We start from the raw sequence: 251,631 nt of genomic DNA on the forward strand, positions 1-251,631 counted from the left end.
CCGGTAACTGCCTCAGGTATACGGCCAGGACAGCCATTATCTTGGTGAAAACTCAGGGGAGGAAGACAACCTAAAAGGCAAGGCCTGGTATTGGAAGTGGTGCCCTAGGTAGCAGAACCTGAGTAATGGGTATGTGCAGGTAGGCCTCTGTGAGGTCTATAGAAGTGAGAAGTCTCCCTGCCTAACCCCCTCCAAGATGGAGTGGAGTGAGTGCATTTTAAACCTCCTATAGCGAATGAAATGGTTCAGGCATTTCAGGTCAAGAATCACCATCCAGCCACCCGAGGCCTTGGGGATTACAAAGAGGATAGAGTAATACCTCTGACCCTGCTGATCTAGAGGCACTAGTGTGATAGCCCGGATGTCCAACAGGTGATCAGCAATCTCTGGGTCGGGTTATTTGGGACCTGGATAAAGCTTGGGGGGCTGGAAAGAAAATCAAGTGAAAAGCCATGTCTAATGGTGTTCTGTAACCACTTATCAGAGGAGGATTGGTCCCAGCGGTCAGCGAAGTACGCCAAACGTCCCACAATGGGGGGCGAGGTAGATCTAGCTCTTGTTTTTGTGGAAGGAGCGCCCCCCCCCCGCTGCCTCCTCCGCCCCCTCGAAAGGGCCGCTTCTGCTGCCTGCCTCTCTGCTGCCTATCTGGGTATCTCTGCCTGGCAGAGAATCCTCCCTGGTACTGCCTGTGACCTGAGTAACCCACATCTGACCCCCAGAAGGAATCCTGACCCTGGAAGGAGGGCTCAAAGTCTTGTCCCTGGGAATAGGAACATCTGGGCTATGGAGCCGCCCTGAAGTTGCCCTTCTTCGGAGCGGTGGGAGCACCTTCCGCTTGTCCTTGTTCTCGACCAGGTAGAGGTCCAGAGCTGCTCCAAAAAGGGAGTCCCCCGTGAAGGGGGCTGATGCCGGGCGCCACTTGTGGTGTACGTCCGCCTGCCACTGTTGCAGCCACAGCAGCCTATGAGATGCTATGGATGAGGAGATCACCCTGGAGGCAAACCTGGCTGCGGTCAAGGTGGTGTCTGATGAAAATTGGATGGATGCCACCAGTTTGTTGATGTCCTGGTCCACTTTGACATCAGTTATGGGAATTCGCTGCTGCAGCTCCTGTAGCCAAAGCAGAGAAGACCAATTGAAGAAGGAGGCGGTGGTGGCTGCCTTCACCGCCCAGGCAGCCACTTGAAGACTCCTTTGCAGGGTGAGGTCCGCTTTCTTGTCCTCCAGCTTCAGAGCATCCTCTGGTTCCCCTAGCATGTTGGTAGGGGTATGCAGAGCCATGACAGGTGCATCGATGGTGGGTTGCGACAGGACCTGAGCCATGTCCTGACCCACATTGAAGAAGGCCTTGTCCGTGGATGTGGGCGTGGGTCTCGCAGTGGGAGATGCCCATTGGCACTTGACCAGGTCAAGGAAGACCCTGGGAGTTGGTACCATGTCGGCCTCAATGGCCTGCTCATCGAAGATGGTTTCTGCTGAGAAGCCCTGGCGTTGAGGCGGTGCTTCTGCTGCTCTGTTACCGAGCTTGGAGGCTGCCTTGGCCTTGAAGAGAAGTGACTTGTACAAGGAGGGCTGAAATAACCCAGAAAAGGCCGGTTTAGGAGGTGGCATGCCTTCGTCTTCAGATAGCTTATCCTCTTTAATCTCGCCCTCCTCGCATTCCAGGTCACTGTCCTCTTGGGATGAGGCTGGGGAGTTGGGACAGTCCTCCCCATGGGTTTCCAGGCCCTCTGGAACCCTAGGAGGAGATGCCACCTGTAGCTGCATCTGTGGCTGCTGGAATGCCACTGCCATGCACTGCTGGAAGGCACACATCATCAGGTTCTGAAAGTTGGGTACCCCTGAGGGGGGTTGCTGGCTGGTGCTTATGCCCACCTGTGCAGGGGGAAATCCCAGAGGTGGTAGTCCCTTGGGCAGGGCTGTACCCAGTGATGCAGTGCGGGCGGGGGGAATTGCCACTCCTGAGCAGAGCCCCAAAGGCCTGAAATGTCAATAGGGATCCTTGCCTGCAAGGCAGGGTCCTCCTCTGTGGCCCCGCTGGTTGAAGAAATCCCTGGAGCCTTCCCCTCTGTTCCCGGGCCTGGGCTTCTCATACTTAAAAGAAGGTTTGGAAGGCTTGGGGCCACTCTCTGTCTCTAACTCTGCCCTGGGGGAAAGGTGCTTCTTCTTGGCTCTAGCCTTTGCTCCCCCACTTTCTGGGCAGCCTCTGGAGTGGCCACTAACCTGGATGGGTGATCCTCTGCCCCTCCAATGGGGCTGCTGGCCATTGATGCAGCTACCTGGGTCCTGCCGGCTTTCTTGGAGCTGCTGGGCGCCGCCATCTTGGGTCACGTGCTTCCTCCCGGCTTCAAAATGGCACCGCATGCCAAAAAAAGGGCACTGCCTTTAAAAGTGCTTTTTCAAGTGGCTTGTGCTCCGAGGAGCTGCTGCGTGCCCTTGCCGCCGGTCTTTCTTGCCTCCTGCCTCCTTCAGATGCCGCTGTAGCCGGTCTCTTGCTTGTGGTCTCTCCGATGAGTCGGACAATGTGGGAGCAGTGCGGGCGCTCCGCGGGGCTTGGAAAAGCTGTGGTTCGCCATTCGACCCCTGCGGGAAGCGGCAAAATGCTCCAGTGCCTGTAGAGCCTCCGCAGCAAGGCTTGCCTTAATAAGGCTTGTGCCTTTGCATTTCTGGCTTGCCTGGCAGGTCCTCACTGAGTGTCCCTGGTCTCACTCAGTGGCCTGGGCAGCATGCCACCCCTGAGGGCTTGTGGCAGTCCTCCTTACCCCACTAGGAAGTTATCCAATCTAGAGGAGGCTGATCTTGGCGGCAGGAAGGCAATTCCTATTTTTCTGTTCAGCTTTATATGTTTTTCTCAATATTCCAGGATCCAGGATGGCAAACCGTCCAGTTGAGGGACTGAGGCGATAACTGGGCAGTACCTGGTGACCAGGGTGTGTCCTAAAGAGCTTATCTGACTCAGTCCAATCAACGAGAGGACAAGATCAACCCATCCTGGATACTCCTCCCCTCACTATGGAGAACAAATGCGTCACATATGTTTAGCAGTACAGGTAGTTCTTGATTTATATTCGTTTAGTGACCATTTGAAGTTACAATGGCACTGAAAAAAGTAACTTATGACTACTTTTCACACAATTATTGCAACACCTCCATGGTCAAGTGATCAAAATTCGCTTGCTTGGCAACTGGCGTGTATTTATGATGGTTGCAGTATCCCAGGGTCATGTGATCACCTTTTGCGACCTTCTGACAAGCCAAGTCAATGGGGAAGGTAGATTCACTTAACAACCGTGTTGTTAATATAACAACTGCCTTGATTCACTTAGCTGTGGCAAGAAAGATTGTAAAATGAGCCAAAGTCACTTAACAACTGCTTTGCTTAGCAACAGAAAACTCAATTGTGATGGTAAGTCACAGACTACCTGTAATTGGTCCTAGATCTTCTATAAGATTCGTACCTGAAGAAACATTTGAATCCAAATACCACACTCACAGCTCACACTGGCTTCAGTACAGGAAGACATATCCAGAAAGGATGAAGTTCTACCCACTGTAACTAATTCATTTAACAAGAGTTACTTATCACAGAATTTGCCAGTCTATGTATGAACTGCTGAAAGTGGCTAAGGTTTCTTGATATTAAAAAGACCTGCATGTTCATCTATAACAGTACAGTTTGCTTTTATTTTTGTATTCACATAGTCATTTGTTGTCTGTTCGCTGATTTGGGCCCTTCCTTAAACCTTGACATACTGATTTGATAACCACTGTGAGCTTATTAAGGTCAAAATCTGCACAAGGGAGTAACAGGAAGGGATATAAGAAGTATTTTCAAAAGATGACTGTCCAAACTTACTGAACACATATTCTGTTTAGTATCCCCCACTTTCTACTCCCGGAACATGAAAAACGTTGGAAAGACTCTATGTGGAAAATTACGAACTCCACATCCCTTGACAAATTCTAAGAAAGAATAAATATGCAATAAATGTCTAGGGGGAAAAACATAAGAGACTACCAAAATATTTTGTCTTTGATTTGAATGTTATAAATCATGATAAGCAGGCTGTGCAGTACAGCTGTAAAATTATTCAGCAGCATAGCACGATGTCTTAAATCACAGATTAATTCCACTGTCAACTCAAGGCATTATTGGATGTTGATAGTCAGCAACCGTGCTAAAATCTGTGATAGGGGGAGTCTGTCTACCTTCTTAATTGTACAGCGCTTTTTCACAGCACTGAAAATGATTAAAAGAGAAAAAGTTTTCAGTGAGAGCAAAAAGATGGAGCAAACCCTTCTGTCTTTGACAAATTTTCTATTAAAAATCAAGAAAGGAAACAACTCCTGGGGCAGAAGAGTTTCCTGCCATTGGCGCAAAATCATTATGAGAAAACTGCCTAAATTCAAAAGGTCATCCAGAAAGATTTAGTGCTGTGAAGATACAAATCTTCATTTTGCATCAATTGAAGTTCAAAAGAAGCTCCCACCAAAAATATCAGCTTTTTTCCAATGCATCTTTACAGAGAATGTATTTAAGTCATTTAAGCAAGAAGTTACCAAGGCAACCTCTGTTTTACCAGGAAAATAGTCAACACAGTAACTGAATTTATGCAAAAGTAATGGGAAATTGCTGCTACATGGTTATGCAAGTGCAAAGCTAGATACTGGCACATTTCCACTCTGTAAACCTTTTATTTAGGGAGAAGTTCAAACTGAAGCTACAACAAACTGAAAATTCATTTCCAGATTGGCTATAAATCCTAAGAGAACATTTAGTAAATTGAATAATCTTAAGTTTGGGTTTTTAGTCTCCCCACTGATACTGGTAAACCAACAGGATGCCCACCAAATGTCTAGACTCAGAAATATGAGGGGAGGGAGGGAGGGAGGGAGGGAGGGAGGGAGGGAGGGAGGGAGGGAGGGAGGGAGGGAGGGAGGGAGGGAGAGAGAGAGAGAGAGAGAGAGAGAGAGAGAGAGAGAGAGAGAGAGAGAGAGAGAGAGAGAGAGAGAGAGAGAGAGAGAGAGAGAGATGAGTAGAGTATGGAAGGAACCTTGGTGGTTATCGTCTCTTCTCTGTAGGATCCACTAGAGTGGAAGGGAGTTGCAGTCCAGAAGTTATAAAGGGGCCATCATTTCCCACCACTTCACTATAGCATCTTTATTCATTTATTTGCAATGAATACACCACCTCCTTCTAACTGGACTCTTGGTGGCTTACAATATACTTAATATAAAACATAAACAATATAAAGCTATAATAGATTGAAAACCTCCAATGAAGGAGAACTCACCACTTCATATGTCAGTGTGTCCAACTGGTTAACAGCTTGTAGAGGCAGGAAGTTCCTCCTGATATCTAGCCTGAAACTCCTTCCTTGTGGTCTCTGGTTCAGCTCTCTAGGGGCAATAGAGAATAAATCCACTACCTCATCTGTGTGGTAATCCTTCAGGTATTTGAAGACTACTATCATATTGTCCCTTAGTCCTTTCTGTAAGTTAAACATTCTCAGACTCTTTCACTATTTCTTCTAAGATTTATTTTCAAGATCCATTTTGACTGTCATTTTCTGAACTTGTTCTAATCTATCATGGTTATTATTAAATTGTGATGCCCAGAATTGGGCAAAATATTTCAAATAGGGTCTGATAAGGGCAGATTGAGCAATTGAACTGAACAATGTCTTCCATGATCTGAACATTATGCTCCTATTAATATATCCTGCAATAGTATTTGTCTTCCTGGCAGCTGCTTTACACCATTGGCTCATGTTTAATTTGTGGTCAACAAGGTCTCCTTTTCATTTCAGCACACTGTTCCAACCTGTTTGGATCTTTCTGAATCTTCTCTTTAGCTCTTATTTTCTCATTTTATTAACAAAGATTTTTGAGAAAGACTGTCCAAGGCTTTACTGAGATCTAGATGTATTGTGTCCATGGATTTCATGCTTTACTAAATTAACGTACTTAACAAATAAAAAGGTGAAGTTAGTCTGGCAAGATTTGTTTATGAGAAACCCAGACTGTCTTCTGTTAATTGCAGCATGCCTACACAAGAGCTCATAAATGCTTTTTAATAATCTGTTTGAGGATCTTGCCCGGTATAGATATCAAATTGTGGGTCTATATTTTCCTTTCTTGAAAATGTGGACAACATTTGCTCTTCCCAATCTTCTGGGACCTTGCCAATCTAACACATTCTCAACAATTCCTAACAGCAATTCTATAATCACGTCTGCTAGTTCATTCAATATCCTGGGTTGAAACAAATAAAACTGATTTCAGAGTCTGAGAAAGATAAGTTAGTTTAAATTAGCAAAAATATCTCTTACCCTCTCCTTGTTTAGCTTAAGCTCAATATCCTTCCTTTCCTCAAGGGCACAACAGTGAACTAGGCACCATTTTCCCTACTGAGAAATGACAGATAAACAATAAAAATACAGAAGCTCTGTCTTCTCACCACTGACCATTACCAAATTTACTTTAAAAAAAGATAGTAGATTCTGTTTTTCCTTGCCTTTTCTGACGAGAGAGGACAAGAATTTGTTGGACATGTAAGTCTTGTCAGAATTATATTTTCACCAGATGCCAGGATAATTGAAATGTCCCATTGTAGGATAACTAAGCATGCCTCTCTCACCTTTTATTACCAGCATCCTCAAATCATTGAAATCTAGGCAATCATTTCCAAAGGATGTTAAGCAAGATTGGAGCTAAAATGGAGCTTTGTGGATCTCAGTCATAAAAGCCAGTGAACAGAAGACACTAATTTCTATCATCTGAGAATTGATTTCATAAAACTACTGTTCTTCCTACACCTCAGGTCATCAAAGCTGAGATTTCAAAAATACAATCACTACAATGAAGAATCCAATTCAGAAAAGCTGAAATTTTTGAAACAAAGCTTCAAACTTTCCAACTGAGATCTCAGAATGATACGTACCATGAGTAAACCATCCAAACCACTCATTATCCCTCAAAAACAAATAAACCTGATTTCAGAGTCTGAGGAAGATAAACTTATTTTAATTTCCTCTTTTTAAAAAAAGAATACATTTTAACAGTTTTAACATCATGAACATTTAGTGGAAAGGCAAATAATATCAGTAATAATCTATCTGTATATAAATGAACAATAAAATTAAATCAGTTGAGAGAATGGTAGTGACAGAAACCCCTATTTAAAAGAAGCTAGTCTAATTATTCTGGAAAATCTCACCAAACTCTTGAGGAGTCTCCATGTACATTCATCACTCATTCATCATTCATCATTCATACTCACTTGGGTTCAACAACCATTTTAAAGAGGACCAGTGTTATCCTTCTAGCAGTGAGAAAAAGATTGCTGACAAACCTGTCTATAATAGGCACAAGATATGATTGGTTGCAAAGTTCTGTGCCAAAGTTACATAACTATATCATGGCTGCATGAGGTCATGCAACTATTTATCATCCAACTCCCTAATTAGGGATTTTAAGATAGAGTCAGTCTAAGTTTAGCTGCTCTAACCTTTGGCTCAACCTCTTTATGAGAAACTGCTCAGCTCTAAACAACAGAACAGAAATTATACTTCCCCCCCCAAATTTCTTAAAATCTGATTAAAATCTATATAAATTGAAAAGATTATACAAAGTCTAAAATTCCATATTTTATTTAGGGCATAAGCATTCTAACCTTTCTTCCATTCAAGGAACCCAATTCCACCCAAAGACTGAAGCCCTGGTCACAATTTTGCTACTAAAACACCACTGATTTCACTTGGACTTAAGTGATTCGATCAGCAGCTGAAAAACGGGGATGCCACCACATTCAGAGTCTTATTGGGCTTGTGCTTCTGAAATAGAGGGTGGGGAAGAGTTTATTCTGTCTTTGGTTCCATGTAGAATTTCCCTCAACTCACAACTAGTTAAGCAGATGTTTGGGGACTACTAGAAGGGATCTGAATCTGCCCCCTTATTTGATCTTTACAACCTTAGAGGCAGAAGCTATCAAAGCTTCCATGTGGATTGGGAAAGGATTTTAACTTGTCTTCCTGCTTTGCAGACCAGTCTCTTCACCTCTGTTCAACGCTATTTTCCAGGACACTAATATGATTGTATCTTTTTAGTCCAACTCTAGAAACAGTAGATCTTATCATAATAGTACATTTTTGAATGAGTTTCAAAAACTGAAGTAAATGTGTTTATAAATAAGAGAAATCTGGAGCAGTAGAAACTTCCACTAGGGCTCCAGACATTTCTCGACTAATGGGAATATTTGATACTTTGGGATCAAGTTGTGGTGCTTTTAGTTATCTAGTTGGATAATGTAATATCTGCAAGCAAATAACGAAACTCAGAGAGCACTAAGGATCCAACTCTAGTTCCACCGTAAGCCACTGATATTCTATTCTATTGTAAACTATTTTGTTTTGTGCTCCTTAGAGTTGGCCTTGGGGAGATGGGTCGCTGTATGAGAGAGGGTGGGGTGGGGAAAGAGAGACTGCTTTGGATGAACCCAGACATTTTGCCCACTGCTAACCAAAATTTATGGTTTAATATAATGTGTGATTACAGCCAGTCACAGTTTATTCAACAAACCCCAGTTAAACAAACCCTGTCTTTATGCAATCCCTACCTCTCTCTTTCTCAAAAGAAATTATGTGGGAATACATAATCATAAACAGACAGAGGTCTGTAACATTACATCAAATTTCTTAGAAGTTTTCTTCCCCGTACAAAATATAAACCAAACAAAAAGAATCTAGTACGGAATGACAGGCTCTGTATGCGAAGAATACAGGCAAAAGAAACATACGGATCTTTCTACTTAGAGCAAGATGAATTATTGCTTTAGGAATCTCAAGCAAACAATCCAAGACCCTCAGCAATGGTGAAATTTGGGGAGATACACCTACTCCTCACTTTTTTCTCCAAACAGTTAATACAAAAAGGGCGTTGGTACTTACCTGATACGCCTCTTCTCATAGTGGGGGGAGGAGTATCCAGAATGGGTTTGACCTTATCCTCTCGTGATTGGTTTGAGTCAGATAAGCTCTTTGGGCTCCGCCCCCTGGAAGTGAGCCTGCCCAGTTTTATGACGAAGAGCTTTCTCCGACTCGTTGCATCATTCACTCCAGACTCTTGATTCAGTTTTTTGCTTTTATTGTCTTCAACATCAATAATTAAATAACAATATAAACAATGAACATAACACTTAGTTGTACAAACATAGTCAGGGAGGGACTGGATACTCCTCCCCCCACTATGAGAAGAGGCGTATCAGGTAAGTACCAACGCCCTTTCTCCATAGTGAGGGGGGAGGAGTATCCAGAATGGGACGTACCAAAGCCTGCGCGTCCCTAGGGAGGGAGATCCCTGAGGCCATATGTCCCCCACTCAGGCCTGTTGAGGCACGGGTCCTGCCCTGTGAACCGCCTGCAACACCCTGCGGCCGAACGAGGCCTCTGCCGAGGCAAAGGAGTCCAACTTATAGTTCTTAACAAAGGGAGAGGGGGAAGCCCACGTGGCTGCCCTGCAGATTTCGGCCAGGGATGCTTGTGTGGCCCAGGCCGTGGATGTGGCTGCACTCCGTGTGGAGTGGGCTGTGATATGATTTGGTGTCTGTAACCCCTGCGATTGGTAAGCAGTGGCAATGCAGGTTCGCAACCACCTGCCAATAGTGGTGGAAGTTACCTTATTACCCAGGGATCCTGGTTGGAAGGAGACAAACAGGGCTTTGGATTTCCTGTTTGGCCTGGTTCTCCTGAGGTAAATCCTCAGAGCCCTCCTAACGTCCAGAGTGTGCCACTTCCTCTCCAATGGGTGAGAAGGGTCTGGACAGAAGTTGGGCAAAATCAGTTCCTGGGCTCGATGGAAGCAGGAGCACACCTTGGGAATGAAGGATGGATCCAGCCGTAACACCACCCTATCTTGGTGAAAGACACAGAGATCCTCCCTGGTGGACAGCGCCTGCAGTTCGGATATCCGCCTGGCGGAAGTGATGGCCACCAGGAAGGCCACCTTCAGGGTCAGGAACTTAAGGGAAACTGTTTGTAATGGCTCAAATGGGGCGCCCGTTAGAGCGTCCAATACCCTGTGTAAATCCCAGGAAGGGTACCTGTGTACCGTAGGTGGTCTGAGGTTGGAGGCCCCCTTAAGGAATTGCCTGACCATGGGGTGGTGCGTCAGGCTCTGGTTTCTGCCACACAGGAGAACTGATGAGATGGCTGAGACCTGTCTCCTAATTGTGTTAGGAGCTAACCCTCTATCCAGGCCCGCCTGGAGGAAGTCCAGAACCTGAGGCACCGTAGCCTGGATGGGGTTGAACCCCAGGAGTTGCACCAAGTCAAAGGCCCGCCACGTGGAGCCATAGATGCGCTCTGTGGAGGGCCTGCGGGCGGCCTGGATAGTCCTTATCACCCTAGGGGAGAAGAGGTCTTTCTTCAGGATGCTCCGCTCAACCGCCAAGCGGTCAACTGGAGCCATTGAGGATCCGGGTGCTCCAGCGCCCCCTGGCTGAGGGATATCCTCTCCTGGGGAATTCTCCAGGGCCTCTCCACCGACAGAGACTGGAGATCTGCAAACCAAGGCCTCCGGGACCAATGAGGAGCCAACAGAACCACTTCCGCCCCCTCCTGAAGGATCTTCCGTATGACCCTGGGAATCAGGGGCAAGGGAGGAAAGGCATACAAAAGACCCCTGGGCCATGAGCTCCGCAGAGCGTCCGTCCCTTCCACCCCCCGTGTCCGGTACCTGGAGAAGAACCTCGGGAGCTGAGTGTTGAGGGGAGTGGCGAACAGATCGACTTCCGGGCGCCCGAAGCGCTCGGCCACCTCCTCGAATATCGCAGGCTGTAGCCTCCACTCTGAGTTGTCCACCTCGGCCCGGCTGAGCCAGCGGCCCTGGTGTTGTCCACCCCCGCTATGTGTTCTGCCCTCAAAGACCGGAGGTTCCTTTCGGCCCACTGACCCAGACGTTTGGCCTCCTTCATGAGGGCCCTTGATCTTGTCCCCCCCTGTCTGTTTATGTGAGCCTTGGTGGTGATATTGTCTGTGAAGACTAATATGTGCTGGCCCCTGACAGAGTTCTGGAACCGTAACAGAGCCAGGCGGACCGCCCTGAGCTCCAACCAGTTTATGTTGTGAGTCCCTTCCACCTGAGTCCACTCTCCTTGCGCCATCTGAGCCAGCAGATGGGCACCCCACCCACTCAGACTGGCGTCCGTCGTTACCGTCAAGCGGTCTGGTGTCCAGAAGGTTTCGCCCTTTGTGATCGCTGGGGATGTCCACCAAGCAAGGGAGCGGGAGACGTCTAGCGGGAGAAGTACCTTGGTCTGCGAACAGCTCGTGCGCCTTCGCTGGAACGGCAAGAGGAACCATTGGAGATCTCTGGTGTGGAGGCGAGCCCACGGGACGATGCCAATGGCGGAGACCATGGTGCCTAGTAGTTTAGACAGAGTGGCTAGGGACACCTTGCGCTTCCTGGCTATCGAGGAGGCTAGCTGTCTAAGCGCTATCTGTCTGTCGGGTGACAGGAAGACCATGCCCGCCTGGGTGTCTATTCTGGCTCCTAGGTGAATCAGACTAGTAGAGGGGTGGAGGTGACTCTTGGCTAGGTTCACTGTAAACCCATGGTCCCTCAGGACTGTCATGGTGATGTCTAGGTCTCGCAGAGCGCCCCTAAAGGAGGATGACTGCAGGAGCAGATCATCCAGGTAACATTGGATGCGCACCGGGACCTGTCTCAGGTGCGCTGCCAGCGCTGCCATTACCTTTGTGAATACCCTCGGGGCCGAAGACAGCACGAAGGGGAGGGCCCGGTACTGATAGTGGTGACCCATGTAGCAGAACCTGAGATACCTACGGTGATCCTGGGCAATGGGGATGTGCAGATAGGCCTCAGTGAGGTCTATAGAAGTGAGAAAGTCTCCTTGTCTAACCCCCTCCAAGATAGAGTGTAGGGAGTGCATCTTGAACCTCCTATAGCGAATGGAACGGTTCAGGCGTTTCAAGTCAAGGATCGCTCTCCAGCCCCCAGAGACCTTGGGGATGACAAACAGGATGGAATAGTGCCCCTGACCCTGTTGCTCTGGAGGCACTGGCTGGATCGCCCTGATCTCCAACAGGTGTTGGATGGCTTCCTGCATCAGCAGCCTCCGGGTCGGGTTCTTAGAAACCGGACATATCCGGAAGAAGCTCGGGGGACTGGAAAGAAATTCGAGTGAAAGGCCATGCCTGATGGTCTTCTGCACCCATCTGTCAGAGGAGGTGAGGTCCCAGCGGTCAGCGAAGTGCGCTAAGCACCCCCCAATGGGGAGAACGCTGGACTTAGCTTTAATATTTGCGGAAGGAGCGCCCCCCTCTGCCTCCTCCGCCCCCTCGAAAGGGCCGCTTCTGTTGCCTGCCTCTTTGCTGTCTGTCTGGGTACCTCTGTCTAGCAGGGAATCCCCCTTGATACTGCCTGCCTCCTGAGAAACCTGCCTCTGACCCCCTAAGGGAGTCCTGACCCCGAAAGAAGGAACCAGAGTCCTGACCCCGGGAGTAGGAGCGTCTGGGGTATGGAGTTGACCTGAAGCTGCCTTTCTTCTGGGCAGTGGCGAGGACCTTCCTCTTGTCCTTGTTCTCAACCAGGAACCGGTCCAGAGCCGAGCCAAAGAGGGAGTCCCCTGTGAAGGGGGCTGAAGCCAGGCGCCACTTGTGACGAACCTCCACCTGCCACTGTCGAAGCCACAGCAGCCTGCGTGATGCCACCGACGATGCGATCGCCCTGGAAGCAAATCTGGCTGCAGCCAGGGTGGCATCCGATGAGAACTGGATGGCCGCTGCCAGCCTGTTGATGTCCTGATGTGACCGGGCATCTGCTATGGGGGTGCGTTGCTGTAGCTCCTGCAGCCACAGCAAGGAAGATCTGATGATGAAAGAGGCTGTGGTGGATGCTTTCACAGCCCAGGCCGCTGCTAGATGGCCCCTCTGCAAGGTGAGGTCTGCCTTCTTGTCCTCCGCCTTCAAGGCATCCTCTGGCTCCCCAGGCATGTTGGTGGATGTATGAAGAGCCACGATTGGATCATCTATGGTGGGCTGTGCAAGTAGCTTAGCCAGCTCTTGGTTCACACTGAAGAACATCCTGTCTGAAGAGGAGGGTGAGGGGCCCTTTGTAGGAGATGCCCATTGGTGCCTTATCAGGCCTAGGAAGGTCTTGGGCGTAGGAACAGTGTCTGCCTCGATGGCCTGCTCATCAAAGATGTTCTCTGCTGAGAGGCCCTGGCGTTGGGGTGTGGCCTCCGCTGCTCTGTTGCCTAGCTTGACCGTTGCCTTGGCCTTGAAGAGCAGGGACTCAAACAGTGAGGGCTGGAACAACCCAGTGAATGTGGGTTTAGGAGGAGGCATGCCTTCATCCTCTGATAGCTTGAGTTCTCTGATCTCGCCTTCCTCACTTTCATTGTCACTGTCCTCCTGGGACGAATCTGAGGAGCTGTGAATCTCTTCCTCCTGGGCCTCTGGGAATTCAGGAGCCCTGGGGGTGGGGGGGAGGGGGCCCCCTGAGGCTGTGGCTGCTGGAATGCTGCAGCCATGTATTGTTGAAAAGCCTGCATCATTAATTCTTGGAAGTTGGGGGCCCCTGTGGGAGGCGCTGGGTTGGGGCTGAAGCCCCCCTGAGCAGGGGGGGGGCTGCCCAAAAGGGGAAAGCCAGTAGGCAAGGCTGCCCCCACAGTAGGGGTGATAGGGGATTGCCACCCCTGAGTGGAGCCCCAAAGCCCCGAGGTGTCTATAGGGATCCTTGTTGGCAGGGCTGGATTCTCCCCTGAGCCTCCGCTGGATAAGGGAGTGCCTGGATTTTCCCCCCCTTTGCCTGGGGCGTTCTGATGGCTGGCTGCTTGGTTGCAAAGTCTCTCTAAAGCCTTATGCCTCCTCCGCTCGTATTTAGAGGGCTTGGGGGGCTTGTGACCCCTCCCTTCCTCTGGATCTGCCCTGGGGGAAAGGTGCTTGGTTTTGCATTTAGCCTTTCCTCTCCCCCCCCCTCCTCGGGCAGTCTCTGGGGAAGCCACTGACCTGGGTGCTTGTTCTTCTGCCCCTCCGGTGGGGCTGCAGTCCCTGCTTGCAACTGCCTGGGATTCTCCTTCCTGGTAGTTGCTGGGCGCAGCCATCTTGGACCACGTGGGTCCTCCCGGCTTCAAAATGGCGCCGACCGGCTTGCAAAGGGGCGCGAAATTTAAAAGTGCCTGAAGCGAGGCTTGAGCTCCTGAGAGCTTGCCACGTGCGCTCCCAGCCGGATTCTCTTCCTCCTGCCTCTCCTCCGATGCCGCTGTGGCCAGGAACAGCTTCTTCGGCTTCCTCATGATCCTCTGGCCACGTGGAGGCAGCACGGGCGCTCCAGGGCGTTTGAAAGCCCTGGTTCATCACTCAACCCTTGAGGGGAGCAACGGAGCGCTCCAGCGACTTACAAGCCTCAGCGGTTAGGGCTGCCTGCTAGAGGCTTTTGCCCGTCCTCCTGGTTAGGGCTGCCTGCTAGAGGCTTTTGCCCTTCCTCCTGCTGCCCGGCCAAGCTTCTCACTGAGAGTCTTCAGATGTCCTCAGTGTCCAGGGCAGCCTGCCGCCCCAGGGGGGCTAGTGGCAGTCCCAATCCTGCAGGAGGAGGCTGTGTGTGAAGCAGGGAGGCAAAACTCGACGGGTCCAAATGAATTTTCCTTTAGATCCTAGTAAATTCCTGGAGCTCTCGAATGAGCAACTTCTCACGATCGTTTTGAGTCAGAAAACTGGGCAGGCTCACTTCCAGGGGGCGGAGCCCAAAGAGCTTATCTGACTCAAACCAATCACGAGAGGATAAGGTCAAACCCATTCTGGATACTCCTCCCCCCTCACTATGGAGAAAGCTTTTGTCAGTCAGATAAAACAAATTATGGATTAAATAGACAGTTTGTCTGAACAACTCCAGTTCAGCTTCCCATGTTCTTACCTCCAACATGTTGGGATGAATCACTGATCTGGGCATGCCTCCTGACTGGAAGAAGGCAAGTCTAGAGTAATGACTCATGCAAACACCAAAGAGGCAACCTACATAAGAAAAGAACACCTCATGCAGTTGTATTGCCATAACATTAACAACTGGTGTATCCTCTTCCCTCCCTGACAGATTTCCCATATGTCTAGCATAGCCTGCACCTGTCTGGTATTTTCCAGTTGTTTTGGGACTGTTAACAGATAGTCATGCTGGTTGGGAGTTACACTATCAATATACCTGAAGACTATCAGGGCAGACTATTTCACTTAGCAACAGACATTTTGAGCTCAATTGTGGTCGTACGTTAGGGGCTACCTGTACAAATAATCACAAGTAAAAGCAAATTCGAGTGATTGATGTGTTATTGTTTGAACCACCTGAAAATAACTATAACTATCCTGTATATTTTATCCTTTCTAAAATGTAAACATCAAAAGGACTGTAACAATACAATTCAATGTCTTAAAGGAAACAAATTGTCTAAACTTCACATTGTTTCATGAATAGCTTTACCATATTGTGTGCATTGCTTGGATATTATTATTATTATTATTATTATTATTATTATTATTATTATTATTATTATTACTTATTTTCAGAGCATTACTTTTCAGTTCAGCAATTAGGGTTAGACTCTTTTCTTTTCTGAGGAAATGCACACGCATTAGTGCATTTCATTTGGGTAATGAAATGTCTGCAAGCAAGCAACCAAACTCAAGAGACCACCATGGACTCTACAGCTCCTGTCAGGGAGAACCTGAGCTAAATTGTCCAATGTTGTACAAGCCAGGTTCATCTGTTCCTGACCTGGAGTGGGTACTCAGCAATAGCACTTAAGACTTATATACAGCTTCACAGTGCTTTACAGCCCTCTCTAAGCAGTTTACAGAGTCAGCCTATTGCCCCCAACAATCTGAGTCCTCATTTTACCAACCTTGAAAGGATGAAAGGCTGAGTCAGCTTTGATCCGGTGAGAATCGAACTGTCAAACTGCAGGCAGGCAGCAGAAGTACCCTGCAATAATGCATTCTAACCACTGTACCCCATAAGAGGTAGAACAGAACTGAGGAACAACTGTCCAAAGTTTATTTATTTAAGAACATTTATACGGCCGCCCAACTCACTCTCAGTGACTCTAGGCAACTTACAAAAGTAATTTAAAGAGCATTTGTTTCAAGGGCACCACTGACAGGATGACTCACAAATGCTGGCTCCATATTAGGTAGGTGTCTCGGCTGGGTCTAAGTACCAAGATCTTCCATTGTGTGATTGAAGACTAATGTTAAATGATATCCTATGCTGCAGGCCTATCTATCTCACTGAAAATTTCTCACTTAACATGGAATGGAAAGGGTGCTTGAACTCTACATACCAAGTGCGGTATACTATGAATCTAGTTGCATACTCTATATGCCGAATGTGTTATAATCCAATTCCCAAATCCCATGAATATAAACAAGCATGTCTGTGTTTCCAAACCTCAGTTCTCGAGATTCATATTGTAATCATTTTAATGCTGAAAACTTAAAACATGAATATGATCTGAAGTAGGGGAAAAGATTACAATCAATATTTTTGTGCAACATTAGGCAACAAGAACCCACATATTAAGGTAATAAGATGGGTTCAAGTGAACTCAGCCTCAGAAGGATCCCATTTTAAAAATCAATATCCTGAAACTTCAGAAATCACACAATATACTAGTTGGAAATAAGGGAAGAAATTGGGCAGAAGCAAAACATAAGTTTAATTTTAGCGGCACTTTGGTACTATCACAAAAACACCAAATTTTAATAGCACCAAATGCAGGTAAGAAGCTGTTCCTCTTTACCAACTTCATATTCAGGGAACGGGACTGCAAATGGCAATCAGGATTTTTAATTAAGCTGCTACTAAATGACATCCAAATTGAAGAAGAGGCTTGTTTTTCCCTGTAATCAATCTACAAATCCTGTAAAGTGCTAACAAATTTAGACTGCATAGAAAAAGCATGTGTATACATTAATATTACATTTATGCTTTGTTTCTTAGGATGTGGAATTTTAGGCTGCTTGTATCTTTGAGCCTTTGCTCAATTACTGAGTCTAAGGGAACTAACACAGCTTTTATACAAATGGAAAAGAACTAAACAACACAAGAACTAAACGACATGAAGAAAAACCTGTTCCAGATGTCAGGAGAATTAAAGAAAGGGGAAGGAGGTGCAGGAGGCACAGTGTGTTAGTAAAAAACAGGATGAAGGCTAAAAAACCAAGGACTAGCAGTTTCATAACAGGCATGAGCTTGTACAATAAGCTTAATTACAGATACAAATCCTTTATCTTGTTCTGTTCTTGTATTTAACAGAGTATACATCCACAAAGAGAATAAATGAGGTTGCAATTTGGAAATCTGCAAGAATAAAAGAGTGACTTCTTTGTGGTTAAACCCACTTTGAGAAGTATCTGTTAATCTTCAAAAGGGTCAATATTGTATTGTTTAGCAATAATTGTGATGCTTGAAAACAGGCAGAGAGGAGAGAGGAGGATATTTTTTTTAAAACCTTTTCAAAAACATTACATCTGGGTTTCTGCAAGTGAGAGGAAGTCAGTCTTGTGGTCTTAAAGTCCAATTTCTCTGGTTTCCCTTTGCATTTTTCCACCTCCTACAAAGAACCCAGGGTTCTTTCCACTGAGTAGAATAAAATGTCAGCTATTTGGGGAAAGAATGGGAAATAGTTTTAAGTTCGTGTGATGAAGGACATTTAATTTGCAATGAATGGAACATTTTCTATACTGCAGCTGAGAAACCAACATGAATGTCGCCAGGAATTCAGCTCGGTTCAAGAAAGCCTTTATTCATTTACATCCTGATAACATACTGACTTGCTTCAGAGAATGTGGAGGATTGCACTTTTACACATCCAATGATTGCTTCATATTTATTTCATGGGACAAAAGTCTACATATAGATTTTTATTTTCCTTTTAACTGTTATGTTCTGGCTAGCTTGCTTTTTTTTACATTCAGTACTACTTAATTTCCATATCTTATCTTTCTCACATGCTATGTAGTACAAGATATGTTAATTTACTCACCAACCTCAGTCTCCTAGGTTACTATAGCAAATTGTCTGTAAAAGCAAATCCTGCATAAGTTTGCATCTGTAGCTACCAATTTATTTGTGCTACCAAAATAAGGCAGAAACTCAACAAATCAAGTTTTCTCTCACCAGACAGGCTTGGGCCTTATTACCAAAATGTGGGAAAAATAAAATCTGTGCTATCTTCAACATAAACTTATCACACTGTCTTTCTCCTAGCTAATTACATCTCACACTTTCAAGTTTTCCTCAGAGGATGAGAACTTGGTCACCAGGAATTTAATACATTTATTTGCTAACAATGTTTTTTTGAAGAAGCCATCACACTAAATCATACTAAAGTATGAGTTGAATTAGAACATTGTTCAGATTCAGCTATCTAGTCCATAATTAGGCTGCTTTAGAAAATTATTCAACAATTGTTACATAAAGTTCATACATACCTGAGTTATGGTAAATGACAGCTTTCAGCAGAAACACCTCCCAACCCATCAGAAGCAAATATTGCTCCACTTAATGTGGTATTCCAATATATGTATTAACCACAAATTTTCAGCAACCATAGTTCTTGAATACATGAATATAGTTCCACCATGGTTGCAGCAGTAGCTGGTTTCATGCTGAAGTGTTACATGGACTTTTGATTTGGGCTCAGCATGATTTGTGAACCTCCATTTAACATGGAGCAGTATATATAAACTGGACTTTTTCATAAAACCTTGGTTAAAGCAAACCACAGCTTAGCATGATCTTTGAATCCAGCACATATACACAGATCTTGTCCAATTAGGGTAAACTATATGATGTGCTGGAGTAACAAACATGAACAGCGGGCTTTTGAGTATGTCAAGTGATCAATCTTCAAGACCTCCTGTCAGCTGCAGATGACTTTTTGACCCTTTCCTAAGAACTCTTGAGTGATATACGAGATCCTATTAGCCGCAGCAAATGATCACAGCCAGCCACAGCAAATTACCTTTGCAATGTAAAGACAGAGCATAACAAGAATGACATATGGATTAGAAGACATCCAATTCAAAAATGTGCATCTTCTAGAAACTCAGTAGTTGGATGGTTACAAATGTGATAAATAGAATTAAATGCAGCAAACCTAGGTATAAAATGTATAATGGTCCAAACTCATCGGTCATGCAGTCATAACAATTACCTATCACTTCTTCCAAGTGCCAAACAAGATTTAATACCAAATACACAGCCCAGCCTTCCTTTGTTCTCAAAGTAATCCAGGCACCTAGCAATCTAATCTGGACATGCAAATGTGTTTATGTAAAGGTAATTTAACTTTGCTGATAACATCTGTATACTAGAACTGACTATTAGTACCATCATATCCTTAACCAATTCTCTGTTTAAAATAAGATTTAAATTCTGCAACTTCTAAAATATTTGTGCACAGTACGGTTTAAATCCTATGGACATTCCCATTTAGCAAGAAGCAAGTTTTATTGAAAAAAGTGGAACTTTACTGAAAAAAGTATCAATGGGACCAGACTATAATCCTGCACATTGTTAGAAACTCCATTCAATTATCTTTATGGAAAAAAAAAACATTCTACACAAGGGCTGTCAAACTCACGCCCATGGGCCAGATGCATCACATGGTGGCCATGCCCCCGCCCGGTTTAGCGAAGGGGGGAAAAGTCCCTATAGGTCACGTGATGCCGCTGTGACGACGTGCGCTTGACACCCCTGCTCTACACCTACAATACTGCTTATGTGTGTTATGTTTACACAAAAGAAAGTCAAGCTAGATTTTAATATGCTCAGCAGCCAAAGAAAAATAGCACCAAATCCTCAGCAAATCCACGACATTTATCTTTAAATTTATCTTTAAAGTGCAAGTATTACCAGGGGTGGGGGGGAATCAACTCTACTTTTGTGGCAAATAACCTTAAAATAAACCCCAGGAACTCCTAGAAAAAAATATTTCTGGAAAATCAAATTGAAGGTTTATGCCCAAATTTATGCCCTTTCTGTATTTAAGGGCTGATACATTCATTACCTATTAAAACAAAGGTTTTCTTACAATGGCCTATGCAGAAACTATTCTGTTGCCAAGAGCCACCATAAGGGATGAGTCATGGCACAAAGTGACAAGTACTTGATGGGGAGGGTATGCCAGAAAAAGCTTTTACCTGGCAATTGGCCTAAGGGATATTCTCTTTCACCTGTGAACTCTTCCCTATTTCCTAACACAACAATTCCCCCCCCCCCCAAAAAAAAGAAGGAAGGAAGGAAGGAAGGAAGGAAGGAAGGAAGGAAGGAAGGAAGGAAGGAAGGAAAACAGTAATGTCAAGAAAGGTGGCATGGCTGAAATGCCTGTTGATGGACAGAGCAAGGAGCCCTCTTCCTTGAAAGTAGATAGATACAAGGGGAAAGAGATGAATTGAGGGCTTGCAGTTTTGATGATTAGTCAAAAAATAAACAGAAAAAAAGAATGTTTTTTTGTAACCATAGAGTTAGAGGTAGTTTTGTATTTGTAAATTATACCTGCTGTGAAGGAAATCCCAAGTGACTTCTAATTTGTCTTTTTGCGACTTTTTCCTTGTCTCTTTCATTTTAAACTTTGCATTAATTCTTGTTCGTCTTTAACTTCTGTTCCAAATTCTTAATTAAAATATATACATAAAGTAATGTGTCACTGGTGACTGGACGCAACGAGGTATCTCCACTGGATTGCTGCCTACATTACAAGCAGCCAAGTCACTTTTGCCTACCTTCCTCGGAAGTTGCAAATCTGGCGGGGTCCAACGCGTTTAGGACAGCAGCCCGAGTCTTTACGGGACGGCGAGAATCCCCGGAGTATTAAAAGAGTAAAAAACTTTTCTTGCGGGTCACTTCTTCCCAAGAAACCAATTACAGAGGGATGACGAAAGTAAAATACGCCTTAACTTGCATCCATTAATCATCCAGTTTTCCACCGAGGATCAGAAGAGCTGCTGGAAATCCGCTGCCGCGTTGGCTTTACACCCATAGTCTTCCCGTTCGGGAAAGACCGGAGAACAATAGAGAAAAGTCGCCCGCGATGTTCCCATGCGGCCTCGGTCGGAAGGCAGCGGCTTCTCTGGCTGAGCCGAGGGGTTGCGCAATTCTGCGCCTCCTACCTCTTCCAGGGCGGGAGAGAAGCCGCGGCCAGTTTGGGGCCCCTTCCTTTTCCTTCCTTTTCCTTCCGCTTCTTGTTTTGGCGGAAAGGAGGCGATGGAGCAACCGGGTTGCCAGCTTGAGGCGGCGCTGGAGAAGGCGCGGCCCCGAGGGAGAGGCTTCTCTAAATCATAGCATCTCCCGCCGATGGGGTGATTTTGGAAAAAGAGGCCAACGGGCGCTTAGAGAAGGCTGCCCTCTTTTGGGCGCTCTTCAAAGCGCAGCCCTGTTGCAGATGATGGACGGACGGACCGACGGAGGGAGGTTGGATCTAAATACAGGTAGTCTTCGACTTACAACAGTTCATTTTGCGACCATTCGAAGTTACACCAGCACTGAAAAAGTGACTTGTGACCATTTTTCACATATTGCAGCATCTCCATGGGCACACGATTTACATTCAGATGACTGCCAATTGACTCCTAGTTATGACGGTTGCAGTGTTCAAGAGTCATTTTGCGACCTTCTGACAAGCAAAGTCAATGGAGAACCCAGATTCGTTTAACAACCATGTTACTAATTTAATGATTGATTCGCTTAACAAGTGTGGCAAGAAAAGTCGTAAAAGGGGACAAATTCACTTAGCAAATTTTTCACAGAGCAACATAAATTTTGGGCTTCATTGTGATCACAAGTTGAGGACTACCTGTACCTGTGATTGACCTGAGCTTCTTCTCTAGCAGAAGGTAGTATAGTAATTAAGTGGAGTATCTAATATGTTTTTCTAGACAGTTTGGAAACCATATTTTTTAATGCAGTAGATCAGAGATGGGTTCCTACCAGCTCGCACCTATTCGGTAGAACCGGTTGGTCAAATCTACCAAACCGGTTAGAAGAGGTTCCACCAGTGGACCCGGAAAGCAGGCCACACCTACAGAAGAGGTTCCAAATTTTTTTGAAACCCACCACTGCAGTAGATCCATGATAAGTCACTTCTTGCCAAAGCCTCAAATTGTACAACAGGGGTAACATACTACAGCCAATTTGATGGTTTATTAATAACCTTGACTATCACTAAGTGTTGTATCTTTTTATTCTTGATAAATGTAGTTTATTCTCCTTATGTACATTGAGAGTATATGCACCAAAGACAAATTCCTTGTGTGTCCAATCACACTTGGCCAATAAAGAATTCTATTCTATTCTTTGGATCCCTGGAGAATTTGTGGAAAACATCAACACTTTCTTCGAATTGCATTTTGATAGAATGGCTTCCACCCAGTTGTAATTTGAGATTGTCCAATTGGATCTGGGTTATGTGTTTATTTACCATTTACCATTGGAGTTGTTAAAGAGTTTTGAGTTTTCTAATTTAAGCACTAGCTGTAATTTAAAGTAAGATCAACTGAGGATTGACTTTCAGGAGGCCTCTAGGCAACGTTATGTCTGGTAAAATGATAAAGCAGTGATACCACTAATCTGCCTTTGGCTAAGTGAACATTCTCTTATATGACCAAGCTCTATTTTCTCATTGCAAACCTGCTATTTGTATACTTGTGGATTACAGTCTGGCTTTCATATAAAAATGACTGCAGTTAAGAACAGCTTTCCATCTGCTAGTATTTCAGTGACTTTTGTGGCCTCTCAGCCACAGATTTCATAAAGTTGGTTTAAAGCCGTCCTTGCAAGATAATTTTTTCTTCCAAGAGCAGTTTTACTGGAGAATGCTGAGCTGTTCTAGAAAAAAAATATTTCAGAATCCAGAGTTGAACAGGATGTAACCAATGAAGGCTTGCCTCTGCACATTTGCATGGAAATGAGACAGATTGTTCATGTAAATTCACTATGTCTACAGCTTTATCCTGGCAGGGCAAGTGGCAAAACATGGATTGTGACAAAGTATGTATTTATGTACAATGCCATGATGCAAGTACCAAAAGGTGGAACTTATAATGGACATTTTGGCAATGGCATCTTCATGGGTAGGAACATGAATGAATGTGAGACAATTGGCATGTTGCTTCAAAAATTCACTGCTAAGGTGCCATTTTGGTTTAGTTACTAGATTTTTGCACATATTTTGAAACATGTTAGCCTTATTTCCTCTGGTCAAATCAGAATCTAAAATGTTAGAAGGTAATTAAAATTACACCCACCAGTTTTCTTGTATATACATGGGTACTAGTAGATATATGATACCGGAACTGTGTTATCTTGAAATTTCTTTAATTATTATACTAGATGCATTATAAAACAAATATTCTAACGTTGCAGATTTTATAAACATCATAACACTGCTATAAAACTTCTGCAATAGATCTAAAGATCAACACAGCCTAAAATAGGCAAATATTGTGCAATAAGGTACAATGTAGGCTATAGAATATAAAAATTACTAGCCAGAACAATACAAAAGCACAAAAGTAACATTATTTAGCACTAGATAATCCTGAAAAAGCATTACCAGTTGGGAGACCATTGAGATATCCCAAGACTATGGGAAAATAAAAAATAAAAAGTTATGGAAAAAGGAAGTGGCAAACCATTTCTGTAATGTTGCCAAGAAACTTCACAGACTTGTCCATATGGTTGAAAACACAAAAACAGCAGAAGACAAAGGAAGAATGATGGAACAGAAAAGAAATCTAGAGGGGAACAAGAGAAAGAAGTATGACATATCAGTTATCCTCACCAAAACCAGGTTTTGTTGCGGCTTTTCCACGCTTCTGATGGGCCGCTTATGCTTGTAGCCGAATGAGAAGAAAGAACACCAGACAAATCCTTCTTGTGATAAGCTTTGGCCCCGAGCAATGCCCGGGAGGCTTTTTTATTAGTCCCAAACAAAGGAAAGGTGTATACAAATTACATCAACAGGCACATGACTAAATAATCCAATAATAATAATGCTGCGTGGCAAAAAGCTTCGTCTCTGGGCAAAAGAGTAAGTGAAAAGGGGGGCTGCTTCTTCCCTGGGCAGGAGAAGAGAGATAAGGAATAGGGGGGGGGGAGTGGAGGAAAGTGAGCAGCTCGCATTCCTGCCTTTGAAATGCTAACTGCTAGATAGATGCTGGTACAGAAAGGCGCGCTAATTAATAGGAAAACTTACGTATTGCTAACAAGAATGTTTTTGTTAGCATCCATCTCTGGGCCTGTGTTTTCCAGACAGCCTTAGCCGTCCTATACACAGAATGGATCTCAACATCTCCTCATTTTTGTTTTAAAATGAGAAGGAGGAAATCAAACATATCAAAATGCAGATTCTTCATCATCACTGGTTATAGCAAACACCTTTACAAACAAATTGTTGTCCAACTCATGGTCGTTCTCAGCATCCAGAAGGGACTTAGTTTCGTGGATAAGCACGTTCTTCCTAGCTGAGGAAAAAAGGCCTTTGAATAGCTGAAAAAGGGAGGGTAGGCATTGAATGCAGCAGCAAAGTGACACAAGCACTACTATAATACATATAATGGAGGAAAAAATGTTTCTTAACCAGGAGCCATCCGGTAGCCAGGACCACAGACCATCCCACCAGGCCGGCAGGACGTCTTCTCGAATCTGGGAAGCCAACTCCTTTAAGGAACTGATCTGATGCTTAACCAATTGAGAGGTGTCTGACAGGTTAAAACAACACATGTTTTTGACAGATTCACAGCCTAGATGATGTACCAATAACAGAAAATCAATGGCAGCACGATTGTCTAAGACAGCATGTCTGATCTCTGCCTGTTCCATATTCAAGGCAGCTTTGGCTGCAGATGTGATGTTTATAGTTTTTGCAAGGGAACAGGCAATGCGATGGGCTGTCCTGTGGTTATGCATTGCTAATGCCGGAACACCAACTATAGTGATAGCAAGGGAAAGATATTCAGCCTCGTTAAAAAGATTAATTGAGCTGTCACATGTTTCATCAAGGACTACCAACCTCTGTGGTCGTGGAGTGAGGTCCTGTTTGGTTGGTAGAACCGCAGTGAGACGACTCAGACAGCAACGTGTATCTGATAGATTAGCAGGTATGTAATTAAAAGTTTTTTGACCACATGTGAAAAACCAACCAGCAGGAAGCAGAACGTGAGCCCAATTGTAGGAAATGTTCTCGTAGGTGGAACAGTTGGCAGGAAAGATTCCCGTGGGCATACAGGATTGTGTGAGAGAAGCAGTACAATTTTGAATGCGTGCACATGTAACGTTGGGTCCACTAGCTACAAAGGGTGTGGTGAGAGACATGGCATCAGCTGGGAGCCGTCTTGTGACAGGGCCCCACACTATAGAGTCACCGTAATTAACTTCCTCTCTTTTTTTTAACATTGCCAGCTGGGTGTCTTTTAAAATAACAGAAAGAGACGTGCAAACTGGTATTAAACAATTCCCTAATAACATGTTCAGGTCCACAGCTTCGCTTAGGCAAAAGTTGGATACGTTTGCCTGTTCTGCCAAACGCATCCACAGGTTGTATGTCATTCGAGTGTGCAGATCGTGAGAAGCAGCTGACCTTTTCACCCTGTGTGTGAGAGATCTAGTAGGCACATGTAATGGTTCCTGTAACTTGTAAGAGGCACGATGGGAAATTTCACAGCGTATTAAAAATGCAAGCAATACTAAAACTATGCCACACAGTGAAAAAATAACATAATGATATGAGAAAGTTCTAAAACTGAAGGGTTTCATACTCTCCTGCCACCGCGACAGGGGATAACCTGGAGGTCCTCTTCGAAATAAGGGACATCCTTCTGGTGGCGAATACGGTGGAGGGTGTCCTTCCCCGTTTTCCTGGTCGGGGCAGGAAACAGCCTCTGTGGTCTCATATGGTGGAGGGTGTCCAGGCCTGTTTTCCAGGTCAGGCCAGGAGGCAACCTCCACAAGCTGTACCTCATTTGGGGACTGACGGATGATCGCCATCCCTGGAAGTGTGTGGTGGTGATTTAGGAAGAAAAGGTCTTACGTGTCTTCCTGGCACCCAGAGCACCTTGTCTTTTAGCTGGATGGCAGCGTAGCCCCGTCCCCAAGTGATCAGGTCAGCAGGTCCTCGCCACGTCAGGTCAGGCAGGCAGCGATAGTAGACAGGTGGACGGGGGGTGTCTGCAGTAGGTGGAGCTGCAAAATGACGAGTCGCTGCTGAGGATGGTGGGCTGCCGGTAAGATTTAAGAAATTCAGGGTATAAAGGCAGAGGTTAAGCGTGTCTTGCACTGCTGGGAGGCCAGGGGGCATTTTTCCCCTATTGCCAATATATCTGTCCAGGGCATGTTTTAATGTCTGGTTGGCGCGCTCAGCCAACGCCTGACCCTGGCTGTTATAAGGAATGCCAAATTTATGTACAATGCCCCATTGGTTACAAAAGGCAGCGAAGGCTGCACTTGTGTAAGAAGGGCCATTGTCTGTTTTTAATTCTTTTGGGCGTCCCAGCGATGCAAAGGTCCGAATACAATGATTAATAACATGTTTGGTGGCTTCGCCCCTTTGGGGGGATGCCATAATGTAGCCTGAATACGTGTCAATGGAAACATGTAAATATTTCCAAGGGGCAAATGGAGGATATTGGGTAACATCCATTTGCCAAATCTGGCAACACTCTGTCCCCCTGGGGTTTACCCCCATAGGGAGAGAGTTTGCATGCTGGCTACAGGAAGGGCACTGCTGAATAATAGCAGAAGCCTCATTTGCAGTAATGCCAAATTGTTTCATGAGCGCTTTCTTGTTCTGATGAAAGTAAGAATGACTCTCCCATGGCGTGGGAGCTGTCAAAGTTAAAAGAGAAGAAGAGTTGGCAGCAGCCGCTGCTGCAGTGTCGGCCACATCATTGCCTTCCTGGAGAGGCCCAGGGAAGGGCTGATGGCTTCGAATGTGGGAAACATGAAAAAAGTGGGTGCGGGCAGAAATTAACTTCTGCAAAGATAAAAAGAGCGAGAGTAATTGTGGTTCCAATGAGGGAGAAAGATAGGCCTCATAAATTGATTTCACAATCTGAGTTACATAGAGGCTATCCAAAATCAAGTTAAAGGGTGTATTTGGAAAAGTTGAAAAAGCCAAAATAGAGGCAGCAAGCTCCGCACGCTGAGCAGAAGTCTGCGGGGGGGGGGGGTGATTTTTGTGCACCACTGACCATTCTCCTGCCAGGCACAAGCACCATAGGTTTTGCTTCCGTCAGCAAAAATAGTCATGGCCTGAGGAAGCGGGAGGGGGGAATATGGAGTGTGCCATTGCAGGGGAACAGTTTTCAAAAGAGCCAATCTAGGGTCGGGGGGTGTATGGCAAGAAATCTCACCTGGCCAGTCAGCGAGTGCAAATTGAAGGTTTTCCGAATTAGCAAATAAGGTCTCCCAAGTTGATAAAGAACAAGGGACAAAAATCGTGGAAGGTTCAATTCCTGCCAACAACTTTGTTCTGACACGGGCTTTTGTAATTAGAGCTGCAAAAAGTGCAGGTTTCTGAGAAATTGTGGATTTTGGGGTGTGAGACAAATGTACCCATTCAATAATTAATAATTTTGAAGTTTTTTGCACCACGGCTCCTGTTGGGAGCCCAAGAGTGTTACATATAATGAAAGCTAAGGGAGTGTTATCCTGAAAACGATACACCCAAATTTGAGAAAGGGCCTCATTTACCTCTTTAAAACTTGCTGATGTGTTTCATCTAATTTAATAACATCTGCAGGGTTTTTGCCCATTGTTAATGCAGAAAACAACGGAGCCAATTGAGGGGTTGTGAGCCCCATATATGGGCGTGCCCAATTAATGGAGCCCAAATATTGCTGTAACTGTACTAATGTGGGAGTGTGTGGCAAGTCCAATTTTGGCATTGCAGGTGCAGCATGAGAGGCCAAAAGCTTATGACCCAGGTACGAAAAAGGTTGTGCTGTTTGAACCTTTTCTGGAGCTATGTGCAGGCCATTTTTATGGAGAAGGTTAGTCAAAAAAGGTAATGTTGCTAAAACCGTGCCTGGGGGCCCACATGCTGCTACCAAGATGTCATCCATATAGTGGTAAATTAAAAAGTGAGGATGTGCCGTCCGATACGGCTGCAAAGTTTTATCTACAAAATATTGACACATGGTGGGGCTGTTGAGCATTCCCTGAGGCAGGACTGTCCATTGAAAGCGAGAAGCAGGTTTGGAGTTGTTAAATTCTGGGACAGTAAAAGCAAACAGCTTGCGATCTTTTTCATGGAGTGGTATAGAAAAAAAGGCATCTTTTAAATCAATGATCATGAGATCCCACCCTTGGGGAATCAAATTTGGATTGGGAAGACTGCATTGCAACCACTGTTCCCTCTAAGGTGCGCGGCCGCGCGGCCGCGCACATGGCAAGAAACCCCCGCGCAGAGGTTTCTAACTCCCGCGCAGAGGTTTCTTTCAAAGCAAACGTGGGGGAGTCCTTTGCAGGCGGCTAGAACTGGCCGCCCGCAAAGGACCTTCCCAAACTTGTTTCAGCGGCAGCTCTCAGCCTGGCGGCAGCGTCACTCAAACTGTGGAAGGAGGGGGAGGAGGAGGGAACTAAAGAGAGCTTTTACCGAGTCTGCGCCCCACAGCCAGGACTGTCCTTGCGCCCCTCAAGCCGCGTTTCTTCCCCGCAAAGCCCTTCGGGCAACCCGAGAGTTCCTTTTGGCGCCAGAAGGGTTTTGCAGGAAGAAACGCGGCGTTTCTTCCTGCAAAGCCCTTCTGGCGCCAAAAGGAACTCTCGGGTTGCCCGAAGGGCTTTGCGGGGAAGAAACGCGGCTTGAGGCGCCAGGACGGTCCTGGCTGTGGGGCGCAGACTCGGTAAAAGCCTCTCTTTGGTTCCCTCCTCCTCCTCCTCCTCCTCCTTCTTTCTGGAGCCCCTTCCTCAAAGATTTGGTACCAAAGCAATGGCGGTGAGGAAGTTGTGTCTTTTGGATTTTGCACTGTTGTCTTTTCAATGGTTCTCAGACTGGTTGAACCTTTAGCAGCTGGGGTGATATTCTTTACTGTTAAGGTTACAATTGGATGTGTTGGACAAATCTTAAAAGATGAAACTTTTATTAAAACGTTTGACTTAACTAAAAACGTCTTCCTTTTTCTTCTTCTTCTTAAATATGATTTATTTATTTATTTTTACTTCAGAAGTTTGATGACCATTGTACAAACTAATCCAACCTAAATGTAGAGGAGGAGAAGAAGGGGGGGGATTTAAAAAGAGCAGAGGAAAAAGAAAAGAAAGCATGAAGAAAACATAAAGAAAGGGATGGGAGGGAGGGAAGGAAGGAAGGCACTTTATGTTGAAACAGAAAATATTATATAAGGAAGAAAATGGAAATAACTTAGGAAGGAAGGAAGGAAGGAATTGCACTTAATATTGAAGGAAAAGAGAATGAAGGAAAAAGTATTGGAAGGATTGAAAGAAGGAAGGAGGAACAAAGAATTACACTTAATATTGAAATGGAAAAGAAAATATAATGAATGAAAGAAGAAGTATAGGAAGGGAAGGAAGGAAGAAAGAAAGAAACAAAGACTGTTGAAACAGAAAAGATAATATAAGGAAGAAAATGGAAAGACGTATAGGAAGGAAGGAAGGAAAAAAGGAAGACAATGTTGAAATGGAAAAGAATATAAGGAAGAAAATGGAAAAAAGTATAGGAAGAAAGGAAGAAATGTACTTAATATTGAAACAGACAAGGGAATGAAGGAAAAAATATTGGAAGGATTGAAAGAAGGAAGAAAGAATGGAAGGAACAAAGACAATGTTGAAATGGAAAAGAATATAAGGGAAAAAATGGAAAAATGTTAGGAAGGAAGAATTACACTTAATATTGAAACAATTGAATATAATGAAGGAAAAGGAAACAGGAATAAGGGAGGGCTGAAGAATTCTGGGAACTGAAGTCCACCCCTCGTAAAGTGACCAAGGCTGGGAAAAGAATCCGCACTAGGGACAATGCAAGCTATGCTTCACCCCGTCAGTCCATCTTAGCGTGCAAGAAAGACATCAGACAACGCCATAGTTGCTATGGTAGCATTTGGCTATGCGCAGCGATGCTCTCCTGGTCTTTATGGGTGGGAGGGGGGCAGTTGAGCTATGATGCTAATCCCCTCGTGGGAACACAGAGGGTGGGAGAAGAGAACCAAAGAACTTCAAACTCCAAGGTTCTGGAGTGGAGAATAAGGGGATCAACTTTGTCTAAATGATATTGACATATAAAGAACGGTTGTAGGAACTGGGTATGTCCAGTTTGATGAAAAGAAGGACTAGGGGAGACATGATAGCAGTCTTCCAATATCTCAGGGCCCAGGGTTGCTCCAAAGAAGAGGGAGTCAAACTATTCTCCAAGGCACCTGAAGGCTGGACAAGAAGCAATGGATGGAAACTAATCAAGGAGAGAAGCAACCTAGAACTAAGGATAAATTTCCTGACAGTGAGAACAATTAACCAATGGACCAACTTGCCTCCAGAAGTTGGGAATGCTCCAACACTGGAAGTTTTAAAGAAGATTTTGGATAACCGTTTGTCTTAAGTAGTGTAGGGTTTCCTGCCTAGGCAGGGGGTTGGACTAGAAGACCTCCAAGGTCCCTTCCAATTCTATTTCTATTGTATTCTCTATATTCTATTCTTTCTCTGTTCTATTCTAATCTCTTCTGAACTAAATGTTTATCTAGAACTCAAATAAATAGCTGCTTTTTGGTTTTATTTTTTTTAATATTTATCAGTCTCTCTTTTATTCCATACTTCTGGTTGAAAGACTATTCTATGTCATGCTAAACAAATGCATATTCTAGTGGCGGCGGGAGCTCGTTGGCATCTTCAGCAGCAGCCCTGCCTCCTGTGAAAAAACCGAAGATGGAGCAGATCCACGCAGATGACGTTGCTGCAACATGACTGGAGGAGGAATTCTGGGAGTTGAAGTCCACAAGGCTTAAAGCTGTCAGGTTTGAAGACCCCTGGGGTTTTTTTCCTAAAGGGTTAGGGGTGCGAGGGTCTTGTAACTTGACAGCTTTAAGACTTGCACGCTTCAATGCCAGAGTTTCTGAGCCAACATTTTGGTTGCTAAGCAGGACCGTTGTTAAGTGATACTGATATTATATAACACTTTTAATTAAGCGGGTACCTTGAATAAACATAACTTTGAGTTTCAAATAATACTGATTTCGTTGTTGTCTTAGGTGACATCTGTGAAAAAAATTAAGGTGCTCAGGCATGAAAATGTGCCGCTCAAACACTATACTTTTCCGCTCACACTGAAAAAAAATTAGAGGGAACATTGATTGCAACGCTCCCATGGGCTGGAGAATTTTATTAACAGCCCGCAAATCATGCAAAAAACGCCATTTACCAGATTTCTTTTTTATAACAAACACTGGGGTGATGTAAGGGCTGTGGGATATCTATTTCCTCTTTCTCTCTTCTCTCTCTGTCTCTCTCATACTCTTTCTCTTTGTCTCTGTTCACTTTCTCTTTCCCTCTTTTCCATTCTTCAGTCACTTTCTCTGTTACTCTCTACTGCCCAACTTGTCCCCATAATTTATCTACTTTCCTAGTTTCCTTACTGGAGCCCTCGCTCCCTCAAACACACACACACACAAACACACTCATGCATGCACAAAAGCATTCTTCTCCATTCCAATTCAGATCCTATAAATCAATTGCTCTTTGAAGCATCTGTGAAAAAGATTCAGGTGCTCAGGCATGAAAATATCATCAAAGCAACAGAAAAGAAATCAGAAGAGCCAGTAAGAAAAGGAATAGCAAGAACTCCTTGAGACATGAACTCACGATGAGGAAAGACTAAGAGAGGCATCGTAGGGGGTAATGGAAGAGAGGTAGCCAGGATGACCGGAAGAAAGTAAGAAGAGCCAGGCATTGGAGCATCTATAGGTTCACTTGCCAAGAGATTGAAATAAGAAGGAAGAAGCAGAAATAGCAGCATCAGCCTTTTGTGTGTGGCTGGCTGAATGCCCCAGGATTGAGTCAGGTTGGAAAGCAGGCAGAAGTTGAGGGTGACAGAGGCATGCATACAAGGGAAGAGGAAGCCTTGGATTCAAAGTGTGAATTTAGTGAAGAGGTTTCCAAATATGGCAGGGGGGGGTCCGGTCCCCCCATCATGGCCTTTTCATGAACTTTTAAGCATTCCATGACGATCTGCCAAGTGGAGAGTATTTTCGCTGGTGCCCTTGGGGGCTGGAGAAAATACTTCCCTAATTTTTCCCAAATGGCTGTTCGAATTGAGCCTTTGTCAGGATGTGTGGGACAAATTTGATAAATGTACCTGAGAAGGTCAGTAAGATCTTTGTTTGAAGGGATGGGGAGAAAGTTCCCATTGTTTTTTATTGAGGATTTGGACAATTCTCTAAGTTCGAAAAGGTGTGCAACCTGAGGCTTAGAGAATCCTGCCCCCATTACTCACGAGTCTGGGAGGATGCTCCGTCTGCAACGGCCGGTCCTGGTATGCAAGAGGCGTTCCTTCGCCGGTGAGCAAGAGGACTCCAAATGGGACGGATGCAGCGACGTGTTTGATCAGCAAGATCACGTCGGGGTCACCAGTTGCGGCTTTTCCACGCTTCTGATGGGCCGCTTATGCTTGTAGCCGAATGAGAAGAAAGAACACCGGACAAATCCTTCTTGTGATAAGCTTTGGCCCCGAGCAATGCCCGGGAGGCTTTTTTATTAGTCCCAAACAAAGGAAAGGTGTATACAAATTACATCAACAGGCACATGACTAAATAATCCAATAATAATAATGCTGCGTGGCAAAAAGCTTCGTCTCTGGGCAAAAGAGTAAGTGAAAAGGGGGGCTGCTTCTTCCCTGGGCAGGAGAAGAGAGATAAGGAATAGGGAGGGGGGAGTGGAGGAAAGTGAGCAGCTCGCATTCCTGCCTTTGAAATGCTAACTGCTAGATAGATGCTGGTACAGAAAGGCGCGCTAATTAATAGGAAAACTTACATATTGCTAACAAGAATGTTTTTGTTAGCATCCATCTCTGGGCCTGTGTTTTCCAGACAGCCTTAGCCGTCCTATACACAGAATGGATCTCAACATTTTAGGACTCTTCAAAATGTCTGTATGATGGGGCAGTTTCAGTTTCGGAGAATGACATTTCAGACAGGAGGAGCTGCTATAGAGGAGGTCCTGGTAAGTGGCATTCTTTAATAGATGGAATCTGGACTGCCCCAACTTTACCAGATGGGACCAATCATATATTGTAGATACTCTAGGAGACAAACAGTCCAGGCGCTGTGGGTTGGAGTAATGCAATTTTCTATTTTTTAAAGTGTAGTCAACCATGGTATCCTTTTGTGCCAGGAGGTCCCTTGGACATATATTTTTTACTATGGGTTTAGTCCTTGTTATGGTGCATGCTGAAGATAGTGCTGTGGACTATTGTTAGCCACCTAGATGATGGAGCCATGTTGTCTTATTGTTTACCATCTATATGGCGTGACCCGTCAAAACCGTGGAGGACAAAATCGCGATCGACAAAAGCGCGCATGTGACGTCATCACAGCGCGACGAAAAAAATTAAAAATTGAAATAAAATTAAAATTAAAGCAAGCCGATTCACATAAAGGTAAGGGTTAGGGTTAGGGTTAGGGTTAGGGTTAGGTTAAGGGTTAGGGTTAGGGTTAGAGCGTTAGCGTTACGTTTAGCGTTAGGTTAAGGGTTAGCGTTAGGTTTAGGGTTACGTTAACGGTTAGGTTTAGGGTTAGATTTAGGGTTAGGTTAAGGGTTAGGGTTAGGGTTAGGGTTAGGTTTGGGGGGGGTTAGGGTAAGGTTTTCGCTTTATTTTTACATTTTTCGATCACAGCGTGATGTTTTCATCGCGCTGTGATGATGTCAAATGCGTGCTTTCGTCGAGCGCGATTTTGTACTCCGCGGTTTTGTGGTGGAACCCTATATGGAACTATAAGGAAAACTTGGGAACAGTGTGGAGCCTATTTTGGATAGAGTTGTTCTCCTCAATAGGTTTGCTATTTGGGGATGGTCATTTATCCCTGTTTTTAGGTCTTTCTGGAGATGGTTAATGGCAAACAGCACGTTTCAGAATTAAAACGCCAACTGGTATGTAATCAGAAGCGTGCAGCAGCTGCCAAAAAAGCCAACACAGTTCTAGGCTGCATAAACAGGGATAGAATTAAGATCATGGGAAGTGTTAATACCACTTTATAATGCCTTGGTAAGGCCACACTTGGAATACTGCATTCAGTTTTGGTCAACACGATGTAGAAAAGATGTGGAGACTCTAGAAAGAGTGCAAAGAAGAGCAACAAAGATTATTAGGGGATTGGAGACTAAAACATATGAAGAACGGTTGCAGGAACTGGGTATATCTAGTTTAATGAAAAGATGGACTAGGGGAGACATGATAGCAGTGTTCCAATATCTCAGGGGTTGCCACAAAGAAGAGGGAGTCAAACTATTCTCCGAGGCACCTGAGGGTAGAACAAGAAGCAATGGGTGGAAACTAATCAAGGAGAGAAGTAACTTAGAACTGAGTAGAAATTTCCTGACAGTTAGAACAATTAATCAGTGGGACAGCTTGCCTCCAGAAGTTGTGAATGCCCCAACACTGGAAGTCTTTAAGAAGATATTGGATAGCCATTTGTCTGGAATGGTATAGGGTTTCCTGCCTAGGCAGGGGTTGGACTAGAAGATCTCCAAGGTCCCTTCCAACTCTGCTATTGTATTGCATTGTATCTATAGGGGCAAATAGGTTATATCCCAAGGCATTTAATAATCCTAGCATATTACAGAACAGCTCTTGGAAAATTTTGAACACTTGTAAAAGACTGGGGAGGTCTCAGAAAACCTGACCAGAGCAAATATTGATCATCACCACTGCCACCCACTTTCAAGAAAGGAAAGCATAAGGACCCAGGAAGTTATAGACCTGTTTGGTTGATTTCTATACAAATTATTAAACAATTTGGAGAGTGATAACTTATCTAGTTTTATGTAAATTAAATGTAATTTTAGATGATCAAAAAGACCAAGCTTTAATAACAACGTCAAGTCCAAACACTTGTGTTCTTTCTTTTGTTATTCATTTGAGTTGGTAGTGTATAAAACTGAATTAGAATTCGGGTGGAGGTAAAGGACAGCAATATCAATAATTGATCAATAATTCAACCTAGAGTGAAGAACAAAACGTGACCCGTCAAAACCGCGATAGACAAAACCGCGATAGACAAAAGCGCGTACCTGACGTCATCAGCAGCGCGACGAAAAAATTAAAAATAAATTAAATTGAAAATAAAATTAAAGCAAGCCGATTCACATAAAGGTAAGGGTTAGGTTTAGGTTTAGGGTTAGGGTTAGGGTTAGGTTAAGGGTTAGGGTTAGGTTTAGGGTTACGTTAAGTGTTAGGGTTAGGTTTAGCGTTAGGTTAAGGGTTAGCGTTAGGTTTAGCGTTAGGTTAAGGGTTAGGTTTAGGGTTAGGTTTAGGGTTAGGTTTAGGGTTAGGGTTAGGGTTAGGTTTAGGGTTAGGTTTGGGGGAGTTAGGGTAAGGTTTTCGCTTTAATTTTAAATTTACCGCTCACAGCGCAATGTTTTCGTCGCGCTGTGATGATGTCACGTACGCGCTTTCGTCGAGCGCGCTTTTGTCTACCGCGGTTTTGTGGTGGAACCGAACAAAAAGGTTAAAAGAAAACTCTGATAAAGTGAGTAATAGTGCTGTTTCAATTGTCCAACCTCAACCCAGAAGGTATCTTAATAAGATTTACACTTTTTGACCTTTTAATTGAGTAAATTGGTTTTCTTTTCATGCTTAAATGGTGAAGATTATAATATATTATAATATGAAATGTTAATTGTAAAGATAGTATAGAAAAAAATGAACTGCTTTAATGTAATGTGCAGAATTACAGAATCCGAATTATGGAATGGGACTTCAATACTCATGTTCATAATTAAATATATATGAATTATATAATTAGTTTACATAGTAGCTTTCCCAAATCAAGTAATACTTGATTTTAAAAATGTATTGTGCAATTAGATCCATAATACATTTTATATAATAGAGAATACATTATCCAAATGGATACTATATGTTGAATGAAAGCTTACCCAGGGAATGACTAAAATGTCCTGTATAATTATAATCATAAATTTCAGGCTTAAGGTGCAAAATGTCTCTTCTGACTTCCATGATCATCTTCAGAATGAGTTTCGATGTGTCCAAGATCACTCAAGGAGAATGAATAAGACTTGAGTCAAAGCCTTCCCAGTTAACTCTTAAGTTTGACTATTCCCTAAAAATGGGAGGAATTTCACTGGTGTCAAAATATATGTTGTGGATGACTGGTATTGAAAAAAAGTGTCATGTACGTACAATAGTGATATTTTCAGCTTATGTAAAACTTAGGGTTAGGGTTAGGCAAACTCCATTCTAAAATTCTCAACGAACTAGTGTGACTCACAAATAGATATGCTCTTAAATCATTCTCTGCATGTCACTTGTTTAGAATCACAATAATATACTGTAATTACCCAAATGGCTCACATTGTGGATGGGTGAATCCATTGTTTAGGCTTTATGTCTTTCCTTCACTAATTTGCAAAGCCAGCAAAGAAAATACACACATGAAAATTTGTATCAATCTTCAAATACATTGCTTTATTGGTTTTATTAGATTTATATTCCAACTGCTGCACAGGAGCTCAAGACAGCACATGTACTACTCCTTCCTTCTACTTTTCCTCACATCATCAAGGTTGCGGGGTAGCTTGAGCTGAAAGAAGTTGTAACTGGACCGAAATCACTATTTCAACTTCTCCTCATAAACATATTTTTAATATATTTTCTCTAGCATATGTATTTTCAAGCAATTTCCCTCCTAATAGATTACAAAAGGCCTAGCCTCTGTAGAATACAAGAATACAGAGGTGACCTTGAAGAAGGAACACAAGAAGCATTAAGTTAAACAATGGGAAAGAAGAAGGGATAAGAAAGAAACCCAGAAGTCAAGATAAGAAAAAAACAGATGGAAACTAATCCTGGAGAGAAGGAACCTAAAATTAAGGAGAAATTTCCTAACAGTGAGAACAATTAACCAATGGAATGGCTTGCTTCCAAAAGTTGTGAGTGCTCCATCACTGGAAGCTTTTAAGAAGAGACTGGACAGCCACTTCTCTTAAATGTGTAGGGTCTCCTGCTTGAGCAGGGGATTGGACTAGAAGACCTCCAAGGTCCCTTCCAATGTTGTCTTGTGTTATTCTGGAGCACTCCTTGATTTTGTTTCTGTGTGAAGAAAATACAGCAATCTACAAATGTTTTCCATTTCCTTGATTATACAATTCTGCAGAAGACTACAATTCTTTAGCCAAAGCTATGAAAGAAGTAGAAAAGAATCTTTCTGAGGAATCAAATAATTCCAGGAAACGAAACAGCACACAGTACTGGATGAAGATTAAAAAAAGCCTGAACTAAAAATCCACACCCAGTTTTCTTCCTTGATGTAGCAAATAAGTATCGTGAATTTGGAAAGAGGGAGAGAGAGAAAACTTTAGAGTGAACTGCCATTAACACACTAGTATTCTGCATTTCTGTGTGTAAGTGTGAGGGGGAGAGAGAAGCTGTGCGTGGCATACATTCACATATCAGTGGCAACAATTGTGTAAGGGGAAGGAAAACACCTATTGAACAGGTAGCTCCAGTTCTTTCACCAAGCTTACTGCTAGATAAACATGTAACAAAATGCAGCCTCAGGCAGCTTGTCCTTGCTGGGAAGCAAGACCCATTGAATGCAATGCCAATCAAGCCTACTGCTGACTGCAAAGCCCCATGGAAGTGCTTTAATAATTAAGGACCCTATGTGCAAGTGCATTGGATTAATTGGACCATGGAAGAAATGTGGCTGGCAGGTCACTGTACCAGATAGGCAGGCCCCACAAATATGTTCTTGACATGGGTTGTCCCTTAATGAAGATCAGGCCAGTCTTTGGTCTTTGGATGCTTTGTGACTTGGTTTCACTCACCTTCCCAATATAACTTGGATTCCACATAGAACTGGCAGGCTATATTCCCTGCATTCCTGAGTAGAAGAAAGACCAAAGATGGAGAGAGGCAGCCTTTTGTTTCCTTGGTTCCCTTTGTTATCCATCTTGCCTTCCTTGGACCCACATAAGCCACCCCAAGACTTTACTGCAGCCAACTGCCCCAGAAGGACAGACAAGCAAGAGACAATTATCAGTATCACCTCAGATACCCCCTCCCCCCTACAACAATGCTGTCTCTTCCTCCTGATCTTCCCTCACCACTTTATATTTCTTAGTCCAAAAGAACCTTTGAGAGTTTCTAAATCAGCCATCCTAAGGACCTTCCTTTATTTGCCCATCTCAACCTATTCCTATCTCTTCTCCCTTGAGCAATTGGTGATTATCTTTCCAATTGGCAAGTACTGTTTAGTGAGAAGGGAAAATGAATCTAGGAGAATCTACCAGTCACTTTTGTTAACTTATCCTATATTAATACCTTTAAGGCCAGCTTTATTACTGAGATTTGGCTAATTGGAACAGTAAATTTTAGGCCAGTATACTTTTCTACCCACTTAAGGACTAGCGGATTGTGCATTAATGCAGTTGCAACTGCAACAGAATCTATCCTTAACCAAGTAGAAAAGGTGTAGAGAATAATGGACTTCCAATGAAGTTCAATCCTTGGCTCTGAACTCCTTCTCATTTTTTAAAATTAACAGCTGGGATGAAATGGGGAGGGAATGCCTCTCAAACTTACAAATGATAGAAATGGGTGGCCAAGTCAGAAATAAAACTTGAAGTCAACAGACTAAAATGTACCATGCAAATGCAAAATTATTCACTTAAGACACTGAAATCATTGGGGGCTCCTTGGCTTGGCAATAACATACCTAAAACAGGCCTTGGATTAATAGTTGATTGTAAGATGGACATGAGTCATCAGCATATTGTGGCAGCAAAGAATTTCCATCTTTGGGTTTATCAATCCATTATCAGAAATATAATTTTAAATTGCTGAAAGAAATCACTCCATTTTATTCTACTGTGATCAGATTCAAGCAATTTGTCCACTTTTTGTCCAGTGACAAAATGGATTCAAGTGGGAAAAGCTTCAGAGAAAGACACAGGAATGATCAGGAGTTTGGCCTTTGTCCAATCTTTTCTATATCACTTCTTGTCTTCTGGGTGTTTCATCAGTTTTGTAAACAATTTTGTCAATGATTTCAAAGTTGCAATTTTGGGACTTGCCCCAATATTCAAGAATGATCAAAATTTATAGACAAAAGCATTAACCAAAATGATTTTATGCTAGTAGGTAACATGTGGCCACATGAGAGGAAAACTTCATTGGTACACTGCTGCTTAAACACGTTCTGTGGCCGATTACAATTTAATCACTATACTAACTAAAGGGGCACCTTGAGCGATCTCCAATAAACACACTATTCTAGGTAAACCTCTGTGTACCAAAGAGGGCAAACATGACCAGATCTACAAAGGCTTGAGAGATTTGAGATTTTTGAGATTTTATTAATATTTGTAGGCCGCCCTTTTCCCTGAGGGGACTCAGGGCGGCTCACATAAAATCAGGGAGGGGGAATACAAAACAATGACGAAGACACATATAATAAAAGTAATAAGCAACATACATTCATCATTCGGGAGGGGCGGCTATCCTTGTCCCCAGGCCTGACGGGCTAGCCAGTTCTTAAGGGCTGTGCGGAAGGCCTGGACGGTGGCGAGGGTACGAATCTCCACGGGGAGTTCGTTCCAAAGGGTCGGGGCTACTACTGAGAAGGCCCGCCTCCTTGTGGTTGCCAGCCGGCACTGGCTGGCCGATGGAATACGGAGGAGGCCCAACCTGTGAGATCTAATTGGTCGCAGGGAGGTAATTGGCAGAAGGCGGTCTCTCAAGTATCCAGATCCACTACCATGCAGGGCTTTATGGGTGACTAATAGCACCTTGAAGCGCATCCGGAGATCGACAGGTAGCCAACGCAGCTCGCGGAGGATAGGTGTTATGTGGGTGAACCGAGGTGCACCCACAATCACTCGCGCGGCCGCGTTCTGTACTAGCTGAAGTCGCCGGATGCTCCTCAAGGGCAGCCCCATGTAGAGCACATTGCAGTATTCCAGCCTAGAGGTCACAAGGGCCCGAGTGACTGTTGTGAGTGCCTCCCGATTCAGGTAGGGTCGCAACTGGCGCACCAGGCGAACCTGGGCGAATGCCCCCCTGGTCACAGCCGTCAGGTGGTGGTCAAATGATAGCTGTGGATCCAGGAGGACTCCCAAGTTGCGAACCCTCTCTGAGGGGTATAAAATTTGACCCCCCAGCCTGAGTGATGGAATATTGGTCGAATCTTTGGGAGGAAAACACAACAGCCACTCGGTCTTTTCTGGGTTGAGCACAAGCTTGTTAACCCTCATCCAGTCCATAACGGCCTCAAGGCCTCGGTTCATCACGTCTGCCGCTTCATTGAGTTGGCACGGGGCGGACAGATACAACTGGGTATCGTCCGCATATTGATGGTATCTGATCCCGTGCCTACGGATGATCTCTCCCAGCGGTTTCATGTAGATGTTGAATAGTAGGGGGGATAAGACCGAGCCCTGAGGCACCCCATATGTTAGGGGCCTAGGGGACGATCTCTGCCCCCCCACTAACACCGACTGCGACCTGTCCGAGAGGTAGGAGGAGAACCACCGCAACACGGTGCCTCCCACTCCCACCTCCCGCAGTCGTCGCAGAAGGATACCATGGTCGATGGTATCGAAAGCCGCTGAGAGGTCAAGGAGGACCAGGATGGAGGAATGTCCTCCATCTCTGGCTCTCCAGAGATCATCGGTCAATGCGACCAAAGCGGTTTCTGTGCTGTAACCGGGTCTGAAGCCTGACTGGAAGGGGTCAAGATAGTTTGCTTCCTCCAAGGACCGTTGGAGCTGGAAGGCCACCACCTTCTCAACAACCTTCCCAAGGAAGGGAAGGTTGGAGACTGGGCGATAGTTATTAAGAACAGCTGGATCCAGAGATGGCTTCTTTAGGAGGGGTCTCACCACCGCCGCTTTCAGTGCGGCGGGGAAGTTCCCCTCCCGAAGAGAGGCGGTCACAGCCGCCTGGATCCAGCCTCGTGTCACCTCACTACTGTTAGTAACCAGCCATGAGGGACACGGATCCAGTACACAGGTGGAGGCACTTACAGCCCTCATGGCCTTGTCCACATCCCCGGGGGTAACATCCTGAAACTCAACCCAGAGATGTTCTACTTGATCCTCTTGTGCCTCGGCTGGAACTGCGGGGATGGAGTCCAAGTCCGACCGAAACCGAGCAATTTTGTCCGCTAAGAATTGGGCATAATCCTCAGCTCTGCCCTGCAAGGGTTCCCCCACTTCCCTTTTATTTAATAGGGAGCGGGTTATCCTAAACAGGGCGGCTGGGCGGGACTCAGCGGACGCAACCAAGGTGGCTATGTAAGATCTTTTCGCTGCCCTAAGTGCCCTGGTGTATTCCTTGGTGCAGGTGGTTACCATTGCTCGGTTCGATTCGGACTTATCGGACCTCCATCGGTGCTCTAGGCATCTCCTCCGGCGCTTCATCTCCCGGAGTTCCTCGGTGAACCAAGGAGGTCTCCGGGATCCGCCGCCTCGGAGGGGCCGTAGTGGCGCAATCCGGTCGAGGGCCTCCGATGCTGCCGAGTGCCAAGCAGCAACCAGAGTCTCTACCGGACTGTGGGTGAAAGTATCAGGAATAACCCCAAGCTCCGTCTGGAACCTTAACGGTTCCATAAGTCGCCTGGGGCGGAACCACCTGGTCGGTTCCTCCTCCCTACAGTGGGGGTTTGGCCTCCGGAAGTCGAGCCTCAGTAGGCAGTGGTCTGACCACGACAGGGGTATGATGTCGTTACCCCTCAGACCAAGATCACAAATCCACTGCTCCGAGAGGAATACGAGGTCGAGCATGTGACCCGCCGAATGGGTTGGGCCCCGAATTACTTGGGTCAAGCCCATGGCTGTCATGGAAGCCATGAACTCCTGCGCCCCATCAGAGTTTTCACTGAGCGACAGCAAATTAAAGTCCCCCAGGACCATCAACCTAGGGAACTCAATTGCCAGCTCGGCTACCGACTCGAGGAGCGAGGGGAGGGCTGCTGCAACGCTGTTGGGAGGCAGGTACGTTAACAGCAAACCCACTTGACCCTTGAGGTCCAACTTTATCAGCAGAGACTCACACCCGACAAGCTCCGGAGCAGGGACCCTACGAGGAACTAACGACTCCCGGATAACGACGGCCACACCCCCACCCCTTCCCTGGGCTCTCGGCTGGTGCAGCACCTGAAATCCTTCTGGGCACAGCTCTACAAGGGGGACTCCTCCCTCTGGGCCCAGCCAGGTTTCAGTAATACATGCCAGGTCTGCCCTCTTGTCTAAAATTAAGTCCCGGACGAGAGGAGCTTTATGTACCACAGACCTGGCATTTAGCGACAACAGCCTGAGTCCAGGGTCCTGATCACTTGCGCCATCTGGTCTCGGAGTGGGACTCATAGGGCCGGAAGGAGGGATCTCTGTAATGTAGCGAACCCTCCTTCCCCGGTAATGGCCTGCCCTAAAGTCCCCGCCGTATCTGCCCCTCCCTGTTACGACCGTAATACCCCGACCCTCTCCCGTGTCTCTAGTCCCCTCAACCACCCCCATGGCCCCCGCATCTCCCGGCAGGTCCTCCGAATCACACATACTCATGCACTCCCCCAAACAGTCCCCACGTAAGAGTTAAAAAACACAAAAATTTACAACAATATAATAATAAAAGTGGGACATTCATTCATCTCATACGTATCTCATACATATCCCATACAAAGAGAGAGAAGAAAGGTGAAAGAAAAGAAAGAAATTAAAATAGTTGCGCAGTTGATTAAAAATTTAAAGTGCGAGTTCAGATTGTTGCCATTGGCTGTCCACCCGCAGCCCAGTCCAAAGTTTCCTTCTGGGGGTAAAACCAGTATAATAATGATGGTAACAGTCAGGGCTAGGACAAACAGGATCACAGGCCCTAAATATATGGGTGAGGGAAGTCAGACAGTCAAAGTCCAGAGTGGCAGGAAACCAATGTTGGTAAAAAGGGCAGCGTTGGTAGAAAAAGCAGCGTTGGAGAAAAAGGCAGCGTTGGTGAAGGGAGCAATGCTGGAGCAGGAGGCTATGTTGTTGAAAAGAGCAATAATAATACCAGTAGCAGCGTTGGTAAAGGGGACAGCATTGGTGAGAGGAGCAGCGCTGTTGAAGACAGTAGCGTCGCTGTAAAAGCTGAGCTAAATATGGAGGGGGGGGGAGGCATCCGGAAAAGGCTCCAGCCACGGCACACACAGTCAGCCGCCCGCTTCGCCTAGTCCGAATAAAGCCCCCGTTCGAACTTCCCAGTTCCAGAAGATAGCAGTAAACAGTTGACACAGTCAGGGTCACTATAAGCTCCCTAAGCTCCCCGAGCTGTTCCCCGAGCTGTTCCCCGAGCTTCAGAACTTGTAAAGAAGGGGTTAAAAGACCCCATCGCTGCTGAAGCCGCCGCAAAACGCCCTCAATCGCCTCCGCTTCCACCGCTACCATAAGGCCGCTGCACCCGCCGCCAAGGACGCCCAGCCACGTCGGAGAATCCGAAGCCCCAGATCGGCAGAAGGCGTCGGCCTCCCTCAACTCCTGGCCCGCACACGTCCACTGAATCTCTGTCATCCCAGAGGACCCCGGCAAAGGCGGTAAGAAGCTGGTTCCACGGGCTCCCAGCGCTTTTTTCGTCAGGTCGTCTACGACGAAGGAGCCCTGGCCGCCATTCCGATTCCCGCACATGCGCAAAAGGCAGCATTAGTATGAGCTCCTTCCTATTTACAAGCCAAAGCATCCTAAACCTGCAGTGCACTGTTAGCATGTTACTAGTTCAGATGAACATTGATGTGCTGTTAAATAAAAAGATAGCATGCAAAGAGGTCTTAGAAAGAAGCTAAGATGATTAGGGGACTGAGGCTAAAATACATAAAGAATGGTTGCAGGGATTGGGTATGTCTAGTTTAATGAAAAGAAAGACTAGGGGAGACATAGCAGTGTTCCAATATCTCAGGGGTTGCCACAAAGAAGAGGGAGTCAAACTATTCTCCAAAGCATCTGAAGGTAGGACAAAAGCAATGAATGAAAACTAATCAAGGAGAGAAGCAACATAGAACTAAGGACAAATTTCCTGAAAATTAGAACAATTAATTAGTGGAACAACTTGCCTCCAGAAGTTGTGATTGCTCCAACATTGGACATTGTTAACAAGAGATTTGTCCGAAATGGTATAGGATTTCCTGCCTGAGCAGGGGGCTGGATTAGAAGATCTCCAAGGTCTCTTCCAACTCTGTTATTCTGTACTCTGAATAAACTGTTAAGTATTCTAGTCTCTTCTGCTCTAGCAAGGTTAATCCTTCCCCAAATATCTATACAACTTTAGAGAAACCCACAGAAAAAATCTTATACTTAGGGAGTCCAGGATTATGAATGAAGACAAATATACATATCTCAGGATAATGTTGCAAGATCCAATCTGGGTCGGTCCCTGTGGCCAGAACTTTAGTCTTCTGAGCTTTTGGACTCATGCTGGAGCCCATCCTCAGGGAACCTCTCTCTAATGGAATGTTCAGGATTACATTAAGGATTGAAAATCAAGTTTTGATTGTTAAGAAAAGTTAGATATATGTTTAGTTGAAAAGATTCTATGAGAAGACATGGTTTCTTAAAGGGGAAATTTCAACAATGGCTAACAATCATGATTTAATATTTTCTGTACTAGGAACTGCATGTACTTGATTCCTTCCTTATGTTCTACCAGATGACAATTGGCTTGAATATACTTGAGCAAGAAACACATATGCACAAAGGGAGACAAAGTTAATATTTTAAAGCTCTGTCACTTGAAAGGCTTTCCCTGGCAGATTTCCAACCATTTCCCCTTGAAGTGACATTTACTCATTTGCTGCTATATGTTGGATTAGGTTGTGTCTCTACCCTATCACGTCTTATCCTATCCTATTCTATCCTATCCTATCCTATCCTATCTTATTCTTCTTTTCAGTCTCTCTGTCTGGTCACCTATATTTCTTAATTATACTTCATGTTTAATTAAGGAAAGGAGAATTTCAGAATAAGAAAATCTAAAGAGAGGTCTTCTACCTTTCTGTTTCATCAATTCAAACATTTAAATTATATTTTGTAAGATCATGAATTCAAGGTAATGTTTGAACATTTCGACCAGAGAAGAGAGGCCTAAAATACTGAGAGAATATTTAATCCAATTTGGTTAATTTCCTTTGATCAAGGCTTGTCTAACTAAGCTAAGTCAATAAAACTTTGTCCGCAGACACACAGAGCTTTCAGCACACAACTTGCTGAAGTTGTGTCCCAAAATGGAGTGCTGCAAATATATATTTAGGTTAGTTTTCTTTCTCTGCACAGGTATGTTTCTTTTTTGCTGCTTTTCAGAAGAATTGAGATAATAGAAGTCTCAGAAATATCATATTTAATGAGTGTTGGACTTAACCTTGGAAGTTTGAATGAGCACATATTGGATAAATGCTTGATGTTACTAACTTTATATATAAAATACGAAATAATTACATTTCTGTTTCTAAAATCTTACATTACAATGAGATCTGATTTTTGTAAAGTCCCAGGAACTAATAATGCTAAGAGAAAAGGGCTGAAGAACTCTCTGCCCATTTTTTGTGAGAGTTTCTGTACCTAAAATTTAGCAAATTATGTCCTGTATGCTATGTAGCGTTCAATATTCTAGGAACCACTCATATAAAACAAGATGAAACATCAATATCATATATGACATTGCCTCTTCTATTAATATTTATTACCCTTGGATTATATTCGTCTTCTTTTCCTCTAGATGTCTCAGAGTTGGTTAAAAATAATGTTACTGGGCAGGAAGGCTACAAAGCTAGATTTAATTAGTGGCCTCCCGTGCATCCATTTTCGGCAAAAACGGGGGCACAGAGGGTTTGGAAGGGCTGCAGAGTACTCCTGGGGGCTGGAGAGAGCAAAAACAGCACTCCTGAGGAGTTTGGGAGGTCAGAAATGGGGCGCACGGAAGACTTGGGAGGCCTGGGCAGAGTGCTCCTGAGTACTAAAGAGAACAAAAACCGGATGCACAGAGCCCAAAAACTATTTTTTTCTTGTTTTTCTCTTTGAAATCTTGGTGCATCTTATATTCTGGGGTGTATTATAGTCTGAAAATTATGGTAAATGTTTCTGAATACAGCAAAGCTGACCGCAGGAGCATGTGTAATTCAGTAATTCAGCAGCCATCCTAAAGGCCATTAGAACTGTTCTTCATCCTAAACCAGAATGAAGATAAAACTTCTATAGAATAATTTTCAACATACCCTAGTTGTATTTTGACTTTATATAGCGTATTGTTAGATATTCCAGAAGGAGAAAGGTTTCTGTCACTTAGGGTTTTTTCTCTCCTGTATCAGTAGCTTCCAATCACCAACTCACCCAGTGTCAGATGCCGAAGTTCATTAGAAACTGTTGCAGAAAATCAGGAGATTTGGACTGCGAGATCAAGATCAAGGCCAAATGGCTCAGACCGTGTAAACCCACAATTGACGTCTGAGTGAGGTTCTTAGGGAGAAACGTGTTCTTATAGTGTGTTCAAAGCATCAAAACCACAGAAATGTGCTAAATCATTTCTATTGGCTAAATTCCTAATTTCTAAACAGAAAAGCATACAGGAAACACTAGTTTCATTCTGACATATGTGGTTGCAAGCAGAAGGAAGCTTCTCATTTGATGAAAAGTGTGTCTTTGGTGTTTTTACTTTCTAAACTCTTCTTACTTTTTTTTCCTCTTCAAGTTCAAGGAAATATTCTGGACAATTATGTAAGGACAGATGGTGCTTGGATCCTTGGTCAAGAACCCACCATCTATAGAACTTTAACTAAAGGAGCTTGTGCTATCAAATGTGAAACTGAAACAGCATTTACCTGCAGGTAATCAAAGGAGTCTTGCATTTTATGAGAGTTGCTCAACAAGTTGTTTTGATTGTTGCTGGTTATCTGAAAACTTCCTTAGAGATGAATGACAGTATTGAAGATAGAATTCAGCTAACACTTAGAGAGCTTGATACAATGCAATGCAATGTACTGCAACAACTCTACAGGCAATCCTTGACTTACAACCACAGTTGAGCCCAAACTTTCCACTGCTAAGCAAGGCAGTTGTTAAGTGAGTTTTTCCCCATTTTATGACCTTTTTTGCATAGTTATTAAGTGAACCATTGCAGGTGTTAAGTTAGTAACACTGTTGTTCAGTGAATCTATCATCCCAATTGTCTTTGCTGGTCAAAAAGTCGCAAAAAATGATCATGCCTCTGGGACATTGCAGCTGACATAAGTACACACCAGTTGCCAAGTGGATGAATTTTGATCACCTGACCATGGGGGTGCTACAAAGGTCCCAGGTACGAAAAACAGTCATAAGTCACATTTTTTCAGTTCCGGTGTATCTTTCAATGGTCACTCAATGAATAATTGTAAATTGAGGGTAACTGTACAGGCAACATACAACCACAATTGACACCAACATTGATGTTGTTAAGAGACAAATTTGTTAAGTGTGTCTTGCCCCATTTCATGAATTTTCTTGCCACATTTGTTAAATGAATCACTGCAGTTGTTAAATTAGTAGCACGGCTATTCAGTGAATCTGGTTTCCCCATTGACTTTGCTTGTTAGAAGGTTGCAGAAGGTGATCACATGATCCCAGGTCACTGCAACTATCATAAATGTGAATCAGGTGCCCAGCACCCAAGTGTCAATTGTATGACCATGGGGATGCTGCAACGGTCATTAGTGTGAAAAATGGTCATAAGTAACTTTTTCCAGTGCCATTGTAACTTCGAATGGTCACTAAGGGAACTGTTGTAAGTCAAGGACTATCTGCATTAAGGACTCTTGTGATTTTTGTACTGAACTGCGGTTTGTTTCTGACAGCAGATATCACTATGCAGCTACTGCCTTTTTAAATATGGCTCTTCTTTTTCAAGTGCCACATTCTTGCTATATAAAATCAGTAAAAGTATCCTCAGAATTATGCATTAAGTATTGACTTTTAATCTGCATTAGGATTGGATCCAACAATCTCCTCCATCACAGGAGCATCTTTTGCCTCTTAGCGATTCTTCTTCTGCTCCAAATCTAGATTTCCAAGTAGATTTAATGAAGATACAAAGGTGTACAGAAGAAGATGGGAGCTCCTAGCTCTTTATACAAAGTTCATTTTATCCGATGTAGACTGGGTTTAATGCTGCTATTTTATGATTGTCCGCCTCCTTTTCCTTTTAATGTATCTTGCTCCTGTTATTTTATGGTAAGTCGGAAGGTGCCTCCAAATTGGGCAAACTATACTTCTAAATAAAATACAGATCAACATTTAAAGTTTCTCATCATGTACATGTATGCATCCGAACTAGACTGTGTTTTCTCTGTGTCATATAATATATGTGGGCATATGCATACTATTCATTCATTCATTCATTCATTCATTCATTCATTCATTCATTCATTGTGTCAGTCAGTCAGTCATGTTTATGTAGTGCATATTGGAGGTGGTGACCCTTTGACAGATGTACGCAATGAAATTTCATTTTAATGTATGCCAATTAGTGTACATTCAACGTGGCGATAAAGTGATTCGAAGTCTAAGAAAGTGTCCCTCTTCTCTGCCCTTTCCACAGAGCGTTTCTATTTACAGCGAAAGAGCAGCAATGCATTACGTTGCGCGACAATACTAAAACAGCGTCTATGTTCAGAAAAGCAGGGGCCATTCTCTTTGAAAAGCGAAGTAAGTGTATATTTTGGGATATTATGACTTTTGCAGTTCCTTAGGCACCATGACGATTCATGAAATTTGGAAGTTGGGGTAGTATGAATTTTGCAGGTGGTGTTTTCTTTTTGTCACAGGAATTTTGACCTCAGGAGAAAAAGACTATAAGGTGATTCAATTCAAGGTATTGGTTGTGATATGGTAAAATGATGGAAGGAAGCAAGTAACTAACTAACTGTTTATGTGCTGTTGTTTCAAAGCCCAGCTAAATATAAACCAATCAGCAGCCCTATAAAATTCACCAATCAGTAACTCATGTAACTTGGTAAACGCAGAAAGCATTACAAGATCATAGTGGATGAATGCAACATGTTGATGGGGTTTCTAACTGATCCAAATGTACAGATAGTCCTCAACTTGCAACAGTTCATTTAGTGACCATTCAAAGTCACAATGACACTGATACTGACCATATCTTTGGCCTGGTCTACCCAGTGTGAAGAGGAAAGATCAGGCCAGTGTGGTGTTGGCCCATTTACCCAATGTGAAGAGGAAACATGCCAGCAGTTTGGGGAGTGGCGTCAAGTGGCCACATCCACCGAGTTGACCACATCCACCCAGTCAGCCACCCCCACCCTCCTCCCAAGCTTAACCACAATGAAATTGAGTTTGACACCCCTGCTCTATTTCTTTGTTTTTCATGGCATCCTATATGTCCTTTACTGTATTTGCCATTGGAAAGAGAACTTGAGGTAGTCACCAATGTTATGATTAAAGCATCCCTTAAATTGCATTTGGATAATCACTCATTTGTCTCTCAGCTCATATTTCTATTCTGTGCTCAGAGAATGAGCATCAGGAAATCAGAGCATTTTAAAAAATAAACAAAGTTTGCTTTTATTTACATTTATGTTGAATTAACATTAAAACTGGTTATTTAGTCACCGATTTTGCATTGCATTCCTCTTGAACAATCATAATTAAAATATCCCCCTGGTAATAATTTTGAGACCATAGCTAGAGGTAGAACCTAACTGACCTTGGCAAAGCTGAAAAAAGCCAACCAGCATCAGGACTAGCATTTAGATGGGAGACCACCAGAAAATCTCAGGATTGCAATCTAGATTTTTTAAAAAAGAGCAGAAGAAGATAATGACATACTTTTTCCATGTTGTAGCCATGTGGTCCCTAAAAATCAAGCTCAGCTTGAGAGAATCTTTACCTTTTTAACTACGGTAAGTTTGTTAAACATTTACTTGTAATCCAAGGTTTGCAATTTCATGATCTCAGGTTGTGATCCCCCAATTCAACTGAACATGAAGGCCACATATTAAAATGTTCAACTTGATCACATCGGGGTGGAGTTCCATCTGTAAGCAATGAGTTTTCTTTGGTGGAAAGGTGCTCTGGGATAACAATAGCAATTTTTAATAACCACATTTTCTTTCAGTATATCTCCTGGAATGCAGAATTGGAATTGGAGTGGACTACAGAGGAACGGAATCAAAAACACGGAATGGTGTTGTATGCCAGAAATGGACTGACAAGAGTCCTCATAATCCCAAGTATGGCCTTTTCCCATCTCAGCAAAACAGCCTTCGATTTTCTATAGCCATATGAATTTAGAATGATTTGACCTGAATTTTTGTAAGAAACACGTGTAGCACAATTCAACAAATGTTAGCCATGCTGCAATCTTCTGCTGGCTTATCTGAAAGGGACTAGCTGTATTGAATTCAACACGGTCTTTTGAATAGAGATTTTTTTAAATTATTTTGTAATTAAACTTCGAAGCTGCCCACCTCACTGAGGCGACTCTACGATCTGCTTTTTTGTCTCATTAATAAGAGCAATTTACTGAACAGGTTTCTGAAAGTGCATAGAATACAGTGAAGCATATTAGTCAGCCTCAACTAAGCTTTCCATTGGCTTCTCTCTATTCCCACATGTTGCAGAAAATATGATTAAATGCTAATATATCTGAACTCCAGCTGTATGAAATAGCTGTTGTTGGTTTTTTAAAGCTATTCCCAAAAGCTTTGAATTACTACATGTTCAATACATTTTAAAACACTGTTTTTATAGTATTGCTCTCTTCTTCACTTATTACAAAATTATCATAGTGAATGACAGTTTCTGGCCCATTTTTTATGTTCTTAAAAAGAGCTAAAACCATTTCTGAATCATTGCCAGGAAAACTTCATACCATGGATGCGCATGACGTTGTTGCTGCTGCTGCTGCTAAGTGACATTGTTTACTTGTGACACTTGTTAAAAGTTGCAAGTCTGTATTACTAAAGTTTGATTTGGAGGACAATTTGGGAGATACGTATATCAAAAATGGTATATGGTAAATTTAGTGCTTTTCAAAATTGGCAAATTTATGATGTGTGGACTTTGACTTCTAGAATTCCCCAGGTAGCATGCTGCAATTATGTAAGTAGAATATTGGGGAAAGCAATGGTATAAGCAAGAAAGAAATGCTTTTACTCATGTGAAACCTCTAAAGAGAAGCACTTTCCCTTAAAACCATCCCCTTTCCTCCTGGGATGGGGATGGGGAAGGGGAAAAGGTTAGTAACTTCAACTCTAGCTTCCTCTCCTGTTTAAAGTACGGGAAGCCTCCAGCAGATTTCTTTTAACAGGTTAAACTCTTATTGACTGTGTCCTGTTAAATTTCTTTGTCCAACCCTGATGTCAAATAATGTGTAAAATATCTAGGACCCATTTACTCCAGTGAAATTGAAATTTCCACTTGTTCAGATCAGTTTTATTTGCAAAGTGGTGGCCATTACAGCATCCCCGGGGTCATGTGATCATATTTTATGATGCTCTTTACCAGCTTCTGCCCAAGAAAAGTCAATGGGGAAGCCTGCAGGAAGTCAGAAGTTCCCACCACTCTCGCTGCTTTTTTGCTTGCCTGTGATCATTCTGTTTATTCATTTGGGTCTTTCTTCTTTAATCAACTGATGTTTTCTGCTTTAGTTTTCAAAGAAAAGTGATAGCAATGCCATTCAAAAGTAATTCAATGTCCATTCTGATCAAATCAGACTTCACTACCTTACTACCAACAGATGATTAAATGAGTCACAGGGTTGTCTAATATAGCTTAATCTTCTGAATCTCTGAGAGAGAAAAATGACTTCAGTAACAATTGTCTTTTCTTTTGTTTTTATTAGTTATACACCTTCTCTTTATCCTAATGCTTCATTAGAAGAAAACTACTGCAGAAATCCAGATCATGATAGTGAAGGTCCCTGGTGCTATACAACAAATCCTGAAATCAGATATGATTTTTGCAACATTCCTGAATGTGAAGGTAGAATTGCACACACTGGAATTTTAGTTCCTCAAGAAAAATTTGAATGCAAAGTATTGTACTTTTCAATGACATACAGGTAGAAAAACTTATTTTTCTTACCTGTACTGTACAATATTTAGAAAAAAAACATTGCAGTAGCACTTTCTACTAGGCAAAATTATTGTATGATGGAGATGAACTTTATTGCAATAAATTCCCTCTAGGCACCAATTGGTCCATTGACACCAATGCATGTCTACATAAAGGCCAGACTTATACAGAAATTGCAAACCATTGAGCAAAGTGAGAAATTCTGTGAACAGTGTCATATAAACTTTGTAATACACTGGAGAAAACCTCCCTATTTGTCCTATTATAATATGCTATGGCTGCAAAGTGCTAAAGATTATCATCGTCCCTTAAGATTTAGTGCATGAAAAAATATACCAAAAAATAAATTTCCAGAAAAAAATTGTATATCAGCCCATATTTGACCACCCCAAATTTGATTCTCGTAAGACAAAAACAAAAAAGAGGAAATCATTTCATAAATCAAAAGACAATGTCAATAGATGTGTTTACGTGTAAGGCCTAGAGTAATAGTATGTATGTATGTATGTATGTATGTATGTATGTATGTATGTATGTATGTATATATGTGTGTGTGTGCACGTACGTATGTAAGTACATGCATGCGTGCGTGCGTGCGTACGTACGTACATATGTATGTATTGTGGCACAACCCCTGGTATGCCCAAATATGGGAGGAAGCATACTGCTTCCTTTCTCTGTCTATCGGCTCATCACAAAAGACCATCACGACAGAAAGCCATTATTTTTATTGTTGCCTTTGTGCTGATAAATAAATAAAGGGAGACTAGTATAGATCTATTTCAAGCTATTTAGCTGATGGCTAGCTAAACAGCTTGAAATAGATCTATACTAGTCTCCCTTTATTTATTTATCAGCACAATTGCAACATATATATATATCTATATTTCTTCTGTCTTGGAGACTGCTGGGAGCAATCAGCCCTCAATTAAATTGAGTTTGACGCCCATGATTTACACTGTAGTGTAGATTAGGCATGTATGAAGACAAAATGAAAATATTAATTTGTAATTTTTGTTTAGAGTTAACTCAAAGCAATTTCAAGAACTAGTCCTCACCATTCTAGATTCCTTATAAAATGAAAAATGTGACGGCTGAGCAATCTAGGATAACAGATCCCATTTAAGAAAGCAGAAGACTTGGACATCATGATTCCTACCATGCAGAGGAGGAGGTGGGGGGGGGAATAATCTAATAGGATAAAGCTTCTTCACTCTCGGTTATTTATCCATACAGAGCAGTGTATGCACTGCAGTGGAGAAAACTATCGAGGCAAAGTTTCCACAACAGAATCTGGGCTCACCTGCCAGGCATGGGCTTCTCAAGAGCCTCACACTCATGGATACATTCCTTCCAAGTAAGTCTACAAGCTTCAGTTTCACTCATGGGTCCTTATTAGCCACATATGAGGAAACATCAAAGTGTGTGTGGGAAACAAATAATTTCAGGTAGCTGATTCCTTGGAAATAAAAATAACTACATACTTTATTTTAATGTAATATATTAAGGAGCCCATATGGTTCACTGGAAAGACTTCTACTTTCATTAGGGTGACTGAAAGTAGTATTTTTCATCCGTATCAGCACTAAAGCTTTGGCATCTAACAAATAAGTCTTTGGTTGCTTTTTCCTTTTTTTTTTTTAAGCTTAACGATGTAATCTGAACAGAAATAATGTAATTTGACATGCAGAGATATCAATTCAGAGGGCAGGTGGTTAAAGAAAGTCAAGACCCTAGGTGTGATGCCACAATAAAAGTCATTGTCCATTTTTACAGATTACAATCAATGCATTCAATTACACTAGCCTTACTATCTTGGATTTTGACATACACACACAAATAGTCCTCAACACAACTTTGTTAAGTGAGTTTTGCCCCATTTTATGACTTTTATTGCCACAGTTGTTGTTTTCTTGTCACTGAAGTTGTTAGTAACACGGTTGTTAAGTGAATCTGGATTCCCCATTGAATTTGCTTGTCAGAAGGTCACAAAAGGTGATCATGTGACCCCAGGACACTGCAACTGTCATAATATGAGTCAGCTCCCAAGCATCTGAATTTTGATCACATGACCATGGGTATGCTGCAATGGTCATAAGTGTGAAAAACGGTCATAAGTCACTTTTTTCAAGCCTGTTGTAACTTTGAGTGATCACTAAATGAACTGTAAGTCGAGGGCTTACCTGTACTGGGCTACATCCAAAGGAAATTCTGGTTATGAAAGGGAGTTTTCCTTTTTCTCCTCTGCTTTTATTTCCCACACATCAAACCTGCTCTGAGTATCCTCTGAACCAAAGGGTCTCCAACCTTGGCCACTTTATGACTTGTGGACTTCAACTCCCAGAATTCCTCAGTCAGTGCTGGCTTAGGAATTCTGGGAGTTGGAGTCCACAAGTCCACAAGGTTGGAAACCCCTGCTCTGAACTACCAGAAAAGATTAACGGGAAGAAATTTGAGATCATAGAATGTAGTAGTGTGGAAGGGGAATACAGGTATACATTATCTTGGGTAAGCACCATTCTGTCAACATTGAAACACCATTGGGTTCAATCCCAACCTGTCAAGAGATGGCAGGCAGACATTTCTACTTTTTCATCCAATATTCAGATTTCCAGAAAAGAATCTGATTTCAAATTACTGCCGTAATCCAGATGGTGAGCCACGTCCTTGGTGTTTCACTTCCCTCCTGACGAAACGCTGGGAATTCTGTAGCATTCCACGGTGCGGTAAGTATCATTTATGTAATTACTGACCCCAAATAGTTATGATATAGTAACAATTCTGTGGAGAAACCAATGTTTTAAAGTAGGAGAGTTTGCGGGATTCCTTTTAATCTTATAAAATTGGCTGCAGATTTTTCAAATGGGTAAGCATAGTGCCGAGCCTCACATAACTGGCAAACTCAACTACACAGATTTTAAAAAGGCATTGTTAATGGTGCTCAAGGGGGAAAGATATAATTTGGAAAATAAAAATTAGCTCCCTAGCAGATTTATAGCGGGCAATACGGGTGGGTTTTTTTCCCTCACTGTCACAGTAATATGAATATATATTAAATCATATAACCACCAAATCACCAAGATTGTAGCTTTGTTCAAGTGAAGTATTAATCTAAATCAGGGTGTCAAACACAAGGCCCGGGGGCTGGATCCAGCCCAAGGGGTGCTTAGATCTAACCCATGGAGCCACCCTGGAAACAGCAAAGGACCGGTTTGCAGTGCCTCTGCCAGTGAAAACAGAGCTTGGGAGCCCGTTTTCATTGGCATAGCATTTGTGCCACCACAGGTGCCCCTGACATGAGTGACATCAAGCTGGCTATGCCCACCCTGACCACACCCACTCCAGCTCCCTAGGTCAAACACAGCCCTGATGCGGCCCTCAATGAAATTGAGTTTGACATCCCTGATCTAAATATTTTGCTAACAGGCAAACAATTATTCAGTATTCAATTTCATACCCTGTTTTCCCAAAAATAAGACCTCTGCGGATAATAAGCCCAATTGGGCTTCTGAGCACAGGTGCTAAAATAAGCCCGCCCCTCAGGGGTGGGTTTCTCGCCCCGTTCCAACCGGTTCGGTTGGAACGAGGCCGGCGGTGTCCTCGTGCACGCACGTGGCGCGCGTGTGCATGCACGCGGCGCGCACATGCGTACTAGCGTCTGCGCGATGCTCCAGCTGCTCCTGGAGGATCGCGCAGGCGCTGTATGCATTCTGCGCATGCGTGGAAGTGCAGAATTCGTAAAAACTGGGTAAGGAGCGGGCACGGGTGTGCGGGCGGGCGCGGGTGTGCGGGCGCGTGCGGGCGCGGGGGGGGCTTCGCCGTTCCCGGAAGTTACTTACTTCCGGGTTTGGCGACCAACCGGATCGCAGGGACCGGTGCAAACCGGTCGAAACCCACCCCTGCCACCCCTGGAAATAAGCCCTCTCTGAAAATATTGCAACACAGCAGCAGCCATGAGGTGACCATGCTCACCGCCTCCTGCACCTCAAAAATAATAAGACCCCCCCAAAAAATAAGGCCAAGTGGTTATTTCAGGGGTCAAAAGAAAATAAGACCCTGTCTTATTTTCGGGGAAACACGGTAGCTGGCTATTAATAGCTGTACTATAATTAAGGCATTACAATATACAGTAACATGTAACTTGAATATTATTATTCTATGCCATAATCCATACATTCTAATTCAGTACAACTTATTATTCTGTGATCTCTCTTTTATAAAAGAAAAATTTATACAAATGGAATATATAGGCTATACTCTTAAAAGCCGCTCTTTCTAATTAGCTTTTAAGAGAATTGCATAATATTCTATTTGTCTATATCACATATATATTCTATATGTCTATATTTCCAAAGTAGGAAGTGTGATAGAGGTAGTCTCCATTTAGTGACTACAACTGATATTAGTGAAGTGGTCGATAAGTGAAACTGTGACTGTGCTTATGAGCTTACTTCAGCTTTCCTTTGCTTTACAGACCTGTAAAGGTCATAAATGATTGTTGTTCACAAGTGATTGTTCACAAAGTTATTTTTTATTGTTGTGGTAACTACAAATGGTACTAAGGGAGGCAGTCACTAAAGGAGGACTACCTGTAATACTTTTTTTATATACAGAAGCTTTTTTGGCTTTTTACATCTGTGGACTGCCAGGACATTGCCATTTTTAGCATACAGATTCTGATGGTGCTGATTTGTTTTATATTACGTTTGTGAATATAGCTACATCTCCACCAGCTATTACGGGCCAACAATGTCTTGTGGGAAATGGAGAAGATTATCGAGGAAATGTAGGAGTGACCGAATCAGGAAAAACCTGTCAATCATGGGCATCCCAAGAACCTCATACCCATGGAAGAACTCCAGAAAACTACCCGTGCAAGTATGTTGAACAGCTCTGTCATCATCCTGTTGCTATGGTAAAGAAAAAAGGCGAGGAATTCCAAAAACTTACCAGAGAAAACAAATAAGCAAGGGCAACAACGGAAAGGAGGAAGAATGAGGAGGGAAAGGAAGAAAAGATAAAAGCAGATGAAGTAAGGGAGGGGAATTAAGAGTAGGAGAAAGGGTAAGAAGGAGAAGAGAGGAGGAAGGGGAGAAAAGAGGGGAAGAAGAAAGGAGGAAGGAGAGAAGGAAAGAAGAAGGCAGAGAAGGGACGTTGAGAAGAGAGAAGGAGCAAGGTTGTTGCAAAATAAGATGGAGCTATGGGGTGGCAAGAAAGTGACCCAAACTGTATTCTATATATTTGTAAGAAAATAAAGATTAATGATGAATAGATAAAGGTTAAAAGTAATTATAAAAGTATATATTTGTGAATGAATTTAAAAGAGAAAAATAAAAAATTTCTAAAAAAGAAAAAAGAAAAGAAAAAAGGCGAGGCACCCAGAAACAAAAAAACAGTTCAATTATTTGTGCAATAGCAATAGCTTACATATCACTTCACAGTGCTTTAGAGCCCTCTCCAAGCAGTTTACAGTCAGCATATTGCCCACAGCAATCCTCATTTTACCCCAGGGGTGACATTCAAATTTCTTCCCTACCGGTTCTTTGGGCGTGGCTTGGTGGTGGTGGTCCTGTGACTGCGTGGCTGTGTCCAATTCGATGTCACTCACACCCCCACCCACTCGGTCACAGGACCACCCCACTAAGCCACCCCCACATAACAGTAGAAAAAAATATGTGTATGAGCACGAGAAGGGCTCATAGTGAATGCTGTGGCAGAAAGAATCCAAACTTTTCTCCCTCCATTCATAGCAGAGCTGCTACTCCCTTTATAGTCCCCCCCCCTGGTCCCCTACCTCCCAGGGGGTCAAAGTACCTTAGAGGAACAGGCTCCGAACTTTTCTCCCTCAATTCACAGTGGAGCTGCTGCAGCCTGTCCCTTTAAGGTAGTCCCCGAGAGAGAGGGAACTGGGGGGGGGACCATAAAGGGAACAGCATCTCTGCTGTGAATGGAGGGAGAACTGTTCGGATCCTCTCTACTCCATTTAACGTTGAATTCTGTGGCAGAGCGAATCTGAATTTTTCTCCCTCCATTCACAGCGAAGCTGTTGCTCCCTTTATGGTCCGTTCCCCCGGGCTACCTCCCTCCTGGGGACTACCTTAAAGGGACAGGCTACAGCAGCTCCACTGTGAATGGAGGGAGAAACATTTGGATTGGGTGGGCAGATCAAGCGGCCAGAAGAGGTGAGCAGTGACCGGGCGACCAAGCGGGTGACCGAGTGGGTGGATGTGGGTGGTGCCAACTAGGGGGATTTGGATTTGGATTTGGATTTGGATTTATTTATTTATAGGCCGCCCTTTTCCCTGAGGGGACTCAGGGCGGCTTACAATCAAAAAAGGAAGGGGAGTGCAGGACAATACAAAAAAGAAATGTGCACAAAGTAAATTAGACAATAAAACTCAACATTCACTCAACATTCGGGCGGGGCGAAATAAGATTATCCCCAGGCCTGACGGGTTAGCCAGTTCTTGAGGGCTGTGCGGAAGGCCTGGACGGTGGTGAGGGTACGAATCTCCACGGGGAGATTGTTCCATAGTGTCGGAGCCGCAACAGAGAAGGCTCTCCTCCGAGTAGTCGCCAGTCGGCACTGACTGGCGGATGGAATACGGAGGAGGCCAACTCTATGCGATCTGATGGGACGCAGGGAGGTAATTGGCAGAAGGCGGTCTCTCAAATAGCCAGATCCACTACCATGGAGCGCTTTATAGGTGGTGAGTAGGACCTTGAAGTGCACCCGGAGACCAACAGGTAGCCAGTGCAGCTCACGGAGGATCGGTGTTATGTGGGCGAACCGTGGTGCGCCCACGATCACTCGCGCGGCCGCATTCTGGACTAGCTGAAGTCTTCGGATGCTCTTCAAGGGCAGCCCCATGTAGAGCACATTACAGTACTCCAGCCTAGAGATCACAAGGGCTCGAGTGACTGTTGTGAGGGCCTCCCGATTCAGGTAGGGCCGCAACTGGCGCACCAGGCGAACCTGGGCAAATGCCCCCCTGGTCACAGCTGAGAGATGGTGGTCAAAAGTTAGCTGTGAATCCAGGAGGACTCCCAAGTTGCGGGCCCTTTCTGAGGGGTTTAAATTTTGTCCCCCCAGCCTGAGTGATGGTATGGTGGTCAAATTTTTGGGAGGGAAACACAACAGCCACTCGGTCTTGTCTGGGTTGAGTATCAGTTTGTTCGCTCTCATCCAGTCTTTAACGGCTTCCAGTCCCCGGTTCATCACGTCCACCGCTTCATTGAGTTGGCACGGGGCGGACAGATACAACTGTGTATCGTCCGCATATTGGTGATATTTTATCCCGTGCCTTCAGATGATCTCGCCCAGCGGTTTCATGTAAATGTTAAATAGTAGGGGGGATAGGACCGACCCCTGCGGCACCCCATAGGTTAGGGGCCTCAGGGACGATCTCTGCCCCCCCACTAACACCGACTGCGACCTGTCCGAGAGATAGGAGGAGAACCACTGCAAGACAGTGCCGCCCACCCCTATCTCCCGCAGTCGTCGCAGAAGGATACCATGGTCGATGGTATCGAAAGCCGCTGAGAGGTCAAGGAGAACTAGGATGGAAGCATAGCCTCCATCCCTAGCTCTCCAGAGATCATCAGTCAATGCGACCAAAGCGGTTTCTGTGCTGTAACCGGGTCTGAAGCCAGACTGGAAGGGGTCAAGATAGTTAGCTTCCTCCAAGGTACGCTGAAGCTGGAGAGCCACCACCTTCTCAACAACCTTCCCTACAAAGGGAAGGTTGGAGACTGGACGATAGTTATTAAGAACAGCTGGATCCAGAGACGGCTTCTTCAGGAGGGGTCTCACCACCGCTGTCTTAAGCGCGGTGGGAAAGTACCCCTCCCGAAGAGAAGCGGTAACAACCGCCTGGATCCAGCCTCGTGTCACCTCACTGCTGTTGGCAACCAGCCAGGAGGGACACGGGTCCAGTATGCAGGTGGAGGCACTCACAGCTCGCATAGCCTTGTCCACATCCCCAGAGGCAACTTCCTGAAACTCAACCCAGAGATGGTTTGCCAAGTTTTCTCCTTGTGTCTCGGCTGGATCTACTGGGGTGGAGTCCAGGTCCGCTCGAAACCAGGCAACTTTGTCCGCCAAGAACTGGACATACTCCTCAGCCTTACCCTGTAAGGAGTCCCCCGTCTCCCTCCTATTTAGGAGGGAGCGGGTTATCCTAAACAGGGCGGCTGGGCGGGACTCGGCGGACGCTACCAAGGAGGCAATGTATGTTCTTTTTGTTGTTCTTAGGGTCCGAATATACTCCTTGGTGCATGCTGTCAAAAGTGCCCGTTTCGACTCGGACCTATCGGACCTCCACGAGTGCTCTAGGCGTCTCCTCCGGCGCTTTACCTCCCGGAGCTCCTCAGTAAACCAAGGAGGCCTCCGGGGGCCGCTGACCCGGAGGGGCCGTAGCGGCGCAATCCGGTCGAGAGACTCCGAAGTGGCCGAGTGCCAGGCAGCGACGAGGGTCTCCGCCGAACTGTGGGCGAGGGTATCAGGAATAACCCCAAGCTCCGTCTGGAACCTAACAGGATCCATCAGTCGCTTGGGGCGGAACCAGCTGGTCGGTTCCTCCTCCCTACGGTGGAGGTTTGGCCTCCGGAAGTCTAGCCTCAGTAGGTAGTGGTCTGACCACGACAGGGGTATGATCTCATTACCCCTCAGACCAAGATCGTAACTCCACTGCTCCGAGAGGAATACGAGGTCAAGCGTGTGACCCGCTGAGTGAGTTGGGCCTCGAATTACTTGAGTCAAGCCCATGGCTGTCATGGAAGCCATGAACTCCTGCGCTCCATCAGAGTGTTCACCGAGCGAAGGCAAGTTAAAGTCCCCCAGAACTATAAGTCTAGGGAACTCAACCGCTAGCTCGGCTACTGACTCGAGGAGCGAGGGGAGGGCTGCTGCAACGTAGTTGGGAGGCAGGTACGTAAGCAGCAAACCCACTTGACCCTTGAGGTCCAGCTTCACTAGCAGGGACTCACACCCGACAAGCTCCGGAGCAGGGATCCTACGAGGTACTAAAGACTCCCGGACTACAATAGCCACACCGCCACCCCTTCCCTGGGCTCTCGGCTGGTGTAGCACCTGAAATCCGGCTGGGCACATCTCGACGAGGGGGACTCCTCCCTCAGGGCCCAGCCATGTTTCAGTAATACATGCCAGGTCTGCGCCCTCATCAGTTATCAAGTCCCGGATGAGGGGGGCCTTATGAACAACAGACCTGGCATTTAGCGACAGCAGCCTGAGACCAGGGTCCTGAACACCCGCGCCATCTGACCTTGGAGTGGGACTCCTAGGGCCGGAAGGAGGGATTTCTACCGGTTCAGGGAACCAATTCAACCAATCCCTACTGGTTCACCCAAGCGGGTCCGACCTGGTCGAATTTTATCCCTGTTTCACCCTACTTGGAAAGATGGAAGACTGAGTCATTTTTTCATTTCATTTCATTTCATTTATTTGGGATTTATAGGCCGCCCTTTTCCCTGAGAGGACTCAGGGCGGCTTACATTCATAGAAGAAAATTATTGTCGAAACCCTGATGGAGAGACTAAGCCTTGGTGCTATACATCTGACTCAAATACACGATGGGAATACTGCAACATTGCTAAATGTGATGATGCCATCACAGTTACTGGTAAGAATATTTGTGTAACTGAGAAAGGGGTGAAGTAAATAAAATGTTTTGAACTTTAAAGCAAAACTGAAATAAAATTGAGAAATAACAATAGAAATAGACTTGGCAAGTTGAGCGAATTCAGTATGATTTATGTATAGCATGTTTTAAACACAGATGTTGTTATGCTTAATATATCTATTTCATATTAGTGCTTATTTACAGAAAATAACAAGATCTATTCAAAATGTAGATAGAAGTCTTCTAATTTTAGAAATGCAGTCTGGAGCTCAGCTATTAAGAGGAATGTGAGAAGAACTTTCTCCTGGTTAAAATATTTTGGATAGTGGCTTGGAATTACTACACACTTGTAAAACAGAATGTACTCTGTATTAACAAATAAATAAATAACATATTGTCATCAAAATCATTGATCAATAAAGAAAAATAGGAAGATTTGAACTGTTTTTACTATACAATTAGGTGAGAATGGAATGTTGAAAAGATTGATTATTAATCCTTTGGCAACAAAGAAGATACTATGATTTCCCACAAATTTATGCTAAATCCCACAATTTATTTCTGCTTTTTTGTTTTAATATAGCTGCTGTCCCCGTTGTTCCTCCCCAAATACCTCCCCAAGTAACTCAACAGGAACCTCAACAAGTACCTCAACAGGTTGATGATTGCTATAATGACAACGGCTCAAGTTATCGGGGTACTACTGCAGTGACTATCACAGGGAAGAAATGCCAAGCATGGATTTCTATGCGGTCTCATCGTCACTCTAAGACACCATCTGCATTCCCAGATGCGTAGGTTTCATGAAGTGTTCATTATCTGTTGTGTGTGCTGGCCATTAAATGTCAAAATTCTCCTGGATAAATAATAATCTTTTTTGGATCATACACAACAGGAGCAGTGAGCAATCTCTCCTCTCTCTAGGTTATGACACTGATCTCAGTATGTAGCTGATCTTCATGAGGAGAGATCTATTAAAGATCCTTTCCATGAGCAATCATGCTATGTACTTGGGCAACTGGCATCTCAGCATACTTAAGCCCTATTTGCAAACAGAAAGAAGTGCTCTTGTTTGTCCTTGCACTTCACTTTGGGTTGAATAGTAAAATCTAAGGGACTGGTTTGGACAAAACTCAGCAGCACTTTTTCATGCGGCTGTTGATAAAAATAGGATCACCAACATAATCGCCAGCATCCAATGACAAGTAGGAGGAGGAAGAGGAGGAGGAGGAGGAAGAGGAGGAGGAGAAAATGATGATCAAACACAAAGATCAAATACTTTAGCCATCAAATGAGAAGAAAGGACTCATTGGAAAAGACCCTGATGTTCGAAAACATTGAAGGCAGAAGAAGAATGGGTCGGCAGAGGATGAGACGATTAGATAGTGTCATCAATGCAATGAACATGAGTTTGGGCAAACCTGGGGAGAGAGTAGAGGACAGGCGGGGCTGGCATGTTAAGGTCCATGGGGTCACAAAGAATGGGTCATGACTGAGCAACTGTGAAGTGAGCGTACATGCTCAAAACAGCTCGTACACCGAACTGGCTCTAATGCTGGCAGCAACCCACCTCTGGTTTCTATTCATAAACCTCAGGTGATTCTTAATTCTTATTTCTGAGATTTTAAAAGTATTCACCCCCCTGCCTTTCCTCAGATTATCCATTCCTATAAACCAGCAGTGATATTCAGCAGCTTCTGACCAGTTCTGGAGAACCAGTAGCAGAAATTATTTCAGAGTACTGGTAAATACCACCCTCACTGGCCCCGCCAGACTTGGCCCCATCTATTCTCTGCCTCCTGAGTCCCGACTGATCAAGAGGAAATGGGATTTTTGCAGTGACCTTCCCCTGGAGTGGGGAGGGAATGAAGATTTTACAGTATCCTTCCCCTTCCATGACCATCAAGCCACACCCACCAAACCTTGCCACGCCTATCAAGCCAACTGGTAATACAATTTTTTGAATCCCACCACTGCTATAAACCTATCAGATAGACCTGGAAAATTTGAACACTTTCACTTTAAATTCAGCATCCACCACATGTATGTTGAAATGTTCTTAATGCCCTTGGTGGCTACAGTCCAGAAAATGTCAGAAATTAAAACTTTCAGAAGTAATCTGGGCTTCACTTCTTGCAACATGAAACATTTGCCCTTCAGATACCTCAAATGTTCTTATATCATGACCACCGCTATTGCTAGAATATTCATGACTGGGAGAGACATGGTAACAAGGTCAGCCAATGAGTAGGCATAGCAACTAAGTCAGCCAATGGGAGCTTAAACAGATCTGAGTCTGTGCTGAGAATTTAAACTGAAACAAGATTGATCTCTGTCTGCTCTGAACTCTGAAATGCGACTAACTGTTCTCTCCTGCTTGTGTTCTGCTTGTAACTTCTACCACGTTGAAAGAATCTACTATTGGTATTGTACATTTATTCATCTGTTATTATGTATATAAAGAAGTTAATGAATCCAGTTGAATTCATGTGTCATCTGGATTTGATTTTTCTGCAACAAACTGACAGCTACTAGTAAAATTAATAAGTGTTAGCCCTCAGGCCTGTTCCCTCACATACAATGGCAGTTCCCAGAATTTCTCATAAAGGGCTATTCAGCCTGTGGTGAAATTACAGTATTACTTTATTTCTTTATAGTACTGCAGAAATCCTGATGGTGATACAAACGGTCCTTGGTGCTATACAACAGATGAAAAAACAGTCTGGGAATATTGTGATGTTCCACAGTGCCGTAAGTACACTATTAATAAGTGTATTATTTTGGCGGGGGGGGGGGGACAAATCCATGTTTAATGAGAAATAATGATGGATGAAGCCACAATGTGATGACCATAACTGGCAATGACTATTTAATTTTTATCATCTTCTCTTATTCTGCTTTTTACTATATAATTTACTCTCCCTGCCCAAAATTCTTCTCCACACATTCAGTTGTGCAATTTAGATGTAAGGGTGGTCCAGATTGATTTTCTGTCCTAAGCACTGCCCACCAATGATGCCCCTCTGCCCATCTGTTGCTTAACCCACAGGATATTAAGGCTCAATAAAAGTAAAGTTGAATGTTGGAGTGGAAGAATTGAGAGCAGGATAACTGAGGGGGGAACCCTATGTTGCTCCCCCCACTGACCTTGATGCTCTAAACATGGCTTATTTTTCTTAATGATTAACTGCTGAAGAAGATAAACACTGCAGACAGTAGTTAGACTGCTGGTTCCCATTGATGACTTCTCAATTTCATTTAAAACATTGTATATCAGTTCTCTCTCTGATCTATCATTTATCTATCTATCTGTATCTAGGTATATCTATAATCTCTGTCTGTCTGTCTGTCTGTCTGTCTATCTATATAGCTATCTATCATATAATCTATCAACTATATTGATCTATCATCCATCCATCCATTCATATAAATGAAATAAACCTATAACCTATAACCTATCTATCCATATGACTGTCTCTCGATGATTTTGATGCATCATGACAATCAAAGTGTTTCCATGGTTTACACTAAAAAATTCCAAACAGTTTTCCATGCTGAGCTAAATAGGTTGTTTTGATAACAGCAGCCATCTCTAATTCCCTATCCTTGGCCCATCGTACACAAACACATGATGTATATCATTCTCTTCCAGGGGTGGGTTTCAGCCAGTACACACCGGTACGCGGGTACCGCTTCATGAAATTTAGTGTGCCTTCCCATACCTGAGCTTCCGGAGGCCCCATACCAGAACGCTCTCTCCCCTGGCCTGCTCCCCCCTGCTCACTCCCCCTGCTTGCCCAGTCACCACTCGCTCGCCCCACCTATCTGCAACAGGCTTGCACCACCCACCCACTTTCTTTGCCAGAGTGGAGGATTGGGAGAAGCCCACGTGTTGCGCTCTCCCTTCTCTTTGGCAGCCGCCTAGTTTCCAATGGGATTGGGGAAGAAATCCACGTGTTTTTCCTCCCTCTGCATGGATTTCTCCCCCATTGGAAACGAGGCGGCTGTCAAAGAGAAGGGAGCAGCGCGCGCCACATGGGCTTGTCCAATAGCCAAAGAAGGAACAGGAGGTGAGGATTCGGTTGTTGTGAGACGCCCACATGGCACGTGCTCCCTTCTCTTTGAAAGCCGCCTCATTTTCAATTGGGGGGGAATCCATGCATTTTTCCTCCCTCTGCATGCATCCTCCCCAATTGGAAACAAGGCAGCTGTCAAAGAGAAGGGAGTAGCGTGTGCCACATGGATTTGTCCAGCACCTGAATCCTCACCTCCTGTTCCTTCTTCATCTGTTGGACAAGCCCACATGGTGCGCACTGCTCCCTTCTCTTTCACAGCTGCCTCATTTCCAATTTGGGGGGGGGACATGTGTTTTTCCTTTCTCTGCATGGATTTCTAGCCTCCCAGCTGATCCAGTCCCCCTTACAGATGTGCTGTGTCTGTCTGTCTGTCTGTGTGTGTGTGCATGCACGCGTGACGTGCGTGCCTTCTGTGGCGTGCCCAACCCCTTCGGACACCCATCAGGTCACCCATTGAGCAGCAGAGAAATCTGGCTTCGGCAAAAAGAAAAAAAGCCATTTGAAATTAGTCCTCTCTGTCGCTCTGCTAAAAAGGCGAGAACCAAGGGCAAGAGATAACAGGACGATTAACCATATTCATTTAACCCCCAGAGCAGTAAGAGGCTAAATTGGGAGCTCTGTGAATTGGCTTGTAGGACACAGAATGCCATGATCATAGGATTTATTGGGCACCAGTTTTAGTTTATAAAATATATCGATGAAAATAATGGGAAGGGAAGTGTGTTTATGAGAGAGAGGAAGAGATAAAGTAAAAGAGAAAGAAACGAAGAAGGAAAGGAAGGAAAGACAGACGGATGGACGGAAGGAAGGAAGGAAGGAAGGAAGGAAGGAAGGAAGGAAGGAAGGAAGGAAGGAAGGAAGGAAGGAAAAGAAAGAACTTATGACCACAATTGAGCCCAAAATTTTAGTTGCTAAGAAAGAGCGTTGCTAGGTGAGTTCAGCACATTTTCCAAGTTGGCCACATCCATCCGGTCACATGACCACCAAGCCATGCCCACAAAATAGGCCACACCTACAGAATAGGTACTAAAAACTTTTGAAACCCACCACTGTTCTCTTCAACTGACCTATTTCAGGCCTGACCTATTTTCATTGACAAAATTAATAATGCTTAACCTTTGGACCTATTCCTCCACAAACAAAGGCAATTCTCAGGATTTCTCATTAAAGGAAATAATTATTGAACCTTTGCTATAGTGTGCATATCTTACATCTCTCCCATTTCAGCTGTTCTTGATGATGGGTGTGGAAGAGCCAAATATCCACCACGTCTATGTTTTGGAAGAATTGTTGGTAGCTGTGTTTCAAATCCTCATTCTTGGCCCTGGCAGATGAGTCTCCGTATTGGGTATTAAATATAATATATAATATAAATATCTTACATACTGCTGTTGTAGGTAAAATAGGAGGAGGAAGGAATATTAGGTACATTTGCAACCTTGAACTATTTATAAAGATAATAATAATTCATTTATTCATTTATTAAATTTATAGGCCACCCAATCCTGGAGGATGAGATATTGATAAATAAATAATAGGATATTTATTATATTTCTCATCCACCCAATAAGCAAAGATCTCTGTTGTTATATTCTATTGCTCAGGGCTTGTACCTTCCTTATTTGAAACTTTTCACTGAACTTGCTTATAGTTTTTTTAAGAGACCAGATTATTTTCTCCAAAATTGTAAATAGCAGTCCATCTTTCCTAGTTTCTCTATACAGATTGTCCTTGCTTAAGGACCATTTGTTCAGCAACCATTCAAAATTCTAACAGTGCTGAACAAAGGAACTTTTAATCTTCACCTGAGCTTGCATTACCCCCACAGTCACATAATTGTGATTGATGCATTTGGCAAGCATTCATACTCACAACATCTTGCCAAGTGCCTCATGATCATGTGATCACCATTTATAGTCTTCCCTGCCGGCTTCCCCAGAAAGTCATAGGGAAGCCAGCAGGTAAAGCCGCCTGGCTGTTTCCAGGAGGCTGACTGGAAAAGGTCCTTCCTGAAATCCAAACTTGGATTTCTGCCCAGGTTTCCAGAATGGACCTTTTTCAGCCAGTTTCCTTGAGAACAAAAAATGCCAGAGAGGCCGAGTCTCACCATCAGGCAGCGGTTTTTCTCCCAAAGGGGTTGGGTGAAAATAGTCTGTCATGAAGGGACTTCTTCATTCAGATTCATCAAGAGCAAAAGTTCTAGCTGATGGATTGATTTCAGCCGCTTGGGGCAGAGTTCTCTGGCTGGCAGAAAGGAAATTGCGGCATTGAGCTGGAAAAGAGACACTCAAAGAAATTCAGTCATGAAAATGCAGACTGCATTTCTCTGCTGCCCATGCAGGAGAGAGCATCAGCAAGCAGTTCTTTTGCGCCACTCACTTAATGACCACACCTGGGTAAGCCAGGAATGTCAAGTAATCTCAAATCAGATCAGGGGGTAACCTGCTTTATCCTCACCATTTCACACAAAAGGTGAGTGACCTCAGAGTGGTTAAAAATTCAAACTACCCACCATTATGTTTTCACATTTCTTCCTTTCCCCTTCCCATCTTTTTTTATTGATGGATATAAAATGGATGAGTTTTTATTGATTTTTTTTAATGGATTTTATCTTCCATACATCTGGGAAGACTTGGAATGAATGAACAAATGAATGCTTTCATATTTATTGTCTGGTCACAACACAATTTAGTCACTATGGGAAATTTGAAAAAAAAAACTTTATTCATGGGATATATTTTACAATAGGATGTTTCAAGCTTCTGGATGGTTCTTGGACAGGTAAATTCTATCACAGTGATGGCTAAGGTAGAGATCAGATTTAATTCAACAAAGAAAGGAGTTCTACTTGTATTAGAGACTATACAACCCCACACAAATTAGACACATTTCTGTTTTTAACAGGGACGGCCATTTAATTTTAATAGGAAAATATTTTGCAAGATACTTGGTTAAGTCTAATGGTTGTTAGTGACTATTTGCAGTTATGACAGTGATGAAAAAGGAACTTTGTGATAACTCCTCAGATTTATGACCTTCACAAGTCTTTAAAGCAAAGGAAACTTTTCCACAAGTGGAAAAAGCACAGGGGTCCCTTTTCTACTTGTGATTGGTAAATGAGGATTACCCCAAATAGATTTGGGCTGCAAGATCCAAATGACCACCAGATGGCAGCAAAGCGTTACACTCGTTTAGTTTCTGAGCTGCAAGGTAGTAGTCACATGAAATTATTAGAGATTAACAGGGTGGTAAAAAGGGACGATTTTTTTTTTATATATATTTCCATACTTGGTGAAAATGAAGCTTCCTTGAGCATATTAGAATATTATGGGTTTCATTTATACCATGGACAAATAATGCCTGCATCCTGAAGTTTTAAGTAACATTTCCATTAAAAAAAAGCTAGGGGAATCTGATCCCATTCTTACCAGATCAGGAAACATACAGAATAACAGAGTAAGAAGGGACTTTGGAGGTCTTCTAGTCCAGCCCACTGCTCAGGCAGGAAATGCTGTATGATTTCAGACAAATGGATGTCCAAATGTTTCTTTAAGATTTCCAGTGTTGGAGCTTTCACAACTTCTGGAGGCAAATTGTTCCATTGATTAATTATTCTGTCAGGAAATTTCTCCTTAGTTCTAGGTTGCTTCTCTCCTTGATTAGTTTCCATTCATTGCTTCTTGTTGTGCCTTCAGGTGCTTTGGGGAATAGGTGGACTCCCTCTTCTTTGTGGCAACCCCTGAGATATTGGAACACAAGTCCTTTAAACTAGACATGCCCAATTCCAGCAATCCTTCTTTATATATTTTAGCCTCCAGTCCCCTAATCATCTTTGTTGCTTTTTCTCTGCATTATCCTGTAACATTATTTCCTCCCTTCCATCTGCTTTTCAAAGGAACTGGTGGAGAAGGCTTACTTAAAGAGACTGGCTTCCCTGTCATTGAGAATAAAGTGTGTAATCAGCCTGAGTTTCTAGATAATGGAGTTCGTAACCATGAACTCTGCGCTGGTAATATTGATGGTGCATCTGATAGCTGTCAGGTAAGATATGTCATGCTGGCTTTGTCAATAAACACAAGGGTATTTCATTTCCCCCCCCCCAGTGAAAATGCCACCAATAATTAGAGGGATTTTTTCCTCTAATTATTATAGCAAGTGAAGAAAAAATGCATTTTATGTCCTGAATGTGGGTGTGTGACACAGACTGTTTCCGGGCTGTGTCGAGGATGTCTTCATGATTCTCCAGGATACTATTTCTTTGATTTCTTGTTTATTTTATCTTTGTATATACTTTTATTTGTTTTAATATTGGGAGACACCCAGAGGCTGTATAAATCAACCAATTAATTAAATGAATAAATCCAATTAATAAAAAAAATCTTCTTACTGAAGAACCCATCCAGTTCATGTTATTTGTATAACATCCACCCTTTGGGTCCAGTTTGACCCTCATGAAGTCCTTTTAATGATTAGTCATCCAGTGAGAATGGTGTGTAACTCATCTTAGGGCTATGTTGATTTCTCTTGCACTTCTGGTTCATTGTTTCCAAATACTCGGTTCCAGGGTGACAGTGGAGGCCCCCTGGTCTGTGAAGAACAAGGAAGATATGTGCTACATGGAGTCACCTCCTGGGGTGAAGGCTGTGCCCTGCCCATGAAACCTGGCGTTTATGTCCGAGTGTCTCACTTTATGCCATGGATCCTTAGCATTCTGAGAGAAAATGACTACTTGCCGAATGCAACAAGAAAATGAAGAATAAATAGAAATGAAGTGCAATACAATGAAATAATTTACATGAATGTAAAATAAATACCATGAATATCCTGTAAGCAACACTTTCTTTCTTTCTTTCTTTCTTTACTTCCTTCCTTCCTTTCTTCCTTCCTTCCTTCCTTCTTTCTTTCTTTCTTTCTTTGTTGGTTAACACCTCTGTTGGTTACAAGGTGCCTGAGTCTGTAGAACAGTCATCTGTGTTAGTTATGATATAGAAAATCTGAGGATATTGAATCTCTAGCATTTGGCTGGATAAATAGCCACTGAAGGAGGAAACCTCTTCGTATTATAGCATGACTTTTGGGACACTTGTCTTTATGTCTGTCTGTCTGCCATGTCATGTCATGTCATGTCATCTACCTACCTACCAAGTATCCAGAATGATACAATATGGTTCCAAAAAGAAAGGCTCTTTCTTAAGATGAAGTGCAGAAAGATTTCTCCAAAATTTCTATACAGCAATGTTGGATGTCTATGATGGTGGACCGTTCATCTCTTTCTGCAAGTGGCATCATATCTTTAATGCTGCATTATATGAATTGTTCATTCAGTTTCATGAGCACCATGAGTAAAAATTCACCAATAAATGTTTCCCCAAGTTATAACTGAATATGCAACATTCCTTTCTGACTCTTTCATGGTGGCTGGGGAATTCTGGGAGTTGAAGTCTACAAGTCTTAAAAGTTGCCAAGTTTGGAGATCCCTGGTCTGGGCCATCTAGATTTGCTGGGATCTCTTTGGAATACATGCTCAACCTTCTACATTGCCTTAGGAGTGAAACATGCCATATAACCACGTTCTTTCATACTCGTTTTTTTCAAAAATATCCAAAAGCATTTAAACTGCATTCTCAAATGTACTTGCTTTTTCTTTTACACATTTAAGATTACATCTTAAGCCCAGTCAGCTGCTTTTCTCTAGGCAAAGCCAGTTTATAATTTTTGACCAGTTGTTGGGTGTGGGAGGAGAAAGCGACAGGCAAACTCTCTTCTGCTTTGAACACCAAATCTATGTTCCGAGAGAAACCAGAGAGCAGATTTAATCTGGCTTTATATTTGGTACACAGCTGTAACGCAAGCAATGTTAGTTATGTATTTGTGAAAAATTTGAAATGCCCCGGTACTGTGTCTGCCATAGAGGCGTGACGCCGGGGCTTTGGAGGGGTTTTTGGAAAGCTGTGCCGGGGCTTTGGCGGGGCTTGCTGAAAGCCCCACCGAAGCCCCGGCGCTTTGTCCACCATAGAGGTGGGACACGTCCCACCTCTATGGTGGACACAGAGCCGGGGAGTCCGAACACCCTGCCACTGTGTCCGACATAGGGTGGCTTTTGCCCACTTGCCTCACCAGTCATAAACCTCACCGCACGTCATTGATCAGGAGTATGGAGAGTTGATTAGCTCAGGGTGAAGATTTAATCATAAAACAGTTAAAAAATAAGAAATACATCAGAAGACACTAGGGCCCATCCTGCCCCACGGGGATTACTACTAGGGTAGAGGAATAACAAACCCAAAGGTAGGATTACAACCATTAACTAGAGCATACACGAAAGCGATCGCACAATAGTACAAAGAAGACAAAAGGGCTTCAAAGAAGAAAATGGTATAAAAATGTACATTTACTGTATATCAGTCTCAGCTCATCCAGGAATGCTGGTGCACATCGCTGTTGGTCTTGCCTTCCTGAAAAATAAAGAAAATTTACTTTCAATGCAGATTTACGCTCTCCCAGCCAGGAAACTTTCTCCATATAACTATTGTTTTTTAATTGTACAATTTTCTTGGGTTGTATATAAAACTTCTACATTCACAATAACAGTGTATTGTCTGGGTTCAATCTCTTTTAAGTACAGATAGTAAATTGTATACACATAATAATTATGACTATTGTTCTCAGATCCTATTCACCACCCTCTTCACTTATCCTTATTTTTAAAAATTGTATTATTTAATTAAACCCTCTGTTCAGTTTTCTCTAGAATCAATTGGTAATATCAAACGTTATGGACATCATATAGAGATCACATTTATAACCATTATCCTCCAAATAATCATAAGGCTTACTTGTCTTAATTATTCAAAATTCATTGTTCCATTTTACAAATTACTTTATCTTTGTTTACATATCCACATTTCTAACTTCTGCTTCTATTTTCTAATCATTAAAAAATAATTCCCAAGTTTAAAAAAATAATATTTTCCTAATTTCTAGTTTTTATGTTTATACTAGTTCTTAATAGAAAAACTCCTGTATTAAACATGTATATCCCTCATCTCTTGCCCATTTCTATGTATATCCCTCATCTCTTGCCCATTTTCATATCTCCTTTCTTATTGATTTCTTGGCACATCTCCTGTACTCCTCCCTTAGGATCTTGTATCTTCTTGTCTCGTTTGTGTTTGATCTAAGTATTTCTTCTATTTCTGCTGCTTGTTCACTTTTTTAAGCCTTCAGTACTCCTTTCAATAATCTTTTCCTCACTTCAGGGGTGTCTTTCTGTATACCTCCTTCTATTTTTTGATCTTTGAGCATCACATTGAAGTACAATGGGGCTTGCTTTGGCTTGGCATGTTGTGTGAACTCAGCCATTCTGGCTTAGATGAACTTAGCTATTATGTTATAAAAACAATCAATAGCTTAATGTGAGTTCAAACTGTTCTACTATATTTAGCCTAACTTATTTTGAATAATTGTGAGAATTAAAATGGTAATAGGTGAAAATAAAAGCTGCTTTCATTTTCTTGGAAGAAGGTAAAATAGAGATGTCACAATCAACTTAAATCTGTGCTAAGACAATTTTACGGCATACAGTACCTTGTTATGAGATGTTTGCAACTGCCTCCTCTTTTTTTCGGTGCGGCTGGATGCTTCTTGCGCCAAAAAAGAGACAGTGGCTGCTCAGGCTTCTTGCAGTGAAAATTACTGGAGCCATGCTACTTCTTGAATGCATCGCACCATTGCCCTGTTCCATGCTCCAGCCATGCATATGCACGTTGTTTCCTGCTACGTCACTCTGCTCAGACTTATGATGGTTGCAACATCTGTAAGGGACTGGCACAAAGAAGAGGGATTCAATCCAAAGGTGGTATTCAGCAGGTTCTGATCAGTTCTGGAAAACCGGTTGCGGAAATTTTGAGTAGTTCAGAGAACAGGTAAACACCACCTCTGATAGGCCCCATCTATTCCATCTATTTTCGGCCTCCCAAGTCCCAGCTGATCAGGAGGAAATGAGGATTTTGCAGTAATTTTCCCCTGGAGTGGGGAGGAACTGGAGATTTTACAGTATCCTTCCCCTGCCATGCCCACCAAGCCATGCCCACAGAACCGGTAGTAAAAAAAAAGAATCCCACCACTGGTTCAATCTATGATACAAAGCACCTGAAGACAGAACAAAAATCAATGGCTGGAAACTAATCAAAGAGAGCAGCAACCTAGAACTAAAGAAAAATGTCCTGACAGCCGTGACCCGTCAAAAGCGCGGAGGACAAAATCGCGCTCGACGAAAGCGCGCATGTGATGTCATCACAGCGCGACGAAAAAAATTTAAAATCGAAATAAAATTAAAATTAAAGCAAGCCGATTCACATAAAGGTAAGGGTTAGGTTAAGGGTTAGGGTTAGGGTTAGGTTAAGGGTTAGGGCCAGGTTTAGAGCGTTAGCATTAGGTTTAGCGTTAGGTTAAGGGTTAGCGTTAGGTTTTTCATTACGTTAATGGTTAGGTTTAGGGTTAGATTTAGGGTTAGGTTAAGGGTTAGGTTTAGGGTTAGGGTTAGGTTTGGGGGGGTTAGGGGAAGGTTTTAGCTTTATTTTTACATTTTTCAATCACAGCGCGATGTTTTCGTCGCGCTGTGATGACGTCAAATGCGCGCTTTCGTCGAGCGCGATTTTGTCCTCTGCGATTTTGTGGTGGAACCCCTGACAGCTAGAACAATTAACCAGTGGAACAGTTTACATTCAGAAATTGTGGCTGCTCCATCACTGGGGTTTTTAAAGAAGAGACTGGATAGCTACATGTCTGGAATGGTATAGGGTCCCCTGTTTGAGCAGGGGGTTGGACTAAAAGACCTCCAAGGTCTCTTCCAACTCTGTTGTCTGAAAGTCTGAAAGTTGAGCATGACAGCCCTGACTGGGCACCGGTTGGTCCGTGCCATCCCCAGCAAAATATCGCTCTGAGTCCTGGCAGAGTCGCCAAAAGTGTTGCAGAAAATCACAAAACTCAGACCTCAGAATCAAGATAAGTTGCTTTATTTGTGCAAACAAAGGTTCAGAGCAAGATAGCAAAAGCAGACATGTAAACATCTGAACACCTTCTTATGGAAAAGCGAGTTCTTATATGTTCTTCAAAAGCAGCAAAACACGGAAATGTTACATATTAGTGTTCATTGGTTTATAGCTCCTGTTACTATGCTAAAGAAGCTAAATATCTCCCCCCCCTTGGTGATAGAGATCACAGATGTCTAAGTTTCCAGCAGCCATTTGTGGTTAGCTATGTAGTTAGCTCTATGCTTGACTCGTATGTGTGAACTTTAGCTGAACTAGAGGCATGTGTGAACTTGCAATTTGACATTTAAAAGTCCCTTTCTTCTATATGTCTAAGAGCAAGTTATTATTCCTTCTTTCTGTCTTGTCTCACTTTATGTCCAGTCTCACTTTATGTCCTGTCTCAGTTTTGCGGGAGGAAAATAGGGGAAAAAAATCTGCTTCTCCCTGTCAGCTTCCAGTGGTATTTATCTGGCTAGCGTCCTTAGCAAACAGCCTGGTCAGCTTCAGCACATTAGCCTGATTCAGCATGAGCAGTTTGAGAGGCTGCCGTTGCAAAGAGAAGCTCCCTTGCAAACGAAGCTTTTGGAGGCTGCAAAGGCAGCCTCTCAAATGGAGCTTTTGGAGGCTGTTGAAAGGCTCTCTGTTTGATAATGTAGCCCCGCCCACCCACCGACCCCTACCCTTCGCATGTCCTCCCAAATGGAGCCTCCAAAAGCTCCATTTGAGAAGCTGAGTTTGCAGTCTCCAAAAGCTTTGTTTGAAAGGCTGCCTTTGAGAGGCAGCCTCTCCATTTGGGAGGCTGCCTTTGGAAAAAGAAGCTCCTTGCAAACAGAGCTTTTGGAGGCTGTTTGAGAAGCTCTCACTGCAAAAGCTCTGTTTGAGAGGACATGCGGAGGCCGAAGGGTGGAGGCCAGTGGGTGGGAGGGGCTACATTCGGTGTATAAGACACACTCAACTTTCACACTCTTTTAGGTGGGTGAAGTGTGTCTTATACTCTGAAAAATACGGCAATTTTTGAGACTGAATCTCACTTCATAAAGTGCACTGGCATTTTTAAAAATAGGCAGCTCAAGAGGGCCCAGTTTAGGTTGGGTTCATGAATAAAGATAAAAATGAATTTCCTCTTGTACCAAGGAGCAGGTGAACATTGATGCTTCTTTTTCCTAAATTAGGGACCATGGTGCTCAGACTAAGACTAAGAGATAGCACTGCAATTCCAACTGGCATCATTTTTTTTTGTTATTATTATGTAAGAGGGAAACTTCACCGAGTCAATGTTGTACTAGGAAGACCAGGCCAGAAACCTTAAGAAACAGTATTGTCACATAACCAGACTACAAGTCACTAGAATAACAATGCCAGCATTCATTTTAAAAGAACCTCCTGAGAATAATTACAAGGGTGTCAGGACAATTAGAAACAGCTGCAGAGTATGAAATAATAAAAAAAAGACCCCGGATGTGCAGAAGACGTTACCTTTGAAATAGCTAAAGGTCAGAGTTATAACAAAGATTGATTAGCTCAGGGCAAAGATTAATCAGGAGCAGGGACGTGCAGTCAGGGGAGGCAGGGGAGGCAGGGTCTTACCACTGTCATCATGAAAAGAAAAAAAATGTAAATGGAAAAAGGCTGAGGTAGTTGCTGCCAGAGTCACAGTGGATGACTTTGCTTAGTGCTTAACTGTTTAAGAAAGCCTCTAAAAAAGTGCCCTCTACAGGAGGAGGCAGGAGAACCACGTGCCTCATTTAGTCTATCTTTATGATCACTCGAGCAGAGTTAAGCAAGGGTTAAAAGGCAAAAAATTCCTTATGTAGATGAGGCACGTGGTTCTCTTGCCTCCTCCTGTAGAGGGCACTTTTTAAAGAGGCTTTTTTAAACAGTTAAGCAGAGTCAACCATTGGAGATTCTGGCAGCAGCTAATCCAGCCTGACCTCAGCAGCTCTTGCCTTTTTCCTTTTACATTTTTACATTTTCATCATGGCAGACAAGAGCAGAGTTGAAATCCTCTGTGAAAGAGCTGGAAAGGGTATGTGGGTCAGAGGGAGTGGGAGGAATTCAAAATTAATGTAATTTGTAAGTAATTGCATTATTGTAAGTAATTTGTATGTGTCCGTGTGTTTTACCTGCCGCTGCTGGCGCACAGGCTGGCACTTTTTTTTTAATGTTTTGGCAACCCAAAACTGGTAAAGCGAGGAGGTTGACCATTCAGCAGGCATGTTTATAATCATTTTCTGTTTCCTGTCTAAGGGGAACCACTTTAAGTGTGAGATGTCTTCATTAATATAATCTGCCCCTTTCTCCTTCTGATGCTGTTTTGTAGGAGTGGGGAGAAAGATGGGTTCTCCCTTGGTGTGGTAGAGCCCTTCCGAAAGCCCTGACACTGTGTCCGCCATTAGAGGCGTCCCGCAGGAAGCCTCTATGTCGGACACAGAGCCGGGGCTTTGGTGCGGCTTTTGGAAAGCCGTGCCAGGGCTTCGGTGGGGCTTTTGGAAAGCTGTGCCAGGGCTTTGGTGGGGCTTTTGGAAAGCCGTGCCAGGGCTTCGGTGGGGCTTTTGGAAAGCTGTGCCGGGGCTTTGCCGGGGCTTTTGGAAAGCCCTGCCAAAGCCCCGGTACTGTGTCCGCCATAGAGGCGTGACGCCGGGGCTTTGGCGGGGCTTTTGGAAAGCTGTGGCAGGGCTTTGGGGGGGCTTTCGGAAAGCCACGCCGCCGTGCTGAAGTCCCGGCGCTGTGTCCGCATGTCGGACACAGCAGCGGGGCTTCAGCGGGGCTTTTGGAAAACTGTGCCGGGGCTTTGGCGGGGCTTGCTGAAAGCCCCGCCGAAGCCCCGACGCTTTGTCCACCATAGAGGCGGGACACGTCCCACCTCTATGGTGGACACAGAGCCGGGGAGTCCGAACACCCTGCCGCTGTGTCCGACATAGGGTGGCTTTTGCCCACTTGCCTCACCAGTCATAAACCTCACCGCACGTCACTGATCAGGAGTATGGAGAGTTGATTAGCTCAGGGTGAAGATTTAATCATAAAACAGTTAAAAAATAAGAAATACATCAGAAGACACTAGGGCCCATCCTGCCCCACGGGGATTACTACTAGGGTAGAGGAATAACAAACCCAAAGGTAGGATTACAACCATTAACTAGAGCATACACGAAATCGATCGCACAATAGTACAAAGAAGACAAAAGGGCTTCAAAGAAGAAAATGGTATAAAAATGTACATTTACTGTATATCAGTCTCAGCTCATCCAGGAATGCTGGTGCACATCGCTGTTGGTCTTGCCTTCCTGAAAAATAAAGAAAATTTACTTTCAATGCAGATTTACGCTCTGCCAGCCAGGAAACTTTCTCCATATAACTACTGTTTTTTAATTGTACAATTTTCTTGGGTTGTATATAAAACTTCTACATTCACAATAATAGTGTATTGTCTGGGTTCAATCTCTTTTAAGTACACATAATAATTATGACTATTGTTCTCAGATCCTATTCTCAGACCCTCTTCACTTATCCTTATTAAAAAAATTGCATTATTTAATTAAACCCTTTGTTCAGTTTTCTCTAGAATCAATTGATAATATCAAACATTATGAACATCATATAGAGATCACATTTATAACCATTATCCTCCAAATAACCATAAGGCTTACTTGTCTTAATTATTCAAAATTCATTGTTCCATTTTACAAATTACTTTATCTTTGTTTACATATCCACATTTCTAACTTCTGCTTCTATTTTCTAATCATTAAAAAATAATTCCCAAGTTTAAAAAAACAATATTTTCCTAATTTCTAGTTTTTATGTTTATACTAGTTCTTAATAGAAAAACTCCTGTATTAATCATGTATATCCCTCATCTCTTGCCCATTTTCATATCTCCTTTCTTATTGATTTCTTGGCACATCTCCTGTACTCCTCCCTTAGGATCTTGTATCTTCTTGTCTCGTTTGTGTTTGATCTAAGTATTTCTTCTATTTCTGCTGCTTGTTCACTTTTTTAAGCCTTCAGTACTCCTTTCAATAATCTTTTCCTCACTTCAGGGGTGTCTTTCTGTATACCTCCTTCTATTTTTTGATCTTTGAGCATCACATTGAAGTACAATGGGGCTTGCTTTGGCTTGGCATGTTGTGTGAACTCAGCCATTCTGGCTTAGATGAACTTAGCTATTATGTTATAAAAACAATCAATAGCTTAATGTGAGTTCAAACTGTTCTACTATATTTAGCCTAACTTATTTTGAATAATTGTGAGAATTAAAATGGTAATAGGTGAAAATAAAAGCTGCTTTCATTTTCTTGGAAGAAGGTAAAATAGAGATGTCACAATCAACTTAAATCTGTGCTAAGACAATTTTACGGCATACAGTACCTTGTTATGAGATGTTTGCAACTGCCTCCTCTTTTTTTCGGTGCGGCTGGATGCTTCTTGCGCCAAAAAAGAGACAGTGGCTGCTCAGGCTTCTTGCAGTGAAAATTACTGGAGCCATGCTACTTCTTGAATGCATCGCACCATTGCCCTGTTCCATGCTCCAGCCATGCATATGCACGTTGTTTCCTGCTACGTCACTCTGCTCAGACTTATGATGGTTGCAACATCTGTAAGGGACTGGCACAAAGAAGAGGGGTTCAATCCAGAGGTGGTATTCAGCAGGTTCTGATCAGTTCTGGAAAACCGGTTGCGGAAATTTTGAGTAGTTCAGATAGGCCCCGCCCCCATCTATTTTCAGCCTCCCAAGTCCCAGCTGATCAGGAGGAAATGAGGATTTTGCAGTAATTTTCCCCTGGAGTGGGGAGGAACTGGAGATTTTACAGTATCCTTCCCCTGCCATGCCCACCAAGCCATGCCCACAGAACCGGTAGTAAAAAAAAAAAGAATCCCACCACTGGTTCAATCTATGATACAAAGCACCTGAAGACAGAACAAAAAACAATGGCTGGAAACTAATCAAAGAGAGCAGCAACCTAGAACTAAAGAAAAATGTCCTGACAGGTAGAACAATTAACCAGTGGAACAGTTTGCATTCAGAAATTGTGGCTGCTCCATCACTGGAGGTTTTTAAGAAGAGACTGGATAGCTACATGTCTGGAATGGTATAGGGTCCCTTGTTTGAGCAGGGGGTTGGACTAAAAGACCTCCAAGGTCTCTTCCAACTCTGTTGTTCTGTTGTTCTGTTAGCTTGAAATAATGCGATCACAATTTGAGAACATTCAAGCTAGCATCTGATAAACAAAGTCAATAGGCAAAGATGAATTCATTTAATGATTGTGAGATATTTAGCTGAAAAGATGTTATGAGAAGACATATGGTTTCTTAAGGGGAGAATTTCAACAATGGTTAACAATCATGATTTAATCTTTTCTGAACTAGGAACTGCATGTAACACTACAAATAATTGATTCCTTCTTTATGTTTTACCAGATGACAATTGGCTTGAATATGGCTGAGGCAAGAAATGCATATGCACCAATGGAGCCAAAATTAATATTTTAAACCTCTGTCACCTGAAAGGCTTTCCCCGGCAGATTTCCAACCATTTTCCCTTGAAGTGACTTATTTATTTGCTACCATATGTTGGATTGGGTCGTGCCACAAAAAAGAGACAGTGGCTGCTCAGGCTTCTTGCAGTGAAAATTACTGGAGCCATGCTACTTCTTGAATGCATCGCACCATTGCCCTGTTCCATGCTCCAGCCATGCATATGCACGTTGTTTCCTGCTACGTCACTCTGCTCAGACTTATGATGGTTGCAACATCTGTAAGGGACTGGCACAAAGAAGAGGGGTTCAATCCAGAGGTGGTATTCAGCAGGTTCTAATCAGTTCTGGAAAACCGGTTGCGGAAATTTTGAGTAGTTCAGATAGGCCCCGCCCCCATCTATTTTCGGCCACCCAAGTCCCAGCTGATCAGGAGGAAATGAGGATTTTGCAGTAATTTTCCCCTGGAGTGGGGAGGAACTGGAGATTTTACAGTATCCTTCCCCTGCCATGCCCACCAAGCCATGCCCACAGAACCGGTAGTAAAAAAAAAAAAAGAATCCCACCACTGGTTCAATCTATGATACAAAGCACCTGAAGACAGAACAAAAAACAATGGCTGGAAACTAATCAAAGAGAGCAGCAACCTAGAACTAAAGAAAAATGTCCTGACAGGTAGAACAATTAACCAGTGGAACAGTTTGCATTCAGAAATTGTGGCTGCTCCATCACTGGAGGTTTTTAAGAAGAGACTGGATAGCTACATGTCTGGAATGGTATAGGGTCCCTTGTTTGAGCAGGGGGTTGGACTAAAAGACCTCCAAGGTCTCTTCCAACTCTGTTGTTCTGTTGTTCTGTTAGCTTGAAATAATGCGATCACAATTTGAGAACATTCAAGCTAGCATCTGATAAACAAAGTCAATAGGCAAAGATGAATTCATTTAATGATTGTGAGATATTTAGCTGAAAAGATGTTATGAGAAGACATATGGTTTCTTAAGGGGAGAATTTCAACAATGGTTAACAATCATGATTTAATCTTTTCTGAACTAGGAACTGCATGTAACACTACAAATAATTGATTCCTTCCTTACGTTTTACCAGATGACAATTGGCTTGAATATGGCTGAGGCAAGAAATGCATATGCACCAATGGAGCCAAAATTAATATTTTAAACCTCTGTCACCTGAAAGGCTTTCCCCGGCAGATTTCCAACCATTTTCCCTTGAAGTGACTTATTTATTTGCTACCATATGTTGGATTGGGTCGTGCCACAAAAAAGAGACAGTGGCTGCTCAGGCTTCTTGCAGTGAAAATTACTGGAGCCATGCTACTTCTTGAATGCATCGCACCATTGCCCTGTTCCATGCTCCAGCCATGCATATGCACGTTGTTTCCTGCTACGTCACTCTGCTCAGACTTATGATGGTTGCAACATCTCCTTTGCTCGAGGCTTGTCTAACTAAGCTAAGTCAATAAAACTTGTCCGCAGACACACAGAGCTTTCAGCACACAACTTGCTGAAGTTGTGTCCCAAAATGGAGTGCTGCAAATATATATTTGGGTTAGTTTTCTTTCTCTACACAGGTATGTTTCTTTTTTGCTGGTTTTCAGAAGAATTGAGATAATAGAAGTCTCAGAAATATCATATTTAATGAGTGTTGGACTTAACCTTGGAAAGTTTGAATGAGCACATATTGGATAAATGCTTGATGTTACTAACTTTATATATAAAATACTAAATAATTACATTTCTGTTTCTAAAACGTTACATTACAATGGGATCTGATTTTTGTAAAGTCCCAGGAACTAATAATGCTAAGAGAAACGGGCTGAATAATTCTGTGCCCAATTTATTGTAAAATGAGATGTGAGAGATTCTGTACCTAAAATTTTGCAAATTGTGTCCTGTATGCTATGTAATGTTAAATATTCTAGGAACCACTCATATAAAACACGCATATTGTAAATAAAACATCAATATCGTATATGGCATTTCTTCTTCTATTAATATTTATTATCCTTAGATTATATTTCTCTTCTTTTCCTCTAGATATTTCTCAGTTGTTTAAAAATAATGTTACTAGGCAGGCAGGTTACAGAGCTAGATTTAATTTGTGGTGGAACAACTCCATCTTTTGTCAGAAAACATCACAAATTATTGCAGAAGGGGCTCAAGCTAAATATGTTTCATATTACAAACAAGTTCTAGGTAAGTTTTCTAGCTAGAGTCTAGACAATATTTGCTTAAGAGGGGAATTGCCGTACTTTTTGGAGTATATAAGAAGCACTTTCCTCCCCCCCCCTAAAAGAGGGTGGAAATGTTGGTGCATCTTATATACACTGAATATGGCCATTTTTGGCCTCCTGTGCATCCGTTTTTGGGCAAAAATGGGGGCACAGAGGGTTTGGGAGGCCTGCAGAGTACTCCTGGGGGCTGGAGAGAGCAAAACAGCCATCCTGAGGGGTTTGGGAGGCCAAAAATGGGGCACACGGAAGGCTTGGGAGGCTTGGGTAGAGTGCTCCTGGGTACTAAAGAGAACAAAAACTGGATGCACAGAGGCCAAAAACTTTTTTTCTTGTTTTTCTCTTCAAAATCTTGGTGCATCTTATATTCTGGGGTGTATTATAGTCTGAAAATTATGGTAAATGTTTCTGAATACAGCAAAGCTGACCGCAGGAGCATGTGTAATTCAGCAATTCAGCAGCCATCTTAAAGGCCATTAGAACCGTTCTTCATCCTAAACCAGAACGAAGATAAAACTTCTACAGAATAATTTTCAACATACCCTAGCTGTGTTTTGACTTTATATAGCGTATTGTTAAATATTCCAGAAGGAGAAAGGTTTCTGTCACTTAGGGTTTTTTCTCTCCTGTATCAGTAGCTTCCAATCACCATCTCACCCAGTGTCAGATGCCGAAGTTCATTAGAAACAGGAATAGAGAATTCTGGAGGGAGGCTGAGGATAAGCTGAACATAAACAAGAGTTTTGCTCTTCTAAGCTTATTAAGACCTAGGCAAGTGAGGGCTAACCCTTTTGTCCTCGCATGCCAAAAGCATGTGTATGCTCACACCCTTAATTCAATGTGCATGTGACAGCCCCCTGCACACCCTGTCCCCCTGCGCATGCATGCACAACTCGCTGCACATGCATTCGTGACCTTCCTGCACCCTGTGGGCATATCAGGCCTCCCTGAAGCCTCCTGGGACCAAAAATGGGCAGTAGGCAGGTGCTGCACCTCCCACTCCTCCCCAGCCCCCATGCATGTGTGCGTCACCCCTCGACCTGCCCCCGCACATGCATTCATGTCTCCCACATGCATGGCAGAGATACGAAAATCAGCTGGCTGGCAGGAGGAACACACTTTTGCGTGGTGGAGCTGAGCTGGGCAACAATTCGCATGCCCGCAGAGGGGGTTCCACGTGCCATCATGGACCTAAGCCTTTCCCTGCTTAAATAGAAAATGCCTAAGATATATTATTCATACCACTCTGAGCTCAACCAGAAAGGAAAGATGGAACCAAAACAAATAGTAATTTCCCAAAGGTGACCTTTCGTTTGCCTCAACAGTTTGCCATTGCACAAGGTTTACTGGAGAAATTTCTTAAAACATAGCCAAAATCAAGCCAGCAAAGAAAGACCTTGATTTTGCAAAGTATCATTAACTGTGAAATAAACCACAGCATTCTGGGACTCAAAAGCTCACAATCTCTACTTTTCCCATGGATAAATTATGATAAAGTGCTCTTGGGGACAAAAACTTAGCAATGAACCTGATGATAACACAACTTTGAGGCATTGCCTTGAAAAAGATGGTTTGCAGTTTCGTCCCCATTTTATCTCCTGGCCTGAAAGCCAGTTTTGTGTAATGAATTTAGAATTTTAGAATTTTAGAATTTTATTAGAATTTGTAGGCCGCCCTTTTCCCTGAGGGGACTCAGGGCGGCTCACACAAAAACTGGGAAAGGGGAATACAGACAGTAGGACAAAACATGTAATAAAATAGCAAACAACAAACACTCATCATTCGGGCGGGTAACTATCCTATCCCCAGGCCTGACGGGCGAGCCAGTTCTTCAAGGCTATGCGGAAGGCCTGGACGGTGGAGAGGGTACGAATCTCCACGGGGAGCTCGTTCCAAAGGGTCGGGGCTACTGCTGAGAAGGCCCTCCTCCTTGTAGTTGCCAGCCGACACTGGCTGGCCGATGGAATACGGAGGAGGCCTAATCTATGAGATCTTATCGGTCGTAGGGATGTAATTGGCAGAAGGCGGTCTCTCAAGTATCCAGATCCACTGCCATGTAGGGCTTTATGGATGATTAATAGCACCTTGAAGCGCATCCGGAGATCAACAGGTAGCCAGCGCAGCTCGCGGAGGATAGGTGTTATGCGGGTGAATCGGGGTGCACCCGCAATCACTCGCGCGGCTGCATTCTGCACTAGCTGAAGTCGCCGGATGCTCCTCAAGGGCAGCCCCATGTAGAGCACATTGCAGTATTCCAGCCTAGAGGTCACAAGGGCCCGAGTGACTGTTGTGAGAGCCTCCCGATTCAGGTAGGGTCGCAACTGGCGCACCAGGCGAACCTGGGCGAATGCCCCCCTGGTCACAGCCGTTAAGTGGTGGTCAAATGACAGCTGTGGATCCAGGAGGACTCCCAAGTTGCGAACCCTCTCTGAGGGGTATAAAATTTGACCCCCCAGCCTGAGTGGTGGAATAATAGCCAAATCTTTGGGAGGGAAACACAATAGCCACTCGGTCTTTTCTGGGTTGAGCACAAGCTTGTTCACCCTCATCCAGTCCATAACGGCCTCAAGACCCCGGCTCATCACGTCAACCGCTTCATTGATTTGGCACGGGGCGGACAGATACAATTGAGTATCGTCCGCATATTGATGGTATCTAATCCCGTGCCTGCGGATGATCTCTCCCAGCGGTTTCATGTAGATGTTGAATAGTAGGGGGGATAAGACCGAACCCTGAGGCACCCCATAATTTAGGGGCCTAGGGGACGATCTCTGCCCCCCCACTAACACCGACTGCGACCTGTCCGAGAGGTAGGAGGAGAACCACCGTAACACGGTGCCTCCCACTCCCACCTCCCGCAGTCGTCGCAGAAGGATACCATGGTCGATGGTATCGAAAGCCGCTGAGAGGTCAAGGAGGACCAGGATGGAGGAACGTCCTTCATCTCTGGCTCTCCAGAGATCATCCATCAATGCGACCAAAGCGGTTTCTGTGCTGTAACCGGGCCTGAAGCCTGACTGGAAGGGGTCTAGGTAGTTTGCTTCCTCCAAGGACCGTTGGAGCTGGAAGGCCACCACCTTCTCAACAACCTTCCCCAGGAAGGGAAGGTTGGAGACTGGACGATAGCTATTAAGAACAGCTGGATCCAAGGATGGTTTCTTCAGGAGGGTTAATGGTTAATGGTTAATGTGTTAATGGTTAACACATCATACTAGAAAACAGGATACTGGGAGTTTTAGTCGTGCCTTAAGTGGCTGAGGGATTTAGGGCCCGTCACTCACTCTCAGGCCAATTCATCTCCCAGGGTTGTTGTAAGGGGAAATAAAAGGAGGTAGGAGAATTGGTATGTTCACCACCTTGAGTTATTTATAAAAATAATAAAGGCGAGTTAAACAAAATCTGAACAAACAAGAAAGGGTGTGTTGGCATTGTCTCTCTCACAAATATACATACTCTTATTTGGCACCCGAGGCAATTATCTAAGTCAGTGCTCCCCGGTCGGTGAGTTTATCTCAATAGAGACACTTATAAAGCCAGCAGAACTGTTTAGAAAGATTCCATATTGAGTACTGCAGAAAAATGGTGCAGAATCTCAGGATTGTCCTTTGCTCTAATCATTCCATTCGCTGTAGCCCTACTCTCTCTTTCTACTAAGAAATCTAGGAATTATCCTTTCATTTGCAGGTTTATCATCCCTTGCTCAGGGAAATCAAACTTTCATCTGCAGGCCAGTTATTCAAGTTCTGGGGCCAAGATCCAGTTCCAGGAATGTCACCCTCTCACTCAGATCACATCACAATAATTTTGGGTAAAATGTCCCACCTGCCACTGGAATAATTAAACTTTTTCCCAAGTGTTAATGTAACCCTTATAATTCTTACACATTCAGGCAATCTGCAGATTTTACATTCTGGTATACATACTTCCCTGCATGCAGAATAAGGAAGCCTCTCATTTGATGAAAAGTATGTCTTTGGTGTTTTTACTTTCTAAACTCTTCTTACTTTTTTTCCCTCTTCAAGTTCAAGGAAATATTCTGGACAATTATGTAAGGACAGATGGTGCTTGGATCCTTGGTCAAGAACCCACCATCTATAGAACTTTAACTAAAGGAGCTTGTGCTATCAAATGTGAAACTGAAACAGCATTTACCTGCAGGTAATCATAGGATTCTTGCATTTTATGAGAGTTGCTCAAAAAGTAGTTTTGATTGTTGCTGGTTATCTGAAAACTTCCTTAGAGACGAATGACAGTACTGAAGATAGAATTCAGCTAATACTTAGAGAACTTGATACAATGCAATGCAATGTACTGCAACAACTCTACAGGCAGTCCTTGACTTACAACCACAGTTGAGCCCAAACTTTCCACTGCTAAGGAAGACAGTTGTTAAGTGAGTTTATGACCTTTTTGGCATAATTATTAAGTGAATCATTGCAGGTGTTAAGTTAGTAACACTGTTGTTCAGTGAATCTGTAATCCCTATTGTCTTTGCTGGTCAGAAAGTCACAAAAAATGATCATGCCTCTGGAACACTGCAGCTGACATAAGTACATGCCAGTTGCCAAGCGGATGAATTTTGATCACCTGACCATGGGGGTGCTGCAAAGGTCCCAGGTATGAAAAACAGTCATAAGTCACATTTTTTCAGTGCTGGTGTATCTTTCAATGGTCACTCAATGAATAATTGTAAATTGAGGGTAACTGTACAGTCAACGTGCAACCACAATTGACACCAACATTGATGTTGTTAAGAGACAAATTTGTTAAGTGTGTCTTGCCCCATTTTATGACTTTTCTTGCCACATTTGTTAAATGAATCACTGCAGTTGTTAAATTAGTAGCACGGCTATTCAGTGAATCTGGTTTCCCCATTGACTTTGCTTGTTAGAAGGTTGCAGAAGGTGATCACATGATCCCAGGTCACTGCAACTATCATAAATGTGAATCAGGTGCCTAGCACCCAAGTGTCAATTGTATGACCATGGGGATGCTGCAACGGTCATTAGTGTGAAAAATGTTCATAAGTAACTTTTTCCAGTGGCATTGTAACTTCGAATGGTCACTAAGGGAACTGTTGTAAGTCAAGGACTATCTGCATTAAGGACTCTTGTGATTTTTGTACTGAACTGCGGTTTGTTTCTGACAGCAGATATCACTATGCAGCTACTGCCTTTTTAAATATGGCTCTTCTTTTTCAAGTGCCACATTCTTGCTATATAAAATCAGTAAAAGTATCCTCAGAATTATGCATTAAGTATTGACTTTTAATCTGCATTAGGATTGGATCCAACAATCTCCTCCATCACAGGAGCATCTTTTGCCTCTTAGCGATTCTTTTTCTGCTCCAAATCTAGATTTCCAAGTAGATTTAATGAAGATACAAAGGTGTACAGAAGAAGATGGGAGCTCCTAGCTCTTTATACAAAGTTCATTTTATCCGATGTAGACTGGGTTTAATGCTGCTATTTTATGATTGTCCGCCTCCTTTTCCTTTTAATGTATCTTGCTCCTGTTATTTTATGGTAAGTCGGAAGGTGCCTCCAAATTGGGCAAACTATACTTCTAAATAAAATACAGATCAACACTTAAAGTTTCTCATCATGTACATGTATGCATCCGAACTAGACTGTGTTTTCTCTGTGTCATATAATATATGTGGGCATATGCATACTATTCATTCATTCATTCATTCATTCATTCATTCATTCATTCATTCATTCATTGTGTCAGTCAGTCAGTCATGTTTATGTAGTGCATATTGGAGGTGGTGACCCTTTGACAGATGTACGCAATGAAATTTCATTTTAATGTATGCCAATTAGTGTACATTCAACGTGGCAATAAAGTGATTCGAAGTCTAAGAAAGTGTCCCTCTTCTCTGCCCTTTCCACAGAGCGTTTCTATTTACAGCGAAAGAGCAGCAATGCATTACGTTGCGCGACAATACTAAAACAGCGTCTATGTTCAGAAAAGCAGGGGCCATTCTCTTTGAAAAGCGAAGTAAGTGTATATTTTGGGATATTATGACTTTTGCAGTTCCTTAGGCACCATGACGATTCATGAAATTTGGAAGTTGGGGTAGTATGAATTTTGCAGGTGGTGTTTTCTTTTTGTCACAGGAATTTTGACCTCAGGAGAAAAAGACTATAAGGTGATTCAATTCAAGGTATTGGTTGTGATATGGTAAAATGATGGAAGGAAGCAAGTAACTAACTAACTAACTAACTGTTTATGTGCTGTTGTTTCAAAGCCCAGCTAAATATAAACCAATCAGCAGCCCTATAAAATTCACCAATCAGTAACTCATGTAACTTGGTAAACGCAGAAAGCATTACAAGATCATAGTGGATGAATGCAACATGTTGATGGGGTTTCTAACTGATCCACATGTACAGATAGTCCTCAACTTGCAACAGTTCATTTAGTGACCATTCAAAGTCACAATGACACTGATACTGACCATATCTTTGGCCTGGTCTACCCAGTGTGAAGAGGAAAGATCAGGCCAGTGTGGTGTTGGCCCATTTACCCAATGTGAAGAGGAAACATGCCAGCAGTTTGGGGAGTGGCGTCAAGCTGGCCACATCCACCGAGTTGACCACATCCACCCAGTCAGCCACCCCCACCCTCCTCCCAAGCTTAACCACAATGAAATTGAGTTTGACACCCCTGCTCTATTTCTTTGTTTTTCATGGCATCCTATATGTCCTTTACTGTATTTGCCATTGGAAAGAGAACTTGAGGTAGTCACCAATGTTATGATTAAAGCATCCCTTAAATTGCATTTGGATAATCACTCATTTGTCTCTCAGCTCATATTTCTATTCTGTGCTCAGAGAATGAGCATCAGGAAATCAGAGCATTTTAAAAAATAAACAAAGTTTGCTTTTATTTACATTTATGTTGAATTAACATTAAAACTGGTTATTTAGTCACCGATTTTGCATTGCATTCCTCTTGAACAATCATAATTAAAATAACCCCTTGGTAATAATTTTGAGACCATAGCTACAGGTAGAACCTAACCGACCTTGGCAAAGCTGAAAAAAGCCAACCAGCATCAGGACTAGCATTTAGATGGGAGACCACCAGAAAATCTCAGGATTGCAATCTAGATTTTTTTTAAAAGAGCAGAAGAAGATAATGACATACTTTTTCCATGTTGTAGCCATGTGGTCCCTAAAAATCAAGCTCAGCTTGAGAGAATCTTTACCTTTTTAACTACGGTAAGTTTGTTAATCATTTACTTGTAATCCAAGGTTTGCAATTTCATGATCTCAGGTTGTGATCCCCCAATTCAACTGAACATGAAGGCCACATATTAAAATGTTCAACTTGATCACATCGGGGTGGAGTTCCATCTGTAAGCAATGAGTTTTCTTTGGTGGAAAGGTGCTCTGGGATAACAATAGCAATTTTTAATAACCACATTTTCTTTCAGTATATCTCCTGGAATGCAGAATTGGAATTGGAGTGGACTACAGAGGAACGGAATCAAAAACACGGAATGGTGTTGTATGCCAGAAATGGACTGACAAGAGTCCTCATAATCCCAAGTATGGCCTTTTCCCATCTCAGCAAAACAGCCTTCGATTTTCTATAGCCATATGAATTTAGAATGATTTGACCTGAATTTTTGTAAGAAACACGTGTAGCACAATTCAACAAATGTTAGCCATGCTGCAACCTTCTGCTGGCTTACCTGAAAGGGACTAGCTGTATTGAATTCAACACGGTCTTTTGAATAGAGATTTTTTAAAATTATTTTGTAATTAAACTTCGAAGCTGCCCACCTCACTGAGGCGACTCTACGATCTGCTTTTTTGTCTCATTAATAAGAGCAATTTACTGAACAGGTTTCTGAAAGTGCATAGAATACAGTGAAGCATATTAGTCAGCCTCAACTAAACCTTCCATTGGCTTCTCTCTATTCCCACATGTTGCAGAAAATATGATTAAATGCTAATATATCTGAACTCCAGCTGTATGAAATAGCTGTTGTTGGTTTTTTAAAGCTATTCCCAAAAGCTTTGAATTACTACATGTTCAATACATTTTAAAACACTGTTTTTATAGTATTGCTCTCTTCTTCACTTATTACAAAATTATCATAGTGAATGACAGCTTCTGGCCCATTTTTTATGTTCTTAAAAAGAGCTAAAACCATTTCTGAATCATTGCCAGGAAAACTTCATACCATAGATGCGCATGATGTTGTTGTTGCTGCTGCTGCTGCTAAGTGACATTGTTTACTTGTGACACTTGTTAAAAGTTGCAAGTCTGTATTACTAAAGTTTGACTTGGAGGACAATTTGGGAGATACGTATATCAAAAATGGTATATGGTAAATTTAGTGCTTTTCAAAATTGGCAAATTTATGATGTGTGGACTTTGACTTCTAGAATTCCCCAGGTAGCATGCTGCAATTATGTAAGTAGAATATTGGGGAAAGCAATGGTATAAGCAAGAAAGAAATGCTTTTACTCATGTGAAACCTCTAAAGAGAAGCACTTTCCCTTAAAACCATCCCCTTTCCTCCTGGGATGGGGATGGGGAAGGGGAAAAGGTTAGTAACTTCAACTCTAGCTTCCTCTCCTGTTTAAAGTACGGGAAGCCTCCAGCAGATTTCTTTTAACAGGTTAAACTCTTATTGACTGTGTCCTGTTAAATTTCTTTGTCCAACCCTGATGTCAAATAATGTGTAAAATATCTAGGACCCATTTACTCCAGTGAAATTGAAATTTCCACTTGTTCAGATCAGTTTTATTTGCAAAGTGGTGGCCATTACAGCATCCCCGGGGTCATGTGATCATATTTTATGATGCTCTTTACCAGCTTCTGCCCAAGAAAAGTCAATGGGGAAGCCTGCAGGAAGTCAGAAGTTCCCACCACTCTCGCTGCTTTTTTGCTTGCCTGTGATCATTCTGTTTATTCATTTGGGTCTTTCTTCTTTAATCAACTGATGTTTTCTGCTTTAGTTTTCAAAGAAAAGTGATAGCAATGCCATTCAAAAGTAATTCAATGTCCATTCTGATCAAATCAGACTTCACTACCTTACTACCAACAGATGATTAAATGAGTCACAGGGTTCTCTAATATAGCTTAATCTTCTGAATCTCTGAGAGAGAAAAATGACTTCAGTAACAATTGTCTTTTCTTTTGTTTTTATTAGTTATACACCTTCTCTTTATCCTAATGCTTCATTAGAAGAAAACTACTGCAGAAATCCAGATCATGATAGTGAAGGTCCCTGGTGCTATACAACAAATCCTGAAATCAGATATGATTTTTGCAACATTCCTGAATGTGAAGGTAGAATTGCACACACTGGAATTTTAGTTCCTCAAGAAAAATTTGAATGCAAAGTATTGTACTTTTCAATGACATACAGGTAGAAAAACTTATTTTTCTTACCTGTACTGTACAATATTTAGAAAAAAAACATTGCAGTAGCACTTTCTACTAGGCAAAATTATTGTATGATGGAGATGAACTTTATTGCAATAAATTCCCTCTAGGCACCAATTGGTCCATTGACACCAATGCATGTCTACATAAAGGCCAGACTTATACAGAAATTGCAAACCATTGAGCAAAGTGAGAAATTCTGTGAACAGTGTCATATAAACTTTGTAATACACTGGAGAAAACCTCCCTATTTGTCCTATTATAATATGCTATGGCTGCAAAGTGCTAAAGATTATCATCGTCCCTTAAGATTTAGTGCATGAAAAAATATACCAAAAAATAAATTTCCAGAAAAAAATTGTATATCAGCCCATATTTGACCACCCCAAATTTGATTCTCGTAAGACAAAAACAAAAAAGAGGAAATCATTTCATAAATCAAAAGACAATGTCAATAGATGTGTTTACGTGTAAGGCCTAGAGTAATAGTATGTATGTATGTATGTATGTATGTATGTATGTATGTATGTATGTATGTATATATGTGTGTGTGTGCACGTACGTATGTAAGTACATGCATGCGTGCGTGCGTGCGTACGTACGTACATATGTATGTATTGTGGCACAACCCCTGGTATGCCCAAATATGGGAGGAAGCATACTGCTTCCTTTCTCTGTCTATCGGCTCATCACAAAAGACCATCACGACAGAAAGCCATTATTTTTATTGTTGCCTTTGTGCTGATAAATAAATAAAGGGAGACTAGTATAGATCTATTTCAAGCTATTTAGCTGATGGCTAGCTAAACAGCTTGAAATAGATCTATACTAGTCTCCCTTTATTTATTTATCAGCACAATTGCAACATATATATATATCTATATTTCTTCTGTCTTGGAGACTGCTGGGAGCAATCAGCCCTCAATTAAATTGAGTTTGACGCCCATGATTTACACTGTAGTGTAGATTAGGCATGTATGAAGACAAAATGAAAATATTAATTTGTAATTTTTGTTTAGAGTTAACTCAAAGCAATTTCAAGAACTAGTCCTCACCATTCTAGATTCCTTATAAAATGAAAAATGTGACGGCTGAGCAATCTAGGATAACAGATCCCATTTAAGAAAGCAGAAGACTTGGACATCATGATTCCTACCATGCAGAGGAGGAGGTGGGGGGGGGGAATAATCTAATAGGATAAAGCTTCTTCACTCTCGGTTATTTATCCATACAGAGCAATGTATGCACTGCAGTGGAGAAAACTATCGAGGCAATGTTTCCACAACAGAATCTGGGCTCACCTGCCAGGCATGGGCTTCTCAAGAGCCTCACACTCATGGATACATTCCTTCCAAGTAAGTCTACAAGCTTCAGTTTCACTCATGGGTCCTTATTAGCCACATATGAGGAAACATCAAAGTGTGTGTGGGAAACAAATAATTTCAGGTAGCTGATTCCTTGGAAATAAAAATAACAACATACTTTATTTTTAATGTAATATATTAAGGAGCCCATATGGTTCACTGGAAAGACTTCTACTTTCATTAGGGCGACTGAAAGTAGTATTTTTCATCCGTATCAGCACTAAAGGCTTTGGCATCTAACAAATAAGTCTTTGGTTGCTTTTTCCTTTTTTTTTTAAGCTTAACGATGTAATCTGAACAGAAATAATGTAATTTGACATGCAGAGATATCAATTCAGAGGGCAGGTGGTTAAAGAAAGTCAAGACCCTAGGTGTGATGCCACAATAAAAGTCATTGTCCATTTTTACAGATTACAATCAATGCATTCAATTACACTAGCCTTACTATCTTGGATTTTGAGATACACACACAAATAGTCCTCAACACAACTTTGTTAAGTGAGTTTTGCCCCATTTTATGACTTTTATTGCCACAGTTGTTGTTTTCTTGTCACTGAAGTTGTTAGTAACACGGTTGTTAAGTGAATCTGGATTCCCATTGAATTTGCTTGTCAGAAGGTCACAAAAGGCGATCATGTGACCCCAGGACACTGCAACTGTCATAATATGAGTCAGCTCCCAAGCATCTGAATTTTGATCACATGACCATGGGTATGCTGCAATGGTCATAAGTGTGAAAAACGGTCATAAGTCACTTTTTTCAAGCCTGTTGTAACTTTGAGTGATCACTAAATGAACTGTAAGTCGAGGGCTTACCTGTACTGGGCTACATCCAAAGGAAATTCTGGTTATGAAAGGGAGTTTTCCTTTTTCTCCTCTGCTTTTATTTCCCACACATCAAACCTGCTCTGAGTATCCTCTGAACCAAAGGGTCTCCAACCTTGGCCACTTTATGACTTGTGGACTTCAACTCCCAGAATTCCTCAGTCAGTGCTGGCTTAGGAATTCTGGGAGTTGGAGTCCACAAGTCCACAAGGTTGGAAACCCCTGCTCTGAACTACCAGAAAAGATTAAGAAGAAATTTGAGATCATAGAATGTAGTAGTGTGGAAGGGGAATACAGGTATACATTATCTTGGGTAAGCACCATTCTGTCAACATTGAAACACCATTGGGTTCAATCCCAACCTGTCAAGAGATGGCAGGCAGACATTTCTACTTTTTCATCCAATATTCAGATTTCCAGAAAAGAATCTGATTTCAAATTACTGCCGTAATCCAGATGGTGAGCCACGTCCTTGGTGTTTCACTTCCCTCCTGACGAAACGCTGGGAATTCTGTAGCATTCCACGGTGCGGTAAGTATCATTTATGTAATTACTGACCCCAAATAGTTATGATATAGTAACAATTCTGTGGAGAAACCAATGTTTTAAAGTAGGAGAGTTTGCGGGATTCCTTTTAATCTTATAAAATTGGCTGCAGATTTTTCAAATGGGTAAGCATAGTGCCGAGCCTCACATAACTGGCAAACTCAACTACACAGATTTTAAAAAGGCATTGTTAATGGTGCTCAAGGGGGAAAGATATAATTTGGAAAATAAAAATTAGCTCCCTAGCAGATTTATAGCGGGCAATACGGGTGGGTTTTTTCCCCTCACTGTCACAGTAATATGAATATATATTAAATCATATAACCACCAAATCACCAAGATTGTAGCTTTGTTCAAGAGAAGTATTAATCTAAATCAGGGTGTCAAACACAAGGCCCGGGGGCTGGATCCAGCCCAAGGGGTGCTTAGATCTAACCCATGGAGCCACCCTGGAAAAAGCAAAGGACCGGTCTGCAGTGCCTCTGCCAGTGAAAACAGAGCTTGGGAGCCCGTTTTCATTGGCATAGCATTTGTGCCACCACAGGTGCCCCTGACATGAGTGACATCAAGCTGGCTATGCCCACCCTGACCACACCCACTCCAGCTCCCTAGGTCAAACACAGCCCTGATGCGGCCCTCAATGAAATCGAGTTTGACATCCCTGATCTAAATATTTTGCTAACAGGCAAACAATTATTCAGTATTCAATTTCATACCCTGTTTTCCCGAAAACAAGACCTCTGCGGATAATAAGCCCAATTGGGCTTCTGAGCACAGGTGCTAAAATAAGCCCGCCCCTCAGGGGTGGGTTTCTCACCCCGTTCCAACCGGTTCGGTTGGAACGAGGCCGGCGGTGTCCTCGTGCACGCACGTGGCGCGTGTGTGCATGCACGCGGCGCGCACATGCGTACTAGCGTCTGCGCGATGCTCCAGCTGCTCCTGGAGGATCGCGCAGGCGCTGTATGCATTCTGCGCATGCGTGGAAGTGCAGAATTCGTAAAAACTGGGTAAGGAGCGGGCACGGGTGTGCGGGTGGGCGCGGGTGTGCGGGCGCGCACGGGCGCGGGGAGGGGGGCTTCACCGTTCCCGGAAGTTACTTACTTCCGGGTTTGGCGACCAACCGGATCGCAGGGACGGGTGCAAACCGGTCGAAACCCACCCCTGCCGCCCCTGGAAATAAGCCCTCTCTGAAAATATTGCAACACAGCAGCAGCCATGAGGTGACCATGCTCACCGCCTCCTGCACCTCAAAAATAATAAGACCCCCCCTCCAAAAATAAGGCCCAGTGGTTATTTCAGGGGTCAAAAGAAAATAAGACCCTGTCTTATTTTCGGGGAAACACGGTAGCTGGCTATTAATAGCTGTACTATAATTAAGGCATTACAATATACAGTAACATGTAACTTGAATATTATTATTCTATGCCATAATCCATACATTCTAATTCAGTACAACTTATTATTCTGTGATCTCTCTTTTATAAAAGAAAAATTTATACAAATGGAATATATAGGCTATACTCTTAAAAGCCGCTCTTTCTAATTAGCTTTTAAGAGAATTGCATAATATTCTATTTGTCTATATCACATATATATTCTATATGTCTATATTTCCAAAGTAGGAAGTGTGATAGAGGTAGTCTCCATTTAGTGACTACAACTGATATTAGTGAAGTGGTCGCTAAGTGAAACTGTGACTGTGCTTATGAGCTTACTTCAGCTTTCCTTTGCTTTACAGACCTGTAAAGGTCATAAATGATTGTTGTTCACAAGTGATTGTTCACAAAGTTATTTTTTATTGTTGTGGTAACTACAAATGGTACTAAGGGAGGCAGTCACTAAAGGAGGACTACCTGTAATACTTTTTTTATATACAGACGCTTTTTTGGCTTTTTACATCTGTGGACTGCCAGGACATTGCCATTTTTAGCATACAGATTCTGATGGTGCTGATTTGTTTTATATTACGTTTGTGAATATAGCTACATCTCCACCAGCTATTACGGGCCAACAATGTCTTGTGGGAAATGGAGAAGATTATCGAGGAAATGTAGGAGTGACCGAATCAGGAAAAACCTGTCAATCATGGGCATCCCAAGAACCTCATACCCATGGAAGAACTCCAGAAAACTACCCGTGCAAGTATGTTGAACAGCTCTGTCATCATCCTGTTGCTATGGTAAAGAAAAAAGGCGAGGAATTCCAAAAACTTACCAGAGAAAACAAATAAGCAAGGGCAACAACGGAAAGGAGGAAGAATGAGGAGGGAAAGGAAGAAAAGATAAAAGCAGATGAAGTAAGGGAGGGGAATTAAGAGTAGGAGAAAGGGTAAGAAGGAGAAGAGAGGAGGAAGGGGAGAAAAGAGGGGAAGAAGAAAGGAGGAAGGAGAGAAGGAAAGAAGAAGGCAGAGAAGGGACGTTGAGAAGAGAGAAGGAGCAAGGTTGTTGCAAAATAAGATGGAGCTATGGGGTGGCAAGAAAGTGACCCAAACTGTATTCTATATATTTGTAAGAAAATAAAGATTAATGATGAATAGATAAAGGTTAAAAGTAATTATAAAAGTATATATTTGTGAATGAATTTAAAAGAGAAAAATAAAAAATTTCTAAAAAAGAAAAAAGAAAAGAAAAAAGGCGAGGCACCCAGAAACAAAAAAACAGTTCAATTATTTGTGCAATAGCAATAGCTTACATATCACTTCACAGTGCTTTAGAGCCCTCTCCAAGCAGTTTACAGTCAGCATATTGCCCACAGCAATCCTCATTTTACCCCAGGGGTGACATTCAAATTTCTTCCCTACCGGTTCTTTGGGCGTGGCTTGGTGGTGGTGGTCCTGTGACTGCGTGGCTGTGTCCAATTCGATGTCACTCACACCCCCACCCACTCGGTCACAGGACCACCCCACCAAGCCACCCCCACATAACAGTAGAAAAAAATATGTGTATGAGCACGAGAAGGGCTCATAGTGAATGCTGTGGCAGAAAGAATCCAAACTTTTCTCCCTCCATTCATAGCAGAGCTGCTACTCCCTTTATAGTCCCCCCCCTGGTCCCCTACCTCCCAGGGGGTCAAAGTACCTTAGAGGAACAGGCTCCGAACTTTTCTCCCTCAATTCACAGTGGAGCTGCTGCAGCCTGTCCCTTTAAGGTAGTCCCCGAGAGAGAGGGAACTGGGGGGGGGACCATAAAGGGAACAGCATCTCTGCTGTGAATGGAGGGAGAACTGTTCGGATCCTCTCTACTCCATTTAACGTTGAATTCTGTGGCAGAGCGAATCTGAATTTTTCTCCCTCCATTCACAGCGAAGCTGTTGCTCCCTTTATGGTCCGTTCCCCCGGGCTACCTCCCTCCTGGGGACTACCTTAAAGGGACAGGCTACAGCAGCTCCACTGTGAATGGAGGGAGAAACATTTGGATTGGGTGGGCAGATCAAGCGGCCAGAAGAGGTGAGCAGTGACCGGGCGACCAAGCGGGTGACCGAGTGGGTGGATGTGGGTGGTGCCAACTAGGGGGATTTCTACCGGTTCAGGGAACCAATTCAACCAATCCCTACTGGTTCACCCAAGCGGGTCCGACCTGGTCGAATTTTATCCCTGTTTCACCCTACTTGGAAAGATGGAAGACTGAGTCATTTTTTCATTTCATTTCATTTCATTTATTTGGGATTTATAGGCCGCCCTTTTCCCTGAGGGGACTCAGGGCGGCTTACATTCATAGGAAAAGGGGGGTGCAATACAGAGACATAAACTATATGTGAATTAAATAAACAGTAAAAACACAACTTTCGTTCAACACTCAACACTCGGGTGGGGCGAATTAGAAACTTATCCCCAGGCCTGACGGGATAGCCAGGTCTTAAGGGCTGTGCGGAAGGTCTGGACGGTGGTGAGGGTGAGAATCTCGACGGGGAGGTCGTTCCACAAGGTTGGAGCTGCTACTGAAAAGGCTCTCCTCCGCGTAGTCGCCATTCGGCATTGACTGGCGGATGGGATTCGGAGGAGGCCCAATCTGTGTGATCTAATTGGTCGGAGGGAGGTAATCGGCAGGAGGCGGTCTCTCAAGTACTCAGATCCACTACCATGGAGGGCTTTATAGGTGGTAAGTAATACCCTGAAGCGCACCCGGAGATCAACAGGTTGCCAGTGCAGCTCGCGGAGGATAGGTGTTATGTGGGCGAACCGCGGTGCGCCCACTATCACTCGCGCGGCTGCATTCTGGTCAACCTTGAGCCAGTCATTATTGAACAGTGGGCAGAATTAACCTGCAATACTGCATTCTAACCACTGAGTCACCACGGTTTTGTTGGAGCTGCGTCTTTTTTTCTCACTTTCTGAAAGTCTAAGCAAGGGCATGTGAGTTAAACATTAAACATGTTTCAAACAGGAATTCCGTTCAAAATTCAGTCTCAGGCTCATCCTGCTACCTCAGGACTTGGCACTTAAAAAACGAATTGGCTTTCCACAAATCGAAGGCTTCCAGCTGGTGCCAGCTGATTATTATGAGTATTGAAGCTGAATTCATTTAGATGTGGTAGATCACATAAAATCTAAGTAGGCTTGATCTGGTTAGTACTTGGATGGAAAACTATTAAAAAATCTCAGGGAATCTCCCTTTCTCTTCTATCCCCAAAAGGATGGAAGGAGTTAATGACAATGTTGTTGCTAAAAATACCCCACATGGATGTATTCATATAGTAGTCATGGATCAAGTTTAGCATTTTCATATTTTATTTATACATTTTTAAATCAACATAATAAACAGTGCATTGTCTGAATCACATTGCTTATACAGTCTAATATTATTATTAATAATGGTAATAAGGGATCATGTTTATCTAAAGGAAGGCTTCACCCTGACCTTAATTTGGGGAAGGTTTGGTCACCAAGTTAATGGTGCCCAGACCTCATGTGGAGAATTGTAACCCAAGCCTGTACACTGATTTTTATCCCGATCCCCATTTTCAAGGAAGATATCATGCAAAATATACAAAGGAGAGGGACATAGCCCATCTTTCAAATAGTGGACAGTTCCGTTTTGTGCCAAGCTCCAACATGGCTTATTTATTTATTTTTGGCTTAATTTGATGCATGCATATTTCAGTCACAGGGTATCATTTGTCATTGATTAATTCCTTCAATTCTATAAATGCTCATCATAGTCAATATCTGAGGGTGGCTTACAATTAAAACATTACAGTCAAAATATTTTTAGAAATATTTTAAAACAATAAACATAATAAAAACAATAAAAACATCCAAAATAAATATACATAGCAGCCAAGATATTTGGCCAGTTAGCAATACAGGCAGGAAACATTTAGTGCCTCAGCACAGGAACCTAGCCCTTCTAATCTCCAAAGGGAGGATGTTCCATAAAAAAGGGGCCACTGTGGACAAATTTCTAACAAATAAAAGATTATATATGGAACATTAGCCCCCTATGGCTTCCTTAACAAAAAACTCTCATGAAAAAATCCTTGTTATGAACCCAGCCATTGCATTAAAATGGGTGCAGAATCAAATTAGAATCGGAAACTTAATGGAAAATTTTGCTTTTTTCGATACCTGTTTTCAAGCTACTAACCCAGACTTCATGTTCTAGTAATGTTTACCTCTCTCTTGTTCCCCTCTTGCTTTTATGCACATTTTATTTCAGAGGTTTGGAAGAAAACTATTGTCGAAACCCTGATGGAGAGACTAAGCCTTGGTGCTATACATCTGACCCAAATACACGATGGGAATACTGCAACATTGCTAAATGTGATGATGCCATCACAGTTACTGGTAAGAATATTTGTGTAACTGAGAAAGGGGTGAAGTATATAAAATGTTTTGAACTTTAAAGCAAAACTGAAATAAAATTGAGAAATAACAATAGAAATAGACTTGGCAAGTTGAGCGAATTCAATATGATTTATGTATAGCATGTTTTAAACACAGATGTTGTTATGCTTAATATATCTATTTTATATTATCACTTATTTACAGAAAATAACAAGATCTATTCAAAATGTAGATAGAAGTCTTCTAATTTTAGAAATGCAGTCTGGAGCTCAGCTATTAAGAGGAGTGTGAGAAGAACTTTCTCCTGGTTAAAATATTTTGGATAGTAGCTTGGAATTACTACACACTTGTAAAACAGAATGTACTCTGTATTAACAAATAAATAAATAACATATTGTCATCAAAATCATTGATCAATAAAGAAAAATAGGAAGATTTGAACTGTTATTACTATACAATTATGTGAGAATGGAATGTTGAAAAGGTTGATTATTAATCCTTTGGCAACAAAGAAGATACTATGATTTCCCACAAATTTCTGCTAAATCCCACAATTTATTTCTGCTTTTTTGTTTTAATATAGCTGCTGTCCCCGTTGTTCCTCCCCAAATACCTCCCCAAGTAAGTCAACAGGAACCTCAACAAGTACCTCAACAGGTTGATGATTGCTATAATGACAACGGCTCAAGTTATCGGGGTACTACTGCAGTGACTATCACAGGGAAGAAATGCCAAGCATGGATTTCTATGCGGCCTCATCGTCACTCTAAGACACCATCTGCATTCCCAGATGCGTAGGTTTCATGAAGTGTTCATTATCTGTTGTGTGCGCTGGCCATTAAATGTCAAAATTCCCCTGGATAAATAATAATCTTTTTTGGATCATACACAACAGGAGCAGTGAGCAATCTCTCCTCTCTCTAGGTTATGACACTGATCTCAGTATGTAGCTGATCTTCATGTGGAGAGATCTAGTAGAGATCCTTTCCATGAGCAATCATGCTATGTACTTGGGCAACTGGCATCTCAGCATACTTAAGCCCTATTTGCAAAGAGGAAGAAGTGCTCTTGTTTGTCCTTGCACTTCACTTTGGGTTGAATAGTAAAATCTAAGGGACTGGTTTGGACAAAACTCAGCAATACTTTTTCATGCGGCTGTTGATAAAAATAGGATTGCCAACATAATTGTCATCATCCAATGACAAAGAAGAAGATGGATGTGATGATCAAATACAAAGATCAAATACTTTGGCCCACAAATGAGAAGAAAGGATTCATTGGAAAAGACCCTAATGTTCGGAAACATTGAAGTCAAAAGAAGAATGGGATGGCATAGGATGATACAATTAGATAATGTCATTGATGCAATGAACATGAATTGGGGCAAACCTGGGGAGATAGTAGAGGACAGGGGGACCTGGCATATTAAGGTCCATGGGGTCATAAAGAATGAGACATGGCTGAGCAACTGAACAATAAACATGATAAGATTTAATCCACTTTATGCATTTATTAATAGGGGCTTGACAAGGAACTATTGCCGAAACCCAGACGGTGACAAAGCACCCTGGTGTTATACTACTGATCCTGAAACAAGGTGGGAGTACTGCAATCTGCAAAAATGTGCTAAACCGAAACCTTCGCAGACATTGACACAAAACATTGGTATGATTTCTCTTCTTCTTCTAGAACAAGCAACCAGGCAAAACTCATTGTTGACCTGTGAATGCCATTGTTTTAAATGCAGGAAAGAATGACTTAGTGGCTGGAGATAACTCCAGCTCAAACCATGAGGTTTTTAAGAAGCCATTCGCAGTCCATAGCCAAGTTCATTGTTCTTTCTATTGTATTCTATTAATTTTTCAAATAATTATTTCTGAAAAATTCGTGCCTAAGAGCAGAGGAGCAGATGATTAGGACTTGGGTTCTTTTTCTGAGGAAGCTATTTCCTACCTCTCCTCTCCCCTCATTTAATTTTGGTTTTTTAAAGGATTTTGGAATCTTGAGCTTTGGGAATTTTACCAACACCAATACATATCTCTATACTTTATTCTTAATATGAACCTTTTCTTCCTAAACTTTGTTAAGACTTTGTGTATACTCAATAGAAGTCATATTCCATTTCTAATGAATTTTCAGTCACAATTAGATAATTAAACTCATTTGAGAGATTTATTTCAAGACAAATGGATATAGGACGAAGGCTTAGATTTCACTACTTCATTTATTTACTTGAATGTAAGTTTTATTGACCTTCATGGTCAGTCTTTTGAGTCATCATGTAGAACATTGATGCTCAAGTTTCATATTGAAGTCCCATTAAGGATTCTGTCAAGGAAACGTAGAGCTATCAGAGCAAAAATAAAAAGATTTTTCTTTTTGAGAAGGAAATTTGTTTTAATAGACATTCCACTATTGTACTAGTCGTTCATTCCATCTGTGCAGCACAATATTTCATTGATTGCTTTTACATTGATAGTCCTGCTGAGGCTATTTTGAAATTCCACTTTGCTACATGTACCAAAAGATTGAGACCCACTGATCTCTATCATCTGTCTGTCTGTCTGTCTGTCTGTCTGTCTGTCTGTCTGCCTGCCTGCCTGCCTGCCTGCCTATATCTATCTGTCTGTCTGTCTGTCTGTCTGTCTGTCTGTCTGTCTATCTATCTATCTATCTATCTATCTATCTATCTATCTATCTATCTATCTATCTATCTATCTATCATCTTTTCTCTGTAAAGTCTTTTTGGGCTTACAATCTCATCACTCTTGAAATCGCCACTAAAATTGTTCTGAGTCTTCCTTCTTTCCTACTTTATTTCAACCTGTTTTGCTTTATTTCATCTATTCCTTCTGTCTCCATCAGTGGTGGGTTCCTACCGGTTCGGACTGCCACGCCCCCAAACCGGTTCTTCCATCTTGTTTTTTATTTCTGCATATGCGCAGAGAAATTTTTATTGCATTTATTGTAAATAAATACACGTGGGGAGCACGTATCTGGCACACGCACAAGTGAAGTGAGCATACATGCTCAAAACAGCTCGTACACCGAACTGGCTCTAATGCTGGCAGCAACCCACCTGTGGTTTCTATTCATAAACCTCAGGTGATTCTTAATTCTTATTTCTGAGATTTTAAAAGTATTCACCCCCCCCCCCGCCTTTCCTCAGATTATCCATTCCTATAAACCAGCAGTGATATTCAGCAGCTTCTGACCAGTTCTGGAGAACCAGTAGCAGAAATTATTTCAGAGTACTGGTAAATGCCACCCTCACTGGCCCCGCCAGACTTGGCCCCATCTATTCTCTGCCTCCTGAGTCCCGACTGATCAAGAGGAAATGGGATTTTTGCAGTGACCTTCCCCTGGAGTGGGGAGGGAATGGAGATTTTACAGTATCCTTCCCCTTCCATGACCATCAAGCCACACCCACCAAACCTTGCCACGCCTATCAAGCCAACTGGTAATACAATTTTTTGAATCCCACCACTGCTATAAACCTATCAGATAGACCTGGAAAATTTGAACACTTTCACTTTAAATTCAGCATCCACCACATGTATGTTGAAATGTTCTTAATGCCCTTGGTGGCTACAGTCCAGAAAATGTCAGAAATTAAAACTTTCAGAAGTAATCTGGGCTTCACTTCTTGCAACATGAAACATTTGCCCTTCAGATACCTCAAATGTTCTTATATCATGACCACCGCTATTGCTAGAATATTCATGACTGGGAGAGACATGGTAACAAGGTCAGCCAATGAGTAGGCATAGCAACTAAGTCAGCCAATGGGAGCTTAAACAGATCTGAGTCTGTGCTGAGAATTTAAACTGAAACAAGACTGATCTCTGTCTGCTCTGAACTCTGAAATGCGACTAACTGTTCTCTCCTGCTTGTGTTCTGCTTGTAACTTCTACCACGTTGAAAGAATCTACTATTGGTATTGTACATTTATTCATCTGTTATTATGTATATAAAGAAGTTAATGAATCCAGTTGAATTCATGTGTCATCTGGATTTGATTTTTCTGCAACAAACTGACAGCTACTAGTAAAATTAATAAGTGTTAGCCCTCAGGCCTGTTCCCTCACATACAATGGCAGTTCCCAGAATTTCTCATAAAGGGCTATTCAGCCTGTGGTGAAATAAACCCTGTATCCTGTATAATAGCAAGTTCTAATTCATTCTTTTTTCTCTTTAAAGACTGCAGGGTTGGAAGTGGCAGAGACTATCGTGGGCATATTGCAACCACAGTGAATGGTAAGACCTGCCAAGAATGGCAATCACATGGACAAGCTTCTTTCACACCAGAAACTCACCCAATGTCAGGACTGGAGAAAAATGTAAGTACCATTGGCCACAAGAATTAGACCCTTGATTTAACAATTGTCAATAAGAAAGACAAAAAAATAGTGTCTGAATAGTGGACATAGTCTGAATAGTGGACATAAAATGAAGACAGGAGAAGAGAAGAGAAAGAGCTGGAGAAAAATCACAAAATACAAAGACCTGAAAATAGAAGTAGAAGGACTATTGGAAAAGAAAGCAAAGATAGCACCAATAATAATAGGCACCTTGTATACTATCGCAAAATATCTGCTACATACCACCAGTCTTGATAAGCAGATAAAATTGTCAAATTCTACCTAAACATCTGGCTGACTGCATGACCAATGGTAATAATAACAATTTTATTGGACAAGTTTATGTTCAGTTGGGTGACAAGAATATAAGATGGGTCATATTAATTTTTGCTCCAAAGTACACCTTAGAGCTTATTTTCCAGTTAGATCTTATTTTGGGGAAAATACAGTCCAAAATGCATCCATTTGGCTTATGATGTTAACTGACTTATTTTTTGGGGGTAGGGACTTATATTACAAGCATCCTAAAAATCATGCTAGGGTTTATTTTCTAGTTGGGTCTTATTTTCAGGGAAAATACAGTATTACTTTATTTCTTTATAGTACTGCAGAAATCCTGATGGTGATACAAACGGTCCTTGGTGCTATACAACAGATGAAAAAACAGTCTGGGAATATTGTGATGTTCCACAGTGCCGTAAGTACACTATTAATAAGTGTATTATTTTGGCGGGGGGGACAAATCCATGTTTAATGAGAAATAATGATGGATGAAGCCACAATGTGATGACCATAACTGGCAATGACTATTTAATTTTTATCATCTTCTCTTATTCTGCTTTTTACTATATAATTTACTCTCCCTGCCCAAAATTCTTCTCCACACATTCAGTTGTGCAATTTAGATGTAAGGGTGGTCCAGATTGATTTTCTGTCCTAAGCACTGCCCACCAATGATGCCCCTCTGCCCATCCGTTGCTTAACCCACAGGATATTAAGGCTCAATAAAAGTAAAGTTGAATGTTGGAGTGGAAGAATTGAGAGCAGGATAACTGAGGGGGGAACCCTATGTTGCTCCCCCCACTGACCTTGATGCTCTAAACATGGCTTATTTTTCTTAATGATTAACTGCTGAAGAAGATAAACACTGCAGACAGTAGTTAGACTGCTGGTTCCCATTGATGACTTCTCAATTTCATTTAAAACATTGTATATTAGTTCTCTCTCTGATCTATCATTTATCTATCTATCTGTATCTAGGTATATCTATAATCTCTGTCTGTCTGTCTGTCTATCTATCTATATAACTATCTATCATATAATCTATCAACTATATTAATCTATCATCCATCCATCCATTCATATAAATGAAATAAACCTATAACCTATAACCTATCTATCCATATGACTGTCTCTCGATGATTTTGATGCATCATGACAATCAAAGTGTTTCCATGGTTTACACTAAAAAATTCCAAACAGTTTTCCATGCTGAGCTAAATAGGTTGTTTTGATAACAGCAGCCATCTCTAATTCCCTATCCTTGGCCCATCGTACACAAACACATGATGTATATCATTCTCTTCCAGGGGTGGGTTTCAGCCAGTACACACCGGTACGCGGGTACCGCTTCATGAAATTTAGTGTGCCTTCCCATACCTGAGCTTCCGGAGGCCCCATACCAGAACGCTCTCTCCCCTGGCCTGCTCCCCCCTGCTCACTCCCCCTGCTTGCCCAGTCACCACTCGCTCGCCCCACCTATCTGCAACAGGCTTGCACCACCCACCCACTTTCTTTGCCAGAGTGGAGGATTGGGAGAAGCCCACGTGTTGCGCTCTCCCTTCTCTTTGGCAGCCGCCTAGTTTCCAATGGGGTTGGGGAAGAAATCCACGTGTTTTTCCTCCCTCTGCATGGATTTCCCCCCATTGGAAACGAGGCGGCTGTCAAAGAGAAGGGAGCAGCGCGCGCCACATGGGCTTGTCCAATAGCCAAAGAAGGAACAGGAGGTGAGGATTCGGTTGTTGTGAGACGCTCACATGGCACGTGCTCCCTTCTCTTTGAAAGCCGCCTCATTTTCAATTGGGGGGGAATCCATGCATTTTTCCTCCCTCTGCATGCATCCTCCCCAATTGGAAACAAGGCAGCTGTCAAAGAGAAGGGAGTAGCGTGTGCCACATGGATTTGTCCAGCACCTGAATCCTCACCTCCTGTTCCTTCTTCATCTGTTGGACAAGCCCACATGGTGCGCACTGCTCCCTACTCTTTCACAGCTGCCTCATTTCCAATTTGGGGGGGGGGACATGTGTTTTTCCTTTCTCTGCATGGATTTCTAGCCTCCCAGCTGATCCAGTCCCCCTTACAGATGTGCTGTTTCTGTCTGTCTGTGTGTGTGTGTGTGCATGCACGCGTGACGTGCGTGCCTTCTGTGGCGTGCCCAACACCTTCGGACACCCATCAGGTCACCCATTGAGCAGCAGAGAAATCTGGCTTCGGCAAAAAGAAAAAAAGCCATTTGAAATTAGTCCTCTCTGTCGCTCTGCTAAAAAGGCGAGAACCAAGGGCAAGAGATAACAGGACAATTAACCATATTTATTTAACCCCCAGAGCAGTAAGAGGCTGAATTGGGAGCTCTGTGAATTGGCTTGTAGGACACAGAATGCCATGATCATAGGATTTATTGGGCACCAGTTTTAGTTTATAAAATATATCGATGAAAATAATGGGAAGGGAAGTGTGTTTATGAGAGAGAGGAAGAGATAAAGTAAAAGAGAAAGAAACGAAGAAGGAAAGGAAGGAAAGACAGACGGAAGGAAGGAAGGAAGGAAGGAAGGAAGGAAGGAAGGAAGGAAAAGAAAGAACTTATGACCACAATTGAGCCCAAAATTTTAGTTGCTAAGAAAGAGCGTTGCTAAGTGAGTTCAGCACATTTTCCAAGTTGGCCACATCCATCCGGTCACATGACCGCCAAGCCATGCCCACAAAATAGGCCACACCTACAGAATAGGTACTAAAAACTTTTGAAACCCACCACTGTTCTCTTCAACTGACCTATTTCAGGCCTGACCTATTTTCATTGACAAAATTAATAATGCTTAACCTTTGGACCTATTCTTCCACAAACAAAGGCAATTCTCAGGATTTCTCATTAAAGGAAATAATTATTGAACCTTTGCTATAGTGTGCATATCTTACATCTCTCCCATTTCAGCTGTTCCTGATGATGGGTGTGGAAGAGCCAAATATCCACCACGTCTATGTTTTGGAAGAATTGTTGGTAGCTGTGTTTCAAATCCTCATTCTTGGCCCTGGCAGATGAGTCTCCGTATTGGGTATTAAATATAATATATAATATAAATATCTTACATACTGCTGTTGTAGGTAAAATAGGAGGAGGAAGGAATATTAGGTACATTTGCAACCTTGAACTATTTATAAAGATAATAATAATTCATTTATTCATTTATTAAATTTATAGGCCACCCAATCCCGGAGGATGAGATATTGATAAATAAATAATAGGATATTTATTATATTTCTCATCCACCCAATAAGCAAAGATCTCTGTTGTTATATTCTATTGCTCAGGGCTTGTACCTTCCTTATTTGAAACTTTTCACTGAACTTGCTTATAGTTTTTTTAAGAGACCAGATTATTTTCTCCAAAATTGTAAATAGCAGTCCATCTTTCCTAGTTTCTCTATACAGATTGTCCTTGCTTAAGGACCATTTGTTCAGCAACCATTCAAAATTCTAACAGTGCTGAACAAAGGAACTTTTAATCTTCACCTGAGCTTGCATTACCCCCACAGTCACATAATTGTGATTGATGCATTTGGCAAGCATTCATACTCACAACATCTTGCCAAGTGCCTCATGATCATGTGATCACCATTTATAGTCTTCCCTGCCGGCTTCCCCAGAAAGTCATAGGGAAGCCAGCAGGTAAAGCCGCCTGGCTGTTTCCAGGAGGCTGACTGAAAAAGGTCCTTCCTGAAATCCAAACTTGGATTTCTGCCCAGGTTTCCAGAATGGACCTTTTTCAGCCAGTTTCCTTGAGAACAAAAAATGCCAGAGAGGCCGAGTCTCACCATCAGGCAGCGGTTTTTCTCCCAAAGGGGTTGGGTGAAAATAGTCTGTCATGAAGGGACTTCTTCATTCAGATTCATCAAGAGCAAAAGTTCTAGCTGATGGATTGATTTCAGCCGCTTGGGGCAGAGTTCTCTGGCTGGCAGAAAGGAAATTGCGGCATTGAGCTGGAAAAGAGACACTCAAAGAAATTCAGTCATGAAAATGCAGACTGCATTTCTCTGCTGCCCATGCAGGAGAGAGCATCAGCAAGCAGTTCTTTTGCGCCACTCACTTAATGACCACACCTGGGTAAGCCAGGAATGTCAAGTAATGTCAAATCAGATCAGGGGGTAACCTGCTTTATCCTCACCATGAGGAAGAGAGAAGTTAATTGTGCCATGTTGCATCACTCAGGATCTTTCCTCTGCTGCATCTAACCATGACCCAACATCATACAGTGGCAACATCATTTCTGCCACCTCTCCATGATGTTGGTTCCATCTTTTAAATTGCCCTTAACTATACCTTTATTAAAATAGTATTTCTCCTCATATTGTGATTCTGCCCCAAAGTAGTCTGAAAGGGTATGAAATATCCTGGACTTTGTCACTTAGCTTTCTGGAAGAGAGTCAGCTGTTTATATTGACTTCAATAGAAGTAACAGCAGAGACAGGACTAGGAACGCTTACAACTTTCATTCTGGTATGGTTTTCTCCCAAGTCATTGATCAATGGATAACAGCATTTCAACTCAGCAATGGTGAAAGGACCTCACTCTATACAGTGTGTTCGGAATAACAGTAAGAGAAACAACAACAACAACAATAATAATAAATGTAAAGGCCCTCTCAAATGATATTTAACTCCTGGGAACTTTATATCCATGTTTTGGTGGCAATACCTGGAAGTGGTTTGTCAATGCCTTCAACTCTCAAGTCTAGCATGCAACTGTGAGATCTCCATGTGGTCTCCCATCCTAGCACTAGCCAATTATGTCCCTGTTTAGAACAGTATCATGAGCAATTATTATCCTTTTAACATTTACCTTGTACTATTGAAACATTGCTTTTTGCATTCCATTGTTGCCTTCCTTAATGGTTTGCATCTGCTCTCATCTGCTTGTAATACATTGTTAATTTAGATATCACTTTGAATGATAGATCCATAAAGCCCAAAGCCATAATAAATCTTTTAATAGCTAAGATAGTACAAGATTCTGCTCTGCAAATATGGCTTCACACTTTGAATTTATTAGTCTCAAAGAAGAAAGAAAAGAAATACCACACAGTTTGTTGTGAACTGTTGTAAATTTAAACCATTTCATAGATGCTGTTATTAGCTTTGTGTAATGCTTGAAAATAAGGAGATTGAATAAGGAATGAACAGCTTCTGATTTCTATGTGAATTTTATATATTATATTTATAAATATATAAATAAAATATATATATTATATTTATAAATATAAATATATAATATATTTTTATATATTATATTATATATATATACATACATACATACATACATACATACATACATACATACATACATACATACATGAAAAACACTCATGCCACATCACAAAATCTCCAGAACTGTAAAGCCTACAAACTTGAAATGTGGCACATTTGTTCCTCTTGGCTTCTAGGTGCTCGCCTAGAAAGGATTTTTTGAAGTGACCATCAGATCATTAATATTTGTGATATTATTATTATTAACACGCTCTGATGCTAAGGAACTCTACACCCCCTCCCCAACTGAAAAGATCTCTGCTTAAATTGCCACTTGGACATGGCCAGCACGTGACTCATCTGGCCTGCTGGATGGGAGTTTGGAGAGAAGGGAATAAGATAGGGGAGGATTCTGTAGGGCAAGGCTGACAGAGAGAAGGGGGATAGGATAGGAAAGGTTTCTGTGGGGCAAGCCTGAGGGAGAGGAGGAGATAGGATAGGGGAGGATTCTGTTGGGCAAGCCTGAGAGAGAGAAGGGGGATAAGATAGAAGAGGGTTTTATGTGTCAAGGCTAAGGGAGAGAAGGAGATAGGATAGGAGGGGCTTCTGTGGGGCAAACCTGAGGGAGAGGATAGCAAAGGCGAGGTTTTTGTGGGGCAAGGCTAAGGGAGAGAAGGGGATAGAATATGAGAGGCCTCTGTGTGGCAAGCCTGAGGGAGAGAAGGGGTTAGGATAGGGGAGGTTTCTGTGGGGCAAACCTGAGGAAGAGGAGAGGAGAGGCCGATTGTAACTGCTCATTAGTTTTTAAAGCTGTAAATGTAGATTTATCAAGCCCGATCACATAGTTTTGTAGCAGAGCATGAGTATTCAGCTACTTTACTATATAATTAATCTTATGTTTTCTTTTTTTTTCCAGTGACGACAAAGAACATTACTGTGGAGGTACCTTAATACAGCCACAATGGGTTCTGACAGCAACTCACTGTTTAGAGCGGTAAAACCTTTATTTGTACACTGCCTCGAGTCCCTTTGTGAGGGAGATGGGCAGCTTCAAAATATGATGAATAAAAACAAAACTTCCCTTGAGGAAGAGATCAGATTTTCCCAATCCAATAATATTGTGCAAGGGGTTGAAATGTCAACTGGCAAATTCACAACCTGGGAATTCTGGGAGTTGTAGTCACTCCATAGCTAGAAAATCACCAGGATGTAGTAGATATTAATTAGACTATTGTATCTGGGCCACAGAAATTCAGATGACCATCAGTTAGCAGCAAAGAGTTAGAGCAGTGATGGCTAACTTTTTGTAGCCGTGTGTCAAAAGTGTGTGTGTGCAACAGCATGCATGTGTGTACCCAAACCTATTATGCAATGAGCTCACGATACCCCTCCCCTGGTCCCACTGCGCATGAAACCCCTCGTGTCCCGTTTTGGGCCTAGCAGGCCTCCCTGCAGCCTCATGGGACCAAAAATAGGCTGTGGGGGGAGCGCACCCCTATGCTCTCCCACCCCCACACATGCACACATATCTCTCGCATGCGTCCCTTCCCCCACACATGCGCAGCAGAGACCCAAAAGCCAGCTGGCTGGCAGATGATGTGTGCACATGCGCAGTGGATCTGAGCTGGGAGGGCTCCACGTGCCATAGGTTCATCATCATGGAGTTAGAGCTTTCTACATCTATTTGGGGCCGTTTTGTGATAACCTGGGCTTGTTATGTTAACCCTAGCAGGTATTGGCCAGATTATGACAAATCTACCATTTTGCTGTTATGACAAATATGCCATTTAGTTTAGCATTAGTCATGCTGAGGGTTTAATTCACTCTTGATTACCTGAGTGGTTTCTATCCCATCCTTTAATGCAATTGTGAGAGCAGAAGTCTGTAATCTGTTTGCAGCTGGCAACCTATTGGATGAACAGATAGCTCATCATGACACTAGTAATTGCAATGTTATACAAGATTATCAACTCTTAGGAAACTATTTGAGGAAAAAAGGAAAACTAGAATCAGAAATCAGAAGAAAGCAATGTGTAATGTCTGAGAATTAATATACTGTTAACAAAATTGGAAAGCTTTCCATTGGACATGACCGATTGACAGCAAGACCTCCTTATAGATCACAGATTGTGGCTTGGTTCACAGTTTGTTCCAAACCATAGTATGATTTGTTTGCATATGGCTTTGTGATGTGTGTAAACATCTCTTTTGTGACCTGGCATACCTACCAACTGGGTTCCCAGAAGACCCTGATGGCAAAATGGACAGACTATATTTTCTCTAAAATAGCCATATAGACACAAACACAGATACACTATATTGCCAAAAGTATTCGCTCACCCATCCACATAATCAGTTGTGAGTGAATACTTTTGGCAATATAGTGTATCTATATCAATAAGCCAAAAAGGGAACCAAAAGATGAAAACACCTTCCCATCAGCAGTCAATGCCTAGCCAAGCGTAGATTAACACAAAGACCGACAAGAAATAAACAATACCTCAATCAAGGAATTACCAAACCAGCTAACAGTAAACAAAAATGTAAACAAAAATAAATGTAAACAAAAATATAAACAGTAAACAAAAAGGGGTAATGAAATATTCGGAAAGCAACCCACAAGCTCGTAAAATGAACCTTCATCCTCATCCTACACCCAAGCTACAGATATTCACCACAATTGCTAACAGTAAATACTCCAATCAAAGAATCTCTAAGACCACCTCCACCAAGCCATTAGAATATAAACTGAGAGCAAACTTCACTCCTTACTAACAGTGATGATGTTGCCTAGTTTGGGTCAACAAGCTCAGAGAAAACCAAGAACGCTTCATACATTTTCTCAGCTACTGTCTCCGAGTAATTGCACATGGAAAAAGGCTGTGGCTCCGGGATGAGAAGATACAACTTTGGGTACAGAAAAGGCCAGTGTCAGTACTTCATTGGCATTTCTGTTCAGGGCTGGCAAGGGCCTGCATCTAAAGCCTTGGAAATCACTTGCCAAGTGGCACAGGGGTAATACTGAGCTCAGTGACATGCGGTGAGCTTTATGGCTGGTGAGGCAAGCGGGCAAAAGCCACCATATGTCTACCGCCCTATGTCTGCCAACACCGGGGCTTCGGCGGGGCTTTCGGAAAACCCTGCCAAAGCCCTGGCACGGCTTTCCAAAAGCCCCACTGAAGCCCCGCCGCTGTGTCTGCCATACAGGCAGGATGCGTCCCGCTCTATGGTGGACACAGCAGAAGGGCTTTAAAGCCCCGGCACTGTGTCTGTCATACAGGCGGGACGCGTCCCGCTCTATAGCGGACACAGTGCTGGGGCTTCGGCGGGGCTTTCTGAAAGGGCAGCACTCCAAACGCAGCATAAGCCGCGGCCAGGGCAGAGGGGAAAACGGCGGCAACGAGGAAGCGGCAGCAGTGGCTGATGAAGTTCCTGTGATGCAAAGTGCCCTGCCGCCGCCGAGGCCGACATTCATGCCACCGCCAAGGCCGCCGCCCGCCCGCTGCCCCAGCCTGCAGCCAGCCCAGCAATTAAGTCTGTGGGCTTTACTTCTCAGTAGTTCCATATTCGCTTACCATGTTTGTTGGCCATAAATTCCCAAGTGGCTTCCATATGCAGATTGCTTTAATTTCCCATGTCGGGGATGATAATAACAATAATTTTTTAATGCAGACTTAATCATTCTTAAGGGAGAGTTTTTGAAATAAGAGACCTCTAAGTCTTCTGATGGTTCTGCTCTTGGCGATGCAAAGTGGAGAGTTGAACTTGCTTGGAGCATGAACTTTTCCAACACAGGCGCATTTTACAAGCAAGGCTTCTGCTGCTAGATTGCGCAATCGCTCAAGTGCAAGGCATGATTCGCTGCTCCTAGATTAGGAGGTGGGAGAATCACGTGCCTCCTTTGCATATGAAATTTTTTGCTTTTTAACCCTTGCTTAACTCTTAAAAGGCGAAAAATTCCTTATGCACAGGAGGCGCATACTTCTCTCACCTCCTCATATAGTTAACACTAAGCAGACTCCAAGTCACTGTGGCTTGGAATCTGGCAGCAACTACCTTGGCTTTAATTATTTTTTAAAAAATTCTTTAAAATTCTTTCCTTTTCCTCATGACTGGTGAGGCCACGCCTCCCCTGCCTCTAGTGACTGCATGTCCCTGACTGAGCTGTATAGTATGGAATAGTGACCTGGCTTGGTGTTTCAGCTTCCTTTGTTTCTCACCAAAAAACAAATAGCTCCAACCAATGATGCATTGATTGTAGATTAACAACAATCAGTGCCATTTAGTAAGTGAATATAATTAAATAACCATTGGCATCTGATGCTTGGTATTTGAAATTCTGGTTTTCCATCATTCCCCCAAATATTCAGAATGAAACAGTGATTTCGAGTCATTTAGCTTGTTAAGTCCAGCAGAGTTTTTTCACAAGTCTCAGAGCTACCCTAGCCCTATTTTTCCTCCCTGCAGACGTGCATAACATATGGTTCCAGTCTTCAGAAATTCTCATTGAATTGTCCTCTTCTTATCTACCTAAGTTGTGGATCTATGAAGATATTCTCACCTGGTATATTTGTCTTTTGTAGGTCACCAGATCCTAAATATTACACAGTGTCGCTCGGCCTGCACACAGAGGCAGCCTTAGAACCATCCGCCCAACATCGCAGCGTTGAGAAAATATTCAAAGAACCATATCAGGCAGACTTTGCCTTGCTGAAATTAAGCAGGTATCCTTTGGGTGACAATATTTATCTTTAATAATCTCTCTACCCTCCATTCCAAAACTCCTTGGTGTGAACATAGGAACATTTCTAAAATGACAATTGAATTGATCCAGTTTCATTATGGTACAATGCTCATCTGAAGTAATGTCCAAATCAGTGGTGGGTTGCAGGCGGTACAGGCGTACCGGAGCCTGTCCGGAGCACCGGGTACCATTCCGGTACGGTGCTCCAGAGGGCCCACCTGCCCGACCTCGTTCCTTAGCTGTCCTTTAAGGCCTTCGGCGCTTCCGCACATGCGCATGGTGGGTATAGTGCCTGCGCGATGCTCCGCCAAGCAGCTGGAACATTGCGGACAGTTGCAGAGGCGTCGCTGGAAGGCAAGACGCATGTGCGTGCAGCGTGTGTGTGCGCGCATGCCCCACATGTTCATGTTGAGGACCCTGGGCCTAGAACCCACCATTGGTCCAAATTTATTCATGCACACCGTGCCTCTGTGTTTAGGTGGTTGCATTGTTGTTATGGACAAAATCATTGCAACTGGGATAAACTTCTGGCATGGAAGTGTATCCATATAGTTCTTTTTTTAAAAAAATGATACGGATTGGTTTGTGTACAATTTAGAAGGAAGAACATTAACTTCAAATCTGGCTTTAGCAGTAATTATATAGGAAGCAATCTATAACAACAGCATACTTAGAGCTTTTATTGCACCGTACTTGTTTAGGTCCACTAAAGATAAAAACACAGAGTTCTTCTACCAGGTGTTTGTATTATTTGTTTCTTAGATTTATGTCCTTCCTTTCTTCCAAGAGCTCAAGGTGGGATGCATAGCACTCCGTCCACACAAATTAATGTTTCTCCAGTTCTTGGTTATCTGTTCCCAATTCCTCTTAGAGTAGTACTTCTCAAACCTGGTAACTTACGTGTGGACTTCAATTCCCAGAAATCATTCCCAGAATTTTGGGAGTTGAAGTCCACACATCTTAAAATTGACAAGTTTGAGAAACATTTCTCTAGAACAGGGGTTTTTATACCTACCACCCACTTTTGTATCTCTGTTAGTAGTAAAATTTTCTAACCGCTCACTGGTTCCACAGTAATGGTGATATATAAAGTAGGGAAGTAACTTTACTTTATAAAATTTATAAAGCAGAGTTACAGCAAACCCCTACCGCCCACCATGAAAGCTGGAATGCCCACTAGGGAGCAGTAGGGACCAGGTTAACTACCACTGCTCTAGAGAATAAATTCACTCTGGAATAGACAATGCACTTCCTGGAAATTTTGTCTTTGGGTAGATTTCAGATTAAATTTGGGGAGTTTCCACAATTTTTCTTTTTCTTCCTCTCCGACCACCACTAACCTTGATATATCTTCCTGCTCCTTTGTTTCCAGAGAAGTGTAAATACAGGAAGTCCTCTGCTTACAAGAGTTTGTTTAATGACTGTTCAAATTTACAATGGCACTGAAAAAAGTGACTTATGACCATTTTTCATCCTCACAACAATTGTGGCATCCCCATAGTCATGAGATCAAAATTCAGACTCTTGGAAACTGACTCATATTTATGACAGTTGCAATGTTCGAGGGACTTGTGACCACCTTTTGTTACCTTTTAACAAACAAAGTCAATGGAGTAGCCAGATTCACAACCATGTTGCTATCTTAAAATTACAGTGATTCACTTAACAACTGTAGCAAGAAAGGGTGTAAAATGAGGCAAAACTCACATAACAACTGTCTTGTTTAGACAGCTGGACCACGAGTCAATGACTACCTGTATCTTATTTCAAAATCCAGGCTTTTTTCAGCTCACTTGAGAAGACCCGCTTAAGATATTTGTGGTTGTTTTGCTGGAAAATAGCTGACAATGTGAAATAGCATGAAGGCAGGTTGACTTCACAAAAGACACAATAGAACAATGTTTTTTGGCTGGCTGGAGAATTCTGGGAGTTAAAGCCCATCCATCTTAAAGTTGCCAAGGTTGAGAAACACTGCACTAGACGCTACAATGATGCTGAAGCTAATTAATGGTTTCTAATTCTTTATAAGAGCTGAGGTGGCGCAGTGGTTAAATGCAGCACTGCAGGCTACTTCAGCTGACTGCTGTTCTGCAGTTCGGCTGTTCAAATCTCACCGGCTCAGGGTTGACTCAGCCTTCCATCCTTCCGAGGTGGGTAAAATGAGGACCCGGATTGTTGTTGGGGGCAATATGCTGACTCTGTAAACCGCTTAGAGAGGGCTGAAAGCCCTATGAACCGGTCTATAAGTCTAACTGCTATTGCTATTGTTCCTACAACATTAAGATTCAATTCCATTATATCAAAGGAGACAGTGTTTTTATATAGGATGGCTCAAGGCTAATTATGAAGTGCAACCCTCTTAACACTTATACGAAATTATCTTTCTTCCAGAAAGTGACTGCAGTAGCAAGAGTTGTTTGACTTGAAGAACAGACTGAAACTGGGAGATATATGATACATGTTCAGTAATAGCTACTGCATTTATGTAAATGCTTGTTTATATTCATTTTAGAGATCAAATTCTGAAGTTCAATGTGCCTAAGGAACTAGCAAGTAAGCTGACATCACAATGTGTAAACTTCCGCCTCCTAGGAATGTATTACTTAAAAAATATGTATGGTTTTAGTGGTTAAGGCACAAGGCTAGAAAGCAACAGGCCATGTGTTCAAGTCCTGCCTTTAGCCATGAGAGCCAGCTCACATCACAGGCTTGTTGTTGTGGGGAAAATAGAAGGAAGTGACTAGAATGAAAAAAGCGGCAATATCGTTTTTCTCCCAGCCCAGTACGGATCACCAATGAAGTCATTCCAGTCTGCTTACCTTCAGCCAACGTTGTTGTAGCAGATGGAACACAATGTTATGTCACAGGATGGGGAGAAACAAAAGGTGAGTGACCTCAGAGTGGTTAAAAATTCAAACTACCCACCATTATGTTTTCACATTTCTTCCTTTCCCCTTCCCATCTTTTTTTATTGATGGATATAAAATGGATGAGTTTTTATTGATTTTTTTTGATGGATTTTATCTTCCATACATCTGGGAAGACTTGGAATGAATGAACAAATGAATGCTTTCATATTTATTGTCTGGTCACAACACAATTTAGTCACTATGGGAAATTTGAAAAAAAAAACTTTATTAATGGGATATATTTTACAATAGGATGTTTCAAGCTTCTGGATGGTTCTTGGACAGGTAAATTCTATCACAGTGATGGCTAAGGTAGAGATCAGATTTAATTCAACAAAGAAAGGAGTTCTACTTGTATTAGAGACTATACAACCCCACACAAATTAGACACATTTCTGTTTTTAACAGGGACGGCCATTTAATTTTAATAGGAAAATATTTTGCAAGATACTTGGTTAAGTCTAATGGTTGTTAGTGACCATTTGCAGTTATGACAGTGATGAAAAAGGAACTTTGTGATAACTCCTCACATTTATGACCTTCACAAGTCTTTAAAGCAAAGGAAACTTTTCCACAAGTGGAAAAAGCACAGGGGTCCCTTTTCTACTTGTGATTGGTAAATGAGGATTACCCCAAATAGATTTGGGCTGCAAGATCCAAATGACCACCAGATGGCAGCAAAGCGTTACACTCGTTTAGTTTCTGAGCTGCAAGGTAGTAGTCACATAGAAATTATTAGAGATTAACAGGGTGGTAAAAAGGGACGATTTTTTAAAAATATATATTTCCATACTTGGTGAAAATGAAGCTTCCTTGAGCATATTAGAATATTATGGGTTTCATTTATACCATGGACAAATAATGCCTGCATCCTGAAGTTTTAAGTAACATTTCCATTAAAAAAAAGCTAGGGGAATCTGATCCCATTCTTACCAGATCAGGAAACATACAGAATAACAGAGTAAGAAGGGACTTTGGAGGTCTTCTAGTCCAGCCCACTGCTCAGGCAGGAAATGCTGTATGCTTTCAGACAAATGGATGTCCAAATGTTTCTTTAAGATTTCCAGTGTTGGAGCTTTCACAACTTCTGGAGGCAAATTGTTCCATTGATTAATTATTCTGTCAGGAAATTTCTCCTTAGTTCTAGGTTGCTTCTCTCCTTGATTAGTTTCCATTCATTGCTTCTTGTCGTGCCTTCAGGTGCTTTGGGGAATAGGTGGACTCCCTCTTCTTTGTGGCAACCCCTGAGATATTGGAACACAAGTCCTTTAAACTAGACATGCCCAATTCCAGCAATCCTTCTTTATATATTTTAGCCTCCAGTCCCCTAATCATCTTTGTTGCTTTTTCTCTGCATTATCCTGTAACATTATTTCCTCCCTTCCATCTGCTTTTCAAAGGAACTGGTGGAGAAGGCTTACTTAAAGAGACTGGCTTCCCTGTCATTGAGAATAAAGTGTGTAACCGGCCTGAGTTTCTAGATAATGCAGTTCGTAACCATGAACTCTGTGCTGGTAATATTGATGGTGCATCTGATAGCTGTTCGGTAAGATATGGCTTGTCAATAAACCCAAGTATGTTTCATCCCCCCCCCCCCCCCCCCAGTGAAAATGCCACCTCAGAGGAGTTTTCCCTTTGCAAGTAAAGAAAATATTCATTTTAAATTCAGAATGGAACACAGCCTGTTTCCGGGCTGTGTCGAGGATGTCTTCATGATTCTCCAGGATACTATTTCTTTGATTTCTTGTTTATTTTATCTTTGTATATACTTTTATTTGTTTTAATATTGGGAGACACCCAGAGGCTGTATAAATCAACCAATTAATTAAATGAATAAATCCAATTAATAAAAAAAATCTTCTTACTGAAGAACCCATCCAGTTCATGTTATTTGTATAACATCCACCCTTTGGGTCCAGTTTGACCCTCATGAAGTCCTTTTAATGATTAGTCATCCAGTGAGAATGGTGTGTAACTCATCTTAGGGCTATGTTGATTTCTCTTGCACTTCTGGTTCATTGTTTCCAAATACTCGGTTCCAGGGTGACAGTGGAGGCCCCCTGGTCTGTGAAGAACAAGGAAGATATATGCTACATGGAGTCACCTCCTGGGGTAAAGGCTGTGCCCTGCCCATGAAACCTGGCGTTTATGTCCGAGTGTCTCACTTTATGCCATGGATCCTTAGCATTCTGAGAGAAAATGACTACTTGCCGAATGCAACAAGAAAATGAAGAATAAATAGAAATGAAGTGCAATACAATGAAATAATTTACATGAATGTAAAATAAATACCATGAATATCCTGTAAGCAACACTTTCTTTCTTTCTTTCTTTACTTCCTTCCTTCCTTCCTTCCTTCTTTCTTTCTTTCTTTCTTTCTTTGTTGGTTAACACCTCTGTTGGTTACAAGGTGCCTGAGTCTGTAGAACAGTCATCTGTGTTAGTTATGATATAGAAAATCTGAGGATATTGAATCTCTAGCATTTGGCTGGATAAATAGCCACTGAAGGGGGAAACCTCTTGGTATTATAGCATGACTTTTGGGACACTTGTCTTTCTGTCTGTCTGTCTGCCATGTCAAATGGCATCATATCTTTAATGCTGCATTATATGAATTGTTCATTCAGTTTCATGAGCACCATGAGTAAAAATTCACCAATAAATTATTCCCCAAGTTATAATTGAATATGCAACATTCCTTTCTGACTCTTTCATGGTGGCTGGGGAATTCTGGGAGTTGAAGTCCACAAGTCTTAAAAGTTGCCAAGTTTGGAGATTCCTGGTCTGGGCCATCTAGATTTGCTGGGATCTCTTTGGAATACATGCTCAACCTTCTACGTTGCCTTAGGAGTGAAACATGCCATATAACCACATTCTTTCATACTCGTTTTTTTCAAAAATATCCAAAAGCATTTAAACTGCATTCTCAAATGTACTTGCTTTTTCTTTTACACATTTAAGATTACATCTTAAGCCCAGTCAGCTGCTTTTCTCTAGGCAAAGCCAGTTTATAATTTTTGACCAGTTGTTGGGTGTGGGAGGAGAAAGCGACAGGCAAACTCTCTTCTGCTTTGAACACCAAATCTATGTTCCGAGAGAAACCAGAGAGCAGAATTAATCTGGCTTTATATTTGGTACACAGCTGTAACGCAAGCAATGTTAGTTATGTATTTGTGAAAAATTTGAAATGGCTTTTGCTTCAGGTGGGACTTTTATCTAAAGCAACTAAAACCATGAAGGGAAGGAATTTCCTCTGGAGGATGGTTAAAAAAAGAAGAAGAAGAAGTAAAGAGTAAACTCCATACCTGCTAGGTGAGCTTGATGCCTGCCTGACCCAACCAGAGAATGTGAATCTGAAAAGATTGCAATGTTCAAGAAACCAATTAAATCCTTGAGAGTAGCTGTCCAGCCTCTCAAAAGCATCCACAGATGGCAAAGCCACAACCCCTGTTCCTGTACATCCCTTCGTATCCAGTTTATCTCTCCAATATCTAAGAATTAGCGGTAAGCATAAATTGCTGAGTAGACAGAACTTAAGAGAAACAACAATTTAGAGAATGGTTAAACAAGTAGCAACTCTAAATCTCAACCAACAATGCTCTTACACATTGGCAACAAAAATCAGAAAACCAAATACAAGCTGGGCAGATACAATCTTGTAGATAACCTTCACCCTGTCAAGGACCTAGGAGTATTCATCTAAAACGATCTAAGCTCAAGGGCTCACTGTAACAGCATTTCCAAAAAGGCATTAAGAGTTGTTAATCTAATTTTGCGAAGCTTCTTCTTTGGTAAAATTGTACTGCAAACTAGGGCATACAAAGCCTTTGCCAGACCAATTCTCAAATACAGCTTGTCTTCTTGGAATCTACACTGTATCAGACATTAATATAATTGAGCGAGTCCAGGCAGCTGTGAGGCAGCTCCCCCGTGACCCCCCTCCCTCTTCAGTGAGACAGAAAAGGAGCCAAGCTCTTAATTGTCGAGGCAAAGAGATGAAGACAGAGGAAATAATTCATATTCCTCACTCTTATGCCCATTCCATCCATACCTGGATCTTGTCACCCAGCAGACAAATAATAACCAAAGCCATAGAAAACCCATATTTAACATTTAGAAGGAGCTTACCCAATTATAATTCCTTTAACTCAATGGAATTACCACATCAGTAAGAAGGATGGGGTTAGGCGTGATTTGGAAAAGGGCAACGTCAGTTTTGGGTGACCCACAAAGCCAAGTCTTATTTGCTAAATATAACGCCCACAGTCACAGGACTCCTAATATACTCCAGATGACCCACTCCCATGGTTCCTCAAACATAAGTGTCCCCAGGAGATTCACCTTGTCCACTGTCACAGTCAATGTTTTTAGGAACAGCACTATCTCTTTGGGATGGGGGCAATTCCAGAAGAATAAATGTCTAGGAGGGGGCGGAGCCTGGATGCTGTGATGAGATGACGTGCGATCTCAAAGCTCTGAGATCGCACTCGATACTTTTATTGCTGTGGGGTTCCAACGGACCTAAATCTAACTTAAATCAAAGAATAGAAGAACTTAGCAGTGATTTTGATCATTTTAATGGTTCTGGACAGTGGTTATCTTACTTTTTAAATGTTATTTACATGGATTGATTCTAAGTAAACCTTTTCAAATGGATGGATTACTCTAACATTTCTTCTGACTCTCTGTAAGTTACAAATTGACTACAATTGACTGTTTACATCTCAACACTTTTATTGCTTGGCTGTTCTGCCTTAAGATCTGATAAGATTGTACAGCTGTTCCTTTGTAGTTTGCTTTCACTTGCGAGTGTTTCAGTCTTGCTGAGCTTTTAAGAAAAAATACAACTGCATATAAACATGGCGTCTCTCCAAGCGTCTCTCCAAGCGATACTTTCAGCGTTGAAGAGGGTGTTTGATACAGAGGAAAGAATTGAGAGAAAATTGGATTATTTGGTGTATTTGGCAACAAATTGTGATGAAAAAACTGAGGATGTTCATCAAATACAAAATAAGAAGATGGCAATTCCATCTGTGTCCGCCATTAGAGGCGTCCCGCAGGAAGCCTCTATGTTGGACACAGAGCCGGGGCTTTGGCGGGGCTTTCGGAAAGCCGTGCCAGGGCTTCGGTGGGGCTTTTGGAAAGCTGTGCCAGGGCTTTGGTGGGGCTTTTGGAAAGCCGTGCCAGGGCTTTGGCGGGGCTTTCGGAAAGCCGTGCCAGGGCTTCGGTGGGGCTTTTGGAAAGCTGTGCCGGGACTTTGCCGGGGCTTTTGGAAAGCCCTGCCAAAGCCCCGGTACTGTGTGCGCCATAGAGGCGTGACGCCGGGGCTTTGGCGGGGCTTTTGGAAAGCTGTGGCAGGGCTTTGGGGGGGCTTTCGGAAAGCCACGCCGCCGCGCTGAAGTCCCGGCGCTGTGTCCGCATGTCGGACACAGCAGCGGGGCTTCAGCAGGGCTTTTGGAAAACTGTGCCGGGGCTTTGGCGGGGCTTGCTGAAAGCCCCGCCGAAGCCCCGACGCTTTGTCCACCATAGAGGCGGGACACGTCCCACCTCTATGGTGGACACAGAGCCGGGGAGTCCAAACACCCTGCCGCTGTGTCCGACATAGGGTGGCTTTTGCCCACTTGCCTCACCAGTCATAAACCTCACCGCACATCACTGATCAGGAGTATGGAGAGTTGATTAGCTCAGGGTGAAGATTTAATCATAAAACAGTTAAAAAATAAGAAATACATCAGAAGACACTAGGGCCCATCCTGCCCCACGGGGATTACTACTAGGGTAGAGGAATAACAAATCCAAAGGTAGGATTACAACCATTAACTAGAGCATACACGAAATCGATCACACAATAGTACAAAGAAGACAAAAGGGCTTCAAAGAAGAAAATGGTATAAAAATGTACATTTACTGTATATCAGTCTCAGCTCATCCAGGAATGCTGGTGCACATCGCTGTTGGTCTTGCCTTCCTGAAAAATAAAGAAAATTTACTTTCAATGCAGATTTACGCTCTGCCAGCCAGGAAACTTTCTCCATATAACTACTGTTTTTTAATTGTACAATTTTCTTGGGTTGTATATAAAACTTCTACATTCACAATAACAGTGTATTGTCTGGGTTCAATCTCTTTTAAGTACAGATAGTAAATTGTATACACATAATAATTATGACTATTGTTCTCAGATCCTATTCTCAGACCCTCTTCACTTATCCTTATTAAAAAAAATTGCATTATTTAATTAAACCCTTTGTTCAGTTTTCTCTAGAATCAATTGATAATATCAAACATTATGAACATCATATAGAGATCACATTTATAACCATTATCCTCCAAATAATCATAAGGCTTACTTGTCTTAATTATTCAAAATTCATTGTTCCATTTTACAAATTACTTTATCTTTGTTTACATATCCACATTTCTAACTTCTGCTTCTATTTTCTAATCATTAAAAAATAATTCCCAAGTTAAAAAAAACAATATTTTCCTAATTTCTAGTTTTTATGTTTATACTAGTTCTTAATAGAAAAACTCCTGTATTAATCATGTATATCCCTCATCTCTTGCCCATTTTCATATCTCCTTTCTTATTGATTTCTTGGCACATCTCCTGTACTCCTCCCTTAGGATCTTGTATCTTCTTGTCTCGTTTGTGTTTGATCTAAGTATTTCTTCTATTTCTGCTGCTTGTTCACTTTTTTAAGCCTTCAGTACTCCTTTCAATAATCTTTTCCTCACTTCAGGGGTGTCTTTCTGTATACCTCCTTCTATTTTTTGATCTTTGAGCATCACATTGAAGTACAATGGGGCTTGCTTTGGCTTGGCATGTTGTGTGAACTCAGCCATTCTGGCTTAGATGAACTTAGCTATTATGTTATAAAAACAATCAATAGCTTAATGTGAGTTCAAACTGTTCTACTATATTTAGCCTAACTTATTTTGAATAATTGTGAGAATTAAAATGGTAATAGGTGAAAATAAAAGCTGCTTTCATTTTCTTGGAAGAAGGTAAAATAGAGATGTCACAATCAACTTAAATCTGTGCTAAGACAATTTTACGGCATACAGTACCTTGTTATGAGATGTTTGCAACTGCCTCCTCTTTTTTTCGGTGCGGCTGGATGCTTCTTGCGCCAAAAAAGAGACAGTGGCTGCTCAGGCTTCTTGCAGTGAAAATTACTGGAGCCATGCTACTTCTTGAATGCATCGCACCATTGCCCTGTTCCATGCTCCAGCCATGCATATGCACGTTGTTTCCTGCTACGTCACTCTGCTCAGACTTATGATGGTTGCAACATCTGTAAGGGACTGGCACAAAGAAGAGGGGTTCAATCCAGAGGTGGTATTCAGCAGGTTCTAATCAGTTCTGGAAAACCGGTTGCGGAAATTTTGAGTAGTTCAGATAGGCCCCGCCCCCATCTATTTTCGGCCTCCCAAGTCCCAGCTGATCAGGAGGAAATGAGGATTTTGCAGTAATTTTCCCCTGGAGTGGGGAGGAACTGGAGATTTTACAGTATCCTTCCCCTGCCATGCCCACCAAGCCATGCCCACAGAACCGGTAGTAAAAAAAAAAAGAATCCCACCACTGGTTCAATCTATGATACAAAGCACCTGAAGACAGAACAAAAAACAATGGCTGGAAACTAATCAAAGAGAGCAGCAACCTAGAACTAAAGAAAAATGTCCTGACAGCTAGAACAATTAACCAGTGGAACAGTTTGCATTCAGAAATTGTGGCTGCTCCATCACTGGAGGTTTTTAAAGAAGAGACTGGATAGCTACATGTCTGGAATGGTATAGGGTCCCTTGTTGGAGCAGGGGGTTGGACTAAAAGACCTCCAAGGTCTCTTCCAACTCTGTTGTTCTGTTGTTCTGTTAGCTTGAAATAATGCGATCACAATTTGAGAACATTCAAGCTAGCATCTGATAAACAAAGTCAATAGGCAAAGATGAATTCATTTAATGATTGTGAGATATTTAGCTGAAAAGATGTTATGAGAAGACATATGGTTTCTTAAGGGGAGAATTTCAACAATGGTTAACAATCATGATTTAATCTTTTCTGAACTAGGAACTGCATGTAACACTACAAATAATTGATTCCTTCCTTACGTTTTACCAGATGACAATTGGCTTGAATATGGCTGAGGCAAGAAATGCATATGCACCAATGGAGCCAAAATTAATATTTTAAACCTCTGTCACCTGAAAGGCTTTCCCCGGCAGATTTCCAACCATTTTCCCTTGAAGTGACTTATTTATTTGCTACCATATGTTGGATTGGGTCGTGCCACAATAGGAGAGTTGTTTCTGTATCCAAAAGCTAAATCCAGTGCATAACTTCAGATGTACACAACCAACAAATACATTCTATAATAGCTAGAAATCAGCCTGAGTTCAGATTTCCCATCAGTGTCATATCTTAAAAAATGTTGCAAGAAACTGTATATGAATTTAGCTAAACAACTCATTAAAAATCTATTCCTCCCCTCCCCTGTTTTGTCTTACCTTTACTCTACCCTACCATGTCTTATCCTATCCTATCCTTCTTGTCTGTCTGTCTGTCTGTCTGTCTGTCTGTCTGTCTGTCTGTCTGTCTGTCTGTCCACCTATAAGGGAGAATTTCAGAATAAAAAAATCTAAAGAGAGGTCTTCTATCTTTCTGTTTCATCACTTCAAATATTTAAATGTTATTTTGTAAGATCATGAATTCAAGGTAATGTTTGAACATTTCGACCAGAGAAGAGAGGCTCAAAGTACTGAGAGAATATTTAACCCAATTTGGTTAATCTCCTTTGCTCGAGGCTTGTCTAACTAAGCTAAGTCAATAAAACTTTGTCCGCAGACACACAGAGCTTTCAGCACACAACTTGCTGAAGTTGTGTCCCAAAATGGAGTGCTGCAAATATATATTTGGGTTAGTTTTCTTTCTCTACACAGGTATGTTTCTTTTTTGCTGGTTTTCAGAAGAATTGAGATAATAGAAGTCTCAGAAATATCATATTTAATGAGTGTTGGACTTAACCTTGGAAAGTTTGAATGAGCACATATTGGATAAATGCTTGATGTTACTAACTTTATATATAAAATACTAAATAATTACATTTCTGTTTCTAAAACGTTACATTACAATGGGATCTGATTTTTGTAAAGTCCCAGGAACTAATAATGCTAAGAGAAAAGGGCTGAATAATTCTGTGCCCAATTTATTGTAAAATGAGATGTGAGAGATTCTGTACCTAAAATTTTGCAAATTGTGTCCTGTATGCTATGTAATGTTAAATATTCTAGGAACCACTCATATAAAACACGCATATTGTAAATAAAACATCAATATCGTATATGGCATTTCTTCTTCTATTAATATTTATTATCCTTAGATTATATTTCTCTTCTTTTCCTCTAGATATTTCTCAGTTGTTTAAAAATAATGTTACTAGGCAGGCAGGTTACAGAGCTAGATTTAATTTGTGGTGGAACAACTCCATCTTTTGTCAGAAAACATCACAAATTATTGCAGAAGGGGCTCAAGCTAAATATGTTTCATATTACAAACAAGTTCTAGGTAAGTTTTCTAGCTAGAGTCTAGACAATATTTGCTTAAGAGGGGAATTGCCGTACTTTTTGGAGTATATAAGAAGCACTTTCCTCCCCCCCCCTAAAAGAGGGTGGAAATGTTGGTGCATCTTATATACACTGAATATGGCCATTTTTGGCCTCCTGTGCATCCGTTTTTGGGCAAAAATGGGGGCACAGAGGGTTTGGGAGGCCTGCAGAGTACTCCTGGGGGCTGGAGAGAGCAAAACAGCCATCCTGAGGGGTTTGGGAGGCCAAAAATGGGGCACACGGAAGGCTTGGGAGGCTTGGGTAGAGTGCTCCTGGGTACTAAAGAGAACAAAAACTGGATGCACAGAGGCCAAAAACTTTTTTTCTTGTTTTTCTCTTCAAAATCTTGGTGCATCTTATATTCTGGGGTGTATTATAGTCTGAAAATTATGGTAAATGTTTCTGAATACAGCAAAGCTGACCGCAGGAGCATGTGTAATTCAGCAATTCAGCAGCCATCTTAAAGGCCATTAGAACCGTTCTTCATCCTAAACCAGAACGAAGATAAAACTTCTACAGAATAATTTTCAACATACCCTAGCTGTGTTTTGACTTTATATAGCGTATTGTTAAATATTCCAGAAGGAGAAAGGTTTCTGTCACTTAGGGTTTTTTCTCTCCTGTATCAGTAGCTTCCAATCACCATCTCACCCAGTGTCAGATGCCGAAGTTCATTAGAAACAGGAATAGAGAATTCTGGAGGGAGGCTGAGGATAAGCTGAACATAAACAAGAGTTTTGCTCTTCTAAGCTTATTAAGACCTAGGCAAGTGAGGGCTAACCCTTTTGTCCTCGCATGCCAAAAGCATGTGTATGCTCACACCCTTAATTCAATGTGCATGTGACAGCCCCCTGCACACCCTGTCCCCCTGCGCATGCATGCACAACTCGCTGCACATGCATTCGTGACCTTCCTGCACCCTGTGGGCATATCAGGCCTCCCTGAAGCCTCCTGGGACCAAAAATGGGCAGTAGGCAGGTGCTGCACCTCCCACTCCTCCCCAGCCCCCATGCATGTGTGCGTCACCCCTCGACCTGCCCCCGCACATGCATTCATGTCTCCCACATGCATGGCAGAGATACGAAAATCAGCTGGCTGGCAGGAGGAACACACTTTTGCGTGGTGGAGCTGAGCTGGGCAACAATTCGCATGCCCGCAGAGGGGGTTCCACGTGCCATCATGGACCTAAGCCTTTCCCTGCTTAAATAGAAAATGCCTAAGATATATTATTCATACCACTCTGAGCTCAACCAGAAAGGAAAGATGGAACCAAAACAAATAGTAATTTCCCAAAGGTGACCTTTCGTTTGCCTCAACAGTTTGCCATTGCACAAGGTTTACTGGAGAAATTTCTTAAAACATAGCCAAAATCAAGCCAGCAAAGAAAGACCTTGATTTTGCAAAGTATCATTAACTGTGAAATAAACCACAGCATTCTGGGACTCAAAAGCTCACAATCTCTACTTTTCCCATGGATAAATTATGATAAAGTGCTCTTGGGGACAAAAACTTAGCAATGAACCTGATGATAACACAACTTTGAGGCATTGCCTTGAAAAAGATGGTTTGCAGTTTCGTCCCCATTTTATCTCCTGGCCTGAAAGCCAGTTTTGTGTAATGGTTAACACATCATACTAGAAAACAGGATACTGGGAGTTTTAGTCGTGCCTTAAGTGGCTGAGGGATTTAGGGCCCGTCACTCACTCTCAGGCCAATTCATCTCCCAGGGTTGTTGTAAGGGGAAATAAAAGGAGGTAGGAGAATTGGTATGTTCACCACCTTGAGTTATTTATAAAAATAATAAAGGCGAGTTAAACAAAATCTGAACAAACAAGAAAGGGTGTGTTGGCATTGTCTCTCTCACAAATATACATACTCTTATTTGGCACCCGAGGCAATTATCTAAGTCAGTGCTCCCCGGTCGGTGAGTTTATCTCAATAGAGACACTTATAAAGCCAGCAGAACTGTTTAGAAAGATTCCATATTGAGTACTGCAGAAAAATGGTGCAGAATCTCAGGATTGTCCTTTGCTCTAATCATTCCATTCGCTGTAGCCCTACTCTCTCTTTCTACTAAGAAATCTAGGAATTATCCTTTCATTTGCAGGTTTATCATCCCTTGCTCAGGGAAATCAAACTTTCATCTGCAGGCCAGTTATTCAAGTTCTGGGGCCGCCAAGATCCAGTTCCAGGAATGTCACCCTCTCACTCAGATCACATCACAATAATTTTGGGTAAAATGTCCCACCTGCCACTGGAATAATTAAACTTTTTCCCAAGTGTTAATGTAACCCTTATAATTCTTACACATTCAGGCAATCTGCAGATTTTACATTCTGGTATACATACTTCCCTGCATGCAGAATAAGGAAGCCTCTCATTTGATGAAAAGTATGTCTTTGGTGTTTTTACTTTCTAAACTCTTCTTACTTTTTTTCCCTCTTCAAGTTCAAGGAAATATTCTGGACAATTATGTAAGGACAGATGGTGCTTGGATCCTTGGTCAAGAACCCACCATCTATAGAACTTTAACTAAAGGAGCTTGTGCTATCAAATGTGAAACTGAAACAGCATTTACCTGCAGGTAATCATAGGATTCTTGCATTTTATGAGAGTTGCTCAAAAAGTAGTTTTGATTGTTGCTGGTTATCTGAAAACTTCCTTAGAGACGAATGACAGTACTGAAGATAGAATTCAGCTAATACTTAGAGAACTTGATACAATGCAATGCAATGTACTGTAACAACTCTACAGGCAGTCCTTGACTTACAACCACAGTTGAGCCCAAACTTTCCACTGCTAAGGAAGACAGTTGTTAAGTGAGTTTATGACCTTTTTGGCATAATTATTAAGTGAATCATTGCAGGTGTTAAGTTAGTAACACTGTTGTTCAGTGAATCTGTCATCCCTATTGTCTTTGCTGGTCAGAAAGTCACAAAAAATGATCATGCCTCTGGAATACTGCAGCTGACATAAGTACACGCCAGTTGCCAAGCGGATGAATTTTGATCACCTGACCATGGGGGTACTGCAAAGGTCCCAGGTATGAAAAACAGTCATAAGTCACATTTTTTCAGTGCTGGTGTATCTTTCAATGGTCACTCAATGAATAATTGAAAATTGAGGGTAACTGTACAGTCAACGTGCAACCACAATTGACACCAACATTGATGTTGTTAAGAGACAAATTTGTTAAGTGTGTCTTGCCCCATTTTATGACTTTTCTTGCCACATTTGTTAAATGAATCACTGCAGTTGTTAAATTAGTAGCACGGCTATTCAGTGAATCTGGTTTCCCCATTGACTTTGCTTGTTAGAAGGTTGCAGAAGGTGATCACATGATCCCAGGTCACTGCAACTGTCATAAATGTGAATCAGGTGCCCAGCACCCAAGTGTCAATTGTATGACCATGGGGATGCTGCAACGGTCATTAGTGTGAAAAATGGTCATAAGTAACTTTTTCCAGTGGCATTGTAACTTCGAATGGTCACTAAGGGAACTGTTGTAAGTCAAGGACTATCTGCATTAAGGACTCTTGTGATTTTTGTACTGAACTGCGGTTTGTTTCTGACAGCAGATATCACTATGCAGCTACTGCCTTTTTAAATATGGCTCTTCTTTTTCAAGTGCCACATTCTTGCTATATAAAATCAGTAAAAGTATCCTCAGAATTATGCATTAAGTATTGACTTTTAATCTGCATTAGGATTGGATCCAACAATCTCCTCCATCACAGGAGCATCTTTTGCCTCTTAGCGATTCTTCTTCTGCTCCAAATCTAGATTTCCAAGTAGATTTAATGAAGATACAAAGGTGTACAGAAGAAGATGGGAGCTCCTAGCTCTTTATACAAAGTTCATTTTATCCGATGTAGACTGGGTTTAATGCTGCTATTTTATGATTGTCCGCCTCCTTTTCCTTTTAATGTATCTTGCTCCTGTTATTTTATGGTAAGTCGGAAGGTGCCTCCAAATTGGGCAAACTATACTTCTAAATAAAATACAGATCAACACTTAAAGTTTCTCATCATGTACATGTATGCATCCGAACTAGACTGTGTTTTCTCTGTGTCATATAATATATGTGGGCATATGCATACTATTCATTCATTCATTCATTCATTCATTCATTCATTCATTCATTCATTCATTCATTCATTGTGTCAGTCAGTCAGTCATGTTTATGTAGTGCATATTGGAGGTGGTGACCCTTTGACAGATGTACGCAATGAAATTTCATTTTAATGTATGCCAATTAGTGTACATTCAACGTGGCAATAAAGTGATTCGAAGTCTAAGAAAGTGTCCCTCTTCTCTGCCCTTTCCACAGAGCGTTTCTATTTACAGCGAAAGAGCAGCAATGCATTACGTTGCGCGACAATACTAAAACAGCGTCTATGTTCAGAAAAGCAGGGGCCATTCTCTTTGAAAAGCGAAGTAAGTGTATATTTTGGGATATTATGACTTTTGCAGTTCCTTAGGCAACATGACGATTCATGAAATTTGGAAGTTGGGGTAGTATGAATTTTGCAGGTGGTGTTTTCTTTTTGTCACAGGAATTTTGACCTCAGGAGAAAAAGACTATAAGGTGATTCAATTCAAGGTATTGGTTGTGATATGGTAAAATGATGGAAGGAAGCAAGTAACTAACTAACTAACTGTTTATGTGCTGTTGTTTCAAAGCCCAGCTAAATATAAACCAATCAGCAGCCCTATAAAATTCACCAATCAGTAACTCATGTAACTTGGTAAACGCAGAAAGCATTACAAGATCATAGTGGATGAATGCAACATGTTGATGGGGTTTCTAACTGATCCACATGTACAGATAGTCCTCAACTTGCAACAGTTCATTTAGTGACCATTCAAAGTCACAATGACACTGATACTGACCATATCTTTGGCCTGGTCTACCCAGTGTGAAGAGGAAAGATCAGGCCAGTGTGGTGTTGGCCCATTTACCCAATGTGAAGAGGAAACATGCCAGCAGTTTGGGGAGTGGCGTCAAGCTGGCCACATCCACCGAGTTGACCACATCCACCCAGTCAGCCACCCCCACCCTCCTCCCAAGCTTAACCACAATGAAATTGAGTTTGACACCCCTGCTCTATTTCTTTGTTTTTCATGGCATCCTATATGTCCTTTACTCTATTTGCCATTGGAAAGAGAACTTGAGGTAGTCACCAATGTTACAATTAAAGCATCCCTTAAATTGCATTTGGATAATCACTCATTTGTCTCTCAGCTCATATTTCTATTCTGTGCTCAGAGAATGAGCATCAGGAAATCAGAGCATTTTAAAAAATAAACAAAGTTTGCTTTTATTTACATTTATGTTGAATTAACATTAAAACTGGTTATTTAGTCACCGATTTTGCATTGCATTCCTCTTGAACAATCATAATTAAAATAACCCCCTGGTAATAATTTTGAGACCATAGCTACAGGTAGAACCTAACCGACCTTGGCAAAGCTGAAAAAAGCCAACCAGCATCAGGACTAGCATTTAGATGGGAGACCACCAGAAAATCTCAGGATTGCAATCTAGATTTTTTTAAAAAGAGCAGAAGAAGATAATGACATACTTTTTCCATGTTGTAGCCATGTGGTCCCTAAAAATCAAGCTCAGCTTGAGAGAATCTTTACCTTTTTAACTACGGTAAGTTTGTTAATCATTTACTTGTAATCCAAGGTTTGCAATTTCATGATCTCAGGTTGTGATCCCCCAATTCAACTGAACATGAAGGCCACATATTAAAATGTTCAACTTGATCACATCGGGGTGGAGTTCCATCTGTAAGCAATGAGTTTTCTTTGGTGGAAAGGTGCTCTGGGATAACAATAGCAATTTTTAATAACCACATTTTCTTTCAGTATATCTCCTGGAATGCAGAATTGGAATTGGAGTGGACTACAGAGGAACGGAATCAAAAACACGGAATGGTGTTGTATGCCAGAAATGGACTGACAAGAGTCCTCATAATCCCAAGTATGGCCTTTTCCCATCTCAGCAAAACAGCCTTCGATTTTCTATAGCCATATGAATTTAGAATGATTTGACCTGAATTTTTGTAAGAAACACGTGTAGCACAATTCAACAAATGTTAGCCATGCTGCAACCTTCTGCTGGCTTACCTGAAAGGGACTAGCTGTATTGAATTCAACACGGTCTTTTGAATAGAGATTTTTTAAAATTATTTTGTAATTAAACTTCGAAGCTGCCCACCTCACTGAGGCGACTCTACGATCTGCTTTTTTGTCTCATTAATAAGAGCAATTTACTGAACAGGTTTCTGAAAGTGCATAGAATACAGTGAAGCATATTAGTCAGCCTCAACTAAGCTTTCCATTGGCTTCTCTCTATTCCCACATGTTGCAGAAAATATGATTAAATGCTAATATATCTGAACTCCAGCTGTATGAAATAGCTGTTGTTGGTTTTTTAAAGCTATTCCCAAAAGCTTTGAATTACTACATGTTCAATACATTTTAAAACACTGTTTTTATAGTATTGCTCTCTTCTTCACTTATTACAAAATTATCATAGTGAATGACAGTTTCTGGCCCATTTTTTATGTTCTTAAAAAGAGCTAAAACCATTTCTGAATCATTGCCAGGAAAACTTCATACCATGGATGCGCATGACGTTGTTGCTGCTGCTGCTGCTAAGTGACATTGTTTACTTGTGACACTTGTTAAAAGTTGCAAGTCTGTATTACTAAAGTTTGATTTGGAGGACAATTTGGGAGATACGTATATCAAAAATGGTATATGGTAAATTTAGTGCTTTTCAAAATTGGCAAATTTATGATGTGTGGACTTTGACTTCTAGAATTCCCCAGGTAGCATGCTGCAATTATGTAAGTAGAATATTGGGGAAAGCAATGGTATAAGCAAGAAAGAAATGCTTTTACTCATGTGAAACCTCTAAAGAGAAGCACTTTCCCTTAAAACCATCCCCTTTCCTCCTGGGATGGGGATGGGGAAGGGGAAAAGGTTAGTAACTTCAACTCTAGCTTCCTCTCCTGTTTAAAGTACGGGAAGCCTCCAGCAGATTTCTTTTAACAGGTTAAACTCTTATTGACTGTGTCCTGTTAAATTTCTTTGTCCAACCCTGATGTCAAATAATGTGTAAAATATCTAGGACCCATTTACTCCAGTGAAATTGAAATTTCCACTTGTTCAGATCAGTTTTATTTGCAAAGTGGTGGCCATTACAGCATCCCCGGGGTCATGTGATCATATTTTATGATGCTCTTTACCAGCTTCTGCCCAAGAAAAGTCAATGGGGAAGCCTGCAGGAAGTCAGAAGTTCCCACCACTCTCGCTGCTTTTTTGCTTGCCTGTGATCATTCTGTTTATCCATTTGGGTTTTTCTTCTTTAATCAACTGATGTTTTCTGCTTTAGTTTTCAAAGCAAAGTGATAGCAATGCCATTCAAAAGTAATTCAATGTCCATTCTGATCAAATCAGACTTCACTACCTTACTACCAACAGATGATTAAATGAGTCACAGGGTTCTCTAATATAGCTTAATCTTCTGAATCTCTGAGAGAGAAAAATGACTTCAGTAACAATTGTCTTTTCTTTTGTTTTTATTAGTTATACACCTTCTCTTTATCCTAATGCTTCATTAGAAGAAAACTACTGCAGAAATCCAGATCATGATAGTGAAGGTCCCTGGTGCTATACAACAAATCCTGAAATCAGATATGATTTTTGCAACATTCCTGAATGTGAAGGTAGAATTGCACACACTGGAATTTTAGTTCCTCAAGAAAAATTTGAATGCAAAGTATTGTACTTTTCAATGACATACAGGTAGAAAAACTTATTTTTCTTACCTGTACTGTACAATATTTAGAAAAAAAACATTGCAGTAGCACTTTCTACTAGGCAAAATTATTGTATGATGGAGATGAACTTTATTGCAATAAATTCCCTCTAGGCACCAATTGGTCCATTGACACCAATGCATGTCTACATAAAGGCCAGACTTATACAGAAATTGCAAACCATTGCGCAAAGTGAGAAATTCTGTGAACAGTGTCATATAAACTTTGTAATACACTGGAGAAAACCTCCCTATTTGTCCTATTATAATATGCTATGGCTGCAAAGTGCTAAAGATTATCATCGTCCCTTAAGATTTAGTGCATGAAAAAATATACCAAAAAATAAATTTCCAGAAAAAAATTGTATATCAGCCCATATTTGACCACCCCAAATTTGATTCTCGTAAGACAAAAACAAAAAAGAGGAAATCATTTCATAAATCAAAAGACAATGTCAATAGATGTGTTTACGTGTAAGGCCTAGAGTAATAGTATGTATGTATGTATGTATGTATGTATGTATGTATGTATATATGTGTGTGTGTGTGTGCACGTACGTATGTAAGTACATGCATGCGTGCATGCGTGCGTACGTACGTACGTACATATGTATGTATTGTGGCACAACCCCTGGTATGCCCAAATATGGGAGGAAGCATACTGCTTCCTTTCTCTGTCTATCGGCTCATCACAAAAGACCATCACGACAGAAAGCCATTATTTTTATTGTTGCCTTTGTGCTGATAAATAAATAAAGGGAGACTAGTATAGATCTATTTCAAGCTATTTAGCTGATGGCTAGCTAAACAGCTTGAAATAGATCTATACTAGTCTCCCTTTATTTATTTATCAGCACAATTGCAACATATATATATATCTATATTTCTTCTGTCTTGGAGACTGCTGGGAGCAATCAGCCCTCAATTAAATTGAGTTTGACGCCCATGATTTACACTGTAGTGTAGATTAGGCATGTATGAAGACAAAATGAAAATATTAGTTTGTAATTTTTGTTTAGAGTTAACTCAAAGCAATTTCAAGAACTAGTCCTCACCATTCTAGATTCCTTATAAAATGAAAAATGTGACGGCTGAGCAATCTAGGATAACAGATCCCATTTAAGAAAGCAGAAGACTTGGACATCATGATTCCTACCATGCAGAGGAGGAGGTGGGGGGGGGAATAATCTAATAGGATAAAGCTTCTTCACTCTCGGTTATTTATCCTTACAGAGCAGTGTATGCACTGCAGTGGAGAAAACTATCGAGGCAAAGTTTCCACAACAGAATCTGGGCTCACCTGCCAGGCATGGGCTTCTCAAGAGCCTCACACTCATGGATACATTCCTTCCAAGTAAGTCTACAAGCTTCAGTTTCACTCATGGGTCCTTATTAGCCACATATGAGGAAACGTCAAAGTGTGTGTGGGAAACAAATAATTTCAGGTAGCTGATTCCTTGGAAATAAAAATAACAACATACTTTATTTTTAATGTAATATATTAAGGAGCCCATATGGTTCACTGGAAAGACTTCTACTTTCATTAGGGTGACTGAAAGTAGTATTTTTCATCCGTATCAGCACTAAAGGCTTTGGCATCTAACAAATAATTCTTTGGTTGCTTTTTCCTTTTTTTTTAGCTTAACGATGTAATCTGAACAGAAATAATGTAATTTGACATGCAGAGATATCAATTCAGAGGGCAGGTGGTTAAAGAAAGTCAAGACCCTAGGTGTGATGCCACAATAAAAATCATTGTCCATTTTTACATATTACAATCAATGCATTAAATTACACTAGCCTTACTATCTTGGATTTTGACATACACACACAAATAGTCCTCAACACAACTTTGTTAAGTGAGTTTTGCCCCATTTTATGACTTTTATTGCCACAGTTGTTGTTTTCTTGTCACTGAAGTTGTTAGTAACACGGTTGTCAAGTGAATCTGGATTCCCCATTGAATTTGCTTGTCAGAAGGTCACAAAAGGCGATTATGTGACCCCAGGACACTGCAATTGTCATAATATGAGTCAGCTCCCAAGCATCTGAATTTTGATCACATGACCATGGGTATGCTGCAATGGTCATAAGTGTGAAAAACGGTCATAAGTCACTTTTTTCAAGCCTGTTGTAACTTTGAGTGATCACTAAATGAACTGTAAGTCGAGGGCTTACCTGTACTGGGCTACATCCAAAGGAAATTCTGGTTATGAAAGGGAGTTTTCCTTTTTCTCCTCTGCTTTTATTTCCCACACATCAAACCTGCTCTGAGTATCCTCTGAACCAAAGGGTCTCCAACCTTGGCCACTTTATGACTTGTGGACTTCAACTCCCAGAATTCCTCAGTCAGTGCTGGCTTAGGAATTCTGGGAGTTGGAGTCCACAAGTCCACAAGGTTGGAAACCCCTGCTCTGAACTACCAGAAGAGATTAACGGGAAGAAATTTGAGATCATAGAATGTAGTAGTGTGGAAGGGGAATACAGGTATACATTATCTTGGGTAAGCACCATTCTGTCAACATTGAAACACCATTGGGTTCAATCCCAACCTGTCAAGAGATGGCAGGCAGACATTTCTACTTTTTCATCCAATATTCAGATTTCCAGAAAAGAATCTGATTTCAAATTACTGCCGTAATCCAGATGGTGAGCCACGTCCTTGGTGTTTCACTTCCCTCCTGACGAAACGCTGGGAATTCTGTAGCATTCCACGGTGCGGTAAGTATCATTTATGTAATTACTGACCCCAAATAGTTATGATATAGTAACAATTCTGTGGAGAAACCAATGTTTTAAAGTAGGAGAGTTTGCGGGATTCCTTTTAATCTTATAAAATTGGCTGCAGATTTTTCAAATGGGTAAGCATAGTGCCGAGCCTCACATAACTGGCAAACTCAACTACACAGATTTTAAAAAGGCATTGTTAATGGTGCTCAAGGGGGAAAGATATAATTTGGAAAATAAAAATTAGCTCCCTAGCAGATTTATAGCGGGCAATACGGGTGGGTTTTTTTCCCTCACTGTCACAGTAATATGAATATATATTAAATCATATAACCACCAAATCACCAAGATTGTAGCTTTGTTCAAGTGAAGTATTAATCTAAATCAGGGTGTCAAACACAAGGCCCGGGGGCTGGATCCAGCCCAAGGGGTGCTTAGATCTAACCCATGGAGCCACCCTGGAAACAGCAAAGGACCGGTCTGCAGTGCCTCTGCCAGTGAAAACAGAGCTTGGGAGCCCGTTTTCATTGGCATAGCATTTGTGCCACCACAGGTGCCCCTGACATGAGTGACATCAAGCTGGCTATGCCCACCCTGACCACACCCACTCCAGCTCCCTAGGTCAAACACAGCCCTGATGCGGCCCTCAATGAAATCGAGTTTGACATCCCTGATCTAAATATTTTGCTAACAGGCAAACAATTATTCAGTATTCAATTTCATACCCTGTTTTCCCGAAAATAAGACCTCCGCGGATAATAAGCCCAATTGGGCTTCTGAGCACAGGCGCTAAAATAAGCCCGCCCCTGAAAATAAGCCCTCTCTGAAAATATTGCAACACAGCAGCAGCCATGAGATGACCATGCTCACCGCCTCCTGCACCTCAAAAATAATAAGACCCCCCCCCCAAAAATAAGGCCAAGTGGTTATTTCAGGGGTCAAAAGAAAATAAGACCCTGTCTTATTTTCGGGAAAACACGGTAGCTGGCTATTAATCGCTATACTATAATTAAGGCATTACAATATACAGTAACATGTAACTTGAATATTATTATTCTATGCCATAATCCATACATTCTAATTCAGTACAACTTATTATTCTGTGATCTCTCTTTTATAAAATAAAAATATATACAAATGGAATATATAGGCTATACTCTTAAAAGCCGCTCTTTCTAATTAGCTTTTTAGAGAATTGCATAATATTCTATTTGTCTATATCTCATATATATTCTATATGTCTATATTTCCAAAGTAGGAAGTGTGATAGAGGTAGTCCCCATTTAGTGACTACAACTGATATTAGTGAAGTGGTCGATAAGTGAAACTGTGACTGTGCTTATGAGCTTACTTCAGCAATCCTTTGCTTTACAGACCTGTAAAGGTCTTAAATGATTGTTGTTCACAAGTGATTCTTCACAAAGTTGTTTTTTATTGTTGTGGTAACTACAAATGGTACTAAGGGAGGCAGTCACTAAAGGAGGACTACCTGTAATACTTTTTTTTATATACAGAAGCTTTTTTGGCTTTTTACATCTGTGGACTGCCAGGACATTGCCATTTTTAGCATACAGATTCTGATGGTGCTGATTTGTTTTATATTACGTTTGCGAATATAGCTACATCTCCACCAGCTATTACGGGCCAACAATGTCTTGTGGGAAATGGAGAAGATTATCGAGGAAATGTAGGAGTGACCGAATCAGGAAAAACCTGTCAATCATGGGCATCCCAAGAACCTCATACCCATGGAAGAACTCCAGAAAACTACCCGTGCAAGTATGTTGAACAGCTCTGTCATCATCCTGTTGCTATGGTAAAGAAAAAAGGCGAGGAATTCCAAAAACACACCAGAGAAAACAAATAAGCAAGGGCAACAACGGAAAGGAGGAAGAATGAGGAGGGAAAGGAAGAAAAGATAAAAGCAGATGAAGTAAGGGAGGAGAATTAAGAGTAGGAGAAAGGGTAAGAAGGAGAAGAGAGGAGGAAGGGGAGAAAAGAGGGGAAGAAGAAAGGAGGAAGGAGAGGAGGAAAGAAGAAGGCAGAGAAGGGAAGTTGAGAAGAGAGAAGGAGCAAGGTTGTTGCAAAATAAGATGGAGCTATGGGGTGGCAAGAAAGTGACCCAAACTGTATTCTATATATTTGTAAGAAAATAAAGATTAATGATGAATAGATAAATGTTAAAAGTAATTATAAAAGTATATATTTGTGAATGAATTTAAAAGAGAAAAATAAAAAATTTCTAAAAAAGAAAAAAAGAAAAGATAAAAGGCGAGGCACCCAGAAACAAAAAAACAGTTCAATTATTTGTGCGATAGCAATAGCTTACATATCACTTCACAGTGCTTTACAGCCCTCTCCAAGCAGTTTGCAGTCAGCATATTGCCCACAGCAATCCTCATTTTACCCCAGGGGTGACATTCAAATTTCTTCCCTACCGGTTCTTTGGGCGTGGCTTGGTGGTGGTGGTCCTGTGACTGCGTGGCTGTGTCCAATTCGATGTCACTCACACCCCCACCCACTCGGTCACAGGACCACCCCACTAAGCCACCCCCACATAACAGTAGGAAAAAATATGTGTATGAGCACGAGAAGGGCTCATAGTGAATGCTGTGGCAGAAAGAATCCAAACTTTTCTCCCTCCATTCATAGCAGAGCTGCTACTCCCTTTATGGGTCCCCTCCTGGGTCCCCTCCCTCCCAGGGGGTCAAAGTACCTTAGAGGAACAGGCTCCGAACTTTTCTCCCTCAATTCACAGTGGAGCTGCTGCAGCCTGTCCCTTTAAGGTAGTCCCTGAGAGAGAGGGAACTGGGGGGGGGGGGCATAAAGGGAACGGCATCTCTGCTGTGAATGGAGGGAGAACTGTTCGGATCTTCTCTACTACATTTAACGTTGAATTCTGTGGCAGAGTGAATCTGAATTTTTCTTCCTCCATTCACAGCGAAGCTGTTGCTCCCTTTATGGTCCGTTCTCCCGGGCTACCTCCCTCCTGGGGACTACCTTAAAGGGACAGGCTACAGCAGCTCCACTGTGAATGGAGGGAGAAGCATTTGGATTGGGTGGGCAGGTCAAGCGGCCATAAGAGGTGAGCAGTGACCGGGCGACCAAGCGGGTGACCGAGTGGGTGGATGTGGGTGGTGCCAACTAGGGGGATTTCTACCGGTTCAGGGAACCAATTCAACCAATCCCTACTAGTTCACCCAAGCCGGTCCGACCTGGTCGAATTTTATCCCTGTTTCACCCTACTTGGAAAGATGGAAGACTGAGTCAACCTTGAGCCAGTCATTATTGAACGGTGGGCAGAATTAACCTGCAATACTGCATTCTAACCACTGAGTCACCACGGTTTTGTTGGAGCTGCGTCTTTTTTTCTCACTTTCTGAAAGTCTAAGCAAGGGCATGTGAGTTAAACATTAAACATGTTTCAAACAGGAATTCTGTTCAAAATTTAGTCTCAGGCTCATCCTGCTACCTCAGGACTTGGCACTTAAAAAACGAATTGGCTTTCCACAAATCGAAGGCTTCCAGCTGGTGCCAGCTGATTATTATGAGTATTGAAGCTGAATTCATTTAGATGTGGTAGATCACATAAAATCTAAGTAGGCTTGATCTGGTTAGTACTTGGATGGAAAACTACTAAGAAATCTCAGGGAATCTCCCTTTCTCTTCTACTCCCAAAAGGATGGAAGGAGTTAATGACAATGTTGTTGCTAAAAATACCCCACATGGATGTATTCATATAGTAGTCATGGATCAAGTTTAGCATTTTTCATATTTTATTTATACATTTTTAAATCAACATAATAAACAGTGCATTGTCTGAATCACATTGCTTATACAGTCTAATATTATTATTAATAATGGTAATAAGGGATCATGTTTATCTAAAGGAAGGCTTCACCCTGACCTTAATTTGGGGAAGGTTTGGTCACCAAGTTAATGGTGCCCAGACCTCATGTGGAGAATTGTAACCCAAGTCTGTACACTGATTTTTATCCTGATCCCCATTTTCAAGGAAGACATCATGCAAAATATACAAAGGAGAGGGACATAGCCCATCTTTCAAATAGTGGACAGTTCCGTTTTGTGCCAAGCTCCAACATGGCTTACTTATTTATTTTTGGCTTAATTTGAGACATGCAACTTTCAGTCACAGGGTATCATTTGTCATTGATTAATTCCTTCAATTCTATAAATGCTCGTCATAGTCAATATCTGAGGGTGGCTTACAATTAAAACATTACAGTCAAAATATTTAAAAAATATTTTAAAACAATAAACATAATAAAAACAATAAAAACATCCAAAATAAATATACATAGCAGCCAAGATATTTGGACAGTTAGCAATACAGGCAGGAAACATTCAGTGCCTCAGCACAGGAACCTAGCCCTTCTAATCTCCAAAGGGAGGATGTTCCATAAAAAAGGGGCCACTGTGGACAAATTTCTAACAAATAAAAGATTATATATGGAACATTAGCCCCCTATGGCTTCCTTAACAAACTCTCATGGAAAAATCCTTGTTATGAACCCAGCCATTGCATTAAAATGGGTGCAGAATCAAATTAGAATCGGAAACTTAATGGAAAATTTTGCTTTTTTCAATACCTGTTTTCAAGCTACTAACCCAGACTTCATGTTCTAGTAATGTTTACCTCTCTCTTGTTCCCCTCTTGCTTTTATGCACATTTTATTTCAGAGGTTTGGAAGAAAACTATTGTCGAAACCCTGATGGAGAGACTAAGCCTTGGTGCTATACATCTGACCCAAATACACGATGGGAATACTGCAACATTGCTAAATGTGATGATGCCATCACAGTTACTGGTAAGAATATTTGTGTAACTGAGAAAGGGGTGAAGTAAATAAAATGTTTTGAACTTTAAAGCAAAACTGAAATAAAATTGAGAAATAACAATAGAAATAGACTTGGCAAGTTGAGCGAATTCAGTATGATTTATGTATAGCATGTTTTAAACACAGATGTTGTTATGCTTAATATATCTATTTCATATTAGTGCTTATTTACAGAAAATAACAAGATCTATTCACAATGTAGATAGAAGTCTTCTAATTTTAGAAATGCAGTCTGGAGCTCAGCTATTAAGAGGAGTGTGAGAAGAACTTTCTCCTGGTTAAAATATTTTGGATAGTGGCTTGGAATTACTACACACTTGTAAAACAGAATGTACTCTGTATTAACAAATAAATAAATAACATATTGTCATCAAAATCATTGATCAATAAAGAAAAATAGGAAGATTTGAACTGTTTTTACTATACAACTATGTGAGAATGGAATGTTGAAAAGATTGATTATTAAGCCTTTGGCAACAAAGAAGATACTATGATTTCCCACAAATTTCTGCTAAATTCCACAATTTATTTCTGCTTTTTTGTTTTAATATAGCTGCTGTCCCCGTTGTTCCTCCCCAAATACCTCCCCAAGTAACTCAACAGGAACCTCAACAAGTACCTCAACAGGTTGATGATTGCTATAATGACAACGGCTCAAGTTATCAGGGTACTACTGCAGTGACTATCACAGGGAAGAAATGCCAAGCATGGATTTCTATGCGGCCTCATCGTCACTCTAAGACACCATCTGCATTCCCAGATGCGTAGGTTTCATGAAGTGTTCATTATCTGTTGTGTGTGCTGGCCATTAAATGTCAAAATTCCCCTGGTTAAATAATAATCGTTTTTGGATCATACACAACAGGAGCAGTGAGCAATCTCTCCTCTCTCTAGGTTATGACACTGATCTCAGTATGTAGCTGATCTTCATGTGGAGAGATCTATTAGAGATCCTTTCCATGAGCAATCATGCTATGTACTTGGGCAACTGGCATCTCAGCATACTTAAGCCCTATTTGCAAACAGAAAGAAGTGCTCTTGTTTGTCCTTGCACTTCACTTTGGGTTGAATAGTAAAATCTAAGGGACTGGTTTGGACAAAACTCAGCAATACTTTTTCATGCGGCTGTTGATAAAAATAGGATTGCCAACATAATTGTCATCATCCAATGACAAAGAAGAAGATGGATGTGACGATCAAACACAAAGATCAAATACTTTGGCCCACAAATGAGAAGAAAGGACTCATTGGAAAAGACCCTAATGTTCGGAAACATTGAAGGCAAAAGAAGAATGGGATGGCATAGGATGATACAATTAGATAATGTCATTGATGCAATGAACATGAATTGAGGCAAACCTGGGGAGATAGTAGAGGACAGGGGGACCTGGCATATTAAGGTCCATGGGGTCATAAAGAATGGGACATGGCTGAGCAACTGAACAATAAACATGGGTGTGATAAGATTTAATCCACTTTATGCATTTATTAATAGGGGCTTGACAAGGAACTATTGCCGAAACCCAGATGGTGACAAAGCACCCTGGTGTTATACTACTGATCCTCAAACAAGGTGGGAGTACTGCAATCTGCAAAAATGTGCTAAACCGAAACCTTCGCAGACATTGACACAAAACATTGGTATGATTTCTCTTCTTCTTCTAGAACAAGCAACCAGGGAAAACCCATTGTTGACCTGTGAATGCCATTGTTTTAAATGCAGGAAAGAATGACTTAGTGGCTGAAGATAACTCCAGCTCAAACATGAGGTTTTTAAGAAGCCATTCGCAGTCCATAGCCAAGTTCATTATAGGTTATAGGTTTATTAAACTTGTATGCCGCCCTATTCCCGGAGGGACTCAGGGCGGCTAACAAACCAGAAAGGAATGGGAACAATACAGAAAAAACAAAAAGACAGAGGACAAAATACAGAAGACAGTTTAAAACTCTCAACAGCCACAACAATTCGAGAGGGGGTGGGAACTCATCAGCCCCAGGCCTGCCGGAACAGCCAGGTCTTGACGGCTTTGCAGAAAGCCTGAAGTGGGGTGAGGGTCCGAATCTCCATGGGGAGATCGTTCCAGAGGGCCGGAGCAGCCACAGAGAAGGCCCTCCTCCGGGTGGTCGACAGTCGACACTGACCGGCGGATGGAATTCGGAGGAGGCCTAGTCTGTGGGATCTAATAGGTCTTTGGGAGGTGATTGGCAGGAGGCGGTCTCTCAAGTACCCAGGTCCAATACCATGTAGGGCTTTATAAGTAACGATTAGCACCTTGAAGCGTGTCCGGAGACCAATAGGCAGCCAGTGCAGCTTGCGGAGGATAGATGTAACGTGGGTGTACCGAGGTGCACCCACAATCGCTCGGGCGGCTGCATTCTGGACAAGCTGAAGTCTCCCAATGCTCTTCAAGGGCTGCCCCATGTAGAGCGAAGTTCATTGTTCTTTCTATTATGTTCTATTAATTTTTCAAATAATTATTTCTGAAAAATTCATGCCTAAGAGCAGAGAAGCAGATGATTAGGACTTGGGTTTTTTTTTCTGAAGAAACTATTTCTACCTCTCCTCTCCCCTCATTTAATTTTGATTTTTTTAAAGGATTTTGGTACCTTGAGCTTTGGGAATTTTACCATCACCAATACATATCTCCATACTTTATTCTTAATATGAACCTTTTCTTCCTAAACTTTGTTAAGTCTTTGTGTATACTCAATAGAAGTCATATTCCATTTCTAATGAATTTTCAGTCACAATTAGATAATTAAACTCATCTGAAAGATTTATTTCAAGACAAATGGATATAGGATGAAGGCTTAGATTTCACTACTTCATTTATTTACTTGGATGTAAGTTTTATTGACCTTCGTGGTCAGTCTTTTGAGTCATCATGTATAACATTGATGCTCAAGTTTCATATTGAAGTCCCACTAAGGATTCTGTCAAGGAAACGTAGAGCTACCAGAGCAAAAATAAAAAGACTTTTTTTAGAAGGAAATTTGTTTTTTTAGGCATTGCACTATTGTACTAGTCATTCATTCCATCTGTGCAGCACAATATTTCATTGATTGCTTTTACATTGATAGTCCTGCTGAGGCTATTTTGAAATTCCACTTTGCTACATGTACCAAAAGATTGAGACCCACTGATCTCTATCATCTGTCTATATATCCTCTCCGCCCCTCTCTCTCCCTCTCCCTCTCCCTCTCCCTCTCCATCTCCATCTCCATCTCATCTCTCATTTTTTCTCTATAAAGTCTTTTTGGGCTTACAATCTGATCACACTTGAAATCCCCACTAAGATTGTTCTGAGTCTTCCTTCTTTCCGATTTCATTTCAACCTATTTTGCTTTATTTCATATCTTCCTTCTGTCTCTACTCATAAACTGCAGGTGATTCTTGATTTTTATTTCTGAGATTTTAAAAGTATTCATTCCCCCCCCCCCTTTCTTCAGATTATCCATTCCTGTAAACCTATCCAGTAGGTCTGGAAAATATGGACACTTTCACCTTAAACTCAGTATCTACCACATGTATGTTGAATTGCTTTTAATGCCCTTTGTGGCTGAAAACGTCAGAAATTAAAACTTTCAGAAGGAATCTGGGCTTCATTTCTTGCAACATGAAACATTTGCCCTCAGATACCTCAAATGTTCTTCTTTCAGCCCACGGCTACCAGTAAAATTAGTAACTATTAACCCTCAGGCCTGTTTCCCCACATACAATGGCAGTTCCCAGAATTTCCCATAAAGAGCTATTCAACCTGTGGTGAAATAAACCCTGTATCCTGTATAATAGCAAGTTCTAATTCATTCTTTTCTCTCTTTAAAGACTGCAGGGTTGGAAGTGGCAGAGACTATCGTGGGCATATTGCAACCACAGTGAGTGGTAAGACCTGCCAAGAATGGCAATCACATGGACAAACTTCTTTCACACCAGAAACTCACCCAATGTCAGGACTGGAGAAAAATGTAAGTACCATTGGCCACATGAATTAGACCCTTGATTTAACAATTGTCAATAAGAAAGACAAAAAATAGTGTCTGAATAGTGGACATAGTAATACCTGAAGACAGGAGAAGAGAAAGAGCTGGAGAAAAATCACAAAATACAAAGACCTGAAAATAGAAGTAGAAGGACTATATGTGAAAAGAAAGCAAAGATAGCACCAATAATAATAGGCAACTTGTACACAATCACAGAAATATCTGCTACATACCACCAGTCTTGATAAGCAGATAAAATTGCCAAATTCTATCTAAACATCTGACTGTCTGCATGACCAACTATAATAATAACAATCTTATCGGATAAGTTTATGTTCAGTTTTGTGATAAGAATGATAAAAGTGTCCTTTCCCCATTAATATCTCTTGCTCTTGGACATGATTTCTTCTTTTTCTAACCTTCCCTTCTCCTCTATCAATATTCCATATCTTGCTCTAAAATTTGTTGCGTTAGAAAACATGACACTCACAGGGACCTGGTTTTTAGCCTGGTGCTTTAACCACTAGACCAAACTGGATCACTAGCTTCTTAGTGTCTTAGGTTATTTGTACAACCTAATTTAAAATGAGACATTGCAAGACTCAGACACAGTTGAGGTGACTGAATTATGGTTAAGGCTACTAAAAGAAGTCTAAAGATTTGTGTTTTTGATAGGAGAAGTGGAAGGTAGCAAAAAGGTTCACTCTTGAATGGCAGACAATGATTTCTAAGCAAGTCAATATCATTTTGGTACTATATATAAATAAATGACTACTATTTCACCTCATATTTCCATAACTATATTCATTTTATTATTCCAATATTTACTTGGGCTGTATTTTTTAAAATAGTGAGGCTAAATGTAGTCCAGTCTTATTAATACCCATGTTTCCCAGAAAATAAGATGGGTCTTATATTAATTTTTGCTTAATTTGGGGGCTTATTTTCCAGTTATTTGGGGGAAAATACAGTCCAAAATGCGTCTATGTGGCTGATGATTTTAACTGGGGCTTATTTTGAGGGGTAGGTCTTATATTACGAGCATCTGGACAAATCATGCTAGGGCGTATTTTCTAATTGGGTCTTATTTTCAGGGAAACACAGTATTACTTTATTTCTTTATAGTACTGCAGAAATCCTGATGGTGATACAAACAGTCCTTGGTGCTATACAATAGATGAAAAACCAGTCTGGGAATATTGTGACATTCCACAGTGCCGTAAGTACACTATTAATAAGTGTATTTTTGGGTGGGTGGATGAGTGAGAAATCCTTATTTAGTGAGAAACAATGATGGATGAGGCCACAATGCGATGACCATATCTGGCAATGACTATTTAATTTTTATCTTCTCTTATTCTGCTTTTTACTATATAATTTACTCTCCCTGCCCAAAATTCTTCTCTCCACACTCAGTTGAGTAATTTAGATGTAAGTGTGGTCAACATTAAGGCCAATTGATTTTCTGCCCTAGGATTTGTCCACCAATGATGCCCCTCTGCCTGTCCGTTGCTTAACCGAAAAGACATTAAGACTAAAAAAAAAAGCAAAAAAAAATAAGGAAAGTTGAATTGCAGTGAAAGAATTGAGAGCAGGATAACTGAGGGGGGAACCCTGTGTTGCTTCCCCACCCCCTGGCCTTGATGCTTTAAACACAGGGTTATTTTTTTATTTTTTTATTTTTAATTTAAAACAAATACAACATCCTTCTTTACATGCTGTATAAAGTGTATCAGTTGGTTACAAAAAGACTTCCATGCATCTCTTCCACAATCAACAAACATACTTCATTTTAACTCACGCATTTTAACTCAAATATTTAAACATGTCACCATTATCATATCTCCATTTTCATTTGACTATAATTGTTTAAGCTTCCTTCATCATAAAATATACCAAAGTTTAATACATAACCACATATTGGCCTTTCAATTACTATTTCTAAGATCCTCCATTAACACTAAATTCTTATGTCCTATTCTAGCTAAACATTCATAATATTTAATAACAAAGCTTTCTAAACCTCCTTTCCAAATCAGTGTTTAAAATTTACATCCAGTTTCTATATTATACCCATTTCTATATTCTTATCCCTCCTTTATTTGACTATATCCTGTATCATAACATTTTCCCCCTAATAATTGAAACTTTAGCTGTATTTAAGTTGGTTCCCTTTTTTAATTAACCTTTATGTATTATCCAAAGGGATTTCTAATCTTCCTTACATGGGTACCATTCCATATTCATACCCAATTGTACTCATCATAACACTACACATTGTATATATTAGTAACATTATCAATTATTTATTTAAACTATATCTATTGTCAATAAATTTCACTAAATTTAACTAGTTTTAAATTATATTCTTCCATCTATCAATCTGTATCTTTCCAATAGCAAAACAGTCCCATATCTTCTGCCACTTGTGGTGCCAGTCCTCTAATCATCTCCTTGATCAACTTTGTATGGACTCCTCTTAGCAACTCCTTGTTTATAAAATCTCTCGTGTAATCTTGCCCTTCTTCTGTTTCCTTAATCAGCTTATCTTTGATTGTCAGTAGTGTTATCCATGCTATTGCTAATGAGATTTCTCTCTTTAAATCCATAGATTCTTTGTTTTTTTCTTCTTCTGTATCTTGCCCTTTGGGATAAATTTCCCCTCCCTTTAATTCCTCTTTCAGTATTCCACTCTTTCCATTTTCAGAGACTGGCCAATCACCATAAATATCAGCAAATGTAATCTCTTTATATTTATTTTCCACTTCGATTTTTTGAGTTTTAACCACCACATTTTACATTTGATAAACATCTTCAACTTCTTCATCATATTTTGCTGTTACGTGCTCTAAGTCTTCCAACTTCTTTTCTATCCTCTCATATGTATTTGATAATTTCTGAAAATATCTTTTGCAAGCTCAAGATTTCTGTTTGATTTTGAAATTGTGCCATTCTTTCCAGCTAACAAACACAGCTGCTCTAGCTTGGAAGGTTAAAAAAAATTAAACATATATTGACAAAAACTTTTTGTTTTCACTTTTCTCTGGTTAGAGATATACTTCAAAGGGACATCTGTGTGCTTCTCTTCTTATCACTCTCTGTAACCAAGCAGTAGGACCTTACAGTGCCAAGCCAAAACAATCCGCAAAGAAAAAAATGTTCCATTTCCAAAACACAAACTCCAATAAACAAACCCTCCAGCCTCCGAGCAGCAGTATTACCGTTAAAAATCTTATTTCTTTTGTATCTTTTTTGTATTTCAAGTTAGAAAAAAGAGTCCAATCTTTAAATGAGTTAGAAAAACACCCACAGCAACGAAAGAGGAAAACTTTAGTCCCTAGGTTACAGAGAACAATAAAAGAAAAAAATAGAAGAAGAAAGCTTAATCCATCCATTTAAAAAGGCTTGCATAAATTCCATCCATGAAAATAGCATTTAAAAAGTAAGATAACCACTGTCCAAAACCATTCCAAATTTAATTCCACCACCTAATTCTATTGTTCTCCAATTTGAATTATTTTTAAGTTTTTTTATAGGCAGTCTCTTTTTAAAACAGTAAAAATTCCTCACCAGCTGGAAACACTTTCTCTTTCCGTATCCTTCCATTTTGGAGCCGCCCCAATTTCATCAGCCTTGGCTGGATTTTTTGTCACCGGCTTGAAGAACTTCTCTTGCTTCTATCAGGGACTTTGCGATGTCCCTGAGGTCAGCAAGATGTATTCTTCCTGTTCACCATCTCTGCAGGATGGTTTAGGTCCGATTGGACCACCCAGTGGCAAAAGTATTGGCTGTGATCTCAGAGCATCGAGACCGCATGTCCATATCATCGCAAAGTTGGATCCTCCCCATCTTATTTTTCTTTTTTTTAATTAATTTTTTTTAATTTTTAATTTAAAACAAATACAACATCCTTCTTTACATGCTATAGAAAGTGTATCAGTTGGTTACAAATAGACTTTTGTGCATCTCTTCTCCATCTTATTTTTCTTAATGATTAATTGCTGAAGAAGATACACCGCAGACAGTAGTTAGACTGCTGGTTCCCAGTGATGACTTCTCAATTTCATTTAAAAGGTTTTATATCAACTCTTTCTCATTTATCATTTATCTATCTATCTGTATCTAGATAGATCTATTTATCCTATCTATCTATCTATCTATCTATCTATCTATCTATCTATCTATCTATCTATCTATCTATCTACTTACCTACCTACCTACCTACCTACCTACCTACCTACCTAGCTATGGCTATGGCTATGGCTATGGCTATGGCTATGGCTATGGCTATGGCTATGGCTATGGCTATGGCTATGGCTATGGCTATGGCTATCGCTATGTCTGTCTATCATCTATCATACACAAACACATGGTGCAAATCATTCTCTTCAGATATCCCAAATGAACTATTTCAGGACTCAGCTATTGACAAAATTAATAACTCTTAACCTTTGGACCTATTCCTCTACAGACAAAGGCAATTCTCAGGATTTCTCATTAAAAGAAATAATTATGAACCTTTGCTATATCTTACATCTCTCCCATTCATATTTCAGCTGTTACTGATGATGGATGTGGAAAAGCCAAATATCCACCACTTCTATGCTTTGGAAGAGTTGTTGGTGGCTGTGTTTCAAATCCTCATTCTTGGCCTTGGCAGATCAGTCTCCGTGTTCGGTATTGAATATAATATATAATATAAATATCTTACATACTGCTGTTGTAGGTAAAATAGGAGGTGGAAGTAATATTAGGTACATTTGCAACCTTGAGCTATTTATAAAAATAATAAAGATGAGATATAGATAAATAAATAATAGGATTATTTATTATATTTCTCATCCACCCAATAAGCAAAGATCTTTGTTGTTATATTCTATTTATTGCTCAGGGCTTGTACGTTCCTTATTTGAAACTTTTCAATGAACTTGCTTATAGTTTTTTTTAAGGGACCAGATTATTTTCTCCAAAGTTGTAAATAGCAGTCCATCTTTCCTTGCCAAAGCTAGTTTCTCTATACAGATTGTCCTTGCTTAAGAACCATTTGTTCAGCAACCATTCAAAATTATAACAGTGCTGAACAAAGGAACTTTTAATCTTCACCTGAGCTTGCATTACGCCCACAGTCACATAATTGTGATTGATGCATTTGGCAAGCATTCATACTCACGACATCTTGCTAAGTGCCTCATGATCATGTGATCACCATTTATAGTCTTCCCTGCCGGCTTCCCCAGAAAGTCATCAGGGAAGCCAGCAAGGAAAGCCGCAAGCCATTGCCACCTGGCTGGTTCCAGGAGGCTGACTGAAAAAAGTCCCTCCTGAAATCCAAGCTTGGATTTCTTCCCGGGTTTCCAGACTGGACCTTTTTCAGCCAGTTTCCTTGAGAACAAAAAATGCCAGAGAGGCCTAGTCTCACCATCAGGCAGCGGTTTTTCTCCCAAAGGGGTTGGGTGAAAGTAGTCTGTCATGAAGGGACTTCTTCATTCAGATTCATCGAGAGCAAAAGTTCTAGCTGATGGATTGATTTCAGCCGCTTGGGGCAGAGTTCTCTGGCTGGCAGAAAGGAAATTGTGGCACTGAGCTGGAAAAGAGACACTCAAAGAAATTCAGTCATGAAAATCCAGGTTCTTTTCTTCAGCTCCTCACTGGAGTTCTCTTCTGCCCATGGAGGAGAGAGGGTCAGCAAGCAGTTCTTTTGCTCCACTCACTTAATGACCACACCTGGGTAAGCCAGGAATGTCAAGTAATATCAAATCAGATCAGTAACCTGCTTTCTCCTCACCATGACTTGCAGCTCAATTATAGTAATAAATCTAAAGTAGTAAGGATTACCTGTATACCCTAGTTACTGAGGGCAGACAGAATATATTATTTCACATGGGTGAAAATAGCTTGAATTTTGCTTCCACTTTGCATGATAGATCCATAAAGCCTAAAGCCATAATAAATCTGCTAATACTTAAGGTAGTACAAGATTCTACTCTGCAAATATGGCTTCACACGCTGAATTTATTAGACTCAAAGAAGCGAGAAAAGAAATGCCATTCAGTTTGTTGTGAACTGTTGTAAATTTAAGCCATTTCATGCATGCTGGTATTAGCTCTGTGTAATGCTTGAAAATAAGGAGATTGAATAATGAATGGACAGCTTTTGATTTCTATGTGAATTATTTACTGTGTTTCCCAAGAATAAGACAGGGTCTTATTTTCTTTTGACCCCCCCACCAAATGGCTTGGTCCTTATTATCAGGGGAGGGCTTATTGTTTGGGGTTGCCGGGTGGCTGCTCTCTTGCAAGCAGGCTCCCTAAGAGCCGGGAACAGCCTCAGGGGTAAACAGCTGTGTTGCGCTGTTGTAGCAGCGCAACAAAGCAGCCACGAGGTGACCATGCTCACGAGCAGCTGCCTGGCAAACCCTCTTTCCAGCTGGGCACAGTGCCATTCACTGACCTAGGGGTATCCCGAAGGCACCAAGCTGTGTGAGCCCCTGTTCCCCACCTCCAAGCGGCTTGGCCCCTTCGGAATACTCCTAGGTCAGTGAACGGCTCTCTGTATGGCTGGAGTTGGGGGAGTGCAAGCGACTTTTCCACTCTGAGCTCATGCGCCTCCCAGCCTCACCATGCCCCGACCCAGCTCTCCCTGCAGGGCCAGGGCACCGCCATCGCCATCCGAGCATGGCTTCTTCTCCAGCTTCCAAGCTCCATAGATTGGCTGCTGAGGCTTCCGGCAGTGGCAGCTCTGGTAGTGTGTGCTCTATGGTTTTGGGCCGGCTCTTGGAAAACTCTGCCAGGACAGAGAGTCTTGGCGCCTTTGGGATACCGCTAGGTCGGTGAGTTGCATGCTGTCTAGCTGGAGGGTGGGGGAAGTTGTCCAAGGGACTTATTTTGGGGGGAGGGCTTATATTTTTGCCCACCTGAAAAATATGGCATGGCCTTATTTTCAGGACATGTTATATTTTTGGGGAAACACAGCACTATAAAACTAATCTTCTGTTTTCTTTTTTTTTTCAGTTACAACAATCTACATTTTTGTGGAGGTACCTTAATAAAGCCACAATGGGTTCTGACAGCAACTCACTGTTTAGACCGGTAAAACCTTTATTTGTACATTGCCCAGAGTCCCTTTGTGAGGGAGATGGGCAGCTTCAAAATATGAATAAAACAAAACTTCCCTTGAGCAAGAGATCAGATTTTCCAATACTATTGTCCAAGGGGTTGAAATGTCAACTGGCAAAATTCACAACCTGGGAATTCTGGGAATTGTAGTCACTCCATAGCTAGAAAAAAACAGGAGGCAATAGATATTAATTAGACTATCATATCTGGGCTGCAGAAATTCAGATGACCATCAGTTAGCAGCAAACAGAGCTTTCTGTGAATGTTTGGGGCTATTTCGTGGTAACATGGGTCTGTTATGTTAATCCTAGCAGGTATTTGCCAGATTATGGCAAATCTACCATTTTTCTGTTATGACAAATATGCCATTTAGTTTAGCATTAGCTATGCTCAGGGTTTAATTCACACTTGATTATCTGAGTGGTTTATATCCCATCCTTCAATGCAATTCTGAGAGCAGAAGTTTGTAATCTGTTTGCAGCTGGCAACCTATTGGATGAACAGATAGCTCACCATGACACTAGAAATTGCAATGTTATGCAAGATTATCAACTCTTAGGAAACTATTTGAGGAAAAAAGGAAAACCAGAACCAGAAATCAGAAGAAAGCAATGTGTAATGTCTGAGAATTAATATACTGTTAACAAAATTGGAAAGCTTTCCATTGGACATGACTGATTGACAGCAAGACCTCCTTATAGATCACAGATTGTGGCTTGGTTCACAGTTTGTTCCAAACCATAGTATGATTTGTTTGCATATGGCTTTGTGATGTGTGTAAACATCTCTTTTGTGACATGGCATACCTACCAACTGGGTTCCCAGAAGAACCTGATGGCAAAATGGACGGACTATGTTTTCTCTAAAATAGACACATAGACCCAAACACAGATATCTATATACTATGCAAAAGAGACAATCAATAAGCCAAAAAGGGAACAGAAAGACGAAAACACCTATATGGTATTACTGAGCTGTATAGTATGGAATAGTGACCTGGCTTGGTGTTTCAGCTTCCTTTGTTTCTCACCAAAAAACAAATAGCTCCAACCAACGATGCATAGACTGTAGATTAACAACAATCAGTGCCATTTAGTAAGTGAATATAATTAAATAACCATTGGCATCTAATGCTTGGTGTTTGATATTCTGGTTTTCCATTATTCCCCCAAATATTCCGAATGAAACAGTGATTTCGAGTCATTTAGCTTGTTAAGTCCAACAGAGTTTTTTCACAATTCTCAGAGCTACCCTAGCCCTATTTGTCCTCTCTGCAGACGTGCATAACATAGATCCACCTATGGTTCCAGTTTTCAGAAATTCTCATTGAATTGTCCTCTTCTTATCTGCCTAAGTTGTGGATCTATGAATATATTTTGACCTGGGATATTTGTCTTTTGTAGGTCACCAAATCCTAGTTTTTACAAAGTGTCGCTTGGCCTACACACAGAGGCAGCCTCAGAACCATCCACCCAACATCGCAACGTTGAGAAAATATTCAAAGAACCATATCGGGCAGACATTGCCTTGCTGAAATTAAGCAGGTATCCTTTGGGTGACAATATTTATCTTTAATAATCTCTCTACCCTCCATTCCCAAACTCCTTGGTGTGAACATAGGAACATTTCTAAAATGACATTTGAATTGATCCAGTTTCATTATGGTACAATGCTCATCTGAAGTAGTGTCCAAATTTATTCATGCACAACATGCCTCTGTGTTTAGGTAGTTGCATTGTTGTTATGGATAAAATCATTGCAACTGGGATAAGCTTCTGGCATGGAAGAGTATACATATAGTTCTTTTTTTAAAATTGATATGGATTGGTTTGCATACAATTTAGAAGGAAGAACGTTAACTTCAAATTTGGCTTTAGCAAGTCTTCGCTTGAGTTATTTATGGTTGTTTTGCTGGAAAATAGCTGACAAGGTATGAAATAGCATGAAGGCAGGTTGACTCCACAAAAGACACAATAGAACAATGTTTTTTGGCTGGCTGGAGAATTCTGGGAGTTAAAGCCCATCCACCTTAAAGTTGCCAAGGTTGAGAAACACTGCAGTAGATGCTACAAGGATGCTGAAGCTAATTAATAGTTTCTAATTTTTTATTCATACATTAAGATTCAATGTCACAATGTGTAAACTTCAACCTCCTAGTACTAGTAATACTTAAAAGTATTACTTAAAAAATATCCAGTGACTAACGACGCAGGTCCTGTGAGTCAGTTTGGTCTAGTGGTTAAGGTACAAGGCTAGAAAGCAAGAGGCCATGCATTCAAGTCCTGCTTTAGCCATGAGAGCCAGTTCACATCACAGGCTTGTTGTTATGGGGAAAATAGAAGGAATTGTGTTGGCTATGTTTGCCACATTGGGTTATTTGCAAAAAAAAATTATAAAGGTGGGAGATGCACCCAGTGACTAGAATGAAAAGAGTGGCAATGTCATTTTTCTCCCAGCCCAGTACAGATCACCAATGAAGTCATTCCAGTCTGCTTACCTTCAGCCAACGTTGTTGTAGCAGGTGGAACAGAATGTTATGTCACAGGATGGGGAGACACAAAAGGTGAGTGACCTCAGAGTGGTTAAAAATTCAAAGTACCCACCATTCTCTTTTCACATTTCTTCCTTTCCCCTTCTCATCTTTTTTATTGATGGATATAAAATGGATGAGTTTTTATTGATGGATTTTATCTTCCATACATCTGGAGACTTTAAATGAATGAGTGAGTGAGTGAGTGAGTGAGTGAGTGAGTGAATGAATGAATGAATGGTTTCATATTTATTGTCTGAACACAAACAGGATTTAGTCACTATGGGAAATTTGGAAAAAAAGTCTTTATTCATGGGATGTATTTTACAATAGGATGTTTCAAGCTTCTGGATGGTTCTTGGACAGGTAAATTCCATCACAGTGATGGCTAAGGTAGAGATCAGATTTAATTCAACAAGGAAAGGAGTTTTATTTGTATTAGAGACTATACAGCCCTACACAAATTAGACACATTTCTGTTTTAATGTTTTAATTTTAATTTAATTTATAATTTTAATACGAAAATATTTTGCAAGATACTTGGTTAAGTCTAATGGTCGTTAGTGACCATTTGCAGTTATGACAGTGATGAAAAAGGAACTTTGTGACAACTCCTCACATTTATGACCTTCACAAGTCTTTAAGCAAAGGAAACCTGAAGTAAGAGTATGCACAGGGGTTCTTTTTCCATTTGGGATTGTTAAATAAAGATTACCCCAACTAGATTTGGGCTGCAAGATCCAAATGACCATCAGATGGCAGCAAAAGGTTACACTTGTCTACTTTTGGGGCTGCAAGGTGGTTGTCATACGGAATTTTTAGAGATTAACCTGGTGGTAAAAAGTGATGATTTCTTTTTATACTGTCATGCTTGGTGATGATGAAGCTTCCTTGAGCATATTAGAATATTATTGGTTTCATTTTATACCATGAACAAATTATGCCTGCCTCGTGAAGCTTTAAGTCACATTTCCATTAACAAAAGCTAGAGGAATCTGATCCCATTCTTACCAGATCAGGAAACATACAGAATAACAGAGTAACAAGGGACTTTGGAGGTCTTCTAGTCCACCCCACTGCTCCAGCAGGAAACCCTATACCATTTCAGACAAATGGTGGTCCAAATGTTTCTTTAAAATTTCCAGTGTTGGAGCTTTCGCAACATCTGGAGGCAAATTGTTCCATTGATTAATTATTCTGTCAGAAAATTTCTCCTTAGTTCTAGGTTGCTTCTCTCCTTGATTAGTTTCCATTCATTGCTTCTTGTCGTGCCTTCAGGTGCTTTGGGGAATAGGTGGACTCCCTCTTCTTTGTGGCAACCCCTGAGATATTGGAACACAAGTCCTTTAAACTAGACATGCCCAATTCCAGCAATCCTTCTTTGTATATTTTAGCCTCCAGTCCCCTAATCATCTTTGTTGCTTTTTCTCTGCATTATCCTGTAATATTATTTCCATCTGCTTTTCAAAGGAACTGGTGGAGAAGGCTTTCTTAAAGAGACTGGCTTCCCTGTCATTGAGAATAAAGTGTGTAACCGGCCTGAGTTTCTAAATAATAAAATTCGTAACCATGAACTCTGCGCTGGTAATATTGATGGTGCATCTGATAGTTGTCAGGTAAGATATGTCATGCTGGCTTTGTCAATAAACACAAGGGTATTTCATTCCCCCCCCCCAGTGAAAATGCCACCAATAATTAGAGGGATTTTTTCCTCTAATTATTATAGCAAGTGAAGAAAAAATGCATTTTATGTCCTGAATGTGGGTGTGTGACACAGCCTGTTTCCGGGCTGTGTCGAGGATGTCTTCATGATTCTCCAGGATACTATTTCTTTGATTTCTTGTTTATTTTATCTTTGTATATACTTTTATTTGTTTTAATATTGGGAGGCACCCAGAAGCATAGGCTGAGATGGGTTGCTGTATAAATCAACCAATTAATTAAATGAATAAATCCAATTAATAAAAAAAAATATCTTCTTACTGAAGAACCCATCCAGTTCATGTTATTTGTATAACATCCACCCTTTGGGTCCAGTTTGACCCTCATGAAGTCCTTTTAATGATTAGTCATCCAGTGAGAATGGTGTGTAACTCATCTTAGGGCTATGTTGATTTCTCTTGCACTCCTGGTTCATTGTTTCCAAATACTCGGTTCCAGGGTGACAGTGGAGGCCCCCTGGTCTGTGAAGAACAAGGAAGATATGTGCTACATGGAGTCACCTCCTGGGGTCTCGGCTGTGCCCAGCCCATGAAACCTGGCGTTTATGTGCGAGTGTCTCGCTTTATGCCATGGATCCAAAAAATTATGAGAGAAAATTGAGCTGCCAATAACCTCCTGCTGAAAGCACCAAAGAGAAAGAAGAATAAATAGAAGTGAAGTGCAATATAATGAAATAATTTACATGAATGTAAAATAAATACCTTGAATATCCTGGAAACAACTCTTTCTTTCCTTTGTTTGTTTGTTTGTTTGTTTGTTTCTTTCTTTCTTTCTTTCTTTCTTTCTTTCTTTCTTTCTTTCTTTCTTTCTTTCTTTCTTTTGCTTGAATTTGTGGAACACTCATCTGTGTTAGTTATGATGTAGAAAATCTGAGTATATTGAATCTCTAGCATTTGGCAGGATAAATAGCCACTGAAGGAGGAAACCTCTTGGTATTATAGCATGACTTTTGGGACACTTGTCTTTCTGTCTGTCTGTCTGCCATGTCATGTCATGTCATCTACCTACCTACCAAGTATCCAGAATGACACATTATGGTTCCAAAAAGAAAGGCTCTTTCTTAAGATGAAGTGGAGAAATATTTCTCCAAAATTTCTATACAGCAATGTTGGATGGCTATGATGGTGGACCATTCATCTCTTTCTGCAAATGGCATTATATCTTTAATGCTGCATTATATGAATTGCAAGGGAGCGGAGGTTCAGTGGCTAAGATGCTGAGCTTGTTGATCAGAAAGGTTGGCAGTTCAGCGGTTCGAATCCCTAGTGCCGTGTAAGGGAGTGAGCTCCTTTTATTTGTCCCAACTTCTACCAACCCAGTAATTCAAAAACATGTAAAAATGCAAGTAGAAAATAGGAACCACCTTTGGTGGGAAGGTAACAGCGTTCCATGCGCCTTCGGCATTTAGTCATGCCAGCCACATGACCCACAGAGACGTCTTCGGACAGCACTGGCTCTTTGCCTTTGAAATGGAGATGAGCACCGCCCCCTAGAGTCAGGAACGACTAGCACATATATGCTAGGGAACCTTTTCCTTTACCTACATGAATTGCTCATTCAGTTTCATGAGCATCATGAGTAAAACTTCACCAATAAATGTTTCCCCAAGTTATAACTGAATATGCAACATTCCTTTCTGACTCTTTCATGGTGGCTGGGCAATTCTGGGAGTTGAAGTCCACAAGTCTTAAAAGTTGCCAAGTTTGGAGATTCCTGGTCTGGGCCATCTAGATTTGCTGGGATCTCTTTGGAATACATGCTCAACTTTCTACATTGCCTTAGGAGTGAAACATGCCATATAACCACGTTCTTTCATACTTGTTTTGTTCAAAAGTATCTAAAAGCATTTAAATTGCAGTCTCAAATGTACTTGCTTTTTCTTTTACACATTTAAGATTACCTCTTAAGCTCAGTTGGCTGCTTTTTTCTAGGCAAAGTCAGTTTATAATTTTTGACCTGTTGTTGGGTGTGGGAGGAGCAGTGACGTGCGGTGAAGCTTCTGCCTGGTGAGGCAAAAAGAAAGAAAGCGCCCCCCCCCCCGGCAGCAGGCTGGAGCGAGAGCCGCGGTCTCCCAGCAGCTCCAGGAGGAAACGGTGAAGAGGAGTGGGGGTGGTGTTCCAAGAAGCCCCCTCCCCTTCTTGGCACTCCGCAAGGCCTGCCGGAGCTCTGGGAGAAAGCGGCGGGAGCGGAATGCTGTCATCTATTGCCGGAAAGTCCGGCGAGGGAAGCAGGGCTCGTGGAGACTCGCTAGCAGCCGGCTTCTCTGGAGTGGAGGGGGGGGCGATAGAAGCGGAGTGGATCGCATCGTTCTGAGTGTTCTTCTATGGTCATTTTGTCTTCACACAAAATAAATTTAGTTGCTTTTCTTTTTCATGTTTAATTGGGGACTGCTACAACCCTCCCTCTCTCCCTTCCTCCTTTCCTCCCTCCCTCCCTCCCTCCCTCCCTCCCTCCCTTCTTTCCTTATTCCATGCCTCCCTCCTTTCCTTCCTTCTTTCTGTCCTTTCCTTCCTCCCTCTTTCCCTGACTCCCTCTTTTTCTGCCTCCTTTTCTCCCTGCCTCCCTCTCTCCTTCCTTCCCTCCCTGCCTCCCTCCCTCCCTTCCTCCCTGCCTCTAATTGGCAAAGGTTCTGCTAATGTCTCTTAGCCCAGGTGAAAACGGGGGTGGAAGGTGTTTCACTCTGAAATACTTAACCTGTCTCTTCCTCCCCCATGACCCTATGTTTCCTCTTCTAGCCCAAGTGATAGAAAGAAAGATAAAACCATCCGTCACTATCAGCATGACTCCTACCACTGGCGGTCATGATCCTGTATGCAATGAAATTTCACTTTAATGTATGGCAATTAGTGTACATTCAAAATCCCAATAAAGTTATTCTAAGTTCTAAGTTCTGAAAAGTTTAGGTATGAGAGGGAGTTATTAGAATGAGGCTCCTATAAAGTTACTTTCAATGGAAATCACATTTTTTAAAAAGATTTGCCCGTGTAAAAGTGATTGAAATTTGCTTTTTTTGGCATGGGTTGAAGAAGTGAACAAACAAAGCAACTCATCAATCAAGGGCTTTTTGGTAGGTACCTTTTGACTGGAACATCTTGCTAACATTGTGACCAAAGCGGAGGAAGAGAAGGCATTTATTTTGTCCCAAAGGTGTTTTTTTCAAGAGGCAACTGAACTTCCTTTTTTTTTTTTTTTGGAAGATGTTACTTTTCCAAAATCCTTTTGGATGAGGAGCAAAACATGTTTGAAGAAAAACAAGGAATTTCAGTTGCCTCTTGAAAAAGCACCTTTGGGACAACCATGACTCAGAATCTCCATAGACAAGGCATTTATTTATTTTATTAAATATATATGCTGCCTGTCTCATTGTCAAGCAACTTTCCAAACTCCAGTTTCTTAAGACAGTTTCTTTCAACTAATTTCAACACAGCAAGCAAGAAAGCAATCTGCTATTACCAAAAAATACATTGCCGAGATTATTAATTTTTTTTTGTCAATGTGTCAATTCCTTTTGATTATGCCAAATTCTCAATTCCTTTTGATTAGTGTCCTCAACTGATGACTGGTGGATGTGAATTTCTCTCATTTCTTATTTTTCTCAATGTCCTTTTCAAGATTTGGAGAAATGAATCCCATCTTATCTGGATTGCTTTTGTGAAACTCTCTTATCCCATATGGGTATAAAGAATTTATAAATAATGAAAAGAGCATAAAACATACAAGAATGTAAAGGTAATTTTTCATAAATACAAATAATGTGATACCTTTTTAAAAAGCATCAATTCATAGAGGAAAGAGAGATGAAATTGTTCACCAAAAACTCTATGACCATGTAAAATTGTTGTGCCAATAAAATAGCATAGCTAGATATCTTCCTCATGATATTCCAGTACAATCTGAAAGGTATTATCAGTGTATTATTTATTTACACATGTAGAATCCATATTTACATAGGTAAGCAGGATCTGTACAGATAGGAAATGCTTCTGTTTTAAAGTTTTCATTCCTTTTCTAGTTTGAAAGTTGATTTAATTTCCTTGATAAGGACTTAGATCAAAGAATCACTCAGAGCTTTGCAGAAGTTCTTAATCAACTCTGAATTATTACCAGGACAAAATTAATTCTAGGAAGTTTTCCAAGTAGGGCAAATAAAGAGTTGTTAAGAGTTTTTCAGTGTTCCATGATTTACTTATTCAGTAAACACACTGTTCCTTTCCCTCCCTTCAAAACCTTCAAGAGTACAACTCAAGCAATAGTTTTTGAAGTCAAATGAAAGTTGCTCATAGAGACAATTTATCTCCAGAGGATAGCAATTTTTGGACAGGTATTTAACAATAAAAAATATAAGGTCCTACAGGGCAAATGCACATTGTCTTATGCAAGCACATAAAGTTGCTTAAAATGTATAATTCAGCCATAATCTAATACCTGTGCCAACTTCAGAGCTACTGACTATAACTAAAAAAAGAGGGAAATGTGCCTCAGAAATGCTTTCCCCTAAAAGTACCACTGCCACCCACTTGCCCCTGTGGAGTGTAGACTGCCTAGTTGTTACACTGGACTTGAACCACATCTTCCTCCCTGGCAGAGACTATCCACCCAGCATAATCTCCTCTTGTTAATTTATTCCTGTAGCAGAGAAGGATACCACAAACCCACCTTTAGGGATTTATATGCATACCCTTCTAATTCACACCACAACATTATTATGAGAATAAAGATGATACACATGTGCTTGTTCTTCTGAATCCATAGGAAGCGAAGTTAATTCCTACATTTCTTGTAGGAATGCCTTTACTCATATATACCTTTGAAGTAAGGAACATATTTCTTTGAAAATGTTTTTAAAATTCCATTCTGATCCTGTTCCAATGAATGAAATGAATGGCTTCTGGTTGATTCCATGTAAGTTGACAATACTTGGAAAAAAATGTGTTGCAAATTTGTAAAGAGAAAGGAGATAGGCCAGGCACATATAAAACAAAATATTTAATGAAAGTGATTACTCTTCCATGAGAGCCGCATATAATAGTTCCCTATTTGGAAACAACAGGTTTTGAAAATATGTTCATATTTACCCCAAAGAAAAATTCTATGTTTACTTTATAAGAAGGTTCTTTTAGGGCTTATGACATCATTGAATTCATCTCCTCCAACACGAAGATGGTGTCCAGCAGCTGTGAATTTGAAAACCAGGTTGCTCATGAGGTTTTGCAATATTAACCAAAGATCAAACTTCTTTGCTGGAATTTTGCTGCTTGTTTTTTTCACAAAAGACATTGAAACTGCATAGAGAAGAAATAAAATACATTTATAAGCAAGTCTCTTTATTGGGCAGATTGATTTTAGCAGAAATACTGTTTCTTTAAAGTAATTTTTGAGACTGAATCTCACTTCATAAGGTGCACTGCCATTTTTTAAAATAGGCAGCTCAAGAGGGCCCGATTTAGGCTGGGTTCACGAATAAAAAAGTGAATTTCCTCTTGTACCAAGGAGCAGATGAACATTGATGCTCCTCCCTCCTAAATTAGTGGGTGCTGTGGTCAGACTAAGACCAAGGAGATAGCATTACAATTCCAACTTATCTAGCATCACATTGAAGTATAATGGGGCTTGCTTTAGCTTAGCATGTTGTGTGAACTCAGCCATTCTGGCTCAGATGAACTTAGCTATTATATTATAAAAAACAATCAATAGCTTAATGTGAGTTCAAACTGTTCTACTATATTTAGGCTAATCTATTTTGAATAATTGTGATAATTAAAATGGTAACAGTTGAAAATAAAAGCTGCTTTCATTTTCTTGGAAGAAGGTAAAGCAGAGATGCCATAATCAACTTAAATCTATGCTAAGATTGTTTTACTCACACTGGGAGGGGGGGGGGATAAAATTAATTCCCTCTGCTCTTATGCTGCTTTTAGTCCAAACTAGTCCTTATGATTACTTATTTTAAAGAAAAAAAATCATATATGGTTGTGAAGGTGCATGAATACACACACATATCGATGCATATGTATTTAGTGTATAGTGCTAAGTCTCTCAAAAATGGTTGAACTAGACTTAAAGTCTAGAATTAATCATTGGAAGGCTAAATTATCCAGAGCGTATGCAAGAATGTCATGTATTCTCTTCTAAGGATACTTAGTCAGTACCTTAACATTTTCTCCACATCTTCTACTGTCTCTGGTAAGGGCTGCCCCTTGGTCTCAGGTAAGAGTAGCACCAGAGTCCCACAGAGAAGAGAAAGTATGCCTACGAAAAAGTGAAGGGAAAAATATATCAGGCATTACACATTCATCCTGGAATTTTCTTATAATTCTACTGTTTGTGCTCGGGAAAAAATACAGCTACAGTTTAAATAGTTTTCTTATGTAGGGTGCAAGGAAAGGTCTAAATGAGCTGATTAAAACCCCATGAAATATTGCACTGAGGCAGCATCTTATATATTTAAAATATAGGTTCAAAATTGAGGTATAACTTATCCAATTGTATCAGTATCAGGATTCGGGCCAAATATCTTGACACTGCATTGTTCTAGCAGATATGGAGTATATATAAGAGGTGGGCCTGAGATGGAATCCTGTCATAGTCCTATAGATGGTGATCCACAAATCAACTTTTCCCACCTGGAGCTCCTAAGATATGATGAATAATAAATCTCATATTTATTAGGGTCATATTTGTCGGGAATTATATTTGGGAAGATTCCACACAGTCAGATTCCTCAAGCTGAGCTCAACTCCTGGTGACTACATAGGTACAACCATACCATTTTTTTTTACAACAATATGGATGTGATTTTTTAAAACTGTGTTATCTTAGCAAAAATGCTATAATTTAGGTTTTTCTGGTTCATTATGATTTTAGAACCAGCTCTTGCAGTTATGGGGGAGTCTTCCCAAACACCTTAGGTGCAGAATTATATATTAGTCTGGATTTAAACATAAGGATTAGGTGACAGCATTATTTTATTTATGAAATAATATAATAAGCTATTTTAATTGTAAAACAGTGACCTATGTCAAAGATAAATTCAGTTAAAAATAAATTCCAATCCATAACACAGTTTATTCTCTTTTTTAACTGAGACTGTATAAAATGAACGTAATAAGATCAGCAACGTGGAGCTATCTTTTAGGATGCATAATATTCTTACAGGAAAGTAAATTCTTGGACAAAAAAGTAGAGGTAGTTCTCAACTTACAACCACAATTGAACCCAAAGTTTCCATCGCTAAGCAAGGCAGTCGTTAAGTGTATTTTATCTCAGTTTATGACTATTTTCTGCCACAGTTAAGTGAGTCTCTATAGTTGTTAAGCACATCTGGTTTTCTCCCTTGACTTTGCTTGTTAGAAGTTTGTTGGGAAGGCTACAAATGGTGATCACATGACTCCGAGACAGTGCAACTGTCATAATCACAAGTCCTTGAAATTTTATAATGTGACCCTGAGGATGCTGCTACAGTTGCATGAAAACCAGCCCTTGGTCACTTTTTTTGAGTGCCATTGTAACTTCAAAAGGTCAAGAACTGAATGTTTGCATGTTGAAGACTACTTGTATTGTAGACTCATGATCGTTCTGAGTACCAAACTCACTTTTTACGCAAGCATGCCCCTAAACTCAGGGATGAAATTTGACTGCTTTGCACCAGTTCAGGCGAACCGGTAAGGACGATTTGAATTGATTCACCAAACCCGTTGGCCCCACCCATGCACACACGCTTGCCGCTCACCCCTTCCAGCTGCTTGCTCGCTCATTCACCCCTTCCACTCGCTTGCTTGCCGTTTCAGCTGCTTGCTCCGCCCTTCTGCCCAATGTATAGTGCCTTCATCACACGACCCAGCTAATCACCTCATCCTCTCAGCTCACCAAAGGTAAGCAATGACACCCTGAGTACCAAACTCACTTTTTATGCAAGCATGCCCCTAAACTCCATTGTGCATTGTAATGTGGCTTTGGAAATGAGGCATTTCCCTGGGGCATCATTTAACAAAAGAAATTAAATCCCATCCCCATCTGCCATTTCTGCAACTCCTTCTCCTCCAAACCATTTATCTCTGTACAGAACTCCAGATGCGTTGGCATTTTTGTAAAGATATTTTACAATGAGTGCAATTTTTGAAGAGGGTACAGTACAAATGATAAACATCTCTTCCCAACCCCTATCCTCTTTTGCTGAAAAATCCCCTCTCTCAAAGTTGGTTTGACCACTACTGGCACACACTAATGTTCAGTATGTGCATTTGTTCATCACATTGTATGGATTTTTTTTTTTTTTAGTTCTGAAATGGCATCAACCTTCAGCTTTCTTCCAAATTGGCAAAAAGAAAAGCAAATGTTGAGAATAATTTCTTACAATAGACAATCAGAGGAAGCTCTGACCAGATGGCTGCTAATCGGTAGAGCAGAAACGGGGCTACCGTGCCCCCTATGTCGCACATTCCTGAACATAGTGAGACACCAAAGTTTCTGTAAGAAAAAGAAAACATCTTACTTATGATGTATAGTTTTCAGTTTCAGATTAATATATGCACTCCTTTTCACCATATACCAGGAACTTTCCTATAGGCATGTAAGGTATCCATCAGGTATGTCAGCGGCCCCCAATGTTTTGGCACCAGGGACCAGTTCTGTGGAAAGAAGTTTTTCCTCAGATCAGAGCAGGTGTGGTTTTCTGTGCTGCCTGCACCCCATGGATGGGGTTTTGCTTCTTTATGCGGTCCGGTAGTTAGCATGTAGTGGATTGGTTGGGAACCACTGACATATGTGATCCCCTTGCTTGCTAACTACTTGTCTTTGACTCTATAAGGGGGAATCTAGAAGAGTAGAAAAGATTAGCTCTCCATTTGCAAAACAGAAGCTCATGAGAGCTTATTGATGAGCCATTATCCAATTGATGAACATTTTCTCTTTTTCCATCGCCAAGGCAATCTCTCCCTCTTTCAGACCTTCAGCACCTTCTCTTAGTATCTGTTTATAGGCAATCTTTAGAAAAAATATCTTCCCTCTATCCACTCCATCCTCCATAGAGGCATGCAAGCATGGGTGGAGGGATTGTATCGGGAAAAGTGCCTAGTTGAAAAAATGCTGACGTGTTACCATCTGATCCCTCACAAAAGGCTTTTCAGCTCAAAAGAAGGAAGGTGATTTTTCATTCAGAATATGTTTGATCAAAACAACCCTTTGAAATATTTTGTGAACAATTATTCAACTACATTGAATAGTTGGAATGGAGGGAAGAATGGAATGGAGGGGGGGGGAGAGAGAATTATCTGTGTTTGTCTTTGTGAAATGTCCAAAATTACAACACATAAGATAGGCAGCTTTATAAATCATTTAAATAAATATATGGAATTAAAACCAAAAGGGAGGGATGGTGGGAGGAAGGAAGGGAGGGAGGGAGGAAGACAGAAAATGAGCGATGGTGGAAGGAAGGAAGGCAGGGAAGGCGAAGAGAGGGAGGAAGGCAGGAAGTGAGTGATGGTGGAAGGCAGGAAGACAGGGAGGGACGATGGAAGGCAGGAAGTGAGTGATGGTGGAAAGAAGGCAGGAAGGAAAGAAGGAGGGAAAGCTCCTACGAGGGGAAATGCAAAGCTATCAGATGACAATTTCTCTTGCTGCTAGAGCACTTGAAGGCCTGAAGGCTGGATTTGAATGAGGGAAGACCTCCTACAAATGGCAAAACAGAGGGCACTAAGGATTTCTAGAAGACGGTAGTATTTTCAAGAAAAGACTAATTTTGCCACCAAGTTTAATACAGACCATTACAAATAGTACACCACAAACACTTTCACATACATCTTTGTATGGAAGCGTCCAAGAATTGAGAGCTGGAGGAATAAGGCACTTTCCAGATAAGTTTCATTAAATGTCTTAATTTGTAATAATTAGAAATTTATACTTAATATCATCCATTAATCAATACTAGATTGGCCTTGGTGAAACATATGGACATTAAAGTAGGAAAATATTCCCCCACTTCTGGAAAAATGACAAAAAGGCTGAGAAATATGCCTATCTCCTAAGGAAAATTTGCTTTGATTTAGGGAGCGTTGTAAGCAGATTCAAATAGGGTATTTGTGGTTGCGTATAGCTCATGTCCTGTATATTTCCTCTTCTCTAGAGCCCCAATCTTTTATACATTTCTTGGTAACTCTATCATATTGAATACAACAGGGTTTACTTCTCAATATGTGCAGACGTAAGGATTGCCCTGCAGTTCTATGAGCCACTTTCTCGCTAAATATTATTTCTTACTTTTAAAATGCCTTCAGAGGAAAAGTTGATTTTTTTCCTGTGATCTTGTGAAAATTTCTCAATGTGTAGATTCCACTTACCTGAAAACTGTAGGATACAGTTCACTATTCACAAGATACACAAGTTCAAAAGTGATGGTGATTCCCAATCTTGCCAAGATAGCTACTGCTGTACTTAACCATGGTATATCTGTCGAGATACACAGTAGGCAGAAAGGAAATGTTAAAAGAATTCACTTAACCTTGGGACCCAGACATCAAGACCCTATTTCTTAACCAATTTTATTATCTTGGTCTCTGGCCAATGTTATTTCGTGAATCGTCTTCCAAATTAATTAGCCGAAGAGTTTGATTTCAGAATCATTTAAGTTTTTACTACCCAGGTTCAAGGCTGCCCAATTCCTTAATGATTCTTGGTAAATTCCAAATAAAAAGAGAGGCAAAAGACAAACAGGGCACATAAAAAGAGAGATTAGCCAGAACAATACAATTAGTCAGATTTAAATACAGAGGGTTCCAACAACCACCTCATCTTCAGATCTGGGAAAACAGCCTAGTTTTAGATTTAGAATAACTTTATTGTCACTTTGAATGTACATTAATCAACATGGTGTAGGGTTTCCTGCCTAGACAGGGGGTTGGACTAGAAGACCTCCAAGATCCCTTCCAATTCTGCTATTGTATTGTATTGTATTGTATTATACACTGAAATGAAATTTCATTGCATACAGCTCTCAAAGTTCTTAGTGATAAAAACTGACACACCAAGAACTTAGCCTATTTCTTAGTGATAGAGACCAACCTTCAGAGTGCTAGCGACCAGCTGGAATATAAATTCTTCCATTCCCCACCGGTCAGCCTGAACTGGAAAAGGTTTCTTGGATGAGAAGCAAAATATTTTCAAGAAAAAAAAACAAGAATGTCCAGACGCCTTTGGAAAAGCACCTTTGGGGCACTTTAATTATTTTTTAAATATTAATTTAATGTATTTATACAATTAATCTACTGCTTAAATTCTCACAATCTCAAAATGGGTTGGACAGCATCACCACTGGATGGATTCATAACTGGCTGACCAACCACACTCAACGTGTAGTCCTCAATGGAACTGCACCTACATGGAGGGAAGTATGCAGAGGAGTACCCCAAGGCTCTGTTTTAGGCCCAGTACTCTTCAACATCTTCATCAATGATCTGGATGAGGGGATAAATGGGGAACTCATCAAATTTGCAGATAACAACAAGCTGGCAGGAATAGCCAACACTCCAGGCAGGCTTAAGATACAGAAGGATCTTGACAAACTTGAACATTGGGCACTATTTAATAAAATGAAATTCAGTGGTGAAAAGAGTAAGGTTCTACATTTAGGCAAGAAAAACAAAATGCACAGATACAGTATAGGTGGTACCTTCCTCAATAGTAGTAACTGTGAGAGGGATATTGGAGTCCTAGTGGACAATCATTTAAATATGAGCCAGCAGTGTGCAGCAGCTGCCAAAAAAGCCAACACAGTTCTAGACTACATAAACAGAGGGATATAATCAAGATAATGTGAAGCGTTAATACCACTTTATAATGCCTTGGTAAGGCCACACTTGGAATACTGCATTCAGTTTTGGTTGCCACGATGTAGAAAAGATGTTGAGACTCTAGAAAGAGTGCAGAGAAGAGCAACAAAGAGGATTAGGGGACTGGAGACCAGAATATATGAAGAATGGTTGCAGGAACTGGATATGTCTAGTTTGATGAAGAGAAGGACTAGGGGAGACATGATAGCAGTGTTCCAATATCTCAGGGGTTGCCAGAAAGAAGAGGGAGTCAAACTATTCTCCAAGGCACCTGAGGGTAGAACAAGAAGCAATGGGTGGAAACTAATCAAGGAGAGAAGCAACTTAGAACTGAGGAGAAATTTCCTGACAGTTAGAACAATTAATCAGTGGAACAGCTTGCCTCCAGAAGTTGTGAATGCCCCAACACTGGAAGTTTTTAAGAAGATGTTGGATAGCCATTTGTCTGAAACGGTATGGGGTTTCCTGCCTAGACAGGGGGTTGGACTAGAAGACCTCCAAGGTCCTTCCAACTCTGCTATTGTATTGTATTGTAAGTAAGAAGTTTTATTAACACAAAGTTTTCCTGAAGGTTAGTGTTTTAGTAGAAATATTCTGCCATTCTGAACAGAAACATTGAACAGGAATGTTGAAGAAGTTTAGATTTATCCTTATGATCACAGGTATACAGAGAATCCTTGACTTATGGCTGTTTGTTTACTGATGGCTTGAAGTTAAGATGGTCTTGGAAAAAGTGACTTACAACCCACCCTTGAACTTGTGACTGTTGTACCCAAACCCCAGATATGATTGCGCTTGGCAACTGGCTCATCTTTATGATGGTTGCAACATCTGTAAGGGGTTGTCACAAGAAGAGAGGTTCAATCTATGATACAAAGCACTTGAAGGCAGAACAAGAAGCAATGGCTGGAAACTAATCAAAGAGAGCAGCAACCTAGAACTAGAGAGAAATGTCCTGACAGCTAGAAGAATTAACCAGTGGAAGAGTTTGCATTCAGAAATTCGGGCTGCTCCATCACTGGGTTTTTAAAGAACAGACTGGACAGCTACATGTCTGGAATGGTATAGGGTCTCCTATTTGAGCAGGTGGGTGGACTAGAAGACCTCCAAGGTCCCTTCCAACTCTGTTCTTCTGTTATTTTGTTAGCTTGAAATCATGCAATCACGATTTGATAACATCTAAACTAGCATCTGACAAAGTCAATAAAGAAAGCTGAATTCATTTATGTAGCTTTGACTGTGGGATTCATTTAATAACAATGGTAAAAATGGTTATAAAATTGGGTCCTCCAGGAATTTTCTGTCATTATGGAAATTCCAGTCACAATTGTGGTCATAAGCCAAGAATCATCTGTATTCACATAATATCCCCAAATATACATGAATACATGTAAGCTTTATTCCAACTAAACCATGACAGAATGTTAATATAATATAAACCTTCACCTGTCCCCTTAAAATCTTGATGCAAATCATTTTTTACCTGAGAGGAATAACTTTTACCATTTGCATGACAGAAAGAAATATAGCATGAATTTTTTTCTCCCCTCTTCCCATCCCACCATAAACTTGTAATTGCAGCTTAAAAGATTGCAGTATTTGAAAAAAAAAGTGGGGGGGGGAATATAACTGTAAAGTGCTCATTTTGAGTGGAGAGGAAGAATACTGGTCCTACTGAAATTTACCTTCCATATATATAGTACTTAGCCTTTTAAGGACCCTTGTTCTTCCTGCAAATAGCATTACTGTTAAAATGCATAAACTCTCAGGTTTTCCCCAAAGGCAACTGATAAACATGATTTTAAAAAAGAAGAAGAAGAATTCTTTTGGTTTTTTTCTCTTTCACTACTGGTTTTTGTTTTCATAGTGTCCTATGTTTCGTGATTGCATTAGGGACAGATCTAAATTGTTCCGTTTGTGGTTGCGATTTTACTGCAGCAGGTTGCAGCACCGACCTCCTGCAGTTGATCTCAAGCTGTTGGTTTGACTGAGAACTAAACAGTATTGCAAGAAGACAGTAGCAAGCCACTTCCATAATATTGCCAAGGAAACTGAATGAAAGCAATCAGCAGGAGTTAAGCTTCACACAAGCGCATTGCCCAGCAACTGTTGCTTTTGGATTTAACCAACAGGCCTCTGAAAGTATTTGAAACTTCCTTGTCATTGCAGGGAAAAAAGAGAGAGAGACATAGGCTGGGTTGCCCCAGGCCAGTGGTGTCAAACTCAATTTCACTGAGGGCCATATCAGGGTTGTGTTTGACCTCGGGGGCTGGGTGGGAATGGCCAGAGTGGCCAGTTCGACATCACTCGTGTCGGGGGCACCCCTCCCTGTTTTCAGCTGTGATGGCCTCCTGCAGCGCTCTGCCAGTGAAAATGGAGCTCAGGATTTCCCAAGCTCCGTTTTTGCTGGCAGAGCACTGCAGGAGGCCATCACAGCTGAAAACAGGCTCCATTTTTGCTGGCAGAGGCACCGTTGCTTCCAGGGCAGCCCTGTGGGCCAGATCTAAGCACTCCCAGGCTGGATTTGGCCCATGGGCTTTGAGTTTGACACCCCTATCTTTGGTACTTGCTCTCTATTCTATCAACTGGTATCTAGAAACGACTGGATGACTCTTGGATCCAGGTCATGGTTGCCCCAAAGGTGCTTTTTCAAGAGGCAACTGGACTTTCTAGTTTTTCTTTGAAGACTGAGAAGCAAAACATCTTCAAAGAAAAACCAGAAAGTCCAGTTGCCTCTTGAAAAAGAGGGACTATCTCTCTTGGATGAGCACAGAATAGGTCCCAATAAGGCAGTGTGATAACATCCCATGGCAATCCTCCCTATTAAGTAATTATGGGATTATTCTACAGCATGTGATCATTGTGTCTGATTGTGGAATTGGAAAGCAATGCCCCCTTTTGCCCAGTGGAGAAATTCTAAACTGAATTATTATCCAACTGTTTACCAAAGCCTTTGAGCCAATGGTGTGTGCTGCCCAAGCATTTCTTTAAAAGGGGCAGAATGGAGAAAACTTGCCTAATTTCTAGCGTATTGTGAGATCAGCAAATAAAAATCCAGTGGAGGAAAAGCCTTCTTAGTTCTTCTATCCTTTGCAGTTATTGATCTCAAACCTTTGCAATGCAATGATTGCATGGCTTGGACTCCTGACCTGGAGGCAATGGTCGGCAGATAAGGTACAAATCTGTGTGAGGTGCATGTTTTCCCAAGGAGAAAATAGGACCATGGTCACTTTTAAATAAATTGATCTTATGAAAAAAGCAGATCCCTTTCAATATTACAGCAAAGAGAATACTTGTTCCAATCTTATTGGATTGCATCAGGTTTTTTTATTCTTTCTATTTGGGGCTAGGTGAGCAGGAGAAGAGAAATAATCAATGAATGGAATATATTTGTAAGGTTTATTCTTGGAATCTACTATCTGGTGTCTAAGGAACCTATACATCTGTTGTGGTCCACCAGTGGCCTGCGGAGCTGGCAGCAGATTCGGACAGTGAGGAGGTTGGGTTGGAACATGGGCCAGTCCTAGAGTCTGGGGAAGGCTCTGATGAGACAAAAATCCTTTTATTAATTTACTGTGAATTCTGCTCATTCACATACAGCAAAGTCTTTCCAGGGAGGATTTACACTCACAGACCTTATCTGTCGTAGAGAGTTGCCAGGCCAATCCTGCAGAACTTGGCAAGGAGTCTCTGAGAGTCATGAGCCAATTAATTGAATTAATTGTCTCCTGCAAACTCCACTCCCCTTTCGCTCCTCTTTTACTTCCTCTGGGAGGGGCCGTTCATCGTCCACTTGTGGCCTTACTCCCAAGTCAACCCCTGTTCTTTAGCTGTTCTCTTCGTCTGGCAACTCTGCGCATGCACATACTGGGAACAGGCTCCAGCTGTTCGTCTGCCTCACTGATGTCTGAAGGCATCTGACAACTGACATACGGCCCTGGGCCTCTCTCTGCCTCCGATACAGAGCCTTCATCAGAGCCTTCCCCAGACTCCAGGACTGGTCCATGTTCCTCCACAACCTTCTCACTGTCCAAATCTGTTGCCAGCTTTACTGGCTGCTGGCAGGCCACAACAACAGGTAGTCCTCGAGTTACAACCACAATTGAGCCCAAAATGTATGTTGCTAAGTGAAACATTTGTTAAGTGAGTTTGTCCCATTTTACAACTTTTCTTGCCACCTTTCTTAAGTGAATCATTGCAGTTAAATTAGTAACACTGTTGTAAATGAATCTGGCTTCCCCATTGACTTTGCTTGTCAGAAGGTCGCAAAAGGGGATCTGCAACCATTGTAAATGTGAATCAGTTGTCAAGCATCCAAATGTATATCATATGACCATGGGGATACTGCTACGGTCATGAGTGTGAAAAATGGACATAAGTCACTTTTTTTCAGTGCCGTTGCAACTTTGAACAGACACTAAGTGAACTGTTGTAAGTCAAGGACTACCTAAACTTTGATCAGGCTCACAAGTTGATGATGAATCACCTGATAAGTTTTCTGAGAAGCCTGAGTTGAGAACTCAGATGATAAATGACGGGAAAATCATATCCTTCCGTGCTTACACAGCATCCATACTTAGATAAATGGTGAATTAATAAAAGCTGACTTTGGATAAGACTGATAAGTCTTGGGAAACTATGAGAAACTTGGGAAACAAGCCCTGTGGCCTTCATTGATTTCTCATTATTTTATGTTGCAGTGTTTCACAGTACTATTATCACTTAAACACATAGTCTTGTTATTGATTATACAACAAATAAAAATATCAAGGCCTGCAATCAGACACTGTTGGAAATTACGACATTTCTACTTGTTGGTATTGGGTCGCTGTACCTCTAAGGTGTTTTGAAGCTAGCCTGCATTAGTTTTCATCTGCTGACCTCAGCAAACAACCCACAATAACTCCAATAGGTAATTCCAATATGAATTCCGAAGTGCAAAAGGAGAGTTTTATTGAGAAGGTTTTAACAAACCACATCACTATTTGGTTTGGTGTCTGCAGTGCTTCAGATAGAAAGTCCATACAGAGAGTGGTAAAGACAGCCAAGAAAATAATAGAAAGATCGCTTCCTGTGATTCAGGATACTGCTTATAAGTGCTATGTGCTTAGAGCTCAAAGCATTGTTAGAGACCCCACACACCTACTCCATGGTCTCTTTCTGTTGCTCCCCTCTGGGACAAGGTTTCACAGTATTTCTAGCAGAACCACCAGATTCTGTAACAGCTTTGTTCCCTATGCCATCCATGTACATGTATACATCCGAACTAGACTGTGTTGTTTCTCCGCGTCATATCATATATGTGGGAATGTGCATATTTATTTATTTATTTGTTTGTTTGTTTATTTATTTATTTATTTATTTATCATGTTTATGTAGTGTATATTGGAGGTGGTGACCCGTTGAGAGCTGCATGCAACAAAATTTCATTTTAATTTATGCCAATTGGTATAAGTTCAAAGTGACAATAAAGTTAGCAATAGCAATAGCAGTTAGACTTATATACCGCTTCATAGGGCTTTCAGCCCTCTCTAAGCGGTTTACAGAGTCAGCATATTGCCCCCAACAACAATCTGGGTCCTCATTTTACCCACCTCGGAAGGATGGAAGGCTGAGTCAACCCTGAGCCGGTGAGATTTGAACAGCCGAACTGCAGAACTGTAGTCAGCTGAAGTAGCCTGCAGTGCTGCATTTAACCACTGTGCCACCTTGGCTCTTATTCTAAGTTATTCTAAGTCTAAGTCCAATATGAATCACCAAGTGAAAAGGAGAGTTTTAGGCCACAGATAGTCTGGAGGAAAATCAACTGAACTACTCAAGGAGGATAAATAACAGGCCTCAAGGCTAGATTGGCATCGATGCTGGGTGTGGAACAGTGGTTGGTTCCAGATCCCGCTGCAACTGGTACGGTGCAATGGGGCCCGACGTCCCCCACATGCCAGGTACCATTCTGGTACGGTGCTCCGAAGGGCCCATTCACCCACCCGAGCTCCTTACCTATATTTGAGCTCTTTGAGGCTTCTGTGCATGCGCATGCATGCGTCCTTACCTCCACGATGCCTCCGCGATGCTCCAGCTGCTCGGTGGAGCATTGCACAGGTGCCTTATGCTCTGTGCGTGGAAGCGGAAGCGCTGAAGAGCTCAAATACAGTAAGGAGCTAAGGAGGGTGGATGGGCCCTCCAGAGCACCTTACCGGAACAGTACCTGGTGCTCCCGGCAGACACCGGTACGCCCGTACCAGGGCATACTGCCTGCAACCCACCACTGGTGTGGAAGAGTCTTATGTGTTACTGCTGAATGCTTCTACCTCTTCTATTACCTGTAGTCCTCAACTTACAACTTAGTTCACTTAGTGAAAAGTTCAAAGTTACAACGGCACTTTAAAAAAAGGACATGATCATTTTTCACACTATTGCAGCATCCCCGTGGTCACGTGATCAAAATTCAGACACTTGGCAATTAACTCATATTTATGACAGTTGCAGCATCCCAGGGTCATGTGATCACCTCTTGCAATCTCTGACAAGTAAAGTCAATGGGGAAGCCGGGTTCACTTAACAACCATGTTACTAATTTTACTACAGTGATTCACTTAACAAACGTGACAAGAAAAGTCATAAAATGGGGCAAAACTCACTTAACAAATTTCTCACTTAACAACATAAATTTGGGGCTCAATTATGGTCATAAGTTGAGGAATACCTGCATTTTCCATCATGTTCAAAACAACAGTGCATTTCTTTTGAAAGAGTATCATACAATCTTATTTCACCAAACTGAAGTATTTGAATCTGCTTGTTAAAAAGCATTTTTTGTAGTTAAATTGTGTGCTTTGAGAGACAAGTGAGACAGGGGTGGGATTCAAAATTCTTTTAATACCGGTTCTGTGGGCATGGCTTGGTGGGCGTGGTGTGGCGTGACTTGGTGGGCATGGCATGGCTTGGCAGGGGAAGGATACTGCAAAATCTCCATTACCTCCCCACTCCAGGGGAAGGATTTTTTGGGCACTGAACCGGTAGTAATGGCAACTGGAACCCACCCCTGAGCGGAAGATTACTGCAAAATTTCCTCCGGATCAGCTGGGACTCAGGAGGCAGAGAATAAATGGGGGCAGGTGCAGTCAGAGATGGTATTTACTAGTTCTCCGAACTACACAAAATTTCTGCTACCAGTTCTCCAGAACTGGTCAGAACCCGCTGAATACCACCTCTAAAGTAAGACAACAAAGGGAAAATAAAAATAAAAATAAAGCCATCTACTTACCTTTTGGTAAGAATGCTGTGATTAAGCACGCGGCCCCTGCCACAAGGGTTCCTGAGGCAAAGAGAGGACGCCGGCCAAGTCGGTCAATGGTGGCTAAGATTAAGAAAGCTGAAGGCAATTCTATCACCGCAGAGATGAAGAACTCTAAATACAGATTCCCTTCTATGAGTCCCAGGCGCAACACAAGCCCTTGATAAACTACTGCACTGGTGAACCTTGAAGAGCAAGAGAAAAGAAGAAAGCGTGGGGCCTCCAGGACTGCCTGGGAAATATCAAACATGACAGGCATAGTGGCAGTGCAGCTGCGAGATACTTACCAGGCATACATAAGAATCAAAGTGAATTTTCTCATCCGCGGAGTTCTAACCAGATCAAACACAGAAGGGTTACTCACTTCTTCATCAGAGACCGTGATCTAAGAAGTTAGAGAGGCAGAGTTGATATTCCCAACAGCAGGAAAGAAATGGTTTGGGGGAAAATGTTGCTTTAGTTTTGAAATACATTAGTTTTAATTTTAAAAACAAAAGGCAATTTGGCAAGGGGGATGACCAAAGAGTTGTTAATAAACCAACACATTTCACCTTAATTTTTTTTCCCTTGCCATGGTATTTGTGTCTTCCCTAAACTATATGGCTGTATCCCTGTGAACAGAGTACAGCTGGATATACCCACACAAATGTACAACCCACTACAATGTATTCTATTCTATTCTATTCTATTCTATTCTATTTGTATCATCCTTGTCATATCATATATGTGGGTTTGTGCCAGTGGTAGGGCAAGCGTGTCGTGGATGGGCAGGGGGAGGGCTCTGGAACCGGTTCTAAACGGCACTGTAGATTTGTGGAACCTCTTCAATAGAAGAGGTTAGAACTGGCAGGAACCCACCCCTGGTTTGTACATAATTATGAATATGTGTGTGTGTGTGTGTGTGTGTGTTTGTTTGTTTATTTTGTCATGTTTATATAGTATATAGTGGAGGTGGTGATCCAATTGCTATTCTGTTCTGTTCTGTTCCGTTCTATTCCATTCCATTCCATTTTATCCCATCCACCCCATCCTATCCTACCCTATCCAGAGGTGGTATTCAGCCAGTTCTTTCCAATTCAGGCAAACCGGTATCAGCGGCTGCAGGAGGCTCTGCCCACCCACCCTGATGTAATGTGCAGAAGGCGGTGCACAGATGTGGTGCGTGCAAGCAAAGCAAGCACATGTGTGCGTGCTCACATTTGTGAACCAGTAGGGAATGTAAGTGAATCCTACCGCTGCCCCTATCTTATTATTTATTAAATGTATATGCCACCCATCTCACTATCACAAAGTGACTCTTATTTTTAGCATACAGCAAACAATTACCAGGTGGGAGTAACCTTTACTTAATACTTACAAAGTTTGCAGAACAGCAAACCAGCCAGCTACATTTTATAGCTTTGTACATTTTATTGTTTATACAATAAAAATAGTAATTCTTAACATTGTGGTGAGTTTGATAAATTAAATCTTAAAGATAAAGGGAAAACAGTTTGTATCAAGGTTAAATACGGCTTTTAAAATGTCATGAACACATGGTTGCTTAAACTGTACAAATGCTGAGCATGACATTGATAAACAGTTGCAAAATGCACTAGTTTTCTAGTAGTTTCATTTCTAATTAATACAGTTAATTTTGACCTTTGACGTTAATACTAAAGTCTTCACTGTACTCTTTATTAATGTTACAAAAGAGTAAAAAGAAAGAGTTGCTTGGACACTTAGACCCACTTAAAAATCTATACTCCAAAGCAAACTTGAAAATGTGTGGATTTCAACACATTTGTAAGTTAATACAATTAGTTTTCACCTTTGACCTTAATACTAAAGTCTATTTCTAACTTTCTATTCTTTATATTCCAATCAATATATGATGGTTATAAACATTTAGACCCTTCGGGCAAGAAGATAAGGATATGTTAAGCATATTGACATGTAGCGGAAATACACCAATGAGAGGAGGAGTGGGAAACAGAAGGGAGAAGAAAGATGGGAAGAGAAGGATAGGAGAGAGGGTAAGGGGGGAAGATGAGAAGGATAGGGAGAAGTGGATTGTAGAGAGAGGAGCAGTAGAAAGGGAGGGGAAGTAGAGTAGAAAGGGATGATGGAGGGAAGATAGAAAGTTGGAGGGTGGTAGAAGAAAGAGGTGTATGGAGAGCAGAAGAGCTATAATGGGTTTCTATTTTTGTGGGCATTGTTGACAAGAGGAACTGATGTAATTATTATTTAATACTATATGATACGGGCTATGTATAGTATACATGTGAGTGTGTGTTATGAAAATGAAAAAGGAAATAAAAAATAATTATTAAAAAAAACATTTAGACCCACTTAAAAAGCTATACTCCAAAGCAATGTTTCCCAACTTTAAAAAGTGTGGATTTCAACACATGAACTCACAAAGTTGTGTAAGTCATGTTATTCTATTTGAATAACAGAATAAAAATTAGAAGGGACTTTGGGGAGGGGGACAGACCCAATATCATTTCACAGAAATGGCTGTCCAGTGTTTTCTAAAAAACTTCCAGTGATAAGCACCCAGAACTTCTGGAGACAAGCAGTTCCACTGGTTAATTGTTCCCACTGTCAGGAAGTTTCTCCTTAGTTTTAGGTTACTTCTCTCTTTGTTTAGTTTCCATCCATTGCTTTTTGTTTTGCCTTCTGCTGGTTTGGAAAATGCATTGCCCCCCCTTCTTTGTGGCAGCCCCTCAAAAGCCTGTTTTGTGACCTGCCTGTCACACTCTTGGGCAAAGCATGTAAGCCATTTCCTCCTTTCAGTGGTTCATGAAAGTACATCTATAATATGTAGATACAGATAATAAAGTCGAAAAAATGTGAACAACATTTTTAGAGAACTATAGATACGTTGAGGCCAGGGATGACAAGGAGTGGCTGGGAGGGGAGGGGAGGAGCGAGGCACCCCTTGGCGTGAGTAATGTTGAGTTGGCCATGCCCACCCAGTCACATGGCCTCCCAGACACGCCCGTCCAGTCACATGACCACCCAGTCACACCTGCCCACCCAGCCATTAGGGCAGAGAACTGGTTGTTAAAAAATTTGAATCCCACCACTGGCTATCTCATTCATGGGCAAAGGACAAACTGAAGATGGAGTCCTGGGGGCATGGCAGAAAATAGATATTATCAAGGCATCTTGCTATCCTTTATCCAAGGAGGGAAACAGTTGGCATCTCCCATACTGCTCTGTTCTTCCAAGTCTCACCCAGGACGATTTCCTTCTACGTTATGCTTTTTGACAATATCTTTTCAAATCATTTTTTCACAAAAGGAATGCACCAACTTATTTCTACCAATGGTACAGTGTTTAATAACACAATCCTTTTCTATTGTTATGCTGTTACAAGCCTGGCACTAGAAGGCGTTTGCTATACCTAGTTGTTTGGACTTTGGAGGTAATTGTCTCTCCAACTGCAACCTTCCTTTGGAAATTGGAGCTACATAACATTGGGAGAAACTCCACTGAGAGTACAGAATGTAAAATGTGTTTGATGTTCTCATCTTAGCACTTCCGGAAGCGTCTTGCTCTTTTCTGGGCATGCAGTCAAGAATGACTGAACTTGTGTATCCAAAAGGACTTTGGAAAAGAGCCAAAGTGCATTTTAGATATGTAGATATGACTGAAAACTAACCAGTTGCAGCTGTCAATAAATTAGGAGTGTGGCTGAGAACACTAGCTCGAAACTTTAGACTAAAAGTTTTGAAATGACGCAGGAAAAGTAATACAATCTGGAAGCCAAGGTTAAAGTTCTAAAAATATTGTGGTTGAACAAATTGAATTGATCCCCAGCATCAATTTTTGTTCACTGTTTTTAATCTGACTCTTATAAAAATATGTTTATTAATACACAATGCTTTTATAAGATTTATGTCGAAAGAGACTCTGTCATGTAGCACTGTTCAAGTGTTATGAAAAGTTGGGAAATCTCTTTGTAAGTGATTTATGAAGTTTTAGTACATTCTTCTTGGAAATGTGGGATGGACCATATTGAATCTTAATTTTGCTGTTTTAAGAGACAGCAAAAATAACCAATTTTCCATTCCATTTTTCCTTCAAACAAAAATAGTTTAGTTTACTAACAACATTTTTCAAAGCAAGGAATTAAGTGCTCTGTACAAGATAAACTAAGATATAATCAGAATACAGGCTCATAAACCCTCTCCTTTTGAAATGCAATATGCGTACATGCAACTATTAAGAACGAGGAAAATCCAAAATTTACTTTGATGGTGGCTTGCTCAAACTATAATATAAACTTCTAACTATAGAAGTTAGAACTAGGTAAGAAATTATAGAGCTAACTAACTATAATTTAGAAGGATTTTTTTCCCCTCAGAAGACAAGTGATACCTGTATAGTGCCTATTATTTTCGTAAATGTTGTTCAAGAATTGTTGAGGAGGGATTGGTGGTGGGGAGATACTGGCAAATGTTTCCTTCACAATCTGTCAAGACTCCTTTATGGCCTAAAGTCTGCTAGGATTTATCCAAAAATCATTAAATTTTGTCTAAAACAATGTTTTTCTTAAAAAGCAACAACAGAATTTTAAATCCCTGTGCCTTCTTCTCTGAAAATGGACAGGTTCCATTTCCTTGGAATAGGATTCAATCTGATGAAGTTTTGCTGAAAAGTTTAACCAATCCATGAAGTTTTGGGCAATGAACTGTTAAGTCAACCTCCATGTTAGCAAAAACAGAAGAAGCAGAACCCCTATCATATTAATCCGTTCATCTTGAAATAGATTGAATGAAAATTGACTTCTTGAAGTTGCCTGTTTACATTTAGAAACAAGCTGAATCACCAAGACTGAGAATCTCCCTACCTCCTTCCCTCCCCTCCCTCCCTCTCTCCCCTCCCTCCCTCCCTCTCTCTCTCTTTCTCTCTCTCTCTGAAAAATCAATCTCACTGAGAAAATCCATCATGAAGGAAAGAGAACTGTTGAGAATAATCTTATTATTTCTTATTATTATAAAGAAAGAACTGAGATGGCACAGTGATTAGAATGCAGTACTGCAGGCTACCTGAGGTGACTGCTCGCTGCAGTTCGGCAGTTCAAATCTCACCGGCTCAAGGTTGACTCAGCCTTCCATCTTCCTGAGGTGGGTAAAATGAGGACCCAGATTGTTGGGGGCAATATGCTGACATCTTAAACTGCTTAGAGGGGGCTTTAAAAGCATTATGATGCGGTATATAAGTCTAAGTGCTATTGCTATTAATATTGCAATTGTACAATATTTAAGTTGTGTATAGAAAACACATGAAGACATCACCAGAAGACTAAGAAGAAATGGCTTTGGGGCTCTGTTAATGAACATGTGCTCTGGTTAGGAGCAAGAGACAGAGGAGGGGAACCTTACATAAACTGAAGAATCAAAACACTGCTACAAGTGGCATTCAGGTTTTTTTCCTCCCATTTGAACTGGAATCTAGGAGGAATGGGAGGCAATTCATAGCCACAAAAGAACTAAAGTGTAAAATGGGGAGAAGTCTTCCCTTATTTCTAGGTGGGTTCCTGATGTAATACCTCAAAGAAATTAGATGGCTGCTAGCAACACATGTACATGTGACCTACAAGCCATTTTGCCTTGACTACAGGACTTCTCTGCTGAGGGGATCCTATGTTTTGAACCCCACGCACCAGGGCTTATCCCAGTGGTGAAATTCAATTTTTTTACTACCAGTTCTGTGGGCGTGGCTTGGTGGCCATGGCAGGGGAAGGATACTGCAAAGTCCCCATTCCCACCCCACTCTAGGGGAAGGATACTGCAAAGTCCCCATTCACACCCCACTCCAGGGGAAGGATACTGCAAAGTCCCCATTCACATCCCACTCCAGGGGAAGGATACTGCAAAATCAACATTCCCAGCCCACTCCAGCAGAATGATACTGCAAAGTCCCCATTCCCACCCCACTCTAGGGGGAGGATAGTGCAAAGTCCCCATTCTCATCCCACTCCAGGGGAAGGATACTGCAAAATGCCCATTCCCAACCCACTCTAGGGGGAGGATACTGCAAAGTCCCCATTCCCACCCCACTCCAGGGGAAGGATACTGCAAAATCCCCATTTCCACCCCACTCCAGGGGAAGGATACTGCAAAGTCCCCATTCCCACCCCACTCTAGGGGGAGGATACTGCAAAGTCCCCATTCTCACCCCACTCCAGGTGAAGGATACTGCAAAATCCTCATTCCCACCCCACCCCAGGGGAAGGATACTGCAAAGTTTGATTTGATTTTTGATTTTAACTTTATTTGTATGCCGCCCTTTTCCCTGGGGTTACTCAGGGCGGCTCACAATTCAGGGGGAGGGAAGTACAAAACAAGTTAAACACATAAAGACAATACATCGTTAAAAAACACAACAGTCGTACTATTCGGGTGGGGTTGAAGTCTTTAGCCCCAGGCCTGTCGGGACAGCCAGGTTTTAAGGGCTACGCGGAAGGTCTGAAGGGTGGTGAGGGTACGAATCTCCACGGGGAGTTCGTTCCATAGGGACCCATTCCCACCCCACTCCAGGAGAAGGATACTGCAAAATCCCCATTTCCACCCCACTCCATGGGAAGGATACTGCAAAGTCCCCATTCCCACCCCACTCCAAGGGAAGGATACTGCAAAATCCCCATTCCCACCCCACTCCAGGGGAAGGATACTGCAAAGTCCCCATTCACACCCCACTCTAGGGGGAGGATACTGCAAGTCCTCATTCCCACTCCACTCCAGGGGAAGGATACTGCTAAGTCCCCATTCACACCCCACTCCGGGATAAGGATACTGCAAAGTCCCCATTCCCACCCCACTCCAGGAGAAGGATACTGCAAAATCCCCATTCCCACCCCATTCTAGGGGAAGGATACTGCAAGTCCCCATTCACACCCCACTCTAGGGAGAGGATACTGCAAGTCCTCATTCCCACTCCACTCCAAGGGAATGATACTGCAAAGTCCCCATTCACACCCCATTCCGGTATAAGGATACTGCAAAGTCCCCATTCCCACCCCACTCCAGGAGAAGGATACTGCAAAATCCCCATTCCCACCCCATTTTGGGTCCAGCCAAGGGGTATTTGCCAGTTCTCCGAACTACTCAAAATTTTCACTACCGGTTCTCCAGAACCTGTCAGATCCTGCTGAATTTCACCCCTGGCTTAGTTTGTGGTTTTATATGAACACTTTTTCTAAATAAATGGCAAGAGTTATTTTTACAGAATACTTTCTTTAAGATGCAACACTAAAAAATTTTAGTCATTGTTGCAGTTATAGCATTTGCCCTCTGGAATAACATTGGTCTCCTCCCCAAGATCTGTTTGGCTCCCATTTTGATTGTATTTATATGAGTCCTTAAGCTCTGGCTCTCTTCCCAGACCTTGGGCTAGGGCGGGTGGTGGGCCCCTGGAGGGTTGCTTGATTTGTGAGATGATGGTTTGTTTCCTCCAGACACCCTCTGTCTATTGTGTGGGTTTTACTTTAAATTTAGTGTATCGTACACTAGGTTGTAATGGAATAACATTACATTTTACAAATTAAATTAAAGTCTGTACCTCCGAAAAATGCACTGGAAGGCTTTGTCCATTTTCCTTGGCAACGGACTGCATAATGTTCAGGGCCTTCTTGGCTTTTTTGCGAGTGATCAGCCACCGTGGAGATTCAGGGACCACCCTGCAAAAAGGAGGGACCAATGAGGAAGAGTCTGCAGCTGTCAACAGATTAGATTTATTGCCTGCAAGAATGCCAAAACCTCATCAGCATCTTAATGAGTTCTTAAGCCTTTCAGTTCTATCCTGGCACTCTGAGTTTCTTTCTCCCTCCTGAAAATTTCTTTTGTTGGTGAAAATGACTCTTCTAAATCTGGTCACTTCGGCCCCCTCTTCTGCTTTTTTGGAATATCCTTCCAAAAGTGTTCATACTCTTGTGTTAGTTTGGTTGAGATTGTTAATTATATTTTGGATTTTTCCCCCTTTTCCTGAGACACCAACATAGCTACTATTACTTTTTATGACCCAATAAATGATATTTATTTATTTACAGAGCTGTGGTGGTGCAGTAGTTAGAGTGCAGTACTGTAGCTACTTCTGCTGACTGCTGCTGCCTGCAGTTTGGCAGTTCGAGTCTCACCAAGCTCAAGATTGACTCAGCCTTCCATTCTTCTGAGGTGGGTAAAATGAGGACCCAGATTGTTGGGGAAAATATGCTGACTCTGTAAACTGTTTAGAGAGGGCGTTAAACAGGGATGGGTTCCTGCCAGTTCTATCCTCTTCTATAGAAGAGGTTCCACAAATCTACAGTGCCATTTAGAACCGGTTCCAGCTCCCTCCCACCCACCCGTCCATACCACGCTTGCCCGGCCCACCGCTCACTGATTGGCTGGCTCACCAATCGCCCCACCCACCTCTAAGAGTCCTAGCTAAACCTTAAAGTCTTAAAGCTGTAAGTTTGAACACCCTGGGTTTTTTTTCTAAAGCATTAGGGGTGCAAGGGTCTTGTAAGTTGACAGTTTTAAGACTTGCATACTTCAGTGCCAGAGTTCCTGAGCCAACATGACTGGAGGAGGAATTCTGGGAGTTGAAGTTCACAAGTCTTAAAGCTGTCAAGTTTGAACACTCCTGAGGGGTTTTTTTTCTAAAAAATTAGGGGTGCAAGGGTCTTGTAACTTGACAGCTTTAAGACATGCGGGCTTCAAATGCCAGAGTTTCTGAGCCAACATTTTGGTTGCTAAGCAAGAGCGTTGTTAAGTGAGTTTCACCATATTTTACAAGTTGGCCACGTCCACCCAGTCACATGATTGCCAAGCCACTTCCACCCAGTCACATGGCTGGCAAGCCACTCCCATCTGGTCACATGGCCAGCAAGCCACTCCCACAAAGCCAGCCACACTCACAGAAGAGGTTCTAAAAAATTTTGAAACCCACCACTGGCTTTAAAGCACTGTGAAGTGGTATATAAGTCTAAGTGCTATTGGTATTGGTGAAGGAGACAAGAGATCAAGCACATTTGAATTATGTGAAACTGATGGATCTAATCATGCCAACAGTAATCTAGAAGTTCATATTGATTATTAGGTGACTTACACCCATTATTTGAAGGTTCTGAAATTCAACGTAGGGTTTACAAACATTTTATAATCAACAAGTTTGATTATACACAATCAAGTTGATGTCAAGTCCTTGTGATCATATAAATCAGTGATGGCTAACCTTTTTCCCATTGTGTGCCAAAAGCAGGGGGAGTGCAGGGGGGGTGTCATGTGCGGGAGTGCCCACACCCATAATGCTATGCACGCAACCCCCATGCTCATGTACGTGACCCCCCATGTGCATGCGTGTGCGACCCCCTCCCTCCCGCTTTTGGTGCACAATGGACCCATTTTTCTCCCTCTCCAGGCTCCAGAGGCTTTCTAGGAGCCTGGGGAGGGCAAAAATAGTCTCCTCTGCTCCTCCTCTCCAGAGGGCAAAAAAACAGCCCTAAGGGCAACCTGGAAGTTTGGGAATGGAACACGTGTGCCATAGGTTCGCCATCATGGATATAGATAGATTTTTAGGACAATTTGTTCCAAGCCTGGTCTTTCATGTCTTCCAACACTTCACCTATCGTCATTGTAATTGAATCCACCTTCCCTGCTGTTGATCCTCATCTTCTTTTTCTCTTTCCTTCTACCTTTCCCAACATGAGAACTTTCTCCAGAGTGCCAGGTCTTTACAGAATGTGTCAGAGGTTTGAAAATTTAAGCCTTTTTTGTGCCTCAAGTAAGATCCTGGATTGATTTGTTTGATGATCGTTGCCCATGCTATTCTTAGGAGCTTATCCTAATACCAATGTCCAAAAGCATAAACCTTCTTTCTCTCCTGCTTCTTCACAGTCTCGATTTCACTTCCATGGAAGAAAATGGGGGGGGGGGAATTGTTTCCATGTTTTTAATTCTGTGGGTATAAAATACATCCCAGCACCTGAATATCTTTTCCAAGGCTTTTTTTGCTGCTATATCAATTGCTAATCTGCAGCATATTTCTTAACTGCTAGTTCTTTTCCTCCTGTTAGACAATCTTAGAAGATAGAAGATATTCACCACTTCAGTAGCTTTACTGTAAATCTTAAACCTGATTGCCTTTCTTGTCATTAATTTGGCTTTCTTTATATTTAAATGTACTCCTATTTTTCACTATGTATTTGGACTATTTTAAATTTAATAACTGAATGCTTTAATTATCTTACTATTAAAAACTGCAATTATATTAATAGAATATAGTCATGGCATGGTAAGGATGATGACTTGTGACTGTTCATTAATAATGATTCATTATTTTTATAGATTTCAAACTTATATAAATTAATAATCTATATAATAACTCCAAAATATAGGTCAGTATTATTGTTGCACCCATGATGTAGACGTCATAAGAGCTTATCTAAGTTCAGCTTTAATGAATGACTGAGATTCAGACAGAGAAACATAAGAATGGTTCTCGGTTTACTAAATAACTCATATTAGCTTTCCTCCATCTAGTGCCATTAATAAATGTTGCATCATTAGTACTCATACTTTTTGGATGTGCTTCTCTGAAGATAAAGAGTTCAACTTCTAGAAAAGACTAAGTTGGGAAAGGTTCTTTTGCAAAAAAACCAGCTGCTATTTGTATTAAATAGAACTCACGAATGCATCAGAAGATAATTTTGGGGGTGGGGAGAAAAAGGAAAGTAATGGCAGTTACCAGTAATATAACAGGAAAAGAAAGTTGGGAAGTGTGGTAACTAGTTGAATCCCCTGCCATGTGGGAATCACATAAGCAATTCCAGGAAGAATCACAACTCCGAGCGTGAAGAACATCTGTATTACAATTCCAACGACCCGTCGGTGATCTGAACCAACCAGCTCTGTTACTAAATTGACAAAAAGACAAACAAAAACTTTGAAAGATAACAAGAGATCTATTATAAAAAGCATAGCTGGAGTAATAGCACATTTTCCCAGTGTCTTATGCCAGCAGTCTCCAACCTTTCTGGCTTGGTGGCTGGGGTGGTGGTGGAGAGGGGAACTGGCCTGCAAGTGGTGGGCTGGCATTCCCATGTGCACCAGTGGTGGGTTTCAAAATTTTTTACTACCAGTTCTGTGGGCATGGCTTGGGTGGCATGGCAGGGGAAGGATACTGCAAAATCCCCATTTCCTCCCAATCAGCTTGGACTCGGGAGGTAGAGAATAGATGGGGGCGAGGTCAATCAGAGGTGGTATTAACCAGTTCTCTGAACTACTCAAAATTTCCGCTACAGGTTCTCCAGAACTGGTCAGAATCTCAGGTCTGCACATGTGCATCAGCCTGCCACTCGCACAAGTCAAACTCTGCTTCCAGCAAGAAAAAAAAAAAAGGAAACCATCCTTCATCAGAATGATTCCATAGCAAATTCTACCATAAAATCCAATTCAATAAAGCTCATTCAGTAAAGCTATTCAACTTCTTTATGTTGCTCTGGCTGCATTGGGAAAGAACTGAAACACACCATGCCTTACCCAGTACAAAGCTTGTCATCCAGGTTCCCTTTCCAAAAATTCCTTGTAGAAAGCGAAATATTGAAAATACAATAATGTTTGGTGCAAAAGCCACTATTAGGCCACATAGTCCTGCCCCAAAGCAAGAAAAGAGATAAATGGTGATTCTGCCAAATCTGTCAAGGGAAGCAAAACAAATGAATAAATAAAGAAGAAATGGAGCCAAGAGGAGGAAAACATAACTTTGAAAAACTCTAGTGAAATTTCTCTTCTTCTCCCAGATTATAGACACTCTACTACGTTTGCCCAGATACATTCAATTACAAGCTCCATGAACTTCAATCAGCATCGTTCATTGGTAGTCCCCTTATTAGATTAATTTAGGTTGTTTAATGAAACTATTTGGGAATATCTTCTGCATAAACATGTGCAGGATAGTGTTACTACTATAGAGCTAGATCTTCTAAATATGAATAATTCTTAGTTGAATGCTAAGGTATCTCACACCAGTTCAACTCCTTCCACGTATTAATTACTGTAACATCCTGAGTATGTGCATGTCTGTGGAAGAGATCAGATGTTTCTCCACTGATTGTACTAGTGAAGAGAAGTGCCTTAAAGTTACTACTCTTTTAAACAATAAGAAGTTGAAGATTAGGAATGTGAAAATTACTCCCTTCTTCTACCTATGAATGATTGTAATTAACAATGTCTATTTATCATACAAGGAAAACAGGGGGTTGGAGGTTTTTATCCTTTAGTAATGATTTAATCAAATACTCAAAAGTGTTCAGTATATTTTGGACTATTAATTTTGTTGTTGCTTAAAGATTCTTAAGGGTTCAAAATTATGACTTGGAACTCCTGTACATGATGAAAACACTGTCAGGAGTCACATAATGACTAAAAGCCTGCCAGACATTGGTTGAATGACTTTTCCTGCCACATGCTATGACAGCTGATAGATTTCAAACTCCCTAAGAAAACTTAATTTTGGGTGTATGTTTTCTTTTTCTGGGGAAAAAACTATAGTTGCCGATACATATTTGGACAATTTTTTAAATTGGGAAATCTAGGGGCAAAGCAATATTTTTTGCCCTTTTTGTTACCTTTTGGTAGCCCACATTTCTTAGATCAGGGAAGGTTTTGGTACAAGAGAGGCTGGACTAGACTGAAAGTGGACAAAACTTTGACAAAAGTTTATGCGGCATCGTAATCTTGCATAATTCTAGTCATCTGTATTAAAATACTTGTAGCTGTTGGAACAAGAGTCAGAAATTGCAGGCAATCTGCTTTATATCAGAACTGGCCTCCAGAGTGTGGAAGTCTCTGTCCATCAGTAGAATCAAAGGTGGGCAACTATGACCCCTTTATAATCTGTGCACTTCACCTCCCAGCTGTATGTAAAGGGGCCATAGTTGTCCAACCTTGACTAGGATAGTGCTTTGATACTTTGGGTTTTTTTAGCGAATTACAATGGACAGAAACCACACTTTTCCATATTTGAACAATAAAGAAAAAGCATGTTTTGTTGCAAAACATGAATGCAAGTTTCCAATATTCTTTCCTCAAATGTGAGAATGAAGAAGGGTGAAAGGAGCATGCAGTACATACAGGTAATTCTCGACTTGCAACCATTTGTTTAATGAGCATTCAAAGTTACAATAATGCACTGAAAATAAGTAAATTATGACTGTTTTTCACACTTATGGCCATTGCAGTATCCCCATGGTCATGTGATCAAAATTTAAAAGCTTGGTAATGTTTATGGCGTATTTATGATGACTGCTGTGAAGCAAAGTCAATGGGGAAGCCAGCTTCACATAACAACCATGTTACTAACTTGACAACTGCATGGTTCTCTTAACAACTGTGGCAACAAAGGCCATAAAATGGGGCAAAACTTACTTATTGTCTCACTTAGTAAACAGACAGTTTGGGCTCGATTACGGTCATAAATCGAAGACTACCTGTAAAGTATTTCACCCTCCATCTACATAATGCATGACATAGCCTTATTTGTCATGGAAGAGAAAGCAGTCCATAGGTAAGTGTTCAAAAGGCATTGTTACCTGTCTGCAGCGTATCCCAGAACAAACCCTCCTACCAGAAATCCCATATTGAGTATAGACTGAGTCATGTCTATTATCCACTTGTTCTCACAGACAAGGTCATACTGCAGAAGGAAGCGTACAAAATACAATAAGTTTCGGTAGAGGAACAATGAATTTTAGGCCTTGAAAAAAATAATAGTGTTATTGTTGTTTATGTATTTAATGGTCCTCTCTTCCCTCCCCCACTCCCTTCTTTCTTAGAGATGAACAGTTGTCATCCAGTCATCATACTGGACCCATGTGCTTCAATACATGCATTGTTTTATAAAGTGATGTTCCAGTCTTCCAATATATGGTGGCGCAGTGGTTAGAATGCAGTACTGCAGGCTATTTCTGCTAACTGCTGGCTTCCTGCAATTTGGCAGATCGAATCTCACCAGGTTTAAGGTTGACTCAGCCTTTCATCCTTCCAAGGTTTGTAAAATGAAGACCCAGATTGTTGGAGGAAATATGCTGACGCTATAAACCACTGTGAAGCAGTATATAAATCTAAGTGCTATTGCTATATGAGAGAGGGAAGAGAGTAAATTAAAAAAAGATACCATATTTTTCAGAGTATAAGATGCACCTTCCCCTCCCCCCAAAAAGGGTGAAAATCTGGGTGCATCTTATACACCGAATACAGCATTTATGGCTTCCTTTGCAAAAATGTATGTGCAGAGGGCTTGGGAGGCTTGCAAAGTGCTCCTGGGGGCTGGGGAGGGCAAAAACGAGCAAAACACGGGCCATTTTTGCCTCCCAGCCCCCAGGAGCACTCTACAAGCCTCCCAAAGCTCTGCATGACCTTTTTTCTTTTTTCTTTTTGCAAAAAATGAAGCATGCAGAGGGTTTGGGAGGACTGCAGAGTGCAAAAACTTTTTTAAAAAATGTACCTCTTCAAAATCATGGTGCGTCTTATACTCCGGTGTGTCTTATAGTCTGAAAAATATGGTAATTAAGAATGCACCACCAGTGATAATACCCAGTTGAAATTAACATCTAAAAAGGATTTTCCTGGTCTCTTAAAGCCATACCAGAGTCATTGATGGTTGATGCATGAGCAGGGACATGAGTCAAGGGCTGAGTACATTCATGCCTGTCATACAGAATAGAATAGAATTCTATTCCATTCCATTCTATTCAACAGGCATGAATTGTATACACAGTATTCCATATACAGACCTCCTGACTCAAAAAGCCTCTATGCAGTAATCTCAGTGCATTTGAGATTAAATAATTTTTTATTGTGTTAAAATTAAGCCAATGACTTTGTTAGATCAATATAAGATGACAGTATGCAAACTGCATGCTGCAGACCCAAAGAAGATATGCACCATCACCATATGCTTATTTTGGTTCCTCCAAATATAGAAAATTGCAGAGCTCAAAATCAACATTTCTGCTATCAGTAATGGACATTACAATCCAAGGGTGAAAATGTAGAGCTGGAAGATCACCTGTATGCAGTACATTGTTTACCTTTATGATACAGAGTAATAGAGAAGCTGCATTAAGGGAAAGGGATGGTGTAGTTGACAAGCCAGGAATACGTGTTGCAATAATTCCTCTTTTCTCACAAATGTTTCTTGCCTCTTATTTGGAAAAATGGGGAAACAACTGATATATTCCAGGAGGCTGGATCTGAGCTCAGGATTTGATGCAATGTCCTGGGAGAGTTATATCCTGAAAAAATTCTCAGGATTTTTATGTTGTTTTATTTTATAAAGTCACCTAACTTTCTGATTTTTCAATGAATGTCAATAAAGTCGGGTAGTGGGATTATGTCAATGAATCATTATGAAGTCATAAAACATTCATAATAGCATTTTTACAGGAAAAGAAAATGAGTAATGTCCAGCATATAATGCAAATTAATTTAATTACAACTATCTGCTATGCTGGCATTAGCTACCTGGAGTTGTGACTGTGGTCTGTGTTTTATATTTTAATGTAAGGTGTGTGTAATGAGGACTCCCTAAAATAAACTAGCAAAAAAAGAGGGCAGGATGTATTGGCCATTGACAGCATCACCAGAATTGCCTGGCTATGTCAGATTTACTTCCTAATTTGATCTTCTTAAACTACGATTTAAGCAGGCTTTCCTCCTCTTTTCTCTAGTATGAATATCAGTAGCCATAAATCACTGAGAAAGAGACCAAAATTAGGACAACGTGGAATTATGCTGACAGTTTTTGAATCCTCCTAGCAGAGAGTTTATTCCATTAAAAAAAATCAATATTGAGATGAACTTTGGTTGCATGAGCTAAACTGAAACTTAAAAAAAAAGACTCATAAAGAGGAAATCCTATTGGTGCATAATAACTGACCCCTTGCTTTACTAGAGATGTTTATTTAGGTCAGGGTTAGAGCTGCTGTCAAAAGCCAAGTCCCTGAGCCTATGTGCCTGAAATGCCAGTTCAGTTCCAGTCGTTTTCCAGGAATTTCAGGGAAGGATGCCCACCTACAATTTTGTGAAATAATACAGGAGCTAAATAAGTGAATGATCTGGTTTAAGTTAAGGTGGCTGATCTTTCTAATGCTAATAGAACAGCTTTCCTGATTTCATAGCCTCAAAATGATCTTTAGTCCATAATAGGATTGGTGCTGATGGCCTTCTGTTCAATGTATATTTGATCAGTTAAATTTATTTTTAAATATGAAGAGTTTGACTCAGAGACAATTGTGTTTAATTATTTTAATATTCCATTACTCTTATTCTGTTTGTCAGAGCTGCCATCTTTCATTTGCACGTATGCTTCACTAGATGCCAGCCTGCCTAAACCATGATGGGAGGGAGCTGTGGGAAGATGGGGGGGGGGGGGGGGAACCGAAAGTGATCTTCGTGCTGTTGCGAGATATCCCAAGGCCGCAGACCTGGGAATGGATTGCAATGCCTAACCATCTCTATCCAACTGTTGCAGGGACAATTCCCAAAACATCTTTTTCTAATATGACTAGATAATGCAGAGATAACAAGGGGTTGGAATGGAGAGGGGAAAGTTAACTAGTGAATTATATCCAGCTTTGCTACTGGTTACACTTGGCTTTTAGTAAAAGTAACCTTTTCACTATGAATGGAATCGAGGGTGTTTCTTTCCTGAGATCAAGCTGGGACAGGTCTGACACCGTCTCAGTATCTGGGGACTGTAAGGGTCTGCATGAGGAAGAAGAGGCTGTGGTCCAGCCTGGCCAAGAGGGAATGTTTATGTATCCCCTGGATTTGGAATCTAAAGTGTTCTCACTTTTGATTCTAAATGGGCAGTGCCCCATTAAGATTTGATGCACGATCTGAACTCATACTGGACTTACAATTTATGCTTGAAGAGTAGGTTGCATCTATGATGGGGAAGGGACTTTGCAAAATTTCTTCTTGTATACCAGTTGTGCTCATTTTGAGCCTGGGAGGCTCTGTTCATGGCCACTCATGACTTTCTCATCTCCTGACTGGATTATTGCCACATGCTGTACTTGGGGCTACTCCTGAAGACCATCTGAAAAGCTTTAGTAGGTCCAGAAGGCAGGATGTGGGTAGTTATGGGTACATAAGTACTTGAAGGTCTGCCTTTCCAAGAACATCTGCCTGTTTCATTGGGAGGGTACGCTCCAGGTTCCTTCTGTTAAACTTTGTCATCTTATCTTATTGGAAGCATGCATTTACAGTGGTTGTTTTTCAAATTACAAATGAGATTAGTGGAAATGCATACTTTACACAGTAGCTTCCTGGAATTTTCTTTCTACTTACTATTTCTTTTATGACTGCATTGGTTTTTGGTTTTGTATGGTGCAGATGGGGTTTATTTTGGATGTTGTTTATAAATCATTTCTTTTCATTATTTTGTTAGTCCATTATGTTTTTAGACATTTTGTGAAGTCTCTGCCTAAGAGGAAGATGTGGTAAATAGTGTATAGACTGCCATGGTTTCTTCTTGCTTCTCATAAGAATCCTATGAGCACCAGTCATAGCTGGGCAGGCCAATAGCTGATATTTCTAATTTTTAAAAAATGAGAGTCATTGCTTTTTTATCACCCTGTGGTTTGGCTTGTAGCCCAATGTTCTGTGCAATCTGATACAAGCCTACTTAAAAGTAAACGCCAATGCATTCAGTTAGACTAACTTTTGAGGTCACAAGAGTGTATCAGTATGTGGGAAAGACCTTGAGAAATTGGGCCAAGAAATGCTGCCAAGGAAACGGTCAGATAAGAGACAGCATAGCCCAACATTTGTAGAGTGGGTGGGGCAAGAGGCTTAAGAAGAGCTCCTCCCACTCAGACTGTAAAGGAGACAAAGGAGAGGATTGTACTTTCAGGGTTGCAAGATTCCGTCAATGCAGCTTTAAATAAAATAGAATTAGTTTATCTGGCTGTGATTCCTACACATAAAGCAGGCATAAGGTTGCAGCTTCATAATATAATCTGAAGGCTCTGCCCTAGTTACTTGAACTCTGTGCTGCAATTTTAGTAGTCTGGGAATCTCCTGAGTTAATGGCCATCCATAAACAGCAAATGAGCTTCCATCATAGCTCATATGAGCAGTCCCTCTTTTCTCTTATATTACTTCCCCTCCATTTAACATCTGATTGTGTATTTCCTGACACTCAAAAGCTGTTTCACGATTTTTTGACTTTCAGTCCATGTCGAACAACTGAACTGCTGCTATAAAATTCATTTTGCCTAAATTGCCTAGGTAGTTTTAAGTGATAGTTTATGCTACGCACACTAGTTATGTCTTGAAAATGCATTGATTGAGATACCAGCTATTGCTTTCTCCTTTCTTCCCACCTCATATTTTTTGCCAAGGTTGCACTAAAATAAATGGCACTGAACTGCCCTGAAATTAGGTGGGAATTTTAAAACTGAAACAAAATGGCTTTAGTTTAGCTAAGGCCAGCTGTCCACTTAGCTCAATCAGTATGTTCTTCTATAAATGACAGCAGTTCTTCCAGGACTCAAGGAAAGAGATCTCACCTGTCATGTTATACGAACCTCCTCAAAGGGAGATGTTGGGGGGGGGGGGAATTATTGCCTTTGAGCTGCTCCACCAATAAAATATTTTTTAAAAAAAAATTGTATTCAAATGAGAAATTACATCTGATTTGTCTGGAGCACAAAGGCAGAATTCTGTAACTGAGACAACAGTATTGTCTGTCCTTGCAAATATGTTCAATTTTCTAAGTTGTTCTCATTCCTATATTCAAACCAACATCTATAATAGCATTTCTCCATCCTTCTCTCTGTCTCTTTCTCTGTCTCTGTCTCTCTCTTTTTCCTGATATAACTTTTTTCAAAAACGCAATGAAACAAGGCTAATATTATCCATGACACTTTTACACTGTGTAGAAAATAAAAAATGAACAGTTTAATCCAAATACCAAATCTATTTTTATACTTCACAATGTGTTACCTTATATACCATATATCTATAAAATTTATTGACTTGCATTAATAATAAACATTTGTTTAATTTTTTGTATGCAAATAAACCTATTTTTCTAGATAACATTGCCTTTACTTACCTCACTGGCAATAGTTGAGTGAGGTTTTTTGAATAACCAGCCATCCTGGCATGTAGTAAATGACTCGCCAGAAAAGTTGTTGGTAAGTTGAGCCAGTGGATACATACAATTATGCCGGGTGTTATTCCACTTTGTGTCATGCCTCTCACATTGCGAAGAGTTCAACAGGCTTGAGGCTTGAATGGTGATGTTGTATTCCTCTTCAAGCGTCCATTCACATGGCTTCTTCAGTTCAGATACAAAAGGTATCCGGCACCAATATTGCTCAGGGTCTCGTCCCAGAAATACAATCCCAACAAATAGAAAGGAGAAGGTAATGCCAGTCTGGCAGAGGAGGAAGAAGACCTTCTTTTGAAACTTTCCAAAGTCTCCAGCCTGTTTTAAAACCTCATCAAAAGACGGCATTGTAAACTCTAGTTGTCACACTCACTCACACACACACACACACACACACACACACACACACACACACTCCGGCAGTAAGTTGGATGAATCCAAATGAAAGCGGTGGTAACTTTCTTCCAACTTTGTGACTATATAAAGAGTATTTTCTATAGCTCAGACATTCTCTTTCTCTCTCTCTTTCCCAATCTCTCCCTCCCTCTCTCTCATTCTGCCTTCCTCACAAATGTCACGAAGTAATATAAGCAAAGCTGGGACAGATCAAAGTTTCATTCCCTCCTCTTTTTTTTCTTTCGTTCTGAAAGACTCACACACATCCACACATGTGCACGCGCAGCTATTATGTTACTTTGGCACAATGTGTACACAGCGCAACTTAGGATTTCACGATGAATTTGGCACACCTACAGTCCCAAAGAGGTCTATATTTTTTATTTATTTTTCCCAAGAGAGTACGTAGTATTAAAAACTCTTAACACTTTAGTGACCAACAATTAGTAAACAGGAGATTTAAAGCAGAACTGAATATTCAGCCAATATGCCCAGAAGGCAATGCCAACATGTCATATAGTAATACAAAAATTATGAAAAGAATCCATAGAAATCTATTAAGAATCTATAAAAATCAATATGTTTCCCTCCCTGCATTTAAAGACAATGAAGGGATGATGGTTTTAAGAGAAGGAGTGATGCCCAGGATAATAGTCTTAATTTAGGAGGGAAAATTAATTAAGTTTTTATACTAATTTAACCAGTTACACCAGGGGTGGGATTCAGACAGTACAGACCAGTTCAGGTGAACCAGTAGTTCCAACAACCAGTTGGTCCAACCCACCCACCCCTGATCTATTCCGTCCTATATTTCCTTCATTTGAAGCCCAACTGATCGGTGTGGCAGAGTGGATTGCCGCTTCTCAGCTGTTTTACTCACCAGGGCAGCAGGAAAAGATAAGATTTAGTGCTGATTTCAAACGCAATGTGCACAGGCGAAGCGAACTGGTTGTTACACCTGTTGAATCTCACCACTGAGTTCCACTACATAAATCTATAAACTATTGGTCAGTAATCAATATTCAAGTTCACCCCTTAAGTAGACAATTTAGACATCAAAATAAAACTCAAATACAGTAAGGTAAAATAGCTTTAATGAACTTACATAACTTGTAAGTCACCCAGTCACCCTATAGGAGCGATAGGCATAGAAATTTAATAAATAAAAAGTAAAATAATAAAAATGTGATTGTTTATTCTACAGTACTTCATTACAACTTATTCTTTCTATAAAGATCCCACCTGACATGTCACTTTTGAATTTGAATCCACACATAACATAACAATCTTCTGAGCCAACAGGGATTTTGTAAATTATAGGATTCAAAATATATTGTGAAAATGAAATGAAGAATATAGAAAAAACATGAATTAGAGTTTCAATTCCACTCCATCCACAATACCTCTCCTCTTTTTTTTTTTAAATGTATTTTAGAATTGCTGAGTGGGCCATATTAGAATGTATCAGAGTAAATGTCATACAATATTTTATTATAAAGAGTGATTCCAACTTTCTGTCTAGGGGTTGAAAACCCTATTTCCAATTATTATATTTGTAAGAGTTCTATTGTGATCTATCTCTCTATTACTATTGATTATCTTTTCAGCAGTAGTGAAATTCAATTTTTTTTACTACTGTTCTGTGGGCGTGGCTTGGTGGGCATGACGTGGCTTGGTGGGTGTGGCTTGGTGGGCATGGCAGGGGAAGGATACTGCAAAAATCTCCATTCCCACCGTACTCTGGGACCAGCTAGAGGTGGCATTTTCCGGTTCTCCAAACTACTCAAAATTTCCACTACCGGTTCTCCAGAATCTGTCAGAACCTGCTGGATTTCAACCTTGCCTTTGAGCATTATTCTAGCCTCTTTGTATTCCAAACTCAGAAGCATCTGAGAGAGAAAACCAATCTAAGCACTTTCCAATCATAGTGAATATACATGTCCCCAAAAAATGTTGCAGGATTCCATGTGGGTCAGTCACTGGTCACTGGGTCTGGTCCTGGTGACAAATCCAGGTTGGATCTTGCAACTTTCTTTTCTACCTCCTACACCCAAGAAATCTGAAATCACCAATTAGAATTAGGTTTCTTTGTAGGCAAAAGCTCAATTAAGTAATGTTTTCTCAAAAGGTTTCTGATCAGAGTTCTGCATTTAGAGTGCAGTTCACTTCTTATATGGGCTTTGAAACTATATTGCTCCCTCAGTCTAAGTTGCCCTGCCCTGCCAAAGTTTGTTGTGAATTATTTAAGTGTAGCTGATGTATTCTGAGCAATTCTTGGTTATAAAAATGATAGTAGGTCTGGAATACTTATTTATGCTTTCTGGATAGCATTTATGAAGTGGGCTTTATAATTTCCAGTTTAGGGTCAAATAAACATTGAATGCAATTGAAACTTGCAGTTTCATCAACCATTACTATTTAAAAGTTCACATCATAAATAAATCTCTTAAGTGTTTTAAGGATTATGAATAACAAATATTAAACTTTTGTTTTTGCAGTGTAGGAAGTTAGCACCCACCTCTCTCCTAGGAAAATGATATATTTTGGGAAATATTAAAATGACAGAATATTTCCCCTAAAAGGGAGGCAGAATTACCTTTGTCAATGGACCATTAAGGCCTGATCCAGGCTATTCTACGTAACAAAGATCTACCTCCTTCAGGCAGAGACATAGTAGGAGTTGCCCAAAACCGTTTCATTACATCATCACCCAGCAAGGCTCAACCAAGCCTGGGACTTCGGACAGCCTACAGAGTTGCTCCTGGGAGTGGCCCCATGGGAGTCTGACAACCAATCAGAATACAAGCTCAAATTCAAAAGCTCAGAGAGGATATAAAACTCAGGTACTCTCAGCATCCCTTTTTGTACCCCCAGGACCTCAAACCACGTGGTCCTGTCCATCATCAATAAACCTTCTTTCCAAGCAACTTCCATGAATCCAGTGTCTTTTCCCCCACTTAGAACTGAACCCAGATGGACATTTCTTCCAACAGCAGTTTATTAATTTGTTTATTTTTACTGTTCATTCCACAAAGTCTCTACAGTTCTAGGAAGCTCTTTAAAAAAAATAAGATCTTTTACAATGACTTTTGTGCATAAACACAAAAAACACAAAGCAATAGCCAAAAAAAACCAAAAAAAACCCCAAACCTCAGAACATAAATAGCAGGGAGAAATAAACAACAAAGGTCTTCCTATGAAACTGGATTGCTCGCTTCTGAAAAGTTGTTAGTCAAGTAGTGAGACATACATCCCCGAGAAGATGTTCTAAAGCTTAGGCATAGCCATCAAAATGATCCCCTTCAATATGAATCTCAAAAATGGTTGGGTGTAACAAGAGAGCTTCTGAACATGATCATATGAAATAAGCCCGTCATTAAAATATCATGGCCCTAAATCATTCAGAGCTGTAAAGGTCATAACCAGTGGTTAGACTTTTCCCTGGAAGCTAAGATAGCTGTCTCAGGAAGAGAATCTGCTTTCTGTAGTCAGTCCTGTTAAAGTATTGATCGATTGATTATGCACCAAGTTGGTGTCAATTCTTAAAAGACACATAAATAGATGTTCTCCATGACAACCTGTCCCTCTTAACATATGGATGCTTACACAATATTTTTCAGGCAGTTGTTTCCAAAGACTTTAAAGCCAGGGCTGTGGGAAGTGCACTGTAGTGATATTCTATAACCAATAGCAGTAGACTTATATACCGCTTCATAGGCCTTTCAGGCCTCTCTAAGCGGTTTACAGAGAGTCAGCATATTGCCCCCAACAATCTGGGTCCTCATTTTACCCACCTCGGAAGGATGGAAGGCTGAGTCAACCCTGAGCTGGTGAGATTTGAACCGCTGACCTGCTGATCTAGCAGTAGCCTGCAGTGCTGCATTTAACCACTGCGCCACCTTGGCTCATGATGATGAACCTTTGGTATGGGGGCCAGAGGTGGCAGAGCCCTCTCTGCCGGCATGCGCACCATTACCCCAAGTCAGATCTCCATGGCATTTCTTTTGTGAGCTTCTGTTTCCCTGCAAATGACAAAACAGAAGCTCACAAAAGAAAAAGATCTTACCTCTTGCTGCGCTGCCGATGTTGGGATGCCCCGCCTCCCCCCGGCCAGCTGATCTTCGGGTCTCTGCTGTGCATGCATGCACACATGTGTGTGCATGCCAATACATGTGCATGTCATCGTGTTCACGTGTACACCTTTCAGTTTGGGCATGCGCGCTTTTGCAGTTTGAGCTCTTGGTGTCTAAAAGGTTTTGCCATTACTGTTATATAATATGGATGTAAGTGTCATGTTGACTAGATCTGCATATTTTACAAAAGGGCTGAGTTGGCATACCCTCCTGACTCCTGGCCCCTGTCAACATTTGGGTTTCTAGGTCATGTTTAGTTTAACTCCCAAATGAGGAGCTCACGTTTTAAAAGAGAGGAGACCATTTCATTCCATCTGAAGTTGAGAAATCATTTCATGAGCAAGACTCTTAAATTGGAATATTAGGGAATGGTCAGGTATCCCTGAAGAGAATGTTCTTTAATGACATTCTTACTACCTCTTGCAATAAGGCATTTATCATTTCAGCCACCCATTCAGCCAATCTATTTCCATCTGTTGCTACTCAGAATAGGCAAATATATATGTTGACCTTACTTCTTGAAGAATCATTAAAGAATCCTGCCTATGGGTTGCACAACCCTGAACAGTCAGGATTTGAATCAATGGTGGGTTCCAGATCCTGTTGCAACCGGTATGGTGCAATGGGGCCCGGAGTCCCCCACATGCATGTGCGCAGCATGCACGCACATGTGCAGTGCACGCATGTGTCCTTACCTCCATGATGCTCCAGCTGCTTGGCGGAGCATTGCATAGGCGCCATATGCTCTGTGCATGTGCGCGGAAACACCAAAGAGCTCAAATACAGGTAAGGAGCTGAGGCAGGCAGGTGGGTCCTCCAGAGCACCATACTGGAACAGTACCCGATGCTCCTGGCAGGCACCGGTACACCCATACCAGGGCATAACCCCTGTAACCCACTACTGGTTTGAACGTGGTGTAATTACCAAGGTATTGGACTAGGACCATGGAGCCCATGATTCAGGTCCACTTCTAATCACAGAAATTCCCTTGGTGGCTTTGAGCCAGTCAATACTTCTTAATTTTCCTCATAGAGTTGTTGTCAAGGAATACAACTGGAGGAAGATGTACTGTATATATTTCTTTGAGCTTATGCAAGCAGTATCGATTCAAGTTAGCACAATGATGGCTAACCTTTTCCAGAGCGAGTGCTCAAAGCATGTGCATGCACATGCGAATATGTGTGCATGTGCCCAACCTCCCCAAAGGCAATGCACATGCAGCCCCTGTGTATGCATCCCACCCCGTGTACACGCCCCCACCTCTATGCATGCATATGCCATATGCACCCCAACCCCACACATGCGCACACAGGCCCCTCATGCACCTGCCTGTCACATACACACCTGACCCCTCGCATGCGTGGCAGGGACCCGATGACCAGCTAGCCAGCAGGAGGCACATGCGCATGCTCTGTGGAGCTGAATTAGGGCACCGGCTCGCGTGCCCACAGAGAGGGTGTTGCATGCCACCTGTGGCAAGCATGCCATAGGCTCACCATCACGGCTATAGCACAATCGCTGTAAAATATTTAAATTTATAGGCATGGCCTTTGCAAAACCGTAAGGATTCCCTTACATGCTTCTCAAACATTTGAATTTGATCACCTTCATACAACCAATTTTTTTAAAGGCAGAAAGATTTATGAGCTGATTTACCACAGAAAATCATTTTCATCTTTTTTCATCTGAAACTATATTACAAACGTTAGTTAAACTACTCATCAATAAATAAATTATTTATATTTGTGTCCCTTGTCTTTGTATGATTTCTTTTTCTCTTTTCCTCTCTTTTGCAAAAGGTGGCAACACTTGATAGATTTATTAAGCATTTCCCAGACTTCCAGGGTCAACTGGCAGCTTGCATATTAGCCTTGAGTCATGGGAAGTCATTTATCCCATCTGCTACATCCTATCCACAGGGTTCCCACCTTTGGGAAGGATGAAAAAATCTTTACATAATGTGCATCATTGTTTCCGTCAAACTAAAGCATTTTAAAAAATATTTCTTCATTCTAAATACAAGCTGTACAAATATAACGAACTGCCATAGGAAGAAATCTAGGTTTGAAGAAGAGTAGTTGACGCACATGTCTGGATGGATGGATAAAATATTTAAATTAATAAGTAGATTCAAAATTGACTTATGTTAGGAAAAGGATTTTTGAAGTAAATGAAGTTAATGATTCTTTTAAATCTGTGTATGTATGCAAGCAATTCTCAAAAAAGTCAACTACAATACATATATCTTCATGTTATATATGTATGTATGTATGTATGTATGTATGTATGTATATATGTATATATATATGTATGTATGTATGTACGTACGTACGTACGTACATACATACATACATACATACATACATACATACATACATACATACATACATACATACATACATACATATATATATATATATATATATATATATATATATATATATATATATATATCAATCAGAGGTGGGTTCCTACCAGTTCGCACCTATTCGGTAGAACCGGTTCGTCAAATCTACCGAACTGGTTAGAAGAGGTTCCACCAGTGGACCCGGAAAGCAGGCCACACTGACAGAAGCAGGTTCTGACCAGTTCTGGAGAACCAGAAGCGAAAATATTCAGTAGTTCAGAGAGCCGGTAAATACCACCTCTGACTGGCCCCGCACCCATCTATTCTCTGCCTCCCGAGTCCCAGCTGATTGGGAGGGGATAGGGATTTTGCAATAACCTTCCTCTGCCACGCCCACCCAGCCAACCCACACCACCCTCACCCAGCCACACCTGCAGAAACTGTAGTAAAAAAATTTGAATCCCACCATTGATGTATATAATATATACAGCATGGATGGAGATGGGGATGGAGATGGAGGGGTGTGTGTGTGTGTGTGTGTGTGTACACAAACATATATACTGGTATATACAGATCCATATATACATATCTGTACACACGCAGACATACATACAGATATTTAAATCTTCATGTTATGTTATAGAATTAAATTATTAATGGTCAATGTTTTTTATTCACCAGCAGGAAAAACTGGCTTATTAAGTATTTAAATTAGTATATGCAATTCAAATATTATGGAGTTAGAAGGTTAATGTCACCTTCTACAAGGCTGCTTTCGAGACAGGCATACGTAGTACTTAAAGTAGTGCTTTCCCCTTTATCCTAGTACATGAGTTCAATTTGAGGGATAACACTGACCATTTTGTGGGTGGCAAACGGGAAGGTTACCCAGTACTCACTGGCTATTATAGGCTGGGGCAGGCCCAGCTGCTCTCCTAAAATCTCTAAGCATCATCTTCTAGGACTATTTTTGGAGCAGGGGTGTCTTTTTCTTTGAAACAATTCTCCTATGTGCCTGTCGGGTTTCCAATCAATTGCCAGGTCAGTTACCTGCATCAGTCTAACCAACAACAGTAACAGTGGGGAAGGAAACACTGTAAAATCAAAAGGATCTCAGCTGCTTCATAGTGATGGGCTACTGCTAAAACAAAGCAATGCTGTGGCGTAACCTTGAAAGGTGACCTCAGAAGCCTGGAATTGTGGAGTTCTGTCTAGCAAGAACAAAGAGCCACGGTGGGACAGTGGTTAGAGTGCAGTACTACAGGCTATCTCTGTTGGCTGCCTCTAATTTGGCAGTTCAAATCTCACCAGGCTCAAAGTTGACTCTGCCTTCCATCCTTCCGAGGTCAGTAAAATGTTGGGGGAAATATGCTGATTCTGTAAACCACTGTAAAGCACTGTAAAGTGGTATATAAGTCTAAATGCTATTGCTAAGTGCTATTATTCACAAAGAATATGCACCCATTACACTTGTAGCCATTCTAGGTGGTCAGATGACTGATAACAGTAACAAACACTTAGACATCCTGCATAACTCAGCTAAAAGTTAGGAATAGAGATATCCAGGATTAAACAGAATGTATATTTGATAATTCCTGCAGCATTCATTAGCCAAGGCTTAGGAATAGGGATGGCTAGAAACCAATAGAACAAAGTGTTAGATCATTACTAAACTGTTTATTAGATGATATTTCTTATATATATCCTGCCTTGTCCTGCCTTCTGCTTTAGTGAAAGTGTGTAAAGCTTTCTTAAACCTTTGCTCTGGGTCCTGGCATTTTGCTGGCTGAGGCTCCTTTTGTTGAAGCGCTTCAATAAAAGGAAACAAAATGTCTGGTGTTCTTCATCGGCTTTGCTACCAGGTTCAGACCCGAATTGAGGACAACAATCATACAACTCTGCTTACACCTGCCAAAGACTCCTTGGCCCCCCTTTAGTGCTCTTTCCCCACAGCTTTCAAACTTTACTCAAAAGGAGTTTGAGTATCAGCTGATACCAGCTGATCACTGAACTTCATTTTTTATAAATTTATACAGGCATCTCCAAATGAGGCTCTGGATGACATATGATAAGACAAAACAATAAAACCTTCTTATTTGAATCATTAAAAACAACAAAACATGCATAGAGGCAAAATTGCGAGAGAGAATTTAAAGAACCCACATGGAATATTATAAAGTCATGTCATGGCATGGCTGTTTCCAAGGAATCCGCAGGCCTGTTGGAAAACTACATCCTGAGAGATTTCTAGAAGGACAATAAGTCTTTTGCATAAAATCGAATAGTGCTGTTCCAAAATATAGTTATTCTGGAAAGGAATCTGATCACCAGCTGACATTGGCTGATGGTGAGGCGCAATATCAATATACCTCACAGAAAACATTTGTACCTGACCTGAGTGAGTTTTGAAAGATGGCTAAACCTGCCAGTTTAGTCATCTCTCAAAATTAACGTCCTCCAGTCTCTTTCTTAGTCCTAGTCCCATCCCACATTAAGAAGTTAGGATAGGATGGGGAGGGAAACAAACAAATGAAAATCTTTATTCTGAACAGCTCTCTGTGTTATAAATTAATGGGACAGCAAAATTTATGCTAGTGGTGTTTTCTGCCTGCAAAAGGATTGGTGGAACACAGAAGAACCCATTCCATGTATTTTTCTCAGCAAAATATGGGAATTGTTTAGAATTCCCTGATGGCTATCCTTTCCCTGGAAAACCCAGGAATTGCTTGATGATAAGTCATCTAAGGGTCAACCAGGTCTGAACATGCTTAGTTTTTCTTGGGAATTATCACTGAATATGTGGTGAAACTCACATTTCTAAAATATCTCTAGTTAGGGCTCCTGATTTAAAATGCTTATTTAGGTGTGAAAATGAAGTGACTTCTTCAGACTTTTATAAATTTGACTGAGACTCAGTATTATTATATTTGTTGGTATCATTTTTTTTCAGCCAGAAAAGCAGACAATATCAATGTCAGTGGTCTCTTGTTACTGAAGTATATTTAATTTAGCTTCAGCACAACAACCACATATTCAGGCTCATAGCCTCCATATTAATGGTGAATAAGCCTACAATATTTTTCTAGATTCCCTGAGAAATAGAACTTGGATCAAGTACATTTCCAAATAAAGGGGAAGTTTCTTTTGACCTGAGCATGACTCCTAAAGATTGAAAGGGTGCATCTATGTTTGTTCTTGGCAACAACATAGTAATTGTTTACTAATGACCTCTGGATTTCTTTAAAAAAAACTGAGTCTAGCTGATCTTCTCTGGATATCTGGATGTGGTATCTAAATCTATTTTAAAAAGACTGCAATCCTTGCAGGAACCAGGTTGCACAACTGGAGGTGAATGGCAGATGAGCAAAATTGCACATATGCAGGATCTAGGTTGCACACCCCTTCTCTGCGGTCCATGGGGAAATGGTCTTCCACAAAACTGGTCCCTGGTGCCAAAAAGATTGGTGACCCCCTGCTCTAAAGGGCATCAAACTGTATACAGTGCAATTTATTCCTCAGTGTATCACTCTAGGGTTTCATTCTCAAATTAATTGCACCTTTGGCTTTCTGCTTCTGAATGCTTCTGAAAATTTCAAGTGTGTCGTCGGATATAATGAAACAGGAATCTCTTGCATTTTGAAAGCTTGTTATTATAGCGATTACAAAAAGGGGTTGAAACATTTGGGTAATCCCCTTGACAAGCTGGCTACTATCACTTCATTATATTCACTGAAATATCCCGCATTCCCAGAAGCTGGAAAGTCAAGAGTTTCACATTGTTTGATTGGGTTGTCCTAGTATTCTACCACATTTTCTGTAGTTTTGCCCTAGGAATGAAGATATTCAGGGTTAGGTTGGAACCAAATTCTTCAAAAGCTATTCTGAACTATTTGTTGGCAGAGTTTCATACTAGTTTCTTCTGAGGAAATTCAGTGTTCTCTTGCTTAGCTTTTGTTATTTAAAGGGATTTCCTCTCTATTAATATGGATAGAGCTTAGACATTCCCGAAAAGAGAATCAGAAAGGAGCAGTGAACATCTGATCCAATGTAATTGATTATTTCCAACAAAAGTATTGTTGAAAGAAATGTCCTTCTGGTTTCAGCTCCAAGTGGGGGAAAAGACACTGGAGACACGGAGGCTGCTTGGAAAGATGGTTTAATGGTGGACAGGACCATATGGCTTGAGTCCTGAACAGAAAAGGTGATCACATGCTTCAATATTGGGTGAGGAACAAGAGAAGGGCCAAGGAAGCTGGGCTTTTTACCATCTGTAAATCATCAGCCCCACCTCTCTGTTTCCTGTTCCTGTGTAAGAAATGTATTCTGATTGGTTGTCAGACTCCCATGGGGCCACAGGGGCAACTCTCTAGGCTGTGTTTTGAATCCAGGTTTGCTTGCGTTCCCAGATGCCATGTGGTGAGTGGGTAAAGGCTAATCATGCCTTAATCCCATCCCCCTGGAGCTGAAGGGGAGTACTCTTTATTATGTAAAGGGACTGCTTGGGCATCTTAATGGCCCATTGACAAAGGGGGTGGGGGCAGGAAGCTACAGTGAGCTATTCTCTCTTAAAAACATGTTTCTCCCTTTTCAATCCAGGGAAATGTAATATTCTGCCTTTTCAATATTTCCTAGGATATTTCATTTTTCTGGGAGAAGGCTGGGTGATAACTTTCTACAGTATCATCCATTTAAAAATGGCAGTCTTTATTTGTGGCTAGCTAGATGTGCCAGTGCAAAGCCTGGAGGCTCAGTTCATTCATTGTTTGTCCCTGCATGAAGATATCACATTAATGGACATTGATATTTAGGACATCAATGCTTATCATCGTTCTCAATCTGCCCCAACTTATTTTGAAAGAAGCTCCCTGTCTTGTTTCATTTTAGAAGGAGTTCTCTAAACAACCCAGTCTCTACTGGGTTGGGAGCAGTCTGATTGGATGAATCCCAACTATGAAATTGGCACTGCATTTCTTTGAACTACTTGGACAGATGTTTTCTGGCTTTCATTTCTTTGGATTTTTAATATGATGTTGTGAAACATCATATTTTGTTGTTTGTTGTTTTGTAGTTATCCATTCACTTTCTCCCTCAGTACTTATTTATGCAAACATGGCATTGATTGCATCAGAATATTTTTTTAAATCTACTATTATGAGCAATTATTGATGTTTAATACCTAATACTTTATTTTTCCGCAGTTTTTCATCCACCTCACCACAGGTGACTCTAGACAAGACAAGACTCAATATGATGATTAGATGATGATGATTGCTTGTTTATTCTTCTTGCTTTTCTGAAACGCACTTTGAATCATACTTATTTGTGTGTGTTTGCTAATCAGACATATTAGCATAACTGTTCCTTTGTAACTTCTCTGAAATTGCTCTTTTGAGTTAAACTGACCTCACATTTCCCAGATTATTAATTACTCTAATTACCTGCAATGTGCAAATAATTGTGGCATTAATTTCTGATAAATTCACAATTTATTATTTTGGAAAAGGACAATATTTTCTTTGAGCTTTAAATAATTGGTTTTATTTAGCTTTTTGTTTAAATTACCCAGCTGGAAAGAATATGACGAACATCAAACATTATAAGATTGTTTGGGTAATAACTGTGAGAAAGGGGACCATATATATGGTCACAGATAAAAATTTTTTAGCAGTGTCTATCCTCCAAAAGATGTTTTCATTCTTTTACAGTTGCTATTTCCAGATATTCTCTTCCTGTTATTCCTTCTGTGAGTGTAAATTCTCAAAAATATCTTGGCTTAAACAGTCCTGTAGAAATCCCAAAACTGGCTATTTAATGCAGAGATCTATGATAGTCAAATTGTGAATCTAGGTTAACATTCCTCAAGCTGCTATCTTCCAGATACATTAAATTAAAACTCCCATCATTTCTGGATATCGTGAGAAACAGAGAGGGCAAATAAGATGATGGGAGATGTAAAGGGAATTGGAATGGCCTTGAAGGACAAGATCAAGCCACTATCAAAACAATAGTGGGGCTGGAGTCTTTAAAAAATGTTAATTTGAGAAAACAACCCAGACAAACCTCTCTCTAATTCACACAAAGATAACTCAAGAGCGAAAGAATCACATTCAGACTGTTACCACATATTTGTTCCATATATTTGGAGTTTTAAACCTGTGGCATGTAGTGTTTTGTGGCATGGCATGGCCACAGTGTGAGAAAAGGAAGAAGCTCAATTTTGGCCACAAAGGATAGCTGAGGAGGCTTTTATGCTTTTTATATTTACTGGTAGGCCTTAACTTACAACTTTTCATTTAGTGACCATTTGAAGTTACAAAAGCAGTGAAAAATGTGAATCATGAATTTTTTTCACACTTACAACCATTGTAGCATCCCTGTGGTCACATGATCAAAATTCACATGCTTGATCACTGGTTCATATTTATATGGATTGCTGTGTCCTGTGATCACTTTTGCAACTTTCTGACAAACAAAGTCAATGGGGAATCCAGATTCACTTTACAATCTTGTTATTAACTTGACAACTGCAGTGATTCATTTAACAACTGTGGCAAGAAAGGTCCTAAAATAGGTCAAAGCTCACTTAACAATGACTGTTGTCTTGCTTGGCAATTCTGTTGTCTTGTTTGGCAACATAAATTTTGGGTTCAGTTGTGGTCGTACCTGACTACCTGTACGGTGAAATTTATTTACAGCACATATTTCCTAGATATATATAATACAATCCTGAGGTTCACTCAGTGTCAAGTAACATCTTAAGTCTTTCTCCCAGAGACTATGCCCCCCCTTGCTCCCTCTCACTTTTACTCCATCTCGTCCCCCTTGTTTCTGCCTTATCAAGAGAGAGGGAAAAGAAAGGAACAGCTGGATTTACTGTAGTGTGCTCAGCACAAGTTGACTTTCTCCTGCATCTGCTTCAGAGGTGGGCTGCTATGGGTTCGCTTGGGGTCGGGAGAACCAGTAGCTAATGTTATGACCAGTTCAGAGAACCTTCAAATCCCACCCCTGGCTGGCCCCTCCCACCCCTTCCACCTCACCACTCCCCACCCAGGAGACTCCACGTGGCCCATTTTGGATGCGAGGTAAGTGCAAGGCCTGCATGGAGGTGTGGGGTGGGGGAAAATGGGCCTCCTGGAAGTTCCCGGAGGGCTCCTTAGCCCGGGGAGGCACTTTTTGCCCTTCCAGAGGCTCGAAGAAAGCCCCTTGAGCCTGGGGAAAGTGAAAACATCACCCCCTGCCATGGTGTATGAGGCTGAATAGGCCTTGCCACCGTGGCCACACCCACCCAGCAACCAGGCAGAGAACCTGTTGCTGAAATTTTTTAAGTCCACCCAGATCTGCTCAGTCAAATATCCACTGCTTTTTCACTGAGGGAAGAACCTCTCTCATGTTCTTCTGCCCAGCCCTTCCCCACAGTCCAGGGCTTTGCCAATGACCAACAAATCTCTCCTTTTCACCTTGGGCCTTGAAAAGGTGAAGATGGTGTCTGGAGCCAGCTGGCTCCATCTTTCCTGTCTTGGATGAAGATGTCCTCTCTCTGGGTCTTCACTCTTATTCTTCCAGGAAAGCTACCTCTGGAACTTTCCTTTCCCTCCCCTGACCAGGAAACATCAACTGCTCTACACATTCACGTAACTTCATTCTCCAACTTTTCTCTCCAGTCACTTCATTTTGCACTCTCTCTCCTCCCCCCCTCTCTCCCTCTCCCCCTCTCTCTCCCTCTCCCCCTCTCTCCAATTTTTAAGGTCAAAGAGTCATCATGTCCCCCAAGCAACTTAGGAAGTGACTGTCCACCCACACTTGAAAATCAGGCTGGAGCAATAGGATTCTTATGTTGACATCTCCCACAACCACCTTGGTTAGCAGCCAGGTTCAGTTCATCTGCTTTCTGACAACACAGCTGCCCTGCGAAGCCAGAACTGAGATTTCTCCCCCCCCCCACACACACCCCTTTTCTCATTCTCTTTGCTAAGTCCCACCAGCACAACCAAGGCAGGCTACTAAAAATCACATGCCACAAAACCCATGTGACATGGATCTCTTGTTCAGCTCTGTTTTATAGGATCAACAGGAATTAGATTGCAATATATATCTGCCAAAACCCAAGGGAGAAAAGGTTAAAGGTTTTGAGAAAAAGTGACCCAAAGAAAGAAGCCTCAGCAGTTCCGGTTGAGCAGATTGCTGCCAGTCGAACAGTGATGCATGAGCATGTCAAGTTCTCAGCCTCAGACATAACACACAACACAGATGTTTCTACTTTGTATCTTTTACATTTAGCAGATATTGAAGCCGCTTTATATTGTATTCGATAACTGGTCCATTTAGTCCTGTATGGCTCTATTTTTCTAAGTCTGGAAACATCGCATCACAGTATATGTGCTCTGACCCTGAGTTATGGACTCTCTCCCCCTCAACTCCCTCCTCCCCTCTTCCCCTCTCCCCCTCCTCCCTTCTTCCCCTCTCCCTCCATGCAAATACCTCACATACCTGAAATTTGTCTATACAAACTAACAGATTGTAGGATGATTCAGTAATAACAGGAAAATTATTAACTGAAACTGAGAAAAATAGGCACATTTGGCTACTGAAGGATCTGGAAAGTAACAATACTTTAAAATTGACTCTTAATTCTTACACATCTAGTGTCAACATTCCGACTGACAAACCCAACCAAAGCAAATACAGCTGAGACAATCCAATTTCTTAATGCAAAATTTTATTGAGTACATCATATCAAGCAAAGATAAGGGAAAAGCCAGATCTAACCATTTCCCATACAAACTCATATAATTAAGTTTTGGTCTTCCCTCCCTACATTAGACTAGGTCACATTGTCCAATGTAGGCTCTTGTTTGTGAGAACATTTTTTTTTTTGGCTCTGGTAAAATCTGCCAACATGTCCTTGGTTCTCACGGCTGGCATCTTGATGTCTGGAAGCTATACTCTACCTACCATTTCCCTCCCTCCTAGTTCATTGGCAAACTGAAAAGCGATAACAGTTGCAAAAGCACCTTGTGAAGCTTGACATCTAGAGCTGAATTTGAAAAAAATCTAGAATATTATTGAATACTTATTCAATACGGGTAGTTCTTGATTTAGCACCATAATTGGGTTCCAAATTTCTATTGCTAAGCAAGGCAGTTGTTAAGGGAGTTATGCCCTATTTTATGACTTTTTGCCATGGTTGTTAAGCGAATCACTACAGCTGTTAAGTGAATCATGCAGTCTCTAAATGAATCCTGTTTCCCTCATTGACTTTGCTATCAGAAGCTCCCTAGCAAGGTTGCAAATGACAATTCCAGGATCTCAGGATGCGACAACCATCATTACTAGCTTTGGTTTGTCAAGCACCCAAAGCTTGATCACGTGACTATGGGGATCCTCCAATGATCATAAGTGTCAAAACTGATCATACTACTTTTTTTTAATGTAATTGTAACTTTGAACAGTCATTAAACAAATGATTGCAAGTTGAAGACTATCTGCATTCATTCATAACTGCCATGCTCATGTTATACATCCCATTTAAATCACAAGATAGGGGAAAATTTATCTTGTCCAGCCCCCTTCACTCAATGGTAAGCAGAAGGTCCTAGAAAATTCAGGGAGGCAAGACAACTCCCTCAACTCAGTGACTTGCTGTCTCTAGAGATAGAAATAGCATAGACCTCTCATGCCACCCCAGTTCTTTATAAATTTAAAACATGAATACATTTTTCCCATCTGTGCGGAAAATAATGATCCTTCATATTTGGACACCATGGCAATGAGAGAAAGACAAGCATAATGTGAAGCAGATAGGGAATGGAAGTCCATTCAAGAAGGGCTTTTGTGGAAAAATAGGTAGGATTTAATTGTTCTTCTGCAAATCTCTATGTGGCATCCCTGAATATCTACTCTGAAGCAGTGGTAGGATTCAAATAATTTAACAATTGGTTTTCTGCACTATGATTTCTTCCAACAACCATTTCACTAAACTGCTCAGAAAATTAACAACCGGTTCTCTCAAAGTGGTGCGAACTAGTTCAATCCTACCACTGCCCTGAAGTCTTTGCCTTTCCAAAAACATTTCCATATTTTTGGTCAGCACTCTGCAGGAAAAACCAAGGAACACTATCTTATATAAAAACATTTCATTTAAATCCTTCCGTCCATGGATAGTTCCACCCCCAGCCTGATTAATTTGTTTCCTGGGCTGTTTCTTAAGAAATTCTGTAGAAATTCCAGTCTGGCTTGCAAGGAGACTGGACTAGGGCTTGGTCTGGACTCTGGCCACCAGAAGACCTCATGGGTTGTTCTTCTGCTTCCAGCATTTCTTCTGTAGGAAGGAAGAGAAGCTTCACTGGCTGGCTTCCGTGTTGACTGGCCCATCAGTGTCTGCCTTTTCTTTTTACGTATTGTTTGATCCTTACATGCCTTTTCTTTGCTTTCCAAAATGTTTGTACACGTGGGTGCTTTCACACTCCCTTACTGTTCTGTCCCAAGCCTCTAATTTATACTGATGCCGGCTTGGCTGGCTGCCATGACTAAGGAGGGAGATAAGCAACCCCTTGGCTAGGAGCCCAGAAAATTATCTCTATGAAAACAAGGCTGAAACTCACAGAATTCTTCAAACTTTCGCTACACCTGGATTAGTAAACTGTTGTTTCCTGCAAAATTCCCCTCCCATCACCCCACCTATAAGCTCTCTGGGAGGGGCCAATCAGTAGCCACCTGTTTCCTATTTCCTTCTATGAGTCTTTTTCCAAAGCTGCTCCCTCCTCTTCTCAGCCCTACGCATACGGACGTCAGGGACAGCCTCTCTCTGTTCCTCCTCACTGCTCCCTGACTCAGATGCCATCTGGTGGCCATCTGCTCTGACTCCAAACACCCCCCAGAATCTTCCTCAGCCTCCAGGGCAGTCCCATAGTGTTCATCACTGTCAGAGTCCACCAACAGCTCAGCCAGCCACTGTTGGGCCACAACACTTCCCATATATTTCATTTGACACTAATACAAAGACTTTTCTTTTTCTTTGTGATACAATAATCGAAGCAATAGGTAACAGATTGTTCTTTTGCTCTTAAATTCATCTGTAGATCCATGGAAACTGATGGAACTAGGGAAGGCAGAACTTATAGTTCAGCTTCATAGATGCAAAGTGCAAGTAGTCCTCTACTTGTAAACATAATTGGGACCAGAATTTCAATATAAATCACTGCAGACATAAAGTGAGTTGCATCCATCCAATTTTATGACAATTTTTATGGTGGTCGTTAAGCAAATCACGTGGCCTTTAAGAAATCCAACTTCCCCAATGGTCGTTTTTTGTTGGAAATAAGCAAAAGCTATTGCATATCTCAATCATACGACCATAGAATGCTGCAACCAGTTGTAAATGCAAGCCAATGGCATAACACCCAAATTGCAATCATATGAGTGTCAAGGTGATACAATGGTTGTAAGTGAGAGTACAGGTTGTAAATCATTTTTTCTAAGGCTGTTGTAATTTGGAACTGTCCTTAAATGAAAGCCAAAAGTCTTTCTACCTGTAATAACATTCCTGAAACTTAAATATTTGAATGGGGGGGAGGGAAAGCAATGAGAGCTTGCCTCTCTTAGCTTGGGCAGAAATCAAAGAAAGATGCCCACTGGGCAGTGACGTGCGGTGAGGTTTATGGCTTGTGAGGCAGCAATTTTTTGACTTGTGGACTTCAACTCCCAGAATTCCAACGCCAGGCATGCTCAGTTCTGATTTAAAGCGACAGCATTTGTTTTTCTCCTTTGCTAAATAACTTTCCTTCTTTCTTTTTCTTCTCCCTTCCCCTCCTTCCTCCCTCTCTCCCTCCCCCACTTTCAAACACACACACACACACACACACACACACACACACAAAGTTGGATTGGAGGGAGTCAGGGAGACCACAGGAGGAGGCAGGAAGCCAGTCAAAGAGCCATACTGGAGCACACATACTTTTCCCCAGCCCCGGAAGGATCCAGCCCAACTTCACTGATTACAGGTTTGAAAAGACAATGTGGCTCTGCCTGCAATCAAACTACACTTGGGGAGGGAGAGCACTTCCCTCCAGCCTTTGCCTAAAGCCCCGCACCAGGAGGATGAAGTTTGAATACCTCCCCCTCCCTCCGACCCACATGTACCTTTTCCAGCTATTTCAAAGAGGATTTCAACTCTGCTCTTGCCTGCCATCATGAAAAGAAAAAAAATGTAAAAGGAAAAAGGCGAGAGCTGCGGTCAGACTGAGCTAGTTGCTGCCAGAGTCACCGTGGATGACTCTGCTTAACTGTTTAAAAAAGCCTCTAAAAAGTGCCCTCTACAGGAGGAGGCAGGAGAACGACATGCCTCATCTATGTCACGAATTTTTTGGCTTTTAACCCTTGCTTAACTCTGCTCGAGTGATCATAAAATGCCTAAAGTCAGACAGACTAGATGAGACATGTCGTTCTCCTGCCTACTCCTGTAGAGGGCGCTTTTTTAGAGGCGTTTTTAAACAGTTAAGCACTAAGCAAAGTCATTCACGGTGACTCTGCCAGCAATTAGCTCAGCCTGACCTCAACTCTCACCTTTTTCCTTTCACATTTTTTTTCTTTTCATGATGACAGTGGTGAGGATCTGCTTCCCCTGCCTCCCCTGATTGCATGTCCCTGCCACTGGGATATATAAGGATTGATTACAGCGTGAGTTGAGGATAATTCATTGACATAACAGGCCATCACTGGATCAGTCATAACCTTATTTTTGAAAATGAAACTGCAGAGAATACAGAATCTTGGTAGCTGTGAACAAAATAACTGCTTGGGCAGCAAACAGTCACTGGAGTTAAGGTGCCATGCCAGGCCCTGCCACCAGTAAGAGTTGCGGCTGTAGCAAGAATGAAGCAAAGCCTTGGAATCATCTGCTTTGAAGAGTTTAAGACAGCTCAGTGTCAAGGTTTTCATTTGTGCTGAAATGATGTACTCATTAAAATAGTTCTTTGAGGAAGCTGAAAGTCTAAGAGCGCTGAATTGGTTGGATTCATTCATCGGAACCTTGACACTCAGATTGGGAAACAGCAGTTTTGCATCAAAACATGGGTGTGGGGATTGTTTGCAATAGGATGTGAGTGGAAAGAAGATGATAACATTTGTTTCTTCAGTTGGGAATTGATGAATGGCCTAAATGGTGATGGGCCAAGGACATCTGCCCTATGACTAAAGAGAGCAAGTCAGTTGTTCTTTTATGGATATACACAGACAAAAGTTAACCAGGGAACTATTTAGGGGGAAAACATCTTCCCTCCAAAAGTAGATTTTTGTTAAGTTCCAGCCTTCCTCTTACTATGCCTTAGTCTGACTTGCCAATGGGATGGCTTAGACAACTATTGACTCTTCCCTAATTTTCCCTGTTGCCTGTCTCAATTCCAGATTTTAGAATGTGCTTGGCCAGGTACTCTTGGCCTGCTTCTTTCTCTGAGTCAAGTCCCAGTTCTCCTTGCTGCAGTGGCCAAGATCCACTGATTTCATTCAGGGAAGGAACAATCCAAACAAGCACTAACCAGCAAAAGAGAAGACATGGGGTAACAGCTTCTTCAGTCTGCTGCTCTTTCCCCTGTATATTCATTTAGGCACAGCAGCAAATCAGCAGAAGAATGAGGACCATATTTGGGATGACTGTGTCCTTCCTAAGGAACTGTGAGGCCCTCTGCAGATGCCTGTTGATACAATCAAAATCTTTTGATGGTGTTGCTGGTTTCCTTTTCCTTTGCTTTACTAGGACCTTATTTTGAGTGAGAGAAGAGAAATGGCCTTTTGTTCTTTGTTCTCCAGGTAGCTCAAGTGCTGATTTGCAGTTAGTTCTTGCTGTTTCTTAAGAATTGATTTTTTCCCCCTTAGGAAAGATACTAATCAGTTAAAAACCAAAGCCAAAAGAATTAAGGCATTGCAACTGTTTACTGATTGGCTTTAAATACAGAAAGTCCTGGATTTAATAGCTGACTTACAGACAGCCTGCAAAGAGTCACTTCTAAAACCTTGGACTGCTACTTGCATATGATAGCTAGAAGGGCCAAGTTCTGATTCACCGTAAGACTATCCTATGTGTTAGGCCTACTCCTACACTGTTCTGGCTTTTTGTTGTCATAAAAACTCCCTTTTTATGACCCTGTAGTCTTGTGGCTCAGGGACTGACGCTGAGCTTCTCGATCGGAAAGGTCAGCATTCAGTGGTTCGAATCTCTAGTGCCTGTAACAGAGTGAGCTCCCGTTACTTGTCCCAGCTTCTAGCAGTTTGAAAGCATGTAAAATGCAAGTAGAAAAATAGGAACTACCGTTGGTGGGAAAATAACAGCATTCTGCATGCCTTTGGCGCTTAGTCATGCCGGCCACATGACCACGGAGATGTCTTCTGACAGTGCTGGCTCTTCAGCTTTGAAACGGAGATGAGCACCACCCCCTAGAGTTGGGAATGACTAGCACATATGTGCAAGGGGAACTTTTACCTTTAGACCCTATTTAGGGTAGAGTTGGGGCATCTGGATGGAGCTGAGGGTTTATTGGCAAGGTGCCTTTCCTGACACCTACATGGAATTCACAGGAGATTTTTTTTTTCTTGGGGCTATGAGAGAGAAACATCTGCTGCTACCTAGGATTGAACTTTCAACCTTCTAAGTGAGAAGTTAGTGTCTTCACCACTAGGCCACCACATCACTAATTTTTTCTTGTCATAGGGTTATGCATATTTGGTTTTTGTAGCTACATTATTTGGTTTTCCCTTCTTTATTTCACTGCCTCATCCTTCCATTGATGGCAATTGAATGGTTCGTTATTGGTTCTATGGTCTTATTTCTTTTCTCTAGGTTTGTCATCTTTCCATGTGTAATTAAATGAAGCGTGGGAAAATAAAGCTGGGTAGAGAGTGTTTGTTGATAAGAAGGGCCTACACACTACAAGTGTTGTTGAGAAGCCTTGCTATGCAAGTCCATCCTCAGTTCACTTGATACCTTTTGGATCAATTACTATCTCTCAGCCCAACGTATCTCATAAGGCTGTGGGGTAGGGGTAAAATGTGGAGGCGGGTGTCAGCCTCCGCTTTGCTGCTGCTTCGGCTGCCATTGAAATGGGGAGGGGGGCATGGTATTTGGGAGGGGACTGATGGTTGTGCTGGAGGAAGATTCTAGAGTTTGAACTGTCCACCTTACTGCGCATGTGGAGGAGGAGTGTTTCCCGCCAAGGCCAATGGCACCAGCATTCCATCCTGGTGATGCCTTTCGAAGTTATCTCACACCTGACAATTGGGAGAATTATGATTGGACTGTGCACAGGATGCCAAGGGGAGGGGAATGAATTATACAATATATTATTCGCTTTCGCGCCTAAATAATCAGACTTTGCTTTGCTTCGCTTCTGTTAATTTATAATTAGTAAAAGTACACTTGATTTCTATCAATGGAGTCCGGTGGTCTTCTTTCCTGATTTTTGAATGAAGGAGTGCTGACAGCGGGCCTGTTACCCAAGCAGTGAGCTCTCCAGTGAAAACTGGAATATACATAGTTAATCAAGCAATCATTGTTAGATTGCTCAAAGACCCGTGGGATTGCCTCATGGACACATTAGAAGAGGAGAATATTTGTAGCTCGGGGTGACATGAGGGGTCGTTGGTGCTCTCTGAGCTTGCTTGTTTTCTGGCAGATGTTTCATTATCCAAACTAGGTAACATCACCAGTGCTAGAGTAGAATTACTCTACTCTACTACTCTCTCATTAGTAGAATTGTCACATAGACATAATTGGCAAATGAAGATGCATTAAAATATGAGAAACAATCCTAGTCAGAGATTTCTGAGAAGATGCATAAATTTCCCTTTTTCTCTATCATTATGAGGCATGCATGGTAAATCAGGTCTCTGAACAGCTTGGACAGAGTTCAAGCCACTCATATATTAGCTTTCTCAACAAACTAGGCTATATAAGTCAAAGTCACAGTGCTCATTAGGATCTCTGCCCAAAATACTTTGACCTAATGGATAAACTAGCTTTGAACTGCAGCTGCATTGATTTCTTCTTTTATAAGCGGCTTCAGTTGGGTTTAAGTTCAAAACCATTAATGTTTTGCAGAAGGTTTTTTTAAAAAACATTTAAAAGGACCCATATGACTTTTTTTTTCAAATTTCTTCAAAACATTTGTTCATCTCTTCAAAACCAGAAGCTGTTTTGTGTGTGCCTGTTGCCATCATATGTCAAGATCTTCAATTTAAATTCTTCTATATCTGAAATCCTTCTGCATTTACCGATGTTTATGTTCCAGTACTATAAATACCTAGAAACAAGAAAGACAGGGTCTGTAAATCTATAAATAGTGTAATTTTTTTGTCCTTAAAAAAAGTCTATCCAACCAACGAAGACTCAGATCCAATGTTCTGCTCCCACGGTGGTACATTAGCCTGAGGTCACCAGGTCTCCAGGATACTGGCAGACACCAGTCCTCTTTCCATAAGTAGCAGCAGTGAGCCTATAATATTACGTCATCCAATTCTGCAAGATTCTTCAGATAAATACAAACTCATCCAAGAATGGTTATCCAGTTCTGCTAATTTTCTCAACTTCCAGGTTGTCTGAGTTAAATTGTTGCTTGCTCCCCATGTCTTGTTTTCAGGGTTGGGCTGCTGGGCATTCGCAGGGGTTCAGGGGAACCTCTAGCTAAGATTCTGTGTAGTTTGGAGAACCCCCAAATCCTACTCCTGGCTGGCCCCACCCACCGCATCCCTCCCAGGAGTCCCCACGTGGCCCGTTTTGGATGCAGTTAAGTGCAAGGCGCACACGAAGGCTTGGAGAGGGCAAAAAAATGGGACTACCAGTTCAGAAAGGGTGGAAATGAGCCTGTTTCTGGCCCCCAGAGCCTGGGGAGGCTGTTTTCGCCCGTCTGGAGACTAGGCCACACCCACCTACCATGGCCACATTCACCCAGCAACTAGGCAGACAACCCCTTGCTAATTTTTTTGAAGCCCACCCCTGCTTGTTTTCCTTATTTAATCTGAAGATCCGACTTAATGCCTGTGTTAGGATTTTAATGTTGATTTAGATTGGTGCTTTTCAAACTTGGTGTCTTTAAGATGTGGCCTTCAGTTTTCAGAATTCCACAGCCAGCATGCTGATTAGACTACACTATCTATATACAATCTGAAGAGAAATACTAGGGGTGACATGACAGCAGTGTTCCAATATCTGAGGGCTGCCACAAAGAAGAGGGAGTCAAGCTATTCTCCAAAGCACCTGAAGGCAGGACTAGAAGCAATGCATGAAAACTAATCAAGGAGAAAAGCAACTAGAACGAAGGAGAAATTTCCTGACAATTAAAACAACTAAACACGTCTCCAGAAATTGTGCATGTTCCAACACTGGAAGTTTTTAAGAACAGATTGGATAACCATTTGTCTGAAGTGGTGTAGGGTTTCATGCCTAAGCAGGGGTTGGACTAAAAGACCTCCAAGGTCCCTTCCAACTCTTTTAATTCTATTCTATTCTATTCTGATTACTTTGAGTAAGACATAAAGCAGGGTATATAGCCGTTTAGGCTCATAATTAAGACAATGAATGGAGCAAAGGAAATTACTCTGACTTTTTTTAAAGTCATATGTTTTATTAACAATTGGATTATAAAGATTTATCTCTTCTCTCTCTTACCTATATCACAAAGTTCAAAAAGAAAAATCAATTTTCAGTTCAAAGGTTTTGTCAGCATATGCTATGGCAAAAAGAAAAGGTGGAAAGAAAGCTGACCTTTGTTTCATGGTATAGATTACACTCTGGAAAAGACCCTGATGTTGGGAAATTCCAAACTCCCAGGCAAACTCCAGGAGGATTTGTGCGAGGGCTGATGTGCTATGGTCCATGGAGTTATGAAGAATCTGAAATAACTTATCAGTCAAACAACATCAACAACTAAGAACATAGATTACATTGAAAGTCTATCTGGCAATTTATCAGGAAAAATTTCACCATTGTCCCTAAATATATTTGACCTATGAGTTTATTCTAAAAAAAAGAAAAAAAGCAGCAAGAAATGCAGTGAAGATTTTTTGCATCTTTATTTATCAAAAGGACAAATGTAAATGAAATCATGAGAGTCGTCTTTTTCTTTTTTGCTTTAAATATGTTCATTAATTTAGATGAAGGCCAAGGCAGCCCTGGCAATGTCCCTGTTTCTAAGGTCAAATTGGGAAAAGATGCCAAATTAAGAACTTCAGCAAAAATCTTATAAAAGAGCATCAATCTCTATTGTGCTCTTGGACTTCCTTAGCTGTATTCATGTTCCCATTTATGAAGAAGTCAATTCAGTTATTTAAATTTCCCTTCAAAGGTAGGACTTCTAGGAGCAACTGGCCCCTAGTTCTGTCTTTCTTTCTTGAATGTTGCATATTTTCTAAAGTAAAGCAGGGAGGGAGAGAAATTAAGAGAAAATATTGCAGATGTATGAGTAAAAGATGAATTTTCATCTTAGGAAAATGCAGAAATTCATGTTGATGTTTTAAGATTATAAGAGAGAAAGAAAATTTTCTTCCTGAGAGAAAGAGAGATTGCATATATATGTATGAGTAATTTTGAATTACTAGCTTGCGGTCACAAGGAATCATGGTCAACCTCTTTCTATTTTCTTGGATCTTCACTGGGATATGGTTTGATATATACATACATGCATATATACATACATACATACATACATACATACATACATACATTCGTACATTTTAATGATGCTTTAGAACTCTGCTTTATTATTTAACCTGATATCATTCATACACTTTAATAAATTACAATCATCTGAGCCAATATATAACATATGAGATTCTTATTCCAGGTGCCAAAAATAGTTGAAAATACAAATTGTAAACCCCATTTTTCTAAATCTAGACAAAAATGAATAAATATGATTAGTAAGCATTTTTTAAAAAAAAAATCATGGAAAAGGATTTGCTTTCTCTGGTGGGAGCACAAATGAATTTGGAAAAAGAAACCAGATAGTTTTAAACCGAAGTTTTCATTCAGGCGTAATTGGCATGCTGTACACAGTAGCTGTTGAGAATAAGTGGTGCATATACTTAAAAGTAGCTGGATGATTAAAAACAGTTCACCGGACTCTGAAAATATGAGGCAACAGCAAATAGAAACAAGTATAGCAGAAGCAAAATATCAAAGGTAATGTTCAAATAACCTTCTCGTTCCACTGCTTTATGACACAAAAAGCTACTTCTGAAAGTGTTTGCTTTAATGCTTGCTTTGCAGTTAAGATTACTTGAGAAGAGAACATTATAATTAAATTCAGATAGCGGCAAGCAATCCTTCTTGGCCAGCTTGCCTGACTCTTAGCTACTAGGACAAAAGTCTCTCAAGAAGTTCAGATGCTTTTGCGTAACATGTTGGATGAAAGTTCAAGAGACTAATTGGTAGCGATGAATTCATGGGCCACAGCGTTGAAGAGTGGTAAAGGCTGAAGTTGTGCCAACTTTTTTTTTTAAGGAGGTGGATGGGGAGAAAGGACTGTTGATACCCCCCCCCCCAAATAAAGATAATTCAAAGAACAAGAGAAAGCTTACAGGGTAGATTTTTAACACTTACTTCTGGCCTAAATAATTTAGGTTTTAGTATTTGTCAGGAAGCTCACAGTTCCTTCAAAGGCAGGAAGGAAAGCAAGTATGATTTTACATTAAGCATGGGAGTTTCTGTTGTCTAGTTTTGTGTTCATTAAGAAAGTGAAGAAAAGAAATATAATGCTCCAAGACTGATAGAAAGTGGTCATGTTCAGATATAATGAAATCAGAATTGGATTTAAGTCACTTGCAGAGATGGGTTCCTACCAGTTTGTAGTAACTTGGCCTGCCATGCCCCAAAACCGATTCTATTGTCGGTGCCATCATCTTCATTTTTGGTTCTGTGCATGTGCGGAATAATCTTCATTGCAAAATGTTAATTTTTTTTCCTTTTCTAACATGCGCATGCGCAGACCTTTTTAGGTGCAAATATGCATGCACATGCAGTGCACGTTTGGCGTGTGCGTGAGCAAAGTGAGTGCATGCATAAAATTTTTGTGCACCAAACCAGCAGTAATGCTGGCAGGAACCCACCCCTGGTCTCTTGTGACTGTAAGGAAGGAGATATGAGCAGGATCTGAGGTACCAGTGGCCATTGCCGATAATGCAGTAGCTGTTCAGGAGGCCAAGGCAAACTAAGCATCATAATATATATTATATTGAGCATGTAATTATTATTATTTGACTATGTAACTAAGGGGAAGTAGGAAACAATGAGTCTCTGGATAAATGGCTTACAATATGTAGTAGTACATTGTACTCCTGTATCCTGTGATCACAAAGACTACTCTGCAACCTGCCAACACCTATCAGTATCACCTCCCACTTGTGATCCCAGCAACTCATACAAAAAGTCATAATGATAGGCAGTCATTGACATCCTTCTTCATTCATGTTAACAAATCTTTTTTGTTCTGGCTGAAAAGCATCTTTACACCATGACATTACTTCAGACTTTAATTAAGAAGGAATACTTCCTTTTATTAAGTCAGAATATCTTTATTCAGCATTATTGGATGACCCTGGGAATTAATATTTTTAGGGTAATATTTTAAACCCTCTGGCACATTTTCCATACCATGCAGTATTTTACGTTTCATTAGATTCTCCCTGTTCAATGTTTTTCTCAGGGGAAAAGTCAATTTATTGTAACTCCTCATCACAGACTTCTATCCGCACCATCGATTATTTTGATTTGTCAATCTTTTCCAGTTTGGGTTACAAGTGAAGCCCCAAAGGTGCTTTTCAAAAAGCAATTGGATTTTCTTGTCAAGTTTCTTGACCTGAATGATTGAGAATCATTTTACAGGGGAAGCCACTGTAACGTTTGGCTGTACAAAATCCACCAATCTCCTTATTCCATTCCAATCCTTCTTGTCCTTCATTTCCTTCTGCAATGGTTACCATTACAAATCTAGCAATTCTTATCCTCTGAGCAATGTCTGCTCGTCTTGTTCAATGCTAACATTGCAGAGTACAAGAGTACACTTGTGCTCTTCAGGCATGTAACACATCCTGCCAAAACCTTGAGATTATGTTCTTTTATAGACAATGGGTTACTAATTATAAAAGTAGAAATGCACCCAAGAAAGCAGATTTAATGGAAAGCAATTTGAGAGCAATGGTGCCCCTTGGATTCAGAGATTGACATTTAAAAAAAAAGGAAGTGAAGAGATTATATGAATTCTGTAGAGATTCTCAGTCATCCAGGCCATAGTTATCTCAAAGGTGTTTTTTTCAGGAGGCAAGTGGACTTTCTTGTTTTGTTTTGAAGACATTTTGCTTCTCATCTAAGAAGCTTCTTCAGCTCTGACAGGATAGTGGGGAATGGACGGATTTATATTCCTTGCAGACAGCTGGCCATTTGCATCCTTTTAGAGGGTTGTTGAAGCACTTGGAGGTCCTCAAAGTCACCTGAGTGGTGCTCTTGTTTTCTGTAGTTTGCAATTTTTTTTTCCTCTGGAAATTCATTCCTATTCCCACACCATTCAAAGGATGCTCATCCCACATTGTACAGCTAAAAGTCTATAGAGATTCTCAGTCATCCAGGTCATGGTTGTCCCAAAGGGGCTTTCAGGACAACTGGACCTTCTTGTTTTTCCTCTTTGAAGATGTTTTGCTTCTCATCCAAGAAGTTGCTTCAGCTCTGACAGGATAGTGGGGATTTCATCCTTCCATTCCTTTCCATTCCCCACTATTTTTCCATTCCCCATTATTCTTCCATTTCACATTATCCTGTCAGAGCTAAAGCAGCTTCTTGGATGAGAAGCAAAACAGAGAAAAACAAGACAGTCCAGTTGCCTCTTGAAAAAGCCCCTTTGGGACAGATATATAAATTGTTGCTCTCTGGTCTTTTTTCACTTGTTTGTGGCTTTGGTTGCTGCATTTTTATTAAAATTACAAGAGGAAACATTTTATGAGATGATAACATTTTGTGAGATGACTTCCCTACATAGAACAACAAATAACAAAAGGACAAACTTTGTTTTTATTGGAATACATGACCAGTCCACATACTTTCCATTTGCTAGGCATTTTTTTCTCACTAGGAAAATAACTCCTAAGGTCATCATAGTTCATTCTCTTAAAGAGATAGATATAGATACACCTGAATAGGATGTTGTTTAAACTTTGCTTTTAATATAAAAGACTCCAAGAGCAATTTGATGGTTTAAAGAAAAGAAAAAAAAAATGAAGAGCAAAAATAATATTGTATTAAAAAGAGGAAAATGATAGATGCAATCACAATTACAAAATCCATAAGGGTCTTTCAGCGTGAAGTCTTCAACAAATTTAAGAGTCCACTTATTTTTCATCTTATTCTCAGTCTTGCTCTTTAATCTCATTGGTCTCATTCTGTCACAATTTCATGAAATCATAGATGAACAAAACCTTCATGTACATTATAAGATACAGTAAGAATTTATAGCATAGACATTGCCAGGTGTACACAAGATCTTGTGTATTTAGATCCTTGTATTATATATGCTGATGGCTGGAGAGAAGACTACACCAGGCAGTTAATAGTGGAGTATTAAATGTAACCATAAGAAATCACCCAACATGTAGGACGTGAGCCTGCAAGTGTAATGTGAATTAACAGATTAGAAATGAAGTCTGCAATGCATGGTTTGTCAATTTACAAACTAAATTAAGGCCTTCCTGTGACTTTTGATCTGATCACACCTTAAGCAATTTTACTGCCTACAAAATGTTGAGAGGTGCATGTGAGGCTATCACTTTTGGTGATCTGTTCCTGTTGCAAGAATGCCAACCTTAGATGATATTCTAGAGCACATTGGAGAGTTTGACTTGTATCAGAAAAGAGCATTTTTTGTCTTGTGTTTGCTCTCTGCTGCCTTCACACCCATCTATGTTGGTATTGTTTTCTTAGGTTTTACTCCTGAGCATCGTTGCCGGACAGCTGGGCTTCCTGAATTAACAACCAGATGTGGCTGGAGCCTTGAAGAAGAGCTGAATCATACCTTTCCAAAGAAAGAAACTCATGGTGATGCTTTCATTAGTCAGTGCCAGAGATACAATGTCGATTGGAATGTATCTGGGCTGAACTGCACAAATCCAATTAATTTTTTCACTGCTGACAGCAACATCAGCCACATCCCTGTTGTTGCATGCCAAGATGGTTGGCTTTATGATTTCCATGGATCATCCATTGTAACTGAGGTAGGTTCCCTCCAATAATCATAAATTGCTTGCTACAGTAGGTGAGAAAGCTAATGTCAAGAGCTAAACCACTGCTAAGCCATTTTGGCCAGTGCAACTGAGATGGATACCAAAGGCTCTTCTCTTCTCCAGATGTTATTGCCTCTTGAAGTTAGACAGATGAAAGAGCTGACACGTGCTCTGCCAAGGTAGACCTACTAATTATTTCCATATTATCTTTTGGACATCAAGCAAAATATGAACTATCCATCTGAGTTCAAGGTTAACAATCACCTTAGAAATGGTAGTAAAATCAGGCACATGATGACCCCCTTACAACCACAATTTCAGGATCAATTACAGCTGTAAATCAAGGGCTACCTGTAATTAGTAAAATATATTGTGATTACCCTATGGGATTGACTTTTGGTACATTATGTATACATGTTCTAAAGAGATATTGTTAAAAAGCCCTTGGATGTTCAATGGGAAATAGAAGTGTTTAAATGTATTCGGAGAGGACAAATATCAGAGAGGGAGACATGAGACAATAATAATTGCCTTGAAATAATTTGGAATTAAATGACGGAAGATTCACACCTTGTCCTGTTTAGAGGAGACTCACTGATCATAACAGGACAACTTAGACATGCTGATGTAGTTTTAATGTATGAGATTTATGTCTTAATTTTAATGTCTATAGGTTATAGTTAAATACTGTGAACATTATTTACAGCAAAAAACGGTGGTGGGGAAAAGAAAGATATTTTTTTCTATTATATCTTAAATTTAAAGAAAAAGTTACTTTTGTGTAAAACATTTGAAACATTTTGATGCACTTTCTCTAACCAGCATGCTTCATCTTTTCAGTTTAACCTGGTGTGCAAAGACGCTTGGAAACTGGATCTATTCCAGTCGTGTGTGAATGTGGGCTTTTTTCTTGGTTGCGTAAGCATCGGCTACCTGGCAGACAAGTGAGTAAGATTTTCCATGTTGAATTGAAATTGTGTTTACTGTTTCTCTATTACAAAGAAGAGGGGAAGCCGCAGAGACATTCTTTAGAACAAAGTTGCCTTTTGTTGGAAAATTAACACTTGGAACGAAATGTTGTATTATGTATTCAGCAGGTGAGAATATTTGTTCTCGCAGTTGGCCCTTAGCTGCCCTTTTATTAGGTCCAATGAGATTCTATGCAATCTAATATTACTTTGTTAAAGGAAAGTACATTCAGCCAACAGAAAATTAAATGGTATGAATTATTGTTTCCTGTGGCATTTTCCCCTGGTTTATAGAATAGAATAACAGAATTGGAAGGAACCTTGGAGGTCTTTTAGTCCAACCCCCTGCCTAGGCAGGAAACCCTATACCGTTCCAGACAAATGGCTATCCAACATCTTTTTTTAAAATTCTTTTTATTTTAATTGAACAAAAACACAAAAAAAGAATCATCCTTCATTACATCTTGTAGAAAGCGTGTCAACTGGTTACAGATAACTTTTGTGCATTTCTTCCACAATCATTACTTATAGTTCATATTAAATTATACACTTTAAATCAAAAATCTTTGTCTCTCTTACTACAATTATTTGAACATGCTTTTACCTCAAATCATTCATACTTAAAGACACAACCACATAATGGCATTCATTAGCTATTTCAAAAAATCCTCCAATAACATTACACCTTTATAGCATCTTTTAAGTAAAAGTCAATTAATAAAGTTTCTAAGCCTTCCCCCCCTTTTTTTCCAACTCACTGACTAAAATGTATATCCAAGTTACTTTAGCTAATACCATAGCATGTATATATTGTTAAACAATGTCCATTAACATTTCCTTGTTATTATAATTGGCTAAAAATCATTTACTATTTATGCCCCATCTCCTCTCATCAGGGCCCTCACCCCACCCCCAAAAAACAACCTTACACTTTATAACAAGATCTAAATGAAAATTGTTAATAAAATTTATAGGTCTTTTTCCCAAGTCACAATTTACAATTTATATCCAAATTTCTTTTACTAAATTGTCAATACATGTATTTATCATTATGCTGTATCCATTATCATTTCATTATTATTATTTATGATTAATTAATTGTTAGTGAGTAAACATTTAATAATAATCTAAAACAATCTAGGAGTTACAAAATTCCTACTTATTAATCACCAATAATAAAAAAACTAAATTTTTATTACCAACTTTCATTGTCAACCTGTATCTTTCCAGTAACAAAACAGTCTTATCTCTCTTGCCAATTGTGGAATCAGTCTTCTTTTTATCTCCTTTATAAGGTTTTTATAGGCTTCCCTCTGCACTTTGTTGCTTGAAGGGTCTCTCAGATAATCTCCTAGCCCACCAATTGCTACTAAAGTTAACTTGTCTTTGTCAATCTTGCTTCTGAAAAATTTCTCTTCTTATGTCTATCATCATTAGTATTTTTTCTCTTCTGTGTCATGGAATCTGGGGTAGAGCTCCAATTCGTCGAATATCCTTTTCCATATTCCCTTCTTTCCATTTTCACCCACATTTGCTCCATTAATAAATTCATCAATTGTGTTATCTTTATCCTCTATATCTTCATTCTCCCCTTTAATTTTGGGGGCTCCAACCCCATCATCTTTTGCTGTGAGGAAGACTATTCTTTCCAACTTCTTCTCAATTCTCCCATATCCTTCCAATAGATTTTCTGAATTCCAGCCAATATATTTTGGACTTTTAAGGTTTCCTCATCTGAATATTGATCCATGTTTCCAAAAAAGAAGGAGGAAAGAAAAAAACTAATAGCCACTGCCACTCTAGCCTTCCAGGCTTCTTTTATTTTTTTATTTTAGGTTGACTTGAACACAAGTTCTTTTATGCCCTTCAAAGGGGAGGAGTTCTGTTCCCTTATTTATTTATTTATTTATTTATTTATTTATTTCTTCTTTCTTTCTTCTTTCTTCTTTCTTTCTTTCTTTCTTTCCCTGCCAAAATAATTCACAGAGGCACCTGTGAAAACAGTTCGTGCCCTTGGTTCTTTATCAGTTTCTGTAAACAAGTTGCAAACCCTTCAGCAGTGGAGTCAAATAAAAAAAAGATATGTTGTTTCAAAAAACTCCAAGTGGCAGTTAATTTTCACCTTCTGTAGGAAATAAAGTTCTTTAGATTTTTTTTAGTGTGGTTTAATAACAAGTAGTAGGAAAAATTGTTAAAATAAAAAGGAAGGTTTTAATCCAGAAGTCAAAAAACAAAGCAACAAGAAGCAGAAGAAAAAAAATATCAATCCATTCACTTTAAGAGGAGAGATGAAGAACGTTATGAGCATTTCAATCCACAAAAAATAGTTACAATGACAAAGGAAAAAAAACTTTCCACAGTGATCCCATTAGGATTATTTTCACCACTCAGTTCTTTTGTTTAAGGATCTAATTTGGCTTTAAAGAAACATTTCTTTGGGCAGTCTTTAGCAAAATAGAAAAAAATACCTCACCAGATGGGCTCACTTTCTCTTTTCACTTCCTTCCTTTCGGAGCGTGCCGATTTCATCAGCCTAGGGGCTGCCTGTTTATCACGGTCTTGAAGTACTTCCCTTGGGTCTATTAGGGATTTTGTGATATCCCTGAGACCAGCAAGGCTTTGTCTTCCTAATCACTATCTCTACGGGACGGTCTAGGTCTCAATGGACCCCAGCAGCAAAAGTGTCAACGGCGGTCTCAGAGTATCGAGACCGCACGTTGTAACATCGCGACGTGGCTCCTCCTTCGAAACGGCTAACCAACATCTTCTTAAAGACTTCCAGTGTTGGGGCATTCTAACTTCTGGAGGCAAGCTCTGATTAATTGTTCTAACTGTCAGGAAATTTCTGCTCAGTTCTAAGGTTCTTCTCTCCTTGATTAGTTTCCACCCACTGCTTCTTGTTCTACCCTCAGGTGCTTTGGAGAATAGCTTGACTCCCTCTTTGTGGCAACCCCTGAGATATTGGAAGACTGCTATCTGAAGTGGTGTAGGGTTTCCTGCCTAGGCACGGAGTTAGATTTTAGATTTTAGTTGGGCTAATAAATTTTACTTAGCCAGTTTGGTGTAGTAGATAAAGCATCAAGCTAGAAACTGGGAGAGTGCTTGTTCTCATCCTTAGGTCCAAATCCAGCAGGGTGACCTTGGTCCAGTCCCTCTCTTTTAGCCCTAGGAAGGAAGCAATGGCTAATCGCTTCTGAAAATCTTGCCAAGAAAACTGCAGGGACTTGTCCATCTGGTTACTAGGAGTCAACACAGACTTGAAGGCAAAAGAAAAAAAAGACATTTTATTTGCAGGCTATCATAATCTCTAAAGGCAACTGGAGATTAGCAAGAACACCGTAACAATCATACAGTAATCAATGTGAAGATTCATGGTAAACAATAAAAATATTACATTACAATAGATGAAGTAATCCAATCCAATTGAGAAACTTTTTAAACATTTTGGAGCTGGACAACCTGTGCAGACTTATGAGCAGATGTTTTAAGAAGACCTGAAGAAGGGACATGGGAATGCCACCAGCAATAACAAGCTGCATTGCACTGCCTCAAATCTGAACATAAATGGCCTTTGTTCTCTCAGTGTTTTCAACATCACAGCACTCTGGAGCAAGAGGACTGCTTCAATGAATGACTTTTAAAAAATTGTTTAGAGTTTCATTGGCAAATAATTCTGCATCTTTAATAATATTATTACTGTTCATCTCCCTTCCGCTTTTCAAGTATATAACAATGACTATAGTGTTTTTTTCTCTCTAGGTTTGGCCGAAAAAGGGTCTTACTAATTACCATCCTAATAAATTCTATCTCTGGTGTTCTTGTGGCCGTTGTCCCTAGTTACACATGGGTAGTGGTTTTTCGCTTGATACAAGGACTGGTCAGCAAAGGAGGCTGGTTAACAGGATATATCTTGAGTAAGAGTGTTGATAGTTTAAATATTCAGATGATACTGCACAATATACTATTGTACATTAAGCATGCTCCTGACCCTACTCTTTTACATTGATTAATTAAAATAAAATAATTACTATTTCCATCTAGCAACACTGGATAACCTTTCATTTATTGAATTAAAAGTTGCCATATAGGTTTTTTCATTATTTCAGAATGTACCAGTAGTAACTTTTGCTAATACAGAAAGCTGCTTATTCACTGTTCGTAGAAGATGCTTTATTCAATTAATAAAGGATAACTGAAACATAAGACTACTTACAGGGAGAAGTCAAAGTAAGGTGTTGACCACAACTGTACAATCTGAGCCCTACCCTTCCTTAAAGTGTGTTGTGACATATATTCAAAAGAGATGGTATTCAGGCCATACAATTGTGGTCAACATCTTGAATGTTTTGATTCTCTTGTTGACAGCTTTGGTGGGGTGGGATGCACATTTTAATCTTGAGAAGGTTCATAAAATTCCAGGAGTATACTGAATATTTCTGATGCTGTTATAGAAAGCTATACTTCACCATTTTATAAAAACTGAACTTTGAAAGATGAATAGAATCTCATACATTAAAAAATGGGAACTTTCCTAATTGAGCACTACACGTATGACTAAAACTAAGCTCTGTTCCAATGATGATGATGATGACGAAGATACAGTACTATGCTTAATTTCCTCTGCCCTTTCAAAGTTGCAGAGTTTGTTGGTCTGAACTATAGAAGAACAGTTGGTATTGTTTATCAAGTGGCCTTCACTGTTGGACTCCTCATACTCGCTGCTCTTGCTTATGGAATTCCTCACTGGAGATGGCTTCAAATTGCTGTCACATTGCCAAATTTCTTCTTTTTGCTCTATTATTGGTAAGTAAGGCTGCCCTTTTAATTAAAACAGAAAAAAAACCCACAACAAGAATGCAAATTAAACTATTTTAACATGAAGAACTTTTCGAAAGGGGTTTCTTAAATTGGGACCTAACTAGATACTTTTATTTTTCCGGGGGGGAAATGCACTTGTTGCCAGCTTTGCTTTGACAGTATCACCCAAATTTAACATTCCAAGATGTTAATCTAGGGAGACGTGTAATACTTTGGATTCAGAATGTGAAGGGCAATGAATGTAGCGATTGTCTTTAAAACAGCTGTGTTTTTCTTGCAGTCATTTGATAGCTACAGAGGGCAGCTGCATGATCCTATGAAAAGTCATGGTGCTTTAGAAAGGCAGATAGGTGCTTCTGTTCACTGTTTCTGTGTACTCCAAAGTATATTTTGTCAATTATTTCCAAGTTAGTATACTTTAATTACGAAAGATCATTGAAGATTGGCAATATTAATTGGTGTAAAGATCTTAGAAAAGAACTGTTGGGTTGTAAGAGTTGAGTTTGAGCTGACTTTTCATTTGTGGCAGTTTTATGACCTACGTAGGTAGCATCTTCAGTGCTATGATGTTGGGGAAGTGAGATTTGCTGCTTATTGTGGAAACTGCTTATATGGGAGTGAATAGTTTATGCTGCTGCATTTTATTGCTTTCTAAGTGATTGCTATAGGACATGGTGGCTCAGTGGCTCAGATGCTGAGCTTGTCAATCAGAAGGTCAGCAGTTCAGCGGTTCGAATCCCTAGTGCCACATAATGGAGTGTGCTCCCTTACTTGTGCCAGCTTCTGCCAACCTAGCAGTTCAAAAGCATGTAAAAGTGCAAGTAGAAAAATAGGAACCACTTTTGATGGGAAGGTAACAGTGTCCCGTGCGCCTTCGGCATTTAGTCATTCCAGCCACATGACCATGGAGACATCTTCAGACAGCACTGGCTATTTGGCTTTGAAATGGAGATGAGCAATGCCCCCTAGAGATTCAGATTCAGATTCAGATTTAATTTATTTGTATGCCGCCCTTCTCCGGGAGGGACTCAGGGCGGCAAACAACTCAAAAGGGGAAAGGGGATACAAACACAATACATATAATTAAAATACACAAGAGTCATATGGCCATACAAGTCGAGAGGGGAGGGGAACTCATCAACACCAGGCCTGCCGGCACAGCCAGGTTTTGACAGCTTTCCGGAAGGCCTGGAGAGGGGTGAGGGTCCGAATCTCCGCGGGGAGTTCATTCCAAAGGGCCGGAGCTGCAACAGAGAAGGCCCTCCCCCGGGTAGTAGCCAGATGGCATTGGCTGGTAGACGGAACCCGGAGGAGGCCGACCCTGTGCGATCTAACGGGTCTGTGGGAGGTAATTGGCAGAGTCAGGAACAACTAGCACATATGTGCAAGGGGAACCTTTACCTTTATCTTTATGTGATTGCTGGGCCATTTTTATTATACTGATGTGTGCCACCTATTGTAGTGCCTTCTCATGCAACTATTAAACAACACCCAGATGAGCAGCAGATGATACTGCGTGAACATTACAAGAACCAAATAATATGTCAATCACAAACAGCAACATGATTAGCTCACCTAATCACATACAATCCTGGTAAGACAGACCACTATACATTTCCCAGCTAACCAATAAACCTCATTTCTCCAAAATGAGATATGTCAGGCTCAAGAACCGAGAATTTTTCTAAGCAGATATCTTTATTGTTCCACACCTACAGACAGAATCTTACCAAACTAAATCAAACTACTCCATATATGAAGGATATACTTTGGGAACTATTAGGGAGGGGCTGTCTTCACCCTCTTTCTCTCACACAAACTAACTGAACTAAGTTATTGATTACTCCTCTGAAATGCATTGCCACCAGACTACATTCTATGAAAAATATGACCTTGATGGGTGAAACCCAGACAACTCCTGGCATTCCAACCCTGAATAATATATAGGTAGTCCTTGACTTATGACCATAATTGGGTCCAGAACTTCCATTGTTAAGTGAGACAGTTGTTGCATGAATCATGGCTACTTTTACCATCATTTTGTGTTATGGTTTGTAAGCAAATCACCATAGTTGTTAAGTGCTACACCTGGTTGTCAAATAAATACAACTTCCTCTATTGACTTTGTTTGTTGGAAGCCCGCTGGGAAGGACACAAATGGTGATCATGTGACCTCAGGACACTGCAGCCATTGTAAATGCATGTCGGAAGGGTTCAAATTTTGATCACATGACTCCCTGATAGTTGTTAGTCACTTTTTCATCACTTTGAACAGAGTTTAAACAGATAGTTATAACTTGAGGATTACTTGTGTATTCTCTATCATCACAAGATTCATCATGTTACAAAAAGGGAACTTGGACCAGATAGTTCAAAGGGGAACTTGTGCAAAAGGGAACTTGGACCAGATACTGCACATTTGCTACAAAGAAGCTGAATCTTGTTTCCAAAGTAATGTTTCGGTCAACTCAAGACCAGTTCTATGTCATCCTGATTTTGTGTTACCATCAATGTTACACAGATACTGTACACTGCTTTACAGGTGTCTTCCAGAATCCCCAAGATGGTTGATAGCCCAGCAGGAAAATGACAAAGCCCTGAAAATTATTAAACGTATTGCCAAGGGGAACCAAAAGAAGCTGCCACCATCCATGGAGGTAATCAGACCTATATCTGGAATACTTTATTGTCATTGTACGTATAAACACAGTATACCCATACAACGAAATTCACATAACACCCAGAGACCAGGCCCAACACACATGACAATCCCCACCCACACCCACCAAAAATTCCCTGCCCCTAAACCACCCAAGTATCCACACAACAGACCAAGTAATGCTGTCCAACAGCTCACTGATGATGGCCCTTTAGTTCATTGTTGAGTGCAATTATAGCTCTGGGATTAAAAACTATTCAGAAGATTGCGGTCTGAGTTTTAATTGTTCTGCATCTTCTGCCAGAAGGCAACAGTCCAAAAAGATTGTAAGCAGGATGGGAGGAATCTCTGACAATATTGTGCAACTTCCTCAAACAGCGAGATGCAAAGACGTCGTCCAGGGTAGCTGGAGCCTGATGATATTCTGGGCAATTTTAATGATTCTCTGTAGAGTTTTTTTGTCTGCTGCAGAGCTGCTCCCATACCATGTAAGAATGCCGTACGTCAGGACACTCTCAATGATGCTGCGACAGAAGTATGTGCTGAGATAGATTTATCTTCCTGAGCATTCACAGGAAGTACAGCCTCTTCTGTGCCTTCTTCACAAGCATCTCCTTGCAAAGCTATCCCAGGAGTGGTATGCTGTGCAGATAATATTCCAAAATATGGATTTAGCATCTCACTTGATAAGCCAGGATTCTGGACTGATCTTGTAATTTTCAAAACACTCTTTGCAGACATGTTGCCTCAGTTCACCCTACTGTGTCTTGTGAGTAGATATTGCTGCATATTATTTAGAGCTTCTTGAATGAAGAATGCAGTATACATAAATAGCAAATAAATAAGAAGCTCAATATGTTAGTAACTTCAAGGCAAAAGTTATCCCAACAGAATTGCTTCCATGTGGACATCACCAGGAACAGCATGGAAAGAGCAAAACAATAACAACAAGAACCCTGGTTAAGTAAGACATTTGCCCAAAGAAATGACTGTAGAAGGAGGCTGGTGAAAGATTATTTTCCTCCCTAGGTTTATAAGAAGTCTCTGATTTCTCCTACTCAGTTCAGTACAAATCTATTCATGAGGTCCAACGGCTTTTGGGAAATGCTATTTTGGACAAATTGGGCTATTGTGGTGAGGAGAAGGTGAGAAAGTCACTGCATTTATTGGAACATTGACTTTACTCTAATTGCTGTCAGTCAGGAAATGAACATGGAGAACAGATACACATTTGAGTTACAAAATAGGACACATTTCCTTTCTTTAGAGCTGACTACTGTGTTTTCCATGTTTTTTTTTACTTTTAAAAATCAAAAAGCTAAGTCCTCCCACCAGAATCTGATACCATGATTTCAACTGCCTCCAACATTGAAAAGTTGTCTTCTTGTTTTGATCCTAGAAACTTCAGCCTGAGGATGAAATAAGCGATAAGCCTAACCCTTCCTTTACAGACCTGGTGAGAACACCGCAGATAAGGAAACATACATTAATCTTAATGTACACTTGGTAAGAGAAGTTCTTTTTTTTTTAAAAAAAACACCTCCATATAACTGACTAGCTCAGGGGGAGGCTGCAGAAATAGTAAGAATGGCCATAGGAGACAGGAAGAAATTAAGGATAGACTCAATCAGTGGTTTTCTTTTTTCATTAAACTTTAATTAGACAACTTGTTTAATTTAATTAACTGCTACTTGTTTACCTTTTGACTGTGGAATGGAAAAGGTTAGCCTTTATTACTTGAACAGAATGTCTCGACTCAATCTTTCTTCATGAAAGCAACCTATTTTCTCTCATGTCTACAATTTTAGAGAGAAATACTGACTTAGACTTAGAGGAGCTCTTTAGTTACTTGATTGGATTTGCACCCTGTGGTAAGTCATTGTTTGGTAAGCTGCAAGTTCAGTGATTCGTCTCAGTTAGTAAATTTAACATTCTAGACTAGGGATGTCCAACCTTAGCAACTTTAAGACTTGTGAACTTCAACTCCCAGAATTCCCCAGCCAGCCAGCCACTGTCAATTCTGGGAGTTGAACTCCAAAAGTCTTAAAGTCGCCAAGGTTGGATAGCTCTGTTTTAGGTCACAAAATGTGCTTTACAAATCACAGTGCTTAGGTTCACCCAACAATATGCTAAGCCAAAATGAAACAAATCACATTATGGCTAAAGAGGTGTAAAACAAACCTGCTTTTATAATGCAATGTGTCCTGACATTAATGTCAATAGGTAGCCCAGGTACACTTTGTTGTTGTTAGTTGCGAAGGCGTGTCCAACCCATCGCAACCCCATGGACAACGTTCCTCCAGGCCTTCCTGCCCTCTACCATCCTCTGGAGTCCATTTAATCACTGCTTTGGTGACTCAATCCAGCCACCTCATTCTCTGTCGTCCCCTTCTTCTTTTGCCCTCAATCTTTCAGGTACACTTTATATGCATTAATTCTCAAGCTCTTTGGCATTAAACTATAGTCAAGTTTAATTTCAAACTATCTTCCAGTTTTAGAAAATGGTGTGAGGCAATACAGTACAGGACTTTCTGGGTGAATAACTCTTTGCAAAAAAAATCCCATCCCAACCACAGCCCTGGCTTCATCTAATTCTACTTCTTTGCCTAGGTTTACCAGCGCTGTAGTGTATCAGGGCCTCATCATGCATTTGGGAATTGGCGGAGGCAACATTTACCTGGACTTTTTCTATTCTGCTCTTGTGGAATTCCCTGCTGCCATCATACTCATAGTCACAGTTGACCGCATAGGCCGCCGTTTTCCCTGGGCTGTGGCCAATTTTATGACAGGAATCTCCTGTCTCATTACTGCCTTAGTTCCTGAAGGTGAATGTTTAGTGATACATTGTGTGTGCCCCTTTTCTCTCTAATCTAAGGGTCAACAAGAGTGACCTTCCAGTTGGGTTGAGTTCTGACACACATGAGTCCTAGGCAGCATGACTAGTAGTGAGAAATGAAAGGAGAAGCAGTCCAAAGACAACTAGATGCTACTCTTTGCAACTTTTTTTTCTACAAAAATATAATGTATAGAGCTTGTACCATTCTCCTTCCTCTCATGGATATTTCAAAGCCGAAGAGCCAGCGCTGTCTGAAGACGTCTCCATGGTCATGTGGTCGGTATGACTAAATGCCAAAGGCACACGGAACACTGTTACCTTCCCACCAAAGTGGTTCCTATTTTCTACTTGCATTTTTACATGCTTTCGAACTGCTAGGTTGGCAGAAACTGGGACAAGTAACTGGAGCTCACGCCATTACGCGGCACTAAGGATTCAAACTGCCAAACTGCCGATCTTTAAGTTTGAAAAGCTCAGCATCTTAGCCACTGAGCCCGCATGTTATATGCAGGCAAAATTGTCCCCCCCTCCCCATATGTGTTTTGCACAATGGCTATTGGGTAACCTTGACTCGTGAAGCATGGACCTGTGTATAAATGCCATGCATGCTCTGGATTCTTTAATTTATTTAGTGAATTTATAGGCTGCCACATTTCATCTGGGTAGCTCAGAGTTAAAACAGAATAAAAACAGTGGGGTGAAAAACCAGAGTACAAATGCATTAAAAAAGTGACATAAAAATAGAGAGAAGATTGCAAACATTCAAACAAGTCATTAAATAAGCTCCCCCATGCTATCAGACCCTCAGGGTTGGTGATAAAAGCCAGGTATTTAGTGCTCTGTGAAAGACTCATCTAATTTCATCATGGGTCTTGATATTCTCAAGGGCATGTAGGCAGAAAAGATATTCCTTCTGGGGCCAGAGAGACAACAGCCCTCTCTCACACAGACAGAAAGGTCTGGTCATCTGCCAGATCTCATAGACAAGTAGACACTACTGAGTACACAAAGTACTATATGTTTTTTTAAATCTATTTGTATAATATATAAACATCCATTATGTAAGCATTTATTTAAAGAAATACAAAGAGAACAGCAGCTGCTTGGGTCAATTAGATTCTAGAACACACCAAATCCAGAATACAAGGCAATTTATTTCTATGCAATTGGTAGGTTTTGTGCCTTATATATTATCCCTTAATATAACAGGGATGCAGTGGCTCAGTGGCTAAGACACTGAGCTTGTCAATCAGAAAGGTCAGCAGTTCAGCAATTCGAATTCCTAGTGCCATGTAATGGCATGAGCTCCCATTGTCCCAGTTTCTGCCAACCTAGCAGTTCGAAAGCACATAAAAATGCAAGTATTAAACTTACAATATCTACAGCATTTAAAGAAAACATATACAAGATGGTTTATAGATGGCACTTCCCCCCAACGAGGTTAGCCAAAATGTTTCCTGGGTTATCTCCACTGTGTTGGAAATGTGGAAGAAGGGATGGCACATTCTACCATATTTGGTGGTCTTGTACTGAGGCCACAAAGTACTGGAGAAGGATTCAAAAATGGCTAAAAGAGGTTACCGGGGCAAGCATGGAATGGAAACCTGAGAACTTTTTACTAAGCATAAAACCAGAAAACATGAGTAAATCTATATGGCATTTGAGCCTACATATAATTGTGGCCGCAAGAATAACTTATGCACAATTTTGGAAATCTACTACCATACCGTCGGAAGATGCCATAATTAAAAAGATCTATGTATGTGCAGAAATGGACAGAATGACGGGTTGGCTGAGGGACAAAGGAGAAACGGAACATTATCTTAGCTGGAACCTATGGCATATGTGGGCGATAAGGAGAACAGCAGGGACTTAAAACAGGGAAAGTTAAATAGCAGTTGTTAACAATGGGAACTAAAAGTGAACATGGGTATTGTAATAGATCCCTGAACTTTGTAACAAGAAGATGCTGCTTAGAGACTAAACAATGAGGAAGGGGGGGGGGAAGTTGGGCTGTGAATGACTGTCACCGCGGGGGGGGGGGGTGTTTGTATGTTTAAAATTGTATTTGTATTTGTATGTTTTATTCTTTTAAAAAAATGTATAACCAATAAAGATTATTTTTAAAAAATGCAAGTAGAAAAAATAGGGACCACCTTTGGTGGGAAGGTAACAGCATACCATGCGCCTTCGGCATCTGGTCATGCTGACCAAATAACCACGGAGACGTCTTCGGACAGCGCTGGCTCTTTGGTTTTGAAATGGAGATGAGCACCACCCCCTAGAGTCAGGAACAACTAGCACATATGTGCAAGGGGAACCCTCCCTTTACCTATTATCCCTTAATCCCTTATTCTCCAACATATCATGTTATTTGAGTAGTTATTACTTGTTGAACAAACTAGATTTCCTAATTAGGTATGAACTCCTCTATAACTTTTGCATCCCCCACTTATAAAAAAAGCATAAATCCAAAAACACCTTAAGAAGTGAATAGACAACATTCAGCTGAGAATCTCGTTCAATATTTTTTCAGATCTCTATTGGCTAAAAATGACTGCAGCTTGCTTTGGCAGGCTGGGTATTACAATGTGCTATGAAATGGTTTGTTTAGTCAACGCAGAGCTCTACCCAACCTTCCTCAGGTGAGTGAATCCTCTTCCGTTATCCTGGGTTGGGATGACCTTTGTTGGACCTTTCTGAGTTGGATTGGACTGAACTAAGGAGGTATTTCCTGACAGATAGAGCAATTAATCAGTGGAACAACTGACAGTACTTTCAGAAGTTGTGGGTTTTCCATCATTGGAGGTTTTCAAGAAGAGACTGAATAGTCATTTGTCTAGAATGGTATAGGCCCATGATGATGAACCTATGGCACGCATGCCAAAAGTGGCACACACAGCCATCTCTGTGGGCATGCCGACCTTTGCCTATTGCTCTTCCGGGTTCCAGCACGCATATGCACATTGATAAGCTGGTCTTTGCATGCGTGTGAGTGCTAGAAACTGGAAGACCAGGTGACTGGCACATGCCAGAAACTAGAAGCTCAACTTCCATGCGTCCTGGGGAATTGCTCTTCTGGTTTCTGGGTCTCCAATGTGTTCTTGCCAGGGAGCACTCTTCTGGTTTCCATCACTCCCCCACCCATGCAAGCTCCCATTTCGGCACTTGGTGCCGAAAAGGTTCACCAACACTGGTATTGGTGAACCTTGAGCAGGAGGTTGAACTAGAAGATCCCCAAGATCCCTTCCAACTCTGTTATTCTGTTATTCTTGCTCAAGAAGCTTTTGATATTCAAAGCCAACTTGTGATGCATGCACATTTCCATCCGGTCCTACCAAACTCATGTAAGTTTTTCCTAATTCTTTTGGTCTCAAAAGCTAAGGGGAATGGTGCTACCAAAGAAAACTTAATTGGTTCTCCAGGCAAAATGAAAGAACTGGCTTGAGAAATATGGTTGATTAAAAAAAATAATCATCTCACTCTTTAGGGATCCTTTAAACATGCTACTGATAAAGCTAAGGGTTTTTTCTTATGATTTGTTTTCTTTTTTAAAGGAATATGGGGGTTCTTGTCTGCTCTTCCATGAGTGATATTGGGGGGATCATAACTCCATTCATTGTCTATAGATTGGCAAATATTTGGCACGAACTTCCGCTTATTGTCTTTGGTAAGAATGACCTTTTGTTCTTTTGAGTGATTGAGCACCATTTGTGCTTCTATCATAACAAGTTTCAGATTTCTTCCTGTATCTCAGAAGTATCCTGGCAGAACAGCACAGCCTTGGGGAATTTCTGGTGAAGCTCTTTTAAAAAATCTCTAAATCTCAGTGTCAAGGCAATGGAATTATATCTTGTCCTATTAAACAGATCAGTTTAATCAATGATTTACTGCACGGCATTAGAGATATCTAGGGAGGAAGAATTACATGGACAGGAATTATGAGAAAAGGCAAGGAGGAGGGTTAGGAATGACCTAATACCCATGGGTGGGTTGCTGCTGGCATTACTGCTGGTTCGATGTGCGTGCAATTTTGCGTGCATGTGCATAGTTGCTCATAAATAGGTCTGCGCATACACAGAACATTTAAAAATGGGGGAAAAAAACATGCTGTGCTGACCAGGGAACAGGTTCCGAGGCATGCCAGACTTGGGTCACTGCTGGTTCCGGCGATCCAGTCTGGCAGACCACTACCAGTTCCACTGAACCGGTCCGAACCGGTAGGAATCCACCTCTGCTATCACCTCATAGCTCTGAATTCTGGCATAATGACCAGCCACAGCAGTGAAAAGAGCAATTTTTAAAACGAATTCCTTCCTTGCCCTTGTGAATCAACCAATCTGGCAAATGAGTAGGGCAGCACTTGGTTATTCAAAACAAACTTGATGTCATCGTTTAAGATACTCCATCAGTGGCCATACTAAACACTCCCCATAGGTTTATTTTAAAAAGAAAAGAAGGCTGCCCAAGATCTTCCTCATTGCAAAAGAGCCCGAATTATGGATACTTGTCTATTCAAGTTCCTGCTTTCTTTGTACTTGTCTGGAAATTCTTTCCTTCATATAATTTTGTGGTGATATTTAAAGGATACATTTGATCCATATTCTGATTGTTATTTTAAGGCTTGGGGGAGGGGGAAAATGAATGCACTTCAGGAGTGCATTTTTTACAAAGAAATGACTGAAAGGGCATGGTTGGTATGCCATCTCCATGACAGGAGTCATTCATGGTTCCTTTTTTCTTCTTCTCTGTTCCTGAAGCTGTCATTGGCCTTGTGGGTGGTGGCCTGGTGTTGCTCTTACCTGAAACCAAAGGGAAAACTTTACCTGAGACTATTGATGATGCTGAGAACCTGCACAGGTATGGGCATGTGATATTTCTTAAAGAGGAATGTTTTCTGTTCGGAATCAGAGAGCAAGGTTCCATGGTGATGCAGGCTGAATATCTCTCTCACTCACCTTCCCTAACACCCCAAAAAATAGAGTCTGAGGGGACAAACTTTATGAAGACTCAACCATTGGTTTGGTTGTTATAATAAAACTGGCCAGCTTCCTAGGATAAAACATTCTAGTCATTTTAAAACCTGGATCATTCTCTCCCTAAAGTGTGCCAGAATGCAAAGAGCTTCACTTAATCAGGGAAATCTGTCAACCATTTCCCACAATAATTTATGAACAGCCCCAATTCAAAGTTTAAAACACAATTTCCCAAGAGCTTCATGCTTCGCCTTTTTCTACCTCTAAAAAACTTGCAGCCTTACAAAATGCACTTAAGGGCTCTCATCCAGCTTCATGCTGCCTGGCTGTCCTAGCAGATAATATCAGATGTCCATAACATTGTTTTCTTTAGCATCCTAAGACACTCATTCCAAACTGAAGCAGCATGGGGAAGTCTCAGGAAGTTTTCTTGGGGCAGATGTCCTATTAGGGTCCCAATCTGAGGCTCACATCTGCCCTCTTTGACAGGCTTACAGCAAGTTACAGCTTACAGCAGCAAATCCCTTTTTCCTGTAGTGTTCTATGATCTGGCTGACATTGGGAAAGCTTGGTAAATTTAAAATAGTCCTTCTTTTTTCAGTTTAGTGTGACAGCCTGAAAAAATTCAGGGTCATGCAATTCATACAGGGTCTAAAGCAGGGGTGGGCTTAAAAAATTTCAGCAATGGGTTCTCTGCCCGATTGCATAGTCAGCCTCCTGCACCATGGGGGTGGGCATTTTCACCTTTCCCAGGCTTTCCTCAAGCCTCTGGGAGGGCAAAAACTGCCTCCCCAGGCCTCTGGAAGCCTTCTGGAGGCCCATTTTCCCCTCTCCCTGAGCCTCCATGTGGGCCCTGCACTTACCTCACATCCAAAATGGGCTGCATGGAGACTCCTGGGCGGGGAGAGGAGGGGTACGAGGGGTAGGGGGAGATCGGTGGGGCCAGCCAGAGGTGGGATTTGGAGGTTCTCTGAACTGGCCATAACATTCTCCCAAACCTAGACCAACCTGTAGCAGCCCACCGCTGGTCTAAAGTATTTCTTCCAAATAATTTTCAGTAATGCAGAGCCGCTATTCTTTTTCTTTCAAGAATAAATTGGCCAACTAGGTCATTATAATATACTTAACAATCTGGATAAAATCTCTGTGTTTATCAGTTTGATTTATGTTATCTGTTCCCATTCATCTCTTGGTTCCTTTCCATAGACCAGGGAGGCCCAAAGAAAAAATGATTTATCTTCATGTGCAGAACTCAGATGTGTCAATTTAATGAAGAACAACTGTGTTCCCCGCAAGTTTCCGTGGATGCATGAGGAGAGGAAAGCAAAACCATGGATACAAACATACCGTAACTCTTCATGGGGGCTCTGAAGTCTTTAAACATTTGATATCAACTGATTTTTGTATGCAGCTATGACTGTGATACATTCCAGAGAATTCTGTGGTCCTGGCAAACATTTTAAAGTCTTCCCCAGGATGGTCCCCTTTGGTTATGTAATCTGTCTTGAATAAAGTGACCAGATTTTAAAATTGGTAAAGCAGGACACCATTGGCGGGGGGGGGGGGTGTTCTTGATTAAAAATTTTGCCGCCTGGCGCTGCGGCTAAGGTGAAGCCACCAAAGCTCCCGCTGGCACCCCTGCCCATGGCAGCAGCAGTGCTGCCTCCCCCTCCGCTCGGAGCACCTGAGCTGGGCACCTCGTTCCCCCTGCCGCCACCCCCTCCTTCTCCACCGTGCTTTTATGAAGCCATGCCTTAAAATGCTGGGAGGGAGGATGATGGGACTGATGACAGGGACCGGAACAGTCGGAAGGATCCGAGGAAAGGAAGGAATGTGAAACTCCACCAAAGAGGTGACAAACTGGAGAGCCAAAGCTCTCAAACCTTTGAATCCTCTTGGACCCTCGTGCACTGGTCAAGGGGGAAGCGCCGGGGAGGCCGGGGATATTGGGGGTCCGGGGCTCGTAGGAAGGAAGCCGCCTCAGAGTTTAGCAACCTCAGACTTCAACTCCCGGAATTCCCAGCCAGACTAGGACTTGCAGTCTGCAGCCCTGGAAAGTAACGGAGCTGCATAAAACTGAGCGACAGAACCGGATTCCCGCAAAATGTGGAGAAATCCCTCCGCAAAGCCCGCGGGGAAGGCGGTTCGCAAAGGCCACAAGGAAGAATTCCTGCCTTCCGATCGGGGTGCGGGGAGAGCGGCGCAGGGTCACCCAGGCGGCGCAGCAAAGGCAACGGATCCTGGGGGCCTCTGAGGCCATCGTGCTCACGGGGACAGCCCAGCTCGCTGGCATTCAGACCCAGGCAGCCCCGCAGAGACCCTTGCAGGCGGCTCCCAAGGGGCTCTGCAAGCTGGGCTGCAACCGCCGTGCTTCTGGCCAGGAAGCGGCGTCCACCCACCCATGGCTGGAGGGGATCTGGGGGTGGACATGGGGGGAGCAGAGCACCTGCAGCCAGCCTGGTGGCGCCTCATGAGGGAGGTCAGGAGCTGAGGAGTGCCGGCGCCAGCGGAAGGCTCCCTTCCTGCAGGGCTGTGGTCACTGTTCATGCCCGCCACCGGGTGGAAGCCATGGTGAGAATCCTGGAGAAAAGCGGAAGCTTTTGCTGCTCAATCAGGGAAGGGCACTTGGCACAACCAGTATCTCAAGGCCTTGCAGCAAAGAAAGAAAGAAAGAGCAGGGCAGAGAAAGCGCTGGAATCTGTAACTGCGCCTCCCATCCCTTCCAGAGCCCCAAATGAAACTAAGCCTTAATCGGATTGTGTAGAAGGGCTGTTCACTGGAATCTACTTACCGCCGGCTTCCGCAAGGCCACAATTCTGCTTCTCGGAACCCCTCCCTACGCCCAGCACATTGCCTCCAAATTTAAGCACAGCAGCTGCCCTTCCAAGTTCCGGGCTACGAAGGTGGGGTTTAGCTGGCTGAATGTGCGGGTGGGTCCAACGGAGCTTGGGCTGTGGGAGGGGGTGGAGTATTTAAAGGCACCGCCACTGTGTCTGGTTGCGAGAGTTCACACGGAGTGCAGCAGCTCTGCTGCAAAAATTGGTGTCGGACAGTACGAAACGAGACGCCCCGGGTCCTTTCGCCATACAACCCGTAAATTGTCAGATAACGATTGATCTAGCTAAATTTGCCGCTGGAGCTGCCACCATCCTCACTCCAGAAACATGGTGTCCGCCCTTTAAAAGTGTCCATCTGGCTCTCCGGTGAGGGGAAGAATCATTCCGCTGTGCAACAGAGAAAAACGTCCTGTGCCCTTTGCTAATTACTTTATGTGTGCTTTGAAAAGAAGAGAGCGGGTGAAAAGTGGGACTTTTTTGAAATGCTGCAGGAAGCGGGACAAATTATTAATAATCAGGAGTATCCCGCCAAAAACGGGACCTCTGATCACCTTAGTCTTGAATTTCTCATATTAGAGAAAATGGGCTAGAGACAGTGCTGAGTAGTAGGCCAAAATGTAACATGGTGTTATACACACACACACACACACACACACACACACCACTGATAAGCCATAAATAAAATTAAGGAGCCATACGTGGAGATACCCCTCATTCAAATGAAGATATTTTTGTGTATTGTAACATAAAATATGACAGAGAAATTGACATTGCTTGAAAATCTGTTCCTATTTTTTCCCTTAAGTTTTGTTCTGTTTCATTTATTAGCTGATGTTTTCTGTTTCTCGCACACAACTGTATATGCATTTTCATGAACATTTCTTCAAATACACAATGCTGTTAACAGTGCTCCTAATATACAGATCGCTGTGAAAACTTTTCAGAAGGAACCAGCATTCTGGGCCAGGGATCTCTCTTGGCTTAGGGGAGATGAACTAGAGGACACTAGCCAAATAGTAATGCATAGTCTCAAAACATCCACCAGAGTTTCATTTTATTCTGCTTACGTATAGGCAGTCTTCGTGTAGCAACCAAAATTTGGACTGGTGACTCAATCATTGAGCAAAACAATCACTAAGTAAAACTGCAGCAGTGCTTATGATCTTACTTCAAATTTCTTTTGCTTTACAAGATCATAAATGCAAGGATCAACCACAAAGTTGCTTTTTCATCACCATCAAATAGTTGTTCAACAAGGCATTGCTAAACAAGAAGTACTTGCAGTTAATCATGTGATCCTCTGTCCATTAAACATTATCATTTGATAACAGCTTTTGGAAGCTTCCAGAGAAGGACAGTACTCAAGATTTCAGGAGCAATCTGGGGTCAGGATCATTAACCTAAATCCATCCTTTGATTGGATAGCAACCCAGAGACCTTTCTGACTATGGCTGGCAGAACCAACTGTTTATAACCATTTTTGAGGGAGCGGCAACAAGGAAAAATGAGACTCTATAAAAATCATTGAGCAATGAAGAGAAGAGCAAAAAAGATGATTAGGGGACTGTAAGCTAAAACATATGAAGAACTGAATATATCTAGTTTAATGAAAAGAAGGATTAGGGGAGACATGATAGCAGTGTTCCAATATCTCAGGGGCTGCCAAAAAAATAGGGAGTCAAACTATTCTCCAAAGCACTTGAGGTTAGTAAAATAGGTGGAAACTAATCAAGGAGAGAAGCAACTAAGAAGAAATTTCCTGACAGTAAGAACAATTAATGAGTAGAACAAATTGCCTCCAGATGTTGTGAATGCTGCAACAGTGGAAATTTTTAAGAAGATATTGGATGGAACGAACTCCCCGTGGAGATTCGGACCCTCACCACCTTCCAATCCTTCCGTGCTGCTGTAAAGATCTGGCTGTCCCGGCTGGCCTGGGGTTAAGATTATAGCCCCACTCGAATGGTGTGATTGTTGCATTTTTTCTCTTTTAATATGTTGTATTGTTTATTGTTTGTTGTTTCCCCCTCCCTTTTGAATTGTGAGCCGCCCTGAGTCCCCTTAGGGAAAAGGGCGGCATACAAATAAAGGCAAACTGAAACTGAACTGACCATGAAATGATATAGGACAGTGATGGAGAACCTTTTTTGGCTCTGTGCCAAAAGCGGGGGGAGCGCAAGGTGGTTGTTCGTGGGCTTGCCAGACCCATAATGCTATGCGTGTGACACCCCTCCTCTGAACTTCCGGTTTGCTCGTAGGGCTGGTTTTTTGTGCTTCAGAGGCTTCAAGGAAGCCTTCGCAGGGTGAAAAATGGCCTCAAAAGAAAGCTGAAGTCAGCTGGCCAGCACGTGCAGGCACAGTGGCCAGCTGACAGGGCAGCATTGTGTGTGCCCTAACAAATGGTTCTGCATGCCACCTGTGGCACTCGTGCCATAGGTTCGCCATCACAGGTATAGGATTTCCTGCCTAAGCAGGGAGTTGTATTAGAAGACCTCCAAAGTCCCTTCCAACTCTGTTATAGTGTTAAATTAGAGAAATAGCATAAGACCTATCACCCCTCAGGTAAATATGGTGACCTTGACCAATTTGCCTTACTCTCCAAACTACTCTGGTTCTTAAGTTCTCTTCCCCAGGTGTCAAACACCTGTGCTTTAAAAATGCATTGGTTCATTCTTTTCTTCCTAACTTTGGCTGCAAACAACCTGACAAACTTGAGAATTTTGAAGATTGTGCAAAAAAAATCACACAAAACCTATTCCTAGAGCCCAATTTCATATCTCTGATATGCACACACCACTGCCTACCTGTAGTTGTATGTGCAGTCTTCCATTCTTTTCATCTCCCACTTTTGGAGACGATTTAGGGGGTTTTCTCTCTCAATAAAACTGGACACTAGAAGTGTTACATAAATGAGATACTGGGGGAGATGCACCAATTGCTTTCTCCTACTGTGAAGATCTATAAACATAAGCATGTTTATGTTGTGCATAGAGCAGGTTATAGTGAACAGGGATTCTCTTACCTCTTTCCCAAGTACCCCTGAAACTAGCATTTTGCTCAGGGTCTCCTATTGGAAGTAGGCAATTACAGGGACAGAGAATGAATGTTTTCTTTTTTAAAAGGCAGAAATCTCTTGGTTACCTCTTATTAAAACTGAAGACTAGAAAGGAAATGAATGTTTCTGTGAAAGGGGAGAAGTGAATATCTATTGTATTGAAGGGGTAAATAAAAATTATTAAAACCCTGAACTTATGAAGTAAAACTGGTTCCTGTTTTAACATAATTGCGGATCCTGAAAACAAGGAGTTGATTCCTCAACCTCACAGCAGAGATACTACTAACAGTAATGCAGTTCCCGTAATCAAGCTGCTGGTGAATCTTCTATCCAGAGATTCTAAGGGGAGATGTCCCACATCCCACCTAGGCTATCCAATAAGGAAAAAAAATATCCAACCTCTTGAATAGACAAGAACAACTTTACTATTAGCAATAGAAAAGCAATAAGCATACAGATATACAGATAGTATCAAATAGGCACAGGACTAATTTTAAATAAAAATAAGGTACTGAGCTCAATGGGGTGATTTTTCATATGCCCCATATGCCTCTGGAGCTTGTCCAGGGCCAACAGTTCCTACATCCATAGAGTACCTATACTAAGCAATTGCCATCAATATGCAGCACATCCAAGGCACAGAGCATATTTAAACATCTAACTCTCCCTCCTACCTCGTAAAATGCCCAAAGAGTTATGTCTGCAAAAATCTCATGTGGCAGTCCTCTCCCTATCTTCTGGGCTGCTTAATTCCCCCTCCCCCCATTAATCAGTGGAACAGCTTGCCTTCAGAAGTTGTGAGTGTTCCATCACTGGGAGTTTTTAAAAAGAGTTTAGACAACGGATTTGTCCGGAATGCTATAGGGACTCCTGGTTGAGCAGGGAGTTGGATTGGATTGGATTGTTTATTTGTATGCCGCCCTTTTCCCTGGGGGGACTCAGGGCGGCTCACAATCAAAAGGAAGGGGGAGACAGACTTTTACATATAAGACAGTACATGATTAAAACGCAACATTCATACCATTCAGGCGGGTTACAATCTTTAGCCCCAGGCCTGACGGGATAGCCAGATTCTAAGGGCTGTGCGGAAGGTCTGGAGGGTGGTGAGGGTACGAAGCTCCACGGGGAGATCGTTCCATTGGGTCGGGGCTACCACCGAGAAGGCTCTCCTCCGCGTGGTGGCCAGTCGGCATTGGCCAGCGGATGGAACTCGGAGGAGGCCTAAACGATGAGATCTAATGGGTCGTGTGGAGGAGTTGGACTAGAAGACCTCCATGGTCCCTTCCAACTCTGTTTTTCTTAAATTTCTTCCTGCCTGGCCCATCTGAATCCTATCTGCTCTTTCTCTTGGTCCTCCAAGCTTCTATCCTCCCACAGCTGATTGATCTGCTGTGGAGTTTCCCCCAACAGTGAAACAGTCAGCTGTTTCTGTCTGCCTGCATTACCCAAGTGGATACTGTACTTGTGAATCTTTGCACCTTCGACATCTCTCTACCCTTGTTAGTTACATGAGTGGAAACCTGCTAGACAAAAAACTACAGGGAGAGAAGTCTTGCTTCCTCTCTCCTTTAACTCTTATCTACTCGTGAATGGTCTTTTTTTCTCACCTTAAGAAAAAGGTAAGATATGGCTCATATTCCCTTTAGCTGTTTATGTTACCTTTTCTCCTTTTTCCTTAACTAATATTCTGTTTCTTTCTTTTTCTATCCTTGATTCACCATGTTAGGTAAGCTCCCCGTTGGGAGAGCGAGTACATTCAAAGAAGTGTTGTGAGAGTGTTGTTGGAGAACACACTTACCAGCATACAGAGACACTGCAGTTTAAATAGGCTTTTACTTTCGTGGAAATAGAGGTATCAGAGTCCATCAAACTGTCCAAGTCATACACGGATAAGACAGTCAGTCATCAATGTCTTTCAGTTAAGGGATAATCCAAATAACATAGTCCAGTATCATATAATCAGTTCAGTACTCAACATTTGCTACCAGTTGCAAAACTTACAATAGCTCATGGCACCTTCTAACAGCCAGCTTCCAAAACACTCAGATCAGATCAACCCAGCATCTAACAAACAGAGAGCTAACAGTCATTCTGGCTCCCTCTTATGGCCGATTGAGGGAAACAGCAACCAATCACATTTTACAGTATGATTTAAAGAAACAGATATAGTATTGTTACATGATTTATATATTGCCAACCCAACCGTTGGATTATATTCCTAACACACCCATTTTTGTGAATTAAGGATAAATTTGTATGTGCACCCAAGCTTTTGTTTTTCCCCTAATCCTTCTGGATTTTGTTTCTATCTCTCCATTCTTTGGGACAACCCCTCATTTCCTCCTAAACATCTCCTGTGTTGATTTCCTGATTCAAAGCTATCCAATGAGAAGCCTTTTACTGTTCCTCTTAATCTCTGTTTATGTCAGCATCTCCAAGG

At 41.4% G+C, this 251,631-nt stretch overlaps 6 protein-coding genes and 3 long non-coding RNA genes across 14 annotated transcripts in view; 6 read left to right on the forward strand and 3 right to left on the reverse strand.

Moving 5' to 3' along the window:
* MAP3K4 (mitogen-activated protein kinase kinase kinase 4) overlaps positions 1-21,291 on the reverse strand; it is a 104,143-nt gene extending 82,852 nt beyond the window's left edge. Inside the window, exons 1-2 of one of the 3 annotated variants that reach the window (XM_087718215.1) lie at positions 20,799-21,291; positions 5,295-5,400 (exon numbers count right to left, since the gene is read on the reverse strand). In XM_087718215.1, coding sequence (XP_087574341.1) covers positions 5,295-5,302 — 8 coding nt within the window. In that variant the 5' untranslated portion in view covers positions 5,303-5,400; positions 20,799-21,291. Of the gene's footprint in view, positions 1-5,294; positions 5,401-20,571 lie in introns of all 3 variants that reach the window. The other 2 variants (XM_087718214.1, XM_087718213.1) reach the window with 2 other exon arrangements.
* Positions 21,292-46,609: 25,318 nt separating this feature from the next.
* Positions 46,610-57,319, forward strand: LOC148045032 (plasminogen-like). The gene is made up of 8 exons (XM_087719010.1): positions 46,610-46,694; positions 46,958-47,093; positions 48,839-48,945; positions 50,378-50,492; positions 52,106-52,245; positions 53,575-53,695; positions 54,946-55,064; positions 57,057-57,319. The coding sequence occupies exons 1-8, from the start codon at positions 46,610-46,612 to the stop codon at positions 57,302-57,304; spliced, it is 1,071 nt and encodes a 356-aa protein (XP_087575136.1). The 3' UTR covers positions 57,305-57,319.
* A 4,481-nt stretch (positions 57,320-61,800) lies between these two features.
* Positions 61,801-64,762, forward strand: LOC148045033 (uncharacterized). The gene is made up of 3 exons (XR_015697011.1): positions 61,801-61,979; positions 62,563-62,773; positions 64,637-64,762. It is a non-coding gene; the product is annotated as an uncharacterized LOC148045033 (long non-coding RNA).
* A 2,540-nt stretch (positions 64,763-67,302) lies between these two features.
* Positions 67,303-70,902, forward strand: LOC148045034 (uncharacterized). Its single transcript, XR_015697012.1, has 3 exons — positions 67,303-67,403; positions 69,951-70,096; positions 70,620-70,902. It is a non-coding gene; the product is annotated as an uncharacterized LOC148045034 (long non-coding RNA).
* Positions 70,903-82,043: 11,141 nt separating this feature from the next.
* Positions 82,044-120,501, forward strand: LOC148045035 (plasminogen-like). Its single transcript, XM_087719011.1, has 19 exons — positions 82,044-82,152; positions 86,835-86,970; positions 88,709-88,815; positions 90,257-90,371; positions 91,988-92,127; positions 93,458-93,578; positions 94,825-94,943; positions 96,941-97,100; positions 100,613-100,740; positions 101,324-101,534; positions 102,260-102,405; positions 104,941-105,080; positions 105,705-105,798; positions 108,310-108,430; positions 111,534-111,611; positions 115,201-115,341; positions 118,140-118,246; positions 119,671-119,816; positions 120,313-120,501. Exons 1-19 carry the CDS (start codon positions 82,104-82,106, stop codon positions 120,499-120,501), a joined length of 2,448 nt encoding a protein of 815 aa, XP_087575137.1. The 5' UTR covers positions 82,044-82,103.
* Positions 120,502-123,061: 2,560 nt separating this feature from the next.
* On the reverse strand, positions 123,062-125,574 carry LOC148045036 (uncharacterized). Its single transcript, XR_015697013.1, has 3 exons — positions 125,342-125,574; positions 124,173-124,238; positions 123,062-123,162 (listed from the first exon to the last, which is right to left on the reverse strand). It is a non-coding gene; the product is annotated as an uncharacterized LOC148045036 (long non-coding RNA).
* Positions 125,575-127,104: 1,530 nt separating this feature from the next.
* On the forward strand, positions 127,105-159,365 carry LOC106548794 (plasminogen). The gene is made up of 19 exons (XM_087718216.1): positions 127,105-127,210; positions 130,325-130,460; positions 132,207-132,313; positions 133,751-133,865; positions 135,479-135,618; positions 136,944-137,064; positions 138,313-138,431; positions 140,057-140,216; positions 143,139-143,266; positions 143,850-144,060; positions 144,792-144,937; positions 147,123-147,262; positions 148,403-148,496; positions 151,834-151,954; positions 154,288-154,365; positions 155,796-155,936; positions 156,849-156,955; positions 158,393-158,538; positions 159,083-159,365. The coding sequence occupies exons 1-19, from the start codon at positions 127,162-127,164 to the stop codon at positions 159,242-159,244; spliced, it is 2,421 nt and encodes an 806-aa protein (XP_087574342.1). The 5' UTR covers positions 127,105-127,161; the 3' UTR covers positions 159,245-159,365.
* Positions 159,366-163,615: 4,250 nt separating this feature from the next.
* Positions 163,616-197,287, reverse strand: SLC22A3 (solute carrier family 22 member 3). 3 transcript variants are annotated; one of them, XM_014066256.2, is made up of 11 exons: positions 196,859-197,287; positions 191,325-191,428; positions 189,274-189,428; positions 188,480-188,648; positions 185,315-185,432; positions 178,048-178,145; positions 177,731-177,945; positions 168,979-169,087; positions 166,998-167,110; positions 164,794-164,893; positions 163,616-163,926 (listed from the first exon to the last, which is right to left on the reverse strand). In XM_014066256.2, exons 1-11 carry the CDS (start codon positions 197,261-197,263, stop codon positions 163,872-163,874), a joined length of 1,641 nt encoding a protein of 546 aa, XP_013921731.2. In that variant the 5' UTR covers positions 197,264-197,287; the 3' UTR covers positions 163,616-163,871. The 3 variants fall into 3 exon arrangements, 2 of the variants coding, with proteins under 2 accessions (XP_013921731.2, XP_013921732.2); XR_015697014.1 differs by lacking the exon at positions 166,998-167,110 and adding an exon at positions 167,136-167,203 and having other exon boundaries at positions 163,908-163,926; XM_014066257.2 differs by lacking the exons at positions 166,998-167,110; positions 168,979-169,087.
* A 29,274-nt stretch (positions 197,288-226,561) lies between these two features.
* LOC106548798 (solute carrier family 22 member 2) lies at positions 226,562-244,799 on the forward strand. 2 transcript variants are annotated; one of them, XM_014066259.2, is made up of 11 exons: positions 226,562-227,033; positions 227,883-227,986; positions 231,770-231,924; positions 232,651-232,813; positions 235,371-235,485; positions 236,887-236,993; positions 238,098-238,312; positions 240,860-240,968; positions 241,881-241,993; positions 243,084-243,183; positions 244,506-244,799. In XM_014066259.2, exons 1-11 carry the CDS (start codon positions 226,617-226,619, stop codon positions 244,567-244,569), a joined length of 1,662 nt encoding a protein of 553 aa, XP_013921734.1. In that variant the 5' UTR covers positions 226,562-226,616; the 3' UTR covers positions 244,570-244,799. The 2 variants fall into 2 exon arrangements, with proteins under 2 accessions (XP_013921734.1, XP_013921733.1); XM_014066258.2 differs by having other exon boundaries at positions 226,563-227,033; positions 232,645-232,813; positions 244,506-244,796.
* Positions 244,800-251,631: the final 6,832 nt, after the last annotated feature.

The sequence above is a fragment of the Thamnophis sirtalis genome, unplaced genomic scaffold (assembly GCF_051295495.1).
Source record: "Thamnophis sirtalis isolate CommonGarterSnake01/CBP01778 unplaced genomic scaffold, rThaSir2_p1.2 scaffold_6, whole genome shotgun sequence".
NCBI classification, from domain to species: domain Eukaryota; kingdom Metazoa; phylum Chordata; class Lepidosauria; order Squamata; family Natricidae; genus Thamnophis; species Thamnophis sirtalis.

What these genes read in the sequence shown, in the direction of transcription:
- LOC148045032 (XM_087719010.1), top strand. Translation starts at nt 46,610, where the DNA reads ATGCCGAAGTTCATTAGAAACTGTTGCAGAAAATCAGGAGATTTGGAC. An exon ending in AAGAGTCCTCATAATCCCAA is followed by an intron (nt 50,493 to 52,105) that starts GTATGGCCTTTT and finishes TGTTTTTATTAG; the next exon opens with TTATACACCTTCTCTTTATC. An exon ending in CAACATTCCTGAATGTGAAG is followed by an intron (nt 52,246 to 53,574) that starts GTAGAATTGCAC and finishes TTATCCATACAG; the next exon opens with AGCAGTGTATGCACTGCAGT.
- LOC148045035 (XM_087719011.1), top strand. Translation starts at nt 82,104, where the DNA reads ATGGAGTGCTGCAAATATATATTTGGGTTAGTTTTCTTTCTCTACACA. An exon ending in CATGGATACATTCCTTCCAA is followed by an intron (nt 93,579 to 94,824) that starts GTAAGTCTACAA and finishes TCCAATATTCAG; the next exon opens with ATTTCCAGAAAAGAATCTGA. An exon ending in TGTCAGGACTGGAGAAAAAT is followed by an intron (nt 105,081 to 105,704) that starts GTAAGTACCATT and finishes ATTTCTTTATAG; the next exon opens with TACTGCAGAAATCCTGATGG.
- LOC106548794 (XM_087718216.1), top strand. Translation starts at nt 127,162, where the DNA reads ATGGAGTGCTGCAAATATATATTTGGGTTAGTTTTCTTTCTCTACACA. An exon ending in GAAACAGCATTTACCTGCAG is followed by an intron (nt 130,461 to 132,206) that starts GTAATCATAGGA and finishes CCCTTTCCACAG; the next exon opens with AGCGTTTCTATTTACAGCGA. An exon ending in CATTCTCTTTGAAAAGCGAA is followed by an intron (nt 132,314 to 133,750) that starts GTAAGTGTATAT and finishes ATTTTCTTTCAG; the next exon opens with TATATCTCCTGGAATGCAGA.
- SLC22A3 (XM_014066256.2), bottom strand. Translation starts at nt 197,263, where the DNA reads ATGCCGTCTTTTGATGAGGTTTTAAAACAGGCTGGAGACTTTGGAAAG. An exon ending in CACAGCATTCTTACCAAAAG is followed by an intron (nt 169,088 to 177,730) that starts GTAAGTAGATGG and finishes GTATCTCGACAG; the next exon opens with ATATACCATGGTTAAGTACA. An exon ending in GATGTGGAGAAAATGTTAAG is followed by an intron (nt 163,927 to 164,793) that starts GTACTGACTAAG and finishes TTCTCTATGCAG; the next exon opens with TTTCAATGTCTTTTGTGAAA.
- LOC106548798 (XM_014066258.2), top strand. Translation starts at nt 226,617, where the DNA reads ATGCCAACCTTAGATGATATTCTAGAGCACATTGGAGAGTTTGACTTG. An exon ending in GATCATCCATTGTAACTGAG is followed by an intron (nt 227,034 to 227,882) that starts GTAGGTTCCCTC and finishes TCATCTTTTCAG; the next exon opens with TTTAACCTGGTGTGCAAAGA. An exon ending in AGCTGCCACCATCCATGGAG is followed by an intron (nt 235,486 to 236,886) that starts GTAATCAGACCT and finishes TTTTGATCCTAG; the next exon opens with AAACTTCAGCCTGAGGATGA.